Source organism: Sorex araneus, chromosome X (genome assembly GCF_027595985.1).
Source record: "Sorex araneus isolate mSorAra2 chromosome X, mSorAra2.pri, whole genome shotgun sequence".
Classification (NCBI taxonomy): Eukaryota; Metazoa; Chordata; class Mammalia; order Eulipotyphla; family Soricidae; genus Sorex; species Sorex araneus.
The window spans coordinates 227,947,239-228,235,596 of NC_073313.1; the positions used below are offsets into that span (position 1 = coordinate 227,947,239).

Genomic DNA, 288,358 nt, shown 5'->3' on the forward strand with positions numbered 1-288,358 from the left:
CGTATGGGGTTTCAATGACTCAGTTAGCTTATTTTTAAAATTTTTTTATTGAATCACCATGTGAAAAGTTACAAAGATTTCATGCTTAAGTCTCAGTGATACAATATTTAAACACCCATCCCTTCACCAGTGCTCATGTTCAACCACCAAGAACCCCAGCATACCTCCCACCCCACTCCACTCCACCCCCGCCTGTGTAACTTATAATTCTCACTTTACTTTCTCTTTACTTTGATTACATTCAATATTTCAACATAAAGCTCACTATTGGGGGCCGCACGCATGTGCGGCCCCTCTGCTGCTGCATGAGCGTGAATCCAGACCCAGCTGAACCAAATTCAACATGGGCAGCTACTTGCAGAATGTCTGCAGCCTGAGAACCAAGCCGCGACCCCATGCCCTCCCCGGAGGGGAAAGGTATTTCTCTCTCTCACCTGTCCCTTTCCGGGGATGAACGGCAATGGGATCGGCATATTATGACGACCACAGACGGGATTTACAAGCTTACAATGATCCAATATCCGGAAGAAATCTCCCTGGACTTAGTTGTTAAAATACAGAAATCCAAAACTCATTTCCCTTCACAACAGGTCTGACTCTAGTGGGGTGCTCCTAACAATAATGGTGAGGATTGTGTTGAAATATTGAATGTAACCAAAGTAAATAGAAAGTAAAGTGAAATTTATCAGTTATAAGGGGGGATGCGGGGGTGGGAAGGATGGGAGGCGTACTGTGTTTTTTTTTTTTCGGTGGTGGGACATGGGCACTGGTGAAGGGATGGTTGTTTCAGCATTGTATGACTAAGACTTAAGCCTGAAAGCATTGTAATTTTCCACATGGTGATTCAATAAAATAAATTAAAAAAAAAAAAGCTCACTATTATTACTTGGAACTTTCCCCCCAGAATCGAACCTGCTGAAAAGGCAGCATTTGATAATTTGTTTTCCCTTGCCAAGAATTAAGAGATATGAGGTTTTGGATTTCTATATTTTTGGAGCTAAGTCCAGGGAAATTTCTACTAAAAATTGAATCATTGCAAGCTCATACCTCTGTTTAGTGGAACTTATAAGATAGTGGTTGTCATGCTGCCCTGCCAGAAAGGAAAAGGAAAAACCTTTCCCCTCCTGGGGTGGCATGGGGCCATGGTGTGGCTTAGTTCACAGTCTGGAGATATTTCTGCAAGAAGCTGCTGGTGCCGAGAGAAGTTACATGGCCTCTGGGATCATGAGCATTCTGCAACAGAGGGGTTGCACATGTGCAGCCACCCAGATCACATCTCTGAGTTAGCTTTTGGGGGGCTGACTTTCTTTGGTAGTAAAATGTTATTTCAAGTACTAGGAAAGATAAATTTATTATATAATGAATGCTTTTTTACATTAGCTTAAGGCTCGATAATGTCAATTCACATTCCTAAAAGGAATATATTAGGAATAATTGTAAAGGAAAAGATTAGAGCCTGTATTCTGTCCTAAATCTCAGAGATGAAATATGGGTCTGAGCACTTTTTTCTTTATTGACTTCCTAGGAAATATGATTACTTCATTAAGTCAAGCACATTATTTGGGTTACACAAACTTTGGACTTTTAGTAATACTTATTGCAAGTAGTAACTTTGTAATTTGTAATAATTAGCATATTACTTTAACTTAAATTATAATGTTTTAATTAAGATAACAAAAATAATTAAAGTTGGCCTGAATGAAACAATCTATGAGAATGCTTTTTTCTACGACATAAAATTTGATATTGGGAAGAAAATGCTTAAATAAACAATTGACCAAGAAAATATTTTGACTTTCTTGAACTATATAAGAATAATAAGTAATTGATGCACATGGACTAATAGCAAAGCCATGTCACTGGAAAGTAGCTGAATGGTATTTTAAGAAATTTTGCATAGTTGTTTCATCATGATGGAAATTGTTTTTATTAGTTTAACATTCCCATTATCAACATAAAAATTCAAGGAATAATTTTCTGAAAGTAAACAAATCTACAAATAAATTATAAAAACAGATTTTACATTTGGCATTTGGGAGGGCTTTAGTGAAACTCAAGAAAATAGCTTCCAACTTTCTCAACTGGCCGTAATTCCTTGAAATTTTAAATTTTACTTGTAAAATGTACTAAGGGCATCGCATATTAAGTCTGATGGCAAAAGCGCTAACCTTCTTAAAAACCGCAGACACCATTGCCATATGTTATTTAAGAAACTCAGAAATATGACCATGGCAGCTTATCTACTTGCAGAACATCTGTGAACAATATACATTTATGCTTAGATAATAATCTGCTTATGTCATTATATTTTGTACACAGTGCATTACATTTTTCCCTTATTCTTTGTTTTATATAACATGTAGGTAATGGCTATTTTGACTTATTCTTTATTTTGGTGATTGTCTTATAATTTTAAGAAATATAATAACATATTAGCTAAATCTTACACATTTTTAACATAAGACCTGTAACTTCTCATATATGTAAAATAGACACAAAACTAAGAAGAGACTCTTGCAGATATTCTGTTTATGGATTTTGATGCATTTTAATCTATTTTTCCAGAAGTAAGGGTAATAACCGGTTTCTGCATTTAAAGTATTTCATTAGATTCTAATTGTGATTAAGAGGTATATTTGCAGCTCACCTTATGGGTATAGTTTAAAGATGTGAAGTAGCCCACAAGGGACCTCATTAGCATGGTGATTACAAGTTAATCAGTAATACCTAGAACAGAGAAATCATGAAATAGAAAAACAAAATTTTGAAGTACTCATTATTGGATTCTTTTGGCTTTTAATGCTTTTAAAACTATCAGGCTAATGTTTGATGTTTTCACTCTTCTACATGATACTATCCTGAGGGAATAGATTTGTTCTTAGAGCAAGGCACTGAGGGACAGGCATTACTGGGTCATTTATTTTACTGTTTTTTTTTAAACTCAATAAACATTTAAATGAGTACTAAGATCAAGACACTACTAGGATTTGTGATGAATACAAATGCAAGCAAGAATGAAACTTCCATAAAACATAAACCAGAGCAAATATATAAGTCAAAATAAAGTATAAGTTCCAACTGAATAAAAAGACTATTTGGAACTGGATACCAGAGAAGGATAAGAAAATACTGGGATTCAAACTAAATCTTGAATAACAGTATTCTAAAATGCAGACAGTGGGGCTGAAGCTAGCATGCAGCTGACCAAAGTTTGATTCCCAACATCCCAAATGGTCCCCTGAGTAATCCCATATGGTCCCCCTAGGGGTAATTCCTGAGTGCAGAGCCAGGACTAAGCCCTGAGCATCGCTGGGTATGACCCAAAAAGCAAAAAAATAAAAAATAAAATAACTAAAATACAGACAGTGTAATAGCATTCAAGAAAGAGAAAAGTAAAAATCAAAATATAAAATATTGATTATATTGGGGCCAGAGCGATAGAACAGGATATAAGGCATTTACCTTGCACAGACTGACCCAGGTTCAATCCCTAAAACCCCATATGATTCTCAGAGTATTAATTCCTGAGTTTAGAGCCTGGAGAAAGCACTGAACACATCCAGGTGTGGAACAAAATAAAAAACATAGAAAGGTTATATATCTGACAAATTGTATAGAACTTTTAAAGATCAAAGAGCATGTGAACCAAGAAGTGGAGGCAAAATTGATTTTTAAAAATTGGACTTAGGTGATAGAAGGCATTACTCAATTATTGTTGAGATTGGACTTCCACCTCTAGACTGCAGGGATCCATCAGAAGGAAGTGTTTTTACCAGAATTTTTATAGTAGTTCCAATTTTTAAAAGAAGCATATATGCACATTCAAAAACTTCAAAAATAGATATATATAAAGTATGACTCATATTTGTACTATCTCAAGTCTTTTAAGTTTCTGTTGTTATTGAAATTAATGGATGAGCAGAGATATAAATGTAACACACTTGTTTTGAGAATGACATCAGTAAGACAAGATGAGAAATCTAAGTATGCTGCAGCTTTATTTTATTTTGCTTTAAATGTAAATAGTAAGTTTATACATTTCTACAATTTATATCATATATTTATGCATTTTCAAAGTCCTGCACATTCACTCTTTTGTCTTATTCCTATAAAAGATGGACTATTATTGTCATTATATCTTAGCAGAAAAAAAATGTATGTGGCTTGCTAAGGTCAAACATTCTGCTATCACAGAGTCAAGTTAGAATTCAGGCTTACCCAGATATTTTTATTCTTGCTGCTATATTTTTTTTCAAATAACTAGAAAAAATGCACAAACAAAGACAGCAGTCTTCTGAGTACTATTGCTTCGTATTTGTAATAATCCTCTGGAGCATTTCTCCACTCTCCAGACTTCGTCGACCCATCGCCATCTCCCAGCCTGGGGAGGTGACTCTCAAACATTCGAGTCCCCTGCATGCCCTCCGCGCCTTTTCTGGAAATTCTCAATGCCTGGTACTAGGCCCTGTTTCATGAGAAACATCCTTTCCTCCAGAGCAATCTCAATATATAACATTACTCTTGATTCTTCTTTTAATCACTCATTCATGCCACATAAAAGAGAAACTGGTTCTCCACTCACTAAATTTTGAATAAGGACACCTAATTTAAATCTGGTCTTATCTTGGACTCAGCGTGCTGAACAGCTGAGTGCTGCCTACTCTGTGCTGTGCCTGGGAGTACTCAAGGCAAGAACTGCCTGTGGTGGCTGTGTCAGTGACCAAAAAGCTAAGCCTGATGCAGAGTTTCGGCTTACATACCTGGCTGTGGATTTAAAATAATGTCTTTCAACTAACTTTCTTAGCAATAAAACCATGTGTTCATTTCTTTGTTTACTTCTGTTTGTTTCAGTTGGATCTATATCTAGTATGGGATGAAAATCATGATTTAATGGTTATTGAAGCATTTTTTCTATTTTTTCATTATCAACAGTCCTATTAAAGAGATGCAAATGTTAGTATTTTCCCAATGAGAAAATTGATACACAAGGTAAAATAATCTTACTTTGTGACACAATGACAGAGCTGAACTATGAGCCACATTTTTATACTTGACCACATTTCAGACAATAATGCAAGATAAACAAATGCCTTAAGATATACACACTATACTATTATATATTTGATACCAAAAGCAAAGAAAATAGCTTGTTTCCCAGTAATGGAAAGTCTCAAAAGAAAAGGTCAAGAAACCTTCTGAGAACTATAGTATTCATTAGGATCCTGCTAAGCACTTTCAAAAACATTGTGTAAATCATCTTATTTTATTTATGAATCAAATACCATAACTTACCCAGTTCTATCTTACACAATATGTTTTTTTTTCTCCTTTTATACTCCCTAAAACATAGTTAGAGCTGCACTGATCCACACAATTGAGTTGGGTGGTAACACTTTAGCACTGTCCTCCCATTATTCACCGATTTGCTCAAGCGAGCACCAGTAACGTCTCCATTGTGAGACTTGTTGCTACTGTTTTCAAATATCATATCAAATGTGCCATGGGGAGCTTTCCAGGCTAGGCTGTGTGGACAAGATAATCTCGGTAGCTAACCTTGTAAGCTTAAAAATAAACCAATTTAAGTTGGTTCTTTTGTGCGTAGATAGCTCCCTATAAAAAGGCAGAAAAATAAAATTCATATTTTGCTAAGGAATTATAGACTACCATTAAGATTTTTAATTTTTAAGGAAAATAGATAGGATCAAAGAGGCTGTACAGTAGATAGGGCATTTGCCTTGCAATGAGGCCGACCAGGATTTGATCCCTGGCACAACATATGGTCCCCAAACCCCACCACAAGTGATCCCTGAGCACAGAGTCAGAAGTAAGTATGACACATAACAGGGTATTCATGCCTTCATAAAAAAATAAATAAATAAAACAAGTGCAAAAGTTCCATGTACTTTAGGATTTTACTTATACTATAAGATACTGAATCATCTAGTGCTCAAATAGATTAGTATCATAAATATCTATCTTCTACTTCTTACACAAAACTTTAACAAAGTTCACTGAAACAGCTTAATTTGTCCAGAGGGATAAATAACATCAGTGATTCAATTAAATTTAAAAGGAAGAGGCTCTATAGATTAGGGTTAGAGCACTGTTCCTGAAAAATTGACGAGGAAGAAAGGAGTCATGCTAAAAGGATCACTTTCCCTCTTTGGCAAATATATTTCATATCTTTTTGTATGAAATGTACACTCCTTTTACAAATAAAAATTATGTTTTTCATTTAACAAAATGCTTTGTCTTATAATTTTTCTACTCTACTGTGAAGTCTTTTATTTTTCATTTTGCAATGTGAGGTATAGAATCCAAAGTTTAACACATGTGAGGCATGGCTTTATCTCTGATCCACAACTCATTAACATTTTCTTTACTTGTATTTTTCATATTATATTTTAAACCTGGTCTGAAATTCAACACTTAAGTACTTAGACATACATGCAATACATACATTTTTCTGAAAATGTGAAAATGCAATTTTTTACTTTCAATTTTAGTCTTCATTTTTGTGTAAAATATAACAACTCCACTCTTACCCAGGCCAATTTGTTAAATTTTAAATGCTTTTAAAATTATCACTGTTTAACAATATGATGGAATTTCAGTGATTTAGCTTCATGCCTCTGTATGTGTGTCGCTGACATCACTACTGCCACCCAAATCCCATGTCATCCCACCATCAAAATAGACTACTCTTACTTCTACAACCTTCCCTTTCTGTGGTAACCACCATAGTTTTCATTATGCTTGGAAATGGGACACCTGTTTGGGGTATCAGAGAGATAATACAATGGGTAAGTGCTTGCCTTACTTTCCACCTTTGTTCATCCTCCTGTACTGAATACCTTTTCTGTCTCGTAACCACCACAGTTTTCGTAGTTTTGTTATTTCTTACTAGCTCATTCGCTTTAGTAATCTATATTCCACTCCATAAAACTTCAAATAATTGATTATTTTCTACATTTGATAGCTATTTTTATAAAAAGAAATATATTATTTAAAAGTCTTGCTTAGATAATTGCATATAAGTATTAGGATGCATATATACATATAAATATATATGATACACATAATCATATTTATATGCATAATTTTAACTGTGAAAAAGTTAAACTAGCCTGAAATAGAGTAAACTAAGTGATGATAAAAGATTTGATATACAACGAAGCATACCTAAAACTTATAAATTGTATAATTCAATTATACTTAAATTAAAAGTTTATTATTTTACTCTCTATTTATTTGGGTTTCCCCCCCGCTCATTTTGGGAGGATTCAAGGCCATACCAGCTGTACAAAGGGCTTACTTCATGCACTGTACTAAGGGATTTCTCCTGGTAGTACACAGAGGACCATTCATGGTATGGGAGATTGAACAAGGATTGACAAAAATCATCATAGAAAAATAGCAACAAAGTCCTTTATATCAATATATTCTCTAGAAGTCAATGGATTGAATTCTTCTATTAAAGGGCACAGAGGTATGGATGGATCAGGAAACAAAATTAACATTCTGCTACATTCAAGAAATACACTTGGATTCTCACAATAAACACTGACTCAGTGTGAAAGGGTGAAAAACAATTATGCAGACTAACAATAGACTAAAAAAATAAGGATAGCCATACTCATATAAAGCCAAAGAGCATTCAAGTTAAAGAAAATAAAGAGCTAGGAACGGCAATTCTGGTCAATGGATTAATACAGTAAGAGGATTTAACTCTTATCAACATACATGTTCTGAATGGACAACAAAGTTAATAAAGCAACTGCTAATTTACCAAGAAGCTACATATTTAGAGAGCTACACTATGACATTGAGAGACTTAGCACCCTACCCTTGTCATTGAACTACCAACCAACATATCATTAAGAAGGAAATGAGCCCTATCTAAGCAATTGGTAGAACTGGGACTAATAGGCATACCTAGAAACTCCGACACCACAAGAGCAGAATACATTTTTTGCCAATGCACATAGAGCATTTTCTACGATAAACCACATGCTGGAGCACAACTCAAGTGTCCATAAAAAAAAATGGAATCCATATCAAGCATCTTCAGACAACAATGTCATAATTGTAGAAATTAACCATAAAAACAGAGTTGGGGAAAGCTCTAGCATTTGAAACTGGAAAGCATGCTAACTACCTCTTCAAAGAACAGTAAAATAATAAGATTCCTCAAACTAATGAAAATTAGCATGCAAACAAACAGAAACTATGGAACAGAGTAAAAGTAATACTAAGGATGAAGTTCATAAGCAATCTAGTAAAAACAGAGATCAACAAATGGGACTACATTAAACTAAAAAGCTTCTGCACCGCAAGAGATACAGTGACCAGAATACAAAGACTATCCACAGAATGGGAAAGGATATTTACACAATACCCATCAGATAAGGGGTTGATATCAATGGTATATAAAGCACTGGTTGAACTCTACAAGAAGAAAACATCCAACCCCATCAAAAAATGGGGCGAAGAAATGAGCAGAAACTTTACCAAGGAAGAAATACGAATGGCCAAAAGGCACATGAAAAAGTGCTCTGCATCACTAATCATCAGAGAGATGCAGATCAAAACAACCATGAGATACCACCTCACACCACAGAGACTAGCACACATCCAAAAGAACAAAAGCAACCGCTGTTGGAGAGGATGTGGGGAGAAAGGGACCCTTCTTCACTGCTGGTGGGAATGCCGACTGGTTCAGCCCTTCTGGAAAACAATTTGGACGACTCTCAAAAAATTAGATATTGAATTCCCATTTGACCCAGCAATACCACTGCTGGGAATATATCCCAGAGAGGCAAAAAAGTACAATCGAAACAACATCTGCACATGTATGTTCATCGCAGCACTGTTTACAATAGCCAGAATCTGGAAAAAACCCGAATGCCCCAGAACGGATGACTGGTTGAGGAAACTTTGGTACATCTATACAATGGAATACTATGCAGCTGTTAGAAAAAAGGAGGTCAAGAATTTTGTAGTCAAGTGGATGGGCATGAAAAGTTTCATGCTGAGTGAAATGAGTCAGAAAGAGAGAGACAGACATAGAAAGATTGCACTCATCTATGGTATTTAGAATAACAGAGTGGGAGACTAACACCCAAGAACTGTAGAAATAAGTACCAGGAGGTTGACTCCATGGCTTCGAGGCTACCCTCACGTTCCGGGGAAAGGTCAACACAGAGAATCGATCACCAACTACATTGTAGTCGAAGGCCATGTGGGGGAAGGGAGTTGCGGGCTGAATGAGGGCTAGAGACTGAGCACAGCGGCCACTCAACACCTTTATTGCAAACCACAACAGCTAATTAGAGAGAGAAAACAGAAGGGAATGCCTTGCCACAGTGGCAGGGTGGGGTGGGGGGGAGATGGGATTGGGGAGGGTGGGAGGGACACTGGGTTTACAGGTGGTAGAGAATGGGCACTGGTGAAGGGATGGGTTCCCAAACTTTGTATGAGGGAAGTATAAGCACAAAAGTGTATAAATCTGTAACTGTACCCTCACGGTGATTCTCTAATTAAAAATAAATAAATTTAAAAAAAAAAAAAAAAAAACAAATAGGCATTAAAAACTTACATAGTTGAAATATTCTATATGGACAACTTGAAAATGTTTAACTATACTTACATTAAATTCTAATTCTTGACTTACTTATTTGTAGGTCAAGAAACTTTAGAGAACAGTAAGTGACAATTGTACTATACTTACCATTACTAAACATTAGTAAAGTATTATTAAATACTAAGAATATGAATCTATTGAAATTAACTATTATAATTCAAATTCCCTCTTTATTGTTGAGATGTAAAAATAATTACTTCCTTTGATAGCCCTAAGAAAAATCTTTATTTTAACTTTTGTAGCATTGTTTTTTTTTCATTACTTCTTCCTCAAAAATAAAAAAAAGCACTTGGAATGTTTTAAAAAAAAAAAAAAAAAAAAAAAGGATGAAGTTCATACATACAGATTTACAATAAAAAAGTGAATGCTCGAATAAATAACCTAGTATCACAGCTTGAGAAGTTACAAAAAGAACAAAATTAATAGCAAAGCAGGTAGGAAAGAGAAAATAAAATCAGAGCATAAATAAATGATATAGAAATTCAAGAGAAATGCAAAGGGTTAATGAAACTAGGAGCTTTTTTTATATTTTAAAAAATAAGCAAGTTTGGCAAACCTTTAGCTAGACTAAGAAGTAAAAAAGAGAGGGGCTGGATCGATAGCATAGCAAGTACGGCGTTTGCCTTGCATGCAATTGACCCAGGATTGATTCCCAGCATCCCATATGGTTCCCCGAGCACCCCCTGGAATAATTCCTGAGTGCAGAGCAAGGAGTAATCCCTGTGCATCACCGGCTGTGTGACCTCCCACCCCCAAAAAAGCAAAAGAGAAAAAAAAAAACACACAGAGAGAGAAAACCCAAATGGGAAATTCAAACTACATGCAAAAGTTTCTTGTGATTAATAAAATACTTTTAGGAAATAAAATTTAATTTGAAAAAATTATCTTTTTGATTTTAAAACATTTATCAAACAGCTATTTTAGCTATTAATAAATATCATAATAAAAATGAAACATTTTATCATACAGCCTATTAACAACTATTGTTAGCTGTAGAATCCAGCAGCAACCAGTTATCTAGTTTGAAAAAAAAAAAAACCTTATTCAAGTGATTGAGTTGTCTTTAAACAGTCGTAATAAAATTGTCTTATTTTTTGTTTTGTTTTGGTTCTGGCCACACCCTGTGGTGCTCAGGGCTGACTCAGGGATCACTGATAGAAGGGCTCAGAAGACCTGCTTTGGTGGTGCTGGGAAAAGAACCCAGGGTGGAAACAAGAAAGGCACTTGCCTTTTTCATTGTATGAACTCTCCAGTGCCTTCTTAGTTTCTTGACTTGGGAAATATTTAGCAAAACTAGAAATCAAAGTGGGAGTGTTGCTAGTGTTCATTATCTTTTAATATAGGGATAATTTTCACATCTGCCGATAGGAATTAAGAAACTGGTAGAGAAAAATATTGAAGATAAAAGGTGATCATATGCCCTGCTTGCTGGTGATAGGACTAGTGAAAACATATCACCTAATATCTTCATTAATACTACTCATCTTAACTCTACAACCTTGGCGCTGTTAAAGTATATATTTTGTGTTGATGGAAATATTCCATACCTAGATTATCCAGTATGTTCTCCTCCAAGTCAATGTGGCTATTACAAACTTGAATATGATTAATGTTACTCAACTTTTAAAAAATGGCAGCAAGAAGTTAGTAGCAACTATGTTGAACATTTAAGTTATTAAGTGTCTTAGTTTTGATGATTTATGGTCATCCTCAACAGATAGTGTGTTTAAAGTAGTGTGTTGTCTAAAGTTTTCTGGATCATTATAGAGGCAAATGAGTTGGGTAAAAGGATTAGTCTCAAAGAAACAAGGTAACCTGCTTCCCTGCTCAAATACAGGAAAGACCAGATGATAATAGCTAGAAAGCTTTCAGATGGTGAATAGGTCACTGTCACTGTCACTGTCATCCCGTTGCTCATCAATTTGTTCAAGCAGGCACCAGTAACGTCTCTCATTGTGAGACTTATTGTTACTGTTTTTGGTATATTCAATACTCCACGGGTAGCTTGCCAGGCTCTGCTTCTGCTGTTCAGGCGTGATACTCTCGGTAGTGTGTTAGGCTCTCGGAGAGGGGCAGAGGGGCGGAAGAATGGAACACCGGTCGGCTACATGAAAGGCAAACGCCCTACCTCTGTGCTTAGGTAGTTCAGAAAATTAATGTTGAAGAATTTTATTTATTTTTTTAAAAATTTTTTATTGAATCACCAAGTGGAGGGTTACAAAGTTCTCAGGATTATGTCAGTTATACAATTCTCAAACACCCTTCCCTTCACCAGTGCCCATCTTCCATCATCAACCCCCCCAGTATATCTGCCGCCCCCTCCCACCTCCCCAGTCCCCACCCTTGTACGTATTATGTTTCACTTCATTTACGCTTATCTCGATTACATTCCATGTTTCAACACACAACTCACTACCGTTGCTGGGGTTTCCCCCCAAAAAGAAAAAGACAGTCCTATTGCCAAGGAGGCATTTGATAGTTCTCCATTGCTAAGAATATAGAGATGTTAAGTCCCGCTGTTTGTTACATAACTTTTCTTTTTCCCCCTTGCCCCACGCCACCGAGTTCACGCCTGTTTAGTAATCGCCACGCTGTCTGACAAAGGGAAAAAAACCCGAAGAGGATGGTTATTTCCCGTCATCAGCCGGCGTGGGCTCTGGCTTAGTTGATAGTCTAGTAGAGTGTCTGCAAGCAGTTTCTGGAACCAAAGGTCTTGCGCTGATATCGGCTCCGGCTCGAGATACCACCAGCGTCCCGCTGGTCCATGTACATAATTTTTCCCCTTATATCCCATTCCCACGCCACCAGGTCTGTTTGCTTAATGGACATCACACTATGTTTGACACCACGCCGCGTTTCTTCCCGAGAAAGAAGGATATTTCTTCTCAGCCGGCTTGGGGATATAGCTTAGTTCAGTCTAGAGAGATGGCTACCACTTTGATTGCCTTCAATATTTCAACAAAATACTTACTATTCTTGTTAGGATCTCCCACAAAAGTCCGACCCATTAAGAAGGAACCATTACATATTGCTGATACTAAGATGACATTAGGTCGCGCGCCGCGCGGTTTTGGGTTTCTGTCTAAAGTCCAGGGAAAATTCTGTCTGAAATTCTATCACTACAATCTTTTACCCTTTTATGGTGCTCATAAGATGGGAAAACCTAGAGAAATACCGGCCCCCCCGCACGGGCGGAAGTGGGAAAGCTCCCTTGTCCTCCTCCGTCATACTGGGGCTGCGGGCGCGGCGAAGTGGGGAAGCCCACGTGGCTGCACTCTCTTTAAGTGTCCGATGTGGGCGGAGACTGGTACTTCCCCGCCCTCGATCTCCCGCCAGCCGCGCCGCGCATTTGCGTCTCTCCATTTTGTGCTCAGAGAAGTGGGGTGGAGGTTGTGCTGTGCTCAGGAGAAGTTGAAGGAGAGAGAGAGAGATTAAAAAAAAAAGAGAAACACCGGGCCCCCGCACGGGGGACCTGGCGGAAACGCTCAAGTCACATACTGCAGGTTGCTGGCGGGCTGCTGGTGTCCAAAGCAGCTCCCTCCTCTTCCTCAGTCATTCTGGGGCTGCGGGCGCGGAGAAGTGGGCTGTCGAAGAATTTTAATAAAAGCACATTAAGACGAATTATCTTAAAGTGAAAGAGAAGTGGCTTAGAATCATAAATCACTACATATCCTAGGAAAGAACCCAGGTTTCAAGTGGGAAATAAACCTTCCCAGATGAGATCATAGGACCTACTGTTCTTCTTGAGTTTCCAAATTCATTTATGTTTTATATCACTTTTTATCTACCACAGGTCAAATATTTTATCACCCTTCTAGCTACTCTTTGTGTTCCTAATTAGTATACAACTACTAAGCAAAGAAAATGACCTTTTCTTGACTAATTTTCTTTCTTCAATTCACCAAAAGGCTGTGAAGTACAGTGTAATTAATAAAAATGTAGAGAGAAGTAAAGGTCATATTTTATGCTATAAAAAAGGCCTAATTTCATAAAAGTCAAGCCAGTTACAATTCTAATAGTTGTTCATGTAGTTAGTGTGTGTTCTTTAGCATAGTACCTAATTGAGTCATTTCCTGAGCTAAGGGGTAAAAGAACTAGTGGTATTTTTTTTTATTACATTTTAATGTAGTCATTCTTCAAATCACAATAGTAACTAACATAAAGATCTAATTCATTATCATAACACTTAAAGCACTCAACATTTGACTTGTTTATTTTTGGTCTTATTTAAAAGAAAACTAAATTATTTGACTTGAAGTGTGAAATGTAAATTTTTAAATGCTTCAGCAAACTGAGGTCACTCTTTGACTTTCCTTCTGCTAAATATTCATTAACTTTAGTATAATTCACAATTACAATATCAATTAGTTTTGGCTTCTACTTATTTTAGACCATAAAAATTTTGAATATGCTTTTATTATTGTCTGCATAAAATATTATTTTGAAGTAGAGAAAAGGGAAAAGCTTTTGTTGTTCATTTGCTTCTTCACTTTCCTGACTCTTCAGTCAACATATCAAAACACAGAAATTGCTTTAAGTGACTCAAAAAATATATATACTGAACATAACACCTTGGAGTTTGTCTTTCAATTTTCTTAACTAGTGAATTAGATTAACTGTCTGATCTAAGTCAATTGATTATAAAGAAATCAATGATAGCGAAGACCAGATCTTCTCTCCTGAATGACCTCTTTTATAAGCTTATGAGCATGTAATATTTACTGACTGCAGTGTCAACTTTTTAAATAAGTAATTTTCTAAATGTTCATGTTACAAGCTTTAATTTATTATGTTTTTCTATAAAATATCCAGTAAAAGTCAGCAAAATATAATTAAAGGTATACCATTAAGATAACAAACATTTTGTTTCCTGCACTTATTTCTGCCATATTCTAAGCACAGTAGGTCAGGTACTAATTTATGTGATTGAAAATACAGCATTACATACTCCTTGTGCCTATAGCTGTCTAAATAGATGAACTGTTGTATGAAATGGAGTTCTGACTAGCAGAGTCCAGCACTTTAAATGTCTTACCATACATTATCTTTTGAGAATATGGTGTGGTGTCCTGTCTAAAATTTATTATTTCTGTGTAATTTAAAGAAATTTAGGATAAAATTATCCCCCTTTATTCTGGTAGCTCAGTAGTTCTCTATCCTGGACTGTACACAATCATTTGTGAAACTTAAAATTAGCAATAACTCAAGGAAACTACGATCCCATTGTTCTAATCATTTTTAAAACACCCAAGAGATTTAAACTGGCTCAATATTTCACCATATGACTGGGTAATTGATGTTATCTTAATGTCAAAATCAAAGAAATTAAATCAAATGTTTACCTTGATTAAGTCACAATAATATTTGCAAAACATCACAGGGATGTCTTCCACTGTGACAGAACTTAGAGATCATTTTGGGCATATGTGATTGTCTAGCATTGCATAACATTACTGTAACCTAATTCTGAAGAGTCGTCTTTATATTGGTGCACATTAAATTAGAATGAGTGTCATTTTCTTTTCTTGTCAGCTCTTTCTTAGAGAAGGTAGCAGTCAATGGCTCTCCTCACTCTCATTATGACTGACTTTCCTTATATTTGTTTCTGAGTCTTCTTTTCCACTTTGTTCCCAAATCTCAACAGGAATTTAATTAGTATTATGGGGATAAGCAATAAGGTGGAAAATGGATGAGGGTGCCTATAATAAATTTAAAGAAATGATGGAGAGAAAATACAGAGAGAAAACAAGGAAGAAACTGGAGATTTTATGTAAAATAATCTAGTTTCCTGCTGTGCTCCAAATATCTTAAATGTCAAAAATTATTTACATCCCTATGTGTACTCTTCAAAATAGGAATTAAATGTGATAATATAGGTTACACAAAATTAATTTCTAACTTTTCATATGTGCCTCATTCACACCTGGCAGCCAAATGAAGTGAACTAAAATACAGCTTTCAATAAAAAATCTTAACTTCATCCATAAGTTACTTAATTTCCTTTATAAATATACAAATGAAAGTGAGAAAAATGAGAATGTTTATGGTTGACAGAAACTTTTCTATTAGGTATCATATAGGTGGATGTTTACATATATGTTTATATATATCACTGTCGCTGTCATCCCATTGCTCATCAATTTGCTCGTGCATCAGTAACGTCTCCATTTTGAGACTTGTTGTTACTGTTTTTGGCATATCGAATATGCCACAGGTAGCTTGCCAGGCTCTGCCGTGTGGGCGGGATACTCTCCATGGCTTGCCTGACTCTCCGAGAGGGGCAAAGGAATCGAACCCTGGTCGGCCACATGCAAAGCAAACACCCTATCCACTGTGCTATTGCTCCAGTCATATATATATATATATATATATATATATATATATATGTGTGTGTGTGTGTGTGTGTGTGTGTGTGTGTGTGTTTGTGTATGTGTATACACACACACACATATATACACATATATATGTAATTATCATATATGTGCAAATATGTACAGAGAGTCTCTGGCCCATGTGCCTGGCTGTCTTCCCTGGGGCCCCTCAGAGGGAAAGCTCCAGCTTCCCTCCCAGCCCCGAGCAGAGCTCCTGGCGGCCGAAGACCTCTAGAGCCTTAGCCACAGCCATGCTCAAGGCCCCTCTCCACATTTCGGACAAGCCTCATGCATGAAGGTACCAGCAGAGGAACCCAGGTGTGTGGGACCCGGGGCTGAGACCTACAAGCCTGCTCAGATAGGGACTGGGTCTCTTCCACCCAGATTTCCCATTTTCCAGTAGCTAGGCGGTCACACCCAAGGACTGCCCTTGGCACCCTGTTCCCACCAACGGCCAACATTCAGAGACTTAAAACCAAGCTCCCGGACATCTTAGAGCCTACTTCTCCCTCTGGGAGAACCGGCAGGCTGCCAAGAGTTTCCTGCCCTATGGGAGAGCCTCGCAAACTCCTCATGGTGTATTCATATGCCAAAACCAGTAACAATGCTGGGTCTCATTTTCTGACCTTGAAAGAGCTTCCAATGCGGCATTGTTGGGAAGGATGAGTAGAGAGAGGCTTCTAAAATCTCAGGGCTAGGACTAATGGAGACATTACTGAGACCGTTCAAGAAATTCGACGATCAATGGGATGATGATAATGATGATGATGATGTGCAAGTATCATATATATGTGGGACCCGTGGCTGAGCTCTCCAAGCCTGCTTGGATCAAGACTGGGCCTCCTCCACCCAAATTCCCAGTTTTCCAGTAGCTTGGCAGTCACACCCACAAACTGCCCCTGGCACCATGTAATCTCATCAATGGACAAGATCCAGAGACTATAAAACAAAGCTCCCGGAAGAGAGCAATGCAGAATCTCGCATGGCAGAGCCTGGCAAGCTACCCATGGCATATTCGATATGCCAAAAATAGTAACAAAATGGGCCTCATTCCCCTGACCCTGAACACAGCAGGGACAAATGGAGATATTACTGGCGCCTGCTGGAACAAATCAATGAGCAACAGGATGACAGTGATACAGTGATATGTGCATGTTATATGTATATGTTCTATATTTAATGTATATTCATAAAATATGTTTTATATAAATATTACATAGTTAACATATATTAAAGAATTTTCACAATTCCACATTATTGCTCTCTGTTATCTAAACTTTGTATTGAATTTCATTGCTTTTGCTTTTTTTGAAAAAAGGGCCCACACCTATCAGTGCACAGGGGCTACTCCTGGCTCAATTGATGAGAGTCCCTCCCAGCAGTACTCTGGAGGCTTATCAGCACCAGGTAGACCTGGACCTGTTGTATTCAAAGCATGCACTCAGTCTACTGTGCTATCTCTGCAGTCCCTCTATTAGATTCTGTTTTGGGGGTAGAGGAGATGCTGGATCACAGGAGGTGCTGGCAGTTATTAGAAGCTACTCTCAGCTCAGTGCTCAATCTCATTCTCAGCAGTCACCAGGTAATGCTAGGAATTGGTCCTAAGATCTCACACCTGCAAGGTGTGATTTTGATTAGGTCCTACCCTGGTTCTTCTACTATACTTCCAAGTGTGTATTCCTTACTGGAAATAATAACATAATCAAAGAATTTTAACATTATGCTAGATTATTGATTGCCATTCTGATTTTATTTTATTTTATAAAAAAAGGAAAGGAAAGAACACAAAGATACCAAGATTTTATAAAATGGAGACATATGGCAATTGTGATTTTTTGATGTATAAACCAACACATTTTTGATAAATGTGTTATGATAAAAAACTGAGTTTAAAACATTTAATAACATCGCTTTAAATAATGTTAGTGGCCCTACATCATGATAAATAGCTGTGATTTTGACTCGCATGTAGATTAGAAAAGAACTGTTTGCCTCAGTCTTGTAATTTGAAATGTCTAGGAAATACCTCTGATGTCTTTTTAAAAAAATTTTATTGAATCACTGTGAGATAGTTACAAGCTTTCATGTTTGGGTTACAATAACACAATGATCAAACACCCATCCCTCCACCAGTGCACATTCCCCCTCACCAATATCCTTGGTATACCCTCCCTTCCCCACCCTCCCCCTGCCTCCATGGCAGACAATATTCCCCATACTCTCTCTCTACTTTAGGGCATTATGGCTTGCCACACAGACACTGAGAGGTCATCATGTTTGGTCCATTATCTACATTTGGCATACCTCTGACGTCTTTCACTTCCAATCTGTCCCAGTAATCTGACAAGGGATTGAAATACTGCCAGAAGTCCATAACCACATTGATTCCTCCATTAGTCAATGATTTGTCTTTATTTATCAAATTGAATCTATTTGTTGTTTATAATATATTTTATCTTTGTTTGGATAGATAGAGATAGAGTAGATAGAGATATATTTATAAATTACAAGTGTTTTTAAATTTTACAAAAGTTAAATGTTCCAGGTTAAACAAAACTCAAGTGATTTATTTTATACAAAAAGCTTAGGTTCTTAAAATTTAAGAGTAGAGAACCAAATAGCACAATTAGCACTTGTGAAAACTAAGCAATAACTTTTAAACTATAACATTTTCAGACATGCCTAACTTGATAAATGATAGTCAAAAAGTACTCAAAATTTTTTCGTTATGCACTCATATGTGTAGAAATTTAGAATTGTAATAGTCCTTTATGTATACATGCAAGAATGTTTACAACAAATGTATATAAGCCTTTAATCACATAAGATTATATATACACACATATGTATGTGTTTCTTATAAAATAAGATGATAGTTGTACTGAAAAAGGTCTATGAGAATTTATAAGGCTAAAAATTCATATTCTTATTTAATAAAACTTAACTAAAATTTATTTTACTGTAGCTAATACCGCATTCTTGCAACTACTTGAGACTCATATCTCAAAAGCTTAGTGACTAAACCTTTAGAGATTTAATATGCCACCATGTCTTGAGAAATGAGGAAGACATGCTTGATTAGTTTAAAATTGAAGTGTTCATTGCTATGAGACTATTTAACAGTCTATTGCTTGGTATGTAAAATGTCAGAATTTTTAAGTTTAATGTGAAGTCGGTGTCTTGAGATCAATTAATTTAAAATTTATTGAGAAAAGAAAAATCTACCATTTGGCATATTTTGAAACACACAAAAATATTCAGTAAGGATGGTAACAAGTTTAATTCAATATAAACCATCAGAAAATACTCCCCAAATGACTCTCACATACTTAATGCTTCATAATTTCTACAAGTGTCTTCATTTGCTTTGGTTATATCTTTTTTTTCTTATAAAATTACACAATCTAATACTTGTGTTCTGATTGCATTGAAGTTTAATGTACTTCTATTTTAAGCCATTTACTGAATCATATTAAGAACCCTGATGCTTGGTCTATAGAAGCAGAACATTTTTCTTTATTCCATTAAAAAAGTCTCTCATCTTCTTCCTATATATTTTCCTTACCCAGAAAGGAAAATATTGCTGTCACTTTTAGTGGAGTTTGCCTTTCATCTCACAGTGGCATTTCAGGTCTCTAAGTGGTATCCAATTTATTTGTATTCCAGTGCCACTTCACTGAAGCATGCCTCTCTGTCAGCTGAATGCAAGCTTCAGGTGCTCAGTACTTGGAAGCCTTGCCATGAACAAATTGACAATATCAATTGCAGCCAGTCATCTTGCAGGTAATTTCCACATACCTACTGCAGAAGAAACCTCAAAATTATCCAGAAGCACTCTTTATAATATTTTGAGAGAAATTTGACATAGGTCTCTTTGACTTTCTCAAACTATGATTTATTTTATTGTCAATACATTTTAATTATCTGGAAGATGCAGTTTGCATAATTTTATTTCATTGATAATGATAGTTTTCATTTAATTTAGTATTTTAAAGTATAATATTTTAAAACTTTGAAAATCAAACTGGTAACCCCTGTAATTTATAATATTGTAGTCTACAATGTTATGTCTCAAATCAGAGGGATAATCTATAATTACAAGCTGCACAACATGACATCATAATAGTGTAATTCTCAGCCTATGTTAATCCCTCATTTAAAAAAAATCACTTCTAAAAATTTAATACTTAATAATTAGAGAATGCTATGTGGCAGATAAGTTTTAAAATATTTCTACTAGTTAATGGAAAAGGGCCTACTCGTTCATTATTACTCCATAATGTTGCTCTTTCTTTATGACCCAGTAAGTATATGCTTTTGAATCTAACTTGAGTCTTTGCTGATTTCATGAAATGTTTTCTTCAGTGGAATTCAATAGAAGTGCAGAGTAACAGTTTCCAGTCTGAACTAAATAAGTCCTTGCACTTTCTTAAAACTTCTATGTACAGATACAGCATCCCTTCCTTATACAGTGATAACAGGACCAAAAAACTGGTCCACTCTCAGTGGAACACAGTAAGAAAAAAATTTAAAATATTAAAAATAGATCAATCATAAAATCTAGAAATTCCACTTCTAGGAATCTGACAAAAAACAAAATTAAAAAGATATGAAAATGGGCATGGAGAGATACAACAACTGGTAAGGTACTTGCCTTATACACTGCTGAAACAGGTTCGCTCTCCAGTACTCCATATGGTCCCCTGAGCCCTGCTAGAAAGATCCTTGAGCACAGATCCAGGAGCAAGCTGGAGTATCATCTAGTGTGACCCAAAATCCAAAACAAACAAACAAACAAATATATATACATACCTATGTTCATTGCACTGCTATATTTATAATAGTTTAGGTTGCTATATTTATAATAGTTAAGGTATAGAAACAACACAGGTGCTCCCAATAAATTAGCAGATAAAGAAAAATGTGGTAAACTATGTGGAACACCACTCAGATCTAAGAAAAGATAAAGACTCGAAAAATAGCACAGGGGTGAGCTTGTCTTGATATAGCTGAGTCTGTATGATGCAACATCCACAGAGCACCATCAGGAATGACTCCTGAGCATAAAACCAGTACTATACCCTGGGTAACCCTGCTAAGATGAAGGAAAAAAAAAAAAGAAAAAGTTCTTATTGTTATACCTGGGTTGGATCTAGAGGGGTAATGCAAAGAAAAACTGAAAAGCAGAAAGACAACAGATGTTTTTACTCAAATATCAGATATAAAGAAACAAAGCTAGGAAACAGGTAATGCCAAGCCACCACTAACAACAGAGCCCTTAGACTCTGCATTTGTCAGAGGGTAAGTAGGAAGAAGGCTTAAAGGGTATACTGGGGATCCCAATGGATGTGGCAATTACAGGCATTTGTGGGGTGGGGACTGCCATTACTAATATATCTTAGCATTTTGTTGGCAATGAAACACTAGGAATACTCATGGATAAATGTTAGGGTAAAAAAGAACGAATTATAGGGGCTGGAGTGATAGCACAGCAGGTAGGGCGTTTGCCTTGCACGCAGCCGACCCGGGTTCAAATCCCAGCATCCCATATGGTCCCCTGAGCACGGCCAGGGGTAATTCCTGAGTGCAGAGCCAAGAGTAACCCCTGTGCATCGCCAGGTGTGACCCAAAAAAAAAAAAAAAACAAATTCTAGGAATACAAAAATCCAAAGACAAAGCAAAGGAGAGTCTTCTAGAGAACAATTAAAGCAACATTCAGATGTGGATGAAAATTTATGAAATAATAAACAATGGCACCAATTGTTCAAAGATAAGGTGTTCAAACAGATGCTAAACAAAACTTGTGTAAGAAGTGATTTAAAAGATCAGCTCTATTGACGGTAGGTGACTGAAGGAAGAACAGTTCCTCAAGTACTAAACACCCCCTGATTTTAAGAATAATTAATAATGGGAATGAAATAATTTGAAAAAAGGCTTAGACTGTAAAGTCACCAATTTTTGTGAAGAGTTGAGGAAGGAGGGGTAGTAGGGATGTTAAATGATAAAGTATTGTGTGCTGCATGAAGTCAGAAAGCAATTCTTAAAGAAACAGCTAATAAGGTTTCAGAGTCTTTGCAGAAATTAGTCCCTAAAGTGCTGGTGAAGCAACTGCAAAGGCAGATAAAAGAGGGCACTTCTTCCTCTGAGCCAACAGGGAAGGAAAAACCATGAGATATTGTGGGATTTCACATCTGATAATCTTGGCTTTCTTTGTGAGGCAATCATTTGAGTGTGCTGGCCTTGGAAATACAATTTTTCAGAATATTTAGAATATAAATTTTAGTATAGATATTATGATAATATTTGAAAAATTGAAAAAGATAAAGAGTGACTGAATCGTTTTGAAGCTCAGTAGAGGTTAAAAAAACTTTATTGGTAATGAAAATACACATTGATTAGTTTGAAATGAAAGGCTAGATATTGATGAAATGGTGGTTGGAATAAGAATACTGAAAATAGAGAATATGTAAGAACCACTGAAAGGGTTACAGGTTTCTACACTAAAAGAAAAACTAAGTACCACTGAAAGTGATGGGCCTAAAGTCAAAAAGGAACCTGAATAGGCAGTGTTTATTCGCAAAGACTGAAAATTAAAAAAAGAAAAAAAATAAATTGTCTTCTATTCAATTCTACTATAATGCACAACAGCTTTACTTTGGCCGTTTCATATGTAAAATGTTTGATTTTAAGTGACCTGCCTGGTCTATTTAAACACTATTTTATCATTATTGCCCTTATAAAAAAACATTCATAAGTGTAACTTACATTAAACATGATTTCTTTTTTTTTATTAGTTTATTTTTAACTAGAGAGTCATCGTGAGGGTACAGTTACAGATCCATACATCTTTGTGCTCATGTTTCCCCCATACAAAGTTCGATAACCCATCCCTTCATCAGTGCCCATTCTCCACCACCAGTAAACCCAACATCCCTCCCCCCCTCCCCAGTCCCGTCTCCCCCCACCCCACCCCGCCACTATGGCAGGGAATTCCCTTTTGTTCTCTCTCTCTGATTAGGTGTTGTGGTTTGCAATAAAGGTGTTGAGTGGCCATTGTGTTCAGTCTCTAGTCTGTATTCGGCCCGCATCACCCTTCCCCCACATGACCTCCAACCACATTTTACTTGGTGTTCCCTTCCCTGAGTTACCCAGAATGAGAGACCAGCCTCCAAGCCATGGAAACAATCTCCTGGTACTTATTTCTACTATTCTTGGGTGTTAGTCTTATAGTCTATTATTCTATATTCCACAGATGAGTGCAATCTTTCTATGTCTGTCTCTCTCTTCCTGACTCATTTCACTTAGCATGATACTTTCCATGTTGATCCACTTATATGCAAACGTCATGACCTCATTTTTTCTAACAGCTGCATAGTATTCCATTGTATAGATGTACCAGAGTTTCTTCAACCAGTCATCTGTTCTAGGGCACTCGGGTTTTTTCCAGATTCTGGCTATTGTAAACAGTGCTGCGGTGAACATATAAGTGCATATGTCACTTCGACTATTCTTTTTGGCTTTTCTGGGATATATTCCCAGCAGTGGTATTGCTGGGTCAAATGGGAGTTCAACCTCTAGTTTTTTGAGAATCATCCATACTGTTTTCCAAAAGACTTTTACTTAAGATCTTGAACAACTCGATATATAATTGATATGATTTCTATAGTTTGAAGAAAAACTGGATAAAATTCTATAGCAAATATATAAACCAAAGAAATACAGAAAGTCTTGCCAAGGAGAGATTTGACCCCCACCAGCCAAAGAGCAGAGTTCCCCAAGAAACTATGTGAAGTGGGGAAGAGAAAGGAATCATTGCTTCCCTCTTCTCAATTTTGACACTCAAGTAAGTGCATGGAAAACTTTGAAGTAACGAAAGTCTGTGATGAGTCGTTGCCTGGTACAGTCCTCAAGTCTCACCAGCTCCACAAAGCAGCCATCAAGCTTTGCCTGAAGCCCACTTGATCTAGAGGGTGTGAGTGGAGTGATGATCCCTGATACCCGGTTTCTCAAGGAACCTATGACTCAGGCTGGAGCAAGGAATTGTTTCTTGTAGTACTGTAGCACTGTAGCACTGTCGTCCCATTGTTCATCGATTTGCTAGAGATGGCACGAGTAACGTCTCCATTGTGAGACTTGTTGTTACTGATTTTGGCATATCAAAATCATTCCTAAATCTTACCCCGGCTGTCCTCTTTCTTTCACAGAAAGGAATTTCAAAAGAGGCTAGTATTTTATTCATGTAATAAAAGAAGGTGAGAGAGAAAGCCTCAGTTTACCCTTGCCAGCTTCTGTAAACTGTCTCGTTTTTGGCTGGCCCATCTTACATTTTTAACTTCCTGCAAGTTCCTGGGATCTTTCTGATAAAAAGGGAGTTAACAATTGTCCATCATAAAATCTTCCCCAGGAGGCTAAAACAATAAGAAATGCCTAAGACAAATGCCTAGACAATGATTTGTTGGATCCTTGCATCCTCTGAATAATTATCAAGAGCCCAATTTTTATTTAAGATGGTCTACAGGAAAATTCTTTTCTTTAATTTCCCTGAATTTCCTGTAATACAAAGACTTAATTTTACTTTAAGCTTCACAAAAAGAAACTCATTTTCCTTTCACTCCTTCTTTCCAATAAATATTTCTACTTTCCAACTCTGAGTCTGAGCATCTACATTATTCAATATTTTCACTCTTGAAAATATTAAAGAAGCTGGGAATCACAAACAGAGACCCACTGTCACAGCTCAAGCATCATCTGCATCAGAGGGAAGGAGAGAGAGAGAGATAAAGTTATGGGCTTAAGAGAGAACATGAGCTTCTTCAAAAAAAGTAAAAAGCCAAGTACACATCCAAGCATGGATGTGCCGACCATTTCCCCAGTATGTAGAAATGTGTCCTAAAGTAAGAAAGTACACATCTCAAGACATGCAGTTAAGTGTTCCCTAAAGTATGCAAGGGCATTAGCCAAGAGGAGATGGGAGCGAGGGTGCACCTCTACCCTACCTCTGCCAAGTTAGTTTATGTACAGCTTTCCCTGTTTCCATGCCCACCCCTCAAGTCTGTTACCAAGGAGTGCTTGAGAAGTTCAAAGTCTTTTGATATTTTTCAAGTGTCCTTTGCTCCAGTGCTAGAGCCTCTCCTCCCAGGGGCCCAGCCACTTCTTTCTGTTCCCCATTCACACACAGTACCTGGAATCCTTCATCTCAATGGTTTTCCCAGTTCCTGAGAAAATTCTTTTGTGTCAAAGACCTTAATGCTTTGGCTAGTTTAGGCTTCAGATGTTTTCCCAATATACATTACTAAGTCTTCACATTTTCCTGTCTTCAACAAAATGATGTTACACCCCCCCTCAGGAATATAGTTCCAAGAAGAATATTGAGTTTAAAAGAACTAATCCGGTAGAACTGAAGAATAGAATCCAAAGTATAATTTAGTCACTGTCCAGTATGTACAAGTAAAGAAAGAAACGTTGAAGGTAACTTTATGGAAAATTTAGGTTTAACTCAAAAAGTCAAAGAAAAAAAACACCGGTTGTATATCAGATCCCATATTTGATTGGATATTTCATGAAAGCATATGTCATTAATTTGCCTTTGAATTTACAAAAATTGGTTCTGAAATTCTGCCGGACAGATAATGGAGAAATAAGAAGTAGGCACTGTAAACTGAAAGTTAAGAGGATAAATAAGAAAGCCTGACCAAATAAAATGAATATGAAACATTATATATGACATTTATGCTTGATTTTACACTGAATTTATACATTGGATTCAAAATATAGTTAAACAGTATAACAGGCCAATCAAGATAACACTATCAGTTTTATCTAAGTGTTAACTATGACACTATTGCTTCCATGATTCATCACCATTACTAATGCTTGCTAATAAAGTTTGACAATTGTTGTCAATTAAGTCACAATTTGGTTACATGCTGCTTTTCTAAGTATGCTTTACAGAATCATAGTCCAATACATCCATGGAGTAGAAAAGAAGAAACTACACTGAATCTTCCAAAAATGAAATTGTGTTTTACAACGTTTGGGGTCTTGTCCATAACACATAATATGTAAACATAATAAGTGATCAAGTAAATTAAATGAGAAAACTTTCTTATATTTTAGTTTCTTGTTAATGATAGATATTGATAATACATATTTTTGTGGAAGTACATCACTATTTATAAAGTGCAAAATAACATGCCCAAGAAATCCATTTCTAGTCAAAGGAAGTATAATAAACAACTCAGTTCAAAGAAATCAAATATAAAAATTAAGAGGATAAATAAATGTAAATTAATGATTATTAAAAATATCAGCCATTTAAAACATATCACTGAGCGCGGAGAAGCCCCCCTCCCCGCCCCCTGCCCGCCGCGGCTCGGGGCTTCTCCTGAAGCCCCTGCCTGGCACCTTTCCGCCGCCGCCGTCGGATCCTGACCAATCCCCACTCTGCTGCTTAGGGGCGTGTCCTCATCTCAGGGGGCGTGGCCTAAAAAGTGGGCGTGGCCTCTTTCCGGAGCGGCCAACGCTAACGCGGCCGCAGTTATTTTTTTTTACCATTCCATGCCTTCTCCTTTGGCCACAATTGATAGAATTCATTCCTTCAAAGAACTCCCTGAGGCCCTCCCTTTCCCCCACTTCCCGCTGCCGTCTGCGTCTCCCGAGTTTCTGAAGTCACTCCCTGCTCGCCCGGCGCACCCTGTCTCCCGAACCGGCTTGTAACTGTGCACGTCCCCCCCATCAACAGGAAGACACTGGGGGCGTGGCCTGTGTCTTAGTGGGCGTAGTCTAAAGTGGGCGTGGCCTCCTCTCAGAGCGGCCAACGCTAACGCGGCCGCAGTTATTCTTTGCTACCTCAGCTCAATCCGTACTGTGTATTCCTTTGAAAACTCACTTTTGCGATCTCAAACATTTACGCAAAATAGCCATTAGCTTAGGCTGACAGTATAAAAGCTATCAGTGAATAAGGGAAGTCTAGCACAATCGGAGCCCCTTCTTCCCACAAAAAGGAAGAGGAATAAATAACTCTAAGGTTCCAACTCTGCACTTCCGTGACAATATGAAGAAACAGCGAAAATCCCCTCCACGAAGAGAGGGAGAAGAAAAGATACTAGAAACCTCAAAAGAGTCTCCCAACATCTACGACCTCTCAGATAAACAATTCAGAGAGGAAATATGGAGGAGAGTCGACCTACTCCAAGCAACTATGGAACAGACATCCAATAAATTAAGGGAGGAGATGAATCAAGCGCTGGAACGGTCTACCAAGAAAATACAGGAAGAACTGAGAGCAGAAATGAGAGCAGAAATTTCAAACCTTCGAACGGAAGTCTCACAAATAAAGCAATCGGTAGATGAAATAAAAATCTCACTAGATGCCCTCAACAGCAGAATGACTACAGCCGAAGACAGAATCAGCGAGCTTGAGGATAAGCTGCAGAAAGCTTACAGACAGCAACAAATAATGGCCAAAGACCTCAAAATGGCTATAGAGCGAATCAGAGCCCTGGGGGATGACTTCAAGAGGAACAACATAAGAATCATTGGAGTACCAGAACCACAGGGAAGTAACCCCAATGAAAAAAACATAGTCAAAGACATCATCACTAAGAAATTCCCAGAGCTGGACAAGGCAGGCGTCCAGATACAAGAAGTCCGAAGAGTGCCAGCAAAAAGAGACCCAAATAAAAAGACTCCAAGGCATATCATAGTCAGAATGGCGGATGCTGTAGATAGAGACACAATTCTACAAGTAGCAAGGTCAAAGAGGGAAATCACATACAAAAGAGCACCCCTCAGATTTACGGCCGATCTGTCAGAAGAAACCCTCCGAGCCCGAAGACAATGGTGGGACATAGTGAAAAAACTCAACGAAATGAATGCCTCACCAAGAATACTTTATCCAGCTAAACTCTCACTCAAACTCGAAGGAACCATACACTATTTCTCGGATAAACAACAGCTCAGGAACTTCATAGACTCAAAACCAATCTTGAAAGAAGGTCTAAAGGGGCTACTGTAAGACAAGGAGGAGCCCCATAAGAACAACAAATCCCACAGAAAGATGACACAAAACCACATCACAATAATCTCTCTCAATGTCAATGGCCTAAATGCACCTATCAAAAGACACAGAGTGGCTAAATGGATCCGGAAATTAAACCCAACATTCTGTTGCCTGCAAGAAACACACCTGAACAAACAGAGTAAACATAGACTCAAAGTCAAAGGATGGAAAACAATCCTGCAAGCAAACAACCCCCTTAAAAAAGCTGGAGTGGCCATCCTGGTATACGACAACATAGATTTCAGGATGAAAAAGATCAAAAGGGACAGCGAAGGTCATTTTCTGTTTATCAAGGGATATGTACAACAGGAAGAAATCACACTCTTAAACGTATATGCTCCTAACAAACGACCGGCTAAATATTTAAAACGACTCCTAACAGACTTCAAAGAGGACATCACTAACAGCACAATTGTAGTCGGAGACTTCAATATGGCCTTATCACCTCTAGATAGATCCACAAGAACAAAACTCAACAAGGAAACACTGACTCTGAATGAAGAAATTGAAGAGAGAGGCCTAATAGACCTATACAGGGCCTTACACCCCAAAAAGAAAGAATACACATTCTTTTCCAGTGCACATGGAACATTTTCAAAAATAGACCATGTACTGGGCCCCAGAACATACCTCAATAGAATCGGAAAAATAGAAATTGTATCAACCATCTTTTCAGACCACGATGCGCTGAAGATAGAAGCTAACCACCCACAAATACGGAAAATCAAATCAAACACCTGGAAATTAAACAATTCCATGTTGAACAATGAGTGGGTCAAGAAGGAAATCAAGGAAGAAATCAAAAGATACTTAGAAACAAATGAGAATGAAGACACGAGCTACCAAAACCTATGGGACGCAGCTAAAGCCGTGTTAAGGGGAAAATTTATAGCTCTCCAAGCATTCCTCAGGAAGGAAGAAAGGACCCACATAGATAGCTTGACTTCACGACTCAAGACCCTAGAAAAGGACCAGAGAAAGGACCCCAAACCAGACCGAAGGAAAGAAATAATAAAAATTAGAGCAGAAATTAATGACATCGAAACCAAAAAAACAATCCGAAAGATCAATGAAACAAAGAGTTGGTTCTTTGAGAAAATAAATAAGATTGATAAACCGCTAGCAAGTCTCACAAAGAAAGAAAGAGAGAAAACTCTAATAAATCGAATCAGAAATGAAAAGGGGGACATCATAACAGAAACCAGTGAGATTCAAAAGATCATTAGAGAAGAGACTACTTTGAAGGTCTTTACGCCACAAAAAAGGAGAACCTAAAAGAAATGGATGGATTCCTCGATTCCTATAATCTCCCAACACTGAAGAAAGAAGACCTGGAATACCTGAATAGACCCATCAATGTTAAGGAAATTGAAACGGTAATCAAAAACCTCCCCAAAAACAAAAGCCCAGGCCCAGATGGTTTCACTGGCGAATTCTTCCAAACATTTAAAGAAGACCTATTGCCTGTTTTCCTCAAACTTTTCCAGGAAATTGAAAAAACAGGAACTCTCCCAAACAGTTTCTATGAAGCACATATCTCCCTAATACCAAAAGCAAACAAAGACACCACTAAGAAAGAAAATTACAGACCAATTTCCCTGATGAACACCGATGCGAAGATCCTCAACAAAATACTAGCAAATAGGATCCAACAACTCATCAAAAAGATCATACATCACGACCAAGTGGGATTCATCCCAGGGATGCAAGGATGGTTTAACATTCGGAAATCAATCAACATAATCCAGCATATCAACAAAAGTAAAGATAAAAACCATATGATCATATCAATAAATGCAGAGAAAGCATTTGACAAGATCCAACATCCTTTTATGATGAAAACCCTCGCCAAAATGGGGTTTGGAGGAACTTTCCTCAAGATAGTCGAAGCCATCTATCACAAGCCTACGGCAAGCATTATCCTCAATGGGGAAAAACTAAGGGCCTTTCCTCTGAGATCAGGCACAAGCCAAGGATGCCCACTCTCACCACTCCTCTTCAATATAGTACTGGAAGTACTTGCGATAGCTATTAGACAAGAAAAAGAGATTAAGGGCATCCAGATAGGAAGGGAAGAAATCAAACTCTCACTATTTGCAGACGACATGATACTATATCTAGAGAAGCCTAAAACCTCTACTAAGAAACTCTGAGAAACAATAGACTTATACAGTAAAGTTGCAGGCTACAAAATCAATACCCAAAAATCCATGGCCTTCATATATGCAAACAATGAGGCAGAGGAAAGGGACATGAAAAAAGCAATCCCATTCACAATCGTGCCCCAGAAAATCAGGTACCTCGGAATCAGCTTAACCAAGGAAGTAAAAGACCTTTGCAAAGAAAACTACATAACGCTACTCCATGAAATCAAAGAGGACATGAGGAAATGGAAACATATACCCTGCTCGTGGATAGGGAGAATCAATGTTGTCAAAATGGCAATACTCCCTAAAGCATTATACAGATTCAATGCGATCCCTTTAAGTATACCCATGACATTCTTCAAAGAAATGGATCAAGCAATCCTAAAATTCATATGGAATAACAAACGTCCAAGGATAGCTAAAACAATTCTTGGGAAAAAGATGATGGGAGGCATCACCATCCCCAACCTCAAACTTTACTACAAAGCAGTAACAATTAAAACAGCATGGTACTGGAACAAAGGCAGAGCCGTAGACCAATGGAACAGGGTGGAATATCCCTACACACAACCCCAAATGTATGACCATCTAATCTTTGATAAGGGAGCAAGAGATGTGAAGTGGAGCAAGGAAAGCCTCTTTAACAAATGGTGCTGGCACAACTGGACAACCACATGCAAAAAAATGGGTTTAGACCTTGACCTGACACCATGCACAAAAGTCAGATCAAAATGGATTAAAGACCTCAACATTAGACCACAAACCATAAGGTACATTGAAGACAAGGTCGGCGAAACCCTCCACGATATTGAAGATAAAGGTATCTTCAAAGGTGGCACGGAACTAAGCAATCTAGTAAAAACAGAGATCAACAAATGGGACTACATTAAACTAAAAAGCTTCTGCACCGCAAGAGATACAGTGACCAGAATACAAAGACTATCCACAGAATGGGAAAGGATATTTACACAATACCCATCAGATAAGGGGTTGATATCAATGGTATATAAAGCACTGGTTGAACTCTACAAGAAGAAAACATCCAACCCCATCAAAAAATGGGGCGAAGAAATGAACAGAAACTTTACCAAGGAAGAAATACGAATGGCCAAAAGGCACATGAAAAAGTGCTCTGCATCACTAATCATCAGAGAGATGCAGATCAAAACAACCATGAGATACCACCTCACACCACAGAGACTAGCACACATCCAAAAGAACAAAAGCAACCGCTGTTGGAGAGGATGTGGGGAGAAAGGGACCCTTCTTCACTGCTGGTGGGAATGCCGACTGGTTCAGCCCTTCTGGAAAACAATTTGGACGACTCTCAAAAAATTAGATATTGAATTCCCATTTGACCCAGCAATACCACTGCTGGGAATATATCCCAGAGAGGCAAAAAAGTACAATCGAAACAACATCTGCACATGTATGTTCATCGCAGCACTGTTTACAATAGCCAGAATCTGGAAAAAACCCGAATGCCCCAGAACGGATGACTGGTTGAGGAAACTTTGGTACATCTGTACAATGGAATACTATGCAGCTGTTAGAAAAAAGGAGGTCAAGAATTTTGTAGTCAAGTGGATGGGCATGAAAAGTTTCATGCTGAGTGAAATGAGTCAGAAAGAGAGAGACAGACATAGAAAGATTGCACTCATCTATGGTATATAGAATAACAGAGTGGGAGACTAACACCCAAGAACTGTAGAAATAAGTACCAGGAGGTTGACTCCATGGCTTCGAGGCTGGCCTCACGTTCCGGGGAAAGGTCAACTCAGAGAAGCGATCACCAACTACATTGTAGTTGAAGGCCATGTGGGGGAAGGGAGTTGCGGGCTGAATGAGGGCTAGAGACTGAGCACAGCGGCCACTCAACACCTTTATTGCAAACCACAACAGCTAATTAGAGAGAGAAAACAGAAGGGAATGCCTTGCCACAGTGGCAGGGTGGGGTGGGGGGGAGATGGGATTGGGGAGGGTGGGAGGGACACTGGGTTTACGGGTGGTGGAGAATGGGCACTGGTGAAGGGATGGGTTCCCAAACTTTGTATGAGGGAAGTATAAGCACAAAAGTGTATAAATCTGTAACTGTACCCTCACGGTGATTCTCTAATTAAAAATAAATAAATTAAAAAAAAATAAAAAATAAAATAAAACATATCACTGTATCACACTGTCATCCCATTGCTCATCGATTTGCTCCAGCGGGCACCAGTAGCGTCTCCATTATGAGACTTGTTGTTACTGTTTTTGGCATATCAAGTACACCACAGGCAGCTTGCCGGCTCTGCCTTGTGGGCAAAATACTCTCAGTAGTTGCCAGGCTCTCCGAGAGGGACAAAGGAGCTGGGGCTGGTGTGATAGCACAGCAGGTAGGGCGTTCGCCTTGCATGCGGCTGACCCGGGTTCAATTCCCAGCATCCCATATGGTACCCCGAACACTGCCAGGAGTAATTCCTGAGTGCAAAGCTGGGAGAAACCCCTGATCATCACCGGGTGTGACCCCCCCAAAAAAAAGCCAAAAAACAGCAACAACAAAATGGGGTCAGTCATACGCAATGAAAACACCTTCAAAACATAACTAAATATAAACAAAATTAGTTATATAGCAGAATGAGTGTAATGTGCAATCTAGAATTCAAAAGACCTATATCCAATCCTGCAATCTCACCTTACTGACAGTGTCAGGTGTAGGGTTGCACTATTTTCTAGCCAGACTAAACTGTAACTGTTACATGTGTAGCAGGAGAAAATGTGAGATTTCAGGATCAGAGACCAGGTCTCCATTATCATAAGACAAAATTGAAGCCTAAAAGCGTTAATTTTACATTATTTACATTAGTTTTTCTTTTCCCTGCAATGTACAGGCAACATAATAAATTTAGCTCAATGTACATAAGCACTAAGTCGGCTTTATAGCAAGTAACACTAACTTTAGGAAAGTCACCATTTTTGTAGCAATCAACAATCACGTCTGCTTTGATTCCAAGGAAGGGGAAAAATATCATATCCTTTTTCAACCTTGAGAAAAACAATCTGAGAAATGTATAATAGTCTAGTGCTCAAGCACTTGCATTCTGGAACACCCAGCAAGACGTAAGCGCAGCAGACCCTGTGAATATGATCTCTTAAAGACTGCTTGTATAGACTATTTCCATTCATTTATTAACTTGATCATTTACTTTTTTCTCTCTTTTTGTATTTTATTTCCTCATGAGACTTTTTTATTTGTATATTTTGGGGGTCAAACCTGGCAATGCTCAGGGCTTATTCCTGGCTCTGAGCTCAGGGATCACTTCTGGTGGGATCAGGGAACCATATGCGGTGCAAGGAATCAGAATATGATTCTCTCATCATCTCTATCACATTTCTGAAAGCATTCCTTGATGGACCTCTGCTCCTTATCCCTAAAAGAATTTTGGGTACCCACACCTAGAGGATGGAATTTTATAGTAAGAGTGAAAAGTTGGAACACCGGTTGTACTAATTAATTTAGTGTGTCACTTTGAATCTCACCCGTGGACAAGGCAGACAATCAAGATCAAAACACATAATGAGATGGTTGAAGTAGGAAATAGCGTCAGATAGAAGGAAGTGCCCAGCCCTTTCCCCTCTCTTCTCCTCACCCAAGTAAACTACAGGATAAAGTAGGGCTTGTGCCAAAATAGCTAGAATATTTAGGCAGAGCTCCATAGCCAGAATCAGGCGCTCAGCACAGGAATCTAACCCACAGGCACCATGGCTAGAGACTAGAAAAGCCTGCATGTCAGGGAACTGACTGAGAGAGGCTCAGGGACATGATTTCAGACTGGAAATATTTAAACAGTGTAGGATCAAGACCTGGTCATTGAACACTAGAGGTGAGCAACCGGTAAGGGGCAGGACTAGGAAGTTGTGCAGGTAAAGTAGTGGCCTCAACATTTGGGGAGAGGCCCAGACTCATCTCTTGGAACTATGTCACTGTCACTGTCACTGTCATCCCGTTGCTCATCGATTTGTTCGAGCGGGCACCAGTAGCATCTCTCATTGAGAGACTTACTGTTTTTGGCATATCCCATACGCATGGGTAGCTTGCCAGGCTCTGCTGTGTGGGCTTGATACTCTCAGTAGCTTGCTGGGCTCTCCGAGAGGGGCGGAGGAATGGAACTCAGGTCGGCTGCATGAAAAGTGAAAGCCCAACCACTGTGCTATCGCTGCACTATACAATAAACTAATTCTTAACTGTCAAAGGTTTGTATGCAAATCTTTCATACAAGTCTCAACGACCTACCAGCTCTCATACTAACATACTACTTTTATATTTCTGTAGCTGAATTTAAATATGGACTAGCTAACTAAAAGCTTGTGTTTTTCTAAAAATTAGAGATACAATATTAATAAGAGTCCCTGATCTAGCCCTTAAAATATTTATCAAAAGGAAATAAACAGTGTCTCCTTAATATCATTACTGAAAAATGTAATAAACAAATAAAATATTCAGAAAAATTCCTCATAAAAATAGTAATTCTCATAAATTTAGCAACTGCTACTAAAATATAATGATCCTACTATTATTGATATACACCTTGCATTGTAAACATTGTAGTTTCATCGTTTTAGCTATGTATATAATTTTTTTATTTTTAACATAAATGTTCAAATACAGATTAATTTCCATAGAAAACAATGCATGACATAAAATATAATGTATATATTTATCACAATTTTGTTATATTAAAAAATACAAATACAACATATGCATCATTATTTTATTTTCTTTCCCTAGCCTGAGTTAATGAAATGATTTTCATTTGTGATCTTACACAATCTGGAATTATTTATTACATAATATTATCATATAAATCTAGAGTGTCACAAATTACAAAAGCTTAAAGTCAAAAGCATTTGCTTAAGATACTTGTCAGATTTTTGGGGGCCGGAGCTCGGGCTCCGGCCGAGATTCGACCTGGATGGCCATGCCTCTGCACAGCCGCATGAATGCCGAACGAGCAGGAACCAGAGGCAGCTATAAGACTTGGGGTTCCGGCGAGTGCTTGCAACCATGTATCCAGACTGTGAACTAAGCTTTTGCTCCATGCTGCTCCAGGAAGGGAAATGATTGAATTTCCAGCTTTAATCTCCCTGGATTTAATTACTAAAATACAGAAATTGTAAACCTAGACTTTATATCTCTTCATTCTCATCAGTGGAAAACTCAATATCAAATATTTCCTTGTCAATAGGGCTGTATTCTTGGGGGATAAATTCCAACAAAAATAGTGAGTCTGTGTTGAAACTCCAACAACAATAGTGAGTTTTGTGTTGAAATATGGAATGTAGTCAAGGTAAAGAGAAGAGTGAAATTTATCAGTTACCCAGGCAGGGGTGGGAGGTGGGGGTGGGAGGCATACTGGGGGTTTTGGTAGTGGAATATGGGCACTGGTGAAGGGACGGGTGTTTGAACATTGTATAACTGAGACATAAACCTGAGAACTCTGTAGCTTTTCACATGGTGATTCAATAAAATAAAAAAAAAAGATACTTGTCAGATTTTTAATTTTTTTAAATAATCTAATGATCAAATGACATATTGTGCAGAATGAAAGAGTATGGGATACAATCTGAATTTGTTATATTAAAACAGTTTCACCAAATTATATGTCTTGTGATTTTAAAGACTTTTAGTCACATACATATTGAGTTTCACCATTATATCATCTTGCATTCATAAGTTACCATAAATACTATGATTGTATGGCCTTGATCTTTTCATAAAATTTTATTTGCAATATTTTCCTTCTTATCTCTAGTTCACATTCTAGAGACTTATTAAAATGCTCTTGCTAATTTCACTTGCAAACTATATCGCTATTACTGGTATTTACTACACTTAACCTTCACCTCTCTGAAAGTAACATTAAGGTGCTATTTGCATAAGTGAAAAATGTAATCTGACTATATTTTAGAAATCACTTTCCATAAATTACTTTAAAAACCTTTATTAAAAAGTCATATTGAAAAGAAAAGTTTAACAAAATAAACTGATTATGACTTTCAGTTCAGAGATGGATTATCAGCCAAAATTAATTCAGTGTAATGCTTACAATTTGTTTTTCCCACTAATCAAATATAAACTCCTCTAACTTACTCAAGTTCTTTATTCTATTTGAATCTATTATGGTCAAAAGTTTTACTTGAGCAAAAGAAGCATTTTGTCTCAAGAAACAATAGCTTATAAAAAGTAAAACATAATCTACTTTGTTAACTCTAAGTTTACCATCAAATTTATATTGATCTAGAGTTTTTATTTTGTGTTTAATTTTTTATATAAACATTACACAAAATTCTATCAAATCAAACACTTGTTTGGGGACTTCGTGGCCACATGTAATAGTGCTCAGGGCTTACTCCTGGCTATGTGCTCAGGAATCACTCCTAGTGTAACTCTAGAAAGCAAGTGTGCTGACAGGGAGAGAACATGGGTCAGCCATGTGGAAGGCAAACAACACACCCACTGCCCTATCTTTCTGGCAAGATGTTTTTTTAAGATACCATTCAATACATAATATGGTCACTTTCTTTTTTACGAGAAAAAAAAGAAAAATAAATTATTAAGTCCCAATATTTTTACAAATGATGGGGAAAATATAATGTTTCTTATTTAATATGTGAACTGATTCCATTCCTCAATGGAAATGCTGTATTTTTTGAAGTCTTGTCCAGAGTAAAAGGCTTCTAAAGAAATAGGCAGGGGCTGGAGAGACAGTACAGCGGGTAGGATGTTTGCCTTGCACATGGCCGACCCAGGTTTGATTCCAGCATCCCATATGGTCCCCTGAGCACCGCCAGGGGTAATTCCTGAGTGCAGAGCCAGGAATGACCCCTGTCCATCACCAGGTGTGACCCAAAAAGCAAAAAAAAAAAAAAAATTAGAGAAACAGGGCAGAACATCTCTCCCTAATAACAAAAGCAAAGACACCACAAAAAAAGAAAACTACAAGCTGATATCCCTGATGAACACAGATGTGAAGATCCTCCACAAAATACTAGGAAATAGAATCCAACAACTCATCAAAAAGATCATACACCACCAACAAGTGGGATTCATCCCAGGGAAGCAAGGATGGTTTAACATTTAAAAATAAATCAACATAATCAATCATATTAACAGAAGAAAAGATAAAAACCACAATGGTCATATCAGTAGATGCAGAGAAAGCATTTGACAAGATCCAGCACCCAGTTATGATAAAAACTCTTACCAAGTAGGTATTGAAGGAACTTTCCTCAATATTGTCTAAAACATCTACCACAAGCCTATGGCAAGCATTATCCTCAATCCTGAAGAGCCTTTCCTCTAAGATCAGGGACAAGACAAGGATGCCTACTCTCACCACTTCTGTTCAATATAGTACTGGAAGTACTTGCAATAGTGGTTAGGCAAGAAAAAGATATCAAGGGCATTCAGGTAGGAAAGGAAGATATCAAGTCTCACTATTTACAGATGACATGATACTATATTAAGAGAATCCTAAAGCCTTCACCAAAAAACTCCTAGAAACAATGAATTGTACAGTAAAATCGCAGGCTATAAAATCTATACCCCAAGGTCCATGGCTTTCCCTATACACAAATAATGAGAAAGAAATATGACATTAAAAAAAAAAGAAATCCAGTTCACAATCATGCCCCAGAAAATCAAGTACCTTGGAATCAGCTTAACTAAGGAGGTAAAGGACTTGTTCAAAGAAAACTACAAAACTCTACTTCATGAAATAAAAGAGGACACTGGAGAGTATCATGATTAGTGAAATGAGTCAGAAAGAGAGGGACAGACATAGAATGACTGCACTCATTTGTGGAATATAATGTAACAGAATGGGAAACTAACACTCAAAGAGAGTAGAGATAAGGACCAGGAGGATTTCTCCACAACTTGGAAGCCACCCTCACATGCTGGGGAAAAAGGCAACTCAGATAGAGAAGGGACCACCAAGTAAAGGATTTTTGGAGGGCCTGCTCAGGGTGGGAGATGTGTGCTGAAAGTACATTACAGTCCAAACACGATGACCACTTAATACCTGCATCACAAACCATCACACTCTAAAGGAGAGAGAGAGTAAAAGGGAATGTGCCTGCCTCAGAGGTGAGGGGGGAGGGATGGATGGGGTGGGTATGGTGGGAGGGATACTGGGAACATTGGTGCTAGAGAATGGGCACTGGCAGAGAGATGGGTATTCGATCATTGTATGACTGAAACGTAAGTACGAAAGTTTATAAGTCTGTAAAAAAATAACAAATTTTAAAAATTAAGGGAACGTGTTTCTTCTGTTTGAAACAGCAAAATCTGTAAAGGATCTGATAATAGATCTGTGAAGATACTATTATGGGAACACAATAGTAGTGGGAGATTTTACATCCAATCCAACTAGTAATGGACAGATCTACCAGAAAATCAAAATCAATAAAGAAAGAAGAGCACTAAATGAGAAATTGGAAGAATTGTGTCTAATAGTCAGATCTGGATTTTCTACTCCCAGAAAGATAAATAAACATTCTTCTCCAGTGCAATAGAATTTTCTCCAGTATATATCATATGTCAAGATACAATTCAAGTGTTCGTAAAGTCACAAAAAATAGAAATAATTGCCATGAGGTAGAAATTAATCATAAAAAGAAAGATGCGAGGGTCACTTACATGCAGCAGACGCTAGTTCAGTCCCTGGCATCACAAATGGTCCCTCAAGCCCCCCAGACTTGATGCCTGAACACAGAGCAGGACTAATTTCTGAGCTATGACATGTGTAGCACGAGCACACGTATGCACGTGCGCGCATGATCACACACACAGAAAAGAAAAAAAATAAAGTTGAAAAGTATCAGTACCTGGGAACTGAACAATATGCTGTTAAGTATCAGAAACAAAGAAGATCAAAGAAATCAAAGATGGTTTTCCTAGCTAGACTCAGAAAGAAAAAGAGACAATCCAAAAAAAAAAATCTATCAGAGATGAAAGAGGAAAAATTTCAATAAACACCTCATAAATACAAAAGATCATAAGAGGTTATTAAGAACAATTCAATACCACTAAGCTGAAGAAATGGATGAATTCTTAGAATCACACAACTCCCAAGATTGATGACTCCTTATTACCTGTGTGATAGCACAGCAGGTAGGCTGCTCGTCTTGTACACGTCAGATCTGGGTTGGGTCCCCAGCAGAGCAACCCCTGAGCCCACCATGAACAGTCCCTGAGCAGAGAGAAAAGAGTAAGCCTGAGTACCACTAGGTGTGACACAAATATGAAAAACAAAACAAAAAAACAACTCCCAAGGTTGAGTTAGAAGGAAGCAGGAAACCTGAATAGGCCAGTTACAGATAAGAAAATTGAAACCCTAAATAAATTTCTTCCAAAAGAACAAAAACTCTTGTACAGATGGGTTCGCTAGTAAGTTCTACAAAATCATTAAAGAAGATTTATTGTCCATATTCCTCAAGTTCTTCCAACATATTTTAGAGAGGATTCCTAACAACTTCTATGAAACCTAACAGCTTCTATATTATCCTTGTACCAAAAATAAGCAACCACAAAAAGCAAAACTACAAACCAGTATTCTTCCTACACATATGACATGCATAGCATGAGCACACATGCACACACACACACACACACACAGAAAAAAGAAGAAAGAAAATAAAGAAAAAATAAATATGGACAGCAAAATTATAAACCAGTATCTTTCCTGAAGTCCCTCTTGGAGAGCTCAGCAAGCTACCAAGAGTATCCCGCCCACACAGCAGAGCCTGGCAAGCTACCCATGACATATTTGATATGCCAAAACCAGTAACAACAAGTCTCATGATGAAGACGTTACTGGTGCCACTAGGGCAAATCGATGAACAATTGGACAACAGTGCTACAATGCTATCATTCCTGAACATCAACTTAAAGATCCTCAATAAAATCAGTGAGCTGAATCAAGCAGTATATCAAAAGAATCATGTATCACAATCATATGGGATTCATCCTAGGGATGTGAGAACGGTTCATTGTATGCCAATTAATGAAAGTAGTATATAAGATCAACAAATGGAAAAATAAAAATCATATGATCTTATCAATATTGCACAAATATTTTTGACAACTTTCAACACCCATCCATGATTAAAAAAAAAAAAAAAACCTAGACAAAACAAAGAGAGAGGAAAATGATTCAAGATAGTATTGGCCATTTATAATAAACTCACAGACATCATATTAAAAAGCAAAATGCTGAAAGCCTTCCCACTGAGATCAAACACAAAATAAGAATGACCACTTTCTTCACTATTACTTAATAAAGTTTTGGAAATCATCACCATAGAAATTAGGAAAGAAAAAAAATAAAATACAAATTGGAAGGCCAGAGAAATAGTGCAGAAATTGATTCCTGTTTTGCATATAGTCAATCCTAATTCAATTCCTGGAACCACATATTCTCCCTTGATCACTGTCAGGAGTGATCCTTGAGCACAGAACCAGGAGTAACTCCTGAGCACCCTTGGGTATGCCCCCCCTTGGGTTTAAATTAGAAAAAAGGAAGTTAAACTATCACTATTTTCAGATGACATGATATAATACTTAGAAAACCCTAAAGACACCACTAAAAAGTCTCTTAGAAACAATAAACCAGTAAAGCAAAGTAAGTATCAATCTAAAAATTCAATACACAAAAATAGGCTGTATTCCTCTATGTAGATAATGACCTAAAAAAGAACTCAAAAATACAACCCAATTTAAATAGTGTTTAGAAATATCAAATACCTAGGAGCAAATTAACAAAGGATGCAAAAGATACGCATTGGAAATTATATCTTTATTGAAAGAAATTGAAGAAGACAAGCAAATGTATAAGTATTACATAAATATGTGTTTATGGAAAAGATGAACTAACATTGTAAAAAAATGACCATCCTATGTATACAGATTCAATGCAAGAATCATTAAAATTCTGATGACTTTCTTGCAGTACTCATGAAAAAGCACAACTAAAATTTGTATGGAATAATAAAACTCCTCAAATAGCTCAAACTATTTTCAGAAAAAAAGAGGTGATAAGTATTGCATTTGTAGTGCCAAATTATATTATAAAGCTAAGTAATCAAAACTGGGAAGTATTAGAATAAAGTTAAACACTCACACTAATGGAACAGAACTGAGAGCCCAGATATATACACAATTTTATGGACAGAAATTTTTGACAAGGAGCTTAGTGCACAAAGTAAAGAAGGTTTCTTTCACCAGTGGTTTTGGGAAATATGGAAAGTGGGAAGGAAGGAAGGGAGGAATGAAGGAGGAAGGAAGGAGGAAGGAAGGGAGGGAGGGAGGAAGAAAGGGAGGGAGGAAAGGAGGGAGAGAGGGAGGGAGGGAGGGAGGAAAGGAGGGAAAAGGGAGGGAAGGAGGGAAGGAGGGAGAAGTAGAAGGAAAATAAAACAAAATCATTTATAAATGCTAATTGAAACCAAATTAAAGAACTTGATATTATAATTCATAAGATACATTTCAGAAAACAGACAAAATTCTCCAGGATATAGACCTAAAAGTTTTCTCTAATGATTTGATTCCAAAGAGAAAGATAGCAAAAATAGAAATAAGTATTTGTAATTATACTAAATTTAAATTATATTTTGCATAGAAAAAACAAGCTTAGCCTAAAACTGATGTCAGTGGGCCCCATGGGTGACTTATGTGAAGTGGGGAGGAGAAAGAGAGTCACTTTCTCTCCAACTGCCTCTTCCACCCGGGAACCAGAGTTACTGGGTTCTTGTCTCACTCTCGGAAAGGAATTTCAGGAGTAGACAAGCAGTGAAGTGAACAGATTTTATTTTATTTAGAGTTTTTTAAGGGAAGGAGGAAGGGATAAGTGGAAGAGAGAATAGTAAGAGTAATATGCTCAAGAGAGGACGTGAGCTTCTCCAAGAATGGAGAGAGCTCTACACACATCCTAGCACTAGACACAAAAGCATGAGAGTACACATCTCAAGAAGGGAGATTTGGGCGACACATGTGCTCAGGCAACACATGTGCTCGGCCACGTGGGCACAAGCAGCACATGGGCTCAGGCAGCATATGTGCTCTTTTCCTTTGTAAAAGGTGGCTTTTATAGGATTTCTCCAACCTGCCTCCATGTGGGGCTACTTCTTAGGTAAAAGTTCATTGCTAAGGAGGTTACCAGGGAGGTTGGGAGTGGTGATGGCCTTCTTTGGGCAGAATTAATCAGATTAAGGAAGAGCTTGAGGAACTTCCTGGGGGAGGGGTCCATTATCCTCAGGGTCTGTGATGGTCTTATCTGGTCTTTTGTTTTCTGAATCTGCAAGGTGAATCAGTCTTAAAATTCTCTTTCCCCAGACTTCAATAATCTAAGTTTCATTGCCAAGGGCCTTTCCCTATCTGCCTGCATACATCAAAACGAAAGCACACCTACTAAATGGGGGGAAATATTTGCTCATAATACATCAGATAAAGTACTATGTCTAAGATATATATGGTGCTGGAGAGATTATACAGTGGGCAAGATACTTGCCTTATAAATTGCTGACCCAGGTTTAGTCTCTGGTACTACATGTGGTCCTCCTGAGTTCCATCAAGAATAATTCCTGAGTACAAGCCAGGAATAAGCCTTGAGCACAGCTGGTGTTTTATTAAAAACAAACAAAACCTTTTTGTAAAAAAGAAATATAAAGCACTCACACAGTTGAACAACAACATCATCAAAATGCAGTAATTCCACAAAAAGTGGGGAAGATGAGATTAACACTCAAGGATGAGTAGAAAGATGAGAAGCATATGAAAAAAATTCTCATTTTTGTCACTTATAATCAGGGAAATTCAAATCAAAGCAACAGTGAGATATAACTTCACATCAGTGAGAATGATGTACATCAAAAATTGGAAACAGTATGTGTTGGCAGGAATGTGGTGAAAAAATAACCTTTGTTTTCTTTTGGTGTGTATATTGTCTGGTTCAATTTCTTGGAAAATCACATGGAAATTTCTCTAAAAAAAGTAAGACTAGAACTCTTCTATGATGCAGCAATTTCATTTCTTAGTATCTATCCTCAAAACAAACATTTATTAAAACACACACACACACACCCACGCACACACACACACTTTATGTTCATTGCAATGCCTAGTAAAATAGCTAACTTGGATTCTTCCCAACACTCAATAGGGTCCCCAAGCTCTCCTATGATTGATCTCTGAGTGGAGAGCCAGGAATAAGCCCTGAGAATAGCCAGGTGTGGCCCAACCAAACCCCCCAATTACTTAAAAATCATCATCATCATCATCATCATCATCATCATCATCATCATCATCATCATCATCATCATCATCTCATAAGTGTATCTATTACAAAGATTTTCTCCTACTCTGTGACTTATTTCTGACATCGTTTGATAGTGTCTTTCACAGAACAGATACTTTGAATTTTGACAAAGTACAGCTCCTTTATTCTTTGTCTCATGGATTAGAACTTTGGTGTTGTATAAAAGAAGCCATCATGAGGTTTTATTATATTATCTTCTAAAAGTTTGATAGTTTTACATTTTGCATTTAGGTCTTTGATTAATTTTGAGTTAATTTTGTACAAAATACAAAATTCTGTCTAGGTACATTTTTTTACACATGATTGTACATTTAAGCTTTAGAACACATTTTACTAATGGTGAATACTAGAAATAATAACTATCATTTATTGAGTATTATTATTTCTGTAGGGCCAGACAGTGTTCCAAGAGCTTGAATGTATCAAAGTCATTTCATTGTCGTGACAATCCTGTAAGGTAGGTAACACAATTTGCATTTTGCAGAAAAGAAAACTTATTTTCAAGAGACAAAATTGCTTGTTAAAGGACACAGAAGCAGGTAACCAATGGAACTGGGTTTTGGAATTTGCTCTAGGATATTCCTTCTTACTATATTAGATAATAAACACTTTTTCTAAGATTATAGATCTAAACAAAAGATGAAAAGGATAATGGAAGGACTATTGTATAGAGAGAAAGATAATATTATCCTTATTATTATTTATCTAATAATAATAATTTATTATTATCTATCTAATATTAAAAGATAGAGAATATTTTATAGCTATCTTTATATTAGGCTGGAACCATAGCACAGTAGGTAGCAATAGCACGCCTTGCACATGGCCAACCTAGGTTCTATTCCCCCGTCCCTCTTGGAGAGCCCAGCAAGCTATTAAGAGTATCTTGCCCACACAGCAGAGCCTGGAAAGCTACCCATGGTATATTCAATATGCCAAAAACAGTTACAAGTCTCACAATGTAGACGTTACTGATTCCCGCTTGAGCAAATCAATGAGCAAAGGGATGACAGTGATAGTGATACAGTGATACATATTTGGGTTCTTACTTCCTTGAATTAATAGGCATTATATTATTCTTAATTATAAAATGTCAAAAGCAATTCTCATTTTCTCACATTGTACAATTGACATCATCTACTTGGAAAATTATTATAAATAATTCTCATTCACAATGATAAGACATTGGAAACAATTCAAGAATATCACCCAACTATAATTGTGTCCTAATCTTTAAAGACAATCTCTTCTCATAAACTGGAGGCACACTCAGTTGAGTTGATTTTATTCACTCACTTTAGAGCTACTTTGTCTAATTTGCATACCTTTACAAATAATAAAAAAAAATCTACTCACATAAATCTTGTCTTCCAGGTAAAACACACTATAAAGTCATAGGTTGTACACTATATGTAACTACACCAGATATGAATGGCCTGTTCTTACAGAGAACCCAAGAAATCAGAGTTATATAAACTCATTTATTCCCCCTCTGAAAAAGTTTTCTTTTTAATCACGATGCCAAAATAATCACTAAGATCTATCACATTTTCTTTTATGACAATTCTTATATTTATGGATAATATATGTCAGTTTCTGACATTTTAACCCTACAAAATGGATAACATTTATCAGTTTCTGTCATGTAAACCTTACAAAAATTGACCTTCAATGTTATAGTTTCATTTCTTTTCTAGTCAACAACATATTTACTTTAATGTTCAACAATCACATATTGCTTTATTTATGGATATGAGATGAATTTTTCACCCCCATATCTGCCATCATAAATATTGTTGGAATATACTAACTAAATAATGTAAAGCTTACGTTTTGAATGTTACTGGATCCTGACTGGAGAGTTTTCTGGGCTCTTCATTCCTGTTAGTACAGGTGAAACCAGATGTCAAAACTGATATTCAAAAGCTGGACATTAAATGCTACAAGGAAAGTATACTGGAGGATTCATTGTATAAATATTCTGCCAAGCTCCACTCTATCCAAAAGGGAAAAAAATTAAGCAAACTTTAAATAATTCAGAGTCAATCATAGTCAGAATGTATACATTTTTAAGAACTAAATGTGGTTTTACAGATAGAGAAGTCTGTTCCCAAGATCTTTCTTCAGATAGTAGAAAATAAGAGATAAGAAATCAGAAATCCAGGTAGAGCAGCCGGGCAGTTAGTAGGGAACACATGCTAGGGAGTATGCGGTGGCCTGAGCATCACAGGGTGCAGCCCTGGCGCTCCGTAGCACTGCCAGCTGTGTCTTTGGAAGTCTCCAGCACCGCCCAGGTGTCCTGGGTCATCCTCAGCTCTGCAGAGCGTGAGCAGCACTGCATCCTCTGGCCTTTGAATTGTGCTGACAGCCCAGCCGGCTTAGAACCACAGGAAGTGGGGAAAGGGCTCCTGAGCTCCACCTGGGAGGCAGCCCCAGTAAACAACAACAAAAAACCCAGAAACTCATATGGCTATAGTTTACGTATGTGAGTCATATGAAACTGTCGTTCTAGCAAATCAAAAATAATCACATATTGGCAACTTCATGTGACTCAATACTAAGGTGGTAAAAGATGACCCTAATTTCTACTGAGAATAATGAGAAACGCTGCTATACAAACAGATGACAAAAATATCAAGAGAACATTTAATGTCACATCATCTATCTCATTTTTCTGTATAAAGTGTTGTGCATTATCTTAATTTTCAGCTATTGCTTACATCTCACACTCTCTAGAAGACTGTCACAGAGCAGATTAAAAAGTGGCAATATAAATCACAACTTCTGCTATCTAATAGCATGGTTTCCAAACACTGTGCTGACAAATGATGAGAGTATTATGAACTCTTCAGTTCAATAATCCAATATCCCACCAGTAGTTAGCAAAATAGTGTGAAATAAAACACATTTTGAAATAAATGCCAAGGTTAAAAAATACTACTTCAAAGTCTATAAACTTGTTTCATGCTATTATGAAGTGCCAACAGTTTTCCTTCCCCAGTACTTTCTTTTTCCTTTAAATCAATCGGAATTACCACATTAAATCTCTGTCTTTGGGAATAAGAAGTCAGATTAAACACAATATGATCATCAAATTCACACAGCATCATTTTAAAAAAATCATTCTAAGCTCTTCAATCAAAGCCACATGTGTTTAAGGAACACACTGCTTTCAAATCACAATTTTGTGTGATGGAAAGAAAACAAAAACTTTTAAATTTCTTTTTGCCTCAGAGAATTACATTCTAATTTCAGAGACGAGATATGAATATTAACATGGTTCTTAAATATATTTACATTAGATGGCATGCTGAGATTGCATTATAAAGAAGTATCACAAGATAGTATATGGTTATCAAACATATTGAATATAAATGATGATTAAATTAGCATTCAGAAGAGGAAAAGATCTATTCAGACTCAGTGCAGAATATCTGTGAACAGAGTGATATCTGTGCATCCTTTTAAGGCCGTTGGTATTTAGATGAACGGAAAGCGAGATTTATCCTAGATGACATGGGCATGAATCTGATAGATACCAGATACCAGTGTACAAGCTAATAGTTTTTCAAACTGACTTCTAATTACAAAGCACCTTTACTTCATTGTTTGTTTTTTGGGAGCTATTCAGCATTTCTGGTTCTGTACCCAAGGATCATTCTTGCTAGTGCTTGGGAAAGCATGTACTATGCCAGGGACACTGAACCAAGGTCAGCTGTATATAAGGTAATCACACTATTCACTGGACTATCTCTCCAGCCTAAAATCCCCTTTACTTTTATGTTGAGCATTATTTATTGCCATATTTTATTTACTTAGAACTAATCACTAATGGTATATGTGATTAATGGTATATACAATAGTGATTATTTATCAATTATCAAACTACCACAAATTCTTTGACTTCTCAAAATTCCAGTTGGTATCATTTACGCAACCCCACATCCCTAAGAAAGACACATCTGGATAGGTTTATAACACCTTTTTAGAACAGTCTATAAAAAAAATAAGAAAGATTTTCAACATATTTAGGGATAGGAAAGTTCTATTTTATGTATAGCAATATTTCAAAAGAAGATCTCTGAGGAGGCTCTGTAAGTTGGTAATAATTTCTATTTTTAGTCTGTCACAGTTAATATGCTAATGTTAAAGTTTATGTCAATATTTACAAGGAATAAATTCCAACTTTTATTTATCGTAAACCTGTAAAAAAATTAATAGACTAAAAATAAATTAAGATTCTTCTTTCCAACTTCCTGCATTTTCTCTTGCTTCCTCGAACTAAAGTGACCCCCCCCCCCCACCATAGTGACTAGTGGTACTCAAGAACCAATTCTGACAAAAGCCAAGAGGGACTTGAACTGACTGCTTTCTTGGAATGCACAGTGGCACTTGATGCCTTTCAATCGAAGTGATTCCAAGTCAATGAATCAGAAATCACAAATCTGAATCTCAATAACCCAGTGGAATAATAAGTCAAATGATCCATTTTCTCCTTTGCCAAATTGCCAAAGTAGTAGTAAATTTGCTTGTCTACACTATTTAAATGTTTACAATTTTTATAGTGGAAGCACAATCTTTAAATGGGTTTTAATTTGTAAGAAGATGATAACATTTTAAGGATTGTTTAAACAACCATTGCTTGGTTTTCTGCTGCTATTGTTGCTGCATCTTGGAAAGCTGAAGAAAGAAAGGACTCTGAACATCAGGACAACTGGGCTACTGCAGGGAAGAGTTCATTGCCTGTCAGGAAACAGGAGGATAGAAAAATAGACGCAAAAAAAAAAAAAAAACTGGAAAAATGGGGGTGGGAGAGGGAAAACAGAAAAAGGAGAAAATTTGGGAGAAATGAGAACATTTGATTAAACTAGAAGTGATACCAGCAAATAAATTCATAAACAAAAAGAAGATAAACCAAGGAGAAAAGAAGTTAATAGGCAAAGAGAAGAGACTACAAAATTAGAAAGTTAGGGATGTCATAGGATAAAGGGGATATAGACTAAGAATTCAGTTCAAAAAAGCAGAGTGTGGAAAGTTATAATATTCCAGCCTATAAATCACTATAAATATTTAGAAAATAGTTGTTTTGTTAAATTGCTAACTTTGATCAACTCCTCATGTTTTGTTCATTCAGAAAGCATTGATAAAGTAAGTGTTCATTGGATAAAATGGCTGCTCATCATAAAATAATCCAGAGAATTTATTTTAGAAATGAACATTTTTGTTTCAACAATATTTACACACTTTTCTCTAAGAAACCTTTTTTGTTCCATTTTTAGTGGATTATTTATAACAAGCAATATAAAATAAATTATTTCGGTTCTTCTTGAGGGGCAGGGTTTGGGATGAAAATACAGTGATGGGAAAGTGTAATGGTGGTGGGATTGGTGTTCTAATATTCAATGCAATCAAATATTGTGATCAACTTTTAAAAAATAAAATTAAAAACAAGAAAAATCAAAATACTATGTGCTTTGACCCAAAGTTTTCAACCATCACCTCCACTCCTGTTATGTAGGTTATGTTCTTCCTCTTTATTATATTCTACTAAAGCTCATATATTTCCTAAGAGTTGAATTTTTTTAAAAATATGATTATTAAAATAACATTGTAGGTCCTTTTGTCACTACAGGATACTTCCTATCCTCACTGGAATGCATTTATTTTACAGTGCTGGCAAATCTTTTCTTAGAGTGTAATATCTAGGATTTTTTCAAAACAATACAGAATCAGAATACCGTTTTTATTTGTCTTGTTTCATAAGAAAAGTGGTGCTCAAAGAGAAGATGAGAAATCATTATGATTATAAATTAGACTTCCCAATTCTGGACCCTTAAGCTAAATGTTCTTTCAGGAAACTCCATTTATAGGGAACAAAAGGATAGTAGAGTGGGCAAGTCACTTGCCTTCCAGGCAGCTCACCTCAGTTTATTTCCCAGCACCATATATGCTTCCCCAGCACCACAGGAGTGATCCCTGAACCATGAGTAAGCCATCAGCACTGCTGGATGTTGTCCCAAAAGCAATTAAAGAAAAAAGAAAAGGGGAAGTGAATCGGCATGTTTTTATTGTAATATTCCAGTGTATATCCCAAATATCTTTTAAGAATCTATTTTCTCATGGACTGGAGCAATAGCACAACGGGTAGGGCATTTACCTTGCACGTGGTTGACTTGGGTTTGATTCCTCTATCCCTCTTGGAGAGCCCGGCAATCTACCGAGAGTATCACGCCCGCATGGCAGAGCCTGGCAAGCTACCCATGGCATATTCGATATGCCAAAACCAGTAACAACAAGTCTCACAATGGGAGACCTTACTGGTGCCGCTTGAGCAAATCTATGAACAATGGGATGGCAGTGCTACAGTGCTATTTTCTCATAACATAATTTAAAATATACCATCATTTCTAATTGTGCGATGCAAGAGCTAAAATACATGGGATAATGTGAGTATGCCATAGAGGTGATTCAAATATCTGGAGCCCTAGCACTGCTGGGAGTAGCCCAGAGCTGACCAGTAGGTGGAGCCTCCAAAGGTTTTCAAAGCTACTTGCCTGTTTCTTACATCGAGGTTCTTTACTCTCAAAAAACACTAATTATAAGTGTCCAGAACTCTTTTCCCTAGACAAAGTTTATTGTAACAGAGGCTAGTGAAAGAACAGTTGAGACAGTTTATGCTTGAGCATGCACAGGAGAGAATCATAGTTTGCTCTGCAAAGGGACACTTTAAACTCTCAAGTGATAAATTCAAAAGAATCTTTCCAAGCCAGCGATTTCCTGGTCAGCAGCCAGGAAATGCATCACTCACCTCCAGGAACTTCCCATAGCCAACTGGTCTGTACAAGCCTCACTGGGGTTCGCTGCCATGGTTTCAAAGACTGGCACAAAGCACTACCACTCAGCATGCCTCCTAGAGATCAAGGGCACATTACTACATAAAGATGATGGAGTAGCTCATAACTGCCATCCCAGGAAACCACACAACATGCATGCTCCTTAATTCTATGCAGTCACCGTGCCCTGGGATTCCCCTTTGTCTATGTTTGGGAGCAGTCTAAGGCCTGGTTATCTGCCCCTAAAGAATTTATATACTACATAGAGTTTGGCATTGAGATACTATGTTTAAAAAGTCACTTAACAGATATATATATATATGTCTTGATTGAAGTCAAGTACAGTTATTTTCGCTTCCATTGCACTTCCTCCAACATATATATTTTAATTTCTCCTAATAACTCTTTTTATGAATCTAGTGAGTACATTTTTCATTTAGCAATGCTCAAGGATGAACTGAAATAAAATTATTTTAGTCTATATCCCCAATTTTGTAGGGGGCAACCTACCCAGTGGTACTCAGGAGCCACTCCTGGTGGTGCCTGAGGGAACACACAGTGCTAGAGATTGAACCCAGGACGCCTGCATGCAAAGTATATGATAAGCCCTATGTATTCTTTTTCTGGCCCCTCAAGTTAAATTAAAAATTGTGATTCATTCAGTTATGCTTGTCTACGAAAACAACTCTTTATGAAAATAGCAATTATGTTATGAGAAGCAGATTAACCAGACATTGTTCTTAAAAGATTGATTAAAACAATATATTGACATGGATGTGCAGAGGTATCCTATAAAACATTTCTAATATCCCTTTGCCTTATTTAAAACAAGGTTTCATAATTATGGACTTCAAAAACCTGTTTCTGTTTTACAAAAAACTGAAATGTCTAAGTCTCTACTCTTCTTGTCAACTAACAATTTAGCTCATAACTCAAACCATTTCATGAACTCTATTCAAATACACAACTCTTCAAGATTAGAAATGGATGGATGTTTTTTTTTTCTTATAAATGGATGGACTTGGAGAGTATCAAGCTGAGTGAAATGAGTCTGAAGTAGAGGAATAGACATAGAATGATTGCACTCATTTTTGGGATGTTAAAAAAAAACTTAGTATGAGACTAATACCTAAGGACAGTATAAAAAAAAGCCATAAGGACTTTTCCATGATTGGAAGCTTGCCTCAAGTGAGGGGGGTGGGAGGGAAACTAAGGACATTGGTGGTGGGAAATGTACATGGGGAAGGTCTGGATGTTGGAGTACTGTGTGATTGAAACCCAATCATAAACATCTTTGTAACTGTGTATCTCACAGTGATTCAAATAAAAAAGTAATTAAAATGAAATTAAATTAACAAATCATTTAAATAAAAGAAATGGACATTTTTTTTACTCACACCTATAGCAGTAGCCATAAGTTCTTATTACTACATGATGAATTAGGAGATTGCCAAATGTTAGAAGCATATACTTTAGAATCAGCACGTATTATGGCATCTGTTCAAAACAAGTCTTTCTTCTTAAATCTGTATGTGTTCATGTATATGTGTGCACATTCCCTCTGGTACAGGTTAAGTAATAAACATTTTTTTTTTTTTTACAAATCCTTGCCAAATTCTATTCATCTCCAAATAATGGAAAGGATTAACTTTGGTTTGTGTAAGCTTTTCTGAGGGGAAGAAAAAGGGCAATTCACTGATGAAGCCTAAAACACTTAGGGTTAATACCCAACAATCTCAAAAGAAGGGAAAGAATTTACTTTGTTTGGGTTTGGTTTTGGTTCAGGGGACATATGCAGCAGGGCCCAGGGCTTACTCCTGGTTCTACGTTCCAGGATAACTCCTGGTGGAGCTTAAGAAACCATACAGGATGCCAGGGATCACCTCCAGGCTTGCTGTGTGCAAGGCAGTTGCCTTATCCACTGTACTATCATCACTCTGGCCTTGCAGCTAATTTGAAAGCATTCACTGTTGAGTGTCAAGTAGGGAAAAAACTATAGCATTACAAAAACACTGATTTATAATAAATAGCATGATGGACACTAACATAGTGAATACATATCTAACATGCTATACGTAATAAATACTCTTTTATGATATGGTATCTGACCCACACTATCTGTTAATCAGTGGCTTAAAATCCCCAGAATAGGAACCAGAAATCAAGATAATTCAGATTGTAACAACTGACAAAGATCATAATAGCTTCTGAATAGCAACTGAATGTTGTCAATTTAGTTCTGTCATAAAGGCACAAATTCTAAGAATCATAAAATGCTGCTAAAATATAAATTAGTATTCTATATCAAAAAGAATCTCACTTTCACTTAAATTTTAATCACTTAAAAAGGAATTTTCCAAAATTTATTTCCAAGACGATATAAGCCCTTATGATGGATGGCCATACAAATATAACAGATTTGACCTGAATTATGCAGCTCTATATCCACAGATCGTATTCGTTTGAATTTTTGTTACTTCTGGACTCCTCCCAATAGAAACAAAATAATTTAAACATAAAAATACTAGTCCTAACCCTTTCAATTATATTTTCCTCTTTCATAAATTTTAATTATTTGACTCAAATCTTCTGAAACATAAGTCTGAATCAATAGATAGGTGAATGAGTGGTTAGAAAACATAGATAATAAGCTAGGTATTCAGATGAATATTGAATATTGAATATGGTAAATCTATTGTTTACCATAGGTGATTGGTAAACAATAGATTATACAGAGATAGTTATAACAGTATTTATTGACAAACTGTACTTCTTCACTTACCTACTAACCTACTTCTATCATAATGTAGAGGATTTCTGGGTCTTCTTTGGTGTTCCATTGCTCTATTTATCTATCTGTATTGAAGATAAAATACTAGGATCTGGAGAAGCAAGTACTTTCACCATTAACGTGGTCATATGTGTATTCTCCATTATTGGCCTTTATTGGTCACATGTCCATTTTAGAATATATCTTACAAGTTCTTACAAGTTCAAAAACAGTAAAACAAATAGAAAAAAGGAATAACTGAAATTTTGATTGCAATTACAGCTAATATCTAAATTATTTTATTTTTCAAACCATGTTTATATTATATCTCTATACAAAACATTTTTTATAATTTCAGTGATGTTCTATAGTTTCTACATTGCTTACCCTGCATATCTTGGGAAAACAATGTTTCTAGGATTGTTATTGTTTTCTTATCATTCAAATGCTATCTTTTAAAAAATTGTTTGATTTCTTGTTAGTACACAGACATCAAATTTATTTTTATATTTAAAATCCAAAATTTTTACCAATTCTTTTATTTATTACAATGTTGGAGTTTTAACTTTTCTATTTAAATAATTTTACCAGCTAAAAATAATGTTAGATATATTTTTTCTCTCTACTCTTTTGTCTTTCTTACTCTACTAAATTGGCTACCACTTCTAATACAATGTTGTCAAACTATGATACATGAGGGACAAAACTCAACGGAACATGTAGAACGTTTTTAACATCAGTTATATTATTAATAGGTATTTCATAATAGATACAAAAAAGTTACCTACTTTGTGTATCATCTCTTTTTAAAAGGATATAAACTTTAATCAAGTGCATTTTCTATACTTGTGGCTAAGTCTAAATCATTTTTCTTCACTAATCTAATGATGTTGGAAATTTCTTTGATTAAACAAACAAAAACTGTGGAAAAAGTCAAGTTACCTTTTTAAAAATTTTATATTATTGTTGAGGGGAAAAATTATATTATTGTTAAATTTTAGTAATATTTTGCATAGAAATTTTCACCTATGTTAGTGAATGAGATCGGTATATAATTTAACAATATCATATCAGATACTGTTATAAACTTATACTGGTCTTGTTATATGTCTGGGATCTTCCCAACTTTGATGTCCACTTGATGTCCCATTGGGCCAAAACTACTACTAAGTTAATTTTGTGAGACATTTTAAATTATAAATTCTATTTGTTGACTTAGAAAAGATCAGGTTTTTGTTTTTACTGATTTTTTAATATAATGCCTTTTAAATTTTTTTAAATTTCATATGCATTTTTAATTTTAAAATTGATTTTAGGCATAAATTGCCAATAAAAACCTTTAGTGCCTCATTTATTTATAAAATACTAATCTCATACATGATGTCAATAATTTATTTCTTTTCCTTTTTCTTTGCTTATTTTCATTGAAAATTTGTCACTTTTGTGGATCTTAACATTTAAAATATTTGACATTGCTTATTCTCTATAACTTCTGCCTTTATTGTCTCCCTTACACTATTTGTGAACCTGGTGGATATGTTTATCTAAAATTATTTATGGATATGTGTATGTATTTGGAACAGAATAAGTTTTAAATTAATATATAACATGGTATCACTCATAATTGTGTTTTTAAATATTAAAAAGTCACACAACTTAAAAAACTTATGATTGAATTCCTAGTTGTACAAAGTATGTTATGTAAAATAATATTGCACTTTACACTACTGCATATTTTCACTTTGTATTCTAAGCATTTTATTTTATAACTGAATAATATTGTTCTTTATAATAAAATTATTAAAAATCTACCATAAATTCTTTTGTCAAAAATCTCTCAGCAATACAGGAATTATTAATTTCTATTTCTAACATTTTTGATTGCTCCCATAATTTTATTCACACAGGCTCCTTCCCATGATCTGTAAATACCCATTTTATTGGAATAAAACTGCTATAACATTCCTTTATGAATTCCCAAGTAATAGTTCTTAATCTAAATATCTTTTCAAACTGTGGAACTCTTTCAGTGTGACTAGGTTTTAGTCCCCAGTGCATATAGTTTTGTTTCCTATAAAAACGTATGTGAGCGAGTGGTATAGCTTTATGTCCAAAGCACAGACTCAACAACACCGAAAACATGAGGTCTAAACTATAACCACAGAACTTTGAAATATGCCTGTCAAAGGGGGCAGCTGGGAGGGAAGCCAGGAGGGAACACGGGAATCTTTATGGTGGAAATGGATACTGGTGGTGGAATTTATATTGAAATATTGTAGGCCTACAACCCATCTATCAAACACTTTGTAAATTATGGTTCTTAAATGAAATATTTTTAAGGTTTCAAATTAAACAAGTATTTCGGAATATGTGATCAATATTTGAAACACACCTTATTTTTAGCTCTATTGCCATGTCTTCTCTTATCAATGCACATAGCTGTCTATGTAGCCTGAGATACTATCATTATCATCAGCATCTTATATTCTAAAAATAATAATAATAATAATAATGGATGAGTCTTTTTTTTTAATGTACACAGTTTCCAATTTCTTCAGTGGTTGACAGATGAGCAAGTAACTCCAAAGTAACTCATGAGAAACAGAACTTCTGGTTTTACCCAGCAGGATTCTCACAATTACCTTTATGAAAGGATGGCTGGTATTCTTTCAAGTTTTCCAATGTGTTACACAAGCTTTCTCAATTTCCTCTTTTGTTTACTTCACTGGCTCTCTGTTTATTCCTGCTAAGCAAAATGTTTGGTTCCCAGCCGTGAAACCCTTTGAGACCCACTTAACCACTGCCTTTGATGGTAAGAAAAGAACACAAAAGGGTAAACTGCTTGGCATTCATAGGAGAGGCAAGCTGTTGATTGGCATCACTAAGAGCTTTAAGGGATTAATTGAGCAGAGGATGAGAATGGAGAACTAACTCTGCCTTTTTCCGGTCTTCACAGTATGGCTTTAATATCACAAAATTAAAGTAGAACATTGCTGTTCCCATTAAAAATTATTGAAGTAGATCATTGGGGCATTGTGCAGAAGGAGAAAGAAACTGCAGAGAGTAGTTTGTGTTTAGAGTTCAGACTTTAACTGTCAGAAGAAAACTACCTTGGAGCATCAGATTGATGTATTGTGTACAGTTATGAACATTACCTAGGACATTCTTAACCACTGTCATCAGGGAAACAATATTAGAAAGGCAAATAAGATAGCATATAGAGAGAAGGTAAAGCATTTCTAAGAGCTACAGATAGATTGAAAGCAATCCTGCACACCCGATACATTCCCTTCTCTACCACAACAAACACAGCTCCAAAACCCACAGAAAGTTGGAGAGTTGGCTTACTATTTCAAATATTGCAGATACTAACACTGAGAATATAATAAAAACGAATAGGAATCAGCCCAAAGAAACCAAATAAATCTCTAGTTGCTAACTCTGAAAAAAAAAAAGAGGTATCATTGTGTGGTTGTAACCCAAATATGAAAGCTTGTAACTACCTCATGGTGATTCAATAATATTTTTTAAAAGAGGTATCAGTTATCTAACAAAGAATATAAAGTAAAATCATCATTTGATCTCTCATATGTGAGATATAAAGAAACAAAGTAGGGGTATAATAAATGTTCAAAAGCAACAGAAACTCAGAACTGGTTTTCAGTAGAAAGCTTGGGAGGGTGGGGGGAGATTTAAGATAGTGAAACACTGAGAAAATGATGGAAAAAGTGGAGACTCTAGGGGATGGAATAGTGCTAGATTTTGTTATGCATGAAATTCCATGATTTGCAATATTATAAACCATGGTGCCAATGAGGCCAGAGGAATAGCAAAGCAGGTGTGGTGTTTGCTTTGCACCTGGCCAACCTAGGTTTAATTCTTGGGACCCCATGTGGTCCCCCAAGTCCTGCCAGAAGAGATCTCTGAGCACAGAAACAGGAGTAGGTGCTGATTACCACTGGGTGTGGCCAAAAAGAAAAAAAAAGCATGGTGCCTAAAATAAAAGTAAATTTGATACAAATAAAACTCTCAATAAGCTCATTTAAATGATGCATGACAAAAAAAACAAGTATTTCAATAAGATAGAAAGAAAAAAATTTTTATAAAACAACCAAGAAATATTGGAAATACAGAGCATAGTAATTTCATTGAAAATCTCACTAGAGGGACTGAATAGAAGATTGGTTAAAAGAGGTATCAGCAAAGTCAAAGACCACTTGAAACTATTCATAGGAATGAAAAATTAAAGACTTAAAAATAAAGTCTAAGGAATTCATTTGGTATCAATAAGTAGCTCAATATACATATGTGTGTATATATATATATTTACAATCGCTATATATATATGAGTAGAATCTCAGAAAGTCCACCTTTATTCCAAAGGAAAAAAAAATTGTTGAAAGTTTCCTAGTCTGACGGGAATAAAGTGGTATTCAAGATTTAAGAAACAAAAATTTCCAAATCATGTACACTCAAAGAAACCTACACCAATACCTATTATAATTTTTTAAAAAGTCAAATATGTATAAATATATTGTAGCCATTCAAAAAAATGAGTCCAACAATTCACAGCAAGTTGGATAGAATTGGAGGGCATCATGCTGAGAAAAATAAACCAAAGGACAGATGCACGATGACCCCATTTATCTATGGTAGATAAAGAAACAAGTCAAGGGTATGGACAATATCAATCTATAATAAATCTCAGATACTAGAATACAGATCCAAGTGTGCCAGGTTTAGTAAGATGGGATGAGCATAATGAACAGGTTGTTGGGAAGAAATATGGGAACATATGTAGAGAGTCTGATTTCTGTGGGTGGTGTGAATGGACGTGAAGAATGAAACAATATGAACTAAAATCATAATTGTCAATTAATGTGTAATAAGAAGGAGGGATAGGAGGAAAGGAACATTGGACCAGATGGGGGGAAGAAACAGTGACAGGAACTGATATAGAAGGTAAAGGATAGAAAGAGGAGGTTGCAGTAACTTTGTACATCAATAACAGGAACCTAAACACAATGGTAACCCCATTACCTACTTTTTTTTATGCATCAAAACTCGATAAACATGAGTGAATACTGAAAGTGGTAAAAAAAAATCAATTTGTCACAAAGAAGAGACATCCCTCCCCCAAATAAACCCTCATATTTCTCAGCAAAAATCTTATAACCAGAGGGGAGAAGTATGTTACATTCAAAGTACTGAAAAAAAAAATTAAAACCTACAACCAAAATTTTATATATGGGAAATATGTCTCATAAAATAAATAAAATTTATGGGACAGCCTTGCAAGCTTCCCATGGTGTATTCATATGTTAAAGCCAGTATCAAGCTGGATCTCATTCCCCTGACCCTGAAAGAGCCCCCAGTGCGACATTGTTGGGAAGGCCGAGTCAAGAGAGACTTCTAAAATCTCAGGGAAAGGACGAATTGAGAGGTTACTGAGCCTGCTTGAGAAATCGAGGATTAACGGGATTTCGTGATTTGTGATTTGTGAACTAAATCTGATAATGCTGCATCAGGAAAAAAAAAGATATATAATACATATACATATAAATGGAAATAAGCTAAATAATGTTAAAGAAAAGCAACTGTACAATTGATTTTTCTGGATGGGTCATACCCAGCAGTGCTCAGTGTTTACTCCTGGCTCTGAGATCAAGGATCACTCCTGAAGGGCTGCAGAGGTCACACAGAGGGCAGAGATCGAACCAGGTGTCCTTGTAGGCAAGGTAAGCATCCTATCTGCTTCATTATTGCTCAAGCCCCTAAATGAATAATAGGAAAGAGAGAAAAAGTCAAATTTTCCTTGGCACCTCCTGAATGGGTGAAATAAAGAAATACTATTATCCATCATATATTAATATATTTTGCTAAGAATCAAGCATTTTACTGTATATATTTCTCCATAGTTTTGAAGCTGAACGTTTATATTGGTTCCAGTAGACTTAAAAAGAAAGTTAATTTAAGTCTCCTATGTCAAAGAATTCCATAATGTCAATGAAAAACATATAGATGAACACTTGAAACCACCATTTAAAGAATACATTAGAAAAAACAGACCCCTTCTGAGAGATAGCATATTGGAACTTTTGCCTCTCAAAATATAAACACCACAGACTTTTAAATGAAAGCTAATGGCATTCAGAATTTATTCCAGTGATGGAAACAGTAAGAACAGAAACTAGATCTAATTTGCAGATAATTTGGTATCTTGAAGGATATGTTGGCAGTAATGTCTTCTTGAAATCAATTCAGTGGAATGTGAATAAAATCCTGGAGGTTCTTTGAGTTATATGTTATCAGTATTCCTTAATAAACTCTTATTTGTTGAAATTAGCAGAGTTGCTTTTATCACTTGCTACAACAAGAAAAACTGAGTGATATCAAATTGTACATTTTAGTATGGGACTATTAAATAATAGACCCTAAAATTCACACTTAGGTATAGAGCATATAAGGCAAAAGTACCTAGGCTCACTACTGTCTAACAAATATATTAGTGAATGTACATTTCTTGACAAATTCTTATTTTTAATTTAGGCACTGTGATTTATAAAGCTATCAAGGACAGAGTTTGGAGCAATTAATATTCCAAATCCAAACTCACCACAATGAGTTATTTCTTTACGAGAGCATAAAAGTTTTGCAAATTATTTTTTAAAGGGTTTATATCTTCTAATATGCAAAACATACTAATGTTTTAGAAATACAATAATACTACACCCACCCCAAATTATTACTTAACGTTTCCCTAAGTCCACATGACCCTCCTCTTATACACACACACACACACACACACACACACACACACACACACACACCCCTAATATAAACTTAACTCTGTTGTCACAGAACAAAAGTTAGTTTCACTGGACATTTTCTATTCCCTTGCATTGTTAATTTATATACTATCTATGAATTAGGCCATGCATGGCATTTCCTTTCTCCTTCTAGCTTATTTGGCTTACTATGACATACTATAGTTCCATTTATATTATAGAAAAAGGAAATATTTCATGTTTTATAAAAGCTGAGTAACATCCCATTATGTGTATATATCAGGACTTCATTTTCAACTCATCTGTTATTGGACATGGTTCTTTTCAGATTTTCACGATTGTTAATAGTTCTGCAATAAACATAAGCATGACATATCTTTTTAAATCAGTACTTTCTGCTCGTGGAACAGATGTTTAGAAGTGAAATTGCATGGTCATTCAATAGTTCCTTTTATTGCCGCTGACATGTAACCCCGCGGCCGCATGTGTGCAGCCTCTCTGCTGCTGAACAACCATGACCCCGGATGCCAGCTAAACTACTTTGGGCACCAGCATCTTCTTGCAGAAATGTCTCTAGACTGTGGACTGAGCCACAGCCACCATCTTATGACGACCACAAAAGGGAGGTACAAGCTTGCAGCAATGCAATTTCTGGCAGAAATTTCCCTGGACTTAGTTACTAAAATACAGAAATCCAAAACTGCACTGTCTCATATCTCTTCATTGTCAGCAATGGAAAACAAATTCTCAAATGCTTCCTTTTCAACAGGGTGGGGACTGACTTTGGGGGGGAAACTCCAAACAATAATAGTGAGATTTTTGTTGAAATACTGAATGTAATCAAAGTAAAGAGAAAATTAAAGTGAAATTTAACATCTACACAGGTGGGGGGTGGGTGAAGGGAGGGGTGGGGGGAGGTATACTGGGGTTCCTGGTGGTGGAATATGTGCACTGGTGAAGGGGTGGGTATTTGAGCATTGTATAACTGAGACTTAATCCCAAAAGCTTTGTAACTTTCCACATGGTGATTCAATAAAAAATTTTTTTTTTAAATAGTTCCTTTTATTTTTTTGAGAAATTTTCGAACTGTTTTCCATAGAAGTCAAACAACATATGGTCCCATTAACAGTGTGTGAAAACTGTTTACAATAGCCAGAATCTGGAAAAAACCCGAATGCCCCAAAACGGATGACTGGTTGAGGAAACTTTGGTACATCTATACAATGGAATACTATGCAGCTGTTAGAAAAAAGGAAGTCAAGAATTTTGTAGTTAAGTGGATGGGCATGAAAAGTTTCATGCTGAGTGAAATGAGTCAGAAAGAGAGAGACAGACATAGAAAGACTGCACTCATCTATGGTATATAGAATATCAGAGTGGGAGACTAATACCCAAGAACCGTAGAAATAAGTACCAGGAGGTTGACCCCATGGCTTCGAGGCTGGCCTCACGTTCCGGGGAAAGGGCAACTCAGAGAAGCGATCACCAACTACATTGTAGTTGAAGGCCATGTGGGGGAAGGGAGTTGCGGGCTGAATGAGGGCTAGAGACTGAGCACAGCGGCCACTCAACACCTTTATTGCAAACCACAACAGCTAATTAGAGAGAGAACAGAAGGGAATGCCCTGCCACAGTGGCAGGGTGGGGTGGGGGGGAGATGGGATTGGGGAGGGACGCCGGGTTTACGGGTGGTGGAGAATGGGCACTGGTGAAGGGATGGGTTCCCGAACTTTGTATGAGGGAAGTATAAGCACAAAAGTGTATAAATCTGTAACTGTACCCTCACGGTGATTCTCTAATTAAAAATAAATAAATTATAAAAAAAAAAAACAGTGTGTGAAAAACCAGTGCTGGCATGAATGTGGGGAGAAAAGGTCTTTCTTTCATTGTTTATAGTAATGCCAACTTGTCCAGTCTTTCTGGAAAACAATATGGGTATTCCTCAAAACACTAGAAATTGTGTATAATATATAGAACCCAGTAATATACAATAAAATATAACCCAGCAATACTATTTCTGGGATTATATCCAACAAAAGCACAGTAGAAATGACGTCTGCACCTGTATGTTCTTTGCAGCACTGTTCACAATAGCCAGAATCTGGAGAGCCCAAGAACAGACAACTGGTTAAAGAAACTTTCGTACATCTACACAATGGAATACAATGCAGTTGTTAGGAAAAATAAAGTCATGATATTTGCTGATAAGCGGATGGACATGGAAAGTATCATGCTAAGTGAAATGAGTCAGAAAGAGAGGGAAAGACATAGAATGACTACACTCGTTTGTGGAATATAAAATGACATAATATGAGACTAACACGCAAGGACAGTGAGACAAGGACCAGGAAGATTGCTCCACACTTGGAAGCCTGCCTCATGAGCTGGAAGAGAAGGCAGCTGGGATGGAGACGGAATCACTAAGTGAATAATTGTTGGAGGAATTGCTCTGGATGGGAGATGTGTGCTGAAAGTAGACAAAACACCAAATATGATGGCCTTTCAATATCTGTATTGCAAAGTAGAGAGTAAGGGGGAAATTGTCTACCACAGAGACAGGGGGTGAGGGATACTGGGGACACTGGTCGTGGTAAAGGTACACTGGTGGAGGGATGGGTGTTCTATCATTGTATGATTAAAACTCATACTTTAAAAAAAAAAGAAACTCATATGTGAAAGTTTTGTAACTATCTCATGATGATTCAATTAAAAAAAAAAACTGTGTAAAGATTTCCTTTTTCACCCATCCACATCTCTGTACCAGCACTTTCTTATTCTTGCCTTTTAGATATGGGCCATTCTCATAAGTATGAGGTGATAACAAATTATTTTGATATGCATATACCTGATAATAAATGATAGTGAGATTTGTTTTCATGTGTCTTCTTGCTATCTCACTATCTTCCTTGGTGATATGTCTATTTAGTTCTTACATTTTAATGTGGAAAGCCCAGCAAGCTACTGAGAGTATCCCGCTTGCCTGCACGGCAGAGCCAGCAAGCTACCTGTGGCATATTCGATATGCAAAAAATAGTAACAACAAGTCTCATAATGAGACGTTACTGGTGCCCGCTCAAGCAAATTGATGAACAATGGGACTATAGTGCTACACTGCTACATTTTAATGTGGATAATTTTGTTGCTGATTTGTGTGAGTTCTTTACATATAGTATAAATTAATCCTTTGTCAAATGTATAGTGTACGGGTGTTTTCTCTCATTTAGTAGAATGTCTTTTTGTTTTAATGACTGTTTCTTAAAATGTGCAAAGGTTATTCAGTTACTTAGTTAATGAATCTCTTATTATTTATTTTTCCCTCTGCACTGGAGTTAAATCCCGAAACACATGGAAATCAGTACCAAAGGATGTTTCCCCTGTTTTTGCTTTGGTGTAGTTTATGAATTCACATCTAATATCCAAATCTTCAATCCATTTGAATTAAACTCATGTATGATGTGAGTTTGTAATGTAAATTCTCTCATTTTAAAAGTGATATTTTTCACAAATCTATCCATTTTCTCAAACTATTTTTTGAAGAGACTTTACTTTCCCCACCCTATTCTTTTGGATTATTGTCATTAACTGACCATATATGTAAAAATGTATTTCTGAACTCTAAGCTCTATTCCATTTGCCTTTGTGCCTACTTTTTAACCCCAAACATACTTTTTTATTTATAATATCTTTTTGGTATAGTTTAAAAGTCATAGAACATATGTCTCCATAATTTTGTATGCCAGGGACTACCTACAATATTGCTTGGCTTTGTGATATCCAAAAATATTTTATTATCCCATTGGAATTTATGAAAAGAATTGCCTTGAATCTGTGCAATCCTTTCTGGGTACTATGGTTATTTTTAAAAGGTATATATATATATATATTGCAACCCATGAGTCCAGAATATCTTTTCATATCTCGTGTTTCCAGTAAAAAAGGTCAATGACTTTTTTTTTCTATTTAAGAATAGTAAACAGTAGTACACCTTCTTAGTTAAGTTTTTTACTAGGTACTTAAATCTTTCTGATACAATTGCATATGAGATTTTTTTCTTTATTTCTTTGTTTTCTAGTTTATTGCTTTTGTGTAGAGGGAAAATATCTGTGGCCAACAAACACAATGAACCAAGAAACCCATCAAGAAGAGAAATTCAGGGTCAGATAATTGGACTAGAGGAAACAATAAGGACATTTTGAAGAAGAAAAACCTTAGAAAACTCTTAGATAATTTGTTCTGTATAAGAGAAGAGTTGAAACTCAAGAGCATATTTAGAATCTGATTTCTCTAACCAAAGAAAGTAACTCACTGTCATAGTAAATGACTACTCTATATACATCAATGAAGGCAATGTCAGGGTCATTTACCACTTAAGATTCCATGTAGAAAACACTACAAAATGATGAAAAGTATTGACTCTAGAAACTTCAGTTTTATTATCTGACTTAAGAATTAAACTTATTTGCTTTCAGCCTGGGGCTTTAAAAAGTCTAATATATGAAGGTGACTAACAGTTGAAATTAAAGCTAAAATAAGTACACTGCACATCAAACTCAGTAGAAGCTCATTCTACTAAGCAATATCCAGTTTTCAAGCCATAACTCTGAAACACTTACTTCATACTTTGCTCTAAATTTCATTTTCCCCGTCTTTACATTGGGAGCTCTTTCCCAAATTTTATAAGATAATTAAAGAAGGTTACCTTCTTTCATTGCAATGAAACTTTCTAGTTAGTTATATATTAATTACTTCTCTCTATAAAATTATGATTAATATTGACATGATTGTAATTTTCTGGATAGTGAAATTGGGGACTTTTTTACATAATTTGAAATCTTCATAATGAATTTTAAAGCTTTAGTGATGCATTTTACCAAGAGTAACCTGATTATTCTGAAAAGGAATGTTAGAATGAATACACAGAAAATGGTAAGTTCATAAAATGAAATTTTATGTAGCCATCTTGACCTTTACTCTAAAACACTCAGTATTTTTAGTATTACTCAACTAATCAAAATTCTACATCTGATTGCAAAGTGAACACACCATCAATATTTTTTAAATAAATTAATTAACAAAGCATAATGCCATGCTAGCAGCCAACCCTACAAAAGAATTTTAGAAAGAAATTTTTCTCATTATCCTTTGTTAAGCAAAGGTACTAATTGACTCTAGAAGAAAAATTGTTGGGGAGAAGAAAGGAAATGATTTAAAAGAACTCAAGTCTTTGCTCTTTCACAAGTCACACAAATGATTATGATTCTGTATGTTACAGACTGAATGACTATAAAGTGCTCTGTTAAGGATGCTATTGTATTTCCTGGGTAGGTGCAGGTTTTTATGGCATTACAAGATTATAAAGCACTCTGGGAGTCTTCTAGTTCCAAAGCATTATGTAAATGTAATATATTAACAGCTGATCCTGTATTTGTAATGTTAAAAAAGAATTTTGTTCTAAAGATTTTAATGGTCCCTTTTAGAAGTAAAAAATAAATAAATAAAGGAAGCCAATTTAAGTTAGAAAATACTTTAAAATTTCAACATTTCAAAACAAAAGTTAGAGTCCTTCCAGGTTTGAATAGACAAAGCTTCTTTAGGAAGGGAAACTATATCTTGTCTTTTCCAAATGAATAGAGCTTTCTTTTTAATGACTTTTATTTTTAGTGTTGAAAAAAATCAAAAATTGCTTTATTTGTAAACATGATTGAGCATTGGTAAATTCATTAAACCAGTTACCTAGGTTATTTGGGTGACTTCCAATATGGGAAAACAAAATCACTCAACAGAAAATTAGCTATCCAGATCTCAGGTCTTTTATAGGAATGATCTATGAATGTACTAAACACTCTAACATTCTAACTTTAACTTTAAATTTAGTTAAATGTCCAAATATATATACAAAATATAATAATGGTTTCTTTTTAACACCCATATAAATTTATTTGAAAGGCAATGAAAAAAATAGACCAGATGAAGGGTGAGAATAATAGTACAGTGGTTCAATCTAAGTTCTATCTCCACCATCAAATATGGTCCCCTGAGTCCACCAGGAATGACCCATGGTACTGCTGAGTATGACCAGAAAATAATAATAATAATAATTCAATTTACTATACTAATTTGGTTTATTCATTTTCCTGTAGTTTTTAATTTTCTCATTAAAAAATGAAATATACAACAAACTATAACTCTACATGCTTCATTTTCTAGTGTGATTGTTACATGTTGTTAGAGGAAAGCTGTAGGAGAGGGGGAAACTGAGAAAGAAGTAAAGAAAAGATTACAGAAAAACAAGATCACAAAAAAACACCATGAAGTTTCTCAAATAAAAAAACCTTGATGCAGGCAAACCAGCTGGTCTACAGTAAAAAAAAAAATGTGGGGCTGGAGCGATAGCACAGCGGTCAGGCATATGCCTTGTGCATGACTGACCCAGGTTCTATTCTCAGCATCCCATATGGTTCCCCGAGCACAACCAGAAGTAATTTCTGAGTGCATGAGCCAGGAATAACCCCTGTGCATAGCCGGGTGTGACCCAAAAAGTAATAATAATAATAATAATAATAATAATAATAATAATAATAATAACTGGCGCCCTCTCAAGCAAATCGAAGATCAACGGGAAGACAAGTGACACAAGTGAATAATAATAATAATAATAATAATAATAATAATAATAATAATAATAATAATAATAAATAAAGCAAAAATGCTAGAGAAAGAGAAATGCATTGCTTGAATCATAAAATAGCTAATCCCAGTTTGTAACTTGGCAACAAATATTTCCCCAAACACTTCCAGGAATGATTCCTGAGCAAAGAGCCAGGAGGAAGCCCTGAACATCACCAGATGTGGCCCAAAAGCCCCACTCCAGGGGGGATAAGTTCTGGGTTCAGGGTTTCACGGTAGCCACAAAGGAACAAAACACATGCTAGGTCATGATTGACTACTTTATGAGCTTCCAGTGTAGGTGCTATACAAGTAAGGGAAAATAAGTATCTCTTCTCTGCACAAGCACATAACTCCATTATTCCCCAGGTGCATGTCTGAACTGCCCAACTAAAGGCAACAAATTGCACAGATGCCAGGATAGAATGGAATTCCCCAAGGGCAGAGTATGCTAACAGGAAGGAGGACGACTGAGACTGTCACTCCAGGATGTGATATCTAAGAGAATACAGGTCCTAAAATCCTCTGGGCACCCATCTCTCTTTGGATTTTCCCACACTTTACCCCGTGCCTTAAGTGTATTCTTGCTTGCAATAAATGCCACCACATTCTACTTACTATAACTTAATCTCCTGGATTCTTGTGGGAAGGCAAAGAACCAATGTCCACCAAAGGCCTTCAGCCCCTTCCCTGGTCAAAGGACGATCTCTTCTTCTCTATTTTGAGACTCCCCCTGTAAAGAACTACCCTCTCCCGTGAGGGATGTGTGTTCTCGGGCTCTCTGGGTAGCTTTCACCGTTCACATTTGGAACTCTCAAGCCGCTGCATATGGACACGATCAGGACGGCTGTAAATGATGGGTAAGCGAAGGAAGAATGAGGACCAGGTTGACAGCTGATTAGTTACCGTTTATTCTCTCGTCTCTTTCTCTCATCTCATTCCTGGAGCCCAGCTCTCTGGATTCAGACTCCCTGGATTCAGACTCTCACTGCTTCTCTTGGATTCTGCCTCCCCTGATTTCACCTGCCATCCCTATTTATATCTCTCCAACTTGCCCTCCGGCCCAAGCTCCACCTGGTCTGTAGGCAAAAACAACAGAAGGAAGCCCTTCCTGATGGCCCAGGGGCAAAATACCACTTAAGGTATTTTTCTCCTTTAGTTATTTTTGTATGGACACGGTAAGAGATACATTGAAGCTTGTAGGTCAGCTCTCCTGGGAACATCTTGCCACAGACTCAGACTAGAGAGCTCAGGCCAGATTAATCATTCCTAACTCTAGCAGGGTGCAAATCTAGTTATTACTTTTTGGATCATGACAGCATCTGTCCATGACCAAGCTCTTAACTCATATTAAGTATTAGGCACCTTGGCTAGGCCCATCTTGATAGCACATAGCACATCTTGGTAGCACACAGCTCACCGCCTGCCCTGGATCCATCCAGTCCCTCATCAGGACCCTGCTTCTGGGGGTGCTAGGAGGTAAGGTAAGCTGAGGTTTAGGTCGAGAGAACAGATGCTTAGGAGGAAAATATCATTTAGAGTCAAATGACTCCCACATAATAAAAGCGTAGGATTTACTGTCTTCCTGTGCCCATACAAAAAGGACATTTCTCTGAATATACTATACAAAGAACTTAAGAAGGAAGAGAAAAACAGCATTCACAAGTCTATGGAGCACAAAAAAAAGAGGTTACAAATAAGTACAGAGGAAAGGGAGCACTGTGATGGGGGGGGAACAACCCAATATACCTAAATTACCTGAGGCTATGTTATCCTACACCCCCCCCCACCCAGGAGGTGCCCCCTTTCCTCAATACCAGTGATTACAGATTGACTGTAATGGTCTGTCCCAATTCTCAAGTCGCAGAAGAGAGACAAATAATGACTGAAAAGATGAAAAGGAACCTCCAGATCTGGAGACAACAGTGGCCTGTGCTCTATTCCTCCAGCACACAACAGAATAGTGGTTCTGTGCAGGACAGTTCACATCTCCATCCTTCCACAGAACACCAGGAATAATGGGGAAAAAACATGCAAGAAATTCAAAACAAGCATATTTATGGATGATGACAAAAGTAAAAAGGTTCCAGCTTTGAAAATGCAGAGAAAAGGCCTCCCTGTGATTTTCAAAACTAGCCTCCTCAAGATACCCTGCTATGGTATGCAGATTATTTTGAGCTGAGATAAATTGAAATCCTTTAGGCTCGGGAGAAACAATTGCTCACTACTCAGAGCCATAGCCACTCCTTTAACTAATAGAAGATGATTCAGAGTTTTATTCAAATACCTAGTTTTCTGTGGAAAAAGCCTGTCTGAGTAATCCATTGATATTTGCATCACAAATACAGGCCACCCACTATTATATGACATCTTTCTCCTCACTCCTCAATACTTCTGCCTGTCCAGTTCATTCATGGAAGATGTAAATATTCTGAGACTAAAAATAAAAGAAAGTTTTGTTTTCACTTCCTGTCTTTCCAATTCTATCCATGGTTGGATAAACTTGGCTATAAAGATAGAATTTTTCTTTGCAAATATGTTTCCATAACTATTTTACTAAACAAAAATTATAAACTTGCTCAAATTGCTGGCAAAAGCATTTTCTATCTAATTTTGCATCCAGCCACATTTTTTTTAAAAAAATAGCATCTTTCAATTTAAGGACATATCTGAATTGAGAAACATAAAGCAATTTCAAAATGTTCTCAAAGCAGGGCCATAATCTTGAAAACAAAATTCAAGGTATTGATAGAATTTCTATAGTGACATCAAATCCAAGTAAAGCTATTCACAGTTGGGATATGAAGAGATCCATAATAAGGAAGTGAAGAAAAATCTCCTGAGAGAACAAATATAAAGACACTGGAAAATTTAAACCACTCTTCACTCTCTTTTAGTATTTCTAGATTCAATCAAATGGGCTTGCCTCTAAACTCATACAAATCACTTTTTTCATTGGTCATCATGGAGAGTTTAAGAACCTACAGAGAATTAAGAGGCTCTGAACTGAGACTGCATGAAGTCTACAGCTTCATTTCATCTAGCTTTCAGAGTCACTGCTGCTATATTCTAGAAAATTAATTTTCCACTTAGTGATTTTCTTTGGTTTTCCCATAATAGAGCATTAAAAAAATCCACAGTTCCAAGAATTTAAAGAGCTGTAGGCAGTGTTCAGTGAACTAGTTCTAGCACAACCCAAGGTACCCTGAAATTAAGGGCAAAAGAACAGAGATTACTTGAAGCTGTGACGATAAAGGGAGGCTTTTATGAAGAATATATAAAAAGATCAGAGCACATCTCCTTATACCCCCCAAAAGAACACATATAAATCACACAAAGGAAAATTTATACTGAGTTATAATCTTTAAGGCCATTCCACTAGAGGCCTGAGAGATAATACAGTCAGTAGATCACTTGCCTTATACATGTGACCAACCCTGGCTTGATCCCTGGCACTGCATATGGTTCCCTGATGACCACCAGGGGTCATACCTGAGCCATGAATAGCCACTAACCAGGTGTGCTTCCAAAATACCCATATCTCAAAATGAAAGAAAAAAAATGATAAAGTTGTTTTCAGTCATTCATTATACTGGAGGAAGTACTGGTCCACCTAGTAAATTAAATGAAAACTTAATTTTCATTTAATTTAAAATAAAATATATAAACTTAAAAATATAAAGAATATATGTAAAAAATGAAACTACCATCATTTAAAGATAATGATGTCCTCTATAGAAAAACATTTTAAAACCAGTAAATTGTCAAAATTAATGGTTTTTGCAAGTTTGCCAAATGCAAGATAAATAGATAAAGTAAATCACATCCCTATTGCATAAAACACAAAAATGTAAAGTTTAAGTCTTGAAAATCTTACTTCAATTTTTTCTCAATTTTTATGAACGAGTTATAATCAAGGATTGTACTATAAATAAAATGTAACTTTTAAATTGCATATTAGATTATACATTTATATTATACAATCAATTATACATCAATTTTGTTTTGTTTTGTTTTTCTTTTTGTTTCTTTTTTCTTTTTTTGTTCTTGTTTTTATATACATCAATTTTTAAAGATGCCACTTACAGCAACAATAAAAACATAATTGGATACCTAAGAAAATTGTTTTTAAAAGGTCTTTATGGAGAAAGAAATTAATATACATTTAAAAAATGATAAAGAACACTAGAACCAATTCAGACACATGCCTAAAAAGGAGTGTTTTAGGAGTCAGACTTCAACATGGGCTAAGGATGCTTGCTACTACATCAGCTGAACAGCTTTCAATTCAACTCAATAAATAATTTTTACCCATAGAAAGCATGACATCCTACAGTAAAATAGTCTAATATAGATCAAGAAATCAGACCTACAACACCACTCTCCTCTTCAGTTATCAAATACAAATCCAGTTTGTTAATTGGACTTCCACAGGTTCCCATTGCCATTTCACTGGTTTGACTAAATTTGCAAGAGTGGTTTACAGAACTCAAAAACACGTAATGATATTTAGAGTTAGATAGTAGGAGAAGGCAGAGAACTAGAGCTAGAATCCTTTTCCCTAAGCTTTCCATATGTGTCTCTTAAATATTCCTGGGTCTTATCATTTAAGAATAATTATATTGATATCACCTCATTAATGTAACACTGTAGCAGTGTAGCACTGTTGTCCCTTGTGCATCAATTTGCTCGAGTGGGCACTAGTAACGTCCCCATTGTGAGACTTGTTGTTACTGTTTTTGGCATTTCCAATACGCCACAGGCAGCTTGCCAGACTCTGCCGTGTGGCGGGATACTCTCGGTAGCTTACCAGGCTCTCCGAGAAGGACAGAGGAATCGAACCCGGGTCAGCCGAGTGCAAGACAAATGCCATTCCCACTGTGCTATTGCTCCAGTCTTCCTTAATGTAAAAGACAATTTTAATAGCTCTCCTCAACTAGAAAATTACAAGGATTTTAAGGAACTATGTTCCAGAAATCAAGACCAAATATATATTTCTTACTATAAACCACATCACAACACTGTCATGAAGGATACAACTTAAGATCATAAAAAATACACAGAAAAAGGGCACAACATCATTTAAAAAAATATAATGGCATGCTCTCTGCCCAGACGAGATCCGAAGCAGCTGCAAACAAAACGGCTCCTCTGCTCTTTAAAGACTATGATCCTAGAGGGCTACTAACCACTTATGGCACCCAGCGGCTTCTTATAGAAATGCATCTAGACTGTGAACTGAACTACAACCCCATGCCGCCCCGGGAGGGGAAAGGTTTTTCTCTCTTGACCTTTTCTTTCGGCTGGGGTGGCGGCAGCGGCGATGGCAGCACCCACGTGGCGACTGCCATCTTCTAGAACCCACTACCTAGAGGTACGAGTTTGCAGTGTCATGGCTCACAGGAGAGCTTGGGATGGGGTGTTACCGGCAAGCTCTCCACCCACACAAGATCCAGAGCAGCCGCACACAAAACTGTGAACCGAGCTAAAATATCAGAAATGCAAATTTCAGTGGCCGCGCCAGCTCATATATTCTTCATTCTCAGCAATGGAAAACAAACTATCAAATAGTACCTTTTCAGCACGTTTGATTGTTGGGGGGAAATTCTAAATAATAATAGTTTTCTGTTGAAATATTGAATGTATTCAAAGTATAGAGAGAATAAAGTGAAGATCATTAGCCAAAGAAGTGGGAAGGTGGGAGGGGGGGTATACTGGGGTTCTTGGTGGTGGAACATGTGCACTGGTAAAGGGATAGGGGTCTGATCATTGAGTGACTGAGACTTGAACCTGAAATCATTGTAACTTTTTTCATGGTGATTCAATGAAAAAAATTAAAAATTAAAAAAAATGTAATGGCATAAAATTAGTCTGCCTTATATAAAAATATTACCAAGTTAATAAAAAATAAATTACCACAGAGAAGACTGGATATGGTCTATAAACAACTATCTCGTGAAGAAAGTACAAATGGGCAATCAGCACAGAGAAAAATATTTGACATTAGGGAAATGCAATTTAATGGCAAACTGACATTTTGTATTAAAATTAAAAAATCTGACTAAAGACTGGGAATTTAACCCAAGGAGGTTGAGTATATTTAAGGTTCCATGCTCTATCTCCTGCATCATACATTTGGCCAGAGAACAATCAAGTCCATAGAGTAACAGCAAGAGTAGCCCCAAGACCCCAACTATGCTTAGAAGCATTTTACACCCAGTTTGTCCAACCCCCCCCAAAAAAAAAATCTGGTAATACCTAATAAAACAATGTGAACTTTTAAGCAGTGCTTTTGGAGACATAAAGTGATACAATTACATATGGAAGCTGTGTTTTACAAAGTTGAAAATGCGCAAGTTCTATTAATGAACTAATCTACTTCTTGATAACTTCTATGAGAATCTCAATAATCTGTATAAGGTATCCCTAACAATGTTTGTATTAAGGTTTAAATAAAAATATTTAGAGCATCTTTTTTTTAAGCAATCCACTTCAAAGAGAACAGGTTATGACATGGCTACATAATTGAACACTAAAAACTGTTTCACTATGTACACCATAAAGATATCTCAAAACTGGGGCTGGAGTGATAGCACAGCGGGTAGGGTGTAGGGCGTTTGCCTTGCACGTGGCCAACCTGGGTTTGAATCCCAGCATCCCATATGGTGCCCTGAGCACCGCCAGGGGTGGTTCCTGAGTGCACACACAGCCAGGAGTAATCCCTGTGCATGACCAGGTGAGACCCAAAAAGGAAAAAGAAAAAAAAATAAAAGATATCCCAAAACTGAAATTCTTAACTGAAAAGTTTCATATTTAAGAATGTTACCAAGCTAATGGTCTCACTTGAATTATTATAAGACAATTCAACGATATAAATTGCACACATCAACAACCTTTTATCTTGTTAAACAAGTAACTGAAAAGTCAAAAAAGAACTCTTTCGGAACTACAGAATAAAAAGCAGGAGACAGCTACATTCCCAAAATGGAACAAAACTTAAACTCAGTCCTCAGAGAAGGAGATCGTATTGATTGATCTTGTTTTTTGTAAATCAAAAAAGACACAGAGAAGTTGGGAAACATATTTCTAAAATTAGTGGCATCAATAGCTAATATAGGCTCTGAAGAGGCTACAAAAAACTGATTCTGGAATAATAAAAAAAATGCAGAATGTATCTGGGCACTAACTGGAAAGCACTGCTGCTACCTAAGAGGAAAAAGAAGCTGCCAAGTAAATGTTTATAGAGACAAGGTGCAAACCAGAAACTTGTCTTCTTTATCACCAAACTTCTAATCTCTCTCTGGTGCCTCCACTGACAGATCTCAATAGGGAAATCACTGATATAAGAGAAATATGGGTAAACCTGTCCCAGAAACAGATTAACAAAATGTAAGATGGGTGTGACACTGAGAAATTACTCAATAATCAGTAGACTATTTAAAGCTCAAAGCCCGCCCAAGCAAAAGAGTGCATGGGAGAAAACGTAAAATTAATAATAAAGATGAAGTTTGATGAGAGGAGAGAGAGACTTTCTGTCCTTTCCAAGCCTTACTTTCAAGGTGGCCAGTGCATTCATAAGTGTTGATTATTTTATTTTCTAGTCATTTTAGATGTCTAAAATATTGAATCGAAATACTTCAGATATAAGATATTCAGTTAGTTTATGAAAAGTAAGAAAATAGGAGACATAAGCAGATTTCAGATCAAAACACTGAGACTCCCATCATGTTACATGATGAGAATTTTGTGTACATGGTAAGCTCAAGATAAAAGTTCCTACAGAGTGGTATTTACTAAAATATGGACTAAGATCCAATGAGTTTTTTGACCTGGTACTAAGTGACAGATTTTCAGATCTACTTCAGACTGATACTTGCTGCTGGAATGAAGGGCAAATCGTCCATGAAGTCCCCATATGCTTGTCTGAAGAACATCTTTGATGATGTGGATTTCCTTCATTTAGGTGGCAGTAATGCACCTACCAGTGAAATTATCACACCTTAGTAATAAAAACTACTGAATAAAGAAAAACCTCGAAATACATTTATTTCACACAGGTTGTATAAGATGGAAATTTAAAATGCACATTCACATATTTTATTTTGACATTCGTAATTTTTATCTGACATTGTACAAATTTATTTTGACAAGCAATTTAGTGTTACAAGTCTGTTTTGTTTTCTTATACATGTACTTTAAAGATTTATATGGAACATATTTTGTATAAATTCCAAAATGATGAAAAGGCAAATTAGGAAAACTAATTGTACCTTCAAACTATATTAACTCAAATTTCTTAGTGAGTCTGCTAAGTCTGCTAAAAACATATGAACAAATAATTTTTCATGATTTTATCAAAAATTCATTCAAACTTATGCAATAAAGGCACTAAAGCAACTAAGTTAAATGTATTCAATTCACTGACCAAACTCTGATCCAGTGATGCCTCTTAATACCTATCAATTATTGTGAAAGGGTAAATATATTTCTCACATAGTTTAATTCTACCTATTTATTTCTATTCTCATTGCCAGTAACTTACGCATCTCAACATCTTCTCTAATTTATCTCATTGGCCCAGCACTTCAGTGTCAGATACATAATGGATTCTTTACATTATTAGCATTAGGGAATCTCAAAAAGACATCAAACTGCTGAATCATCCCAAGTGGACCAGTCTCCAGGCTGAGAACTCTGGGGTCTTTACAGAATGGAATTGGGTAGATTCCCTTCCCTGCTGGAAGACACAGCAGTCCCCATCCACCCTGACATCTGCCAGCATAGAAAAGGCCCATCTCCACAATTGAGCCTCATCAAGCCTCCAAACCACCAAATCATTCCAGCTCCACAGCATATGTGTCCACATGACACCTCCCAGTTTCATAGTACTGACAGCCCACTAGGAGAACAGCAAATTTGATGGGAAAGTTGCAAAAAAGTCAACCAAGTTTGCGGGGAGAAAAGAACAGAAAAGGGTCAACTAGCACCAACCAGATCAGTAACTCTTCAGACAGTGACTTTTGTAATACCATTGTGAGACATTGCAATGATCACAGATTGACTTTTATTAAGCTGTTTTTGATAATTCTGTATGCCATTTTGTTTTAATAAGCAATATGAAGTGAATCTGTTTCTGCTAAGGGGGCCAATTGGGGATTGGGTGGGAAACTGGGGACATTGGTGATGGCATAGCTAGTGGAACATTGAAGCCTGGAACAATGGTATTATGAACAACTTTGTAAATTAGCGTTATAATAAAAAATTAAAATGTATATTATAGATATTGAATTAATAAGTAAAGATTGTAATAAAATATTTATACATGTTACATTTTATATAATATATATTAGCTTTAGGGACTGGGGAGATTTCTCAACAGCTTTAATTTTGCATGTAATGGAGGCTCGGGTTCATATCTCGACACCACATGGTACCTCACACACCACAAGGAGTGAGACCCAAGCAATACAACATGAGTAGCACCTAAGAACCACCCAGTGCAACCAAAAACTAAATTAATTAAATTAAAGTAAAGCCAGCAACATGATATAGAGGTTAAGACTTTCTTACCTTTCATTGTTAGCTACCCTGTACCAATCCCTAACACCACATATGGCCAGAGAGCACTTTCAGTGGTGATATTTGAACAGAGTCATGAGTAAGCCCTGAGTACTGCCAGGTATATTCTACCCCCTTCAATTAAATTGAATTGTTAACTTTCATAAATGTATAGTTGAATAATGAATAGTTCAGAGTTGTTAATGCAAAATTGTTAAGAAATGGGGCCGGGATTGAGAAGAGCATAGAGAAGTAGGGAAAGCAGGAAAGTACCAAGATGTACAGAAAATGTTAAAAAAAAAAAAAAGTTATCCTTTGTCTTGCCTCCAGTAATTCATTGATATCTTTGTAGTGTAGAATCAAAAGCATGGGGCTTTATTTGGAGGAGGCGGGTATGCTCTGAAGCAATTAGGGGACTTGAGAAGCCACTTCCAGAAATACTCAACCTGACCAGCAAGTTCAATGTTCAGGTTTGGCAACGTGACACTATTTGGACCCAGTTATATTGGTACGCATCAGGGCCACTAGTAGTGTGGGGGAGTATGCAGTGCAGGTTATGGAACTCACAGGGAATAAACTTCAGGATGTCCATGCATTTTAATCTTTTGCGTATCACCATCACTTCAGAAATAAATTAATTTAATTTATGGCAGTGCTCAAATGCTTACTCCTGTCCCAATGCTCAGGGGTCATTCTTAGTAGTGCTTGGAGGACCATATGCAGTACCAGGGACCAAAAAGGGATCAGTGGTGTGTAACCAAGTCCTTTAACCTCAGTACTTTATCTCTGGTCCTCCATAATATTTTCAAAAAGTAAAAGTGACAAAGATACCTCAAATTACATGTGGGACCTTATATTAAAAATGTAAATAATTTAATAAGCTTTCTGGTTCTTTTATCCTTCCTTCCATCCATCCCCCCTTCCTTCCTTCCTTCCTTCCTTCCTTCCTTCCTTCCTTCCTTCCTTCCTTCCTTCCTTCCTTCCTTCCTTCCTTCCTTCCTTCCTTCCTTCCTTCCTTCTCTCTCTTCCCTCTCTCTCTTTCTTCTCTTATTCTTCCTTCTCTCTCTTTCTTTCTTTCCTTCTCTCTTTCTTCCTTCTCTCTCTTACTTTCCTTCTTTCCATCTTTCCATCTTTCCTTCCTTCCTTCCTTTCTTTCTTTCTTTCTTTCTTTCTTTCTTTCTTTCTTTCTTTCTTTCTTTCTTTCTTTCTTTCTTTCTTTCTTTCTTTCTTTCCTTCTTTTCTTTCTTTCCTTCTTTCTTTCCTTCTTTCTTTCCTTCTTTCCTTTTTTCTTTCCTTCTTTCCTTCCTTCTTTCTTTCTTTCTTTCTTTCTTTCTTTCTTTCTTTCTTTCTTTCTTTCTTTCTTTCTTTCTTTCTTTCTTTCTTTCTTTCTTTCTTTCTTTCTTTCTTTCTTCTTTCCTTCCTTCTTTATTTCTTTCTTCCTGCCACACCTGGTGATGCTCAGGGATTGGTTACTCCTGGCTCTACACTCAGGAATAACTCCTATTGGTGTTTAGGGGACCATATGAGAAATCACTACCTTTTGGTTCTTATTTTATTAAGTTACCAAAGTTCTTTAAGAACATTTTTAAATATTTTTTTTGTGCAATGTACCATATTTTTTAGTTTATCATTTATATGTCATTTACATGGCAGCTCTTTAGTATATTGTTGATTAAGATGCATTTGCTAACAATAACACAGGCTCAGATGTCTGTTCAAGAATTGCTTAGTTATTCTTTTCTTCATAACCACGTATATATTGGTAAAAATAATACTTTATATTTATGGTTGTACCATTCCTTAAACCAAACAGTATTTGATCCAGCAATCATACTCAGGTTCTAAATATTTCATAAAATCAGATAATATAAGTAGTTGGTTTTAATGTAATTAAAAATATTTATATTCTTCAAACTTGTCCAAATGTTTTTTCTGACAACACTAGATAGTGGTCTTACATCTGTTATTATACCTCAAAATAAAACAGAGACTATATAATCAACATGAAATTTAAAGTAGTATTGACTCTTGTTAAACTCTTTCTTGGAATTATTTAGCTAAGATCAACTTATTGAAATTTAATAAGGACAAGAGATTATTTAGGCACACAATCAAATTATTGCCTTTATTTTCTAAAGAGGACTTTTTGGCTTTTGGGTCACACCTGGAGATGCACAGGGGTTACTCCTGGCTTTGTATCCAGGAATTACTCCTGGCAGTGCTCAGGGGATCATATGGGATGCTGGGAGTCAACCCGGGTTGGCCTCATGCAAGGCAAACACTCAACCCAATAACGCAGCGGGTAGGGCATTTGCCTTGCACGAGGCCGACCTGGGTTCGATTCCTCTGCCCCTCTCAGAGAGCTCAGCAAGCTACCAAGAGTATCTTGCCTGCATGGCAGAGACTGGCAAGCTACCCGTGGCATATTCAATATGCCAAAAACAGTAACAACAAGTCTCACAATGGAGGTGTTACTGGTGCCCACTCAAGCAAATCATTGAGCAACAGGATGACAACGATACACAGATTTTTTTGAAGAACTTGCAGATTGATTTTCAGATGTGTAAAATATGCTTAGCTTTGACACTCCCATAAAGTACTATTTATTATATGAATTTTTACTTTGATACCATATTTTGGAAAGTAGTGAAGGAAAAGAGCAGTAAAATCACAATAATATTCAAAAACTGGGTCCACTCTCACACTCCCAACTGATCTGACTGTAGCCATGAAAACCCAAACATAATATTTAACTTTACAGAATTCCAGTTTCTTTATACCTGTGAGCATAAAAGAAACAGGTAAAATAGGATTGTGATTAGGGTATACAAATATTATTTATAAAAAGTTTGATTTGACCATTTTGAGATTATTTATGATTTGAGCAAAAGGACCTAAGAGAGAATATACATCTTATAGTATATAAGTATACATCCTTATATTGCATAGCATGCATTCCTAAATTGGCTGCCTTACTATCATTTTCCCCTTCTCAGGGAGTTTACCGTCCCATAGGAAAGTCCCTAATAATGTGTAGCATTCCTGTGTAGCAACTTACAAATGACCAGAATGACCACTGGACCCCAAACTAATCAATCAAGTTCACCCTCCAAAGAATTTGTAATTTTGCTGTCACTGAAATCATATACCAATATAGGAAGTTTATTTACATAAATGAAGTAAAGAAATAACTAGAAACTCTGCTTCAGAGATCCTCAGTTTCTCCCTGATTGTTCCAATCTTAGGGTCTTATGAAATATATCAATATTTTCCTAATATATTTCTCTAAGACACAAATTAAAGTATTATCATCTCACAAAAGATTTTTTAAAGACTGTATCACTGTATCACTTTCATCCCGTTGCTCATTGACTTACTTGAGCAGGCACCAGTAACATTTCTATTCGTCCCAGCCCTGCGATTTTAGCAACCTCTCCTTGGTCATCTTTCCCAATGATTGGAGGCTCTTTCAGGGTCAGGTGAATGAGACCTATTGTTTCTGTTTTTGGCATATCGAACATGCCACGGATAACTTGCCAGGTTCTGCCCATGGGGGCAGGATACTCTCGATAGCTTGCCAGGCAGGCCGCTTTCCGGACACATTATATGACACTGCCTACCCTGCCCATTTTTCCGTAATTACCACACCATATTTGATGGAGTTCAGACTGAACTTGGGTAGTGGAGGTTGGCTGCCGGGGGTTGGGTTAGTATGTTATCAAACTGAATTGTGCCATAAAACCTTTCATCTACCCTGAGCTCAATTGTGAGTTCCGATCCTGCCAAGCTGGAGACTATGGGAGGAGCATAATTCCATGGAGAAAGGAAGTAGACAGGCGAGCAGAGGACCTAAAACCTCGGGTTGGATGAGGAAAGAAACAATAGATTTCGGTGTTATTAATAAAGAAAGAAAAAGAATTGTGCTTTTAGAAAAAGGTTTTTGCCAATAAAACAAAAAGTGGCTTAAACAGAAGTGGTTTGAAACAAGTGTCTGAAGATGAGTTGCTGCTCTGGTTCTGTCCTGTTAGGGATTACGGAGATTTGGGAGCCACGGGATGCTGGAGAGAAAACCAAGGTTACCTGCATATAAGGCATGCATTTAATCCTTGTATTACACCTTTTGCTTCCATTTAAAAAGGCAAAGAACAAAGTAGGATTTAGCAACTTTTCTCCATAGCTTTAGATTTTCCCGTTTATAAAATACTTTTGACATCTAATATGTGAGCCACAGAATAGACTCTCATAAGATTTTTTTAAAATTGAATCACCGTGAGATTCAGTTACAAAGCTTTCATGTTTGTTTCTGTCATACAATGATGGAACCTTCAACCCTCCACCAGTGCAGATCTCCCACCACAAATGTCCCCAGTATCCCCCGTATCCCACGCCTCCCCCTGTCTCTATGACAGACAATCTCCCCTATGTTCTCTTTTGTATTGCTTGCTATCAATAGCATAAGATGTCATGGAATTCTAAAATTTTAGATAAATAGCGTTTGGAGAAATCTCTACAGCTAGCTGCTAGGTTTGGAGATTCTTTTGTGTGTCTCTGGATCATGGTTCTTAAGGAGCTAAAATAGCAGCCAGAGGCAGTTTGTGGGCGTGACCCCCCCGGGGTTCCATGGGGACAGAGGGATCAGAAGGACCTGCGGCTCATCCCCTATCCCTTGAGGCCTGCAGTTTGCTGTCACTGAACCCGCATACCTACACTTCTCATTGGTTCCTGGAAGGTAGCAGTCACCGGGGTTCTTAGGGGGCAAGTGGAGGGACGACACCTGCCTCGGTCTGAGACACCCTGTAGCATATCTGAAGCGAGCTGCTCGGTTAGGAGATCCTTCTGTGTGTCTTCTCATAAGACTTTTAAAAGGAATATTAGTTCAAACCCCAAATTGTTTTAATTAGTTCAGAAATCAGTTTTTATTATAATATTTAAAGCATTTAAAGCATTTACACTACACTAAAGATTGCAGATATCCAAATGTCAAACAAGCAATTTTTATCATCAAATGGTTTATATGGAATAATCATAAAAAAAAATCAGAAAAATGTAAATACTAGCTAAATTTAAGCTTACTCCTCCAAAGGTATGCATTTCTAGAGGGAGCAATAAAATCTTAAATCAGTTTCTGAAACAAAGTTAGTAGTTACTATTCTAAATCAGCCCTCTGGGACTCATAGATAAACCACTGATTTTTACATTTATCTTTCTTGGGACTTTTGTAGTCACTTCATGGTGTCTTCATGTAATCCACTCATACAAAGGAATGTTTTCAAAAGTGTTATAAATAATTAACCTTCTCACACCGGAGTTCAAGTATCTCTCTGTTATAAGGCACTTGAACATCTTAAAAGCATAATTATAGGTATGCCCATGAGAGTTGGGAATGCATGGAATTCTTAATGTGAAGGATGTATATTAAAACTGATGTGTCATGCAGCATGACTTAGGCTATAATAATTTATTTGGAAATAATTCTGATTCCATCAGAGCATCACAAATATTTTAAGTCATATAAGTCAAGAGTAAATTTATGTTTTTAAAAGTGTCACTCTGGAAGTTGTCCATAGAATGGGTTGAAGTGGAGCAAGAGGCTCCTAGAGTAGTGTCAAGGAGAGAACAGTGTTGGTGTGCATGAAGACACATTACTAAAGTTTTTAAAAGATAAGCATTCTAGAAACACATCTGAGGGGAACAACTTTTAGGCTAAATTTACTGATTGGATTCATATTATAAAAGGAAAGAGAAATCAAGTATGGCACTTCAGGCTTGGGCACTTACATTCCAGGCTTGGGAAACTGAGACTATGATGGAAGTACATTACTGAACAAATGAAAACTGGTTGGCATAAGAGTTGCTAATGAGATGGGAATACAGTTAGTGAAACAAAATTTAAGGGTCTTCAAAATAGTTGTACTTGAGAATTGGTATGATTTCCTAGTGTGACTGGTCATAGACAGTTTGAAATGCCAATTAGAAGTTTAGAGGGAAGGGTTGTTTGGTCCTATGCCCTCTGCAGGTTCTATCCCCTCTCCTTTCTTTCTGTCAACAAAACTGAATTGGCTACAATTTCCAAAGAAAGTCCTGCTAGCACAGATTATTGATAACCTCATGTTAAATGATTCAAAAAATCCCAAAATATTTAGACATGTAGTAAGAAAGATGTGCATCAGAGGACGAAGTGATAAATGATTGCACCTTCATCTCCCACAGCAAAGGAGGCACAGCACCCCTTGTACATTATATATTTTAGGAGGGCTTTGTATGAAAATGGTAGCACTTGTTAGTTAAGCTTTTTGCAGTTCAAGTCATATGCAAACTATTCTACTTTCTTCTCTCTGTGTCTATTTAACAGAACTAAAGCAATAACAGTGAGCTCATCTGAACTAATAAAGACCTAAAAATATCTCTCTCTCCCATTATCTCCCCATATTCTCCCCCACCTAAATCTCTGTGATTTCCTTGTATTTATTAAATTTAAAAATTGGGTTTGGAGTATTTACAAATGATTATCTTTAACCAGCTACAGACTTTTATAAAAAACGGTTGAAGGTACAGCATCGCTATAGATTAACTTACTCATGTTCTTGACCCAAGTCCTCAGTCAACAAAATGTGGTATGTTTCTGCTACGTGTCATTTTTCATTATAGATATACCAGCTTAGGAAAGGATAACAGTTTCTACAGAAAACTTTAGATATCCTGGACATTTCAATATTAGTGAATTTTCTGAGACTGCTCAATACCATTGTTTAGTTTTACATAGTAAATGTTAGTTACCTACTTTGCTAATTGACTTGCAGAGTTTAATAAATAAGGCACAGTATGCAATTTGCTGTCCTTCTAAACTGTACCCTTAGTGAGTATGAATACTCTGCTGATTCCATTTAACTTGTAGCCGATCCAGGCACCTGCTTTTGGGCTGAAGCACAGCTCAGCTGTGGAGTTTTTAAAACGCTTTCGAATTTGAAGTGCATCTTCACTGCTGAATGGCATTCCTCATCTGTAAAGCCATTTACAAACTTTACTGATCAAGCTGTACATTGGAATTTAATCTACAGAGCTGTCTGCAAAATGAGCTGTATCCTTTGCTAATCATGGGCATTGATACAATTTATTTGGTTTGAAGTAATTTGCATTATTTTCTTATTATACTCTACCCTTTCGTTCTCATTGCACACTGCTCTGCAGTGTTGCAGGAACTGGGGGAAATTACTTTCCCCATCACCCTGCTCCAGAGGTGGGAGCATTTATGTTCTGGATGAGATGTCTTCTTAATGTGAGAATCTCACCAGTGATGCACTTATCATCCTTCTAAGTTTATGTGATACCGTACAGTGAATTCTGTCTGGACATCTTTTCAAAACCTTATTAAGTCATGATGTTCCAAAACATTAAACAAAAAGCAACATTATTCTATTTTTCAAAAAACACTATGAATCCTGAGTCCAATGCAGCAAACATTGTACTCCACATAAACCCTTATGTTATTAAAACTTTTCCGTTGCTATATCCTAACATTCTTAATGTAAAAGCAGTACACTAATTTAATAAAATATTAATTTATAACTATAAGCATTAACTCTATTTTAAATGTTATAACCAAACCATCATATAGACCTACCTAAAAATGATTTTTACCAAATAAATGTTTATCAACTACGTATAAAGAATCAGTATTCAAAATTTAATATCTAAAATATATCCAAACACAATTTTTTATTTCTGATATGTACATTTAAGGAGGCAAAATAGATAATGATGATGAGAAAACTGTTTTTGAAAAATCTTGCTGATCCACCTCCCACAGGCAATGGCGATTTTGTTAGTTATTTAGCTGTAACAAGCAATATAAAATAAATTATTGTGTTCCTGCTAAGGAGACAGGCTTGGGGGTGGTTGGGAAAATGGGGACAATGGTGTAGGCAGGTCACTCTGGTGGTGAAACTATTTGGTGGTGATGAAATATCAAAAGCTCGTAACAACTGCATGATGAACATCTTTGTAAAGTACACTTCTCAGGGGCTGGAGTGATAGCAGAGCGGGTAGGGCATTTGCCTTGCATGCGGCTGACCCAGGTTCAATTCCCAGCACCCCATATGGTCCCCTGAGCAACGCTAGGGGTGATTCCTGAGAGCAGAGCCAGGAGTGACCCCTGTGCATCAGTGGGTGTGACCCAAAAAGCAAAATAAATAAATAAATAAAAATAATAATAAAGTACACATCTCAAATATTTTATTTTTAAAAAAGAAATAAAACCCCTCTGAATATTCATATTACATTGGCAAATGTATTGTTTTATATAGGGAAAAAATACTTCTAATAAAAGGAGTTTTTTTACCTTAATTATTATCTGGATTAAAATCTAAGCTTCTCAGGTAAGATCAATATCCTTATTTCATGTTTGCATCATAAAATACTAAGTGTGCTTTGATTTAAGAAAGGCAGAGTGATAGCACAGAGGGTAGGGCATTTGCCTTGCACACAGCCAACCCAGGTTTGATTCCTTCGACCCAGGTTTGAATCCTCCGTCCCTCTCAGAGAACCTGGCAAAAGAGTATCCTTCCCACATGGCAGAGCCTGGCAAGCTACCAGTGGCATATTCGATATGCCAAAAACAGTAACAACAAGTCTCACAATGGAGAGGTTACTGGTGCCCGCTTGAGCAAATTGATGAACAACAAAATGACAGTGCTACGACAGCACTACTACAGTGATTTAAGAAAATACTTAGAATTCAGTCCTTGTTTATCATATGATAAAGCACAAAATTTTCCTAGAGATTATGAAATTCATATCTTAGTAAGCATTAGCAACATAAACATTAGACCAGATAAGAGAATATATGCAATTTTGAGAAGAAAAATATAAAACTGAGTCACTCATTTGTGTTTGTTGAAAATGTATTTCAAGAATAAACATAAAAATGACTAAGATTGCCTTTGTGTGTGGGCATGAAAATATAAAGCTAAGCAATAATTTCAGAAAATATGTTCTATAGTACCAAATTCATTCTTCAAATCATAAATGATATGCAAGAAAGTTTAAAGAATTCCAACAATGAAAAATTTCCAGCATAAAGAAATCTGTTAAAAATAAAATATTTTAAACTACATTTGCTCAGTTAAGATCAGAATCCAACAACTGTACCATTGAGGGTCCATTTTTATATATGTTCTCAATTTGCTTACCAAGAAATAAATGTTCTAGATCAAATGAAGTTATAAAATAGAGAATATCACAGTTGGATCATCTAACTTTTTGAAATTTGTAGTATCTAAATACTGACTGGCATAGTTTGAAAAATACTACTGGCAGATATAGTTCAAAAGACAGCTTTTGAAGGTTTGGCTAAATATATCTTTCCTTTTGCCCTAATTTCATTTCAGTCCTATGAAAGATTTCATTTGGCTCAGGGGCCCCATTGATTTTGAAAACAACTTCTCAGATAGCTTTGCTAGGAGTGTCCTAAGAATCAAGTAAATGTCACAAAAATATTTCATTTGAAGGGTATTATTCATACTATTCATGGCAGAGCCTGGAAAGCTACCTATGATGTTCGATATGCCAAAAACAGTAACAAGTCTCACAATGGAAACGTTACTGATGCCCACTTGAGCAAATCAATGAACAATGGGACAACAGTGAAGTGCTACATTTATACTATTGATATTTTAGTTTGTATAAAATAGTAAGTTGTATATTGCATAAAAGATATAGTAGTGCCTTTTACTGTTTAGTTGTCGTTTAGCCAATTTGCACAATGTATAGTCCACTGGAAATATGCACAAAAATCTCCTATTCAACCCTTAAATTTTTGCAAAATACAAAAGGGCAGAAAGATAACTCAACTCTCTGGGAAAACATAGGAGTAAAAACTGAAAACTATTGCAAACATGTGTAAACTTACTATTGAGTTACATCTGGGCTACAACTTATTTGTTTGCCTTAAAATAGCTCTCTGGTTAATGCAAAGATCCTATGGAAAACAATTCAAAACACATCTTACTACTCTGAATTATACCTAGTATTATTTCTATATTTTGTGATGGAAACATAAACCTGAAACACCTTGGACATATTCCAAGATGGGATGCATTCATAAACAGGTCTACCGATTTATTCTACCCCATCCACTAATAAGAAAACAGAAAATGGGAGAGGCCCATGAGAGCTACAGGTTATACAGCAAATTTATTTGGCTGCTAAAGTTGTAACCAGTAATTATTACATGATATTGAGTAAGGGTTGTGAAAACAAGCTCTGTGTAGGGTGTGTGTGTGTGTGTGTGTGTGTGTGTGTGTGTGTGTGTGTGCACGTGCTCACGTGCTCGCACACACTAGTTTAGTATGTTATGGTGTAAGATGGTACCCTATGAGAAAAAAAAGGGGGGAAATTATATCTTGTGAAATGTTGCTTCTGTGAAACCATGTCTTGGTTACTTCTAATAGCAGCCAACATATCAGCAAAGGAATTTATACATCACAGCTAGAAAATAATCCTGGAAATGGCAAACAACTAAAGCTCTTCTGTGATGATGTACAATTAAGTGCATTAATTCAGGTTGATTAAAACTTCCACCTGAAGTCATAAACTGCATGTTTGAGGGGGAAAAAGGGTCTGATGGACCAAACCCAGGTTCATATACAAGGCAAGTGCTCTACTATTGAGCTACATTCTTGAAGTCTTAGTCTTTTATTGAAGGGAGCTAAGGGGTGGGTCTTTCAGAGGTGTTCAGGAGTCCTATAAGAGCTTCCTTGCAGTTTTCAGCTAAATGGCCCAGCAGTTCAGTGTGAGGGCCCAAGGATAAATTGCTAATCGGGTGTTTTTGGAAATGAAACAATAGTCCCTTCGTGAAGGTATGTGCCTTAACCCTGCATTATCTATCCAGTCTGCTATGTTTTAATGTTAGTGCTGAGTTTGTACAGCAGAGCCCAGAAAATGTATTAAGAATGCGCAAGTCCTTTGAAAATACCCAGTTAAAGATAATAAAGATAAAGAAAGCAAGGATATACATTAATGAAAGGACTCAGAATGGGCCAGCAAATTAGTTCAAGTGTTAGAACACATGCCTAGCATGTGTTTGAACCCTAGTACCACCCGGACTTCAGTAGGGTCAGCCGTGTGGCTCCCAAACATCACCCAGCAAAGTATCACTACTAGTGTAATATCTGGAGTGGGCCCTATAAAAATATTTGATAGATTATTCACAGGTTAGAGGGGTATAAAAGAGATCAAAATATGTCTGTGATAATTAAACCGAAGTTTAGCTGCAAATCTTAAATCCTGGTCTTTACAAATGTCATGGGATATTGAATGGGCACTTAAAGAAAAGTAGGGAAGTTTCTCCCAAAACAAAGTTCTGACAAGATACTGAGTTGTATGAATATTAAACAGGATCTACAAATGTCCTACAGATTCCAAGCAATATAAAATTAATCATTTATTGTTTCTGGCTTGAACTTTAAAAGTTCTGCATCACTTTACCTTAGAAGCAGGCTACAAGGTAGAGGGGCAGGAGGGAAACGGGGGACCCTGATGGCGGGAAATGTACACTGGTGAAGGGATGGATGTTGGAATTTTATATGACTTAAACCCAATCATGAATAACTTTGTAACAGTGTGCCTCATACTGATTCAATAAAAATAAAGTAAAGCAAACAAAAATTTCTGTATCAAAATCAAAAGTTCTTTGCCTGAGATATTCTTTCTAAGCCTGCTTCCTACCAAAGGGAGTCAAGCCATAGCCATCTACTAAGGAGATTTATAGTCTCTGAAAATGGGATATGATAAAATTTACTGTAGCAATCCAGATAGGATGATCCAGTCCAACTACTCTCACATTCTCCTCCTTGGAGAAGAATCAGATTGACAATGTAACCAAGAATGTTTTAGGAAACAGAGCATGTCAAGCATATCATGAGGAGAATGCACTGTCAGTAAGATTGTCTTTCTTGGGATACCAGAACATATAGAAGGGACATTATATGCTTTGTCATTACACTTTTACCTTCTATAAAGTATCTGGTATTCAGAGTGTCTAATTGATTTGGCTTCTATCTCTTTGCAGATGCTTCATGAGGATCATTTACCATTTAATGCAGACAAAAAAAAAAAAAACCCAACCAGGTAATAATTAGACATAAGGAGAAAGCGCCGAAACAGATTTTCAGCATCAAGTGCTTTGGAGGATTGCAGAAAGTTTCTGAATAGTGCTGAACTGAACTGAAAAATGAAATTTGCAGCTACTTGCCACCACAAGCAGAAACTGAAAAATTTCTCTGCACTATATTGGCTGTCTGGTATAATGTGCTCAGAAAAAAAAATTATATCAAAATCTGGTTATCACCAAGCTGGTTCAGAACATGGCTTTGTCATAATTGTTCCAGATACCAGCCCCTGTGGCTGCAATATGAAAGGAAAAGATGAGAATTGCGTCCTTGGCACTGGTGCTGAATTTTATGTGGCTGCACTGAAGGCCTTAGAAAACTAACTACAAAATGTACTCATGTAACAGAGGAGCTTCCCTATATTTTAAGTTACAATTTTCCAGTACATCCCAAACAATGGGCTATTTTGGCAATGGGAGGACATGAAACTCTTATTTGTGTTTTAAAGAATCCTGGAAAATTGTCTGTCAGCATTTACTCCAAATTGTTATCCTACATATCTAGTGACATTTTACACATGTTCTCAGCTGGCACATACTAATTGATTAAGGAAAAAATGATCAGTTTCTTTCAAATGAGCAGTTTCAATGTGATGACTTTATACCTGCCTGTACAGAAATAAAAATTTCTATGACTTAAAAGATGATTGTAATGATAGCTACTACATCATTTCAATCTTTATTACCAATTGCATCAAACATCATGTAAAATACCCAAAGGCATAAAAACTTCAGAGAAGAGAAATTCCTCAGGATTATAAGAATAATTAATATAATTTCAAGAAAAAAAGATTTAAAAACATTGGGTTTGGTCATTCTTAAAGATATTTCACCTTCTGAATATGTAAAACCTGGGGTGATGGTGAGTTGTTAATTTGGCTCAAAGTTACAAAATGATTACCTTTTCACTGAGTCTGTTGTTTGTTATCTGTGTGACCAATAATATGGAGTTTAATGACTACAGAGTCATATAAATAATAAAAATATATTGTAGAATAGGGAACTCTTCACCTGAGGATCACAATAATGAAAAGAGAAAACCTGACATCATGATTTTCACTAACTATGGCTAAAATTTTAATTAAGACTAAAGAAAAGAAACACTTTAATATTAATAGTACTTGTTATATTACCAGTACTAGATATCATAGCTATGAATGGAGACGTTACTGGTGCCCACTCATGCAAATCAATGTACAACGGGATGACAGTGATACAGTGATACCGTGACAGATATCATAGCTGTTTCATATGTTATAGTTGTCATGGATAATTCAACTATCTTTAAATTAAAGTTATGATGGTTGTTAAATTGACTATCTGATCACAGTTAATATGTTCACTGATAAAATATCAGATTTCCAATAATTGAATTGCTATACTTTAACATGTATATTTTATATTAAATATATTTTATAAGTTAAAAAATTATTCTGAGAAGGGGTTCACAGGCATATTATATTTCTAGAACTGCCATAAAAATCACTTCATTCTTTATACATTAGAAATTTATTGCCTCACAGTTCTGAAGATTAGAAAACCAAAATGTGTACATAGAATCACTTTGAATTGAAGGCAGTAAGGAAAATCTTTTCCATATTTCTCACCTAGTTACTTATGTTTCTCTGGTTTTCTGTATCATCGATGGACTTATAATGACACAACCCAAATCTGTTTTCACCTTCTCCACGTAGATGTCTGTCTTTTAATGGATTAAAGTTTTATAGAAAGTTTATTTTAATTATCTCTGGAAAGACTATATCTCCAAACCAGGTCCCTTTTGGGGTGCAGGGAGTTAGAACTCTCACATATCTTTTGAGGGGGAAAAAATAAAACTGTAATACTAGGTTTTGGTAAAACACCAGTCTAGCCCCAGTTACAAGGATGGTTAAGAACTTATTACAAAAAATATTCAAGATAAGAAATTAGTTTAATATATTCAAATAAGAGAATTTAGATTAGAAATCTTTATTAATTCATGTATATGTAGACATATACACTAAAGAAGAGTATACACAGCAAATGTACCATAAGCGTTTTTTTTTTCCTGTATTGAGACTAAGGAGATATATATTAATTTTACTCTTTCTTTGGGTTCTGATTTGTTCTCAATCTTGTTACAGAATAAAACCCAGAAAAATACTGGCACACAAGGTGTAAATGGGAACTGCTAGTTTATTTTGCACATGAGTTTGACCTGGCAAAAGTGCTCAGGCCGCCGACTCTTTCACAGTTTGTATACAGTTTTTCAAAGGACATGCAAGAATTAATACAGTTTGTGGTTGGTACATCCTGTTACAAGTGCTAATTAATTAACTAATTCAAATTAACTAATCCAATTCCCTAAAGTTTTTGCAGCCCCTCACTCCTGCATTTACAGCCTTATCAGACCTATGTGGTCTTTGAGAGTAATTTACCGCCGGTTCAGACCGCTTAGTTCCCACTTTAATCTTAACATTTTAAGTGTTTTGCATCTAAAAGTGAAAGAATTACATAATAAAAATATCTTCAATGAGTACATAAATTTATCTCTACTCTTTTGAAAACTATCTTAAAAATTCTACATATAGGCTGTAGTAATATTCCAGTGGCTTGGGTATTTGCCTGTTGTACGCCTACCCAAGTTCAATCCCTATCTGGGTAGAAAAGAAAACCCTTAAAACCTATAGTCCCCTGAGACCTGCCAGGATAACCCCAGAGCAGAAAGCCAGGAGTAATCCCTGAGCACAGCAAGGTGTGGTCCAAACACAAAGGAAAAATTCTACATACAATGAAAGGGATCTATTCTAAATGTGCTCTAGACTAATATCTGGTAATTCAATGATTTTAGTTTTCACATATTTCTAAAACATAACTTTCACTACCATATATACATATTAGCTATTACCAGAGATTCTATGATTACAAGTGAGCCCTCATAAATAAAAGAGGACTATGTATTATCTGCAATAGAATTTGACATACAAAAATTAATATTCATATGTACATTCAGAAATAAATCTCAGGTAAGGTTAATACAAAAAATATTATTCAGGGGCTGGAGCAATAGTACAGCCAGTAGAGTGTTTGTCTTGCACATGTCTGACCAGGGTTCGATCCTGGACTATGTTCATAGTCCCTTGAGCACTGCCAGGAGTGATTCCTGAGTGCAGAGCCAGGAGTAACCCCTTAGTATCGCCTGGTACAACCAAAAAAGCTATAAATAAATAAATAAAACTTTTAAAATATATATACAAATATGTTATTCAGTAAAAAACTGAGAGAGGGGCTGGAGTGATAGCACAGAGGGTAGGGCATTTGCCTTGCACGTGGCCAACCTGGGTTCGAATCCCAGCATCCCATATGGTCCCCTGAGCACCGCCAGGGGTAATTCCTGAGTGCATGAGCCAGGAATGACCCCTGTGCATTGCCGGGTGTGACCCAAAAAGCAAAAAAAAAAAAACAACTGAGAGAAATGAAAAACACTAGAAACAGAAGAGGCAAATACTTTCTGGACCTTCAGCACAAGTAAAGCAGTTAGCTGGGTTATCTGGCTAGTTATCAAAATCACAAATTTATTTTTTTCCTCAAGAGATCAAACCACTGCATATTAAAGCAGAAGTTAAAAAACTAATTTTGTTCAACAAGAGATAATAGTAAAACATTAATAAAAATAAATCTGATCCTCCTTTTAAAGTTTCTGCTTGAAAGACTTTAGAACAATACAGTAATTTCTTCTTATATTCTAGCTATTCAGAAGCACTGTACAAACTAGGAAATGTATTAGGTAGCGATATAGATGACGAAGAATCGGCAGCAGCAGATCTCTGTGTTCCTTCGCTATCCCAGGCTCTTCAGTATTTTCAAGAATGAAAATACTGAATAACAAAGATGTTCATACTCAGAGTTTGAAAGTAGAAATGTGTATTGCAAAGTAGAAGAGAAAAGAAAAGGAGCTCCTAAGTAGGGAGGAACTTAGTATGGGACTAAGTTAGAAATGTTTTCTAAAGGCCCTTTGAGTATCTTTCTTTTTTTCACTGAATCACTGTAAGTTACAGTTTCAAAGCTTTCATATTTGAATTTCAGTCATGCAATGATCGAGCATCCATCCTTTCACCAGTGCACATTTTCCACCGCCAATGTCACTAGTATCACTCCCCCATCCCATCCCCCTACCCCCCACCTCTATGGCAGACAATTTCCCCCATACTCTCTCTCTACTTTTGGGCATTATGGTTTGCAATACAGATACTGAAAGGCTATAACATTTGGTCCTTTATCACTTTCAGCACACATCTCCAATCCCAAATGATCCCTTCAACCATCATTGACTTAGTGATCCATTTTCTATCCCAGCTGCCTTCTCCAGTTCATGAGACAGGCTTCCAACCACAGAGTAATATTCCTGGACCTTTTCTCTACTGTCCTTTGGTATCAGTCTCATATTATGTTATTTTATATTCCACAAGGGCTGGAGAGATAACACAGTGGGTAGGGCATTTGCCTTGCATGTGGCCGACCCGGGTTCGATTCCTTTGCCCCTCTTGGAGAGCCCAGCAAGCTACCGAGAGTATCTTGCCCGCATGGCAGAGCCTGGCAAACTTCCCGTCTCGTATTTGATATGACAAAAACAGTAACAACAAGTTTCACAATGGCGACGTTACTGGTGTCCATTCGAGCAAATCGATGAGCAATGGGATGACAGTGATACAGTGATAGAGTGATATTCCACAAATGAGTGCAGTCATTCTGTTTGTCCCTCTCTTTCTGACTCATGCCACTTAGCATGATACTCTCCATGACCATCCACTTATAAGCAAAACCTAGAAAATGAGCTTCCATATGACTCAGCAATACCACTTCTGGGAATATATCCTGAGGGTGCAAAAAAAAAAAGCACAGTGGAAAAGATATCTTCACCTGTTCATGCAACACTGTTCACAACAGAATCTGGAAACAAACCGAGTGCCCAAGAACAGACCACTGGTTAAAGAAACTTTGGTACATCTACACAATGGAATACTATGCAGCTGTTAGTAAAGATGAATCCCTTTGCATTTCTTATCAATCAACAAGTATTACAGAGAATGCAGGGAATCTACAGGGTAGTTAGCCTGGCTTGAGCCTGTCTGGCCATCTGCCTCAGGTATTGTCCATTTTCTGAGTCTCCTTGTAAGCCTAAACTCTGGGGAAGTATTTTATGATGAAAAATCGTTAACTCCTTGTTTATCAGAAATGCTCAGGAATTTTCAGGGGGCCAAAAATATAGGATGGGCCAGCCAAGATCAGGACTGCTCACAGAAGCTGGCCAGGATAAATTGAGGCTTTCTCTTTCAGTAGCATTTAATTATCATCCATACTGGAAAATGTTTTCTTTTATATTTTCCAGAAATCTTTATTTTCTCTATAATCAGAACAATAAATATTAGTTGATGATCCATTTAGAAATTAAAAGAGAAAAGAGTGAAAGTGTGGATATTATAACAGGATCTACAAGAACAATACCAAGATGGATCATCGGTTGATGACATTGTTTGTCAAAGTCCTAGTCTGCTCATCTGTGCTGAACCAACATTTTAAATGCTTAAAATGATCAGATATGAGGTATGGTGCTGCCAGCAGGTAAACCTGTACCTGTGGGGCGAGTGCATCAGCAGCTTGATGATGCCTTCAGACTTCCAGATAACCCAAAATTGCTTCTGTGCCTTTGGCTAGACACCAACAACTTGGGGTCAAATTTACCAAGAATTAAACAACCAGAAGTTAGGTATGTGGGAGACAGACCCACAAACCACCTCTGGCTCAGCTATATAAGCTCATTTATTGGCCTTATTTTGAGACCCCTAAATCTCGAATGAGATCAAAAGATGCAGTTAGGGCCATAGCTCAGAGGTAGGTGGGAACCCATGACTTATAGCCCCAGGCTCGCTTGGATCAGAACTTGGCCTCCTACCCCCAGATCCCCAGTTTTCAAGTAGCTTGGCAGTCACACCCACAAACTGTTCCTGGCACCATGTAATCTCATCAATGACCAAGATCCAGAGACTATAAACTAAAGAGAATGACTCAGAATTTCCTGGACATTGTATTCTATCCGTAACAAGCAGTACAAAACAAATCATATAGCATTGCCTTTTTGGCAGGTTTGAGTGGTGCTGAGACTGGTGTTGGAATACTGATGTAACCAAAGTAGATAGAGAGTATGGAGGAAATTGTCTGCCACACAGGCTGGGGAAGGGTTGGAATGGGGGTGTGGGGAATACTTGGGATTTTGGTGGTGTAAAGTGTGTACTGGTGAAGGGATGGGTGCTTGATGATTATATGACTGAAACTCAAACTTAAAAGCTTTGTAGCTGTACCTCACAGTGAATCCATAAAAAGGGGGAGGGAGAGAAATAATAATAAAATAATAAAATAAAGTTAACATTTAGAATAGAATTTTAAAAAATGTAAGTGGAGTTCATGCTCAATTCAATCAGCTTAATCAATGGCTGAATAAATAGCAGTACTCCTACATTATTTAAAAAAATAAGATAAAATGAAAAAGATCAGATATTCTGCTTTGGCCCCAATTTTTAAACAGACTCAATCAAATGTAATGTTGATTCTAGAGCAAGTCAAACGTATGTTGATTCTTGAGAAGGTCAGACTTTCTGAAATTAAAACCAAGGTCCAGCCTTAGTAAGTTACTTCATATTAGTTATTTATCCTCCTTTTGCCCATGACATGACACAGACAAAATTTGGGACCATAGACTATAGTGGGGAAGAAACTTGCCCTGCTTGCAACCAACCTGGTTTGAGCTCTAGCACTGCATCTGATACTCAGAAGCCCATCAGAAGTGATCCCTGATCACAAAGGCAGGAGTAATCCCTGAGCAGGGCCAGTTGTGGCCCCTAAAGCAAAACAAACAAACTACAACTAATGAGCACAATAGGAACTACCATGTGGAACTGCTACAAAGATTAAATAAGGATATATATATATTTATTTATATAATGATTAATATTTGTATATGTATTTATATAAAACTCAGATCTGTGCAAAATGATAAGCTCTTCAGCAATATTAAGTACTATTAATATTGATACTAATGATTCTTAAACTTTTACTTCCACAAGAGATTGTTTTCACAGTAATCTTCACAATACTTCAAGTAGCTTAGACCCATTAAGAAACCGGTGGGATATCAAAATTATAATACCATATGTCTACCATTACTCATAGGTTGAAAACCAATTCCTTTTGTTTCTCTACACTTTTAATTGTCAGCAGGAAGATGCTAATTACCACTTGAATCACATTGGTATTGTGTAGGGAACCTTGTCTGTCTCTCACAGACTCAGGCATCTCTCTTGTCTTTTCTTGCCCTTTGTTCGCTTTCCCTCAAAGCCATCAAGAAAAACAAAGAATGTTCAGGTTCAGGCTATAGCTTCTGAGGGCTTGATTTGTGGAAGGGAAAGAAGCAGAATGTTTTTAGCCTCCTATGACACTACATTTCAGAAAGCTGCTTGAAAGGATCTCAAGAGATCAATATCTAAAGTGGTCACAGTTATTGCTATGTTATTGGTCAGACAACAGGAGTTACCTGTTAACTTCGGCAAGAAAGAAAAAACAACAAGTAGCTGGTTAAAATCATAGATCACAGGAGTCAAATAACTAAGGTAGGAATTTTCTATAGCTTACTAACCTATATTTTATCATGTGGACTGTTAAGGCATAATACAGCAATAAATTGTGGATCAGAAATTCTGCCTAGTCACTATTTTGGAGAATTCAATAATGCAATGTGGGAAAAAAAATTGAACACATCGGCACTTACAGTTAAGTAAATAAACCAGACTTAAATAAATAAAATCATGATTTAATATTCAAATCAATTTAAAATAGCTTTTTTAAATTTTCAAAACAGAAGAAAAACCAATAATATTTCTAGCATGATTGGAATAATTATAAGATGTGATACTAAAAGATTTCTTTCTGTTATTATGCTGTTTTTTCCTGACTACTCAGTCCCAGGCACAATGGTATTTGAAGATGCTGGCAAGAGATCACAATCCTAATAAGATTGAAGGAGGACTTATAAGATTGAAGAAGAAACTCTCACTTAACCCTTGCCAGCTTCTGTGAGCAGTCCTGCTTTTGGCTGGCCCAAACTGCTTTTGCGGCTCTCTGCAAATTCCTGAGATTTTCTGATAAACAGGGAGTTAACCATTGTTCATCATAAAATTCTGCCCCAGAGCTTAGACTCACAAGGAGAGATAATGGACAATACGTGAGGCAGATGGACGACAGACTCAAGCCAGGCTGATCACCCTGAAGATCCCCTGCATTTTCTGTAATACTTGTTGATTGATAAGTTATAACAAGGGACTTTAAAAAAGCCTACACAAAGCACTTAAAAAAAAAAAACTTGTGCCTTAATCTCTATTGCCTCTTCAGCCCCAGACATTTTTTTAAATTGAATCACTGTGAGCTATGGTTACAAAACCATATATTTGAGTTTCAGTCACACAATGATCAAACTCCCATCCATTCCATCCACTAGTGCACATTTTCCACCACCAATGTCCCCAGTATCCCTCCACCCCCCCAACTTACCCCTCCCCCTATCTCTATGGCAGACAATTTCCCTCTTATCCTCCCTCTACTTAAGGTCATTATGGTTTGCAATACAGATAATGAGAAGCCATTATGACAAACCACTAACCTTTAACTTAGTCCTACACTAAGTTCCTCTTGTGGAGCATCTCTTGTTTTCTCTTCTACTTTCCAATAAGCCTTTCTATGTTCCAACTCTGAGTTTGAGCATCCTTATTATTCAATATTTTCATTCTTCAAATTATTGATGAACCTGGAAATTGTGAATAAACAGAAACTCACTATCACAACTCCAAGCATCATCTGCATCAAGACGACAATAAAAATTTCAGTAATATCAAACTGTACATGAGACTAATTTATGAAAACAAATTAATTTTATGAAGACAAAAATCATAATATTGACATAAGTTCAATATGCAGGTGGACTTGCTAATTGCACTGTTGCTGCATTCTGACTTTGAGGGGCCTATTCTAAAAAGCTTTGGGAAAATTGCATATATAGACACAGAAACATTAAAGTTATCATATGAGTGTTGAAAATAAGGGCTCTCTGTGTCTCTCTGACCCAGCCTGCTATAGATATTAATTGGTCTCTTGCTGTTCATTTGTCTCTCAAGCTAAGGGGGATAATTCTCCATTTTTGTGCATTTATGAGTTCCTCTTATTTTAGGAGATCATAAAAGTTCAAATTGAACAGTAACTATCTAATTTTGTATCTTCATGTATTCGATTATTACTGGAACTGGTAATAAAATTTTGCTGAAAGCAATGTTGTGCATCATGTTCTAAGCTGGCTTGCTGGCTTAGTATCACATGTAATATTGTAAAACAGTTTGTTCTAGTCAACCTCAACTGGAGGTACTGTGACAACATTTCGCAGATGAAGAGACTTAATTGCATGGAAATTTCATTTTTCACAGTCCAGAAACAAAAAACAAAATGTGGATTCCAAAATAAATTTCATGTTAACAAGGTCACCAGTAATCAGCCTCAAATCAGAAAACTAGATAAACCATGAGACCCTGTGTTTGATTTTAAGAAATTACAAACATAACTTTATTCTTAAATAAAAGATAAAGCACACAAGAATCTTAAAAGGTGAGAGAAATCTTCTAAATAACTAATTTTAAAATTAAATATTTGCTAAAATAAAATATATATGTAGAATTTACAAGGTTTTAACAAAGTACTTTAAAATTTTTTCCCACCATGTTTACTTACCAAGAAAAGGATAATATAAACTTACAAAACTAAGATTTACTTTTAATGGCCTAATGTGATACAAGTGATTACATAGTGACATGATAGTTATGCCTTTTTCAAACTGATTTTATATGAGATTAAATATCATTAAATAAGAATGTAATCCCTTTGGATTTATGTAATCTAGTGTAATTAGGTATAAAATATCAAATGTGGGGTTTTTGTTTGTTTGTTTTAATGGAGGGAAAATGAAAAGGTTGCAAAAATTCCTCTCTATATAATAAATCAAGCATATTTTGTATGCTGTGGGTCAAGTGATAGAGCACATAAGTAGGCTCTAGGTTTAATTCCCACCACTGCTGGGGCAGTGTTAAGCCCTACGATAGATGGCCTTTGTAAACAATGCACTGTAGCACTATCATCACCTTGTTCATCAATTCATCAATTTGCTTGAATGGGCACCAGTAACGTCTCCATTGTGAGACTTGTTACTGTTTTTGGCATATCAAATACGCCACGGATAGCTTGCCATAAGCAAAAACAAACAAAAAATAACCTAGCCTATCTAAACATTTTCCAAATAGTGATACATGTGCATCTCAGATTTTCATTTACAGGGTCTCCCAAAAACTCAAAGATTAACCTCTTAGCATCTACTGTCATTGTTAGAGGTTGAGAACCCACTGTGCAATGCCAACATACATTAGTAAGAAACTACTGTCACAGGAGCATGAAATGTGCTCCCCAACTCAGTCACAGGAGCATGGAATGTGCTGTAGATTGCTGAGTTTACAGTTGGGAAACGAGTATTTAAAACTTACAGTGGTTTCCATATTGATCCATTTATATGCAAACTTCATGACTTCATCTTTTCTAACAGCTGCATAGTATTCCATTGTGTAGATATACCAAAGTTTCTTTAACCAGTCATCTATATTTGGGCACTCCGGTTTTTCCCAGATTGTGGCTATTGTAAACAGTGCTCAATGAACATAGAAATGCAAATGTCATTTCTACTATACCGTTTTGCCTCTCCGGGATATATTCCCAGGAGTGGTATTGATGGGTCAAATGGGAGCTCAATTTCTATCACTGTATCACTGTTATCCCATTGCTCATCGATTTGTTCGAGCGGGCACCAGTTACGTCTCTCATTGAGAGACTTATTGTTACTGTTTTTGGCATATCTAATTTTTTGAAAATCATCTTTATTTTTTTCCAGAAGGGCTGAACAAGTCGGCATTCCCACCAGCAGTGAAGAAGAGTCCCTTTCTTTCCACATCTGCTTTTGTTTTTTTGAATGTGGGCCAGTCTGTGTGGTGTGGGATGGTATCTCATTGTTGTTTTGATCTGCATTTCCCTGATGATTAGTGATGTCTAGCATTTTCTCATGTGCCTCTCAGCCATTTGTATTTCTTCTTTGGGGAAGTTTCTGCTCATTTTTTGATCTGGTCGGCAGTTTTCTTCTTGTGGAATTCAATCAGTGCCTTGTATATCCTTGATATCAACCCCTTATCGGATGGGTATTGGGTAAATACCCATTCCCATTTCGTAGGCTGTCTTTGTACTTTGGTCACTGTATCTTTTGAGGTGCAGAAGCTTCTTAATTTAAGGTAGTCCCATTTATTTATCTCTGTTTTCATTTGCTTGGCCGGTGGTGTGTCAGCTTTGAAGATACCGTTGGCTACAATGTTGTGGAGGGTTTTGCTGACCTTGTCATCAATGTACCTTAGGGATTCTGGTCTGATGTTGAGGTCTTTAATCCATTTTGATTTGACTTTTGTACATGGTGATAGGTGGCAGAAATTTCTCTGGACTTAGTTACTAAAATACTAAAATACAGAAATCCAAAACCTCACAGCCCCTATTGTGGTCACACAACCTCATGTCTCTTCATTCCCAGCAATGGAAAACAAATTACCAAATGCTTCCTTTCCAGCAGGTCTGACTTTGGGTGCGGAAACTCCAAACAATAATAGTGAATTTTTTGTTGAAACATTGGACGTAATCAGAGTAAAGAGAAAGTAAAGTGAAATTTATCAGCTACACAGGTGGGTGGGGACCTGGGAGGGTGGGGGAATGGGGGGAGGTTTACTGTGGTTCTTGGTGGTGGAATATGTGCACTGGTGAAGGGATGGATGTTTGAGCATTGTGTAACTGAGACTTAAGCCTGAAAGCTTTGTAACTTTCCACATGGCGATTCAGTAAAAAAGTAAATAAATTTTAAAAAAATTTTTAAAAATTACAGGGGTTGGGGTTGAAGTGATAGCACAGGGGTTAGGACATTTGCTTTGCATGTGGCCAACCTGTGTTTGATTCCCAGCACCCCATATGGTCCCCCAAGCCGCCAGGAGTAATTTCTGAGTGCATGTGCAGGTGTGACCCAAAAATTTAAAAAAAAGCAATTACAGGGGTTATCTGATGTAGTCTATTTAATTGACCAACCACAGCAAGAGTATGATTGACCAACTACTACAGAGGGTGCTGGAAAAAACAGTTTTAACAATCAGAAGATGGAATTTCAGATATCAGCCCTGTCAGTTGACATAGAGCATCCCCCATCTTGTTGACCTGTTTTGATATAAATTAATGTTTATAATTAATAGCAATTTTAATAAGGATTTTATATCACATATATAAGCGGTCTGCCTGAGATATGTAGATCTTTCAAAACAATTGCTATTTTCTTCTTTTTGATTGTATATTTGGTTATATGTTCATTGATTTACATTCAAGTTGTTATTCATCACTGATTTATATTCAAATTATTCCCTAAGATGCACAATACTAAGCCCTAAAGTTCATTCCCCTATTGTATACACTGTGAATATAGTTATACCACTTAGCTAAAACAATTTTTGAACAGGCATTGCAGTTATGGATTGTTCTTTATAGTCAGACATTTCTATTTTACCTTTGTTTTTACATATCCAAATTCCATCCAATAATTTAATCCTAGAGTATGTATTAAAGGAAAATTTCCTAACAGTGAATAATGAGTGTAAGAATTTATTTAACAAGAATTACATTTTGTAAGTGCTGAAAAAGATGACTGGAATCTGAGCACTTTAATTGGAAATAAATATATTTCACATTCTATGAGAAGGCGTTGCTGTTTGATTTTCTTGTAGTATAAATCAGTCTATGGATTAATTAATTCACATAATGATTTACGTACTTTTTTTAAATGTTATTCACTGGCATAACACTCTATGGAAAAAAACATTTTGCAAGTAATAAGGACTTTCTTGAGTGGTGGAAGGTCAGAGATGTTATGTAGACTTATGGACACTGGGGACCATCTGAATTAGTCTAGGACTAAAAAAAAAAGAAAGAAAGAAAAAGATGCTTGGGTAACTTCGCATTATAAACAAAAGGAAGATCTTGAGACAATACATTCTGATTAGTAAGCTGCTAAAGATAGTTATTTCATCTTTGGAACATAATTGGTCTGCTGGCATTACACCCATATTATTTGAAGATGAAAGTAAAATTATAAACTGCTTTGTGTAAAACCCGAAACCGCCACCTTTAAGTTTAATCTTCTGCTTAATGTTGTAGAGTTCATAAAACATGCATTAATTTCCATTTTTAATAGCTTTTATCAATGCATCTTTCTCCTTCAAATTATAATGTCTAGTAGAAGAAATTTTTCACACTACCCTTCCAGACCATGATATATCTTGCTGTGTGTTTTTTTTAATTTCTTAGGCAATAATTTTAGATAAAGTACACAACATAATATTGAATAGTTTTCCAATGTTGAAAGCTTAAAAAAAACTAGAAAGTTTTGATAAGTTGGTTGAATCATTATAAACAGCTTAGACTCTTACTGACAAAATATTAATATTATAGTATTGTTAAATATTTAAACTTAGAAAATATTAATTTTGGAAAAAAACATTCATAATTTTCATCTGCCTTAACATCATATTTCTTTAAGTCAAGGAAAAAAATTACATTTGTAAATGTAAATATAAAACATTTGATGGGAAAGATTATTATATTTATCAGATTTCTTGTTTACCACAGTCCATAAAACTTCTGAATTTTTCAGCAGCTACTATAGAACATAAATAAACTCCTAAATTTAATTTCCTAAATTGTAATAACATAAATGTCGCCCAAACATATAATAGGTTTAATGAAATATGATATATTCAGTAAAGAAACATGATGTCAGCTAATGTTTTCTATATATTTCTATTTTGTTTGTTTGTATTTTTCATTTTTAGGGGCCACACCAAGTGCTGCTCAGGCTTGTTCCTGACTCTGCACTCATGAACCACTACTGGCATGCTCGGGGAACCATCTGGGGTGTCAAGGATTGAACCAGGGTTGGCTGCATGCAAGGCTCATGCCCTACCCGCTGTACCGTCACTCCAGTCCTTAATGTTTTCAGCTGACTAGGGTTCGATTCCTTTATCCCTTTTGGAGAGCCTGGCAATCTATGCAGAGTATCATGCCCACGTGGCAGGGCCTGGCAAACTACCTGTGGCATATTGATATGCCAAAAACAATAACAACAAGTCTCATAATGGAGATGTTACTGGTGCCCGCTTGAGCAAATTAATGAGCAACAGGATGACAGTGATACAGTGATACAATGAGTTTTCTATAATTGTGCTATAGGATCTTCCTTCAATCTCCCTTACTCCACTTTTCAGATTTTTACTTTGCACAAAGCTGAAGCAAATTTCTCTGCTGACTGACAGAATTATGCCAATTTTTTTCAAAGAAATAGAATTTAAGAAATTATGAATGTAACATTCCAAAATTACTTGTGAAAAAATATAAAATGGGGAAATGTAGAATAAAGAGTTTGTGTGCCCAAAAGGCATGAATGGGCGGTTGACTCTAAGACCAAAACGAATGTGTTAATGATACTAAAATGAGCAAATAAACAAGGGCAATCTCAGATTTCAGATGTGATTTAAATATAAGTTCTAAATCAAGGAAAATTACTGAACTCAATTTGCATATATTACTTTCACAGAGCAGTTTTTGTGATAAAATGGCTATATGGTAGACACGAAAAGTAAGCAACTGTCTTTATAGTCAAGCGGTCTATATTTGGTCGAGTCACACTGACAGGCAGACAGCAGTTAGGGATAAGGGAAGAGAAGCAGGAATTTCCTTTAACCATTGGAAAGGATGAAGGGACCAGAGATTCGTTAGAGACAGAGTCTGCTTTTGCCTGTAGTTTTAAAAGTTCCACTTCATTGGGTGGCAGAGAAAACGACTGGTTTTAATTGGCTGCTGAATGGGATGCAGTAGTCCTGATTCCTACTTCTAGCTCATTATAAAATAAACACAATATTCTAGCATTGCCAAAATGATGTGGTTTTGACTCCTTGATGGGCAATAGGTAGGGGATTATGGGCATTGAGCATATTTGATACACATCAATGCTAGAAATTTCCACTCAATTCTAAGAAAATATTAACTTAAGAGGTGGTGACAAGGTGCATAAACAGAAACAGGAAGAAAGTAAGATTAGAATTCTTCCTTTCTGGGGCAGTCCCTAATCTCTTGACCAGGGTGTCTTTATTTTCTATTCTACAATAAACTGATAATGTGATTGTCTTTCTAGTTATTTCCTTCTCCTGGATAAACATGAATCATCCGGATAGCAGCTGGCTAAAATAGCATGAAGAATTTGGCAAGTTTTTGACCTTTAGAAGAGAAATATGCACGTATGCATATTTGGGGGAGAGGAACAAATCAGCCAAATCCAAATGGCTGTAATTAGTTATCATGCAAAATAGGGATTATATTTTTAATGTACACTGTAGCACTGTCATCCCAGTGTTCATCAATTTGCTTGAATGGGCTCCAGTAATGTCTCCATTGTGAGACTTATTACTGTTTTTGGCATATCGAATATGCCACAGGTAGCTTGCCAGGTTCTGCCATGCGGGCGGGATATTCCCGGTAGCTTGCCAGCCTCTCCAGAAGGGACGGAGGAATCAAACTCAGGTCAGCCAATTGCAAGGCAAATGCCCTACTCACTGTGCAATCACTCCAGTCCATATATCTTTAATAATTTTTAATAATTTATGAAAATAAATAGGCCCTAAATTTAACTACAATATTACAAATGATAAGAGGCAAATACTCAAGATTCACTAAAGAGGAAATGGGTAAAGGGATGTGGCTAGATGTGGGAAGGGAAAGGAGAGAAATAAGAATCATAGCAGGTTTACTGGTGAAGGGTTGGGTGTTTGAGCATTGTATAACAGACTTTCACCTGAAAGTTTTGTAACTTTCCACATGGTGAATTAATAAAAGAATTTAAAAAAAAAGAATCATAGCAGGTTTATTGAATGTCACACATAATAGGATAAATTAAAATTCTAATTTATGATTTCCCCACATCAGATCCTATGGTCATTATCATGTAATCCTCCCAGATCAGTCATTTCCTGGGTTAGCCCCATACTAAGGAATCAACATAAGCTTTCTATAAATAAATTTATTCCTCTGCCTTCACTTCTTGTTCATTTCTTTCAGGAATAACCAGGAACATCAAAACTCAGCAATTAAAATATAAATCTAATAAGCAATTGATTCTGCAAACTCAAATTATCTTAATCAAATTCAAAAAATAAAATATACCAAAAGAAAATCTGTGAGTAGTACTGTGAATAATCTGTGTAAAGACTAAGCTCCCTTTTTATGATTGTCAAAATAATTATCTAATTTTAAAATGTTTTTAATATAAATGCAACTGGAGTTAACTTCATTTAGGAAAATGTGAATTAAGTACCGATGATTAGAGAAAAAAGTCAAAAGACAATTTAAAATACAAAAAAAATATTTTAAACTTTTAACCATGAAGTGTAAGGCTGAATTATCCAGTTTTATTTGTTTTTGTGCAGTTTATATTAGCATTTTATTATGCAAAACTGTAATTTGATTTTACAGTGAAAATTTAAAATGTTTTTCTTTGTTTTGATCTCTTTAAAAAATAAGTTTTAGCCACACTATCTCAACAAGTATTTCAATTCTAAAATTCAACAACTAGTACATGGCACTTACTATTTAGGATAGCAACAAGTAGACTAGTTTGAAAGATATTGCTAATATTACTCTCAAACCACTTTTAGACACTCATTAACAAGTAAACATTAAACTACTACAATATGCAAATATTAAGGAATAATAGTAGAAGGGGTCTCAATTTTCAGAAGCATTGTTTTCATATCAGTAAATTGTGGGTGCAGAACATGATGTTTAGGAACCAAAAAAATAAAAGCTTTCTCACTCATTCATTTCCCACAATGATCCTCAAAACATAAAATATGTCTAGGGCTAAAAATTGTGCTTTTAGGTTTGGTTTGCCTGATTTCCTGGCAGCCTTTCAGGGGAACAAGGAATTGACATAGTCCCTCATGGAAATTAGGAAGCCAAATTTATCATTATTGTTAAATGTCACAATAAAAATAGAAAAGAAGTCCTCCTAGAATATGGAATTAAAAATAAGACTAAATTTTATTATAATTATATATCTCTTTAGACTATTTTAACACAGCTATCATATAAAGTATGCCTATTATTACATATAGATAGAAAAAAATTAGGGTCCAGGACAATAACACAGAAGCTTATAAAATCTGCATTGCAAGAGTGTGGTAATGAGTTCAAATCCCTGGCATTTCGTATGTACTGAGCACAATGACCACATAATTCCCAGCCACACCACATCTAGGTTACATGAATAGTACAAATAGCAATATGACCTCCAGAAAGCACTGCAACTAAAAATATGTGTGAGTACCACACCCCAAAAGTGCAAGCTCTAGCAATCAGATATGTGGGCATCATAAGACCCCCAGATGAGCATCCTCCGGTTCAACTAAGAATTATGAGCCTAGACAAGCATGTGTGCAAGCATCACAACTAAAGGATTGAAGCTTCACAATGTATAAATAAAAATCTGATGCCTGACCCCTGGTGAGAACTTGAGCTAAATTTATGCAAGCACCACATGTAGGCACCCCCCAATAATATCAACAATAACATCAACAACAATTGCAGAAGGAAGAGGAAAATATGGGAATTTTACAAAAGTAAAAAAAAAAGAAACAAATTAAAAAATTGAGATTGAAAACCCTAAAGGTGAGCTACATGATTAAACTTCTTGGCTCAAAGCCATTGTTTATTTTTGTGTGCCCATTGTTTATTTTTGTGTGCTCATAGAATGAACGATAAGAGCACAACCTGTGAAATGTCTAAAATATCCCTTAAAATATAATATCTTCAAAACGGAGAAAGGCAAAGATGCACAGAGATTCTAAACAGTTTTCAAAATGCACAATAATAATTCAACTATCCCCTAAAGAACCTGATTAACTATGAACAAACATCCTCATCGTTACCTTTACCAAGTGTGAATGATGATTTAATGATTCACATCATTTCATGTAATAGATGAATAGAAGATCAAAAGCGACAACTTCAGATTAATTGGAGTATTATAATATAAAAAATTTGTTGTAGAAAAGTGATAAGCGTTAGTTCCCCTGAGAAGATATCATCCCTCAGCAATGCCCTTAGAAACTGATATAGGACAAGCAGTAATTGTGAAGATAATGTATTTTCTGATAAACAAATCCAAGCAGAATGCTAAATTTGGAGCTTGTCTGTTTCTGTGATATCTGATCTACTCTAAATTTCTGAATACCAATGGTGCTTCTAAAGGAGTATAACCAGTGATTGAGCATAAAACTCTCTAAGAGGGGGAAATAGCTCAGAGGCCCAGAGAATGTGTCTTGCATGCACAGGGCTGAGTTCTAACCCAGAAACCAGATGACCACCACTCCCTAATGCAACAAATGCCAGTACTGCCAAAATAGCCCTGGTGGCCCCTAGTACCGGTGGGGCTGCAAAGTACTGCATCAGAAGGCTAAGCTAAAGCACTAACTTCCATTCCCAACTGCCAGGTTGAATGTCTTCAGGAGTTGCCCCAGACTCGCAAGCATTGCTGGGAGGACTCCCAAAAGATAAAAATAAACTCTTACTATTAAGATGAACAGTGGCAAACACTGTTTTCTCCAAATACTGGCAGAAAACTCAAATTATACTTGAATCAATAGTCACAAGAAATAACCCTCACCAAACAGTAGTTCTCGAAGTTATTAAGATTAAGAAGCACTAAGTTTGACTGGGTTGACTGGGTAAGAACAGTAGTATCCCTTTGATAAAACTTACAAAGATATATTTTAGTTACTCATCTGCAAATTTAGGAGCACTTTTACTCTTAGGCTCTCCCTAGAGAAATTGTGTCCTTATACATGGTATCATAATGTCAAATGAAATTGTCGGATTGGATCTCAATTGCAGTGGCACGCAAGTTCTGCACTGAAGAGATTTTCATAATTGAGTAGCTTGGGTGGGGACCTGATATAACTATTCTGAATGTGATTGATGCCACAGCTGATAAAGCTGAACTGTACTCACTAATGCGCTACGCTCTGGGAGGTTCTTTATGCTGGAGGCTGGGACTGGTGCCCAGACACTATGATTGTAATGAAGATAGGCATGGGTCTTTAATGTTTTCCACCCCCTACCCTAAACACTGAAAAAAAAAAAAGCTTAACATTAAGCATTTCTATACAGAGCAAGAATAAGACAGACGGATGCAAAAATGTTCCTTTCCAAGTATCCCAGTGACAATATCCTAATATAATTTTCTTTCTAATGTTCTATTAAAATGATTGATGTCAAATTAAACCTTTGGAATGGTGACTGATCATGTGAAATAGTGACAGTTGGCCAGGATGAGATTATTAACAGTTTGCATTCTGACTGACTTAATAACAACCCCATTCTATTCAGTACTGGGTGTACATTTATCAGAATTTGCATACCTAAAAATGTTCCTAATGAATAAGCAGGCTCATGGCAGCTGTTGCTTGATTACCTTTATCTAAATTTTATTTGTAAATAAGGCACGGCTATCCAGCAACCACAAAAGGTTGTCTGCTGAATTTTACTTTAAATTCAAGTTATTTCTTCTTGAAAGGAGAAACTTCTTTTGTGAAGTAATTCATTATGTGCATTTACTTTCCATAAACTCGTCAGGCTTTTAAAGCCACGTCCTTCAAAATAGAGACAAAAGAAACGATAGAAATAGTATATGCCAAATTTGCAGAGTTAAAGCATCATTATGAAAACTTGATGCATTTCATAACCTGAATGGCATTTCTTAGACCTACCATCACACTGGCAAGCTCCAAAAAACAACCGATCCAGGTTATCAGAATACCAAAACACCTGAATGCTGTGTCTAAAATTAGACTATTGAAATTCTCCCTGGTTGTCACTTTCCTTTATTGCACATTATTTCTCAGCATCAAAGAAGCTTTAAATGAGTATATAGTGCCACCAAGCGGTAGTATACATCCCTGTCGACAGTTTTCTTTTTAAAAAGAAAAAAATTACAAAATATACTTATTGTGTTCACACTTTAAAGCAGATAGTCTCCTTTGCATAATTTAAAACATGTGTTTCAAGTTTCCAAGTCATAGTTCAGTAAAAATTATGCTTCTAGAATGATGAACAAATCTTCTATGATGGTTTTTAATATGAAAATATGTATCTGTTGTTACTGGTACTTCTAAAAATGTATTAACATTTTTTCTCTAACCTCAGTTTCACACCAAAAAAAATATTACGACTAATCCATTTTTTTAAATGTATTGTGCAATTTTATAGAGTAAAAAGTCTATAGATAGTCCCCTATACCTGCTTTATATTCATTGTTCTTAATTGTTAACTATTCTTCCTTCATTAAACAACATGTACTGAACACATACCATTAATACCATGCAAGAAATAGTGTTAGGGAAAAAAATGTGTTGAACCATCTCTACAATGATCACAGTTTTAAATTTAGTCTCCTATTACTGACTGTTCCTAACTGAAACGTACTTTAAGTTTCATGAATTGAGAGAATTTTATTTATAATAATCCATTATGTTTATAAATATTTTCTAAAGCTTTCAAAATGTCTTTGAATTTACAATTGCAATGTCTTTGGCTATTGTTGAGTATCTTTAATAACCGTTATTCACATATCAAAGACATATTTAAATGATTTACCTAAGATGTCATAGGAAGGTTGTAGAAAGATTATAATTAAAATCTCCTGATTTCCAAAACTATGCCCTTTTTTAGAAGGCCACCATTATTTATGATGAATGCATTAAATTAGCATATTTTAAGGAGGTCATCATCACTGTAGGTTCTACAATGATTATAGTGATGCTGACACTGCTTAAAATATTTCTGAAACTCTTGTTTCATATTTGCTTTAATGGGAAACACAAGAAAAACTGTCTCATTACACATTCAATTTAACATAGATTTATTCAATGTCTACCACATACATGGCACCACAGAGCTATGAAGGTGACAGAAATTACAAGGAATTTATAGGTTAGTAGGCACAGTGAGAAATGTAGGCATTGATGCCTTTTATGCCTTAGGAGAATATCCTGCCCCCACGCCAGGCTGTCTTCACCAGGGCCCCTCAAAATGGGATGGGTTGAGTCTCCCTCCCTGTCCTAAGCAGAACCCCGGCAGCTGAAAACCTCCAGAACCTAACCACAGCCATGCTCAAGGCCATTTTCCACTCGCTCGGATAAGGCTCATGCATGAGGAAACCGGCAGAGGAACCCAGGTATGTGGAACCCGTGGCTGAGATCTTCAAGCCTGCTCAGATAGGAACTGGGCCTCCTCCACCCAGATCCCTAGTTTTCCACTAGCTTGGCAGTCACCCAAACTGCCCCTGGAACCATGTAATCTCATCAACAGCCAAGATCCAGAGACTATAAAACAAAGCTCCCGGAAGAGAGTGATGTGGAATCTCGCATGGCAGAGCAGATCCCTAGTTTTCCAGTAGCTTGGCAGTCACCTAAACTGCCCCTGGAACCATGTAATCTCACCAACAGCCAAGATCCAGAGACTATAAAACAAAGATCCCAGAAGAGAGTGATGTGGAATCTCGCATGGCAGAGCCTGGCAAGCTACCCATGGCCAGCTCTGGCCAATATTCAATATGCAAAAAATAGTAACAATACTTTGGCCAATATGCAAAAAATAGTAACAATAATGGGCCTCATTCCCCTGACCTTGAATGCGACAGGGATGAATGGAGATGTTACTGGTGCCCACTTGAGCAAATGATCAACAGTGATAGAATGATTCCTTAGTGCTAATAGCTATGTGACCGCTGCTGAAACAAAACACCTGTAGTGCTTCATTGAATCTAAGATGTTGCTAAATTATATTGTGTCATGTAAGAAAAAATACTTTCAAAAATTGTAGTAAGTTGCTATCCCATAATTTACATCTTATTTTACACTGAAAGAGCTTATTTTGAAATTCATATTTATGTTTAATCTATCATTCATTTGCATATGTGAAAAATATAAGCAAAACAATTTGACTAAGGAAATGACAACTTGTGACAACTGCATTTTAGTGGTCAGTATCTGAAAGAGCCTTAGTGATGGTTAAATACACACAAATTTAGGAATGTCAAAATGGGGGATGGCTGCATTAGTCACTAGATAATGGGATTAGACCAAATCCAAAAAGGAAATGGTACCATGTTAATTCATTTTCTATTTCTGGTGCTATCATTAATCACCACAGTTAAGAGTAAGAGACGAGTCAAAGAGAAGTAAGATCAGCTATTGGCTTTTCTTCTTACAACTTATGTGACCTAGGGTAAGGTAGGAAAATTTTCTGTGTTTCAGAAATCCAATAATAATAATTATTATTATATCAGATTTTTTTGTTTTTCGGGTCACACCCAGCAATGCACAGGGGTTACTCCTGGCTCTACACTCAGGAATTACTCCTGGTGGTGCTGCGGGACCATATGGGATGCTGGGAATCGAACCTGGGTCGGCCGCATACAAGGCAAACTCCCTACCTGCTGTGCTATCACTCCAGCCCCTTATGTCAGCTTTAAATAATGTATTTAAATACTTAGCACATACCAGTAGTACTATTATATTGAAATATGGCTAAATAAAATGATACTATGCAATTAAGCCCAATGTTTAAAAACAAACATTCCCTGCCCTCTCCATTGATGGAATAACTAACCTAACCTTACAAAATACTTGAATTCCAGGGGTGGGCAATTCAAATATTTTGTTATTAATTGATATTTTATTATATTTTAAAATATTTTTAAAAATCAACTAATAGCATGGTAGTTAGGGTTTAAGTTTTGCATATACCTGGGTGACCGAAGTTTGATTCCTGGAACCACATGGTCCTCTGAGCATCAACAACATTGCCAGGGTGCCTCAAGTATCCCCAGAGCTTCAGGGCCTCAGTTGTATTTCATTCCATTCTTGGACACTTGCACTGAACCCCAGGTCAGGCTAGTTGGGCCCCTGGTCCCTCTAACCTTTTGGAGGCCCCTAAGTAAATAGTTTTACAAAGACCATAAACCCAGCGTCACCTTCACCAAAGCTAAGAAAACTATTAAGCTCCATAGGTTAAAATGTTTCTATAATAGACACTAATTTGTCAAGAAGGAAGAAAAAAATAAACCTAATAGATAAATACCATTTCTTAATTCATAGCTTATCTTGAAATATTCAAATATTAAGACTTTACAAAAAGAAACTTGTTCCCAATATGCCCACATTATCTTAACATATTTCTAAATTAAAATTTTAAGATATCAACTATATATATTACTATATTGATGAGCACAGCCAAAAAGAGTGCAGCTGAAAATAATTCCAAAAAGATCTGAAAGTCTGCCTTCCAGGCAATATAGCCACTAGAATCAGGACTCTTTGTAATCATGAACACTGCTCAGGAAGTAAGCCAAAGGATTCCTCACCTGGTCACAGTGAATCTTTGGGTGACTGATTGCTTCGGACTGCCTCAGCTTCCCTGGGACACCTCTATGACAGGTGGAACTAAGTCAAGTTATAAATCTGACATAGCCTCTGGATTGGGACTTGTTCAAAGAACATAAATACAAACTTCAGAGATAAATTGCATATCATGACCCTCCCTGCGGTCAAGGTTTCCAGATACCCTAGTTTCTAGGTCACTTTCAGCATAAGCTTTAATTTGTAAACAGTCCCCTACTTCATCGGTATGGCCACCACCACTAACCCTTGCCACATATCATTTTAATTAAATGTTATACATAATTACAGATAGCCAATAATGCTTGCTAATGGAACCTTAGTGTTTCTGAAATGTACTTCTTACTGGAACCACTTCCTAGTCATTTTCACTTAAAAATAGAAGTGAAAAACTGAAACCTATGGGCAAGAGTGAGTAAAATGGACAAATAAACAAATATTTGGAAAGGTGTACAGTATTTATTTCTACTTCACCAGAGGGAGAAGACTTGTCTGTTTCATTATTCATAAGCTATGATTTCAGTTTAGTTTTCCTGCTTGCTAAATATCAAGACTGTTCTAAGCCCCCAGGCAAAAGACTTCGAAAATGATGGCTGAATTTCATTGACTACATTATAGGGGGAAAATTAAATCCTAAAACATGCGAATAACAGAGTTTCCCTTTTGTGTGGAACATTGTAACTACTACTCCTTTGATGTCAGGAACTATTCAGTTTTTGTGTATGATGAATGCCCATGTGGCAAATTAATTCAACATGAATTTTATATTTAAAAACTGTTTTTACTTATTTCTGTACTCCCAAAGGTATAAATCTTTCAAATATGAATTTGGATTTTGTAATAAGGTCAAAAATGATAGTAAGGCAATTTTCAAGTCACTAGTCAAAACTAAACTCATAACTAAAATCATAGCTCTTTAAATTCAGACATAAAATCAGATAAAGAAAGTATTGTTTACTGTAGCTCCTTCAAAAAAGGTATTTTAAATGCCCTCTTAAACTTAAGCATAATGAAGAATGCTAGATCAAAAAGTTAAATACATTAAATTCAAGTATTAGTCATAGTTCTAACTAAAAACTTTTCAGCTAAACTTATTTGAAAACTTAAAAACTATGTTACTAAGACTCTCTATTAATCTATTTCATCCTAATCTGGTCTAATCCCAAAAGAAAATTCTGTACATGAAATACTCTAAGCGCAGCAGTGGTTCTGATCATCACACCTGACTCAGTGTAAGCATATTCGAAATAGAAGGAAAGAAGTTCTCCCTGCAATAATTCTCATGATCATCATATGCAGAAAGTTTGGAAAACTACACAGTGATGGAGGAATAAAGGCTTAATTTCTCCTTTCTCTTGATGCAAGACAGAGCCTTATTTGCAATTCGAAGGTGGTCATGAGGATTGAGTCTTTCAGGTACATCCTTGCCTGTTCCCTGGGCACTTCCCACTTGTTCAATGCACAATAACATGGTTTAACTAGCTGTTTTAAGAGAAATTCTCTCCAAAAATAATTCTTAGTGATTTGGGCCTGAAAATTTTTTAAAAAATTCTAATTCCTTTATGTCAAAACCACTATATCACTGTCATCCCGTTGTTCATCTATTTACTCAAGTGGACGCCAGTAATGTTTTCATTTGTCCCAGCCCTGAGATTTTAGCAGCTGCTCCTTACTGTTTTTCCCAAAGATTGGAAGCTCATTTCAGGGTCAGAGGAATGAGATCTGTTATTGTTACTGTATTTGTCATATCAAATATGACATGGGGAGCTTGCCTGGCTCTTCCATATGGGCAGGATACTCTCGGTAGCTTGCTGGGCTCTCTGAGAAGCATATATATATATGCTTATATATATAAGCATATATATGCATATATAAGCATATATATATGCTTATATATATGCTTATATATGTTATATATGTGTGTATACATATATATGTGTATATATATACATATATATACAAAATTGCCTTTATCTGTTGAGCGGCCACTTCACAGAATATGTTCACTCAATGCATAAGGCTTGGCCTGAGCATGTGGAAAGCGGCTTGGAGAGTGTAGGTGGTTGGGTAGTGGAGGTCTGCTGCTGGAGCCGGGTTCGTTGGCGGGGGGGGGGTAAGGGCTCTCACCCACCCCACTCTAGGACAGCCCTGGTGTGGAGTCCAGTGGCATGGTTATGGGGGCCTCATTTTATGCTTCCTCCCGGGAGAAGCAGCTGTAACTTCTGGAGGGTGCCCATGGCTGATGAGGAAATTTTCTGGCGCCAGCAGGAAGTGGCTTATGGGTGTGAGTCTTTGGTTGCCAGAGATTGGGGGAAGCAGGCAGAGGATCTCTCCTCCAGGGTCCCGTAGAGCCCAGAGTCCAAGATCACAAAGTTCTACATTACCTGGGTTCCGTGGGACTTTAGTCACACATGAGGCTCAGCTCAAGCATGTGGAAAGTGGCCTGGAGTGTGGCGGCGGTTGGGTAGTGGAGGTTGGCTGGCAGGGCTGGGTCCCTTGGGGGGGAGGGCTCTCACTTGGCCACACTCTTGGCTCGGATTTCAGTGGCATGGTTATGGGGGCATCATTTTATATCAAAATAGAAATAGGAAAACTATCTTATTGTATGAATCTTTCGATTTTTGGTTTAAATTTTTAATTACATTTACCAGTAACTTGATAGGACTAGTGAACACTTGGCTAGAGGTGAAGGAGACTTGAACAACAAAGAAAGAGAAGATCTGGAAACACACGGTTTCATACAGGCCCTTTGAGAAGACAGAAAATGATACTGAACACATAGAAAAGAGCACTTCGAGAAGGCAAAGGCCTTTAGCCAAAATCCAAATCGACGAAGAAACACCAAAGGTCAAGAGTGCCTACTTCCCATACTCTAACTTCACTCTCCAGTTAATGTGGATGATTCTCCCCTAACCCAGGAAAGCAAACCCAGCCCAGAGGGGTACAGAGCAAGTGAGCAAGTGCACATTCAAATATTCATTGAAGAATGCCATTTACCCTCAAAGTTCTTTACACTTGAATTTTGCTTGGTGCGAGTTGTTGCATTAAAAGCCCATTAGGGCTGGAGTGATAGAACAGCAGGTAGGGTGCTTGCCTTACACGCAGTTGAAGTGGGTTCTATCTCTGGCATCTCTTATGGTGTCCTGAGCACCACCAAGAATAATTCCTGAGTGCAGAGTCAGGAGTAAGCCTGAGTGTGAGTTCACAAAGTATTGTGTGGGCTGTGTGAGCCACCTCCTCCGTCCTCCCCAGACCTCCCCAGCAGAGAGACAGAGAATTGGGGGGGCACAGCCTGATGGTGAAAATGGCCTGTTTAATGCAGAGCTGCTAGCATACTTGTAGAACATCTGAGGGGGATTGAAGTGTAGGATACAGGTGAAATTTATCACTTACGTAAATAAAACATTTGGCAGGGGAAATTCTCTTGGGGAGATTAATACAAAACATTTGGCTGGGGAAATTCTCTTGAGCAAGTTAACTCAAGGAGACATTCTGTTTCCCAGGGACATCTGCATTGCTTTTATCTTTCCCTCTAGTTGTATATGTTATCAATACTTGAAGTTGTTTGGGTAAACACAGTAAAAGACAAAGATCCCAACACTTAGTTCTCTGGGCTCTGAGAGCAAGCAAGCCTTTTACTGTAATTTCCAGACAAAGTCTCCTCAGGCCAGTTCAGCGTGCCCTTCCCCATGGGGGCCCTGTCCCTTAAGTAATAACAGCTTGAATCTAGACCATGCATTTGTGCTTTCTAGACTGTCCCATTTTGATGCTGGGGTAGCTTTGCCACTTGCTCTGGGTCCATTCCAGTCCCACAGTGGGACATCCCATTTGGGGTGTTAGGAACAGCAGCAACTGAAGCCTGATTCAACTAATTATGACCAATGGCCAGCAATGGACATGTTTCAGAGTCAGTCAACTCCCAAATATTAGGATCATAATTAATGGTCTTTCTGTTTAACCAAAGAACATTGCCCTGCAGTGAAATATAAAAAGGCTATAGGGGAAATAGAAAAGCAGGTATAAATACACACCACTTCCAATACAAAGCAGTACAAATACAAAGTTCAGAATTACCAAAAAGCTTTGGCTTATAAGTGATCAAAACTGACTTGGGGAAACTGAGACAATGAGAGGTAAAACACAACAGAAAGGTTAAAGATAAACTTTAACTAAATTAGGGATGCTAGCAAGAGCACGATAAGCTTATCTGGGAGGAAGGAAAGGGGCAATTCATTGATGAAGTCTCAAAAACACATCCAACACCTGAGCATCACACACACACACACACAAAGCCTGTTAAAAATAATTCTGGAAGGCTGACTCAGATCTTAGAATGACCACTACGGGAACTCAAATTGATTCTGATCAAAAAAATTACCATGCAAAAAATGACCCTGGTCAACTAACTGGTGACTACCAGAAAATGGACTATTTGTCCCCATTTCTTTTTTTAATTTTTTTTTATTTTTTAATTAGTGAATCACCATGAGGGTACAGTAACAGATTTACACATTTTTGTACTTGTGTTTCCCTCATACAATTTTCGAGCACCCCTCCCTCCACCAGTGTCCATTCTCCACCACCAGTGAACCCAGTATCCCTCTCACCCCCCAATCCCGTCCCCCCCCACCTTTGTGGCAGGGCATTCCCTTTTATTCTCTCTCTCCTTTTGGGAGTTGTGGTCTATAATAGGGGTATTGAGTGGCCATCGTGTTCAATCTATAGTCTACTTTCAGCACGTATCTCCCTCCCGAGCAGGATCTCCAACCACAGTTTACTTGATGTTCCCTTGTCTATCTGAGCTGCATTTCACCCCAGCATGTGAGGCCAGCTTCCAAGCCATGGAGCCAACGTCCTGGTACTTATTTCTACTATTCTTGGGTGTTAGTCTCCTACTCTGTTATTTTATATTCCACAGATGAGCGCAATCTTTCTATGTCTGTCTCTCTCTTTCTGACTCATTTCACTTAGCATGATACTTTCCATGTTGATCCACTTATATGCAAAATTCATGACTTCATCTTTTCTAACAGATGCATAGTATTCCATTGTATAGATGTACCAAAGTTTCTTTAACCAGCCATCTGTTCTCAGGCACTCGGGTTTTTTCCAGATTCTGGCTATTGTAAATAGTGCTGCAATGAACATATAAGTGCAGGTGTCATTTTGACTATACTTTTTTGCTTCTTTGGGATATATTCCCAGAAGTGGTATTGATGGCTCAAATGGGAGCTCAATTTCTAATTTTTTGAGAAGCGTCCATGTTGTTTTCCAAAAGGGCTGAACTAGCCGGCATTCCCACCAGCAGTAAAGTACTAGCTGTAAAGCTCTTCCTATTTTTATATTTTAAAAAAACATTGGAGCGGTATTAAAGTTCCTATTCTTCTTTCCAGTTTTTTCCCTGCTGAGAGTCAGAAGCAAATTGTGAAATAATGTTCTCTAGTCCTTCCAAGTATTTGCTCTTTAAAAGGAAATCTTGTGAAATAAAAAAAGAAAAGCACTGTTGTAGATCCATTTTGTATGCAAAGGACTATGACCTTTTTAATTTAATCTTCTATCCCTTGCCTGACTATACTGAAAACCTCGTTTGCCTATACAAGTTCTTTTGAGTTTTGTTGTGTTTTTCAGATTTTTCAAAATACATACATATATTACATATATATTTGTGCATATATATGTATGTATATATATATATATATCACTGTATCACTGTCATCCCGTTGTTCATTGATTAACTCAAACAGGCATCAGTAATGTCTCCATTTTTCCTAGCCCTGAGATTTTAGCAGCCTCTATTTACTCATCCTTCCCAAAGGTGCCACATTGGAGGCTCTTTCAGGGTCAGGGGAATGAGCCCCACCATTGTTATTGTTTTTGGCATATTGAATAAGCCATGGGGAGCTTGCCAGGTTCTACCTTGAGGGCAGGATACTCTCGGTAGCTTGCCAGGTTCTCTGAGAAGGAAAACTAGACATTAAGAGGTCAATTGACCGTAAATGCAGCCACATGCTTCTGGGAGCTTTGCTTTATATTCTCTGGGTCTTGGCCTTTGATGTGATTACACGGCACTGGGGGCAGTTTGTGGGTATAACTGCCTAACTACTGGAAAAAAAGGGGAATCTCAGTCGATAAGTCTGCCTGATTTGAGCAGACTTGGAGATCTCAGCCCCGGGTCCTGCATAACTGGGTTCCTCTGCTGGTTCCTTCATGTGTGAGGCTCATCCAAGCATGTGGAGATTGGCCTTGAGCTTGGCTGTGGCTGGGTTCTGGAGGTCTTCAGCTGCTGGGGCTCTCCTAAAGGTGGGGAAGGAAACTCTACCCGCCCCCCTCTGAGGGGCCCTGGTGAAGAAAGCCAGGCACAGGAGCAGGAGACTTATATATATATACACATATATATACATATATAGGCATATACATATATATGAATATTATATGTATATCCCTCCAGAAAGGGTATTGAATCTTTCACCTGTTTTCAGTCCAATTTAATGTTTTGTTCATGAATTTTGTTTTCTTATGCACTCAGTGATAATCCTATCCTATCCCTCTCAGGCAGCACTGCGGTTGTTGTTCTACTCTATTATTAATACTGTAAAATTGGCTCACAGATGTGCAGTTTTGTGTTGGGTAAAAATAGAAGTTTGTGCCCAATTCCCTTTACATCTTTTGTTTCACTTCTGGTTATCCACTAGACTCATGCTCTACAGCTTGTCCCCTTGCAAAGAACTGGATATAACGCCCACACGTGTGATTATCCCTTAAGTATCTGAACCACTCACTCCACCGCCCACTCTACTGTTTATTTTAAATCACCCAAAAGTTTTAAAAACTGTGTTCGAATATTTTTGAATAGAAAATTAAATTTTCATATAGTTATTCTTTTGGTATTCACTTTGAAATAATTCATAATAAGTATAGTCAAAATTCCTAAGCCTGTCCTTTCATAACTATTTTTCAGGTGTGCATCCTTAAAAATCCTTAAAAATCAACATGCATCAGAACCAGAGCTACAGTAAGGCACTCATCTTGCAAATGGCAGACCTGGGTTCGATCCCTGGCACCACATATGTCTCCCCCACCCAATCTCCAGCACCACTGGGTTTGGCAGAACCACCCTAAGCCCCACCAGGTTTAACCCACCCCCCCCAAAGAAAATCAGCGTGAGTCTATCCGATGTCATGTTTACCACTAAAGGCTCATTTAAAAATACACATATATTGTGTGTATGTAATTGTATGTATGTATATAAGTATACAAAATACTTATATATGTTTTATTATATATATATGAAACCTTATCATGTTAACATTTCCTTTAGCTTGCTTAGTGGATTTGCTGGATCATTGGATCATTTCAATGTCAATTTTAAAAGTTGTTTTGTTTGTTCTTTAGGCCTCTTTTAGAAGTACTTGGGCTTACTCCTGGGTGGTGGTAGGGAGACCATATGTGCTGCCTGGGATAGAACCCCAGTTAACTGCTTGCAAGGCAAACACCCTACCCACTCTACTATTGCTCTGGCTCTCAATTTAAAATTTTTAGGAACTATTATTCAAAGTTATTATTAGTAGTATTATTTCAGAGAAATTTACATTTTGAAGAGTGGGGCTTCCAAGGTCCAGAGGAATAGAAAATAAATAATTGTTTAAGAGGAAAATAATTTCAATTTTACAAAATGAAGAATTCTTTAAATTGTTTATATGGCAGTGTAGACATACTTAACACTATTAAGCTGTGTATTTTATGTTCTTTTCTCTCTTGAGAAAAAATGTGGAACACCTTCAAGAGTGTCAAAGAAGTTATTAAGAGGATGAAGAACCTCCAGCTCCAGGCACATCTTTTCAACTCCACCGTTTTTCCTGCACTAACATATGCCTCAGAGACTTGGACCTTATGAGAACAGGATAAGAATGCTATTCAGGTCTCCCAAAGAGGAATCAAAAGAGCTATGCCTGGAGTATCACATTTCACTAAAGTGAGAGAAGGAATCCGGAGTTCTGACCTCCATCAGTGATCGAGAATCAGGGATGCTATCTCATTTGCCAAGGTGTCAGTCAAAAATCAGTTGGGCCGGACATGTAATAAGATTTGGAGATGACCGTTGGACTAGAGCTATTACTGACTTGATTCCAAGGGTCTCAAAAGAACCTGTGGCCGCCCACCTATAGATGGTAAGACTTCTACGTCAAGACCCTGAATGAACGGTTTGAGGCTCTTCATGTTCCTGGAGTGAGCAGACGCCATTGTGCTACACTAGCACATGACAAGGACGAATGGAGACATTACTGGCACCTGCTCGAGCAAATCGATGAGCAACGGGATGACAAATGATACAAGTGATACAAGTAATTTTATGTTCTTTATCATTTTCTTCTACCTGCTTTAATTATTCTTTCTGTTCTTTTTCTAATTTCTTAGATGTCTGATTGGCTCATGGCTTTTCAGTCCATATCCTTTTTTTGCTCTTTATCTGTAGCTACCAGTTTTCTCTTATCACTCCTTACCACATATTTGATAATCAGAATACATTGATTCTAAATACAAATTCCCTTGTGAAATTTCAGTGCTATTTATAAATGTATGTTATCTCCATACATTGTAGATTCTCTGTTGTGTGTATTGTAAATTTGTGACATAACTGCCTTATTGGCCAAAACACAGTGTATGATTTTATCTTTGAAGTATATTGAAACTTGTCCTGAGAATCTCTTCCTTTAAGTCTCAGTGTTATGTATGTATAAAATATTACTAGAAACTTTTCTTAGGAATGTCTCTAACTTTGACTTGCTTCCCTTACCAATAAGATCTTTGAAATCCTAAGCAAATCTTTGAAATTAAGCCAATTCAAAGCTGTTGTTAAGAAAATATGTTCAACGCCCAAAAGGAGAGAGAAAACAAAGGGGAATGACCTGCCACAGAGGCGGGGGTGGGGTGGGGTGGGGAAGAATGATGGGCTGAGAATATTGGTGGTGGAAAATGAGCACTGATGGAGGGATGGTACTTGATCATTGTGTGACTGGAACGCAAGCATGAAAGTTTATAACTCTGTAATTGTACCTCACTGTGATCCACTAATAATAAAAAAAATCAAATAAATAAATAAATTAAATAAATGCAAAAAAATAAAGTGGCACTATAGCACTATCTGTCACACTTACTTCCCATTGTTCATTTATTTGCTCAAGAGGGCACCAGTAATGTCTCCAATGTGATACTTATTATTACTGTTTTGGGCATATCAAATACACCATGGGTAGTTTACCAGGCTCTGCCGTGTGGGCAGGATACTCTCTGTAGCTTGCCAGGCTTTCTGAGAGAGACGGAGGAATCAAACCCAGGTGGGTCTTGTGCAAGGCAAATGCCCTACCTACTGTGCTATAACTCCAGTCAAATTGTTAAGAAAGTAAGAAAAGTAATTTTGAGTAATCCTTGAGTAAAAATAATTTTGGGTATGATTGTTTCTTCTTTGAATCTTTGCTTTTTGAATTTTTTTCACAAGTTGCTCCTCGGTTTATTAAAGAATAAGTAAAAAAATAAACTATCCAATACTTTTAAGGATAATTTAAAATATTTTATTCAACATTTTCACCTCATTTAGAGGAAAGATTTGTTAAAATTACCAAGCCCATCATTAATTGGAAACAAATGTCTAAGAATATTTTCTGGAAAATAGTTCAAAAACAACAGCCTCTTTTTTTGAATGATTTTTTTTCTAAGTTGACATTCAGATGTTTACTTCTCTATTTTTTGTTTGTTTTTTTTTGAGGCTATATCCAACAACTAACTTCCCTATCATATAGAAAAAAATGTCTACAACAGAATGAGGCAGATAAATAGTAGGACCCGAGGAGATTACAAAAAAAACAATGTCTAAATCCATTATGTCTTGGACATTAATCCTTTAACACTCTGGTTGCATAAACAAAGAAATTATTTTTTCTTAAACCTAATCAAAATATACATTTCTGAGTTTCTCTTATTTAAAATACAAGTATTTTTACTGGAACTGGAGAGATATAATTACTGGTAGGGTGCTTTCCTTGCAAATAACTGACCTAGATTTGATTCCCAGCTCCTGATCTGGTCTTCTGAGCCATGAGTGAACGCTGAGCACAGAGCCAGGAGTTAGCCCTAAGTATCACTGGTTGTAGCCAAAACAAAATAATCTTGACAAATAACAACACTAATGATTGGTACAGGCCACTATATGACTGTCATTCTATAGCATTTGAGAACCAGGATGTAAACCCCGTTTCCTGAGAATACTCTCTACTGTCAGACTCCAAGAACCATGAAGGAAGATGAGGTATCACTTCCTAGAATAGACTAATTTCAGTGTTATTCTCTAGAAGTGTTTATTTGTGCTTTCTTGGTTCTTCCCAGTTACCCTCCCTATAATTTAAGTAAGCTGATTCTGTGAAAATAAGGAAGCAATACTGTTAAGACATGTTTTTCCTACAAAATAATTGTGCTAAAATGTAGTTACATCAAACAAAAATTCCATGCTTTACCTTCAATTCCTATTCAATTATAGCAATACCATCATAACAATACAGCAATTTCTAGCTAATCATAAATTATTTCCAAGCATTTCTATATCATGATACTTAAAAGAATGATACACAAACAGTGTTTAGTTTTATTCCCAAAAGGAAAGGAAACAGATGGAATATTCAAGTTAAAATAATTCAGGGAGAGTTTAATTACAGTGACTATTCATAAAGGTGTTAACAGGGTGAGTGAACCATGGAGTGTGGTTATGTAATCCAAGTTTATTAACATTAAAGATACAGGAGAAAGTGCAGTTACTGTGAAAGAAGACATGGACAGATTATTTTAAATAAGCAGCTACCTTCAGTTAGAGCAAGATAACAACCCATGGCACTCTGACATGCAAATAATCAGGGAAGTAAATACCTGACCACATTTACCTACAACTGATCATCTATCAGGACACTCTGTTGGTCAAACTATGTCAGATACCAAAGAGCAAGGTAGTCTCTTTCTATAACCCATAAAGGCACCTTTCCAAGGAACAGTGAGCAAGATGAAAAAAGGTTAAATTGATTAAAACATATACAGGACTATAGCCGGAAGTCTTTTTTACTAATCTTCATCAACAAATTTGTTTTACAGTAATAATAAAATATCTTGATTTGAATTTATCGATGAAATATTTATACATGAAATAGTAGATAAACTTATGTACTAAAGAAATCCCTATACTGGAACAAAAGCAGACCCACAGACCAATGGAACATCAACACACAACCCTACACACAACCCCAAATGTATGATCATCTTATCTTTGATAAGGGAGCAAGAGATGTGAAGTGGAGCAAGGAAAGCCTCTTTAACAAATGGTGCTGGCACAACTAGACAACCACATGCAAAAGAATGGGCTTAGACCTCGACCTGACACCATGCACAAAAGTCAAATCAAAATGGATTAAAGACCTCAACATCAGACCACAAACCATAAGGTACATTGAAGACAAGGTTGGCAAAACCCTCCACAATATTGAAGATAAAGGTATCTTCAAAAATGACACGGAACTAAGCAATCTAGTAAAAACAGAGATCAACAGATGGGACTACATTAAACTAAAAAGCTTCTGCACCGCAAAAGATACAGTGACCAAAATACAAAGACTATCTACAGAATGGGAAAGGATATTTACAGAATACCCATCAGATAAGGGGTTGATATCAATGGTGTATAAAGCACTTGTTGAACTCTACAAGAAGAAAACATCCAACCCCATCAGAAAATGGGGCAAAGAAATAAACAGAAACTTTCCCAAGGAAGAGATACGAATGGCCAAAAGGCACATGAAAAAGTGCTCTACATCACTAATCATCAGAGAGATGCAGATCAAAACAACCATGAGATCCCACCTCACACCACAGAGACTAGCACACATCCAAAAGAACAAAAGCAACCACTGTTGGAGAGGATGTGGGGAGAAAGGGACCCTTCTACACTGCTGGTGGGAATGCCAACTAGTTCAGCCCTTTTGGAAAACAATATGAACGATTCTCAAAAAAACTAGAGGTTGAGCTTCCATTTGACCCTGCAATACCACTGTTGGGAATATATCCCAGAGGAGCAAAAAAGTATAGTCAAAATGACATCTGCACTTATATGTTCATCACAGCACTGTTTACAATAGCCAGAATCTGGAAAAAACCTGAGTGCCCTAGAACAGGTGACTGGCTAAAGAAACTTTGGTACATCTATACAATGGAATACTATGCAGCTGTTAGAAAAATGAGGTCATGACGTTTGCATATAAGTGGATCAGCATGGAAAGTATCATGCTAAGTGAAATGAGTCAGAAAGAGAGAGACAGACATAGAAAGATTGCGCTCATCTTTGGAATATAGTATAATAGAATAGGAGTCTAATACCCAAGAATAGTAGAAATAAGTACCAGGAGGCTGTCTCCATGGCTTGGAGGCTGGTCTCTCATTTTGGGCAACTCAGAGAAGGGAACACCAAGTAAAATGTGGTCGGAGGTCATGCGGGGGAAGGGTGATGCGTGCCGAATGTAGACTAGAGACTGAACACAATGGCCACTCAACACCTTTATTGCAAACCACAACACCTAATCAGAGATAGAGAACAAAAGGGAATACCCTGCCATAGTGGCAGTGGTGTGGGGTGAGGGGAGACGGGACTGGGGAGGATGGGAGGGATGTTGGGTTTACTGGTGGTGGAGAATGGGCACTGGTGAAGGGATGGGTTCTCAAACTTTGTATGGGGGAAACATGAGCACAAAAATGTATAAATCTGTAACTGTACCCTCACGGTGATTCACTAATTAAAAAAAAATGGGGGAAAAAGGAAAAAAATAAAGAAAAAAAAAGAAATCCCTAAATACTATGAATTTTTAAGTGTAAGCATTTATATCTCACACCTTTCTAGGTAAGTGGCCAGCTTCCTTTTTATTAAGATACAATGCCATATATTGTTTTTGCATTCTTGCTCAACTATGTATGTCCTAAGAGAAGTTGGATCTTGAGTGTGTCCATGTTCCAGCTCTCTGGACATAAAAAGAGAAAAAGCCCAGAGCAAGTGAGTAAAGGCAAAGATACACACATTCCCCCTCACATTCTCTGGCAAGGAATTTGGTCACATGGCACTTACAGCAAAGAATGATACGATAACAAGTAGCTGTGTGACTATGACCAGAAAGAAGAGAAAACTAGATTTTGTAAAATAACTACAAAATGTATGTAAGAAGGTATTAAAATCTTCAGTTTTTCCTTTGATTTTCTGTAACAAGGATCTTAAAACTAGTAGAATCACTCAAAAAGCAAGAATAGCTTTTATAGGGCTTATCATTTTCTGGCTAAAATCTAACTTTGTAAAGCTAATAATTGTTTTAGGTAATAGGAAATGTGAATCCTTATATTATTCATGGTTTTCAAACACATAAGTAGGATCCAATACAATTTCATTCCTAAAATATTCTGTCTCATAAATTCAAAATATCCTCTTCCAAAGATAAGACATATTCTCTCAATGTGCTGAAAATGGTAAGATTTATTGTAGTTCTCTCCAAGATACTGAATAAAAAGCTCTATCAAGTTGATTAAAATAATACCTGGACTTGATATAATATTGAGATGTGAGGAATGAGAAAAGGATTTATTAGTTGTGTATAATAGTTGTCTGAAATGAAAAAAATTGCTATCATTTCTATAGTGACACTAACTTTAATCATATTGACTTGGATTTTCTTTCTGTACCTCACCAATGCTACCTGGAATGTAAAACTGCTGGAGGTTTATTTTGGGTTTTGTCAATATTCTTGTTGTATGTTTACATAATACTTAAGTATTTCTTGAACTTTAGTATCAGTTCTTAGGGAAAAAAAATCCATATGACCTTACTAATAGATTCCTAGTTCACGTTCCCTTCTTAAATCACTGTCACTGTCATCCCGTTGCTCATCGATTTGTACGAGCGGGCACCAGTAACGTCTCTCATTGTGAGACTTTTTGTTACTGTTTTTTGGCATATCCAATATGCACGGGTAGCTTGTCCTTGTCAAGCTCTGCCATGCGGGCTCCATACTCTCAGTAGCTTGCCTGCTCTCCGAGAGGGGCAGAGGAATCGAACTTGGGTTGGCCGAGTGAAAGGCGAAAGCCCAACCCCTGTGCTATTGCATACAGCACTTGCCTTTTGTGGGACCTGCCTAGTTTCAATCCCCAGCATTCCATATGGTCGTTAGAGCACCACAAGGAGTGATCACGGAGTGCAGAGCCAGGAGTAAGTCTTGAGCACTGCTAGGATGGCCCACCCCCCAAAGAAGGGGAAAAAAGAGAAATGTTAGAAGAAAGAGAATTATACCTTTACTTAAAATATCTACGTATAACTTCTTCTAGATGTTTGTGAAGAGTCTTTGAGAAAGAACCACTTATTTTGCAGATTAATCCACATCATCTAAATTATTATCAAACTGGAGTGGTAGCATAGCGGATAGGGCATTTGCCTTGCATGCAGCTGACCCGGGTTCAGTTTCTCCGTCCCTCTCGGAGAGCCAGGCAAGCTATCAAGAGTATCCCGCCCGCATGGCATAGCCTGGCAAGCTACCCATGCATATTCGATATGCCAAAATCAGTAATAACAAGTCACACAATAGAGATATTACTGGTGCCCGCTCGAGCAAGTCAATGAACAATAGGAGGACAGTACTACAGTGTTATTAGCTTTTGACATAGCCTTTTAGCATAATTTCAGTGTTTTTCAAAATTTATTAATTAAATAATATATTGCTCCATTAATAATTAAGATTATTCTTCCATCTGTACAAATAGAATTTAAAATTGAATCAAGAAAGCACATAGATTAGTCATCATCTAAAGTATACAGATTTCTGAATGGAGATAAAGTGGTTCACTGTCATTGTCATCCCGTTGCTCATCGATTTGTTCGAGCGAGCACCAGTAATGTCTCTCATTGAGAGACTTATTGTTATACTGTTTTTGGCATATCCAATACGCACTGGTAGCTTGCCAGGCTCTGCCGCGTGGGCTCGATACTCTCGGTAGCTTGCCAGGCTCTCTGAGAGGGGCGGAGGAATTGAACTCGGGTTGGCCACGTGAAAGGCAAACACCCAACTGCTTGTGTTATCGCTCCAGACCATGAAGTGGTTATCAGTACTTAACCTACCATCATAAAGTCTTTTCTAAAACAGTATTTAATGTTTAATATTTTCTATCAAGAATAAGACATTTAATTTTAACATTTTTTACTTATTTATGAAAGAATAGTTTTATGCAGGTGTCATCATTACATTTACCATGATTTTAATACTTTCATATTTACATAGGTATTTGAAGTAATCTTGAGTTCACTTTGAATCTCTTCTTTTCATCTTATTTAATTTTATAAACTTCTACTTTCATTATCCCTAAGTATATCATATGCTTCAGACAATCATATTCCATAATTTAGTCACTGTTGATTTTATTTCTATTGCTATTAATGGACTGATTGTAATTATGACTAGTTACTAGATTTATAAAACCTATCTTTCTACTGATAGACAAAGATGTTACCATCTTTAAGCTTGCTACTGTCATATTAAGTCAAAGATTTTCACATGAAGATATATTTATTACAAACTTGAACTCAATTATATAATTAAAACACAACTGAAAAAATAACTACCTAAGGAAAACCCAGAAATACCTTTTAGTAAATCAAATTCAGTCTTTAAATTTTAATTATTCCACCTATATTTTAGGACAATAAGAAATGAGCTATCTTTATTTAATTTTTAAATGTACTATCTCAGTAAGCTAAAATTTTAAGTTATGTTATAGAAACAAATACTATAAAAACATAAAACTATTACTTTGATTAAAATATTAATTATAATATTATTAGGAATAAGGCTTTAATAAGACCTTATAACTACATTTGCACCAACCTTTGTTACCTTCACAGCAACTGCAATAAATATGACCCAACCAGATGGAAATCTAAAGCTCAGATGAAATAGATTTTATAGCATATTACTCACTGTCAGGAAGTTCCACTTTATATTTAAAGTACAAGTCTTAAACTACCAGATTAGGATCGTTTCCTCTAATTCTAGTCTGATGGAGGAGAAAAACAGACGGACACAATCAGTCATGAAATTGAAAGCAACAATCAGGTCATTTCTCCTCTTCCAGCTTTATAGAACAAACATTTGTAAAGGCTTTTGCATGTATTTGATATTCTAATCATTTCTGAGTGGTGTAGATATCAATTGATTCAGTAACAATACATCTTCTTTGGCAACATAAAAATGTAGGCAAAGTTTTGTTAGGTGTTATAATCTTCCAATTTTCAGTAACCTCACATTCCTTTCTATTTAACCCTGTTGATAGTACTTTAGGATCACTATGGAAGAATACGAAGTGTGTTATATAATGGGGTGGGAACAATTCTAGAGCTTAAGGCATCTTCATTTTGCATTCTTCACTTTTGGGAGTGTCAGGAATTTATAGTGATGTCAAAGGCAAGGAGTAGACTGTGGTATTGAGTCACAAGGTACACATCTCCCCTGGGAAGTGTAAGTAACAAAGAAAGCAAATGAGCAAAAATGTACTAAAGGCAGACTTTCAGTGTCTGGACTTCTGCCAAGGCTAGGTGTTTTTTTTTATTATTTCTGAAAAGCACAACAGGATTGGTTATTGGAAGACAAGCTTGAATTGGGCCTATGGTGAAGAGCCAGTTTTCGACCCGAGTCACATGAACAGAGAATTTAGAAACTTATAGAGCATAGATATATGTGCCTTTTTAATCCTACATCAGAGTCAACAGAAAGGGTGATGGACACAGCAGTGAGGGCAGAGGCTGATCTCAGGGAGAAAATATTTATTTGGTTTACAGATACTCCCCTGTTTTGTGAGTTGAATTTATCAGAATTACCTTGTAATAATAATATTTATATTAAACTTAACAAACCCTAAGACTTTTTAAAAATAATACTTTCCAAGAATCTACGATAACATCCCCTATGTGTATTAGGTACTAGGAAATAGTAGCAAGTAAATAAATACATCTGCCTTATGAAACATATATTTGAGTATCATCACTGTATCACTGTATCACTGTCAACCTGTTGTTCATTGATTTGCTCGAGTGGGCAACAGTAGTGTCTCCATCCATCCCTGTCGAGTGCTTATGTAGCCCAATGGTGTATTGGGGACTCTTTCAGGATCAGGGGAATGAGGACCATCATTATTATTGTTTTTGGCTTATCGAGTACGCCACAGGTAGCTTGCCAGTCTCTGCCGTATCATAAAAAATAATAAGTAAATAATAAGTAAAGATAATTAGTAAATCTATACTATGGTGACAAGTGCTATGGTGAACAAACACAAAAGATTGAAATTTTAGCAGTGAACAAACTCCAATTTTACTTAAGTACAAGAATGAAATGTCTTTTAAATCATCATGGCAACAAGTAAGAAGGGAGTTGAGGAACAAAGACATTTTTTTCAAAGTTCTTAAAATTCTAGCAGGCATCAATTTCTGCTCCCCTTTCACCTTTTATTTGTGAATCTGTTTCTCTATCCAGTTAACTAATGATGTCACATTAGTACACTATTAAGTATATCACAATAATGTATCACATGATACAGATATAGGGTTTCAAAACTATAATAATCTGTAAATAAACCTGCATTTTATTTATTCTTTGACCATTATTCATTTATATTAAAGGTTCCCAAATATATTTGCCCCATTGCCCTCTATGCAGAAATAATTCAGCTCTGTCTCCTTAGCCCCTCGTAACCTATCTTCTATAACTGAACAAAGAGAAAACACTGGTAGTTTCACTAGAGACTACTACTACCCGCTCTGCGTCATTCTAATGCCCTGCACTGGAATGCCCGTTTTGTGAAACACTGGTTTACATGATGCATCATTACAAGGTCTTTGGTAGCATATGAAAAAATTTTATTTTTACCCAATTGCAGTTTAATATTTTTTGCCAGTAATATGGATAAATGCATTTAGAGGATAGTTAACAAATTTGCAAAAATTATTAAGTTGAAAGGCAGAGAAGACCTAATGTGTTTAATGAGAGCATTAAGATTCAAAATGGTCTTGACAAGGCAGAACACTAAGACAAAACCCATAAAATGAAGTTAGCAGACTTTCTATGAATGAAAAAAAAAAAACAAAACTCGCAGATACTCTTCACGTAAACAGGATGGGAGAGATTCAGTATGACAGCATTTTCTTTAAGAGGGAGGAACTTAGAGGCCTTATTTAATCTGCAGTTAAGCAGTAGCTAACATTTTGAAAAAGATGAAAAAGAATAGTATCTAAATTGTGTAGACAAAAACTATCTGGAAAAGGACATTAATATCTGACTATTAAAAGTGATATTGGAGGGCTGGAGTGATAGCACAGCAGGTAGGACGTTTGCCTTGCATGAGGTTGACCCGGTTCGATTCCCAGCATCCCATATGGTCCCTTGAGCACCGCCAAAGTGATTCCTGAGTGCAGAGCCAGGAGTAATCCCTGTACATCCCGGTGTGACCCCCCCAAAAAAAAGTCATATTGGAAATAGGTTATTTATAGCATATATAAATCCTTAATTTTACACTTTAGAAAACTGTAAGAAATTCACTTTTTATATCTTATATGTGATGGCTGAGTAATTGTTTGTTATATGAAAAAGTGATCTCACAGAAATCTAGCATATATGTATTCAAATTCAACCTCATATATACAATTAAATTAATATTACAATAAAAGTAATATTAATTTAATTAATTCAATAAAAGTCTCACTCTTATTCTAATTAATTCTAATTTACATATCATAGGTAACTTGTACCTATGACTCATGAATATAAATAACAATCACTGTATCACTGTATCACTGTCATCCCATTGTTTATCAATTTGCTCCAGCCAGCACCAGTAACGTCTCCACTGGTCCTAACCCTGAGATTTTAGCACACTCTCTTTACTTGTCTTTCCCAATGGAGCCACATTGGAGGTTCTTAAGGGTCGGGGGAATGAGGCCTATCGTGGTTACTGTTTTCGGCATATCAAATACACCAGGGGGAGCTTGCCAGGCTCTCTCGGAAGTTTGCTGGGTTCTCCAAGAGGGAGAACTAGACAATAAGAGGTCACGCGGTTGAAAATGCCATAAATAACAATAAATAACAATAGTCATTTGTAATAATTTTATGACATGATATAACTGTCCTTACAATATGTTCCTAAGTGTACTATATCAAAAAAAACAGACTTGAATGAGGACCTGAGGACCATTCCAAAGAGAAAACTTTGGGGGTTGTAGAATCTTTGTGATATTGTCCCAGGTTACTCTGAAATACCAGTTGCTTCAGGTTGTTCCAAATGGCAGTCATTCTAAAGTATAAGGACTCCTAATTATGTAAGATGATATTACTTATGTAAGGCAAATTTCAGTGCCTATCTGATAATACAGCAGAGAGTCTGCCCACACGCCTGGCTGTCTTCCCCGGGACTTCTCGGAGGGGATGTGCTCCAGCTTCCCTTCCCACCCTGAGCAGAACTCCCGGCAGCCGAAGACCACCAGAACCTAGCTACAGCCATGCTCGAGGCCCCTCTCCACACGTTCGGACAGGCCTCATGCATGAAGGTACTGGCAGAGGAACCAAGGTGTGTGTAATTCCATCAACAGTCAACATCCAGAGACTTAAAACCAAGCTCCCAGAAGCAATATCTTGTAGCCGACTTCTCCCTCTGGGAGAAACTGGCAAGCTTCTGAGAGTTTCCTGCCCACATGGGACAGCCTTGCAAGCTTCCCATGGTGTATTCATATGCTAAATCCAGTAACAAGCTGGATCTCATTCCCCTGACCCTGAAAGAGCCCCAAATGTGACATCCTTAGGAGGGCCTAGTCGAGATAGACTTCTAAGATCTCAGGGAAAGGACGAAATGAGAGGTTACTGAGCCCGCTCGAGAAATCGGTGATTAACGGGATTTCGTGATCGTGATAGTGATCTGATAATGCAGTGAGAAACTATGGGAATTGGTTCATGGTCAGAAGGCAGGAAAATTAACTGAACAACGTGATTTCTGAAGCTAAAGGATATTTTGTCTATTGAAGATTGCAAATAGGAAGTACAGAAAATTGATGGGAGGCAGTGAGAAAGTTTAAAAGGAAGATGAGTTCTAAGAAGTAAAAAGCTATATAACACTTTAAAACTGAAATCATATTGTTCATTTTGAGTAAATTTTGCTTCCTGATAATTGTAATTGGTTTACATTTCCAGTTCCTGCTATTTATTTAAGTTTTCAATGCAGATGATTTTAAGGTTTTAAATGTTCATAGCATCTCATAAAATTCTATTTATTTAAATTAACTCCATATTGTTATTTTTTTTAATTTCTAAGGAAAGCCATAAATTACTTGGTAATCTACTTTTAAATCTAAGGATAATTACATACAAACATATTCTTAGGAGAGAGTTTTAACCTTTTTAAATAGATTTTATGACTGAAGCTAAAATTTGATTGAAATTTGATGGATATTTATTCTCCTGGTTAATCTTTTTGCTTGCTTTACCCAATACTTAGACAGAAGCTTCACTACTGAGCTGCACCTAAAAAACAGAAGATTAAGTTTCATAGACTAATAGTGCATACTTTATAATATAATATGGTTGCTTATGCTATCATCAATATGCAAGTGCCGACAAAATAATTATCAATTCAATAAGCATTTATTGGCACTTATTATAATTTAACACTTAGATCAGTCCTGATCACATATAGGAACTAAGTGCGGGGAATATTTACACAATGTAGTGAGTGTCTGTGTGAGAAAATCCAAAGAAAAAGGAAATGGAAGGAATAACAATGATCATTAACCACCAAAAATGGTGGGGGTGATGCTGGGGGGGCATGGAATTAGGAAAGGAAGGACAAGCCAGCCAAGGAAGATAATGAGGTAAGTCTGAAGTAAGAAAGCAAGGATTACATGGGAATAGCTCAAATATTATCAAGATGTCACTGTCACTGTCATCCGTTTGTTCATGGATTTACTCAAGCGAGGACCAGTAACGTCTCCATTGTGAGACTTCTTGTTACTGCTTTTGGCATATCGAATATGCCACAGGTAGCTTGCCAGGCTCTGCCGTGCGGGTGGGATACTCTCAGTAGCTTGCCCGGCTTTCTGAGAAGGACAGAGGAATTGAACCCCGGTCATCCGCATGCAAGGTGAACACCCTACCCACTGTGCTATCGCTCCTGTCCATTATCAGGATGTATTCACTCTAATTGCTATTTTCTTCTCCCTTTCTCTTAAAGTCCCTTCCAAATAGATTTCTTTTTGTCTTTTCCTCAAATACCTTTTATATGTATTAGCTGTGACCTCAAACTACAATTGTTTTCAAATGCTGCAATTTCATCACAAACTCAATGGCTTAAAATAACACAGATTTATTAATCTCAAAGTCATGTACAAATATGTTATGGGTCGCTCTGAGCTAGTTATACTGTTGTACAATTCTTGAAAATTTTATACTAATAGAAGAATGCAAGTTTAGACTAAGGAGACCAAGAGAGGGTGTTAGATGTAAGTAGACTGTCAAATCCCCAGAAATCTATAGACAAAACAAAATAAAATAAATAACTCAGCTGCAAATGATTGTTACCGTTCATGACAAATAGAAGAATGACTCCAAAGGTCTAGTGTTAAACCCACAGGGCAGAACTAAATGTTACCTGGCCTCTTAAAATTGCCTGGGAACTGTGTGCTTTATATTCTTTTATAACTTGGTCGATCAAGTGTTGATGCAAGAGGTAACAGAGAAAAGACTCAGGGTGGGGTAAATGACAGAGTTTATTATAACCTTAGGTCCTAGAGAAAGAGACTCTGCATTTGGAGTGAGAGGTGGGGGAGTTGGGAAGTGGAATAAAGGAGGAAGCACCAAGGGAGTTAGCTAATTTAATTAGGAAGGGAGCCAATGAAGAACATGGTCCCATGGGTCTTTGGAGGGAATCAGAGTGCAGTATACAAGAAAATTTTCTTATTGCATTTGAATGTTGCTAGGTCACAGGTGGGTAGGGTGTTTGCCTTGCACGGGGCCAACCCGGGTTTGATTCTTCCATCCGTCTCAGAGAGCCCGGCAAGCTACCGAGAGTATCTCGCCCGCACAGCAGAGCCTGGCAAGCTACCCATGGCATATTCGATATGCCAAAAACCGTAACACGTCTGACAATAGTGATGTTACTGGTGCCTACTCGAGCAAATCAATGAGCAAAGGGATAACAGTGATACAGTGATAGGTCACAGGCATGGGAGAACGGGAAAGTTGTAGAATACAATGTTATACTGGCACATGTTCTCCAAGGCAACAGATGTGTAGCCTGTTTCAAGACTATGGAGACAATAGGAAAATGAAATTTTTAAAAGATTAATAACAACTATGTCTTATTTTGTATCCATATTTTCTCACCTTTCAGAAGACTGAACCTCTATAATGTATCCTTGACTGGTACCACCATTGTATATTTGAGGTAAAAAAAAACCTTGATACTCTCAGAAACAAATCGCCTACAATCTTACTCATAGCTGATATAGGTGAAACAAGTGCTGAGGTTTAGTATTTTGGAACTACAAAACTTTAGATGACATTTTAAAATTGATATTTTGGAATGTTTGAGTAGAACAAATCTTTTTCCTAAGAAACAGCTGTAAATATTTGGGAGTCAAAACATAAGAGTTGTAGGTAGAGTAATCACCCATGAAATGTGTCTCCATCATAATTTCTAGAGCCTACATAAATGTTATGTTATGAAGTAGTGGTCATTTAAATTTGCAAGTAGAATTAAGGTTGACAATTGGCTGAATTTTAGATAAGAAGATTTCCCCCGGTATTGTCATAGTGATCCCCAAATAATCACATGGTATTTAAATTGAAAAAGTAGATAAAACGTTCAAAACCAGAAAGATAGCATTGTGAGAAAGACTTGATCAATTGTGGGCTTTAAAGATGAAAGGAAGTCACAAACCAAATAATGTGAGCCATTAACTTTCTGGAAGTTAGAAAGGGCAAATAGATATATTCTCCCTTAGAGTCTTCAAAATCTCCAAAGGAAACAACTCTGTGAGACCCTGATTTTAGCCGAGTAAACCCTATTTTTTGACTTTGCAACTGTAAAATAAATTTATATTGTTTTTAGCTTCAAAATGTGGCACTTTGTTATAGGAGTTTCATTATCATCATCATCATCCTGTTGATCGTTGATTTTCTTTAGCAGTCTCGGTACCGTCTCCATTTGTCCTAGCCCTGAGATTTTATTTTTAATTTTATTGAATCACCATGAGATAGTTACAAGCTTTCATGTTTGATTTTAGAAGCCTACTTTTACTTGTCCTTCCCAACAGTGCCACATGGAGGCTCTTTCGGGGTCAGGGAATGAGACCCATCATTGTTGTGGCATACAAAGCCATAGGGAGCTTGCCAGGCTCTCCCTTGTGGGCATGAAACTCTCGGTAGCTTAACAGGTTCTCTGGAGAGGAGAATTAGGCTATAAAATGTCTTCCAGGAGCTTGGTCTTACAGTCTCTGGATGTTGGCCGTTGGTGGGATTACACAGCACCAGGGCAGTTTCTGGGTGTGACCGCCTAGCTACTGGAAAATGGGGAATCTGTGTGGAAGAGGCCCAGTCCCAATCTGAGCAGGCTTGGAGATCTCAGCCCCGGGTCCCACACACCTGGGTTCCTCTGCCGTTTCCTTCATACATAAGGCTCATCCAAACATGTAGAGAGGGGCCTTGAGCATAGGAGTTTAGGAAATTAATACCTAATATTGAGAAGCTATCACTAAACAGAAGAAACTGAATGTAGTCTGGTGTCCTATCTTGAATAAAATAAAATGTTCAAAATAGTACATGAATGCAAAATGAGCTAAAATTCATATAAAATCTAGATTTAGTTAACAACATACCAATTTCTTAGCTGGAGCGATAGCACAGCAGGTAGGGCATTTGCCTTGCACATGGCTGACCTGGGTTAGATTCCTCCATCCTTCTTGGAGAGCCGGGCAAGCTACTGAGAGTGTCCCACCTGCAGGGCAGAACCTGGCAAACTCCCCATGGCGTATTCAATATGACAAAAACAGTAACAACAAGTCTCACAATGGAAACATTAATGGTGCTTCCTCAAGCAAATTGATGGACAATGGGACGACAGTGCTACAGTGCATAACAATTTCTTAACTTTGATAAAGATACCACAGCTATTGAAGCTGTTAACATCATGGGAGGGAAAGAGTGATTGGAAATCTTTATACAATCCTTTTAAGATTTTTCTAAATCAAAATTTATTCTAAAATTAAGAATTTTATTTAATAGGTTTGAATATACATTCAAACATAATTTTATGTCATTGAGCATACTTAATTTAGAAAAAGATAAAATTTCTTTTCTCTTTTAAAATAAAACTTAGTTGATATTCTTTCTTGATATTTTAGAGTGATATAGAGATCAGGCAGAATGATTTTTTTCTGCTCATGACTGACAGTAAAATCTTGAACTTGTTTTCAAAGTAGATCCTTTTTATTTCCTTTCTTCCTTCTTTTTTCTTTCTCTTTATATTATTCATTTCCTTTTACCAAGTGGCTTCATGCAGTTTTTTTCCATTGAGGAGAGAAATAAGACTGGAAAGAATAATCTGCACCGATGTATTAGGGAATTAAAGTATTCTTTATTTTCTTTGAAAATTTGCACTTCAAAAGAAACAGACACTAAGAAAGGCTGAAACTCCTATCGGCATAATCCTCGAAATATTTGAATGATTTTTCTTATAACTTTCTTCTTTTACCACTGCTTTCATATGGAATAGCTGAATTCTGAACTTCATTTTATCCTTTCTGTAATTCTGATAGGATGGCAAGTTTAGGAAAAATGTTTTAATGACTATGTAATTACCTCTTCCTTTGAATATATTAAGTTATTAAACTACTTAAAACTTCCAGGCTCAATCAGATTATTTGCTGGTAAAATTTGAGTTTCTGGAATTTATTAAAAATAAAAGCAAGTTTTAACTACAAGAACCTTTACTGTGTAGTAACCCCAAAGTAATTTCATTTGTACAAGAACAGCAAAGAGTAGGCATTATCATTCTCCCATTTATATATAAGGAAACTGAGGCTTAAAGAGCATATAGTTCAGAATAAAGATGGGATTTGAAATAAAGTAGTCCAATTATAAAATGCAATTCAGAATTTCCTATTTCCATTTACTTTCCTTTCTTACCCTACATAGATCCTATCTGGGTAACTCAGTAGAATTAACTACCTTCCACCCTCATCAACTAGCACATTAAAATAGAAAAATATAAGCTAAATATAGCTAGAGTGAAACTTACTTCTCTTTTTATAAAAAACAAAATTTAAGGTACATCTACATATCCAAAATTATCAGAGACAAATGTCTTTTCTTGTTAAATATATACCAATACACTCACTCATTTTACTTCCAGGAAAAAATATTGCTGTTGTAATGTAGATGGTATACAGTAAGGTCTATTAGAGATTAAATAGTACACTTTCCACAAATTGAAAAATAAGTTGTTTCTGGGGTCAAGGAGATACCTCAGCTGTCAAGTGTGTATGCTTTGCATGACAGAACCCCAGTTCTATTCCTGATACCATATGAGCCCCATACATAACTCAGTGTGCTTCTGTGGCCCATCCTTAGCACTGCCAATGGTTGCTCTGATTGGCCCTCTGTGTTGCAGGACCCCAGCAGTGCCATGTTCCTGGTCCTAAGTATCCAACTATAGGAATCAATGACTGATTATCACCAAGAATAGTCCTCTGGTCCCCTTGCATTGCTTGTAAACACACACACACACACACACACACACACACACACATTTTCCTTTAACTTTATCTTCTAAAAATGTAAATGAATTTTCTCAGAAAAGGATATTTCTATCTTTTATCATTCACTGTAATTCACTGTCATCCCATTGTTCATCGATATGTTCGAGCGGGCACCAGTAACGTCTCTCATTGTGAGACTTATTGTTACTGTTTTTGGCATATACAATACACACGGGTAGCTTGCCAGGCTCTGCCTCACGGGCTCGATACTCTCGGTAGCTTGCCGGGCTCTCTGAGAGGGGCAGAGGAATCAAACTCGGGTCAGCCACGTGAAAGTTGAACGCCCAACCAGTAACAATAAGTCTCTCAATGAGAGACATTACTGGTGCCTGCTCGAACAAATCGATGAACAACGGGATGACAGTGACTTTTATTATTAATGTTCTTAAAATGTTTAGCAAGGAAAATCCATATTGTCATTTCTCACATCAAAATGAAAGGTATTTTTTATAGTTATCTCTATAGGTATACTTTCACAGTGTTATTTGGTCCCCCTAAAATGTGGTTCTCACCCTCTTGCTATGTATTAAGGTAAATATCTTGAATAATTCTCACCTGGCTGTGTCAGAAATCTTAGTTAGTTCATAGGCTAGCTACGTAAAGGGCAAGTTTCAGGGGCACCTAGAGAGGGACAATAAGGAACTATATATACAAGGAAACAACAAGGAGGTGGCCTGGTGGCTACGACTCAAAATCCTGGCCTAATTGGTCTGGCAAATGTCAACTACAGAAAAAAATGGTAAAAACATATTAATTTAATTTATATTTACACATCATCTTAGAATAAACTAATAGAAAGTCTACAATTTGTCTTTAGGGTTTCAAGGGAAAAAGTTGCAATTAAAATTCTATTTCTGCAAACATTTGAAAAGAGAAACAAAAACTTTTACCTGTTAGCCAACTCAAAGTCTAATTTTGCTCCCAAATAGCTGGAAAGAAAGAGATTAAATGATATATGGAGGACTAATATTAAACTAAACCGATTTTGACACTTATTGTATTAGATGCTAAACTGTATGCTATTAGTTTTAAGTCCTATATCAATATCATGCTATATAATAGTAAAATATGGCACATGCTTTAGAATTCTTACACTAAAAAATGAAATAGATATTCTAAAATAGTAATAATATAATTTAATTATAACATATAGTGATATGACAACTGTGTCATTTATTACTGAGTCTAATGCTCTTTCCAATGTGTGTATCACAAGTAGCAAAAATGCTAGGAAATGAGATACTGAACAATGAGATATATGAGGAAAGCAACCAAAAAAATACCCTACAATGGTATGATTTCCTGAAATCACTCTTTGTCATACTTATCTCTTTCTAGTTAAGCTGCTTTTGTTGGTGGTGGTGGTTTTGATTTTGTTTTGAGGGCACTCCCAGCATTGCTCTGGGCTTACTTCTGGATCTGAGCTCAGGGATCATTCTTAACAGAATGGGAGTTTGGTGGAGGACCATATTTAGTGTTGGAGTTTGAAACTTGTGCCTCTGCATGCAAGGCAAGCATCTAATTAGCTTCTTCAAATAAGTTAATATTTAAAGTTCAAATAATTGAGTATTAATTCCCACCATATATTATTAAATACAAAACATTAAATTGAGTCAAGCCAAGCCACAAATATAGAATAGGCATAAAGAATTTATATTGAAAGAAAAAAATAACTAGATGTCATTCAATATGAACATGATTAAATAAATTATAGAGATCTAGTTATTAGAATAAAAAACTCTAGGTTAAGTATTAAGAGCAAGATGCAGACAATATTTTTTATAACTATGTTCCAGTGCAAAGAAAAAAATCTATACAAAATGTTTTAAAGTGTTGCATCACTGTATTACTGTATCACATCGACTTGCTTGAGCGGGCGCCAGTAACATCTCCATTCATCCTAGCCCTCAGATTTTAGCAGCCTCTCTTTACTCATTCTTCCCAGTGGTGCCACATTGGAGGCTCTTTCAGGGTAAGGAGAGTGAAACCCATCATTGTTACTGTATTTGGCATATCAAATACGCCTCGGAGAGCTTGCCAAGCTTTGCCATGCGGGCAGGATGTCCTCGGAACCTTTCCAAGTTCTCTGAGAGGGAGAACTAGGCTATAAGAGGTCTCTCGGATGCAAATACAATGCTTCCAGTAGTGTTGTTTTATATTCTCTGGATCTTGGCCATTGATGGGATTACATGGCAACAGGGGCAGTTTGTGGGTGTGACTGCCAAGCTACTAGAAGATGGGGAAACTGGGTGAAGAGGGCCCAGTCCTGACCTGAGCAGGCTTGAAGATCTCGGCCCTGGGTCCCTCACACCTGGGTTCCCCTGGGTTCCTCTTGGAGATCTTGATTGGGTTAGGGTCCCCCAAAATGAGATGATTAAAAATCAATAGTTGATTGCTTTATGTAATCACTTTTTCTTTTTCTGTAACAATGTTTGCTTTATTGTGCTTATGTGTGCCAGGACACGGACCTGGTGAATAAACTAAATTTGTAGGTGCTTAAAAATGACAGGTATATCTGGATATGAGTTTTCCTAACCAAAAGCCTATACTTCCGCTGGGAGGCTGTTGCTCTTTGCAAGAACAGCCCACCAGTTGGTGTGAATACACTCCTCCAAATGTAATTCTCTTTATGTCTAGGTGATTTTTTATCGTGACCCCACAACAGTTGAGGACCCATACAGAGTCTGACGGTGTGGGACCCCTGACATCCCAGGTGACATATGAAAAATAATAGAATTTCTTTGGGTATCAGCACCCAGTGCTGATAGGGTGAGGGCTAAGGGCCCTCTACTCCCAACATTGGGCTCTGGATTTGCTCCCTGTGGTGCTGAGAGACCATAGATGTGGTGGCAAGGAAGATGAACAGTTCCCCATCTTTCAAGTCACATGCTTGCTCCGCTGAGCTATTCTTCAGAATAAAAATATTTTGAATGTGTGAACCTTTCCAGCTCACTCGTATTCGGTGACCATGCGCAGCAATGCAATTTGAATTGCAGCAAATCCTGAAGCTGTGGTTTGAGTATTATTTTGTTACTGTTCATATTTTCTGACAGATTTTAATTTATTTTTGTAATTTAATTGAGCAGTGAACTTTTAATTTTTAATTTTTTTAAAAATTTATTTTATTGAATCACCAAGTGGAAAGTTACAAAGTTCTCAGGCTTATATCTCAGTTACACAATGCTCAAACACCCGTCCCTTCACCAGTGCCCATATTCCACCACCAATAAAAACAAAAACAAAAGCAAAAACAAAACAAACAAACAAACAAACAAAAAACAGTATACATCCCACCCCTCACCCCCCAACCCACCCCATACATGAGTGATAATTTCACTTCCTTTTCTCTTTACCTTGATTACATTCCAGATTTCAACACATAACTCACTATTGTTGTTAGAGTTTCAAAACAGACTCACTATTTTTGTTGGAATTTATCCCCTAAGAATACAGCTCTATTAACAGGGAAATATTTGATAATAAGTTTTCCACTGATGAGAATGAAGAGATAAAATGTCGCGCGGCCATGGTAGCCGCGCGGTAGCGGCCGCGCGGTTTACAATTTCTGTATTATAGTAATTAAGTCCGCGAAGATTTAAGTTTGAAAATGAATCATTTCCCTTCCTGGAACAGCATGTAGCCAAAGTTAGTTCACAGTCTCCACACATGGGTGCAAGCACTTGCTGGAATCCCAATTCCTAAAGCTGTCTCTGGTTCCCGCTCGTTCCACATCCACTGGCTCTGCAAAGGCATGGGCACCTGGGCCGAAAACCCGGCCGGCCGGAGCCGAGCACCGGCCCCGGCGGGGGCTGCCGAGCAGTGAACTTTTAGAAGTGGTAATCTCTTACATTTTAAACTCAAATGCAATTTCACTTTAGCCTCTTCTCAGAAAGCTAAAATATTTTTTGAAAAATCTAATTTCCCATAGTGTATAGTTCCTTATACCATGTAGATGCTTAAATATTTTTTTATGTTTTGCTACTGATTATTTTAATCCATAAACCCAGGCATAAACCAACAACTATTTTCCTGCCTGGTCTTTCTGTTCCCTTCTTACCACATTTCCCTTTCTCCAACTCCTTTCTTCTCAAATAACTTTAATTCTAATATATGTCCATTTGTTTGTCTTTGTTCATCATTTTTACATTTTTTTATTGTACACATAGGTGGAAGCACCTGACACTTGTCTTTTATCTCCTGACTTACTTCACTTTGCATTACACCCTCAAGTTCCATCCATTATGATACATATGGTAAAATGTTCCTTTCTATAATAATATGCTATTTTCAAAATGTACCAAATCTTCTTCATGCTAACATTTGTTAGTACTTTGTTGTTTCTGTATTTTATTTAACATAGATTAAATAACACTACTGTGGACATGGAGGTGGATATAATTTGTTGGTATTTTCACTTTCTTCAAAGAGACCCCCTCAATTTAATTTAACTCCAGTTCTCAGTTTTGATATTTATTTTCCTTGTGTTTGGATTGAGTTTCCCCCAAAATATTGCTAATGTTGATTCATGATATATCTTCAGATTTTATGGTTTGGAATCTTATATTGAGGTATTTAATCCATTTTGAGTGTGTGTGTGTGTGCTTTGTGTGTGTGGAGTTAGAGGGTTATCTTCGTTCTCTATGTGACTATTTAGTGGTCTGAATACAATTTGTTAAATAGACTGTTTTGTTTTGTTTTTTTTTTTTTTTTTGCTTTTTGGGTCACACCCAGTGATGCTCAGGGGTCACTCCTGGCGCTGCACTCAGGAATTACCCCGGGCCCTGCTCAGGGGACCATATGAGATGCTGGGAATCGAAACCGGGTCGGCCGCGTGCAAGGCAAACGCCCTACCCACTGTGCTATCACTCCAGCCCCTAAATATTCTGTTTTTATCCAAGTGCATTCTTGGATTCTTTGGCATAAACTGATACCAGTAACAGTGTAGGTTTGTCTCAGGACTTTTTCATATAAACCGTAGTATTTTATATTCATTTCCTTTTAAAATATTATTAGATTTTCTTATTTATATTTTATGAAATATGCATATTTCTTTTGGTATATTGTATACTTTCACTATAGTAATTCTCCTCATATGAATATGGAACATATTTCTGTCTCTTAAATAATCATGAGATATCTTTCAATAAAGTCTTATAATTTTTGCGTATTTTTTAACCTGGTTTGTTAAATTTATTCCAAGGTATTTGATATCTTGAGATGCAGTTGTCAATGGTTTCGCTTTATTAATTTATTCTCATTCATTATTGCATATAGACATCAGCAAATAGTACATTGGATTTTGTAAACTGAATCTGTTTTCCTCATTCATTTTTTTCAAATAACCTTTAAGTTGAATCTTTAATATTTTGTCATCTATGAATAATGATAGTTTCACTTATTTTCATATCTGAATTAATTTTCTTTATTGTTCACTAATTTCTCTAGCTAAAATAATTTGCTAAATTTAATAGAAAGATAATAGTAAGCAGCCTTATCTTTTTCCTGATTTTAAAGGAAAAAAATTTAGGTCTTCACAATTGAGTTTGATATATTTATGGATCTATAGAGTCTAATTTTTAATTGTAGTTATAATTCATTGCAATGTGTCTTGGGTGTGTCTGTTTGTAATTGTTATTTGACACTCTGATCCCAAAGAGTATTCTAGATGTTAAGTTTTCTTCCAAAATTAAGGAGAATCTCAGCTATTATTTCTGCCAATAGAATTTATATCACTTCTTTTATCTTCTTGTACCCAAAGAATATAGATGTTATTCCTAATATGTATATAATTTCATAGAAGTCAGTTGCTGTCTTCACATTTTATAGTCCTTTTTCTGTTTTCTGTTGTTTCATGTATTGCACTACCATACTTTCCTTCTCACCACTTTTACTGATAAAGTAACCTCTATTGTAAACTTTTTAAAATATAGAACTGATTTGGCTATAATGTATCTTAAACTCTTAATAGTCCTGTCATTTTATGTTTTATATGCTTTTTTCATTGTTTCTTTGACTGTTTATTTAGCAAGACCCAGATGTGTGCAGGTCACTATTTGGTGCTAGAGAAAAACCTGGCCTCCACTACATTTGAGCTTTTTCCTTACCTTTTCTTTTGCTTCATATCTTGTGACAAATTCCCATTTTCTTATTTTGTTTAATGTCCTGTAGCAAGTACTGTGTGTTTAACTGAGCAGCTATCTTTTCTTGACTCATTGTTTATAGCATATTTTAGGTTTGTAGCTTATTTTAGGCTAGAGTATCTACTCTTGGGGTGTTTACTTAGGTTATGGTGATATGCACTATTTTATATACTACTCACTATGTCTATTTAATTGATTGGAGACCTAGTGCCAACAGAAATCAGAAGCAAAGGCAGCAAAGAACAAGGAGGCTACTACTGGAGGGTATAATGAATCCAAGCCTCCTAAGAGTTTAGAGCTGAGGGCATGAAAGTTAGTCTTACTCTATTCTACGTAATTCTGCAGTTCATGCTAGAGGAGATGCTGAGTCATCTACTCCTGATATATGTTCTTCATCTACATCTTTAATGAGGGTGATCTAGGTAGGAGCTGTGGGTTTGGACGTATGTCAGCCATTACCTTAACAGTAGTCACCTGTGGGTGGATACATTGATGGTGTTTCTCAGAGTATAGGTGTTATTCATTTCAGATGCTCTAGGCTCTGAGTAAGGACAGGAGAAACCATATATGAACATAGTCCTAGCAGTGGCCTCTATGCATAGAACAGATATATGCATAACCAGAGGTCAGTTGAGAGGACTCTTTCATTAAGAGGACAGAGTTAAAACTCATTCAGTTTTCTACAAGTTTCACAGTGTAAACCCCTCTTCCCATGCTTGAACTTCAGATGCCAACAGAAATCAGAAGCAAAGGCAGCAAAGAATAAGGAGGCTACTACTGGGGCTTACCACGGGGCTTACGGGCCAAGTTGTAAGTATCCACCCTGGATCAAGGCCATGCCTGCAGCTAAAAGACTATCTCATAGCCGCAGGCACCCTCAGCAATAGTGTTAGCAGGATCTCCTATTTTATCCATTTTCTCCAGCTGGTTGCCAGCTGCCTGGCATCTGCACTTACTCTCCATCTGTTCCCCACCACTCAGCCATGGAATTCTGCTCCCCAGTGTTCCGCTGCTCTAAAGGATACCCTTCTGTTTTGTGCTTGGCAAGACTCCCAAGTCACAGCCTCCTTTCCTTTCATAAGTCATGGACTATCACAGGCACACTGAATGATTTTAATTACACTTGCTCCTACCCCTTCCAGGGCCTCCCGCTGTCTCTTCCTATTGGAACACTCCTCCTCCAGCCCTTGTGTAACTTTTCAGAGTCTATATTTCACATCATTGATCAATGAAGAGAGGAAGAAATTTGGTAACTCCACATGTCCAAATCTTCTTATCTCTAATTATCTTTAATAATTTTTTTTATTGAGTATTATTGGGAATTTGTTTCAGGGGAGACAAGAGCAAGAGAGAAATCGCCCACTCTTTAGAAAGTGTTTCCTTCATGGGTTTACTAATTAGAGATTTGTGTTAATGAGTTCTCCTTTTAAAATGCAATAAATAACTAAATAAGCAAATAACTAAATGAGCAAAATATAGGAACAGAGCGCACACAAGGGGAAACATGAGTGTCTAATAAAGACTAAATAAAAAATTCAGCTTCACTAGTAATAAAAGAATTAAAAATTAAAATGATATCAGAGTTCCTTATAAATCTTGCAGAATTTTTCATGGTAATTCTCAGTGCCAAGTGGGTGTAAATAAAAAGGTAAATGTATACCTTTAATTGCAATAAGTACTAAAATTTTGATATTAAATTAATTGAAAAAAATTTAGTAAAATGTTCCTACTTTGGACTCAAATTTTATTTTTAAGCATCCAGTTCAGAGATTTTAAAAAAAGTACATGTATATATTCGCATGTTATATATATTCATGTAATTTAAAATAATACCATAATATTGAAATAATTGAAACAACCTAGCTACACATAAAATAGTAAAACTAAATTTTTAGAAATCAGTTCAGTAAAAATCTTTATTAAAAAATATTGAAAAGACATTTGAGTAAGAGAAAATTGTCAACAAATAACATTAATTGGGAAGCAGTAGCACACAAATATTATATCATGACTTATAGAATTATTCAAGTATTAGTAATAATGGGGAAAAAGAGTAATGATATCTTTCTCTGGTTGATAGTATTTAAGATGATCTTGTTGTCTTAGTTTTCTTTCATATCCAAATTTTCTAAGATGGAATTTGCTATATATAGGTCATATTTTAAAAATGTATCCTGCTTGAAATTTCTCAAAATTCACCCTGATAAAATTTTTAAAAATTGTCTATTTAAAGATGTTCATACACAACTTACTTAAAATTGTAATATTGGGGCCAGAGAGATAAGGCATGTAGAAAGTGAGGCATTTGCCTTGCATGATGCTGCAGCACCCATAACCCTGGTAATAAAAAACAGCAGCACCATATGTGGTCCCCTGAACACAGCCAGGGTTCACTGCAGAACAAAAAACCAAAAATAGCCCCTGAGCTTGCTGGGTATGGCCCAAACTTACTCCCCAGTAAACTTGGTAGAATAGAGAATTAATAAAAGAAGGAATGAAAATTAAATAGACCAACCATGTTTAAGATTGCACTCATCTGTGGAATATAAAATAACAGGATGGGAGACTAATACCCAAGAGTAGTAGAGATAAGGACCAGGATGTCTGCCCCACAGCTTGAAAATTGGCCTCACATGCTGGGGGAGAAGGCAGCTCAGATAGAGAAGGGAACACCTAGTAGAGGATGTTGGGAGGACCCATTTGGGTTAAAAGATGTGTGCCGAAAGTAGACTATAGACCAAACATGATGGCCACTCATTATCTCTATTACAAACTACAATACCCAACAGGAGAGAGAACAAAAGGGAATGCCCTGCCGCAGAGGTAGGGTGGGGTGGTGTGGGGGATGGGGTGGGGTGAGGGTGGTGGGAGGGATACTGGGAACACTGGTGGGGGAGAATGGGCACTGGTGGAGGGATGGACAAATGATCACTGTATGACTGAAATGAAAACACGAAAGTTCATAAGTTTGTAACTGTACCTCACGGTGATTCACTAATAAAAAATTAAAAAATAATTCCTTTGCATTATACAAATTTTACTGTGCTCACATAAAATTTATTAGAACAGGTAGATTATGCTCTTCTCTGTCCTCTCTCTCTCTCTGCTTGTGTGTGTGTCTGTGTGTGTCTGAGTGCACTAAATTCAATACTAAAGGAGAAAGTGTTTCTATTCTTTGAAACTAGTAGCAATATATGAGAAATAAATATTCTGGTAATGCACGAACATGATTTTTTACTTCACACTTTTGAAAAGCTAAGGAAAAAGTTGAAATCAGCATTATAACCTCTCTTTTCTATATACACATAAAAATGACCTATTGAGAAATCTTTGAGCTGAGGGGGATACAAAGATGATGTGATTTTACTTTTTCTCTGTTCACTACCTTAAAATATACTCTATTGCATTTTCTTCTCCCATTCTTTATGCCATATTGGATAGATTCTATTACTTTCCAGTCACTTTAAAATGTTTAGAAAGTCACACGTAGAGTTTAACTCTCTTTTGCATTCAATTCCAGGCTTATTTTGCCCTTTACTCCATCAAGTCAATGTGGAACGTAAAACAACAACTAATTTACTTTTCCTCTTTTCTTCTCCTTTGCTCTTTCTTCTGGCATTCCCCAAAATGGGTAGGAATAGAGATTACGGAAAGAGTCCAAAGATGTTCTCTTAACTGGGATAGAGCCTTGCAGGTATTAATGATCTAAATGTCTCATTTGGGATATATGAGGCTAACAGCTCCCATCTCTAAAAGTTTATCGGATCCCTTAAGAAGAGGACAAATATAGACTAGAGAAAAGAGGTTGGGAAAAATCAAGAGGTCCAATTCTGTTTTAATTACCTAATGGTACTATGAGACCTCCTTGGAAGTTATCTTTGGATAGCAAATTGTACATGCCACCTAGTGAGATACAATAATTTTAACTTTCTTCTAAAGGAATATTTTTTTTATCATCCTGTTAGCAAACTACTGATAACAAGAAAAATAAAATAAATTATTGAGGGCCTGCTAGGGGGCAGACTTACGGGTGGCTGGAAAAATCGGAGATAATGGTGGAGAGGAGATGTAATGATTGTGGGATTGGTGTTGGGATATTGATTGCCTGTAACATCATGACAACTTTGTAGACCACAATATTTATATAAATTGTAAGAGGAAAATTAACATATGTACGTCCATCTATTCTATATAAGCTCCAAAATATATTAACACATATATACAGTTATAAGCATTTATTACAGAAACTACAGAAAAAGTATTTAAGAGAATCTTAAAGCCAGAGCAGTTTTTCACATATGTAGAGAAAAGTGTATAAATGAAATTTTTACTTGAAATATAAAATTAAAAGACTGAGACATGAGTTTATTTTTTATATTAAAAAGGCCTATATTTGTAACCATTAATAGCTCTTAAAAATTAGCACTGCACTGCACTGTCATCCTGTTGTTCATCAATTTGCTCGAGCAAGCACCAGTAATGTCTCCATGGTAAGACTTGTTGTTACTGTTTTTGGCATATCAAATATTCCATGGGTAGTTTGCCAGACTCTGCCATGCAGGCGGGATACTCTTGGTAGTTTGCCAGTCTCTACAAAAGGGACAGAGGAATTGAGCCCAGGTTGGCCGCATGCAAGGCAAACAAACGCCCTACCCGATGTGCTATCGCTCTAGCCCAATTATCAAGAAAAAAATCAGTCCTTTATAACTTCTTTATTATACACAAAATTATTGTTTTCACCTCAAATTTGAGAGAAAGATCATGCAAAAGAGTAGTTTTCAGGGGCAGGAGCAATAGCACAGTGGGTAGGGTGTTTGCCTTGCACGCGGCCGACCCGGGTTCAATCCCCGGCATCCCATATGGTCCCCCAAGCACTGCCAGGAGTAATTCCTGAGTGCAAAACCAGGAGTAACTCCTGAGCATCGCTGGGTGTGACCCAAAAAAAAAGCAAAAAAAGAAAAGAGTAGTTTTCATAAACATTACTCAGCTATTTTCACAAGAACTTTCTTTATTAAAAAATTTTTTTTAATTGAATCACCAGGTGAAAAGTTACAAAGCTTTCAGGCTTAAGTCTCAGTCATACAATGATCAAATACCCATCCCTTCACCAATGCACATGTTCCACCACCAAGAAACCCAATAAACCTCCCATCCCCTCCCCCCACCACCTGTGTGGCCGATGATTTTCATTTTACTCTCTCTTTACTTTGATTATATTCAATATTTCAACAGAAAACTCACTATTATTACTTGTAATTTCCCCCCTAACAATCAGACCTGCCGAAAAGGCATCATTTGATAATTTGTTTTCCATTGCTGACAATGAAGAGCATAGGAGGTGTCACGGCCATGCGGTTTTTGATTTCGGGTATTTTAGTAATTAAGTCCAGAGAAATTTCTGCCAGAAGTCGCATCATTGCAGGCTCGTACCTCTGTTTAGTGGGCCTTATAAGATGGCAGTCTCCAGACAGCCGGGAAAGGAAAGGCCGAGAGAGAAAAACCTTTCCCCTCCTGGGGCAGCATGGGGCCGTAGCTTAGTTCACAGTCTAGAGGCATTTCTGCAAGAAGCCGCTGGGTGCCGAAAGTAATTACCTGGCCTTGGGGATCATGGGCATTCAGGAACGGAGGAGCCGTTTGTTTGTGGCTGCTCAGAGTCACATCTGGGTGGAGATACAAAAACTTTCTTAATCTTTCTAAATTTATGCCGTTCTCTCTCCTGTTTGTTTTATTAGGGGTAGGGACACACTGTGGGAGAAGGGGACGCACACCAGGCCCTGCTCTTAGACTTTTCCTGATTCTGTGCTTAGAAGTGAACCTGCTAGTGCTGCGGGAACCAAAAGTGGATAAAACTAAAAATCACAGCAAAAGATGAGCTGAAAAATTCACAGATTATAAAAACTAAATGATATGTTCCTAAACAAAGGGTATATAAGAATTTTTGAAAAATCATAAAATAACTGAGCCCCTCAATGACATTTCTTATAGAAATGTAAACAAAATGCAAACATGAAAGTTCATAAGTTTGGAACTGTACCTCATGATGATTCACTAATAAAAAATTAAAAAAAATAGAAAAAGCAATCTTTAAACCTCAAAGGAAAAACAAGGAATCTAAATAGCAGAAAAATTGAGAAAAAAATTACAAAGCTAGAGCTTTCCAAAATATATTGCCTACCAGAATAATTAAAATTATATACTACTAGCATAAAAAAAGACACAATCCAATGGAGCAGAATTTTAAAAAAATTCCAGAAACAAACCCATTTGTACTAGTCAACTTTAAAAAGAGTCATCACTTCTCAGCCTTTTGGCTAATATCAAGTGTAGTACCTTTGAAAAGGGTCCCTATAAAGGGAGACAGACAGGATGTCTCTTCAGCAATAGCATTGGAAAAACTGATGTTTTCTGTAAAAGAATGATATCGGATTATTTTACATCATACACAAATGTCAACTCGAAATTGATTCAAGACTTAAACATATGATCTAAAACCATAAGACTTCTCAAAGAAAACAGAGTAGAAAAAGCATTGGTTTATGCAATTTTATTATGTTAATGTTTTATGTTTTTTTTTATTTTTTTTATTGAATCACCAAGTGGAGGGTTACAAAGTTCTCAGGATTATGTCAGTTATACAATATTCAAACACCCCTCCCTTCACCAGTGCCCATCTTCCATCCCCAACCCCCCCAGTATATCTGCCGCCCCCTCCCACCTCCCTAGTCCCCACCCTTGTACGTGATAAGTTTCACTTCATTTGCGCTTATCTCGATTACATTCCATGTTTCAACACACAACTCACTACCGTTGCTGGGGTTTCCCCCCAAAAAGAAAAAGACAGTCCTATTGCCAATGAGGCATTTGATAATTCTCCATTACTAAGCATATAGAGATATAAAGTCCTGCTGTTTGTTACATAACTTTTCTTTTTCCCCCTTGCCCCGCGCCACCGAGTTCACGCCTGTTTAGTAATCGCCACGCTGTCTGACAAAGGGAAAAAAACCGAAGAGGATGGTTATTTCCCGTCATCAGCCGGCGTGGGGCTCTGGCTTAGTTGATAGTCTAGTAGAGTGTCTGCAAGCAGTTTCTGGAACCAAAGCTCTTGCGCTGATATCGGCTCCGGCTCGAGATACCACCAGCGTCCCGCTGGTCCATGTACCTAATTTTTCCCCTTATTTCCCATTCCCACGCCACCAGGTCTGTTTGCTTAATGGACATCACACTATGTTTGACACCACGCCACGTTTCTTCCCGAGAAAGAAGGATATTTCTTCTCAGCCGGCGTGGGGATATAGCTTAGTTCAGTCTAGAGAGATGGCTACCATTTTGATTGCCTTCAATATTTCAACAAAATACTTACTATTCTTGTTAGGATCACCCACAAAAGTCCGACCCATTAAGAAGGAACCATTACATACTGCTGATACTAAGATGACATTAGGTCGCGCGGCCGCAGCAGCGGCCGCGCAGTTCTGGGTTTCTGTCTAAAGTCCAGGGAAAAAGTTGAAGGAGAGAGAGAGAGATTTCCGCACGGGGGACCTGGCGGAAACTCTCAAGTCACATACTGCAGGTTGCTGGTGGGCTGCCGGTGTCCCAAGCAGCTCCATCCTCTTCGTCAGTCATTCTGGGGGTGCGGGCGCGGAGAAATGGCTATTATGTTAATGTTTTAAGAGCATCGATGAGCAATGGGATGCCTTGATAATTCCTTAATTTAGAGTCAACACAGAGGAATCAAATATAATAAAATAAAATTACATAAAACTAAAACTTTTCTACACAACAAAACAAAAAAAGTAAGAAAGTAATCTATGTACTGGGAGAAAATACTTGCAAATCATTATCTAATAAGGAATTACTATTGAAGATATAAAAGAAACAACTCCTCCAATCCAATCACTTTGTTTTTTGTCTATTTGTTTTAAAGAGAAATTTTTAACTGGGAAGAAAATATGAATATTGGGGCCGGAGCGATAGCACAGCGGGTAGGGCGTTTGCCTTGCACGCGGCCAACCCGGGTTCTATCCCCAGCATCCCATATGGTCCCCCAAGCACTGCCAGGAGCAATTCCTGAGTGCAAAGCCAGGAGTAACCCCTGAGCATCGCTGGGTATGACCCAAAAAAAAAGCAAAAAAAAAAGAAAATATGAATATACATTCCCCCAAAATATACACACAATTTGCCAAGAAGTAATGAAAACAATGATCAGTTAAATCTAAACATAATGAACTACCATCTCACATCTATTAGGATAAAATTAGGATAAATTTTAGATCATATGACCTTACAAGAATGAATCCAGATGAAGATAGCTTAAACAGACCAATTAAAAGCCTGTATTAGAACAAAACCCAAGTTTAATTGTAAATTTCATTAGTAAATTCTATCAAAGTTTTAAAAATGACATAATACCTATGTTTTTCAAACTATGAAAAAAATCAAAGTGGGGGAATGTTACCAAACACATTGGTGCCAACATTATGCTAAACCCAAAGTCAGACAAATGTAGCACAAAAACTAAAGGCTAAATGTACAATATAAGAAAACCATAGAACATACCTGTTTTTTTTGGAAAATGATGTAAAAATCTTCTAAAGAGTATCAGTAAATAGGATCCAATAACACATTTTGAGAAGCACTCACCATGACCAAAAAGGATTTAATCCAGGGATACAACAATGTCTGAGTATTTAAATTTACTGGTCAATTACTTTCTTTTACATACATCAATTGATGTTGATATGATGTCAATGAGTAAAAAGATAAAAGCCATATGATAGTATCAGTAGATGCCATTAAAAATCACTTGAAAAGATTCAACACCTCTTTATGCTGAAAATTTGGAGAGAATATTGTATCCCATCATAATTATGGCCATATATGACAAATACAGCTAGCATTATACTCAGTGGTGGAAATCCAAATGTTTTCCCCCTAATTTCCGAGATAATGCAAGAGTGTCACCTCTCACCTCTTCTCAATTACTGTTCAATATAAATTTGAAAGTCCTAACTAAATTAATAAAGCAATAAAAATATATTAAAAGAATACAAACAGGCAAAGAAAACAAAAATCTATTGCTGTTTGCAAATGGCACATGTATTTATATAGAATGTCCTAAAGACTTCACAGACAAAAAAAAACATTAGAACTAATTAGTGTAGTAAATTTTTAGGATACAAAATCAATATTCAAAATATTGTTACATTTCTAGATTCAAACAAGGAATTAAAATACCTTTTTAAAGATTAGCCTAGATTGTCTTGGTGCCTGCTCGAACAAATTGATGAGCAACGGGATGACAGTGACAGTGCCTTGGTCCCTAGAATGTAAAACTGAGAAGGATAAGGAAGAAAAGACATTGAGGAGGGGAAGTAAGGAGATAACCAGAGGTAACAGAGGTAGGCAGCAGGGTCTACATCACACAGACAGTGTAGAGGTGTGGAATGTCCTATTCAGATATACTTATATATCTGAACCACAGAAAGCATGAGATCCTAACTATAACAATCTAAACTTTAAAATGTGCCATTAAGGACTCAGATTAGTGAGTAGGAGATAAACTGGGAATATTGGTGGAGAGAAGTTGACACTGGTGATGAAATTAGTGTTGTAAAATTATATGCCCAAATCTCAAATATAAATATGAAAATCATAGTACCTTAATAAACTTTTTAAATTCAACCTTTTAAAAATTATCCCTTCACCCAATGAAACTTTAATAAGAGATGTACTACATATCTATTAACATACCATGGTATAAAGATACTCTTTATGAGTTAGAAGATTAAACTCAATCTTAAGATAATTTACAGGTTCAATTCTATCCTTACAGAATAACCAATGTCATTTTTCAAGGAAATAAAAAAAAATTAAAAAATTGTACAGAATCACAAAAGAGCCTTAATAATCTAAATAATCTTGATGGGGGGGGAAGTTTAGTTGAAATGTCATGCTCTTACAAAACTTTTCTACAAAGTGACAACATTCAAAACAAGAATAGAGCTGAAATCAAAAGACATTCTTTAGAGAGCAACAGTACAGGTAGAGTGTTTGCCTTGCATGTGGCCACCTCAGGTTCAATTCTCCTGTATGGTACCCCGACCAGGCAGGATTAACCTGAGCACCACTGGGCATGGCCAGAAAGACAAAACAAAACAAAAAAACACCCCCCAAAACCCCACTCTTTAATGAAACAGAATTGAGATTCCAGAAATAAACTCACATAGGAACTTGGCATGTCCCTCTCCTGAGATCTCCTAGAGGTTCTCAGCCGGGGATCACCGAAGTGCAGCCATACTCATACCCCAACACCTGCTGCCATGCCAGATTCCACCACCTCATGAATGAGCCCCACAGAGATTCAAACTGCCAAATATTTCAGGTACGGCTGAAAAACTCCTGGTCTTCTCAGAGTCGGGTGGGAGACTTCCACCAACCCCAGTACTTCCGGATGCCCCAGCAGCCACACCCAAGTTCCACTACTACCGCCTTGTAATCTCACTGCCCAATTAAATATTCTGGATTTTCTGTAGTCTATAGCCATTGTATCTCCAAACTCTACAATACTAACATCCCAGTCAAAGCACACTGCCAGGAGTGATCCCTGAACCTTGAGCCAACAGTAAGCCCTGAGCACTGCTGAGTATAGTTCAAAAACAAAAAGAAAACTTAAAAGAATAAAAGCATCTGTACAGTTTTGTACATCTTACACCAAACAAAGACTCAGTATTCAAATATATAAGTAACACACAAATCGACAGTAAAACAGTCCTGACAGAAGGTCTACTTCAGCATTTTTTCAAAGTAGATTTAGAGTTGGCCAAAAAGAATATGTAAAAAAGTTGAACATAATTAAAATTATGAAGTACAAATAAAAATACAACTAATTATCAACTTATGCACCTGAAATGTTTTGTTTTGTTTTGTTTTGTTTTGTTTAATGAAAGAGTCTGGAAACAAGAAGTGTGGGCAAGGGCATGAAGAAAAAGAAACTGACATATGATGTGGGTAGAAGTATAAATTGGAGCAGCCTCTGTGTAAAATATTGTGAGTTTTCTTTAAAAACTAAAAATGAAAATGCAGATAACAATCATATCACCCCTGGATATATATTTGCCAAATGCAAAAATATTAAAATAAAATAATTTATGTCTCTGCAATTCTATGTAAACTATGTTGGATATGAGAGGGGAAGATGCAAAGGGGGTGAAGGAAAGGAGAGAGGGAGTTAGGTTTAGGACACTAGCACTTCAATGGTGGTTGATGAACGATATATGTTTTATGAAGTGTACAGCTGTACTCCAAAGACTATATAATATTATAAACCACAAAAACTTTATTTTTAAAAAGAGAAAACATGATACAGGAAGACAACTGAAATAGTAGAGCACATGATTTGCATGTGATATTTACTGAACTTCTTAGTTTAAGCCTTTTACATGTGGCTCCCCCAGATACCATTGTATACAGCCCTCGTGGGCCCCAAGAACTACTATCACCAAGCTGAGCCATAAGACCCTCACAGTTAAGTTGTTTATTGCTTAAGGTGAACCATAACATGAACAAAAAAGATAGCACGTGTTAAGAATGTGGAAGATGTGCCAAGAAATAATCCATGCACCTCAAAATAACCTGAAAGTCTATCAATGAATGGTTGGATTTTTATTGTGATGTATATACACAATGAGATAATCAGTGTTGGAAAATCATCTTTCAATGTGTGATTACCTGGATGAATCCAGAATATATTATGATAAATAAAATTAGTCACAGGAAGACAAGTACTTTATGGTTCCACTTACATGAACTTTGTGAAATAACTGGTCACAGAAACAGTGAGTAGAATGGTAGCTTTTAAGAGCCAGAGGGAATTAGGAACTGCTCTTCAATAGACATACAGTTTCGGATGCACAGGATAATTTCTAGATGTCCTGCTACAAAGCATATGCCTTACTTGAAAATATTGTATTACTGTCGCACTCTGCCGAGATGCAACCCAAGTGGCCAAATGTTTATTTGCGCGGCCACTCTGCTGTTGATGACCACGATCCGGAGGACAGCTAGACTACTTTTGGTACCAGCAACTGCTTCCATCAATGTCTCTAGACTGTGAACTAATCCAGAGCCCCATGCTGCCCTAGGAAGGGAAATGATGCAATTTCTAACATAAATCTCACTGGACTTAACTACTAAAGTACTAAAATGCAGAAATCCTAAACCGCGCGGCCGCGACAGACTTCATATCTCTTCATTCTCAGCAATGGAAAACTAACTATCAAATGCTTCCTTGTCAGCAGTTGTTCTTTTTGAGGGTAAACTCCAATAACAATAGTGAATATTGTGTTGAAATATGGAATGTAATCAAGGAGAAAATAAAGTGAAAGTTATAGCTACGCAAGCAGGGGTGGGGTTGGGGGTGGGTGGGACGTATACTGGGGTTTTTGGTGGTGGAATATGGGCACTGGTGAAGGGATGAGTGTTCAAGCACTGTATAACTGAGATAAGCCTGGAACCTAACTTTCCACATGGTGATTTAATAAAAAAAATTAAAAAAAAGAATATTGTATTACTTTAAAATTAGTTAAGGGCAGTTACTTTTTCTTCAAAGTACTTAAAATTGAATAAAGGGCAGAAGATCCCAGAAGAGAGTGATACAGAGAGTCTCTGGCCTGCGAGCTTAGCTGTTTTCCCCAGGGCCCCTCGGAGGGGGTGGGCTCCAGCTTCCCTCCCTGCCCCAAGTAGAGCTCCTGCCGCTGAAGACCTCGAGAGCCTAGCCACAGCCATGCTCAAGGCCCCTCTTCACAAGCCTCACACATGAAGGTACCAACAGAGGAACCCAGGTGTGTGGGACCCGGGGCTGAAAACCTCCAAGCCTGCTTGGATCAGGACTGGGCCTCTTCTGCCCAGATTTCCCATTTTCTAGTAGCTAGGCAGTCACACCCAGGGACTGCCCCCGGCTCCTTGTAATCCCACCAATGGCCAACACCCAGAAACTTATAGCCAAGCTCCCAGAAGCTTATAGTCTACTTATAGCTGACATCTTATAGCCTACTTCTTCCTCTGGGAGAACGTGGCAAGCTACTGAGAGTTTCCTGCCCACATGGGAGAACCTCGCAAACTCCCCATGGAGTATTCATATGCCAAAACCAGTAACAATGCTGGGTCTCATTCCCCTGACCCTGTGGCATCGTTGGGAAGGATGAGTAAAGAGAGGCTTCTAAAATCTCAGGGCTAGGATGAATGGAGATGTTACTGAGACCATTCGAGAAATTCGACGATCAACGGGATGATGATGGTGATGATGATGATGATGATGGTGATGATGATGATGATGATGATGATGATGATGACATATCATTTTAAGTTCTTTCTGCATAGACATGGAGTTGTGCTAGTTCTAGCACAACTGTATCTCAGTAATTCTAATCTCTTCTAAGCATTTTTAAATTTCTTATTTAGTTACTTCTGATATCTATAATTCACCAGAAATTTCATTAAAGAGCTTGTTAATTTTTCACAATTTAGAGACCTTATCACTAGAGTTTTTATTAGCTAAGATAATTAACTAGGATTAGATTTTTAATTTTAGGGGCAAGTCATTTACCTACACCATCAATAGTTTTATAATTACTTTTTTTTGCCTCATCAGATTCTCTTCCTCAACAGACCCTGTAATTAGAATTCCATATTATACATATATAATAGTCCTAGTGACAACTATATCAATATTTTATCTTTAAATACTGAACAGTAAATACTTAACTGTCATTTTCAAGAAACAATAGCTATAATGTATACAGAATTGCAGCATTAAATATATACAGACATGTCCATAGATGAAAAAATTTTATCCTAGTTCTCTTATTTTTATATTATATCTGCCCATTTGCTATCAATAACCTTCATTTACTAAAACGTAAATTGAATGTGATTCTTGACAGGTATAAATAAAGATTCAGCAATGTGATATCTTTCAAACCAAATACAAATTTTTTGCTAATCCTCCCAGCAGCTTCATGGATTTCTTCTGAGAGTTGGTTCCCTTAAAAGTTTAAAAGCCAGGGGGGCTGGAGCAATAGCACAGCGGGTAGGGCATTTGCCTTGCTGCGGTTGACCGGGGTTTGATTCCCAGCATCCCATATGGTCCCCTGAGCACTGCCAGGAGTAATTCCTGAGTGCAGAGCCAGGAGTAACCCCTGTGCATCGCCGGGTGTGACCCAAAAAGCAAAAAAAAAAAAAAGTTTGAAAGCCAAATTGTACAGTAAGTAATAATGTCATCTTTTCAATAAAGCTATGGAAACTCTGTAATTGTCTCCCTACAAAGGTGCCGCAATATTTTTTTAAATAAATGAAATAGAGTCAAAAGATGTTTGCTTAAGCTAGGTACCTAGCTAATTTAATAATTCCATAACTTTAAATTTCACCTTAGGTCTTTCTTAACCACAATAGCTTCTTTTCTGTCATTCAAAGGCATTGCATATGAGTTGAAATTGGAATTACCTGCATTGCTTTTTATGTTTCTTCTTTTCTATACAGTATTATATTCACTGTTTATAGACTGTATCTACATGAAATATCTAGTATAATTTTAATTAGCATTTTCAAAATAAAAGCATATACATGAAATATAACTAATTAAATTTATTTTTAGAAATATGTAAACTTAAAATAAATTACTTTTTGAAAACCTAGATGCTACATTAGGATAAAAAAAAGTAATATTTGTGTTTGTTATAATTTAAATTGGAAGCATTTGAAACATTATTCAGTAATCTTAACAGTGTCCTGTAATATGAAAATGGAATGTCCTATGTGTTCACTTAATATGAATATAAAATGTGGTTTATCTAATAATTTAGTCTTCCAACTTAGAATATGCTAATGGTACTACTATATTTATTTAAAGATTATAAGTATAGTAGGATATCAGAGTTAAGCATGTCATTTAACATATAACAATAATAAAAATAAAGTATTTTTCTAAGGTACTGAAATCCAGAGTTGTAGAAAAAATAAGAGAAAACTAATTTTTTTAAACCAGAATATTTGGGTTTCACCAAAAATTTTATGTTAATACATTAATCAACAGAAATAGTTCTAGTTCTAGTTCTAATTGCATCTCAGTGAAGATGAATAAAAATTGTAAAGGCAACTCTATTTGCAGGTGGATCTTTAAGGAAGTAATTAAATTTAAATGACAGGCCATATAGATAGAGTTCTGATCTGATAGCATAGCATTAGACATTTAAAAACAAAACTCATTTTTCAAGTGTAATGACAGTTTTAGGTAGAAAAGATAATAATTCTACTGAGATCTTTTATATACATTGTGAAATTATCACCCTTATGAGAACCCAGAAAGCTCAATCACTCATTCCATGTGTGCACAGAAAAAAGATCACAGTGAGGCTTCAAGAAAACAGGCATGTGAAATGCTTTTATCAGGAAGCAACTACTGCTGAACTTTGATCTAGGACTATAATCCTTAAGAACTTTGAAAAAATATACATATGTTGTTTTAGTTATGCTATCAATAGTATTTTCTAAATGCCACCCCAAAGAGACTAATACAAAAATAAATGCCAAAAGAGTAAAAAAGACAATTTTCATTGATTGAGAATAAGTTAGTTGAATGAGACTCTTAAGCATGAGAAGAAAGGGAAGATCTCTAAAAAGAGAGGTAACATATCTGTGGAATTTAATGGCTAAATGACTGCACTTTATAAAGGTGAAAACAAGACGTGTTCAGGAAATATGTCAATCCAAAATTAAGGTTGTGACTTTAAGAGCAGTAAGAGAAAAATACAGCAGATGAAAGAAGCAAACAATTCCTTTTTTTTTAATACCATCAGAGTATCACTGTATCACTGTCATTCCATTGCTCATCGATTTGCTCGAGCGGGCACCAGTAATAATGTCTCAATTGTGAGTCTTGTTACTGTTTTTGGCATATTGAATATGCCACGAGTAGCTTGCCAGGCTCTGCCCTGCGGTCGAGATACTCTCAGCAGCTTGCCGGGCTCTCCGAGAGAGGCAGAAGAATCGAACCTGGGTCAGCTGCGTGCAAGGCAAACACCCTACCTGCTGTTCCATTGCTCCAGCCCACTATCAGAGTATCTACCCAAAATATTTAAACAACACAGGAGAAATTTCCTCAACAGCATCAACAAAAATAATGTATCCAAATAATATGTTTTGGGGAACGCTGAGATAACTTGAAGAATTGAAATATCTACCCTACATATGCTGAGTCAATCCTGAGTCAATCCCTAGAGTCCTGAGTCAGTCCCTATAGCCACATGCCTCCCCCTCCCAACTCTAACACATGTTGCCCTAATGGTACTCTGAGCATCGCTTGGGAGGCCTCACAATTCCTGCCTCACCAACCAAAAACTACATGTATGCTTCTAGAATGTCACTGTATCTTGGATCTAGAAAGAGTCCAAGCCTTCTTTGCCCAATCAAGCTGATTGTCCCTAAAGCAGAAGTATGAGAACATAAGTATGGACCTCTTTCATCTCTATTGGATAGCCTATATTCAGAAATAAGCCAAAGTTTAATTTCTCTTAAAAAGGTGTGCTTATCACCACCCAAGAACATTAGTAGGAGCACAAGATGGATGAACAATGGTAGGGCCCCAGGATAGTGGACAGGGATAGGAAAACTCACTTATACCCTTTTAAGCCCATGATAGGCCTGTGAGGCAGCACAAATATTTATCAATTCCCTTTCACCCAAATATCAGGTTTTACTTAAAATTGAGATCTCAGAAAGAAGCAATCATATCTTCTCTTACAGAAAACAAGTCTATTCTTAGAAAACGCAGAGGATTTCCAAAACAATTCATGGGAGAATTACTTGAAGAACCAATATGATGGAAGTGTATGGGAGAGGAAGCCGGAGGGATGGTGCAGTGAGTAGGGAGAATGTCTTTGATTCCTGAGTACAGAGCCAGGAGTAACCCTTGAGCACTGCCAGGTGTGGCCCAAAACGTGAAGGAGAGGGGGAAAGAGCAGGAGAAAAAGAAGAAGAATCTGGAAGAACTAGAGCTTCAATCTTTAATGCATATCCTTTTGAGAATGGCCTAATTTGCAGATCAAGTCTTCATTTAGAATGTAATATGTTAATGACAGAGACCAGTCAAGATAGGGGATGGTGATTATTCCACATATTGTATTTTCAACTCCAGTAGGGAAGGGACTCTTGCATCTTCATAACTGACTATAGCCTAATACTCCAGGAAAGAGAAACTTGCAAGAACGAGGCAGTAAGAACAAACTTTTCATTGCTACAAAGACTTATTGGAGACAGTCCTTGGAAAGAAGGGGAATGGGACAGAGGGGCAAAACAGTAAGGTAGACAGTTTGAAGACCAATATTACAGGTTTTTAAGCAATTAAAAATTGCTTCAAACTCAATTGTTTTATTAAAAATGCTCACAATTTCATAAATGCATGAATAATCTTTGTTCATTTCTTCAGTTGAAGTTACATATATTTTTCTTAAGTTCCCTTTTGTGCTATTTCTTTCCAACAAAGTAGCAAAGAGTGTCTCAGCTTTAATTGGATAATGCTTTGGAAGTTTCAAATCACCTGGAGGTAAAGTAATGTAGCATGGAACCTGTGCAATTGAAAGGAAATGTTTTAATTCACTGGGGGAAATGTGGTGACACAGAGACTGTTTGAACTCTAGCAGACATGCTGCCCCAAAGACACCTGATATTGTCTCTAATATTTTAAGTTCAGTGGTTTTAATTCCCACCTCTGTGTGATGTTTGACAGTTCATTCATTTAGAGAGCTTCAGGGATGCACAGGTGACTCAAGTTCAGATAGCTATTTTAAGGATATGTCACTTCTATTTATTTTTTAATGCTAAGAAGAACACACTAAGTCAGAGGAAGATCTTTTGCACACAAAAGAAACTGTTCGTTCAAAAAGGAGAATGTTTTGACATTTACACACTACAATTCTTTGGCAGATAGGCCTCCTTAAAGCTCACACATTGATTGGGAACAAAGTTAAACAGAACCAACCACATAGTGCTGTCTCTAAATATTGGGTGTTGAAATATTCAAGTTTGTACAACAAGTATCTATGCAAAGTATTTAAACTTTTCTATATTATTTATTGAAGTATCTTCAGTAATCCATTTCATACAAGCCATAGAAGTTCTTGATGAATTTCATCTTGGTTTGAGTAAAATATTTCCCCCCAAATTAAGCTTAACAGAGTCAACAGAAAAGACTGCTCTTTATCAGAACAAGTGCAGAGGAAACAGGTCTTTGCAATGCTATCCACAGCATTTACTCAAGTAAATATACTGGGGTATAGGTAAGCTGTCAGGAATTATGGGCACACAGGGACTGATTAGGAGGGTAAACAGAAAGAAGGGTATGTGCCAGATTGCTTTTTGTATAGGGAGAGATACAAACCTGGAAACACTGATAAGTGGAGTGATACAAACCTGAAAACACTGATATCAAAGACAACAATGGTAGCAAACAAGGTCTTAGAGAAAATCATAATTATTCAATTAGCTGAATTCTTAAAAATTTATATACCTGTCAATAGTTCATTTAATATTTTGTAAGTTATTGTGTCATTTCAATTTTAAAAAAAAAGTTCTGACTGATGTAAGAGCAACATTACCAAGAATAAATTAACTAAAATATTATTTTGTATGGAGATAACCCAAGGAATGGGAAAAAATATCTACCCAATTTCCATTAGATAAAGGATGGAATATTTATATTAATATCCAGGATATATAAGACATTAATAGAACTCTACAAGAAAAAATCCTGCAACCCCATCAAAAAATGGGAGCAGAAATGAACAGAAACTTCCTCAAAAAAGAAATACAGGGGCTGGAGTGATCACAGCGGGTAGGGCATTTGCCTTGCACATGGCTGACCCAGGTTCGATTCCCAGCATCCCATGTGGTCCCTTGAGCACCACCAGGAGTAATTCTTGAGTGCATGAGCCAGGAGTAACCTTGTACATTGCCAGGTGTGACACAAAAAGCAAAAAATTAAATTAAATTAAATTAAAAAGAACTACAACTGGACAAAAGGCACATGAAAAAATTCTCTACATCATTAATTATCAGGGAGATGCAAATCAAAATAACAATGTTATCATTTTATACCACAGATACTGGCACACATCAAAAAGAACAAGATCAACCAGTGCTAGCACATACGTGGTGAAAATGGGACTCTTATTGTTGGTGGAATGCTGACTGGTCCAGCCTTCTGAAAAACAACATGGGCATTCCTCAAAGAAATAGAAATTGAGCTTCCTTATGACCTGCAATACCACTTCTGGGAATATATCCCTGGGTTGCAAAAAAGCAAAGTAGAAATGACATCTGCACCTATATGTTCTTTGCAGCACAGTTCACAATAGCCAGAATCTGGAAACAACTTGAGTTCCCTAGAACAGATGACTGGTTAAAGTAACTTTGGTATGTCCACACAATGGATTACTATGCAGCTGTTAGGTAAGTTGAAATCATGAAATTTGCTGATAAGTGGATGGAGACGGAGAGTATAATACTAAGTGAAATGAGTCAGAAAGAGAGTGACAGACATACAATGACTGCACTCATTTGTGGAATATAAAAATAGCATAATATGAGACTAACACCAAGGACAGTAGAGACCAGGGCCAGGAAGATTATTGCACCATTAGAAGCCTGCCTTGTGAACTGAGGGCGAAGGCAGCTGGGATAGAGAAGGAATCACTGAGTCAATGAGAGTTGGAGGGATGGCTCGGGATGGGAGATGTGTGCTGAAAGAAGATAAAGGACCAAACATGATGGCCTCTCCGTATTAGTATTGCAAACCATAATGCCCCAAAGCATAGAGTAAGAAGGAAATTTTCTGTCATTGAGGCTGGGGGAGGGCAAGGGAGGCAGGGAGAGGTACTGTGGATGTTGGTGGTTGTGGCATGGTGACAGGTATTAGAGCAGATAAGGCCTTGCAAAGTGGCTCAGAAGCAAAGCCTTGAAAGAGAAGTATCTGGGCAAAATTGGCAGGAAAAGGCTGTCAGCAAGCACTATGTCTTCGGCCTTGAGCCTCACTCAACCTCCTGGTCACGTGAACCCTAGACACAAAAGCTTTCATGTATGCTTTTCAAGTCATCCAAACTGCAGCATCTACACTTGACTGGGATTGGACCAGTGCAAAGCAGAGTTGGAGTGGTGATAGGCCAATAATGCTGAACTTTATGTAATTGAATTTTCTTGTAAACTGAGACCCTCTGTAATATATGTGTGTATCTGGTAATAAAGTGAGCAGCCATCAGTTGCTCCCAGAGGGTGTTTCTCCACGTGCCCGTCATCCTTTGCCCCATGTCTGCTCAGACCTGGTGCATAACATGTCCAGGCACCATTGGGGGAAAACTGTTCCCCAACAGGTAGTGAAAAATGTACACTGGCGGAGGGATGAGTGTTCGATCATTGTATGAATGAAACTCAAAATGAAAGCTTTGTAACTGTATCTTGTGGTGATTCAATAAATTTTTTTAAAAAATAAAATAAGATATTTTGTACCTTCTAAACAAGCATTTTCATATTTCAATGGAAAATGACGCATTTTTCTAAGTCTAAGTAGCATGAATCAAGGTAAAATATTTAAACTATTTAGAGTTTTTATTGAAATATGAGAATATCAACTGCTATTCACAGAATTGTTTCTTATGTCTAAATAATTCATTGCTCTTATAAAAAAGTTAGATGTTTCAAATTATACTTTTTGGGAATTGGGGGACTTTTGTCCCACCCAATAGTACTCAGGGGATATTCCTGCGTCTATCCTTGGGACCAACTCCTGGCAGTGCTTAGAGGAAAAGAAGCAGTGCTGGGGATTAAACCAAGGTCCACCACATGAAAGACATGAAAGACAAATATCTTTTTTTTTTCTTTTTGGGTCACACCCGGTGATGCTCAGGGGTTACTCCTGGCTCTGCACTCAAGATTCACTCCTGGCAGTGCTCAGGGGATCATATGGGATGCTGGCAGTCGAACCCGGGTCGGCCGAGTGCAAGGCAAACGCCCTACATGCTGTGCTATCACTCCAGCCCCTGAAAGACAAATATCTTACCTGAAATATTCCTTGAGATTTTTATACCTATAGGCCAGCACCTGTCCTACAAACTAATCAAGGACCCAGCAATTATGACCAAGGTAGTAGGCCAGTGGCTTTCAACCTTTCTACACCTGTAGATATGCCAAACTCTGGGCCAAAGGTCAAAGACGTCTTGCCTTTGCTATTTCTCTGGCCCCAAGTTTATTGTTTTGTAATAAGTAGCTCCACATAATCTTTCTGCCTCTTATTCATATATCCCATATTTTTTATCAAATCATTATTCTCTTCAAACTTAGTCTCAAATCCACATTCTATCACATCTAAATTAGAAAGTTAAAGTTATTATGTCTTTTCTTATAATCTACGTTTCATTTTTTCTATTCCTTGGTGTCTCTTCCGACAGCCTGAGCCCAACCCTTTTCAGAACCCATTCTTCTTCTTTATTCACTGGTTCTCCCTTGGAGATTGGGGAGTTATCAAGGAAGAATGTGGGAGAATCATTTCTGGTTTTCATGAGAGTGATGTTTGTCTGTGTCCTGTTTCCACCTCCTACAACCTTCAAACTCTTGAGAGTCACAGCTCATATGTGTCACACGTGCAAGAATAGTAATCATCTTTCTCTACTATCATTTTGATTATAACATGCCCCCTTTTAGAAACATTGCCATCTTAGTCAAATTGAAATGGATAAATTTTTAGTTTTTAAATTATAGATTTTCAAATACATAACATCTAATTATTTCAGAGATATTTTAAACAAATTTTATTAGCATTTCTTTCATCTGAAGAAATTATCCCTAAAAGTTCAGGCATGTGACTCCTTTTTTTTTTAACCCAAGAATTCATAATGAAACATTCACTGTTCTTGATATGGAAGACATTCACAGTAAGCTGTACTACTTGAATGAGTAATTAACTTTTTAAATATGCAAATAAATGATACACTAGATTATAAACTGTCATTTCCAATAGCAGTTTATTCTAACATTTTTATTTTAGCAAATTGTATTTTTGGAAAAACCTAGTATTGTAAGACAATATTTTGTTGCTGTTCTTAAAAAGTATTAGGATAAAATTCTGCCTAATATTGTGGTTGTTGTATCATCAATGCAATATGTTCAGTAATCTTCAGAGGCAAAAATATACTTCTGGTATTCAGTTTTAAATGTTTAGAAATATTTATTATATGTAAGCATGAATTTGTTGTCAATGCTGAAATAAGCATTCATCAAATATAAAAAGTTACATTTATGTCATAAATTTTAATCAGTAGGAACAGTATAAAAAATGTTTAGTTTCTGAGAATATCCATGTACTATCTTTATCAAAGTGATATTTCTGTAACACTTTTTTGCTTTTTTCTTTTTTGCTTTTTTAAACATTTTTGCTTATTTCTACTTGAATTTTCCCATTATCTCTTGCTGAATCACAGTCATTCCAAATTTAGTAACAACAAAAGCTTTTTGATTTACCCACAAATATAAAAGATGAATAGAAGTCCAGAACAAACTGTTACCTCTATTTCCCAGTTCACTAGTTAAGGATCACAAGAATTTGTATATGTTTAGACTGGGGTAGAACCATTTAAAGACTCAATTATACATCTGGCTCTTAAATAAATGGTACTTTAGATGCCATTATTAACCAAAGTACCTACATATACATATATTCATATGATTGCTTAGTTTCATCATTCAATTATGACAAGAAAATATGAACATATGTGGTATTGTGTGATTTTGCATCTAAATTTTGCATCTAAATTTCACATCTAGATTTGCATGCAGTAGGAAGCATGCCACTTGCGTGGTGTGGGGAGACAAGGGTGGAAGAACAGAGAACAGAACACTATAAGAATGGAGAAGGGAAGTTTTCAACTGGGAGAAAGAAGACTGAAAGGTAAAAAAAGTGTTATGCATAAAACTCTATTGTGGTGCTGGAGCAATAGAACAGCCGGTAGGGTGTTTGCCTTGCACGTGGCTGACTCGGGTTCAACTCCCAGCATCCCATATGGTCCCCTGAGCACCGCCAGGAGTAATTCCTGAGTGCAAAGCCAGGAGTGACCCCTGTGCATCGTCGGGTGTGACCCCCCCAAAAAAATAACTTGTAATGGTACAGTAAACCACAGTGTGAAACTTATAAGAACAATAAGAAAGAAGTGCCTTTATAGAGGCAGTTAGGTGGAAGTGTGGGAGTGTTGGTGGAGGGAAGCAGACACTGGAGAGGGATTAGTGTTGAAACATTGTATTTCAGAAACTCAATCATGGATTACTTTGTAATTCATGGTGAATTAATTTTTAACAAATACATTTTTTGAAAAGTCTTTCCAGTTCAGGGGGAAAAAACATGAACCCTAGAAATAGAAATTGATGGGGGCTTATCAGTCTCAGTGTAGAAATTGCTTGTGAGATACAAATGAGATGAAATATATGATGAATGTTTTTGGAAAATTTAACTACCATAAGACTATATATATGTTTAACTATATATACATTATATGTGTGTATTTGGGTCATTTTATCAGGTATATCTCAAATATGTATATATGTACAATACATATATGTTTGTGTCTGTCTCCATAAAATGCTGCTACTAGGGGCTAGTGAGGTGATACAGCAGGTAAGGCATTTGCCTTACACATGACTGACCCAGGCATCACATATGGTCCCAAGAGTACCGCCATGAAGGACCTCTGAGAACAGCCAGGTGTAGCACAAAACACCTCATCCACAAAATAATAATAATTATAATGATAATAATTACTGCTCCTAAACTGCCCTTGCCAAATAATTTACCTCTGCATCACAAGGAATTTCTATGAATTTAATTTTGTGTATAATGTAAATAACTTCTAAACAGGATAATTTTTAAAAGCTTCTCTCCAATGAGAAATACACTTTTCAAACTCCCACAGTTTCACTCTGCCAATACAGTTGGTAATAGCACTGTAGCACTGTCATTCTGTTGTTCATCGATTTGCTCAAGCGGACACCAGTAACGTCTCCATTGTGAGACTTGATACTGTTTTTTTTTTTTTTGCTTTTTGGGTCACACCCAGCGATGCTCAGGGGTTACTCCTGGCTTTGCACTCAGAAATTACTCCTGGCAGTGCTTGGGGGACCATATGGGATGCCGGGGATCGAACCCGGGTCGGCGGCGTGCAAGGCAAACGCCCTACCCGCTGTGCTATCGCTCCAGTCTGGACAGTTGAGGATAGGCCACCTAATTTTCACTCTGTAATGTATACAGTAAGTTGCTTTGATTCATCCAAAAGAAATTCATTATGTATCTTTATAAGAAACAAACTACATTGACTGACTTAACCCTGCAAACAATACTTCAGATCAGTCAGATCTTTTGTCTCAATATCCAAAAAAATTATAATCATATTGGTTTGCAACACTATATATTGTTTTAGTAACACAGATTTATACCTCTTCAAATGTTGATATAATACACTATAACTAACACCAAAGTACCAATAGTCCTCCATCACACACTATTAGATTCCTTGATATCTCACACTACACCCAACACCAAAGTATCAATAGCACTCCATCACACACCTCCCTTCCCTTCCACTTTTTCCCTTTTAATTTTTTTGTTTTGGGGCCACACCTAGAGATGCTCAGAGTTAACTCATGGCTCTGTACTCAGGAATTACTTCTAGTGGTGTTTAGGGAACTGTATGGGATGCTTAGGTTAGAATCCAGGTTGGCTTCCACTTTCTCTCCAGCCCCTCCCTTGTACCTTTTTCTTCCACTCTGCTCTGAGTTACTCTCGTAAGTCAGTTCTAACACCAGCATTCATAAGTTTGTTTGGTTTTTTATTTTTTTAATTCTTTTGCTTTTTTTCCTAATATTCCACAAGTAAGTGAGATCATCCAATATTTATATTTCTCCCTATGACTTATTTCATTTAGTATTTAATTTCCATATGGTTGTCTGATTTCAAATTTTCATGTTTTGTTTGTTTGAAGGTCCATACGCAGTCGTTCTTAGGTCTTACTCATGGATATTTTGCTTATGGGTAACTTCCAAGGGTGCTCAAGGGTTCTTATGTGAACATAACTCTGTGTGTGTTTGTGTGTGTGTAGTTTCAGATTCGTGTTTTTGTGTTCTTTGTATAGACATTGGAGTATAATTGTCTACTCGGATAGTCACTCTATCTTCAATATTTTGAGAAAGGTTCTTATATTTCACATAAGGACATGAAAGATTTACATTCCCACAAATAGTAGATAAGGGTTCCCTTCCTTCTACACTATCACCAATAATTGTTCTTTCCCTTCTTTTTAATATAATCTATGTCACTGGTATAGAGTTATATTTCATTTTGGTTTTGATTAGTGTTTTTCCAATAATAGGTAATAATGAGCATTTTTTGTGTGCCTTTTAGCAATATATGTGTCTTCTTTGCAGTGCTTATTTTTTGGAATGGGCTATTTGGCTTTGTGTTTGTTTGTTTAAACCTTTAATAATTTGACCCCAGGCATCTTTTCTCTGTTCCAAGTCTTTTTTATTAATGTGGTGCCATTTCATAAACTATAAGTCATGATCTCATCCTCATCCCCCATTTGTTCCTTTAGCTTCTTAACTAGAGTCTCAAACTCAATGTCTTTACATCTTATAATAGAGTAAGAATAAGGGTGATGTTTTGCCTATCATTTTTACTTTTGTTATGCTGCATTTCTTTCCACCACCCTAGACTGTCACTGTCACTGTCATCCCTTTGCTCATCAATTTGTTTGAGCGGGCACCAGTAACTTATTGTTACTGTTTTTGGCATAGCAAATACACCATGGGTAGCTTGCCAGGCTCTGCCATGCGGGCTCGATACTCTCGGTAGCTTGCCAGGCTCTCCGAGAGAGGCAGAGGAATTGAACACGGGTCGGCCGCATGAAAGGCAAACACCCTACCACCATGCTATCGCTCCAGCCCACCACCCTAGACAATAGACCACTAATACTACATAGCTGACTGACTTCTAGAAACCTACCCAAGTGCCAGCCTATGTAGCCAATATTTATGCATCTTGAGAGCTCTTAAAGAATGATATTCTCAGCTGGAAGAATATAGGCATTAATTACAGAGATGCTTCCTCAATTTAGTATAGTGGTTTAGTTGAAGAAACATACAGGCAATATAACCTAGCTTAGAGGAAGACAGAGTAAATGTCAAGGATAAATAAAAGCTTCCTAGTAGTATTATTTATAATAACACTAAATTTAAATAAATGCTACTCAAGTGTGCTTAATTTTTCTAGAAAACCACTTGTATTTATGATAAACAAAGCTCATACTGAAGAATAGGGGCTGGGGTGCTTGCCTTTCATGTGGTCAACCTTAGTTTGATCCTTGGTTACCACATATGGTCCCCCAAGCTCAGCAAGCAGTAACCCCTCAGTACAGATCTAAGAATAAATTTTGGGCACTGCTGGTTGAGGTACAAAAACAAATGAGCAAGGTTAAATCACGGTATTCCTAGTTCAGTCATATTCTAAAAGATAGAAGCACCTATTGCTTAGCATCATAGGAAATTGTTATCCTGTGACAGAAAATTTATTAATAACTGACAATATCCAGCCTAGATTTTCCTGTAAGTCGGTAGCATAGTCATTGTCAACTTCAGTCTCTAGTCAGGAGGATAAATTCTTCCAGTTATCTTATTAACATGTACTAGCTGTAGTTCTTTTATTTTTTTGGGAGGGGGTCACACCTGGCAATGCACAGGGCTTATTCCTGGCTCTGCACTCAGGAGTTACTCCTAGCGGTGCTCAGGGACCATATGGGATGCTGGGAATCGAACCCAGGTCAGCCGCGTGCAAGACAAATGCCCTATCCGCTGTGCTATTGCTCCAGTCCCTGTAGTTCTTTTAAAGAAGAAACAAGTGTTGCAGGTGCTAAGAGATGTGCTTAATAGTCATGGGAATGTCTCATCTGTACTTGAATGCTTGGTGGCTTATACCATTCTGGCAGATTAAGGGTGCTGCTACTTAAGTTGTATTCTTTGTAAATATTTCCATGGTTTATTTGGAATATTATGTAACTCGCCTATGATTTTTACCAAGATTCTAAACATAGTCTTTGATCTTTTTTCTTAATTCAACTGGTCTGACTCCCTGATGTTCCAAGATATATTTTGGCAAAAGACTAAAAGAACTGAACATATAAATATTTTTCTGAATCTCTTTTAAACTTTGGAATCAACATTAGTTAAAAGTTATTGTCAGTAACATGTGACAATAAAAGGTTACGAATGTGGTTTTTTATGTGTACTTCAGAAGAACATTCTCTATTAATCTCCTTTCATAGTCTAGTTGAACCTCTTATCACATTTTTCCTTTATCAAAATTGTTTGGTTAAGATCATATTTATGCTTTATTTTTAATTCTGAAGAAAGCCTTGAGCATTCCAATAATGATTTAAAATTTGAAAATTAAAGAAGCAAAACAAAGCAAGCTTCCCTGAGTAGAAACTAATCATTTAAAGATAGATGACTAATGTTTAGGGAATGACTAATCCTTGCATAAGGTTGTGGGTAATAATTTCTTCACAGTCTGCAGGCTATTTTAAAATCAAAATATAATTTTCTTCTTTGTTTTAAGCCTGGCATAAAATACTTTAAACATTGGAAATGTAGATAAAATTTTAATGTATCATATCTGAAGCCATGATACTTTTTTCAGAATTCTGGTTATATGGGTGAGTGATAAAGCCTTATATCCAAAACACAGACTAAACAATACTGAAAATAAGAGATCTAAGCTGCAACCACTGAAACTTTGTGATGTGGCGGCCAAGTTTACAGGTGGAGGTGGGGTGGGGTTGGGGTGGGGAGTGACTATAAGTACACTGGTGGAGGGAAGTTGATGCTGGTGGTGAGATTGATATTGCCTAATATGCCTAAAACTCAGATATCAATAACTTTGTAAATCACAATTTTAATAAAACAATTACAAAAAAGTAATTTGAATAAAGTAATTTCTGGATCCTTACAAGAAACCTGCACTAGCAATGTGTTTTTTTATCATACTGCTGCCAGTCAGTAGTAATTTAACCTTATCTCTGGCCCCATAACAGGTTGTCTCAAAAGTAACTAAATGCAGACTTGGTAATCTGGTCTGAGAACAAGATGGCCTTTTCTCGTCATTTATTCCCTGGCTATCTCATTAAGCATAGTGGGTGCACTCTAGCAGAGTGCAATTCAGCTGTACCCGAATTCTAGTCCATAGTGAGAGAAACTCATTGAGCATTTTTAGATCCATTCCTGATATAAGGACTGCTGACCTCCCTCCCTAGCATTCTAGTAGCCTATTTGGACACTCATCATTGAAAATTGTTTTGTTTAAGAGAATGATTAGAACCACTCACCCCTTCTAGGTGTCCAAGATCTAACAAATAGTCTGTTACTAGAAATATCACGTTATCTATATAGATATATAATATACTGCTGCAGCTTCACTATATATAGTTGGATACATTCAGCCACTAATGAGATATTTGATATCTTAGTGTGTGCTTAGTTCTAAACCAAACATTTTTAGTTGATTATTTTCTTCTACTGAGAAGGCCGACTTCTAAAAGCTTTTCACTATGATAATATAGCTTAAATTCTCTGCTGTTTACCAGATAGACTGACAACTAAAGACTGGACACTCAAAATAAGAATCAGTACTACACCCAGACAGACCCATAAGAGAAAGTACACTTGCCTGCTTATTTTTTTATTTTTATTTTCTAATTTTTTTAATTTTATAAGTTAGCTCACAATATTTGATTACATTTAATATTCAAACACCCATCCCACCACCATTACACCTCCCCACTACCAAATTTGGTGTTTTCATCCCAAACCCCAATCCCTGTCCCAAAAGACAACCGAAATAATATATTTCATATTGTCCGTTATGAAGAATTAATTGCTGAACATGCTTACAAAAAAAGTGTTCATATAGGAAACAGTGTGAAGATTGTTCTATTTTGGCAGGAACCATTAAGACATTCTATAGGATATTACTAACACGTTGTTAACATTTGGATGATGTGAGCTTTGGTATATATACTGAAAATATGTATATATGCATATACATATAGATACATATGTATATATTTCCCTCTATGATTTGTTGCCTATTATCTGGACCACATCAAATGTGGAGGAGTAATTATGAAAGTGAGTAGGTGGTGTCTTATAATGTGTCACAGGTTGCTTTTACAGCCTCATGGTCCAGGAATATGTTTACTCATATGTGAAGCTCAGCCGGAGCATGTAGGAAGCGGCCATGAGTGTGGCAGTTGTTGGGTTGTGGAGCTTTTTGGCTACTGGAGCTGGGTCCCTTGGGGTAGGGAAGGCTCTTACTCACCCCGCTCTGGGGTGCCCCATGACAAACAGCCTGGCATGGAGTCCAGGGGCATGGTTATGGGGGGCTCATGTTATGTTCCCTTCCGGGAGAAGCAGCCGTGGAATTTGCTATGGCCAATGAGGAGATTATCTGGTGCCAGCAGGAGGTGGCTTATGGGCGTGACCCCTGCGTCACCAGAGACTGGGGGACGCAGGCAGAGGATCTCTGCTACTGGTCCTATTGATCCCAGAGTCCAAGGTCACAAAGTTCCAATTACCTGGATTCCATGGGACTTCACTCACGCATAAGGCTTGGCCTGAACATGTGGGAAATGGCCTTGAGCATTTGCCTGCTTATTTTTCTCTCTAACAAAATCCTATTAGAACTTAGAGCTTTGGGGATTTTCAGATTCTCAGATCATTCTTAGCTTTATTTTGTCCAACATCAACATATACCAAACCCTCCTGAAGGTCTACTGTAACCATCAACTAACTTCCCTCTCAATCCAGACTTGGCCTTTCTTGTATGTTATTTCTATGCTATAAGTCTGTATCTCTATTTTTTTTGCTTTTTTGGGTCACACCCAGCGATACTCAGGGGTTACTCCTGGCTCTGCACTCAGAAATTACTCCTGGCAGTGCTGGAGGACCATATGGGATGCCGGGGATCGAACCCGGGTCAGCCATATGGAAGGCAAATGTCCTCCCCGCTGTACTATGGCTCTGACCCCATAAGTCTATATCTTAAAGATAAGAAAGCACTCAATTAGAGCTAGAAAAACCTGCTTCTATCTGTATATAACTAGAAAATACTGTTATTACAGGCTATACTGGTATATGATTTCTCCCTGAAAGAATAAAATGGAGGATACTGCATATGTGACTTCCACCCTCATATAGTTGTAATCTAAGAGCTTAGTGAAGATAAGTAACTACAAAGAGAAGAAGGAAGGGAGTGAGGGAAATCGAAGGAAGGAAGGAAGGAAGGAAGGAAGGAAGGAAGGAAGGAAGGAAGGAAGGAAGGAAGGAAGGAAGGAAGGAAGGAAGGAAGGAAGGAAGGAAGGAAGGAAGGAAGGAAGGAGGAAAGGGGAGGAAGGGAGGAGAAAAGATAGAATAATAGCAGGGAGGGAACAGACGAAAAGAAGAGAGGAGAGAATAAGGGAAGGAGAGAGATGAAGGAGTGAATGCAAATAGTGTAAAGGAACTGAGTGAATGACTAATATTTTGTCGTTCACTTGTGGTGGTACTCTGAGTGAATGAATGACAGGAGACAATTATGCTCTGCAATGCAAGCGATTCCAAACAAAGCCACTTTGTCATCTAGAGTTTGCTTTTGTCAGGATTCTGGAATTCATCAAATTAATTATTTTGCTTAACCAATTAAGTTGTCCAACATGTAGTAGGAATTCAATAAATGCAAAATGAATGTTACAACAGAAACTCTAGTTCTAACCTTTCACCAAATTGGGCTCAAAGGACATAACCAAGAGACCTGGGAATTTATTCTAAGCCTCCTTGAGAGGTGCCAGAGAATCTGGCTATATGCACACTCACAAACTTGCTCACAGTCAACCAGGGAGAAAAAAAAACACAATAATTTATTCTGATTTAAATCTGGACCATGAGAACTTAGTGTGAATGACTAACTTTTCTCTAATATATATACTTGCATAAAAATAAAGCTGTTGCTTCAGAAAAACCTGTAATATCAAAAATTGGCAACTAGATTCAGTGCTGACCTACTTCATTATAAACTCTATTTTATTGGTTTCTCAAAATAATAACAGTACTGGAAAAATAGTGAGGGGGTGAAGGCACTTGCCTTGCACACTGCCAACCCTGATTTGAATTGCAGCACTGCCTGTGGTCCCCTGAGAATGACCAGTGTTCACTCCTGAGCACAGAGATGGGAGTAAGCCCTCAGCACTGCAAAGTATGGTCCCCAAACAGAACAAAATATTAGTATCTCTAGACCTTATTCCTTGTCAATCAAATATATTTTTGCAAAGAAATTTAAATGATAGTGTTAAAGAAAATTACATATATTTTCCCATCTTTAAATCTTTTGGGAAAGGGGGGTATTGGTGTCTGGGTGGTTATCTATCCCCATCCCTGGAATATTGGTGGTGGGGAATGTGCACTGGTGGAAGGATGGGTGTTTGATCATTGTGTGATTGTAACCCAAACATGAAAGCTTGTAACTATCTCACAGTGATTCAATAAAATTAATTAAATAAATAAATAAAAATAGAAGTTTTAAAAAATCTTGTGATAATTTTTTTTTTGCTTTTTGGGTCACACCCGGCAATGCACAGGGGTTACTCCTGGCTCTGCAGTCAGGAACCACTCCTGGAGGTGCTCAGGGGACCATGGGATGCTGGGATTCGAACCTGGGTCAGCCGCGTGCAAGGCAAATGCCCTACCCGCTGTGCTATCATTCCAGCCCCAAATCTTGTGATAATTTTAATAATAGTTGGAGAATAATTTTATGGAGGATGGTGGTCTCAGAAAGCAAAGGTTCAAAATTTTGAACTTGCAATGTTCAGTCAGCACCACTTTTTGAACTGCAGTCTTAGTTCAGCCAGGTTCTAGTTATTAAGGGATCATTTATTTATTGAATGAAAATTTTTAGTTTTAAGCATGTGATAGAGAAGAGATGACTGTCAAATGAAATTCATCATTCGTGAAAAGTTCTATGTCAGAGATATTTGCTTTTATGAAACATTAAGAATCTATCTGGCCAACTTTCCATTGTAACAGCATGTGACTTGACTTATAATAGAGATTTGCTAATGAAGCTACCAGAAAGTAAATGAAAAAAGAAACAGCTGTTTCAGTATGACTGGAATAAATTTTTATTGTAATTTCTTTCTTTCTCTGTGTATGTGTGTGTAATTAATCTTGTATTGAACTCATACTGTTTCATTCTTATCACTGTACTTTTCAGTAATTCTAACCTGATGCTTATGACCTTATAAGTTAATGAATATTTTTCCATTTCAGTCATGTATCTATGAAAGGGGTTGAGAGTGTGACATTAAACCTGACCTAATAAGCAGAAGCAATAAATGATCTTGTAGTACCTGAAGGCAACAAGGAACTACTGAAGAAGTTATAAGCAGAATGGTAATTTGGTTCTCTTTCCTGTTATGAAGACACTCTACCTTTACATTACTTTGTGGAGACCAGCTCTCAGCAACTTTCTCCAAAATAGCTGCTGCTGGATCACAAACAGGAGGGATAGAAAGACCCACAGCTGTTATAGAATAACTTATATAGGAGCAGCGGGAACCCCAATTAAGTTAACTTTGCCAAATCAAGTAGCTTGCCAGCCACCATGTCACTACCTCTTAAAGCACTGTTTTGAGTATCAGATCATACATTAAATGGCATTGTTTCACTACTTGTGTTATATTGTGGGGATGTGAGAAAGAATGACTTTGAGGAGTAAAAATATATCGTCAGTTTCTTCCTAATAAGTGATAAAACATGTACCCAGAAAATGAAGTTATATTCAAGGATAAGAATTATAATCTAGGGCTGGAGCAATAGCACAGCAGGTAGGGCATTTGCCTTGTACTTGGCCGACCCGGATTCGATTCCTAGCATCCTGTATGGTCCCCTAAGCACTGCCAGGGGTAATTCCTGAGTGCAGAGCCAGGAGCAATCCCTGTGCATCGCCAGGTGTGACCCAAAACGAAAAAATATTAAAATTCAGGTGTAGCTCTAAGAGAAAGACTAACAGGCACACACACACACACACGCACACACAGAGACACACACACACATGACTGTACATGAGTAGAACTGGACATTTAATTTGTATTGCATATGGTCTGCATATTTATTGTTATGAGTAGGATATGCAATGAGTAATATGCTCATAGCTAAAGTATAGTCATCACATATAATCATCACAGCTACAGATCAGAATCCCTGAATAATTTCTAAAATTTTTTCTGAGGACTTACCTCATATCAGTTCGTTAGGAATTTCTCCATGGAGGACTGAAGTAATGGTGTTTTATGGAAAATTCCAAGGTGATTCTGATACAGAATCAATGTTTGAAAATTAGCTTCTTGAAACAGAAATACCATCTAAGCTTCTAATTAGTATGGTGAATTTTCATTCTTGACATGGTTCAAACTCCTTTTTAGGTTTTTAAGGTTGTGAATACAGTCCATCACTCTGTACTTGAAGGAATTATCTACTTGTCTCAACTAACCTGTCAGGACATCTATAAAGGTAAAGACCTAACAAGACATGCTACTAAGTCCCAGATATTATTATTGGCTCATTTTATCCCTTTTAAAGAATTGAACTTTAACCTCTGTTCTCAAGTAAAATGTATCTTATCATATTTTGCTTATAAATTTTTTTCTTTTGCTTTTTGGGTCACACCCACGATGTACAGGGGTTACTCCTGGCTCTGCACTCAGGAATCACTCCTGGCAATGCTCAGGGGACCATATGGGATGCTGGGAATCGACCCGGGTCAGCCGCATGCAAGGCAAACTCCCTACTGCTGTGCTATCTCTCCAGCCCCTGCTTATAGATTTTTAATGCTACCATCAAAATTGCAATGATTAAATTATTTAGTGGCATGTTTTTCAAGGAAACTATATCCCTTTTCCTACACAAAACTCTTTCATAAATCAAAGTAAACACTTGTTAGTACAGCTAATAGTGAAAATAGTCCTAAAGGTAAGTTATTACAGAAAGTAAATACATTTATGCAATTAATTATTTATAGTATTATCTAACACCTTTCTTGTTGAAATATTCCAGTCAGCATCTATTTTTATTATAGGACTTGAGTATTGTGTTTTTATTGTTTTCAACATTGCCATTTTTAAAAATAGACTAAACCTCCCTAAGGGAAACATGTGGCTGTGAATTTTTCGGGACATGGTTAAACAGCCTAGAGCTTATCTGTATCTGACAAAAGAGAAACTTCTCTAGAACTCTTCAAGAGTCTAGTTTGCTGAAAATGGGAAGTCTGTGGTAGGCTCTTCCCTTATCCTGTAAATAAACTCTGAGTACATTTATTCTTTCTTCATAACAAAAGAGATATGTCTTATAGTTGATGAAGCATTATACTGTTTGCCTGGGCAAAATTACATGATAAAGCTCATACCAGAGAGAATGGTAGGGAAGCAATGTCATTCTCACAAAAGGTAGCACTCTCCATTTTCAAAGGCCTCAAGAAACTAAGTGACCTTTTTATAAACCATTTTTAAGACAAGTAAATCGTTTCCAGACAAAGTCCAGAGTCATAAAATATATTAAACCCCTGAATACAAGAAACCATACACTTATTCTAGAACATTCAATTATTAGACAAAGAATATTTTAAGGATTTAAAATAAAGTTTCAAGTACATTTATTATTTTACTTTCTTCTCTATGGATCAACTGAATTGTGATATAAATTCTAAGAACTCAAAATTTTCTAAAAGAGTTAAAGCCTTTTTTGAATAGAATCCAATATGAAGAAAAGAATACCTCAAGTTTCTATTAAACATACACTAATAAATTTTTATTATATAAGATTAAATTTCTGGGTAAAAATTTCTACCTCCCCTAGAAGATTTTGGCTAGATGCCCTTCTGAAATGTCTCAATGATAGTAATAAAGCAGAGACAGCCATATCAGTTTCAGACCAAATATCTTTGAAACTGAAGAAGATAATAAAATATCGGAAAGAACGTTATGTATTGGGTATGGGATCAATAGATTAATAGACTTTATTTCTTATCAACATATATGTAAAATGTACCATATAAAGGGACAGCAAAGTTTACAAAATATCTGCTAGTAGATTTGAAAAAATACATTAATAGTTGTAGAACTTTCAAAATCACTAATCTCATTATTAAACAAATCAACCAGACAAAATATCAATAAAAAAGCAAGAACCCTAAATAAGAAACTGGAACAGGATCTAATAAACATAACCCGGACCCTTCACTCTCTAAAACCTGAATAGATGTTCTTCTCCACTACATATGGGACATTCCCCAGAATAGATCACATACTGGGACACAACTTGGACATCCACAAAAATATAAATTGCACTAAGTATTTTCTCAGATTACAAAGCCACAAAAGTGGAAATCAATCATAAATAGGAAAGGGGAAAAGATTAAATACTTAAATTTTAAAAGCATACTGCCAAATAACAATTATATCTTAGAGGAAATTTTTTAAAAAAGAAAATTAAGTATTCCCTTGAAACAACTGAGAATGAAGATGCCAACTTCCAGAATCTGTGAGATACAGCAAAAATAGCAGTAAGGTGAAAGTTTATAGCTATTCAAGCACACACCAGGAAGTAAAAAAAGAAGAGAGAAAGGCTCAAATCAATGCGCTAACCTCTCAGAAAAACAACTAGAAAGAAATGAATCTTAAAGCATTTAAGAATCTTAAAGCATTTAAGATTTAATAAAGAATTTTATAGATGGCAGAAGATAATAAAACATAGCACTGTAATCTATGATATTAAAAAAACAAGAAAACAGTACTAAGGGTCAATGAAACCAGCAGTTGGTTCTTTGAACAATATTGACAAACACTTAGCTAGAATGACCGGGGAGAGCAGGGAGAAGGGAAAACCAAATAAAAAAGATCAGAGATGACAAGGTAAAAATTACAACAGGTACCTCAAAGTTAGTTTTTTTAATCATAAGATGTTGGGGCTAGAGTGATAGCACAGTAGGTAGGGTGTTTGCCTAGCAAGCGGCCGACCCGGGTTTGATCCCCAGCATCCCATATGGTCCCCCAAGCACCTCCAGGAGTAATTCCTGAGTGCATAAGCTAGAAGTAACCTGTGAGCATCGCTGGGTGTGACCCAAAAAGCAAAAAAATAGAAAATCTTATGATTGAGAACCTAAAAGAAATGGACACGAATTCTTAGAATCATACAAACTCTTAAGATTGAATCAAAAGGGGAAAAAAAACTAACTAAAAACCTGAATAAACTTATCTCAAGTAAAGAAATTGAAACATAACTATCTCTCCAAGCACAAAAGACCAGATGGATTTAGTAGTCAGTTCTACCAAAACTTAAAAAAAGAAAAAGGTAGTATCATACCTTTCAAGTGCTTCCAAAATATTAAAGAGGAATGAATCTTCCCTAAAAATTTTTAGAAGCAATATTACACTAATACTAAAAAAAGATACAATAAAAGAAAAGGTTCAATATCCCTGATAAACATCCACGCAAAGATCCTCAACAAACTCCTAGCAAACCAAATCCAAAAGTTTAGTGATTTTGAAAGTTCTACATCTATTATACATCATGATCAAGTTGGATTAATTCCAGGGATGCAATGATTATTATATATACAAAATAAATTAATGTAATAAGTGACAGAAGTGATAAAAGCATATGGTTATATCATTTTTTCCAAAGAAGGCTTTTGACAGGATCTAATATCCATTCGTGCTAAAGAAAAAAAATTGTTCTCAAAATAGGGATAGAAAAACCATACTTCAGGATAGTAATTGCCATCTGCAACAAACCCCACAGCCATTTTCATAATGGTGGAAAACTGAAAGTCTTTCCAGTGAGATCATGTGAAGGGCAAGGATGTCCACTGTTATTCAAAATAGCTTTGATTTGGTTTTTTGTTTGTTTGTTTTTCACTTTTTTAATTGAATCACTGTGAAATCTTATAGTGATTCCTTATACTGTAAGGAATAACTTACAAAGCTGTTCATAATTAGGTTTCAGTCATACAGTTTTCCAACACCCAAGCCTCCACCAGTGTGTATTTCCCAACATCAGTGTACCTAGTTTCTCTCCCAGCACCCTCTACCGCCACCCTCCACCCTGCCCCTATGGCAGGCACTTTTCTTCTCTCTATATAAAAGGTTATCAGAAAATGGTAGACATTTTTCTCTCATGGATTAGAAGAAAAAGCATTGTCAAAATGACTTTTCTACCCCCAAATATTATACAAATTCAATGCAGTGCAAATTAAAATTACAATGATGTTTTTTTTAAAAAAACTTGGAACAAACTAATAAAATCTGTATGAAATTATAACATTCCTGAACAGCTAAAGCTCCTCTCAAGAAAAAGAAGAAGAGAGAGCTATTGCATTCAATGACTTGAAATTATGCCATAAAGCTATAGTAATCAAAACTGAAAAGCCACCCAAACCTGAATATCCATTTAAAAAAAAAATAATACTATTGAACCACCTAGAGTACCATGTGAGCTCATCTACCAGCCTTGCTCCAGAGACTCATAAATAAATCTCGAAAGGAATCATCAGCTGCCAAAAATCCTTTGGACAATTGCACATGACTGAGACATCCAGGTCACCAGGAGGGGGACTATAGAACCCAGGGCCTGCCCAAACAGAACTCTGGCAGCTGCTCACTCCCACACTGCAAAATCACCACTAGGCCATTGGCCAGAATCCATTGTTTCTGAACTAAGCCTCACCCAGAAAACAACCTGCTGAAAATGCAGGTATGCGGACTTTTTTGTGACTGAAATCTCCAGGCTTTCTTGAAGTCAGGGAGGCTACCTACCTCCACCTTCCTGTACTTTTGGAAGGCTCAGCAGTCACACCCACACCCCAAAGTCACCACCCAGTTAAAAAATTAACTCCAGCTATACCACCCAGTTAAAGATTCTGATTATCTCCCAGCTCTACAACACTGATCTATAACTACAATCCAGTAGTAACACTCCAGATTGGATGGTATGTAACATAGAAGGGAACCAATCTCGATTAACCAAACAGTAACACAGAAGGCTTAATCTGAAACAACATCTTAGTAATCCCTCATATAAGGAGTTAATGTCTCCATAGCAAGATACAACAATTTGCACTAATTTTGTTCTAAAGAAATGGTTTTTGATCACTGTGTTGCAATTTATTGATAAGAAGCAATATAAAATAAGTTATTGTGGGCCAGCTATGGGTGCAGGCTTGAGGTGTGGGTGGGAAAACTAGAGGCAATGATGGAGGGAAGGTTATAACGGTGGTAGGTTTGGTGTTGGAATATTGGATGCCTATAACAAATCACCATGAATAACTTTGCTAACCACAGCGCTTATATAAAGTGTTGGGGTAAAAATTTATATATGTGGGCCTAATCTATTTTCTTTAAACTCCAAAATATGTTAGCACAGAATTTCTTTAAAAGTTTTATTAAAGATGATAAGGCATGATTATTCCCACAATGAGATCCAAATATAAAATAAAATTTAATGCAATTATAACTTAGGTTTCAGAATTGAGAACTTATGTAAATAAGAATAAGCATTTTATCATATTGTGTTAAAGGGTTTTATTTTCATTATTTACTTAGATTAAAATCATATAATAATTACAAATTGGCTCTTGTTGATTCATTTTCTGATCATTCTATTTGCCATTTCTTCAAGTTTTGTTGAAACAAATAATATAGGGTCAGTTTGTTATTTGCCTAAGAATGCAGGTTGGTGATGGGAGGAAAAATGGAGTCATCAGTGGAGAATAGGTCACACTGGTGATTTCGGAACACTAAATGCCTGACATGACTGTATAATGAACGACTCTGTAAATCACAATGCTTATAAAAAATAAATATATAAAAAATGAAATCATACCTTACACCTTTCATAAAATTAAGCTCAAAGTTGGTTAAAGGCTCTGATATTAGACTAGAATCTATAAAATATATTAAAGAAAACTTTGTCTGAACTCCCCACGAAGTTGACAGAGGTATTTTCAACAAGATGACCACAGAAGCAGACAACAAAAATAAGTAAGTGGAAATACATTAAATTAACAACTTCTGGGGCCGGAGCGATAGCACAGCGGGTAAGGCGTTTGCCTTGCACTTGGCCGACCTGGGTTCGATCCCCGGCATCCCATATGGTCCCCCAAGCACCGCCAGGAGTAATTCCTGAGTGCAAAGCCAGGAGTAACCCCTGAGCATCGCTGGGTGTGACCCAAAAAGCAAAAATTAATTAATTAATTAACTAATTAATTAATTAACAACTGCAGGAGCTGCTCACTTCATGGTAGAGTCTGGTGCCCCTGCTGTCACTCAAACCAGGGCCACCATCCCGAGACCACCACTGCCACCCCCTGCCCTGCCGCCACCACTACCACCTGTGTAGCCCCCACCTCTAGACCAGCTATATGATTAGGCCACAATCTTCAATGAGTTATCATATTGCTTTCTGTGGTGTTCTTGGCCACACAATTATGGAGTTTCTGAAGGGCAGTGGAGATTACTGCCAGGCACAGCATGACCTCTATGCAGACAAGTGAACTGCAGAATTCTTGCTACTCCACCAAGAAGCCCCATAAGAGTGGTTAACCTGGACACAGAAGTGTTGAATTGAAATCCATAGAGCATTTTACAAGAGTTCTGACCTGGGAGCTGGAGCGATAGCACAGCGGGTAGGGCATTTGCCTTGCATGCGGCCGACCCGGGTTCTAATCCCAGCATCCCATATGGTCCCCTGAGCACCGCCAGGGGTAATTCCTGAGTGAAGAGCCAGGAATAACCCCTGTGCATCGTCAGGTGTGACCCAAAAACAAACAAAAAAAAAAACCCAAAAGAGTTCTGACCTGGATGGGCTCCTGTGGAAGTCACATACAAGAACATGACATTTCTTATTACACACAATCCAACCAATGCGACCTTAAACAAATTCACAAAGGAACTTAAGAAATATGGAGTTACCACAATAGTAAGAGTATGTGAAGCAACTTATGATACTACGCTTGCGGGGAAAGAAGGCATCCATGTTCTAGATTGGTCTATTGATGATGGTGTACCACCATCCAACCAGATTGTTGATGACTGGTTAAGTCTTGTAAAAATTAAGTTTTGAGAAGAACCTGGTTGTTGCATTGCTGTTCATTGTGTTGCAGGCCTTGGGAGAGCTCCAGTACTTGTTGCTCTAGCATTAATTGAATGTGGGATGAAATACGAAGATGCAGTAGAGTTCATTAGACAAAAGCGGCACAGCAAGTAACTTTTGTATTTGGAGAAGTACCGTCCTAAAATGTGGCTGTGCTTCAAAGACTCAAACAGTCATAGGAACAATTGTCACATTCAATAAAGCTGGGGTGCCTGATGCCATTGCCTTGGAAATGGAACTTGAGATAGGACCTAATTTGTCATACATACTGGCCAACGTGTTGGATGGGTGAATATGTCCAATGAAACTTCCATGGAAAGCAGTTTCACCAGTTCACAAGCTTGACAGAATTGCATCCTCTGTATTTAGTTTATGATCGACCTATTTGGTCACTTAGCAAAAAGATTCTTGCTACTCAGCATTTAAGATGTGCTTATTGTTTGTACCGATTCTTTCCTGAAATCATGCAGTATTGAATAACGTTTTAAAATCTATTCCCAGGCCAGAATTTTATCAATATGTGAGAAATTTAGAAAGATTAGGTGCCAAAATACCCAGCACAATACTTGTATATTTTTATTATCATACAGAACTAAAATTCCAGGAACTATGAACACTCTAAACCTTATGTGGTTCATTCCTTCAGTCATTTCAAACATAGGGAGTAGAGAATAAGGCTATTTGCCTGCTCACTTTATGTTTACATCTCCCACATTCATACCAATATACAACAGGTTTGTGCAATTTTTTTTAAGCCAAGTCTTACAGTGATTAGGGTCTTTCTATAAATCTCATTTTGTGCTGTTATGGAAAACCTCCAGTTTGAAATCTGTATTGTATAGAAGCATATGTCTTTAATGTCTCCAGACAAAATAGCCTTACAGTTTATTTTATTGTTTGCACTTTGGGGTGCAACTTAACAGGGAGGGCCTGAAAAAAAGAGAACAGGACAGAGAGCTATTAAGTATTTTTAGTAAAATATTGCCTTTGTCTTGTGCAGAACATGTAGAATATGCTGTTTAATTTAGGGGGATTTTTTCCCCCTTAGAGATGCTTTGTTGTAGCTGAAGCAATTCTTAATCATAAAATTTTCTGATTTTGATTTTTTTCATACTTATCTGAAGTTGTTTACCAATTTATTTTTGTTTGAAGTGTGATTTTTTTCCCCAACCTCTTGTAAAAAAAGGTGGGTTTCTGCTAATGAATTGAGCAGATATCTAATATTTTATATGCCTTTTGAGCTGTGTAACTTAATATTTGGATACTTGGTAATTTGTTTTATTATGTAATTGATAAAATGGTGATGTGTATTAGTGTTAGTTCAACCATATATTTATGCTGTCTGGGAATGTGTGGTTGTAGTTCTGTGGGAGAAATAATTGTCAATGTTCACCAGCTTGTAAAAATCTAGTTCGAGAGCTTAAACATTTAAATAAATAGTGAAATGCAATTAAAAAAAAAACCTGCAGAGTAAAGGAAACTCAAGCTATAATACAGATATCCTATAGAAGGGAAGAAAATATTTGCATACAAATAGATAAAGGACTACTATTCAAAATCTATAAAAGCAGTCACAAAACTCAACTACAAAAAATTCAGTGACCCCATCCAAACACAGGAAAGGTACATGACCAGATACTTCCCCAAAGAAGACATAGATAAAGAAAAAGTATATGACATCACTCATGATTAGAAGAATGTAAATAAAAACAATATTGAGATATAATTGCATGCCAATGAGCAGAGCATATGTCAAGAAGTCTATAAGCAGTTAGTATTTGGTGGAATTGTGGTGAGAAAGGAACTCTCATCCACTGTTAGTGGAAATGTCTGGTTAAACCTCTATGAAAAACAGTATAGTGACATATCAAAACTAGCACTGTAGCACTGTTGTCCCATTGTCCATCAATTTGTTCAAGTGGGTACCGGTAATATCTGCATTATGAGACTTGTTGTGACTGTTTTTGGCATATCAAATATGCCACGGGGAGCTTCCCAGGCTCTACCGTGAGGGCGGGATACTCTTGGTAGCTTGCTGGGCTTTCCAAGAGGGATGGAGGAATCAAACCCAGGTTGGCTGCATGCAAGGCAAACACCCTACCCGCTGTGCTATTGCTCCATACCCAGTAACCTCTGCTAATACAGCAGCACAAGTACATGACACCCCTCAAGTCTCAAAAATAGGAATAGAATTCCCATATGACTCAGAAATATCACTTCTTGGCATTTAGCACCCAAACTCAAAAACAGCAATTCAAAAGTATATGCATGTCTACATTTATTGCAGCACTTAGTACAGTAGCCAAAATATGAAAACTACCCAAATATCTGACTATAGATTAATGGATCAAGAATTTGTGGTATATGGGACTGGAGCGATAGCACAGCGGGTAGGGTGTTTGCCTTGCACGCGGCCGACACGGGTTCAAATCCCAGCATCCCATATGGTCCCCTGAGCACGGCCAGGGGTAATTCCTGAGTGCAGAGCCAGGAGTAACCCCTGTGCATCGCCAGGTGTGACCCAAAAAGCAAAAAAATAAAAATAAAAATAAGAATTTGTGGTATATATACACAATATGTATATACACTATGTGTTGGATATTAACCCTAAGTGTTTTAGGCTTCATCCTTGAATTGCCTCTTTTTCTCCCCCCAGAGAAGCTTACAGTGCTCTTGCAAGCACCTTTAATCTCCAGAATTTATCTTTCACCTTTCCATTTTGCTTTACTTCTCATCCTTACATTCCCCAAGTCAGTCTTGATTACTTTTAAGTCAAAACTTCTGGTGATTCTTGTCTATGTATTTGTAGTGAATTACTTGCTTGGTTCTCGGCCACTGAACACATGTGCTGCGCACCCACATTTTGAACTCACACTATGAAGCTCTAATAAGGGACAAAATCATCAATTTGTGCCCTAGAAGGAATTAGAGGACATCATGCTGAATGAAGTCAGTCAGAAGGAAAGAGATAGATTTAGAATGATTTCTCATATGTGAGGCTTAGAGATATATGGTGAAGTAGCAAAAGAGGGCCAAAGATAACAACACAGTGAGAAAATTGATCCACAAAACTGAATTTTGGGTGGGGTGGTGATGAAAATGAGTGGTATTGGGGACCTAGAGAGAGGGAGATAGGTACACTGGTGATTGATGTGATGTTGGAATTATTTACATGCAAAACTATTGTTAATAATATTATAAATCACAGTAGCTCAATAATTTTTTAAAATAAAGTATAATGTGGCTATGAATACTCAAAATACTTATATGAGAGATGTGATATTATGGGTCAGTGTTAAAGTACTTGTTATAAAAGCATGAGAACTTGAATTCAATCCCTAGAAGCATTGCTGTTGAGATTCTGTATGTCACAACCAAGTGTACAAGCACTGCAACAAAGTGTGCAAGCACTGGGTTTAAGCACTAGGAGGCAAGGGAGAAATATCTATAATTAAGTTTTCTTTTCTGACTTATCTTACTCCCATCAAATAACCATCATAAGTTCCCACCTCCTTCATAAAGTTTGCAAGCATATTGAATGACACATGTTACCAGCTTTACATGGTGATGTTATAAAGCATAAATAAGTAATACAACAAAGTTTTTTAATGTTTATCATAAGAGAGGAGTTGATCCCTTGAGATCATTAAATATTTTATGAAAGCTACCTTTAAATTCTTATTTTAGTATTGTTTAAACAGTAGGAATTTTGTTTTCAAATTAGGTAAAGATATAGAGCATATGATTCATGAAATTTCCATAAATGTTAAGAAAATGCATTAAACTTGCAACAAAGAAAAGTCTTTTTAAGGGTATTGATAAGATTAGTAAAGCAAATATCTATTTTTCAAATGTTTAGTCAAGCATATATATATACATATATATATGATAAGTATGTATTCTAGACATTATTGACAGTATGGAATATCTTCTGTTCCTACATAAGATAATTATCAGGGTGATAAAATTATGTATTTTAAGTAAAAGAAGTAATCAATACTTTGATATTTATTTACATTGATATGTTTACACATTAATTTGGATTGAGTGAAGTTAAAAGAGTATAACTTTTCCCATGAGTAAATACATAGGGAACTGAAGTAATTAAAAACTAAGGTCATAGTCCTTCCTCAGATCATGGCTCAACAAGAGCAGTGTTTCTTAGCCAATCTGGGCCACGAGAGTATTCCAAGAAAACCATAAGAGAAAATTCCATGATTGGAGGAGAACAACATGGGACAAGGGGGGCAACCAGAAGGTCAGAGATCTACAAGAAGGAAACAGGTTAGAGGGACTACAGTTGGAAAAGGTTGACAAGTACTGGCCTTGTCATAAAGTATACTTGTCATAAAGTATCTGGTGATTTTAAAGAATAGTTTTAATTCTGAATGTTTGATATTTCCCAGCATGAAGTACTAAAACTGAAGCTCCTAAATTTAATCCCAATCCACTGATAACATTATGTGCTTGAGAAACTGCACAATATTTGTAGCCTGTAACCTGCTGGTTAAAATGATGGAAGGGGAAAATGGTAAACTTGTGCAAGTTCCTCACAAGGTGATGAATAGGTTTTTGTCAGACACCTTATTTCTTTGCCTAACTACCCTCTTCCACAATATGTCCTTACAATTTTTAGTAACATTCCAAGTTTTGCATCACAAAAATTTCCTTTGCATATAGCATAGACTCAAAAGCTCATTTAGATATATGTTTTGATCCCAGAACTCTACCCTTACATTTACTTGCTTGATACAGTAACTTTGACTCTGCAATAATTGTAAATTACAGTAGAATTATGATCTTGCTTTTGCTATTTTCCTTATAACATTTTACTGAGGAAAGCAGATTATAGAGTATAGTAATTATTGAAAATATAATTTTAAACATTTTATCATAATTGCTTTAAAATATATGCAATGCATCATATATTAAACAAGAATCACTAAAATATAGAAATATTTAAAAATTTATCATTTTAAGAAACAGAAATTACAACTTGTAAGGGTTAAGAAAAGAGTTTTAAAAGCATATTTGTATTTACAAGAAAATAAGGTAAAAACTTGGGGAACTGAAGTACACACACACACAAATGTGCACATGCACACATATAAGATGGACCTGGATGGGTTTTCTCCTGCAAAATCTTGTAGCATCAGGTCCGTACTCTAAGTTTAGAATTTAAAAGTATATTTCCACATAATCTGGAAGTGCCTGATTTAAGAAATTAATAATAAAATAATTTAGATTGGATATATGACACAACAAAAGCAAACCTTTCTGTAAGGAATATTATAAGCTATCTCTATCGTTATTATAAAAAGAACATTTACAGAAATGGATATAAAGGAACTTTCAGAAATTGAAAAGTAATCCAGACTTTGCAGTTGCAGAGATCTTGTCACTCTTAGAAAGATGGAATGAAAAGTCTAGAATCCAGAAAAGAATTAAGTGAAGAGGCATCTTAAGTGAAATAACCTTCACTTGAAATAAATCTAAGGAAGAATTTTGCTCAATAGAGATATGAACTACAATGTATTTTGTATCTAGTTTCGAATTTCACAAAGGTATATTCAGAAGCAATGCTTCACCAAGCAAAATTGAAAATAAGGTCATGCAATTATCAACCCAACACTCATGAAATATTTCTAAATCTTTTATCAGGATAAAGTTTTTTAATAAAGTATATGGAAAAACTTTCAGACATAATTAAACACATTCTCCTTTTGAGATTTCTAGTAATTTATAGCATTATAATATTGACTACAATAGGAAAGGTCAACATTACTCTGGGAAACAAGAGGCTCTAGAGAAAATAATAGCTATAGACAAAAGACAATAATTCTTTTGGGTTGATTTAGTTTTATTATAACTGGAACTCTTACCTAGATAATGTTAAGATTTGTTTTTGGTTTTTGGCAGTGGAGGGACAGCCAACAGTACTTGGGGCCTACTCCTGACTCAATATTCAGGGGATTATGTGATAATGATGTTCAAATCCAGAGCCCCAAACACAAAACCAGCATTCTAGCCCTTTGAGCTATATACCAATCTTACTAGTAATCAGAGATTACTAGAATTTTAAATGTTTCTTACTGGCGTTTGCCTTGCAAGCGGCAGACCCAGGTTCAATTTCCAGCATCCCAGTGGTCCCCTGAGCACCGCCAAGGGTAATTCCTGAGTGCAGAGGCAAGAGTAACCCCTGAGCCTTGCTGGGTGTGACCCAAAAAATAAAGAGAGAGAGAGAGAGAGAGAGATGTTTTACAACATTTTTGTAAAAAAAATGTTTCTTACTGATTTATGTACCTGATCTCTTTTCAGATTTACATACCTTACTCCACAACAAATTTGAGAACACTAACCTGATTTATGTTTAAATAGATGTGTATAAATGTGTACCCATTTATATTAACACAGTCACAGATATCTAAATGCATAGAGTATGAAATTATCATGACAGAGAAGTAACTGACAATACTAAGATTAGAAAAAATATCCATTTTTAAATGGTAAGAATATATTAGCATATGACAGGAACAAAACATTAAAATAATTAATCACATGCCCTACTTGCCTTCCAAGCGTTAAGGATCATTTGCCACTGGAGCACATTCCCAGCTGGGACTTCTGCCACACTTGTGAGCATGGCTGCAAAATTGATGGTTTATGTGATTATGTAAGTTCACAAAATTGAGTAGGGCAAAGAAATTCCCATGTTGCCATCCCAGAATAGAAAGTCAATATATTGAAGACATCCAACACCACCATCACCCTCTCCCCATGCCATCTTGGGAAAAATCAATGTTATATATTAAAAGCATATGCTTGATAACATGTACTAATATTTCTTTTTCCACTTTTATTATTTTAATACTACTATTATTTTTGTTGTTTATAGAGTGATAGAAATACAGAACTATAACATAGATTAGTTATCTGGCATCATTCAATCATTTTCTCATCAGTAAATTGAAGGCCAATAAACTTTAATGGTTCCCCTAAACTGAAGCTAACACATGAGGAAGAGGTAGTGATGATTTAAGAATGCAATTTCTTTAATAAAAATTAGAGCAGAAATTAATGACATGGAAACCAAAAAGACAATCCGAAAGATCAATGAAACAAAGAGCTGGTTCTTCGAGAAAATAAACAAGATTGATAAACCGCTAGCAAGACTCACAAAGAAAGAAAGAGAAAGAACCCTAATAAATCGAATCAGAAATGAAAAGGGGGACATCATAACAGAAACCAGTGAGATTCAAAAGATCATTAGAGACTACTTCGAAAGTCTATATGCCACAAAACAGGAGAACCTAAAAGAAATGGATGGATTCCTCGATTCTTACAATCTCCCAAGACTGAACAAAGAAGACTTGGAATACCTGAATAGACCCATCAATGTTAAGGAAATTGAAGCTGTGATCAAAAACCTCCCCAAAAACAAAAGCCCAGGCCCAGATGGCTTCACTGGCGAATTCTTCCAAACATTTAAAGAAGACCTATTGCCTGTTTTCCTCAAACTTTTCCAGGAAATTGAAAAAACAGGAAATCTCCCAAACAGTTTCTATGAAGCACACATCTCCCTAATACCAAAAGCAAACAAAGACATCACTAAGAAAGAAAATTACAGACCAATATCCCTGATGAACACCGATGCGAAGATCCTCAACAAAATACTGGCAAATAGGATCCAACAACTCATCAAAAAGATCATACATCACGACCAAGTGGGATTCATCCCAGGGATGCAAGGATGGTTTAACATTCGGAAATCAATCAACATAATCCAGCATATCAACAAAAGTAAAGATAAAAACCATATGATCATATCAATAGATGCAGAGAAAGCATTTGACAAGATCCAACATCCTTTCATGATGAAAACCCTCGCCAAAATGGGGTTTGGAGGAACTTTCCTCAAGATAGTCGAAGCCATCTCTCACAAGCCTACGGCAAGCATTATCCTCAACGGGGAAAAACTAAGGGCCTTTCCTCTGAGATCAGGCACAAGACAAGGATGCCCACTCTCACCACTCCTCTTCAATATAGTACTGGAAGTACTTGCGATAGCTATTAGACAAGAAAAAGAGATTAAGGGCATCCAGATAGGAAGGGAAGAAATCAAACTCTCACTATTTGCAGACGACATGATACTATATCTAGAGAAGCCTAAAACCTCTACTAAGAAACTCTTAGAAACAATAGACTTATACAGTAAAGTTGCAGGCTACAAAATCAATACCCAAAAATCCATGGCCTTCATATATGCAAACAATGAGGCAGAGGAAAGGGACATGAAAAAAGCAATCCCATTCACAATCGTGCCCCAGAAAATCAAGTACCTCGGAATCAGCTTAACCAAGGAAGTAAAAGACCTTTACAAAGAAAACTACATAACGCTACTCCATGAAATCAAAGAGGACATGAGGAAATGGAAACATATACCCTGCTCGTGGATAGGGAGAATCAATGTTGTCAAAATGGCAATACTCCCTAAAGCATTATACAGATTCAATGCGATCCCTATAAATATACCCATGACACTCTTCAAAGAAATGGATCAAGCAATCCTAAAATTCATATGGAATAACAAACGTCCAAGGATAGCTAAAACAATTCTTGGGAAAAAGATGATGGGAGGCATCACCATCCCCAACCTCAAACTTTACTACAAAGCAGTAACAATTAAAACAGCATGGTACTGGAACAAAGGCAGAGCCGTAGACCAATGGAACAGGGTGGAATATCCCTACACACAACCCCAAATGTATGACCATCTAATCTTTGATAAGGGAGCAAGAGATGTGAAGTGGAGCAAGGAAAGCCTCTTTAACAAATGGTGTTGGCACAACTGGACAACCACATGCAAAAAAATGGGTTTAGACCTTGACCTGACACCATGCACAAAAGTCAGATCAAAATGGATTAAAGACCTCAACATTAGACCACAAACCATAAGGTACATTGAAGACAATGTCGGCGAAACCCTCCACGATATTGAAGATAAAGGTATCTTCAAAGGTGGCACGGAACTAAGCAATCTAGTAAAAACAGAGATCAACAAATGGGACTACATTAAACTAAAAAGCTTCTGCACCGCAAGAGATACATTGACCAGAATCCAAAGACTATCCACAGAATGGGAAAGGATATTTACACAATACCCATCAGATAAGGGGTTGATATCAAGGTATATAAAGCACTGGTTGAACTCTACAAGAAGAAAACATCCAACCCCATCAAAAAATGGGGCGAAGAAATGAACAGAAACTTTACCAAGGAAGAAATACGAATGGCCAAAAGGTACATGAAAAAGTGCTCTGCATCACTAATCATCAGAGAGATGCAGATCAAAACAACCATGAGATACCACCTCACACCACAGAGACTAGCACACATCCAAAAGAACAAAAGCAACCGCTGTTGGAGAGGATGTGGGGAGAAAGGGACCCTTCTTCACTGCTGGTGGGAATGCCGACTGGTTCAGCCCTTCTGGAAAACAATTTGGACGATTCTCAAAAAATTAGATATTGAATTCCCATTTGACCCAGCAATACCACTGCTGGGAATATATCCCAGAGAGGCAAAAAAGTACAATCGAAACAACATCTGCACAAGTATGTTCATCGCAGCACTGTTAACAATAGCCAGAATCTGGAAAAAACCCGAATGCCCCAGAACGGATGACTGGTTGAGGAAACTTTGGTACATCTATACAATGGAATACTATGCAGCTGTTAGAAAAAAGGAGGTCAAGAATTTTGTAGTTAAGTGGATGGGCATGAAAAGTTTCATGCTGAGTGAAATGAGTCAGAAAGAGAGAGACAGACATAGAAAGATTGCACTCATCTGTGGTATATAGAATAACAGAGTGGGAGACTATTACCCAAGAACTGTAGAAATAAGTACCAGGAGGTTGACTCCATGGCTTCGAGGCTGGCCTCACGTTCCGGGGAAAGGTCAACTCAGAGAAGCGATCACCAACTACATTGTAGTCGAAGGCCATGTGGGGGAAGGGAGTTGCGGGCTGAATGAGGGCTAGAGACTGAGCACAGCGGCCACTGAACACCTTTATTGCAAACCACAACAGCTAATTAGAGAGAGAGAACAGAAGGGAATGCCTTGCCACAGTGGCAGGGTGGGGTGGGGGGGAGATGGGATTGGGGAGGGTGGGAGGGATGCTGGGTTTACGGGTGGTGGAGAATGGGCACTGGTGAAGGGATGGGTTCCCGAACTTTGTATGAGGGAAGTATAAGCACAAAAGTGTATTAATCTGTAACTGTACCCTCACGGTGATTCTCTAATTAAAAATAAATAAAATTAAAAAATTTAAAAAAAAAAAAAAGAATGCAATTTCTTGATTTCTGCTATCTTATCCCTCGAATGGAAGCCAATCTTTACTTCCTTTGGGGAAGAAATTGACATCTCTGGAAGTATTCTTAAGCATATTTCTGATCAAATTTAATTTAAATTCTTGCTATGGGGGACTGTTTCCTTCCCGCATTTCTGTCAGTCAAAAATGACCTTTACCAAATCTTTTTTTCCATTTACATGTAATCCAGTGGTTTTCAAATTTTGTGCACATTAGAATCACTAAGGTAATTTTCAAATCTCCATCGTCCTGATCAAACTCCACACTAATTATATCTGAATGTCTGGGAGTGGAAGTCAGGCATACAGTATCCAATATACTTTAGAGAATCTTCCCTAAGTGAATTAAATGTACAACAAATCACTGATGTAGCCCAGCTATGATGAACTGTTCCTCCCCCATACTTTATTGCCTGTTTCTGTATTTGACTTTTTACAGTAGTTTTAATCCTACACAGTGATTATTTGTATTATCTACTCTTGGTTTTTTCTTTACATTGACAAAATTTCCTTAGTTTATTTTACTTTGTATTCTTCCAAAGCTAAATGTGTTTACTTTGAGAACAGTAACTTTTAAATACAACTAATTATTTCTTAAGGTCTTTGCATAAACATTAGAAAACCCATAAAGAATTATACTACTCTTAATAAGTAAATATCCACAATTTACTGCAGAAGAGTAATCTTTGATTAACACCAAATAACTATTTAACTAAGTACCTTGCATTTCTTTCATGATTCTAGAAGCACTTGCTTACACTTCATTATACAATTATTGGACTGCTAATACCATTACGAGCTCTAAGCACTGTTTTTGCCTCTTTCCATGAATGAAGTTTAATTGAGTTTACTAAGGAAATAAATTATGCAATTGTCCATAATAAGATTGACAAGCCAATTTACCTACAAACTAGCTAGTTCCAGAACCACAATAACTGAAAGATTGTAAAAAATTAGAAAATGTCTGTTTCTGAAAAATACTATTTTCTATAAGATTATTTCTTTACACTTTTTCCATATGCATTTTTCCATGTACATGTTTAAGTCATATATACGTAAAATATATTAAAGACAAAATAAATAATACTGATATATCAAAAAGAGATATTTATTAAGCTTTAAGCTTCAAGTACATACCAGGCCCTAATCAAACTCTTTATGCTTAATGCTTTGTTATCATTACAAAGACACAGATTTGTTTCAGACTGAGTAAAGTTGAGAATGCAAAATTAAATTGCATTCCCAAGACAGTGTAGGTAGGAGGAAATAGAATCTATATTTAAACTGTCAAAAAATTAAAGACCATTTGATTTTGTCTTTGGTGTTGCTAAATCAAATTTGTTAACTTTCCATACAAGAACAGAGCCAAAAAAAATTCACTGCACTGTTAACTGAAGAAAAGAATCAGATATTTAGTTACTAAAAAAGGAAGCATTTTTGTTATTGTGTTATATTACATTATTATGTTAATCATTGAAAGTTAGTGCAGAGGAAATAAAATACCTGTGTCTCTACACAGTTTAACACAAATTCCCCCAACAGACTTATATCCAGAATATATTTTAAAACCCTTAAAAGTCAATAATAGAATATTGATTTTCAATTTCTGTGCAAAAGATTTAAACAAGCTTTTACCAAATAAGATGTACTGAAGTAATATAAACACACGATAACATAATTTTCAGTAAATTCATCTATATTTAGGATGAGATTAAAACTGCAAAGTTTAGTAATTAAAATTTTAAAAATTAAGAATATCAAGTGCTGGGGCTGGAGTGATAGCACAGCGGGTAGGGCGTTTGCCTTGCACGCGGCCGACCCGGGTTCAAATCCCAGCTCTCATATGGTCCCCTGAGCACAGCCAGGGGTGATTCCTGAGTGCATGAGCCAGGAGTGACCCCTGTGCATTGCTGTGTGTGACCCAAAAAGCAAAAAAAAAAAAAAACAGAATATCAAGTGCTGATAAGAATGCAGAACAACTGAAATTCTTTTATATTATTGTTGGAGTTCAAAATGATAAAGAAATTTGAAAAAAATGGTAATTTCTTTAAAATCTGTATTGATGTGCATGTATATATTTATGACTAGTTAACTCTTAGATATTTATCCTATTGAAATTGAAACTTGCTTCATACAAAAATCTGTACATAAATGATTAAAGCATATTTACTCATAATCTTGAAACCTGAGGGAAAAAACAAATATCCTCTAATAGTTGAATAGATCCTGATCCAGTGATCCACAGATTTTAATTATAGAATCAACTATGACAAGTGCAACATGATGAAACTCATGTTTGAATGAAACTCAAACAATTATATTGGATATAAGAAGCTACTTTAAAAAAGCAATACACATATGATTCCAACTATGTGACGTGCTGGGAAAAGCAGAAATATATAATTAAAACATCTCAGTGGTAATTAAACTCTAGGGGTAAAGAAAATATTGTATGGCAAAAGAGTGGCAAAAGGAATAGATTATAAATAAGCACAAGTATACTATAAACACACATAGAGAAAATTTTATAGTATTAAAAAAATTTAAATATCTGTAGTGGGAGAAACCCTATTGGTCATTAATCATAAAAGAATATTCACTTACCTATAACAGGAATCTAGCATAAGTTATTTAGTGAGTTAAACGTATAAAGTGATTCTTTTGTCTAACAAGTAACTTGAGCATTTCATGTTGAGTTTGTCTAAAAACCAGGTCTACACATTGTCATTTACTATTATTGTTAGTTTCAAATGAAGCTTTCAAAGATCTAAAGCTAAGTGAAAAACATATATTCAAACTAAGGTAAACAATTATCTCAAAATCCTCCTGGTATATTTTTATGTTACATATAACTAAATGAGAGAACAATCATATTAAATATTAATAATATAGAAATATCACAATCTGAAATACATTATATAAACCCTCCCCAGATGTAATCCTTCTTCTTCTTTCCAAGAACCCCCAATGTGAGATAATCACTTGTCATCCCATGTCATCGATTTGTTCGAGCAGGCGCCAGTAACGTCTCCATTTCTTCCTGTCGCATGCTAGTGTAACCCAGTGACTTCTGCTCACTCCAGTAACACAAAGAGCATCAAACCATTCATTCAGGTTCTTGACGAAGAAGTCTAACCATCTTGTAGGTGGACGGCTAGGTGTTCTTTTGACGTCCCGTGGAATGTGAGATAATATATAGTAAAAATATACTAAGTCAAATATACACAGCCTAAAATATTTTTGATAACTTTTGCCAGTATACTTCTTGAATGTCTTAAATTACAACAGTAAAAAGGTTCTTTAATTCAAGCAATGCAAAACATTTTCTTTGATCAATTTGTTCCATAAAATGTATTGTTATTTCCTATGATGTGGTGCCATCAGCAATATTCTATATTACATAGATTAGAGAAGTATTTTATTTTATGAGAGGTATTTCTGTCATATTTATGAGGATTACACTTCCACTAGGAATATATGTAAAAACACTTTGAATCATTAAAAATTGGGGGCAATTATAATCAGTTTTGCTCTCTTTCATTAAAGTAGTGACTAAACTTTATCAACCTAGAAGGTATAGTTCTTACAGATAAGGTTATTAATTTTGAGATAATCATAAATTAATTTACATGGGTAAAAATGTATAATTTCAGTTGATAACATAGTAGAATATTCTAGTAGATAAGAATATCTCTGACATTCTAAAAGAATGAAAGATTCAAATTAATTAAGTTCTCTGATACAATTATGACCTTGCTATGCCAAACAAGTAGTTGTCTATGAAAATAGTTCTAGAATTTGGATGGTAATGAAAGCTTCATGTTTTAAAATAATAAATTAATATATAAGTAAGCAGCTTTATTATTAGGCACTGACATGAGTATTAACTTTCTTAAATAATTCCAGTAAAATATTAGTGAATTAAACCCTGATACTTTAAGAGGGAAATCTTTTAAATGTATAATATATTCTCTTAGAATAAAAACTAAGACATGTTAGTTTTAAAATTTTAAAATTTATAGTAATGAAGATCAAAGACTTGCAATCAACAATAGGGAATAATACAGAACCTTTATTTAGGGCTGGAATCAAGAAACAGGGGATATCTCTTAGGGAAGGTTTCCAAGTTCAAAAAAAGAAAACATGTGACTATTTCATTCTTAGAGCATGTGTTTTGTATATAGGAACTTGATTCAATTCCTGATACTCCTTGGTCCCTCAAGTACTCGGGAAGTATCCCAAGAGCACCACTGAGTGATGTCCTCCATTCCAAAAGACATATAGCAATGATTAAAACTACTGAGATGCAAAAGCAAGGGTAGAGATAAGTCAGAAAAGAATGGAAAAGAAGGAAAATGCAACAGTCCGGCCTGGACTGATAGACACGTCAGTCTGAATACAGATAGCTCAATGTAAAATCTAAAAGTGTAACAATTTTGCTGTCATAAAATTGATCACCCCAACTGGGTGTGCAATTGTGCTATCATAAAATTAATCATCTCTACTGGATCTCCTTTGAGAGAAACGGGGCATTAAAATAATTAAAATTGCATGATTATTTGAAATATTACTGGCCAGTAAATTATTTGCATTGAATTATCAGACCAGATCAATAAAACTTTAGATAATAATTAAAATAGTACTAGCCAAGTACTGTTTTTAAAAATATTTTTTCTAAAAATTAACAATTAGGGGCTGGAGCAACAGTACAATGGATAGGGCTTTTGCCTTGCACGCTGCCTACCCGGGTTCGATTCCCAGCATCCCATATGGTCCCCTGAGCACCGCCAGGGGTGATTCCTGAGTGCATGAGCCAGGAGTAATCCCTGTGCATGGCTGGGTGTGACCCAAAAAGAAAAAAAAGAAGAAAATTAACAATTAAATATATCCACCAATAGTAAACAAAAAAGTTCTAAAATGTATATTGAATGTCTCAATGCTAACAAAAGCAAAGAAATTACCATTTTAATCCATTTTTAAACTATTTTACTTAAATACTATGCTCTGGCATGTTTTCCAAAAATTTATGTTTTCTGTACAACCTGTTATGATTTAAATAAAACCTAGAATTTTATCAACAATTAGAAATTACTGACATCTTCAACCAATTCTTCCTGTAACTTGTAGTACTTTAGATGAACAAGAATGCTATGAATACAGGGCCAGAGGGAGAAAGTACTACGGGCAGGGTATTTGCCTTGCATGAGACCCACCAGGTTTGATTCTTGGCACCCCATATGGTTCCCTGAGCACTTCTGGGAGTGATCCCTAAGCATACAGCCAGTAGTAAACCATGAGCACCAGGGGATTATGGCCTAAAATCCAAAAAAGCAAAAGAAAGAAAATTTTCTGCATAGGTGATAAAATGGAATTTCTGCTAAAGAGGAAAGATTATCCATGATAATTTTATACTGAAATGTGTCAGTATTTGACATAACTGTGGGTTTTGTTTGGGGGCCACACCCATGCAAGGCAAGTGCCCCACTTGCTGCACTACTGTTCCAACCCAAAATATGCAGATGTCGAGACTGGAGTGATAGCACAGAGGGTAGGGCATTTGCCTTGCACGCGGCCGACCCAGGTTTGATTCCCAGCATCCCATATGGTCCCCCAAGCATTGCCAGGAGTAATTTCTGAGTGCAGAGCCAGGAGTAACCCCTGAGCATCGCTGGGTGTTACCCAAAAAGCAAAAAAAAAAAAATGCAGATGTCTTTTCTGCATCAATTTTTGTTCCTTGTGGATACTCCCAGGAGTGGAATTTCTAGGTCACGTGGACGTTTAATTCCTAGTTTTTTGAAAAATTTCTATATTGTCTCCAAAAAGGCTGGACCAATCAATATTCACACTTGAAGAGAATAAGGATTCCTTTTTTACCCCATCCACAACAATGCTGATGGTTGTTCTTTGTAATGGGCACCAGTCTCTCTCTTTAGTGTGAGGTGATACAACATTGTTGTTTAATTGCATTTCCCTGATGGTTAGTTATAGAGAAAAATTTTATATGCCATTTTTATTTCTTCTGTGAGCAAGTTTCTGTTCATATTATCTCCCATTTTTAAAGAAGTTGGTTGCATTTTCTTGTAAAGTTCTACAGGTGATTTATATATCTTAGATATTACCTCTTTATTAGATGAGTGGTAGGCAAATAATTTCTGCAAGTCTGTAAGCTGTCTTTGTAGTCTGATCTTCTTTTCCTTTGAAGTGCTAGAGTTTTTTAATTTAATGAAGCCCCATTTTTAAAAAATCTTTACTTCCATTTGTTTGGTCAGTGGCATTTCTCCCTTCAAGATGCTTCTAGATTAAATATGATGGACAGTTCTGATTACATTTTCTTTTATGTACATTATACATTCAGATCTGATATTGGGGTCTTTAATCCAGTTTTATTTGACTCTTGTTCACAGTGTCAGAAAAAGGTCTGAGTTTACTTATTTTTTTGCATGTGGCCAACCAATTTTCCCAACACCACTCAATAAAACTTAGAGCAGAAAGTAATGAATAGTAATACAAAAAAATTATCCAAAAGATTAATTAAACCAAGATCTGTTTCTTGAAAAAAGTAAATAACATTAATAAACAATTAGCAAGACTTACAATAAAGAGAGAATCCTAATAATCTGAGCCAAAAATGAAAAGGGCAACATTACAACTGACACCACAGAAATTCAAAGGACTATCAGAGATTACTTTGATAATCTCTTTGTCACAAAACAACATAGAGAGAACCTAAAAGAAATGGATAAATTCTAGGACTCCTATAAGTTCCACCGACTGAAGAAGTTACGAAGACGTGAACACATCTATAACTCTTGAAGAAATTAAAAAGGTAATCAAAAGAGTCCCCCAAAACAAAAGCCAAGGCCCAGATGGAACTAATGAATTCTTTCAAACCTTTAAAGGCCTACCACCAATACTTTTCAGGTTATTTCAGGAAATTGAAGAAACATAAACACTTCCAAATAGTTTATATGAAGAAGACATTACTCTGATCCCAAAGGCCGAGACACTACAAAAAAGAAATTATAGACCTATATCTCATGAACATAAATACAAAGATCTGAAAGAAAATACTAACAAATAGAATTCAGCACTCATCAAAACTATCAAGAGGATGCCAAGGTGGTTCAGCATATGGGTAAATATCAAAACAAAACCAATTAAAAACCCAAGGACAGTAGAGACAAGGACCAGTTGGAAGCTTGCCTGGTGAGCCTGGGGAGAAGGCAGCTGGGATAGAGAAGGGATCACTAAGTCAATGGTGGTTGGAGGGATAGCTCAGGATGGGAGATGTGTGCTAAAAGTAGATAAAGGACCAAACAGGAAGGCCTCTCATTATCTCTATTGCAAACCATAATACCCATAAGCAAAGAGAGTAAGAGGGAAATTTTCTGCCATAGAGGCAGGGGGAGGAGTTGGACAGGGGTGAGGGGAGGGGTACTGGGGACATTGGTGGTGGAAAAGATACACTGGTAGAGGGATGGGTATTTAATCATTGTATGACTGAAACTCAATTATGAAAGCATTGAAACTGTATTTCATGGTGATTACATTTTTTAAAAAGAGAAAAAGAAAAAAGAAAAATATATAGGGCAAGTTAAAAAAATGGATCCACAGGAGAGAAATGTTAAGGGAAGTTCCTTTCTGATTACTGGCATGTTTTTTTCTTAACTTTTACTAGTTGGTCATAATCTCTAGTGAATATAGAAATGGAACTCTGTGAAGGTTATTAGAGCATTGTAACGTGACTTCTCTCAAATCAATACTTTAGGTACATGAAAATAAATTAAGTAAATGGCAGTTATAACTTCAATACTTCTGGAGGCTTTCAGTGAAAACCAGAGCTAGAAGACGTTGACTTGTTCTCCCTCTCCTGGGGAGTGTGTTATAAATGGCACTAGTAAATATTTAAAAGGACTAAAATGTAGCACAGTTGAAAGAAATATTTATAAACAACTTCTAGGCAATAGAACATGATGGTTCAGAGAGCAGACTTTAGAGTCAGACTAACATTTGAATTCTGATTCTTTGATATGTAATTAATGCCTTAGTGTCTGTGTTTCATATTTATAGAACTTCCTAATTATTCTTAACCTTCTTCTCAGAAAGTTCTTACATAGGTTAAAATCTAGATGCCATATGTACACAATAGTAATTAGGCTCAAAAGCATTCGTTATTATATGTCTTCACAAGGCAAATTCCTAAATATTAGATCATAATTCTCTTGGAAACATGAGTGGTTACAGAGGTATAAAAGTTAGAGAGGTGATAGAGCAGGTTCAAGGTAACACACTGGGGGCAAGAGGAATAGTTTAGCAGTAGGTGCTTGCCTTGCATACGGCTGACTGAAGTTCCATCCCCAGCATCCCACTGAGTCCCCAGAGCATTGCCAGTACTAGTTCCTGAGTATAAATCCAAGAATAATAACTGAGCATCACAGTGTAGCCCTGAAAGTCAAAATAAAAGAGAAAAATAGGTAACACTAATAAATGGTAGAGCTGAGAACTGGCTATAGTATCTACATTCTTAATTATAGTCACCTTGGCTTTTCTAGGAGGTGCCTCGAGAAAGTTTGACAGAGTAGATGCTTTGTCACATCTCTGGCAGTAATAAAAAGAGCTCACTAGTAGATGCTGCATTTTTAATTAGGAAACATATACAAGAAGTCAGTATCTCTTTAAGAAAAGCGATACAACTCAGTCATCATTCTACTCTGAAGAAAAAGAAAGACACAAAAACTATTATTATGAAAGAACTATTCACTAGCAGAACATCACTGGGATAAAGACCCAATATTTTAAGCCCACAATAACACATTCTCGTTGATAGTGTTCCCTGCAGTCTAAATAGCTTTTTTCCCCCATTGCTATTACTTAAATCAAGCAGTGTATCCTACTCTCACTTGGAAACCACTTAGAAGCCTGCAGCACCATTATCCTAGTAGCTAACCTCACTACTCAGGAGGCAGCTAGTACCTAAATGAGGAGGCACCCTCAGCAAGTGTTAAAGCAGCCTTTCATCTTTGTAATGACAGCACTTAGACCCTAATTACCCAGGCAAATAATTCATGCTACTACAGTGGAAGCAAGGCCCCATTTTAATCTCTTTCCTCCCAGTGTTTTCTTCAAACAAAACTCAAAAAGATTGTGGCAGTTATCCAACGTGGACTTGCCATGAAACATAATGCCTCTCTGAGGTGCTGAAGACAACTTTAATGATACTTGTCACAGAATAGGAATGTTCTCCTAACTCCTACATTTAGTCAAGCTTCACTAACCTTTAAATAACAGACACTGGTTGCTGCTAACTCCAACTGTTAAAATCTAGAGTTCTAAAAATACAGACCATTTTAACTTAATGTTTACTTAAAAACAAAGAGCTACAGTTTTCATAAGAGACAGGGTAACATGAAGACCAGAAATGTGTAAGACATCATAACCATTGCATGGCCAGCAGTGTCCCTCGGACTTTCTTTCTTAGACTGTAACCCCTTCTGCTCTTCTGTCCTTCCTGTGCCCTCTCACCACCCCTTCCTTCTCACCAATTAGCTCTCTGGTCTCCTGCATTGGCCTTCAATTTACATTTTTATCTGTGGCCCCTGTGGAATATCCTGAAGGCCCCCAAGGGGTCTGATGTCCCAGGCTTAGAAAAAAGTGATATAGAAAATGAGAGAAAAAAGATAAAGGATAGAATGCTGTTGTGGAATAGGGTACAATAATTAGTCATGAAAATTACATATTTCTCTTTCCCATTTCACAAATGAGTCAAACGAAATGATGCAATTTGTCCAATATATCATAGGTAATATTTTGAATGCAAACATTCTAACTTAAGAATCTAGAGCTGTCCCATGTCATGGGTTGATCTCTGTTGAAAACGGTAAAATGTAAATTGTCTTTTGACTAAGTATAGCAATTTTCAACATTAAAAGAATACTTTGTATTTGGGGAAGAAAATAAACAATGATGACGTAGTAGAAGTCCAAAATATCTTTAAAGATATTTTAGAATATCTTTAAAGAAATAATAGAGACGATAAAATGTAGTCAAAGACTTTTGAGAGAAATGAGTTGAAAATATGGGATAGAAGAGAGATAGTACAGTGAGCAGGGCACTTGCCTTGCCTATATGGTCCCCAGAGTACCACCGGGAGGGATCCCTGAGCACAGAGACAGAAGTAAACACTGAGCTCTGCCCCATGTGACCCAAACCTCCCCCGAAAAAAACTAAAAAGAAAGGAGAACAAAATCATAAGCATGGTAGTTTTGGGAACGTAATCTGATAGTTGTGTGTTTTAAAATATTGATACGTATTGAATACTTCCTATGTCCCAGGAGAACATTACCTCAGTCAACTACACACCTTTGGAAATAATACTAGTATAATGCTGCTGTCTTATTTTCTTACTCTAATAGAAAAATCTCAATGGAAGCAGAAATTCTATAGTCCTCTACCCCTCAGTCCAGAGCAGTAAACAACACTTAGAAAAAAATGGAAATCAAAGTGAAGACCTTCTTTAGTATTTATGTTTTCCAACATGACTGTGATCTTCAGAAAAACATTCTAGACCAAAACAATTTAATTTAATATCTAGATCATAAAATATCAAATTTTGTGCCATTTAAAAAAACTGTCATTCACAAACTTAGATGTATTTAGCATGCAATCACAAAATTGTGCATGGATAAGTTGATTTTATAAATAGAAAATGATTAGTGTAATTAACTTCAGATAAGTACTTAATGAGGTATCTTAAACATACTCTTTTATGAAAAATAATTATTGTGATAAGAGTTGAACCAAATTTTGTTCATATTCTGTTTTAGATTATTCAGTGATTATTTGTAGAAGAGCTATTATACAAAGATTTTCCAGAGTCTCTGGAATACTCGGCCCCTACACTATATTCCAGGCAGCGATAGACATATTTTATCTCATGGGCCCATTTTCTCATACTCATCTTGCACAAACATGGAGTCCAGAATGTACACCTAAATCAAGAAAGAGTATTCAAACCTTAGTTTGTCCAAAAACCACAGTAAACTGTGGCCAGCTCAAAAGTAGTAATTAAGAGGAACCCTCTTGGGAATATGAACTAAGAGACTACAGAAAAAAATTTCTAGAGAGTACACAAGTCATTCACAGTCTATGCTAGAAAAGAGTGGTCCTTGTCCCTTCAGATTTGGAAAAAAATAGGTCTGACAGAGAGGACCTAAGACAGAAATGAGAGAAGCTGTTCAGAATTATAGAGAGAGAATTTTTGGTTTCTAATATTTTCTAAGTTACATTTCCCAAGAGTCTTGTATATATATGCTTGTGCTTGTATTTAGATTTCTGTGTGATCTCACCAGTTGTCCTTACAAAAACCTTCTCGTTGAGTGCCTTCCAGTGCTTTTCTGTTCCATATCCACTACATTTTCTTTCCTAAAACACCTGCTGTGAGTCCAGCTCTGAGCTATTATTCAAAAGGCTCAGAGATGATTTTAGTTGAGTTTTTGCTCCTGAGATATCTTGTGACTATGTTAAAAATAAATACAGGCATATATCAAATAAAATACAAGACAGACTGTGAAAAAAAGTGCAAAGTACAATCATAGTACCATGGGAAAAATGTCTGGTTCAAATTATTTGTATGTAAAAGGCTTCTTAAAAAAGGTAAAATTTTATTTATATCCTTAGGATTTCAAAAGTGAGGAAGGTGGAGAATTATATTCTAGTTTAGAGAAGCAGAGTAAACACAGTGGTTTTAAAAGAGGATACAGTTTTTTTCAAGAGCAATGTTCTGAAATTAGTTTATTGTGTACTACATGCAGGCTGGTATAATTTAAGAGAAGGTAAAATTAGCATGGTTATATGTCTTAGCACATAGAGGTTATTATTTGGCTGAATACTTTAATTAAAATTTAATTTTCTGAGGTATAATGGTTAAAAACTTAAATTTAACTATTTCATATTTACCAGAGCAAAGGTAAGGTAAAAAATGGAAACCAGGGTCTGGAGCAATAGCACAGTGGGTAGGGTGTTTGCCTTGCACATGGCCCACCCGGGTTCGATTCTCAGCATCTCATATGGTCCCCTGAGCACTGCCAGGAATAATTCCTGAGTGAAGAACTAGGAGTAACCCCTGTGTATTGCCAGGTGTGACCCAAAAAGCAAAAAAAAAAATGGAAACCAATGTAAAGACCTTTTTTAGTACTCATATTTTCCAAATTGTCTTTTTTCCAACATGGGTTTTCCAACATTTTCCTACATGGTTTCCCCAACATTTTCCAAAATGTCAATTATTAAGTCAGTTGATCCTTACAGACTTGATGCTAGGACTGGGAAGGTGTAAAAATTATTTTACACTTATTTGTCATATATGTTTTAAATATATGACTTAAATATAATTGTTTCAAGTTCCATAGTTCACTATGAAATGGGTTGAGAAAGGACATAGTTGTGAAAGATGGCCCAGGACGAAAGGAAGAACAAGGTCATGTGCAAAGCTACAAGTTTATGATAAACATGAATACTTGACAACAGGAGCTAAAGACGAAAGATATGAGAAGCACAGTGAAATTAATTAGCCTCAAGTTTCCAATAGCATTCTTAATTCCAATGGCAATCAGTTATAAAATCATTGTAGTGATTTTCATTAATAGTAGAGAAGTATTTTTAAACCACAGAAAATTATAGGTAGATCATTGAGATTCAGTATATTAGTAAGCAATCAGACTTATGAAAACCAAACAGTGCATTAAATGTTTAGAACCCAGCTATCTGTCTGGGATTGAGTATAATTCTTTAATAACCTAAATTTTATGAAGGACATTAAAGTCAAGCTAAATATCATTTATAGTTCTGAAAAGGCATGAATTCTTCAGAACAAAATTATTTTTCCCTTTAATAGACCATGATAAATTTTACAAATGAATTCTAAAACCTTCATTCTGAAATGTAAAATATCAATCTAGATACCATATTATTTATGAAGCGGTCACTAGAAAGTACCTTACTTCTTTCTGCCATTTGCAAGTGGCTTAAACAGGCACTTAAGGATATTAGTGTTTGAATCACTCAGAAATTATTCAGTGAGCTGCATTGACATGCTCTGGGCCATGTGGGAGTCAAATGTTAATAGCAATCATTATAAAAGTTGTTCCTAGTTCATTAAATTCTCTGCACTATACAGAATGGTTAGCACCTACGAAATGATCCTTAACATAAACCAAAACATTTTGTTTCTGTTGGAGTGGATTGTAAGAGAAAGACAATCCATGTGTTACACTTGATATTTCACATTACTCGGAAAACAAATCTCAGGTTCATTTCAGCTGGGAAAAAAAAGTATGTTTTAAAGAACTTGGTAAAACAAGGAGAATGAAGACAACTACTTGAACAAATCTATACGTTAAAATCAATCTAGGGTCTAGGATATGCCTCAAGTGATGGCTCATATGACTTGCTTACACAAGAACCTGGGCTCAGTTGCTGGCACCACATAACAAGGACCCAATACACAGCTGGCAAAGCTCTGGTGGTTCCAAGCTTTGCCAGATGTGCCCCTAAAATAAAAATAATGAGTAAAAATAAATACATCCTCTTTCAAGTAAAAATTGAAGAATAAGAATGATGAAATCCTAAACTATCATCTATAAAAAGAAAATCTGCCAACCCAAACAAGTACATCTAGCTGAGCACAGATTCAGAAAATAGTTTATACAAGTCTCTGGAGGACCCACCCAACAGTGTTTCATTTAAAAGACTAAAATGAGGGAAGAAACTGTGAGTATTGGCTGTGGCAAAAGTTAAAAACATGGGGTGAATAGTCATCCAAGTATTTTATATTGAGAAGTTCATAAGCTTAAGTCTTTTGTTAGGAGCTCAAGAAGTTTGTTCTGTCTACATTTTTGGTTATGTAAAGAGAATCACTATAGATTTGTTGAATTGTATAAGATAGAAAATGCTTGAAATTCCAGAAGTGAGTACTCAAAAATAATGGCTCCCTTTTTCACTTTGAATTTATAATATTAGTCCTACAATAATCCCACACTACAAACTAGATAATGTTAACTATAGAGAGTAAATTCATGAATTATGTATTTCCTACAAGTTCTCCATGAAAATTCTGGTATATAAATATAAATTTATTTAGAGACATAAGTTTTAATATGAAGATCTTGTCCTTGGAGGCTAATTTAGACAATAAATAGTGAGTGAGGTGACAATTCCATAGCTGAAAGGTAAAGAAAATTGATACAGAATTGTTTTCTATTTTTTAATTATATAACATAAAAGAAGTAGCTATAATTTGAAGATGAGTAAAAATGTTTATTATGTTATATAGATGATATGTGTATATGTGTATATTATGTTATATAAATGATATGTAATATTCAAGCTGTTTTAAGAAATTACACTGCTTATCCAGATATAAAGGAAGTGGTTATAAAATGAAGTATATCCATTTTTATGTTAATTAGAAAATAGAAACATTTAAGGATGATATAGTAATCTTAAAGGCTAAATGGTCTGTGAAAGGGGCACATACATAAAAATAATTCCAAGTCACATTTTTTTTTTATAATGTAGGATTACTGCTATTTATTCAGCCATTGCTTAAACTGATTGAATTGGGCATGAACTTCACATTACTCTTTTTTTTTTTTAATTTATTTATTTTTAATTAGAGAATCACCGTGAGGGTACAGTTACAGATTAATACACTTTTGTGCTTATACTTCCCTCATACAAAGTTCGGGAACCCATCCCTTCACCAGTGCCCATTCTCCACCACCCGTAAACCCAGTGTCCCTCCCACCCTCCCCAATCCCATCTCCTCCCCACCCCACCCTGCCACTGTGGCAAGGCATTCCCTTCTGTTTTCTCTCTCTAATTAGCTGTTGTGGTTTGCAATAAAGGTGTTGAGTGGCCGCTGTGCTCAGTCTCTAGCCCTCATTCAGCCCGCAACTCCCTTCCCCCACATGGCCTTCGACTACAATGTAGTTGGTGATCACTTCTCTGAGTTGACCTTTCCCCGGAACGTGAGGCCAGCCTCGAAGCCATGGAATCAACCTCCTTGTACTTATTTACAGTTCTTGGGTGTTAGTCTCCCACTCTGTTATTCTATATACCATAGATGAGTGCAATCTTTCTATGTCTGTCTCTCTCTTTCTGACTCATTTCACTCAGCATGAAACTTTTCATGCCCATCCACTTAACTACAAAATTCTTGACCTCCTTTTTTCTAACAGCTGCATAGTATTCCATTGTATAGATGTACCAAAGTTTCCTCAACCAGTCATCCGTTCTGGGGCATTCGGGTTTTTTCCAGATTCTGGCTATTGTAAACAGTGCTGCGATGAACATACATGTGCAGATGTTGTTTTGATTGTACTTTTTTGCCTCTCTGGGATATATTCCCAGCAGTGGTATTGCTGGGTCAAATGGGAATTCAATATCTAATTTTTTGAGAGTCGTCCAAATTGTTTTCCAGAAGGGCTGAACCAGTCGGCATTCCCACCAGCAGTGAAGAAGGGTCCCTTTCTCCCCACATCCTCTCCAACAGCGGTTGCTTTTGTTCTTTTGGATGTGTGCTAGTCTCTGTGGTGTGAGGTGGTATCTCATGGTTGTTTTGATCTGCATCTCTCTGATGATTAGTGATGTAGAGCACTTTTTCATGTGCCTTTTGGCCATTCGTATTTCTTCCTTGGTAAAGTTTCTGTTCATTTCTTTGCCCCATTTTTTGATGGGGTTGGATGTTTTCTTCTTGTAGAGCTCAACCAGTGCTTTATATACCATTGATATCAACCCCTTATCTGATGGGTATTGTGTAAATATCCTTTCCCATTCTGTGGATAGTCTTTGTATTCCGGTCACTGTATCTCTTGCGGTGCAGAAGCTTTTTAGTTTAATGTAGTCCCATTTGTTGATCTCCGTTTTTACTAGATTTCTTAGTTCCGTGTCACCTTTGAAGATACCTTTATCTTCAATATCGTGGAGGGTTTCGCCGACCTTGTCTTCAATGTACCTTATGGTTTGTGGTCTAATGTTGAGGTCTTTAATCCATTTGGATCTGACTTTTGTGCATGGTGTCAGGTCAAGGTCTAAACCCATTTTTTTGCATGTGGTTGTCCAGTTGTGCCAGCACCATTTGTTAAAGAGGCTTTCCTTGCTCCACTTCACATCTCTTGCTCCCTTATCAAAGATTAGATGGTCATACATTTGGGGTTGTGTGTAGGGATATTCCACCCTGTTCCATTGGTCTACGGCTCTGCCTTTGTTCCAGTACCATGCTGTTTTAATTGTTACTGCTTTGTAGTAAAGTTTGAGGTTGGGGATGGTGATGCCTCCCATCATCTTTTTCCCAAGAATTGTTTTAGCTATCCTTGGACGTTTGTTATTCCATATGAATTTTAGGATTGCTTGATCCATTTCTTTGAAGAATGTCATGGGTATATTTATAGGGATCGCATTGAATCTGTATAATGCTTTAGGGAGTATTGCCATTTTGACAACATTGATTCTCCCTATCCACGAGCAGGGTATATGTTTCCATTTCCTCATGTCCTCTTTGATTTCATGGAGTAGCGTTATGTAGTTTTCTTTGTAAAGGTCTTTTACTTCCTTGGTTAAGCTGATTCCGAGGTACCTGATTTTCTGGGGCACGATTGTGAATGGGATTGCTTTTTTCATGTCCCTTTCCTCTGCCTCATTGTTTGCATATATGAAGGCCATGGATTTTTGGGTATTGATTTTGTAGCCTGCAACTTTACTGTATAAGTCTATTGTTTCTAAGAGTTTCTTAGTAGAGGTTTTAGGCTTCTCTAGATATAGTATCATGTCGTCTGCAAATAGTGAGAGTTTGATTTCTTCCCTTCCTATCTGGATGCCCTTAATCTCTTTTTCTTGTCTAATAGCTATCGCAAGTACTTCCAGTACTATATTGAAGAGGAGTGGTGAGAGTGGGCATCCTTGTCTTGTGCCTGATCTCAGAGGAAAGGCCCTTAGTTTTTCCCCGTTGAGGATAATGCTTGCCGTAGGCTTGTGAGAGATGGCTTCGACTATCTTGAAGAAAGTTCCTCCAAACCCCATTTTGGCGAGGGTTTTCATCATGAAAGGATGTTGGATCTTGTCAAATGCTTTCTCTGCATCTATTGATATGATCATATGGTTTTTATCTTTCCTTTTGTTGATATGCTGGATTATGTTGATTGATTTCCGAATGTTAAACCATCCTTGCATCCCTGGGATGAATCCCACTTGGTCGTGATGTATGATCTTTTTGATGAGTTGTTGGATCCTATTTGCTAGTATTTTGTTGAGGATCTTCGCATCGGTGTTCATCAGGGAAATTGGTCTGTAATTTTCTTTCTTAGTGGTGTCTTTGTTTGCTTTTGGTATTAGGGAGATATGTGCTTCATAGAAACTGTTTGGGAGAGTTCCTGTTTTTTCAATTTCCTGGAAAAGTTTGAGGAAAACAGGCAATAGGTCTTCTTTAAATGTTTGGAAGAATTCGCCAGTGAAACCATCTGGGCCTGGGCTTTTGTTTTGGGGGAGGTTTTTGATTACCGTTTCAATTTCCTTAACATTGATGGGTCTATTCAGGTATTCCAGGTCTTCTTTCTTCAGTCTTGGGAGATTGTAGGAATCAAGGAATCCATCCATTTCTTTTAGGTTCTCCTTTTTTGTGGCGTAAAGACTTTCAAAGTAGTCTCTAATGATCTTTTGAATCTCACTGGTTTCTGTTATGATGTCCCCCTTTTCATTTCTGATTCGATTTATTAGAGTTTTCTCTCTTTCTTTCTTTGTGAGACTTGCTAGCGGTTTATCAATCTTATTTATTTTCTCAAAGAACCAACTCTTTGTTTCATTGATCTTTCGGATTGTTTTTTTGGTTTCGATGTCATTAATTTCTGCTCTAATTTTTATTATTTCTTTCCTTCAGTCTGGTTTGGGGTCCTTTTTCTGGTCCTTTTCTAGGGTCTTGAGTCGTGAAGTCAAGCTATCTATGTGGGTCCTTTCTTCCTTCCTGAGGAATGCTTGGAGAGCTATAAATTTTCCCCTTAACACGGCTTTAGCTGCGTCCCATAGGTTTTGGTAGCTCGTGTCTTCATTCTCATTTGTTTCTAAGTATCTTTTGATTTCTTCCTTGATTTCCTTCTTGACCCACTCATTGTTCAACATGGAATTGTTTAATTTCCAGGTGTTTGATTTGATTTTCCGTATTTGTGGGTGGTTAGCTTCTATCTTCAGCGCATCGTGGTCTGAAAAGATGGTTGATACAATTTCTATTTTTCCGATTCGATTGAGGTATGTTCTGGGGCCCAGTACATGGTCTATTTTTGAAAATGTTCCATGTGCACTGGAAAAGAATGTGTATTCTTTCTTTTTGGGGTGTAAGGCCCTGTATAGGTCTATTAGGCCTCTCTCTTCAATTTCTTCATTCAGGGTCAGTGTTTCCTTGTTGAGTTTTGTTCTTGTGGATCTATCTAGAGGTGATAAGGCCGTATTGAAGTCTCCGACTACAATTGTGCTGTTAGTGATGTCTTCTTTGAAGTCTGTTAGGAGTCGTTTTAAATATTTAGCCGGTCATTCATTAGGAGCATATACGTTTAAGAGTGTGATTTCTTCCTGTTGTACATATCCCTTGATAAACAGAAAATGACCTTCGCTGTCCCTTTTGATCTTTTTCATCCTGAAATCTATGTTGTCGGATACCAGGATGGCCACTCCAGCTTTCTTAAGGGGGTTGTTTGCTTGGAGGATTGTTTTCCATCCTTTGACTTTGAGTCTATGTTTACTCTGCTTGTTCAGGTGTGTTTCTTGCAGGCAACAGAATGTTGGGTTTAATTTCCGGATCCATTTAGCCACTCTGTGTCTCTTGATAGGTGCATTTAGGCCATTGACATTGAGAGAGATTATTGTGATGTGGTTTTGTGTCATCTTTCTGTGGGATTTGTTGTTCTTATGGGGCTCCTCCTTGTCTTACAGTAGCCCCTTTAGACCTTCTTTCAAGATTGGTTTTGAGTCTATGAAGGACCTGAGCTGTTGTTTATCCGAGAAGTAGTGTATGTTTCCTTCGAGTTTGAGTGAGAGTTTAGCCGGATAAAGTATTCTTGGTGAGGCATTCATTTCGTTGAGTTTTTTCACTATGTCCCACCATTGTCTTCGGGTTCGGAGGGTTTCTTCTGACAGATCGGCCGTAAATCTGAGGGGTGCTCCTTTGTATGTGATTTCCCTCTTTGACCTTGCTACTTGTAGAATTGTGTCTCTATCTACAGCATCCGCCATTCTGACTATGATATGCCTTGGAGTCTTTTTATTTGGGTCTCTTTTTGCTGGCACTCTTCGGACTTCTTGTATCTGGACGCCTGCCTTCTCCAGCTCTGGGAATTTCTTAGTGATGATGTCTTTGACTATGTTTTTTTCATTGGGGTTACTTCCCTGTGGTTCTGGTACTCCAATGATTCTTATGTTGTTCCTCTTGAAGTCATCCCCCAGGGCTCTGATTCGCTCTATAGCCATTTTGAGGTCTTTGGCCATTATTTGTTGCTGTCTGTAAGCTTTCTGCAGCTCATCCTCAAGCTCGCTGATTCTGTCTTCGGCTGTAGTCATTCTGCTGTTGAGGGCATCTAGTGAGATTTTTATTTAATCTACCGATTGCTTTATTTGTGAGACTTCCGTTCGAAGGTTTGAAATTTCTGCTCTCATTTCTGCTCTCATTTCTTCCTGTATTTTCTTGGTAGACCGTTCCAGTGCTTCATTCATCTCCTCCCTTAATTTATTGGATGTCTGTTCCATAGTTGCTTGGAGTAGGTCGACTCTCCTCCAGATTTCCTCTCTGAATTGTTTATCTGAGAGGTCGTAGATGTTGGGAGCCTCTTTTGAGGTTTCTAGTATCTTTTCTTCTCCCTCTCTTCGTGGAGGGGATTTTCGCTGTTTCTTCATATTGTCACGGAAGTGCAGAGTTGGAACCTTGTAGTTATTTATTCCTCTTCCTTTTTGTGGGAAGAAGGGGCTCCGATTGTGCTAAACTTCCCTTATTCACTGATAGCTTTTATACTGTCAGCCTAAGCTAATGGCTATATTTGCGTAAATGTTTGAGATCGCAAAAGTGAGTTTTCAAAGGAATACACAGTACGGATTGAGCTGAGGTAGCAAAGAATAACTGCGGCCGCGTTAGCGTTGGCCGCTCTGAGAGGAGGCCACGCCCACTTTAGGCCACGCCCGCTAAGACACAGGCCACGCCCCCAGTGTCTTCCTGTTGATGGGGGGGATGTGCGCAGTTACAAGCCGGTTCGGGAGACGGGGTGCGCCGGGCGAGCAGGGAGTGACTTCAGAAACTCGGGAGACGCAGACGGCAGCGGGAAGTGGGGGAAAGGGAGGACCTCAGGGAGTTCTTTGAAGGAATGAATTCTATCAATTGTGGCCAAAGGAGAAGGCATGGAATGGTAAAAAAAAAACTAACTGCGGCCGCATTAGCGGCGGCCGCTCCGGAAAGAGGCCACGCCCACTTTTTAGGCCACGCCCCCTGAGATGAGGACACGCCCCTAAGCAGCAGAGTGGGGATTGGTCAGGATCCGACGGCGGCGGCGGAAAGGTGCCAGGCAGGGGCTTCAGGAGAAGCCCCGAGCCGCGGCGGGCAGGGGCCACATTACTCTTTTTTAAATTTTTTAATTTTATAAGTTAGTTCACAATGCTTGATTACATTCAATATTCAAACACTAATCTCACCACCATTACACCTTCCCACCACCAAATTTGGGATGTTTTCATCCCAAACCCCAATCCCTGTCCCAAAACACAACCGAAATAATATATTTCGTATTGTCTGTTATGTTTAACATGCTTACAAAAAAAGTGTTCACATAGGAAACAGTGTGAAGATTGTTCTATTTTGGCATGAGCAATTAAGACATTCTATAGGATATCACTAACATGTTGTTAAAGTTTGGGTGATGTGAGTTTTGGTATATATATCTGAAAATATGTATATATACATATATATTTATATATATTTCTCTGTGATTTGTTGCCTACTATCTGAACCCTGTCAAATGTGGTGTGTCAATTATGGAGAATGGGTAGGGAGTATTTTATGATATGTCCAGAAATATGTTTATTCATATGTAAGGCTTAGCCCAAGCTTGTGGAAAGCGGCCTTGAGAGTGGCAGTGGTTCGGTTGTGGAGGTTTTTGGCCACTGGAACTGGGTCCCTTAGGGCTGGAAGGCTTTCACCAGCCCCCTCTGGGGAAACCCCGTGTGAAACAGCCTGGCATGGAGTCTGGTGGCTTGGTTATGGATGCGTCATGTTATGCTCCCTTTTGGGAGAAGCAGCCATGTGATCTGGGTTCTATAGGACTTCACTCTGCCAGAGCGCATGGGGAGTAGCCTTGAGCATGGTGGCTGTTGGGCTGTGGAGGTTTTTGGCTTCTGGAGCTGAGTCCCTTGGGATGGGAGGGCTCTCACCCGCCCCTCTCTGGAGGCCCCTTGAAAACAACCTGGCACAGGGTCAAGACATTCTTCGGTGCTCTCTTTAGGGAGTTTTAGTTTATAGTCCCTGGGTCTTGGCCGTTGATGAGATTACATCACCAGTGCATCTGGGGCAGTTTTTGGGGTAGCTTGTGCCAACCTACTGGAAAACTGGGGGGTAGGGGGGTAGGAAGCCCAGCCCCGATCCAAGTGGGCCTGGAGCTCTCAGTCATGGGTTCCTGCCTACCTGTGTGCTACAGGCCCTAACTGCATCTTTTGTTCTCTTTTGAGATTTATGTGTCTCTGAAATAAGGCCAATAAATGAGCTTATATAGCTGAGCCGGAGGTGGTTTGTGGGTGTGTCTCCCACATACCTAACTTTTGGATATTTAATTTCTTGGTAAATTTGGCACCAAGTTGTTGGGGGCTGGCCAAAGGCACATTAGCAATTTTGAGGGTATCTGGAAGTCTGAAGGCACCATCAGGCTGCTGTTGCACTCGCCACACAGGTACAGATTGACCTGCTGGCGGCACCATACCCCCCCTCCAAGTCACATTTAATACAGCTGTTTTTCTTCCTGTGGTTAATCTTAAAGATAACAGTATTTATATACTGTGGAAAATGCCCCCTCCCTAACAAAAAATATCCCAAGATTTGGATATTCCCCTGAGTAAAAGAGTTTAGGTTTTTGAATCTAATAAATTGGGTATATGTTGAAACTAGATCCCAGGAAAGAATAGAATACTAACAACTAATAGAATAGATAACTAATAGATGCCTGCTGCAGATGTGCACCCAGAAAAGCATGGAATGAAAGTTCAGGAAATTTTGACAAAGAGGACAGGTAACATGGACAAAAATAGAATAGGAACTGCCATAACTTTATATTTTAAGAGTACTTCTGATTGGCTATGTGGAATACCCTAGCCTCTGTCCTTTATGTACCTAGTAAATGTCAATGTGATTATTAGCTGTCTTTAACTTAACTGGTTCATGTGATGGAAGCAAGAAAGAAATGATGTGGTATTGGGAAAAAATGCAAAAAAATGATCTGCCTGTGAGACCACTGATTCGCTGCTCAGAGGATCTTAAAGCTTGGACAGTACTTGTGTATGTGTTTCTTTAATCTCATTCTCTTCAACCAGCACCCACAGGCTAGGAGGTAAGACCAGTTTGTCAGGATTCACATCATACTCTTAATAAGTGAACATGGGGGCCGGAGCGATAGCACAGCGGATAGGGCGTTTGCCTTGCACGCGGCTGACCCGGGTTCGATCCCCGGCATCCCATATGGTCCCCCAAGCACTGCCAGGAGTAATTCTTGAGTGCAGAGCCAGGAGTAACCCCTGAGCATTGCTGGGTGTGACCCGAAAAGCAAAAAAAAAAAATGCCTGGATCCAGAGAGAGAGAGTTCAGTGGATAGGGCACTTGGTTTGCATGCAGTCAACCCAGTTTCAATCCCTCGTATTACATATGGATATTAAGCCGCTCCTGAGGAGTAGTATCTCGGCAATTAGGCATGATCCCTTAGTGCAGAGCAAGGAGTAGACCTGGCAAGCTACCAAGAGTTTCTTGCTTGCATGGGAGAGCCTGGCAAGCTCCCCGTGGCGTATTCATATTCCCAAACCAGTAACAATGATGGGTCTCATTCCCCTGATGCTGAAAATGCCTCCAATGTGGCACCATTGGGAAGGACAAGTAAAGAGAGGCTTCTAAAATCTCGGCTAGGATGAATGGAGACGCTACTGAGATGCCTGAAGAAAATCAACGATCAACGGGATGATGTTGATGATGATGATGATGATGATGATGATGATGATGATGATGATGATGATGATGATGATGATGGAAGACTATAGGAATAAATTTTAGGATGAGTGTGAATATTAACTTTCAAGAAATGCTTAACATTGGGCTAAGTCTGTGGTTTGGATTATGGCTAGAATTAGAGTTTGCAATTTGGTGAGAGTTAAGTATAAGATTTTGTCTTAATTTTGTTGAGGATATAATTTATGTTGGGTGTAAATATTAACTTTAGATAAATTAGCAACTGTGTACTAAGACTATGGAAAATGTATTTGAAGACGAGTAGAATTAGGGTTAGAATATTGGTGCGAATTAGGGAGTGGACATTGTTTTGTTTTTGTTAGACAATTGAGAATTAAATGGAGGATGAATGTAAATATTAACCTTTGAGAAATTGGTAACCTTGGTCAATGCTATAAAAAATACTTGGATTGAAAGTAGAATTAATGTGAGTGTTAGAGTTTATATCGTTTTTCTATTATGTTAGACAATGAGAATAAGATTTAGGATAAGTATGAGTATAAATTGAGAATAATTGGTGTTCTTGGACCAAATCTATGCAAATGATTGGATTTGAAGTAGGGTAGGGTTAGTCTTAGATTTGGTACTAGGTTTAAGATAAGGATTTTTTTTAGAGTTAGGGTTAAGATTTTTTAAGTTATAGTAGTTTGGGAAGTTAATTCAGGATGATGAGTGTGAATATTGTCTTCAGAGCATTCAGAACTTTGAGCTAACCTCTGGTAATAATTGAATTAGAAATACAATTTAGTTAAGGTTAGGGATAGGGCTAGGATTAGGATTTTGGTAGGGGTGAGGATTGATATTTTCCTTTGATTATGATAGACATTGAGAATAAAATTTAGGATGAGCGTGAATATAAATATACAGCAATTCTTAACATTGGGCAAAGGCTATCAAATTATTTGATTAGATGAAAGATGCAAAGTACAAAATACAAAGTACAGTATAAGAGAAATAGCATTCATTATGGTTAGGGCTAGGGTTAGAGTTAGAATTTTACTGAGGGTTAGGGTTAAGATTTTATTTTATGTTAGGCATTGAGAATATAATTTAGGCTGATTGGTTATTTAACTTTAGATTTATAGGTAACCTTGGGCCAAAGCTAAGGGAAATGACTGCAGTAGAATAAGGTTAAAGCTAGGGTTTCGGTTAGCATTAGGACTTTGGTGAGTTTTAGGTTAAGATTTTGTTTTGAATATGTTAGACATTAAAAGTTGTATTTAGCATGTGTGCAAATGTTAACTTTAAGGAAATTGTTGATATTGGGCCAAGGATATAGGAAATGATTGGATTTGAAGTAGGATTTGATTTAGGGTTAGGTTTGGTTTCCTGTGTACAGTATTTTAACACAAGAACCATTCATTGTGTATCCAAATCTGCCCCAAAGTTCCCAAAGTTTCAAATCTTTACTTCCAAATTCAGTTTTGTGGATTGGTTTGTTGTCTTTAGACCATTGTTGCTTCTGTGCTGCATATGTTAAATCCCACATACAAAGATATCATTCAATATCTATCTCTTTCCTTTGACTGACTTCACTCAACCTGATACCCTCTAGTTTCATCAGTTTTGTGACAACATACATGACTTTTGTTCTTGAAACAACTTTGTTATGCATAGAACACCCTGGTAAGAAATATAGCTATGAACTGTTGATTCTTTATGTTAGTGGTTAAAATTATCCTATATTTATATAAAAATATGTAATACTGTCAAAGATAGAAATAAATTATTTTAGTTTTGAAATTATTTTTCTTTTTTAAAAATTTATTTGTATTAAAAACACTGTAATTTCCAAAGTTGTTCATTATACAGCTGTTTTTCAAGCATTAAGTGTTTCAACAGGACTATTGTGACCTACCCTCTACCAATGTCCCCCATTTTCCTCCAACTTGCCCCTTAGGTACATAAAAAATGGAATTTATACTACTTATTCCAACAAAACTTTAAGAAATGGCAAATGAATGATCAGAAAAGAAATCAATAAGAGCCAATTTGTGTTTACTATATGAATTTAACCTCTGTAAATAATGAATATAAAGACCTTTATTGAAACATAATAAAATGCTTGTTCTCATTTACATAAGTAAGTTTTCAACTCTAAAATCTAAATTATAATTCATTAAACTTTATTTTATATTTATATCTCATTATGGGAATAATCATGCCTTAATGGTCTTTAATAAAATTTTTAAAGAAATTCTGTGCTTACATATTTTGGAGTTTACCTAAAATATGTAAAGCCTACTTATGTGAATTTTACCTCTCTACTTTATATAAACACTGTGACTTTCAAAGTCAGTCATGATGATTTGTTATTGACATCCAATATTCCAAAACTAATCCCACCAACATTACCTGTTGGATAACATTGGTTTGTCCTTTCTGCCATGCCACAGGGAGCTTAGGTTTATTGGGTTACAACCATCAAAGTGCTCCCAAGGCACTCCCATTCCTCTGTGTTTATCTGTAACCTCTTTTTTTGTGCTCTGCTTTCCCAACTGGTCAACCACCTTTATCTCCTGATCAGACTCTGTTAACTTGTAAATATTGCTTTTCTCTTCTCCTTATGTCCTTTGCATAGTTAATTCAGAGCAATGTCCTTTTTGTATAGACAAAGGAAGATAATTAATGTTATGCTTTTGTAACTTGGGAGTTAATTGATTCCAAATGATATTCACTCCTGGGCATCTGTTCTCTCGACTTAAGCCTCAGTTGCCTTTAGTTCCTAGCACCCCAAAAGCACGGTCCCAATGAGGGACTGGATGGACCCAGGACAAGCTGTGAGCAATCCTGGCATCGAAATGGGCCCGGCCAAAGAACCATAATATTTTACTATAAGTTAAGAGCACAGTTATGGACAAATTCTGTTATGATCCAAAAAGTAACATGTAGATTAGGACCCTGCTAAGATTAGAAAAGATTAATCTAGCCTAAGCACTGTATTCTGAGATCTATAATGAGATGCCCCCAAGAGAGCCAGCCTATAAGCTCAATGTATCTCTTACTGTGTCCACACAAAATGACTAATATTATTAGTAAAATTAAGTTGAATGTTAAAATGATTGTTGGACTAAGGAAAGGAGAAACACACCTTAGGTGTTATTTTCCCCTTGAGGGGAGGAAAAGCTTTGATGTGTTGATTGTGCTACCCAACCTGTGTGTCGTTGCTATCGCCAAGCGGAGATTTGGCAGAGACTAGAGAGATCAGGAGGGATAGTTGAAGCCCGAGGAGACTAGCAAGGGGGACAGGAGGATACAGGCATAAGGGGGAGGGGGAGACTGGAATGGGGAACTTAGTGAAAATGGAATAGGTGCGTGGGAAGAATGGAATAAATGGAACTGATCATCAACCAGCCTGGCCCTCCTTCGTCTGCCCTTGGCATCGGCCATCCCAGATGGGGAGTGGCCTGAGACCACCGAAGAGAGCCGTGGGCTTCCTATTTGTTTTATGAATACACAATTATCACCTTCTCTCTACCACTGCCTTCAATTTTCCAACCCACCCCTCAAGCCTGCACCCATAGCAGGTCCACAGCACTTTATTTTATATTCTCAATATATTGCTAACAGAATGATCAAAAAATATTTCCTTCGAAGAAAATTATTGCAAATTGCTATATCTCACCATAGAATTATTAAGTCCTTGTATGAGAGATTGCTAAAATGTTGTTACAGGTTAAGCATTCTGTGTTACTGTTTGGTTAGTTGAAATTGGTTGCCTTCTATGTTAGATTCCATCCAGTCAGGAGTGATACTGCTATACAGTCAGTGTTGGGGAGTTTGGATATGTTGTGTGCCCACAAAGCCCAGAATTTTAACTGGGTAGTACAGCTGGAATTAAGTTTTTAACTGGGTAACTGCTTTAGGACATGTGTGTATGACTGTCACGTCTTCTGGAAGTATGGGAAGATGGGGAGAGATGTCCAGAATCCAAGAAAGCTTGGAGTTACAGTCACAAACGCCTGAATTGTCAGCAGGTTAATTTATGGCTGAGGCTCAGTCCCAATACAATGGAGTCTCACCAGAGGAATGGCGGCAATTTTGCAGTGTGGGAGTGAGCGTTTGTCAGAGTTCTGTTTGGGTGGGTCTGGGGTTCTACCCTGTGTCCCAGATGTCTCAGCTATGAGTATGTATTTCAAGGACATTTTAACTTTTGAAATTCTTTTTCAAGCTTTACTGATAAAAATTGGCATATAGCATTGTGCAAACTAAAAGTGTGTGGCATAATGTAATATTTTGTGAAATGATTAGCACAGTATGTGTAGTTAACATAAATTTTGACATAGCAAACCTATTACTTGGTTTCATTATTCAAAATATGATCACAATGATCAAACTGATCCATTTTACAGTAAATTAAAATCATTCCTCCCCAACTATCTATAGATTATTCCTTAACATCATAAGATTTTTGAAAGAATTGAAAATCTTAGCCACAAATTGTTCCTCCCTGACTATAATTTCTTATGTTTTTATTTTTTCTGTGAGAGTTCCTATGCTCTATATTGTATTATAACTGTGATTTCAAAATATCATTTCATGAGTTCATATGGACATTGGATTTAGATTATGTTGAGGATTCGTCATAGTATATATAAATCATTCTCCTTGAGCCTTGTTACTTTTATTACAGCAATTCTTCTTTACCTGTGGTTTTGAATTTTGCAATTTCAGCTATCTATTGTCATCCAAAAATAATATGTCAGGCCAGAAAGATAACTCTTAGGGATGGTGTACCTTCTTGGCATTGCAATCCCACAACTAATTGGTAGCACTCTCTGGTTCCCCAGAACACTGAGTCATGGATAGTTCCTGATCATCACCAGGTATAACACCAAAACTGAAAATTAAACTCCCCCAAATTAAATAATTATGTGCACAATAAAATGTGGTAATGGCATGAAGGTACCGGCAGAGGAACCCAGGTGTGTGTAATCCCATCAACAGCCAACATTCAGAGAGACTTAAAAGCGAGCTCTCAGAAGCGATATCTTTAGCCTACTTCTCCCTCTGGGAGAAACTGGCAATCCTCTAAGAGTTTCCTGCCCACATGGGACAGTCTGCAAGCTTCCCATGGTGTATTCATATTCAAAATCCAGTAACAAGCTGGATCTCATTCCCCTGACCCTGAAGAGCCCCCTGTGCAACATTGTTAGGAAGGCCGAGTCGAGATAGACTTCTAATATCTCAGGGAAAGGACTAAATGAGATGTTACTGAGCCCGCCCGAGAAATCGGTGATTAATAGGACATTGTGATCACGATCATTAACAATAAAATATTTTGAGGGTAGTCATATCCACATATTTTTACTATAACATAAATTAGCATATTATAAAAATTAAATCTAATATATTTTTTAAATCTATGACATTTCTACCCCACCCTTACTATTTTCTATTCTCTTTATCGAAGAAACTATAATTGCCTAGAGAATTTTTTCTATTTTTCTGTGCATAATTAGTTAATGGTTTACTATATAGCTCTAATCTCTGTATTTCCTATTTAGAACTAGAAATAGAGCTTCTATGAATTCGTATTGATTTTCTTAATTGATCATGTTTTGCACAAGAATACTTCTTGGATAGGAATGTTCATTATTTTAAGAAGTGTGTTCCCCTTCTTGTCCATTCATCATTATATTAGAAGTAATCTATATATTATAAATTTGTCAAAAAAACCTTTACTAAAAGTAGGCATTTGCAACTGCATTTTAATCCATCACTTCATTAACGTAACAAATTAGCAATATTTATTATTTATCCTGCATTTATAGAGATTTTTTTTGTGTTGAGCTGGCCTTCAGCATATAGCTTGCAGTCAAACATTCGCATAAACAGGTTGAAAAAGCCATTTTAGAAGAACTGAAGGACTGGGACGTTTTTACAAGAGCAGGATGGTTAGCCAACAGGAACAGATATATCAGCCTTCTGGTATCTATCGTTATCTCCCGTAGTTGCCCCGGGTGCCATTAGTTACTTCTAGTTTTACTTTAAAACCATGACGCAAGTAGATTGAAGTCTAAGTATACGTAAGCGCTATGGAGTTACAATAAAGTAGCTTTTGCTTTTGCTCACCTCTGTGTGTGTGTGTGTGTATTTGTCTCCCCTCTCCCTATCTCTCTCACACCCTCTCCTCATGAACACCGTTATCCGGTTCCGAGGGTTGGGACAGTTTTTCTATAAATAAATTTTCTCACATGAGCTATTAGATATTCTGAAATTCTTCCAATCAAAAGCAGGTTATGGGGCCAGAGATCACTCTACGGGCTGAGACTGCATAAGAAAGGCCTTGTTTCTACCCCTAACCCCCACCCCCACCCCAGGAGTGGCTCAAAAATAAATTTTAAAAATAGAAGTGAAACGAAGAAATCCTTACTCATGGGGATCAAACATAGGTGTCATGCAGTCAAAGAATGTTTTATCGCTGAGCCACATCTCTAGTCCCTAATCAATTTTTTAAATGAATTAATATCTAATTACCTTCAAAGGTATTCAGAAGAGTTTAGTACCTTTGTTTTTTAACTTGTGTAATTTTATTTGGAGTGTCACTAAATATTAACTGAAAACTGAATTGTAGTCATTATTCTTTTGCTCCATCATCAGTTAGTCAAATCAGCCACACTGGTTTGTTCCAAAGTAGTTTTGACAAGGCTGTAATGCACTTGGATAGCTTTATCTTATCCTTTTAGACAAGATATCTTAGGCTCAACTTGAAGAATTCTTGCCTTAATCTTCCATGAGTCATTTCTCTAATTTTTTTAAGTGGTAAATTATTTTTAGGACATTTGTCTGAATTTAAGGTAGTCAATATAACTGAGTGATCATTACTTCTGTCCCTTCTCAATGAATGAAATGCACAACCAACCACCTCGTATTCATCAATATGTCTCCCCCATTGTTCTTTAAATACTCTGCTCATTTTAAGTAATACCTACATGTAAGATAACATTGGCTTGTCCTTTCTCTCTGCCACAAGGAGCTTAGATTTACTGAGTAATACCTATCACAATGCTCCCGAAGCACGCCTATTTCCTCGGTATTCATATTTAACTTCTCTGTACTCTTTTTTCTCTACCAGTTAATCACTCATTTCCCCTAAGCAGTACCTGTGACTTATAAAGTCAAATTTCTCAGAAATCTGATTTTGGTATTAGTAAGTGAAATATTGTTTTTCTCCCTCTCTTATGTCCTTTTGCATAGTTTACCGCAGAGCAATGCCCTTTTTGTATAGAAACAAGAAGACAGTTAATGCTATGCTTTTGTAACTTGGGAGTTAATTGATTCTGAATAATATTCACTCCTGGGCATCTGTTTTCTCAACTTAAGCCTCAGTTGCCCTTAGTTCCTAGCACCCCAAAAGCAGGGTCCCGACAAGGGACTGGATGGACTCAGGGTAAGCTGTGAGCTACCCTGGCATCAAAATGGGCCAGGCTAAGCGCTAATTATGAGTTAAGAGCATGGTCATGAACAAATTCTGTCATGATCCAAAAAGTAACAATTGGATTAGGACCCAGCTAGGGTTAGGAAAGGAAACCTGGCCCGAGTACTGTAGTCTAGGATCTATCCCCTGAGATATCCCCAGGAGAGTCACCCTGCAAGCTTAATGTATCCCTTACTCTGTTCCTAAAAAATGATTAATACTAAGAAGTAAGATTAAGGTGAATGTTTAAGTGGTTATTGGACTAAGGAAAGGAGAAACACACCCCTAAATGTAATTAAGTGGATCTCCTGGCTGCAGGAATCTTTGTCTGAGAAGAGCTTCCCTCTGAAGAAAGGGCTTTCATATGTTGATTGTGCTAACTCACCTGGGTGTAGTTGCTCTTCCAACCTTGAAAGGTTGGGCCCTAGACTAAGGCTGCAAGATTGAGCACACAGAGATGAGCATGGGGGACAGGAGGAGATGGGAATGAGGGGCAGTGCAAGACTGGGATGGGGCACTTTGTGAGACTGGAACAGGTGCATGGGGAGAATGGAATAAACAGCAACTGATCATCAGCCAGCCTGGTGCCCTGTTCCCTCCTTCCTGCATCTGTTGACAGCACCTGCTGGTCAGGGTGGGGAAGCAGCTCATGGCCACCAAAAGCATGTGGCAGGTGAGAGAGACCATCCACTGCCACTCACTTATTTATTTTGTGAACTTACACACCTATACACAGACATATGCATACTGATCCACACCAGCCAAAGCTTTTTGCCCAGTAGGAGTTTATACAGTACATTCTTCTGCATCTTATATATTTAATTAATAGTATATTTTGGAGGGGCTGGAGCAATAGCCCAGTGGTAGGGCATTCGCCTTGCACATAGCTGACCCGTGTTCCATTCCTCCGCCCCTCTCAGAGAGCCTGGCAAATTACCGAGAGTATCACGCCCTCATGGCAGACCCTGGAAAGCTACCTGTGGTATATTCGATATGCCAAAAACAGTGACAATAAGTCTCACAATGAAATGTTACTAGTGCCTGCCCGAGCAAATCAGTGAGCAATGGGATGACTGTGACTGTGACTGTGATATCTTGGAGACTATCCCATTTTTAGCGTTCTATTTTATGGCTGTACCAACCTTCTATACTATTTTCACTGATTCTATTTCTTATAATAATTTTGAAAGTGCTTTATTATTTCTAGAGAATTTCCCATTGAAATTAAAAGTTGAACATATATATATATATGCCATGCAAATATATAAGATAAACTTATCACTGGCAAAGAGTTTATAAAGGATACTTCATTAAACATTTCATTGAATATATGTTTGGTACCTATTGTGGTACAGTCAAGCTATTGGCCGCTAAGAATACGAAGTTGAATTCGTTCCCGGTGTTTAACTTGTGAAATTTTGAAAAGATGATGGAAGACATGCCTAATTTACAAATTCCGAATGTGGTATGGACAGCAATAAATATTTGCAAACTACAGGAAAAGCAACACAGAGAAGTTCAAGTGATTCACTCTCAGGGAAGTTTTCCAGCTAAGTGGCAGCTGGGCTGCGAAGAATAAATAACTCTAAGGGGAAAGATGGGCACAGACATGCCTGGCAAAGAGGAGAGTAAAGAATAGTATTGAATCCACTAGGAAACTCTACAAATGGCCTTTCCTAGGACTCAGTAGATATGGGAACTTTAAAATTTCCCCAGGCTGGGCAACACCTCACCCCTGCAAATGCACACTCAGGTGGATTCACCTGAGGTGAACCCAAGCTTAAGAATTTTTAGGATGACTGACGAAGAGGATGGAGCTGCTTGGGACACCAGCAGCCCACCAGCAACCTGCAGTATGTGACTTGAGAGTTTCAGCCAGGTCCCCCGAGCGGGGGCCTGGCGTTTCTCTTTTTTTTTTTTTTCTTCTTTAATCTATCTCTCTTCCCCTCAACTTCTGGGCACAGCACAGCATCTACCCCACTTCTGAGCACAAAATGGAGAGACGCACCCAAGTGCGCGGCGCGGCTGGCGGGGGATCGAGGGCGGGGAAGTACCGGTCTCCGCCCACATCGGACACTTAAAGAGAGTGCAGCCACGTGGGCTTTCCCATTTCTCCGCGCCCGCACCCCCAGAATGACTGACGAAGAGGATGGAGCTGCTTGGGACACCAGCAGCCCACCAGCAACCTGCAGTATGTGACTTGAGAGTTTCTGCCAGGTCCTTCGTGCGGAAATCTCTCTCTCTCTCCTTCAACTTTTACCCTGGACTTTAGACAGAAACCCAGAACCGCGCAGCCGCGCGACCTAATGTCATCTTAGTATCAGCAGTATGTAATGGTTCCTTCTTAATGTGTCGGACTTTTGTGGGTGATCCTAACAAGAATAGTAAGTATTTTGTTGAAATATTGAAGGCAATCAAAATGGTAGCCATCTCTCTAGACTGAACTAAGCTATATCCCCACGCCGGCTGAGAAGAAATATCTTTCTTTCTCGGGAAGAAACGTGGCGTGGTGTCAAACATAGTGTGATGTCCATTAAGCAAACAGACCTGGTGGCGTGGGAATGGGAAATAAGGGGAAAAATTAGGTACATGGACCAGCGGGACGCTGGTGGTATCTCGAGCCGGAGCCGATATCAGCGCAAGAGCTTTGGTTCCGGAAACTGCTTGCAGACACTCTACTAGACTATCAACTAAGCCAGAGCCCCACGCCAGCTGATGACGGGAAATAACCATCCTCTTCGGTTTTTTTCCCTTTGTCAGACAGCGTGGCGATTACTAAACAGGCGTGAACTCGGTGGCGCGGGGCAAGGGGGAAAAAGAAAAGTTATGTAACAAACAGCAGGACTTAGTATCTCTATATGCTTAGTAATGGAGAATTATCAAATACCTCATTGGCAATAGGACTGTCTTTTTCTTTTTGGGGGGAAACCCCAGCAACGGTAGTGAGTTGTGTGTTGAAACTTGGAATGTAATCGAGATAACGGCAAATGAAGTGAAACTTATCATGTACAAGGGTGGGGACTAGGGAGGTGGGAGGGGGCAGCAGATATACTGGGGGGGTTGGGGATGGAAGATGGGCACTGGTGAAGGGAGGGGTGTTTGAATATTGTATAACTGACATAATCCTGAGAACTTGGTAACCCTCCACTTGGTGATTCAATAAAAAAAAAAAAAAATAAAATAAAATAAAATAAAATTTGCATATGTATATAAAAAAAAGAATTTTTAGGAAGCTTGTCACTGTCACTGTCATCCTGTTGCTCATTGATTCGCTCAAGCAAGCACCAGTAACGTCTCCATTGTGAGAATTGTTGTTACTGTTTTTGGCATATCGAGTATGCCATGGGTAGTTTGCCAGGCTCTGCTGTGCGAGAGTGATACTCTCTGTAACTTGCCGGGCTCTCCGAGAGGAGTGGAGGAATTGAACCCAGGTCAACTGCATGCAAGGCAAATGTCCTACCCGCTGTACTATTGCTCCAGCAATTCAATATTAAAATCTGAGAATAACACCTTACATAATCATTGCAACTACCCATAAAGATTTCAACTTTGTGTGAATAGGTCTTTTCAGTTCTAAGACAGGGGAATGTTTGTTTGTTTATAGGAATCCTACCATTGTTGTCTGACTCTATGCCTCAAGAAGAGTTTTCTCCATATTTCAGTCACTTTTAAGTTTTAAAAATTTATTATCTTTTTTCAACGTGTTTTAAAATCAGCAATCTAGAGCTATCAGTTGATGTGTTTCTTTTTTTTATAAATATATTAAAAGCACTGACTCCCAGCTCTAGTAACCAATTAGGCTTTAACTTAAGCAAAAATCTAATACGAGTTAAAGAAGATTGTCCATCCATTTGGTCATTAATGCCTAATTGTGTACCATTAAGTAAAGTTTTTACTTCAAAAGGTTCATTAGTACCAATTAGTCTTTCCCATTTTCTAATTTATATGCACCTATTTGTAACTGCAGGGACTTTGTCAACCTTAAAAAAATGCATCTTAAACTATTTTAAACAAAATGAATATTTCTGCCTATGCAAAATATATTTTTTCCTGCTTAGGAAATAACTTTCATATTTTTATCCCAAATGCATTTCCTGTACATTCCTGTAAATTTATTAATGTTGTAGTGATTTTTCATTCTTCTCCAATATTTAAATAGTAAGAACAATTTACAATTTTGTTACTATTTTGAAGATTACACCTCATTGAAGTTGATGAGCATGAATAAAAAACAAACCAGGAAACCATGAAAATTAATTTGTAATCATTCAAGTTTTTTTTTGTTTTATCACCCAACCATGAACAGGAGACTGCGTCCTTTTCTTTAAGCTTTCAACAATCGAAGCTCTAATCCCCTATGTGTTAGTATTAAAAGGTACCTCTAGGAAGTAATTAGGTTTAGATGAAGTGATGAGAGTGGAACATTTGTTAGAATGAACAGCATTATAAAAGCAGGAACAGACCAGAACAGGACACTGCACCGAGACAGCCATTTGCAACCAGGAAGAGGGCCATCTTTAAGAAGTGAATCTGTCCAGACTGTACCATGTACTTTTCAGTCTTCAGAAATGTGAGAATTGAATGATTTTTGTTAAGGATTTTGTTATAGCTGCCTTAGCTACCCAGGTTTAGTCCTCAAAACTTAAATCAATACCAAATTAAGTAGTATTAGAAAATGTAAATGTTGGGGGTCAGGAGATAGCACAACAGGTAAAGTACTTGCCTTGCACGCAGCCAACATGGATTCAATCCTTGGCACCATGTAAGTCCCCTGAGCACTACCAGGAGTGACCCCTGGGTACAGAGCCAAGAGTAAGCCCAAAGACAAATGCACACAAAAAGAAAATGTAACTGTTTCTTGACAAAATGATTGTCATAAGCAAGTTCTCTACTCTTCTAACATGAGATTGTTAAAAGCACAGTATTCTATATTATCTGTAGGGACCAATAAAGAGAAGTTTTCTTATAATAATTTCATAATTTCATAATATTAGTGTGAATATTTAATATTGATCATAAAATATTGCTAACTAGTTAATAAATCTCTACAAAGCTTTTATAATTTTAGCAGAAATTAAACCTAATGAAAATGAATATGTTTAAAAATGATTCATCTTATATTGTCTGCCATGTGGGAAGGGGGAGGGAGGGAAGGGGGGTTATATTGGGGATATTGGTGGTGAGGAATGTGTACCAGTAGAGAGATGGGTGTTTGATCATTGTGTGATTGTAACCCAAACATGAAGGCTTGTAACTCATGATGACTCAATAAAGTAAAATTTAAAAAATTTTTAAAGATGCATCTTTTTAGATTATCTATAAAATTGTATTATGAATAAGTTGTAACTATTTTCAAACAATAAACAAATATCAAAGAAAATGCTCCAAGTAAAGTATGGAGTAAAATCTGTTTTTAACATTCTCACATTCAATTAGGTGATTTTCTTTTACTTAGAAACATCTTCCTTTATGCTTCCCTAACCAACTCTCAGTGTCTGTGAGATCTCTGTGACATTTTTTCAAAGCTTGATTCATTTGCCCCAGTGTATGTCTAGACTTCCTCTTTTAAATAAAAGTTATTCCAAAAGGGCTGAACCAGTTGGCATTCCCACCAGCAGAAATTGAGCTTCCATTTGACCCAGAAATACCACTCCTGGGGATATATCCCGGAGAGGCAAAAAGGTATAGTAGAGATGACATCTGCATTCCTATGTTCATTGCCGCTCTGTTCACAATAGCCACAATATGGAAAAGACCAGAGTGCCCAAAAACAGATGACTGGTTAAAGAAACTCTGGTACATCTACACAATGGAATACTATGTAGCTGTGAGAAAACATGAAGTCATGAAATTTGCATATAAGTGGATCAACATGGAAAGTATGCTGAGTGAAATGAGTCAGAAAGAAAGAGACAGACATAGAAAGATTGCACTCATATGTGGAATATAAAGTAGCTGAGAGGTACAAGCTTACAATGATGCAATTTTTGGCAGAAATTTCTCTGGACTTAGTTACTAAAATACTAAAATACAGAAATCCAAAACTGTGTGGCCGCTTGACCTCAGATCTCTTCATTCTCAGCAATGGAAAACAAATTATCAAATGCTTCCTTTTCAGTAAGTCGACTTTAGGAGGAGAAACTCCAAATCAATAATAATAGTGAGTTTTTGTTGATATACTGAATGTAATCAAAGTAAAGGGAAAGTAAAGTGAAATTTACCAGCTACACAGGTAGGGTGGGGGGGGCTGGGGGGGAGGGGGGAGGTATACGGTGATTCTTGGTGGTGGAATATGTGCACTGGTGAATGGATGGGTGTTCAAACATTGTATAACTGAGACTTAAACCTGAAAGCTTTGTAACTTTCCACATGGTGATTCAATAAAAGAATAAAAGAATAAATAAATAAATAAAAGTTAAACATACTTTTGACTACCTCCTCTAATCTCAATTTTCTGGCAAGAACTTGATGAATTTATTCTTACACACACACATACACACACGTGTGTATGTGTGTACTTTCATTCCAAATGGATATATAAATTTTTACAATTATTTTTATAACTTTTTTTAAAAATAAGTCATCCTAATGCTGAGAATTAAAATATTACTACAAAAAATGTAATAGTCAAGACACCCAAAAAACTAGTTTTGAACACTAAAAAAGTTATTGGGTCCAAGGTTTGCTCAGCCATAAATTGCAGATAAGATCAAGGAAATGCAAAACAATGATCAAGAGAGAAAAAAATTTAAAAAGTTGTAAATTGAGTCAACCATAAGTCCAATTCCTAGTTTTTAAAAAAGTGTTCATATTTTCTAGTTTTTGAAGAAGTCTTTATATTGTTTTCGCAAAAAGTCTGGGAATTGAGCTTCTGTAGCACTGTAGCACTATCATCTGTTGTTCATTGATTTGCTGCAGCGGGCAACAGTAGCGTTTCCATTGTGAGACTTGTTGTTACTGGTTTTGGCATATCAAATACGCCACGGGTAGCTTACCAGACTCTGCCGTGTGGGAAGGACACTCACAGTAGCTTGCTGGACTCTCTGAGAGGGATGAAGGACTTGAACCCAGGTTGACAGTAATTCTACTTTTTGGCATTTACTCCAAGGGCCCCAAAATTCTATTCAGACAAGATATTTGCATGCTTAAGTTCACTGCAGCACTATTCACAATGGCCAAAATCTGGCAAGAACCCAAATAGCAATGACAGATTACTGGATAAAGAAACTATAATGTATAATGTATACACATAATGAAATATTACTCGGTTATAAGCAAAGATAAAATTTTGTAATTTGTTGCTACTTGGATGGATATGAAGAATATAGTGCTGAGTAAAATTAGAAGAGGAACAGAAATAGAATAATCTCTCTCATATGTGAGACAAAAAAAAAAAAAACATATAACAAGTGCCCAAAAGAACAAAAAGTGAGAACTGGTTTTCAATATGACACAATAAATGGGAAGTGGGGCAGATATGAAGTTTGGGGACACTGGGACAGTGGTGGAAGACACTGTGGTGAAGGGTGTGTGCTGGAAAATTTTATGTTAGAAACACTACCATTAGTAGTTGTTTAAGCTATGGTGCATAAAACAAGATTTCAAAGAATTAAAAAAAATAAGAAGAACATAAAAAATTGTATGATGAGAGAGCAATAAAGAGAAACCAATGCAATTAAAATGTCAGCTTTCACTCAGTAAATTATATATACATAATGGGTGAGAATTGCTACAAGAGCCATTTATCCTAAACCTGCAAATTCACAACCAACTTTTATTTTTGTTGAAATAAAAATAAAATTTCTACCTTAAGCCTGTGGTGTCAGGTGGTAGGTGACCTATGATGAAGCTCTCTTGGGTTGGGTTTGCCTACAAGTCCATGCAGAGCAGGCCTGAGTGCCTGGCACTTCCAAGGAGATTGTTTCTCTTCCTCTTAGCAGCCTGGACTTTCTCACTGCCAGGCCTAAAAATAATATGTTATGCTCTGAATGTGTAAAGAATAAGAAGATAATTAGAATATCACAGTTGGTAAGGAGAAGAAATCTGGTTTGAACACACTACCATCGTTGCATCATTTCTTTGGGGTGGGTCATCTCAGTAATGAATAAAAGGTGGAGACTCCACATCAAAATGGATAAGCATTCATTATTACAGTATTGTCTTAACTATCTTCAGTATCGTAGCTGCATCCATTATTGCAGTAATGTGTCTTAGCCATCTTCAGTAATGGCTGATTGCTTTGAATTACCTGGATGAATGTTTGGATTCTGTAGCGTGCCAGTGTAGCCCAATGATATCTGCTCGATCCAGGAACAGGAAAAGCCTCAAACCATTCATTCAGGGTTTTGACGAAGAAGTCTGATCATCTCATTAGTGGGCGGTCATGTGGTCTTTTAACATCCTGTAGAATCCAGTCTGTAACAGCTCTAGTCCAGCAGTTGTCTCTGAATCGCATTACGTATCTGGCCCATCTGATTTTTGACGCCTTGGCAAACAAGACAGCATCCCTGATTCTTGACCATTGACGGAGCTCAGAGCTCCAGATTCCTTCTCTCACTTGAGTGAAACGTGATACTCCTAGCATAGCTCTTTCGATTCCTCTTTGGGACAACCGAATAACATTATCATCCTGTTTGAGTAGGGCCCAGGTCTCTGAGGCGTATGAATGGTGGAGTCAAAAAGATGTGCCCAGAGTCAGAGGTTCTTCGTCCTCTTAACCACTTCTTTGATGCTCTTGAAGGTATTTCATGCCGCTCACTTCCTCCTGCACAGTTCTGGCACCAAGTCATTCCTCATGTTGAGTTCTCAACCCACGTACACATAGCCACTGCATTTGGAGATGTTCGTTCCATTGAGAGCAAATGGAACATCAGGGACTAGTTCGTTTTCATGAACATCGTTTTGCTAAGATTCAGCTGCAGTCCGACATTCCCACACTCGACACTGAAGTCAGCCAGCATTTGTACTGCTTGGCTAATGTTTGGCATTATGAAAACAACGTCATCAGCAAAGCAGAGGTGGTGTAGTTGCCGACCGTCTATCTATCTTCACTCCCATTCCTTCCCATTCTAGTCGTCACATGATGTTCTCCAGGGTGGCACTGAAGAGTTTCAGTGAAATAGTACCACCCTGCCAAACTCCTCTCTTTACATCAATGATTACTTCCTTGTAGAATGGTGAGATCCTGGTGGTGAATCCATAATACAGCTCATGGAGGATCTTGATGTACTGAGTTTGAATGCTCTGTTTGGCTAGGGTTTCGATTACCCCTTCAGTCTCAACAGAATCGAAGGCCTTCTTTAAGTCGATGAGCATTAGACAGAGTGGCATCTTGAACTCTTGCAAAACTTCAATGAGTTTGGTCACTGTGTGGATATGGTCTATTGTGCTGAATCCCCTTCGGAACCTGGCTTGCTCCCATGGTTGTCCTTTGTCTAGTGTTCTGCCTGTTCTATTCAAAATGACTTGAGTGAACAACTCGTAGATGACAGAAAACAGGCAGATTGGGTGATAGTTACTGATGTCGTGGATGTCTCCCTTCTTGTACAACAGGATCGTCCTGCTGGTTTTCCATTGGGAAGGAACCTTGCATTCAAACAGGTAGCATGTGAAGAGCAGAGCCAGTGTATTGACGAGTACTGGCGGCAGATTCTTTAGGTATTTGGGTCTGACCTTGTCTATACCAGGTGCTGTACTCATCTTTACCAACGAAATGGTGTGTCAGATTTCAGAAGGGAGGATGTTGGGAACAACATATCCATTCTGCGGAATTTGGTATATGGGCAGGTGGATGTGGCTGTTGAAGAGATCCTAGTAGAAGTCATGAATAATCCTCTCCATTGCCCTTCTGGAGGATGTGATAGATCCATCAGGACATCTGAGGGCAGTCATCTTGGTCTTATAGTTGGCGAAGGACAGGCGAGCATTGCAAATACTTTATCTGGCTTCTGCTGCATCGGCCAACAGTGCTGCTCTTCTCTCTTTGAGGTCTTCCTTTATCGATTCTCTGCACAGCTTTGTGAGCTCGGACCTTAGCTTGTGGTTGCCTGAGGCTCATGCCAAACCACGTTGGCCAATAAGCTTCCGAAGACAGGTATCTGTTCATGACTTTCCCAATCTCGCATTTTTCGTACAATCATGGAGGTGCTGAACCAGTTGATTGCATGTAAAAAACTAAAGCTCGCCGAGGGGCATGTGCACTCGCGGGCTCTCCCGGCGTCTCTGTCTCACCGCCCACGTTTGGTGCTCTGGAACCGCTGTGTATGGGCTGGATCAGGATAGCCGTTGGCCAAGGACAGGCGAAGGAAGAACGAGGACCAAGCTGGTTGCTGATTAGTTACCGTTTATTTAATCTTCCATCTTTCTCATCTCCCGCATTCCCAGCTCCGTCCTCTTTCTGGATCTACTGCTGCCTTTCTCCCCCATCTCTCTCCTCCCCTTTTCCTCTCCCGACCTTGCCCCTAGGTTCCACACTGCCAGGTAGCAAAATCAACATAAGAAAGCCCTTCCTGATGGCTGTCAGGTTCAAAGGGAACACAACCTAGGGGGATTCCAAAGTCCTTCCTGACTGCCAGTAGGCAAGATACCTCTTAAGGGTTTTTCCTTCCTCTCCTTATTCCAAACACTCATTAACATCTTAATATTAGTTATTTTTGTATGGACATAGCAAGAGATACATTGAGGCTTGCAAGGCAGCTCTCCTGGCAACATCTTGCCACAGACTCAGACTACAGCACTCAGGCCAGATTAATCATTCCTCACCCTAGCAGGGTCCAAATCTAGTTATCACTGTTTGGATCATGACAAAATTTATCCATGATCAAGCTCTTAACTTATAGTTAAGCATTAGGCACTTTGGCTAGGCCCATCTCGATGCCAGGGTAGCACACAACTCATAGAACTCAGCGCTTGCCCTGGGTCCGTCTCCTCCCTTGTCAGGAGCCTGCTTTGGGGGGTACTAGGAAGTAAGGGCAGCTGAGGCTTAGGTGGAGAGAACAGATGCCCAGGAGGAAAATATTATGTAGAGTCAAATGACTTCCAGGTTATAAAAGCATAGCATTTGCTAAGTCTTCCTGTGTCCATACAAAAAGGACATTGCTCTGAATAAACTATGCAAAGGACTCAAGGAGAAGAGAAAACAATATTTACAAGTCAACAGAACACTAAGAAAGAAGCTACAAATAAACACAGAGGAATGGGAGCACCATAACGGGAGTAACCCAATAAACCTAAACTACCTGAGGCTATGTTATCCTACAATCGTATTCCTCGTCAATGTTGTCAATGATGTCATCTTCCCACGTTACCCCAATAATGCCAAAGAGTTGGTGGTCATTCTGGAAGTTCTCTTCTTAAATTTAAACTCTGCAGTCCTTTCTCCCTGCTCTGTGAAGTAGAATTTTGCACAAAGGAGATGGTGGTCCGATCCTGTTTGGGACAATAGTGACATCAGTAAGGCAAAACCTTTGATTGAATATGATGTGGTCAGTTTCGTTGTGGAACTGTCCACTGAGAGACTCCCATGTCCAATGTTTAGATTCGGCCAGTGTTTAGAACTGTGAATTACCATGGATTGTCTTGGTCGACATGATGAACTCAGACAGTCTCTCACCCTGTTCGTTCCATTCTAGTCCTTTGGGCCCAATGTGAAGTTCTTCTGGCGACCTTCTTGGTCCTATCTTGCCATTAAAATCACCAACAATGATCTTGTAGAGGGTGTGGTCTTCTTTATAGAACTTCTCCAGTTCCATGTAGAACTTCTCAATTTCTTCTTCATCATAGTTGGATGTTGGTGCATAGACAACGAAGATAGAAACTGCTGGCAGTGAGCCACATCTATTCAAGCATAGTCATCCTATTTGGATTGTTAAGCATTTAATTGAATCAATGCTCATGGCCAAGTTCATGTCCGACACCACTGACACCTCTGTTGTCGCCTGTTCTGAGGAACAGTTCTTCCCCAGAACTGTGATTGATGCCTTCTCGTTTTGGTCAGACCAATGATGTCATACTTGATCTTCTGTGCTTGCACCATCAGGTCCTCGATGGATGCTTTCAATACCAGGAACGTGCATTGAAAGTACAGATAGTCATTTTAATCTTTCTTTGTTTTGGCAGTCTAGTTCATCCCTGAGATTTTATCAGCTTCTCCTTGCTCATCCTTCTTAACGTTTCCGTATTTGGGGGTTCTTTCAGTGTCAGGCAAAAGAGGCCCATTGTTGTTACTGTTTTTGGCATATTGAATATGCCATGGGTAGCTTTCCAGGCTCTGCTGTGCAGGTGGGGTACTCTCGGTAGCCTGCTGGGCTGTCTGAGAAGGATGGAGGCTTTTAGGTCAGCCTCCAATCGCCTTTACAGGTGTTCCCATGGTTCATACCATAATTGAAGCCCATCAAATATGGTGCAAAAATTATGGAAAATGGGTATTAAGTGCCATATACTGTGTCCTGGAAGCAGACTGGAGCGTGGCGGTGGCTGGGTAGTGAAGGTAGTGGAGATCTGCTGGTGAGGTATTTATCTGGCTCTGGTAGGGTGGGTCATCTGGGTTTGATCCCTGGGGCAGGGCACTGGAGATTGTATGCAAGACAAAAGCCCTACCCTCTGCGCTATTGTTTCAGCCCCTGAAGATTAATTCTTAATGTTATCTTATGGGTCTAGATAATTTTATGAATATACCTGTATATGTAATGCACCATTAGAGTATCATAGAAAAAAAGTTTATTGCCCTAAAATTTTTCTGTATTCCACATTCAATGCTCCCTTTCACCAATCACTGACAATTTTATTGTTTCCATAATTTTGCCCTTTCCAAATATCATATTATTTGTATCATACTGTACATAATCCTTTCAGATTTGTAGTTTATAATAATAAACATTTAAATTTCTTCCATGGATTTGCATAGTTCAGTAGCTCTTTTTTAAGGCATTGCAAGAATATAGCATGATGATGTTTATTTACATTTACAACCTATCTAAGTTGCTATCACATTTGACTATTTATGAGCAATGTTCCTATAAACCAAAAAAAAAAGAGAGAGAGAGAGAAAAGAAAGAAATAAAATGGCCTACTTTTGGAACTTTGAAACTCAACCTTTCTAAACCCTAATTTTAGCAATTGCTAACTTTACATAAGTCCATCACTTTTTGGAGTAAATTATATGACAATAGATAAGCAAAACTATTTTGAACCTTTCAGTATAAACAGAAATGTTGTATGGATACATATGTGTATGCACACATATAATAAGATAACATTATTTATGCAATGTTGTGGAGCAAATGGTCATTTTATTCCTCTCTCTATGGTTATCAATAAATGAATGAGTAGCTAAAGTATTGGATAAATTTTAGCCCTTTTTCTATAGTTGCCAACAAATGAATGTGCAGCTAAAATATTAGATAAAAAAAGAGATGAGAAATGACCTTTCAACAGAAAAGAATTTTTATAAGCTTTGGAGACTACCACTGAGACGCCCTCAGAAATGGCTTTAGAAATAGTCACCATTTCATACCTTTGTCCTTCCAAGTCCAATATAGCTGAATTTGACACAGTAGGAGAATATAGAATAAAAATGGCCCTACAGGTAATTGATCCTATTATGTTTATATGAAAGGAAGTCTGTGAACTCTATACATTTTTAAGTGTTCTTGCTTAGAGTTTTAGCATACTTAGAGCCAACCCAAAGCTATATCCTGGGGGCTATAATTTTATAGGAAGTTTTTCACAGTTAAAAAAAAAAAGATGGATGTGTATCCATAAGGCGATACAGACGGCATCAGAAGCAAAATAAGATTGTCATAAGTAAACCTATTTAAGACTAGCCTATGACACAGACATTCACACTATAAAATTACAGATTGGTCAGAAGCAGTCGAAAAGCTTGTAGGATATGCTGAGAAAACAAGTTCAGGCTAGTGTGTAATCTTAAAACTGCTGAGGCAGGAAAAATCACTAATTGCATTTTCTGAGTGGCATTTTTGATCATCCTACCTTCTCATGAAAGAGGATTTTCTGAAAATTGAAAGGGTGTTAGAATGTTGAGAAATCAGCCAAGTGGTTATATGTTTGCTCAGAATATTATTTTCTGTTTTGTTGAAGATTAGCAAGAAAGAGTTGTTTTTGCTGTTGATTTTCCCAGAAGTCATACTGTGTTTCAGCAGTAATTTAAGGTGGGTTTTATACACAATACTTCCTGACATGACTACTAAATGGATAGAAATTCATGCCAACGAGACATAAATGTCATTGACTTTCTTTGTAATTTTTCAACAGAATCTTATATAAGTGTACTGATAGGAACAACCAGTAATGAGATTCCTCAGTGGGCAAAGAAAGAACAATATAATTAATGATGAGCTTCAGGGCAAGAACACCAGCAGGAGATAAAAAGAAGCTGAACTGTGTTCAGTTTGAAGAATTATTAGAGAACCAACAGGTAATCTCTACTAATGTTTGTGGCTGTATTAATCTTGCAGCTTTATCACTCATGTTGTGATAACTATTCTGTGAAGAAAAAAATATAAATACTCAAACTCAGGTACTGCTTAATAAATGGATTATAACTTTTAATAGAATCATTTAGGGCAAGGAATTGTCTGTCTGGAAGAAGTTTTTTTTTTCATATCCTAAAAGCTTTAGATCACCTGGGACTAGCCCATTGAGCTAATCAATAATCAAATAATTGCATAGAACTGAGAAGAAGACAAAGGGTATCGCTAATCTACTTATAGTGAAAAGCTATCTCCCTTTTATCATTTTTACCCTCCAATTTGAAAATGTCTAAGAATTTAGAAATCATTACAGAATTTTTAAAATTAGAGTTACTGGATATGTACTCCAGAAACAGAGGTACTTAAGACTAGATAATTATTAAATTATCTTTATACTTTTATTTGATTCAGCACTAAATTTTAACTTTTAGTTTTGTTTGTTAATTGTAGTTTATTAATATGTAGTTTAGTCTTCATAGTTTGTTAATAAGTATTCATGCTCATATAGCATTAGATATGTTGTAGATGTATATATGTATAGGAGGAAAGAAAGTTCTATCAAGTTATAAGAATGTTATTAAAATATAATTTAAATTTTCAAAAAAAGGTTAGAAAAATTAGATGAAGAGAAGATTAATTTTTTATATGCATCACAAAGTAAAATTTAAAAAGTAAATGGAGTTGCTGGAGTGATAGCAGAGCAGGGAGGGCGTTTGCCTTGCATGAGGCCGATCCAGGTTCGATTCCCAGCATCCCATATCATCCCCTAGGCAATGCCAGGAGTAATTCCTGAGTGCACAAACCAGGAGTAACCCCTGTGCACTGCTGGGTGTGACCTGTTGGGGACGGGCCTAGGCACCCCCTGCCTCTGTCCCTGTAAACAGGGACTGGGTGAGGAGGGGTCCTAGGCACTCCCTACCTTAGTTCCTGTAAACAGGAACGAGTATGGAGAAACTTGGCATGAGAGTGAGCCATCCCCTGACAGCTGACCTTGACAGGCAGCTGAAGGGCCACCATGCTCTGGCGGCCAGCCTGGAAAGGGGGTTGAAGGGCCACCATGCTCTGGCAGCTGGACTCGAGAGGAGACTGAAGGGAGAATTAACTCACATCTGCCTTGGCCATGCTCAAGGCCACATCTCCTTTCCCATGTTTCTCAAGGCTGAAATAAGGAACCGAAATAATAAGAAGGAACCGAAAAACAAGTAATGCTGGTAAAAATAAAGTTGCTCACAAAGCTTGATTAATATTGTTTATGCTGCTTATGTAACATGCTGATCATTGCTAAAACAAGATTATATAAATCAGCTTGGATTTCAATAAACTTGCTGTATGCCGTATATTGCATGCAGTCCTCCCTAGCCCACTCAAATCTCACTCCCTCTCTCCGGCAAAGGCTCAAGTTGGCTGCATGGAATGCTACAGTGACCCAATAAAGCAAAATTAATTAATTAATTAATTAATTAAAAGTAAATGGAGTAAAGTAAAAATAGTCTAGTTTTATTTTATAGTTAAAGCATAGGTCACAAAAGAATTATTATTCTGATTCAAAAACAATTTGTAGTGTCATATTCTCAAATTTTCAAAAACACCAAATATCTGTTTATTTAGGTCTCAGTCTATAAAAGATCAGCATCAGGAAGCTGAAAACCAATGTAAAAGAGTCATCTGGTCACATCTTAGGAAAAAAACATTTCCCCCATTGGTTAATCAAGTAAGAGGATTCTAAAGATTCTAAAGATGGAACAGTGCTGAACATAAAGTGAACTACAGGTAAACTAGAGAAAATGTGAGGGAATTAAAGATCCAGATCAGGACAAATCTATATATGGTAACAAACAAGACACACATAAATTTGAGGATCAAGAAAGGCACCGAAGATGGAGCAGGTGCACTCTCCCCAACTGCTCCAGATGAAATCCCAGCAACCAAGAGCTTCCCCAAGCAAGGCCCAGGTATGCGGGTGCCAGCGACTCTCAATTGAATTCCAAAATGGATTAGTGCCCTACAGAGATGTCTCTGGAACCCAACCATTTACAATCTAGAATTCCAGAAACCTGTGGCTGCTTTTGCAGCCACATGAGCTCTCATGATATTCAAAATGAGCAATGGAAAATAAATTATCTGGCATCTGCCCCTGGCAGGCAGGCTTGAATGGTGGTGGAAAAATTCAAGCAAAACATAATGCCCAGAAGTAGAGAGAGAATACTTGGGAAACTGCCTGCCATGGAGGCAGGGGAAAGGACTGGGAGGGGAGTAGGGGAGAGATACTGGGGACATTGGTGGTGGAAAATGTGCACTGGTGGAGGGATGAGTGTTCTATCATTGTATGGCTGAATCTCAAACATGAAAGCTTTGTAACTCTATCTCACAATGATTCAATTAAATAAATAAATAAATAAATAATAAAATGAGCATGTCAAACAAAAAAAAAAAGAAAAAAATGTAGTTGAAACCCACCTGCACCAAAGAGTTAGCACTTTTTTCACATGTCTTTATATGAAGGTCAGCAAAAATACTGTTGTAAATTACTTCTGTATTTGTCCTTAAGTTTGACATCCTAATATTGCTGTTTATCTTCTTGAAATATTTCCCCAGCTGTCTTATAAAACTCCTCTCTTTGAATCTTCTAAAACCTAGTGTAATTTTATAACAGAGAAAAAATTAGTTTTAAACATATTGGAGTGCATTTCTCTCACTAACTGCATTGTATGTAGTTTTTCTATCTTTTAATTCTTTGCCCAGAGGAGAACTGAAATCTTTATAGAAAAAAATACAGCCTATACCTTTTGCTTTTGATATACAAGTAAAAATGAAAAATCCAATTTTCTCTTAGCTAAACTTTATTTGAAAAATAAGTTTTCTATATTCAACTCTTCCTTTGTAGCTAAAAAGACAACTCAAACCAAAGAAACTGACTCAAATCATAAAAAAATTCTAGTGAGAAATCATTTTAAAATGGTATGTAAAGTTTATACAACAAAATAAAAATAGATAGGAAGTCTTTTGAAACTGTGAGTAATGGTAATTCAGAGAGGAAGAAATGATATAAGAATTATTTGCTTCCTTCAGGAGGGATTGTTTGCCACTGATTACTAAAATTACAATGGAAAGAAGCAAGTAATGTAAGAAATTCCAATAAAACTCCAGATAAGTTGTTGTTTTTTTTTTTTTGCTTTTTGGGTCACACCCGGTGATGCTCAGGGGTTACTCCTGGCTCCGCACTCAGGAATTACTCCTGGTGCTGCTCAGGGGACCATATAGGATGCTGGGATTTGAACCCGGGTCTGCCATGTGCAAGGCAAATGCCCTACCCGCTGTGCTATCACTCCAACCCCAACTCCAGATAAGTTTTAAAGAGAATATTATAGTATCGAAATGGGTTAAATATACCTACCTTATCCAGCAAAGCACAGCACAGCTTAAGAAGGGCTGCATTAAATGATATTTGTAGATCAAAATATTGTAGTCAGAGAAGTGACTCCCAAAAGAACTATGTGTTCTGGGTAGTTTTAAAATGTTGCTGGTCACTTGAGTCCTGGTTTTCTCACTTAAGGAAGTAGGAGACTTAGAAAAAGTGAGGAAATAGCCATGAGCATTTCCTGATATGGCCTAAGAGCCAAAATAATAATGCTAATAATATGTCTGTCTCTCTGTTTTTGACTCATTTCACTTAGCATGATACTTTCCATGTTGATCCCCTTATATACAAAGGTCATGACTTCATCTTTTCTAACAGCTGCATAGTATTCCATTGTGTAGATGTAACAAAGTTTCTTTAACCAGTCATCTGTTCTTGGGCACTCGGGTTTTTTCCAGATTCTGGCCATTGTGAATAGTGCTGCAATGAACATACAAATGCAGATGTCATTTCTACTATACCTGTCAGTGTCCTTGAAAGCAAGCCTTCTGCCTTTGGTCTGATCTTGCATCTTGAAATGATGCTACTGACTTATCTCTAGCCTCATGCAAGAAACAGTCCTTCCATCCCAAGGACTCAGGGAGAAGACTTATTCCATGCCTGTAAATCAGGCCACCGGCTGACATTAGTCCACCTTCTGATCCTGGATCAGCACTGTGACTCAACTCCAATGGCACTGAGTCAGTCGGTGGGCACCCTGCCAACCTCGGATTCTGCAGATGCAGATCAACACCCTTGATCTCGAAGGCAGATCTGCGTACTCTGGTCCCAGTTATGGACACTGAAGCTGCCTTGTGACTCAGTTGCAGCACTTTTTAGTGACCTGCCCAGTGATTCTGTAAGAGGAGCCTTAAAGAGGAACACCCTTCTGTCTATGGAATGACTGGTGCCAGCTATGTGATTTTCAACCTCTGGCACCTTGTGTCCTGAAGTCAATTCCAGACCTCATATTTTTTAAAAAAGGAAAAAGATTTATTTACTATAGTAAACAGAGACAGAGACATCAAGATCTCACAACCAAGCCTGTCTACAGTCCTCAGGCAGGGTTTTTTTAAGTTGAATCCAAGGAAATTCAGGCATGTTATTGATCAGTTGATGGGCAGAGGAGTCAGGGGATATGCAGACATTAGTCATGGTCATAGTATTTGTTTTCACCAGACTCTGCCGCATCTTCAAAAGCTGTTGATCACACACCCTCCCTTTCTCCTGTTCATGGTTCACAGCCACTGCCACCTCCTGAGAGGGCACAAAGAGTGGGAAACAATCTAGTGTCAATTATATGTGGAATATATTTTAATAGGAGTAGGGCACATTGGCAGGTAGGAAAATAGTGACAGTGAGTTCATCAACAAGGTGAGAAAATGGCGTGAAAAAAAACTTTAGGGCTTATGGCGCTCTGCCATAGGGACCCAGATGCAGACTTTTGTGTAGACTCTTTTCTAATTGCAGGCCTGCTATCCAAGTCTCAGAGGCAATCCTGTCCACCCTGGTACCAGCCAGGATCCATATTCTGGTAATAATTATTGCCAGTGGAGCTGGAGCAATAGCACAGCAGGTAGGGCGTTCGCCTTGGACGCAGCCAACCCAGGTTTGATTCCCAGCATCCCATATGGTCCCCTGAGCACCACCAGGGGTGATTCTTGAGTGCAGAGCCAGGAGTAAACCCTGAGCATCGCCAGCTGTGGCCCCAAAAGGAAAAAACAAACAAACAAAAAAAACAAATAATTATTGGCCAGCAATGAATGAGAATTTGTGTTGCTTCATATTCTAATTAGCATTTAGTATTGTCGGTACTCTAGATTTTGGCTATTCTAATCAGTGCGTAGGTATCTCATCATTATTTAACCTTGCAACCTCCTAATGAGGTAAGATACAGTATAGAAAAGTTCTGGGATTAAAACGATTATTAAGAAAAACTGTGAATGTCCAACATCCCTGCGACTTTTGTGATTAGTAGCCTCTGATTATAAAGAAATTCAGAAATACTAATTTTAGCCAGATACTAGTATATGCTCAACAGAGACCTCTGGTTCATTTCCTAAGGCTAATATAAATATATGTGCATGTATATATGCATATATAAAATATGTGTATACACATATATAAATTATAAATATTAATGTAGGTATATATGAAGTCAGATGTCCCCAGCTATATAATGAGATTCTTGTGATATATGTACCATCTGTAATCCCAACATACCTACTGTACCCCAGTGCCACCCAGGCTATCCCAACCTTTCATGAATATTTTGTTCCTAATTAACTCACCTGCACAGTTCTTACTTACACCAAACCCAGCTGGAACACCAACATGCAAGCTTGGGGATGTACCTACAAAAACATGAATAAATCTTCTGCTTTCTAGATATAGTATCTCACCCTTAATTTTCCCAATGGCTAGAGAGACAGTACAGCAGGTAGAGTGTTTGTACTCAGCTGCTCTGGGCATGTTGAGTGATTCCTGGCCCATAGTCAGGAGTAAGGCCTGATCATTGGCAGGTGCGACCTAAAACAAAATATTTTCCAAGACGTAACATCCGTTTTTTTTTTTTTTTTTGCTTTTTGGGTCCACCTGGAAATTCTCAGGGTTACTTCTGGTTCTGCACTCAGAAATTCAGAAATTACCTCTGGCAGTGTTCAAGGTACCATATGGGATGCCAGGGATCAAATCCGGGTTGGCTGCATGCAAGGCAAACACCCTCCCCGCTGTACTACCTCTCCAGCCTCAGGACAAAAAAATCTTGTGTCTGCGTTGAAACCGTTAGTCCCCTCTTATTCATTCTGAGATTTCATCCTGACCAAGTTCCATGGCTTACCTGAGTCTTAGGCTTAAGATGATAGAGAAGCTTCTAGATTCTGCAGATGAAACCGACTGGAGTATAGCCTGATGGCTGCCTTTGTGGGGCTGGCAGGCATTTGACCTCTCTGAACAGGAGATCAGCAGGGGCCTCATGAATTCTATGACCTCCTGAAGACTGGATGTCCAACAACACTAATAGATTATGATGTTGAACACTTTTTCATATGCTTGTTGGCCACTTGTTTATCTTATTTGATGGAAAGTCTGTTTTTCCTTTAAATTTTAAGACCTAAAATACAAAGAGACATATTTACATATATCTCTAATATCTCAAAATTTAATTACTCCCTAAATTTCAATTCCCATTCTGAGACTGAACTGAATAATCAGTTTTATTTGCAGAGGTGGAGAGGCATGGAGGAGAAAAGGAGATTCAATTCATGCGTTCATAGTCCTTTGTTAAAACTATAAGAGAACTTAGAACTGATGCTTTTCAGCTATCTGAAAAGTGTCTGATAAATAGAGCTGATACTTTTCTCACAGAAGAACCTAGACAACATTGTACCCAAAGGTAATGATAGTGCACACAGACCAGTCAGTTTGGAATATTTACTACTTGACTTCCTTTGTCCTGATTTTACCTTAAAAACCTTTATGGGACTTTATTGCCACCTCTCTCTGCATGTTTAATCTCATAATATAGACAATTTTTGAAGTGTCACTTCTGTTTTCACAGAGGAATTGTCACTTCTTTTGAATATCCTTGTGTTTAAACTCAGATTCATGAAATTATATTAATAGAATTGGCCTGAATCAGCATTGAACTGAAAAGTCTGTTAGTTTTAAATAATTAATCGCTGTCACTGTCACTGTCATCCCATTGCTCATCAATTTGTTTGAGCAGGCACCAGTAACATCTCCATTGTGAGTCTTGTTGTTACTGTTTTTGGCATATCGAATACGCCACAAGTAGCTTGCCAGGTTCTGCCGTGCAAGCCAGATACTCTCTGCAGCTTGCCAGGCTCTCCAAGAGAGAAATAATTAATATAATTCTAAATAGGCACCAAATCAGGAATATTTATTTCCTGAAAATGTTATTTCCTGAAAGCATGTTGTGTCAAAAGACAATGATATACTACTGGTAATAGTAATAAGTAGTTTATTAAGCTATGTTTTGTCATGGTATGAGTGAGAATATATAAGTGTTTGTTAATAGAACTTAGGCACTTTATGATAAGCTTTATAGATGTGACTACCTATGGCACTTAAAATATCATGGCATGAAAAAAAGAAATAGGCATAAATATAGTGCATGACTAATATATCCTTAAACATCATTAATTTTGATAAAAACTAGGCCTTCGCCTTCTAATATATTTTATTTATTAGGCCAATTTTTATGTAATTATTCAGATTAAAATACTATCTTCCTTCAACTATATTTTTTTGCTTTAGTTATCAATACATATTTTATGCTCCAAAAGATTCTGCTTTAAAACTGTAGTATAAAAGTGAATATTCATATAATGAGAGATTTGCACAGTTGCATCATTAAAGATAGAATGAATAACTTGAAAAGTGGATAAAATAGTGAAATAAAAATCAACAATAATGTCAATTACAAAACAAAATCAGTGTTATCTATTCAGTATGAATTACTAAACAAATGATAGTTCTAGAGTATTTTTGGAGTTTCAACAATTCAGAAGGTCACCTGATTTATTTAGCATGCTTGGGATAATAGCACTGCACTGTACTGTCGACCCCTTGTTCATCGATTTGCTCGAGTGGGCACCAGTAACATCTCCATTGTGAGACTTGTTGTTACTGTTTTTGGTATATTGAATACACCACGGGTAGCTTGCCAGGCTCTACCATGCGGGAGGGATACTCTTGGTGTTTGCCAAACTTTACGAGATGGATGGAGGAATCAAACCCAGGTCAGCCTCGTGCAAGGAAAATGCCCTACCCACTGTGTTATTGCTCCAGTCCTGACTTGGGATGATATGCAATGAAAATCATCCTTCTGAAAATGCTTGAAACACCCCATATCCATTAGTTCCAAGTCTGAAATTTATCAAATAAACGAGAATGTCTTTATTTTCTTTTTGTGAATCCTCTTCTGCTGCTTGATATTTTGTTCAACATTCTGAGGGAATTGCCAGTATTCTTTCAAAATTTTAAGCAGTATTCATCAAAACTTAGTGCAAAAAAATTTTTTGCTTTGTTCATAGTAGAAATAAGTACCAGGAGATTGTCTCCATGGCTTGGAGGCTGGTCTCTCATTCTGGGTAACTCAGGGAAGGGACCACCAAGTAAAATGTGGTTGGAGGTCATGTGGGGGAAGGGTGATGCGGGCCGAATACAGACTAGAGACTGAACACAATGGCCACTCAACACTTTTATTGCAAACCACAACACCTAATCAGAAAGAGAGAACAAAAGGGAATTCCCTGCCATAGTGGCAGGGTGGGGTGGGGGGAGACGGGACTGGGGAGGTGGGGAGGGATGTTGGGTTTACTGGTGGTGGAGAATGGGCACTGGTGAAGGGATGGGTTATCGAACTTTGTATGGGGGAAACATGAGCACAAAGATGTATGGATCTGTATCTGTACCCTCACGATGACTCTCTAATTAAAAGTAAACTAATAAAAAAAAATTTTTTTGCTTTGTTGAAATATAAAATATACGAGTGACTTAACAAAAAGTAAGAAAAATAATTGTTTCATAAAACATCTGTAAGTATGTATGCACTGTACATTCATTTATATACAAGTAATTGTCATTATATTATACTACAGGTAATGGTTAAAAAAATGGAAAACATTATTATACTCATTAGAATTTCCCCTTGTTCAGTTATTATGCTTTCTATAATTTGAGTATTTTGAAAATGTTTCCAATGGTACAAGGAGTAAAGGTGCTCGCTTGCATACCTTATGTGGGTTTGACCCCAGCTACCCCTTATGGACCCCCAAACACTGCCAAGAGAGATCTCTTGAGTGTGAAGCTCGAGTAAGCTCTGGGCACTGCCAGGTATAGCAAACCCCCCAAAAAAGTTTCCGTTCCTTTTTTGGACTCATAAAATTTTGTTGTTCATATCATTTATATTCCTTTTAGATTCTCCAATGTTGCTTCGGAAAAATATAAAACTTTTCTTACAATCTATTTGTCTTTACTTTTATTAGTTGTGGAGTCTACATCCAAATGTATTTCCAGGCACCTGGACCATGGTTCCAACAGTGCTCAGGGCCATGTCTGATAGAGCTGGGGTCTGAAGTATTGTGATAGAATCTAGCGCCTCGTCCATGCAGGTATGTGTCTGCTAGTTAAGCCATATTCCTGGCCCACAGAGAAATGGTTTTCCTAAGTTACATAAACCTAGAGCTGTGTCTCTTGAAAAATGAGACTTTATTTTCATATTAGTATATGTTTTGATATTAATACATCTTGTTTTGATATTAATATATACAAATCATATTAGCATATGATTTGTAATATGAACTTTGATTTAAATTCTCATGTCAAGGAAACTAATTCACAATACATATGTGCACTAGTAAATTGTTATTGTTAGTTAGAGGTGTTTTTCTGGGTGTGGTTCAATTGTAACACCAATTATGTTATAACAAGCATAGTTCTTTTGACATGAAATACAAAAATGCTCTTAAGAAATTTTTCTACACCAATTTTACACAACTTCCCATTACTAAAAATGAAACAATATATTTGAGAAAGACTGCATATACATAATATTGCATATTGCTAAGTTTTCATTACTATTATGATTATAATTGTAATCTCTTTCTGTGACCAATTTATAAATTAATCTTTTTTTATGTATGTATAGGAAAAAGCAAAATATACTCATGGGGTTAAGTATGATGCATGGTGGATGTTTTGAAACATTCCCTATGGAAAAGGGCAGAGCTCCATATAAAGTCTCTAATTGATAGGGTGAGTGAAGTTTGTTCATGTTAGAGATGATAATCTGCAGTAGTCAGTGAATTCTATGTTAATATTATCCAGAAATACTTTCACGGACACTCCCAGAAGAATGTCTAATGCTGGGACACCCCATGACTCAGTTGGCACATAAAATAAAACATCACAACTACTCTGGCAATAATCTCATAACTCATAACTCACTCTGATCACTGAACTTCCTGTAGTATGACTCCACTAAAACTAGTAACAGCAAAAACAAACCAGGGAAAGAAAGGTACAGGGTGGCGGCGGGTGGGCAGAGATGGGGGACAGGGAATTGTGTATGGGGTGACAGGATGAGAAAGCATAATTCAAGAAGTAGAAAGTGTTTATCAGTTTGAATTCTGAGTGAGTAGAGTTTTCTGTAAGATACCACTGGCAAGGCTCCAGAGGATGTGCCACTGTTGTGCAAAGGAACTCCTTGATAATGGTAAACTCTAAACTATTCTGTAGAGACCTGCTTTGTAATGTGGATATAGCACTGTAGCACTGTTGTTCATCGATTTGCTGGAGCGGACACCAGTAACATCTCCATTGTGAGACTTGTTATCACCCAAGTCACTGAACTTCAGTTATTTGCCTAACATTGTTCCCCTTCATCCTAAAAAGGAAGTGTCTTTTGTAATCAGGTTAATTATTTGGAGCTAAGAATCAAGAGGAAAAAATGAATTTCAAAAGCTATACCCACAAAGTCCCGAAAGCTGGTATAGATTATTCTTCTTTAAGCTGAAATTTTGAAGAAATGGCTCCACTCCATTCACCATGCCACCAATATTTACAGACAATAAAAATAGACTCTAGGTGAATCTCTTTTGGAGGGATCATTTTCTGACCTTTGTGTTATTGACATCCATCAAGAAAATATCCCCTCAAATACCGTTTCATTGGCTTACTGGATGAGATTATTACGGCCCATATCTCCACCATACGCCTTTTTTTTTTTTGGCAGGGGTGGGACCGTTGCTCCAAAGTTTTCATAGCTTTTGTCCAAGATACTTTGGGGAGTGCTGTAAAGAAGGTGTGAGCCATACTCTAGACTCCAGCTTTTTGACTGCCTTGATGATATTTGCCATTCCTCAGTCCTGGATTTAAAATAGGTTTCTGGTCTGAACATTTTATGTGTTCAGTTACTAAATGAAAATTAGCAATTTCCCAATGTCATCATCATCATAATTTTCTTCATATTTGAAATCATTTATAGTTTGTAGGGTTGTCACTGTATCACTATAGCACTGTCATCCCATTGCTTATCGATTTGCTCAAGCAGGCACCAGTAACGTCTCCCTTGTGAGACTTGCTGTTACTGTTTTTGGCATATTGGATATGACACAAGTATCTTGCCAGACTCTGCCATGCAGGCGAGATATTCTCGGTAGCTTGCTGGGCTGTTTGAGAGGAGTGGAGGAATTGAACCCGGGTCGGCCAGGTGCAAGGCAAATGCTTTACTCACTGTGCTATCACTCCAGCCCTTCAGGGTTGTATACTAGAATATTTCAGGAGAGTGCCACTCTTTTAGGCATTTAGGATTTAAAACCTGATTTTTTTCATTTTGTATACACTATTTCTATCTGTCTCCTATCTGTTTGATCTCCTATTTGTCAATAACCATTTAAAGTGCTTAATTATTTTAAATAATTTATTTCTTATAGAGTCAGGTATATTGACCACATTATTAAATTAATTTAAACTTATCTGTAGCACAGAGAGGGAGGGAGGAAGTTCCATAAATTTGCACAGCCACTCAGCCAAAGAGCTGGATGTCAAACAAATTTGTTGACTACAATATCCTTACTCATAACCGCCATACTTTACTGCCTCTTCACGGAGTGGGACATTCACTCTCCTTGAGGTGGTTTAATACCTGAAGTTAAAAATAAGCCCCCAAGACAGGGCCAGAACGATAATACAGTGGGTAGGGTGTTTGCCTTTCATATAGCTGAACCCAGTTCCATCCCAACATATCCCTAGAACCACCAGGAGTAATTCCTGAGTGTAGAGCCAGGAGAAACGTCTGAGCAGTACTGGGTGTGACCCAAAATCAAAACAAAACATAAAAAATTTCAATTTAATTCAATGAGGACAAGATAGTATCTCCAGTTGGGTGATACACTGTAGGACTAGAAAAGTGCATTTTAGTGAGACTTTCTCACACATGTTTATTATATCATTATAGGAAAACGCAGTTTCTCAAAATAAGATGGATAACTACTTATATGCTGTCACGAAGTTATGTTAATCAACGAACTTATTTTGCAAGTTTAGAAAAATAGATTAAGCAAACAATAATTTGATGTTTTTATTCTATCGCTGGTCTTTTTTCATTGATTTTCAGATTTTTTTGTCTCTAATTTGTCATAGTCTCTCCCTACACCCCTTTATCTCTTTGTCATTGTCATATCAATGAACAGTTTTCACACACTTGATGCAAAGTTCTCACATTTTTGAGGTGCTGCCAAGGTGCAAACACCTGTGCTAGTGCATATTTTGACTTCAGTGCTGGTTCTGTTAAAGAGAAAACTAGTTTCCATTCTCCATAAAATAACATAATATGTCTAAAGTTGGTAATTTAAGTTTCCCCTGAAGTCTTAATCACTGTGATTCTTGAAACTCCTTTTATAAACTGTTTCCCAAACCTTTAATCAGTTACTTTATTATGGATTCTTGCCAGTTTTCTTTATTTTTTAATCAGAAAACTATCTCTGAAAATTGTTGGATAGAATTGAACATATCCATAATTCATGATTAAAATATCTCTATCATCATAGCACTCCTTATTAAGAGCACTGGCCTGGGAGTCAGAAGATTTAGTTTCTCCTCCCAGTCTCCAGCTTATTAGTTCTTTTGAGTTGAATAAGTCATTTAACTTATTTGCATCCTGGTTTGCTTATCAGTAGATAATAGGAACCAGATGAGAAAACTTTTATTGTCTCAAGATAACATGATTTTATTACTTCCTCCAGTGAAACAATAATTTTTAATGGATATCTTTGTATAGCTAGCATTTTCTTTTTTCCTTCACAAAACAAATTATCCTTCATTTATCTCCAGGGAACTTCATTATGTTTTTTTTATCTTGTCAAAGCCATTCAGAATTCTAATTTTCCACAAGGTAAGAATTCGCTTAAACTATTATTCTTTCAATACCAACATGCAGTGCATAGGGGAAAAAGCTGGAAAGATTATTATGTGTTTTTCAATCAGTTTCAGGAATTTATATAAAATAAACTCGAAAATTCACAGTTTCATATTAAAAAAAGCTTCACAGGATAAAGAATGAATCAAAAGGTAAAATTAACCAATTTTTATAGCTCCTCTTTTATATTTTTTCTCCTCCAATAATATTTATCTAATGTCCTCATTTACTGTGTAAGGTGTTATGCCAAGAAAGCATAACAGATGTGTTTCTTGTCCTTGAAGAACTAAGATTCTAAAATAGATATCATTAAAGTGAGAAAAAAGGGTAGAAATAGATTCAAAATATGCAGTGAATAAGTGACTCTTTCAAAGTATATGTATTTTTTCCAGTATGTGTTAGATGGAATCTAGCTGGAATCTAAGAGGTCTATCATTAACTGTGTCCTTATGATTTGGGCAACAGCTTCAATCTTAATCGCTTCCATTTGACTTTTAGGAAACAGCATGATGTAAATGGATATCTTTATTCTTTGTCTCACATCTGTCTCCTTCCTGTTTCTTCCCTTCCCTTCCCCTTCTCCCCACAATCCTATTTTCCACATAGTAACTCTTCCAGTTTAGATACTTGATGGAGAGTCAGTCTCCCAATCTCCTTGAAGTTTGGTTTCCAAAGATAATGTCAACTGTTTTCCTAAAAGTATGTCCAAAATCTTTCTTCCTGATAGAAAATAATGATAAATCAATCATGACTTCTTTTCATAAAGAAACTTCAAATGCCTGCTGTAGGAATGACTTGTAAATTCCTAGGGGAATGAGGTGTGGGGAATTTTAACATGTGGCCATGTTACTAAACAATAGATATCATGAAAATCTAAAGAAAGAATTGGAAATTTTCAGTAAAACTAAAATGGGGAAAGTTAAGTCTTAGAAAAACTTTAACAATATTTGAAAACTTGCAAAATGTTCAAATAGTAAATATAGTAATTTAAAGGAATCATCATCATCATAATCATCCCGTTGATCGTCGATTTTCTTGAGTGATCTCCGTAATCTCCATTCGTGATTTTAGCAGCCTCTCTTTACTTGTTGTTCCCAAGGGTGCTGCATTGGAGGCTCTTTCAGGTCAGGGGAATGAGACCCATCATCGTTACTGGTTTTAGCATATGTATATGCCACTGGAAGCTTGCCAGGCTCTCCCAAGTTTAAAGGACTAGGGAAATAAACATCTGGACATATCTTTATGATCTAATTTGCAGCTCCAGATAAAGAATTGGATAGTAAAGAAAGACAATAGAAGCATTTTAGTGAGATATTTTGATTGTTGAAGTAATGGGTCACTAACTCACTGGATAAAACATATAAATACCCACAGCCTTCATTTTTTCTAAAATGTGGTTAATGGTACTCCCTTTTGAGGAAATGTCAGAGTAACAGTAAAATCATTGAAAAGTTACCAGTAATAACTTTTGAAAATCATTGAAAAGTTACGAGTAAAAACAACTTTTTTCCTGGCATTTTTTCTAAGCTTTATTATATTTTTCTATTAATATATTTTTATCATAGGATGTTTTCAATCTAGTATACTATAACCATAATGTTTGGAAATCTAGAAAATTTTTCTCTGTGAAGCATGTTTTTTATATCAATGATGTTTTAATAGTAATTATCATAATGTAAATAAGATTTGTGCCTTTTACTTTAAAAATATATTTCCTAGAGCAAGAGCAAGAGATGATGAATTGGATGACCCATGGTATTTAGAATGTAGCAAATGATTTAAAGATTCAGATGCATTTAAGATAAACATTATTGTTTATCGTTTAAGTTCATTGCTAATTTAGTTACTACTAAGTTGATAAGCATGCAGTAAGAAAGGCGTAATATGAGCCATTTATTTTAAAAAATGCAATTACTTGGAGAAAAGAGTTTTCTTCTATGCAGGGGCTTACTATGATGAAAAACTGATTTCATTGAATGTGGTGATAATGTTAGAGTTAATAAAAGTTTAAAGCCAAATTCTTGATGGGATATATTTTTTCAGTGAAAAAATTCAATGAAGTTGTGTTCATGGTCTTTTTTATTTTTGCTTAGAGTTTAAAAAATGCTTCCAAAAGAGGTAAATATTTTATTGATTAGCTAACCCAACAATTTTTTACTATGTATAAATAATTGCTAGGTGTTTCAGCAAATTCTAGTTGTAAAGGTGACTAGAGTCAACATTATTTGGTAAATTACTATAATTCCAACTGAACATTTTTCATATTTCAATTAACTTTCTTCCTCCAATAAGTACTAAACAATAAAGTAACTACGCAGTTGGAAATTGCACTGTCATCCCTGAACATTACTATTTCACAAAGAGCAATCATTTTCACATACATAAGCTGTCAGTAAAATAAGCACATTTACCTTTTAATTACTTAAGACTTTTTAAGACCATCATTAGTAAACCTCCTATAATGCTCAGTCAGGAAATATCTTCATGGAATTAGTACTTTTCTGACACCAAACAGAACACCTTTGTCTAGAGGAGCAGAGAGTGTATGGACTTTTGAGGAGGTCTTGCCAAAAACAATCCTGGGGTCTGATCTTCCTGTGGTCCTAGACTGTAGCTATCAGGAGCCCTTAAACAAAGCCTGCAAAGGAAGAAGGGAACACTCTATTGCAGTCATTTTGTAAAGAGGTGAGTTTCAAAGATTCTTCTTTTCTTTGTGTAAATGTAGAACAGCTGTGGGGAACAAATGCCTGTGCATGCTATGCAAACAAAAATAGAAAGACTCTAATTTTTGAAATATTTTCTCTGGATATTGTTAGGAATGAGAAATAAACATCCTGGTCATTTTTATGGTATTTTAAGTTGGTATTTACCTTGCTACAGAGGCTAAACATATTTGCCCATTGTTTCAGTACAAAAATAATCTTAATTGATAGTTTTCTTAATGTCCCTTGTCGTAATATTCACTCAGGTAGATAGAGGTAGGTTGATGTAATGCTTTTAACAACATGATAGATTTTATTACTGTCTGCTTAGTTTAAACTTTTCATGATGATTACAGATCAGGAAGTAATCTGAACAAAGATAAATTCTATTTCCCCAATGCTTTCTGCTAAAACAGTTAAGATTGCTATTCCAGATTACTTTCCAAAACTCTCATGCTGATTTTCTACAACTGATAATTAAAATAGTTCTCTTGATTCATCTCAAAACAATCCTTTCTTTGTTATCACAATCTTAGACTAACTTCTCTAATCATCCCGATTCAATTAGACTAAGCTATTGAAAATAATGAAGGAAACTAGTAATAGAAGCATTTAAAATAATTTTGTTTTTCTCCTGCCTTGTGTTTTTAATAATTTACAATATAATAACAAAAAAATCATGTTTGTAGGTTGGAAAGTTGATTCCACTAATTACATTAATTCCACGTAAAAGAATTATAAATCAAAATCAATGAGGTGGCCGAAATGGATAGCATGCAACTTTGAATGCAGGATTCAATCTCTGGGGCCACATGATCCCCAAGGCACAAGCCAAGAATGACCCCTGAGACTTACCTGGCATGGCCCAAAACCAGACAAGAAAAGAGAATCACAAATCAACCAAAAGTCTTTTAGCCTTTATAATTGAAGACAGACATTTTCCAATACCTTAGTTTCCAGCTTTGATTATCATATGTTCATTCGGATTCTCTTCATGATATAGAGTAAATGCTTCCTAATGTACTGTAAGAACTTCCTAACATTTAGTCATAATTCTTGGTGGCTTCTTTTATCCCTGCCAGAGAAGTTATTTTAAAAACATGTTAGGGGCCCAGAGGAGTTGCCTTCTGAGTTAGAATGCCTGCTGTGCCAACATAAAGCCCAGAGATCAATTCCTGGTGCTGCGGCACACACAGTTGATTTCTGGCCTCACTGCTCCCAGGTGGATATAGAAAGACTGTGACCACCAGCAAGTGTCACAATTTAAAAAGATGTATAAACACCCTAGTTGTTTGTTAGAGTGTTTTTACTCACCCTTCCACAAGCACCAAAGCTAAGACATGCAAGCTCTACAGTCAGGCAATCCTATGTCGTGGCAACAAAATCAACCCCAAAAGGAACGCAGGAGAAAAGAAATTAAAAATAAAAAAGAAATAAAAACCCTGAAAAATGTTAGGAGAAATATGATATTGAACTAAATATTGTATGTCATGAACATTTACAGTTTTATTTGAAAAATAGCATGCCAGTTAGACATTAATTTCTTTTTAATTTCTATTGTTCCCTTAGGCTGTCAATGCAATGAGTCTTTGTGGTCCTCACTGGGGTTCATACACTTTAGTTGTGGTGCAGTGGAGTTTGTAATTTCATGGCAATGCCAGTAGCTCAAAAGGAAGAGCTTCTGTGATTGCATTCAGCACCTGCGGTAGTGCCAGGGATCAAATTGTTGGCTTCAGGTTTGCAAGCTCTAGAACTGAGCTATCCTTGCCCCAATTTACCATTTTGTTTTTGTCTTGGTTTGGGGCCACACCCAGTGATGCTTAGGATTTACTCTTGGCTCTGCACTCAGAGTTCACTTCTGGTGGGTTTAGGGGACCCCATGTGGTCCAGGGATTGAACCTCATTGCAAGCACTCTACCTGCTGTACAATCGCTCTGGCCTCTTACCACTATTTTTACACTGTGATGAGTGGCATACTACTACTGATATTAGTATGGAATATAGTCATGAAAAAGAAAAACAAGGAAAGGCTGAGAATGTTTTAAAAGTTTTGCTAGATACTTTAGACTGAAATTGTGCTGATAAATGAAATGAGTTATTCTAAAACTTCCCAACAAAATAGCTTCACTTTCTCATTGCATACTGTCCTATGATTTCAACATTAAAGAAGTAATTTTCTATGATAGGAGTAAATTTCACAGTGGAATTTGCTACATTCCTTAAAATGCACTGTTTCCTTTTTTGGCTGAACAGAAAAAAGATTGTAAAAATTTTTAGTACTTTTTTGCTTTGTGTTATTATTGTTCTAAAATTTATAACTTTCCCCTTCATCACTGTTCTTTGTAATTTGAGAATATGGAGCAAAGTGTTGCTGTAAAGTTTAATGCATTTTATTGTGTTTATGAGTCCAGCTCTAACTCATCAAAAGTGCATTATGTAGGTCTGATTAGCTCTCTTGCAGAGCTATTTTGGAACGTGTATCATAAACATTGCACGCAATTAGATGTGTAAGTTAGCACTGCATATGGTCCCCTGAGCACCACCAGGGGTCACTCCTGAGCACAGAGCCAGGAATAGGCCCTAAGCACCACAGAATGTAGTCCAACCCCTGACCTTCCACCCTAACTCTCGTCCCCCCACAAATATATATAGATAGATACAACAAGTCTCGAGTAACAACCTGGATAATGATCACTAAACTCTAGAACTTAGATGTAAATATGTTTTCATTTATTTTTGATCCAATTTAATTTCTAACTGATCCAATTTAGTTTCTTCTTAATATTCTTATAATATTAAGAATATATTCTTAATAATATAACTAAAACTTTCAAAATAAAATCTGATGCTCTGGAGATTATGCAACAAAGTATAATATAAATTATGCCCTTGAGAAGCTTAATTTAGGAAATAAGATAAGTAAATAGTCATAAGATAAGATGGTGAAAGAATGCTGGAATAATTTGGTGGAAAGGAAATTACTTCAGAGAAATATGAAGAGAAATATAGCAGATGATTTGGGAGGTGAATCCAGTAAAAAGAATCAGAAGATAATAAAAACAGGATAGTTCCTGGGGGTCCAAGTTGCTAATAATTAGAGAATGATGATAATGTAAAATTATGGGGATCAAGGAACTATACCTGCTGCAATGACAGAATGGGATAGTACCAAGGGTACTCCGAAGTTCTGCATGCAGGCATACACTCCAGCTTCTTGAACACTCTCCTGGCTCGTGTTATTCTACTTTTAGTGAACAGAATAATGCATAGGGGTGGTTAGCTTCTAACAATGCTCATTCACACTAGGAACAAACTTCTAGAGCAACATTTAATACTGAGTTCTCAATTTAGAGCCTTGGAAGGCTGTGCAGAGGAAGTAGAAAAAGTATCTTTTCAGATGTACAGAAAAACGCTGATGACATGAGAACTGCAGATCACTACGGATTCCCAAGGGAATCCTGGCTCCCAGAAGATTGATGTTGACCTGAGGGTCCTGGACAGATGCCAACAGGGATAACTGATGTGGAAAAAAAATTACCTTGGATAAATAGTAATATTCTTTTTTGCCAATATGGTACAATCTGGAACTCATTTTTCCATATGGTTTTTGTTTCTGGGTAGCCTGATTTTGGTATGAGGAGGGGTGTGTGGGGGGGGGGCGGGGGTTGAGTTCCTTTTCTTTTTTTTTAATGCTGTATGTTTACTGAACACTGAGTTTGGACAGCTGAGTGAAATTTGGGATAGGCTGCTTCAAATGTGTAGGTGCTATGGTGAACTGCATTCCTGAGCTTTTTAAAGCAGTCATTAGCCCGCACAGTGTGGCCACCTCAGGTGAAATTTATCTCATTGACTCTAATTGGGGAAAGTCATCTTGACTTCCTTTTGCTAAAGCCCACACTGCATTCCATGGTTTAATTATGTTATTAATGCACCTCGACCAAAAAAAGCAGTTCATCTTTCTTGATCTCCTAATAAGCATCTTGCAACAGTTGATCCAAAACTTCCCCACTGTTTCCAAGCCTTCGTTTTTCTAGCAGTCCCTCATTCTCAATAAATGAGCTCACTCTAATTTTATGGAGATGCTGACAGTCATTTAGCATAAACTCTCATCTGTTCTCTTCTAGAATCTGATTTCTATGCTTATCATATTTTTGTTCCCAACTCAGCCTCAGAGAAAGGGGTATTACCTTTTCTTTCCAAAACTACTTTATCTAAGATCTTTGCTTCTCTAAGTACTGCCTGAATAGCAAAAATATCAATAACACCTGATATTGTATGCATAATACAGAATCCATGGACCCGGAGTTTGGTTCTGTGGTAGCAGTAGAGCACTTCCCTTGAATGTGTAAGATTATGGGTTTGATTCCCAGCATTACCACTACCCCTTCCCGACCCCTCCAAACACGGTATTAATAATTCTTTGGACTAAAGAGAGAGTTCAAAGGCCAGATTACTTGCTTTGCATTAACGAGGCTTGTGTTTGATTCCTGTCACTAATAAACCCTGAGCGCTGAAAGGAATGATTCCCATCACTGAGACACAAGTAATTCCCAAGCACTGCTGGATGTGTCCCCCCAAAAAGCAAAACAAAACAAAAAAACACACACAAAAAAAAGCCGCAGAACCCCAAGACTCTAGCTCTACCAAGGAATCTTTCTGGAGATGAGAAACGTCTCTTGTGATTTGTGCACATATGCACATTTCATTTTAAACCAGCGCATCCCAAATTGGACAATACTAGACCCCAATGGGGGAAAAGGGAAGAAGTAGCCTTAGGTGAATTGGGGTGGAGTCTGTTCACTTAAAGAAGTTAGAGCTCCAGGACAATGTTGTTCAAAATTTTTTTTATCTGAAAATCGAGCAGTAGACCAAATGTGGTTTTGAGAATCTCTGTTTTAGAGACTAGTCCGTGCTACATTCTGCCCCTACCCCTCTCCACCCCTGGATTATTTCCTTTGATTAATTCTTATTCTTTTCTTTATTTGCATTTTAAATGCTCATAACTGTTTTATGCTTTTAAAAAGTCTATTTTTTGTCTTGTCACATCCTAAAAAGTCTATTTTTCTACATTTTAAAGTCTAGGGGCTGGAGTGATAGCACAGCGGGTAGGGAGTTTGCCTTGCATGTTGCCAACCTGTGTTCTATTACCAGTATCCCATATGGTCCCCTGAACACCACCAGGAGTAATCCCTGCATGCATGGATCAGGAGTAACCCCTATGCATTGCTTGGTGTGACCCAAAAAGAAAAAAAATAAAAATAAATTAAAAAATAAAGCCTATTTTCACAGATTCTCCATAAGTTCTTACTCTTAGCATTTTCTTCCTCCCCTTATTTTGGTTCTTACCCAAGACTTACCTCCATTACTCCACCACATTCCTTATATTATGACTTCTGATATTTTACTTAAACGGGTACCCTTGAAAAGTGGACTAGATGCTCTCAGTTCTATAATCCAATAGTGTAGATTTAGTCTTTCTGGCTGATTGGGATTTTGTTTTTTCCTGTATTATTTGGCTTTGTTCAATCCATTCCTGAAGTTCTCTCCTCTGGTTTCCATGACTTGTGATATGCTCCAGGTTCTAGTCCAATCTTGACTTTTCTTCGTTTCCTATTCTCAACAGTAAACAAGGAACTGGCATAGGAGCATGTTTACAGTGAACAGGAGCTTCTTTAATAATACCCCTTTATTATTTATTTACCCAGAGCCTGGCAAGCTACCCATGACGTATTTGATATGCCAAAAACAGTAACAGCAATGTCCTCTTCAAGTTCCTGGAGTGAGCAGATGCCATTTGGCTACACTAGCACGTGACAGGGACAAATGAAGATGTTACTGGTGCCCGCTCGAGCAAAACAACAGGATGACAGTGACAGGGACAGGGATTATTTATTTAGTAATAAACAAAAAAATTAATTAATTAATTAATTAATAGCCACGCCCAGCTTTACACAGGCCTTAGTTCTAGCTCTGCACTGAAGGATCACTCCTGATGGACTTAGGAAACCACATGGGGTGCCAGGGGTGAAATAGAATCAGCAGTTCTCAAGGCAAATGGCCTACCTATGTACTATTTCCAGCACCTCCCCCAGTATTTCAGAATTGGGGTGCTGTGGTTGTAATAATCAAGGATAGATCCAAGCAAAATCAAAACCTTGCATTACATTTGTTAAAGAAAAAAAGAAGAGGGAGACTTGTTTAAATAATTCTGTGGATTAAAAGTGCTACAAGTCTTACCAGATTTTTATTAATGTATTTTATTTTAGAGAGGTTTGCATGAGCTAAATAACTCAGATCTATTTCTCATGATATGTGAAATTTTATCATCATAATTACTTGTTTGATGGGATGACTATTTGAGTGTTCCTGCTTTTTCCAACTTATTGGAACTTTAAGAATCATAAAAAATAAAATTTAATGCAGGAGATTTGAAAAATAAAAAGGACTTAGAATTCTATACTCAGAGAAATCACAAGTGACACTTCAGAGCTCTGCAAAATGTGAATAAAGGTAGGCATAGAGATACATTTGTATAGGTACGTTAGTAGGTAGGTAGGAAGTAGATAAATAGATGTGTTTTCATGTATGTATATTTGTATATGTATAAACTTTCAACTTAAACAAAAACTTATAAACAAACTATTTTTGGTTTTGTTTTTTGGGTCACACCCAACAATCATCATCATCATCATCATCATCATCATCATCATCATCCGGTTGATCATCGAATTTCTCAAGTGGTCTCAGTAACGTCTCCATTCATCCTAGCCCTGACATTTTAGGAGCCTCTCTTTACTCGTCCTTCCCAACAATGCTGCATTGGAGGCTCTTTCAGGGTCAGGGCAATGAGACCCAGCATTGTTACTTGGTTTTGCATATGAATACACCATGGGGAGTTTGCAAGGCTCTCCCATGTGGGCAAGAAACTCTTGGTAGCTTGCCAGGTTCTCCCAGAGGGAGAAGTAGGCTGTAAGATATCTAGGCTGCGCTGCCTGGAGCTTGGTTTTAAGTCTCTGGATGTTGGCCATTGATGGGAGTGTTTGCTCATAGGAGTGTGCACTCACGGGAGTGTGTACTCACGGGAGCTTTTGCTCACAGGAATGTGTACTCATGGGAGTCTTTGCTGGATTTATATTCCCCTGCGCCCCTAAAGTCTACTGCAAGGATCAGCTCAGCAGGCATCAGCCTTCACTTCTGCCCCGAGCACCTGCGCAACCACTGCCATTCTTCTCAATAGGTTGTGAATCCCTGTGCACTCCCCTCCTATCCAGCCCTGCGCTCCCCAAAGTCTACTGCTTACTCCTGTGAGCACACATTCCCATGAGTGCACACTCACATAAGTACACACTCCCGTGAGTAAACACTCCGGTAAGCGAACACTCCCGTGAGCAAACCCTCCCGTGAGTACACACTCCCGTGAGTACACAACAGGGGTGTGTACACACAGGAATGTGTAGATAGAACCTATTGTACTATCTCTTCAGCCCCAAATATTGTTGTCTTTTAGAAAATTGGGAAATTTAATGTGTAACAAAAAAGTACAAACTTCCATAAGTGCACACTCCCGTGAGCATACATTCCCGTGAGCAAAATCTCCCGTAAGTGCACGCTCCTGTGAGCGCACACTCCCATGAGGAAATACTCCCATGAGTACACACTCCCATGAGTACATAAGCCCATGACTGCACACTCCCATGAGTACACAATGGGGTGTGTACACAATGTAAAGTGTGTAGATAGTACCTTTTGTACTAACTATTCAGCCCCAAATATTGTTGGCTTTAAGAAAACTAATCAATTTAATGGGTAACAAAAAAGTACATACTCCCGTGAACACACGCATACCTGAGCACATACTCTGGTGAGCGCACACTCCGACGAGGGCAAACTTCCATGAGTGCACACTCCCGTTAGCAAACATTCCCGTGAGTGCGCACTCCTATGAGTGCACACTCCCGTGAGTACACACTTCCTTGAGCAAACACTCTGTGAGCAAAAACTCCGGAGAGTGCACACTCCCGTGAGTGCACATTCCCATGAGTTTACACTCCCATGAGTACAAACTCTCACGAGTGGACAGTCCCGTGAGTGCACAGTCCCGTGAGCAAACACTCCCATGAGCAAACACTCCCGTGAGTGCTCACTTCCGTGAGTGCACACTCCCGTGAATACACACTCCCATGAATGCACATTTCCATAAGTGCACACTTCAATGAGAGCACACTCTCGTGAGTGCACACACTCGTGAGCAAACACTCTCGTGATGCACTCTCTGGTGAGTACACACTTCCGTGAGCAAACACTCCCATGAACAAAAACTCCCAAGAGTGCACACTCCCGTGAGTGCACACTGTGAGTATACACTCCCATGAGAACACACTCTCATGAGTGCACAGTCCCGTGATTGCACAGTCCCGTGAGCAAACACTCCCATGAGCAAAGACTCCCGTGAGTGCACACTTCCATGAGTGCACACACCCGTGAGCAAAAACTCCCAAGAGTGCACACTTCCATGAGTGCACACTCCAGTGAGCAAACACTACCATGAGTTCACACTTCCATGAGTGCACACTCCCGTGAGTGCACACTTCCATGAGTGCACACTCCCGTGAGCTAACACTCCCGTGAGTGCACACTCCCGTGAGAAAACACTCCCGTGAGTGCACACTCCCGTGAAAGCACACTCCCGTGAGTGCAAACTCCCGTGAGTTTAGACTCCCGTGAGTACACAGTCCAGTGAGTGCACAGTCCCGTGAGCAAACGCTCCCATGAGCAAACACTCCCGTGAGTGGAAACTTCCATGAGTACACACTCCCGTAAACAAACATTGCCGTGAGTGTGCACTCCCATGAGTGCACACTTCCATGATTGCACAATTCCATGAGTGCATACACCCGTGAGCAAACACTCTTGTGAGTGTACTCTCCCGTGAGTACACACTTCCGTGAGCAAATAATCCGGTGAACAAAAATTCCCAAGATTGCACACCCCCATGAGTGCACACTCCCGTGAGTACACACTCTCATGAGTGCACAGTCCCGTGGATGCACAGTCCTGTGAGCAAACAATACCGTGAGTGCACACTTCCATGAGTGCACACTCTTGTGAGTGCACACTCCCGTGAGTAAAACCTTTCGTGAGCAAAAATTCTATGAGCAAAATCTCCGGAGAGTGCACACTCCCGAGAGTGCACAGTCCCGTGAGTGCACACTCCCATGAGTATACACTCACGTGAGTACACACACTAATGATTGCACAGTCCCGTGAGTGCAGAATCCTGTGAACACACACTCCCGTGAGCAAACACTCCCATGAGTGCTCACTTCCGTGAGTGCACACTCCCGTGAGTGCACACTTCCATGATTGCACAATTCCATGAGTGCATACACCCGTGAGCAAACACTCTTGTGAGTGTACTCTCCCGTGAGTACACACTTCCGTGAGCAAATAATCCGGTGAACAAAAATTCCCAAGATTGCACACCCCCATGAGTGCACACTCCCTTGAGTACACACTCTCATGAGTGCACAGTCCCGTGGATGCACAGTCCTGTGAGCAAACAATACCGTGAGTGCACACTTCCATGAGTGCACACTCCCGTGAGCAAACAATCCCGTGAGTGCACACTCCCGTGAGTGCGCACTTCCCTGAGCAAACACTCCCGTGAGTGCACACTCCCGTGAGTACACACTTCCGTGAGCAAACACTCCCATGATCAAAAACTCCCAAGAGTGCACACTCCCGTGAGTGCACAGTCCCGTGAGTTCACACTCCCGTGAGTACACACTCTCATGAGTGCACATTCCTGTGGATGCACTTTCTCGTGAGCAAACACTCCCATGAGCAAACACTCCCGTGAGTGCTCATTTCCGTGAGTACACACTCTCGTGAGCACACATTCCCATGAGCAAAAACTCCCATGAGTGCACACTCCCGTGAGTGCAGACACCCAACAATACTCAGGGGTTAATCCTGGCTCTACATTCAAGAATTACTCCTGAGCTGGAGAGATAGCACAGTGGATTGGCCTTTGCCTTGCACATAGCCGACCCAGGTTCGATCCCAGCATTCCAGATTGTCCCCTGAGCACTGCCAAGGGTCATTTTTGAGTGCAGAGCCAGGAGTAATACCTGTGCATCGTTAGGTGTGACCCAAAAAGAAAAAAAAAAGAATTACTTCTGATGCTTCTCAGGGGATCATATGGTATGATGAGGATCTCAAACTTATGTCGGCCATGTACAAGGAAAATGCTGTACCTGCTGTACTATTGCTCCAGTAAACTTAAACTTTTAAATTTGCCTATAAGAGAGCAAGCAAAGGGGCTGGAGCGATAGCACAGTGGGTAGGGCGCTTGCCTTGCACGTGACCAACCCGGGTTCCAATCCCAGCATCCTATGTGGTCCCCTGAGCACTGCCAGGAGTAATTCCTGAGTGCAGAGACAGGAGTAACCCCTGTGCATTGCCGGGTGTGACCCAAAAAGATAAAAAGGAAACAAAAAGAGAGCAAAGTTGCTGAAGTAGTATGGCTCATTTTTATGTAAAAGCAAATATATATTATTTTTAGTTGCTCAATGAATATTGCTATCTTTGTCCAGTTAAAATGTGTTATTATGATGAATTCCCCAAAGAGGAGCATTTCATGACACATATATTTCAACTATGAATCTAAATTGCCTGTCTCTCTACAGATTGAACACGATAGCCACCCAGTATCTCCATTCAAACCATAACACCCAAAAGGAGAGAGAGAACAATAAGGAATTCCCTGTCACAAAGGGGCGGGAGCAGGGGGAGAATGGGCACTGGTGGAGGGATGGGTACTCAAGTATTGTATAACTGTAACACAGGCATGAAACTCTGTAACTGCACCCTCACAATGACTCATTAATATAAATAAATAAATAAATTGCCTGTCTCCTAATTTTATCATTTAATGTATATTACTGCTTATTGCTCACGATATTCATTTATACTGGCAAGGTTGGAATTAAGATAATAGTTTTGGGATTAGGATTAAGAGCTAAATTAAGAATTAAGAGCTCGGACTGGAGCAATAGCACAGCGGGTAGGGCGTTTGCCTTGCACACCGCCGACCCAGGTTTGATTCCCAGCATCCCATATGGTCCCCTGAGCACTGCCAGGGATGATTCCTGAGTGCAGAGCCAGGAGTAACCCTTGTGCACCGCCAGGTGTGACCCTAAAAGAAAAAAAAAGAATTAGGGGCTAAATTCTACCTTTAAAATTTTGGTTCTTAGTTCATCCTATAATATTTTTAGATTAAATTCCACATATTTATCCTTATAATTAGGTTGTTATTTCAGTGTGACAGACATGTAACTTTTCTCACCATTTCTGGCCCTAAATAAATCATCTGACATTTTAAAACCTGTTATGATTTATATAAAGTATTAATTATTACATAGCTAACACTTCTGAAATTTTTTTCTTTTTTTCCCTTATCCTTTCTTGTGGTTCCAGAGACTAAACTCAGATCTTATGCTTGCAAGGCATGTAATTTACCACTGAGCCACATCCGTGACCTAATGTCAGAAATTTCTAGTGAAGGTAAGCAATTTTTCCTATTAATTTTCACATTAATTTATGATAATTTATACTTCCTTTTCTAAATTACTTGGTACTCTTTGCCAAATTTTCTATGGGATATTGTCTTTCATGTTTGGATTTGTAAAATATGACTTATCATACACATTATAGTAATTTCCCCAGGGTGCTTTTTTTTTATTCCGTGAGATTTTCCAACATCATTTTTTGTTCTATTTTTTAGTAGTTATTATATGGATACAAAGTCAGTTTAAAATGGAAAACCACTTTTTAACTTTTCTTTTTTCCTTCAAATGTTTTGGTTCTAAGAGAACTGTAAAATAAAACTTTGCCCTTAAGGAATGTCAACCATTTTTTTTTTCAATTACTAGTAATTTGAGTATTTTGTAAGTCAAAATGCATCAAAGTCCATTATAGACTTAAAGAGAGAGGACAGAAGGGAGAGAAAATTGGAGTCAGGAAATAGGAGTAGAGTAGGGGTTCTCCTCCCAGACCCCCCCATTTTAAAGAGCTTTGCAGAGACTGCAGCTTGGTTCCAGAGCTGCATGATGAAAAGGCAGCAAAATCCCAGAGAAGGTTACTTCACATACCCATGCAAAGGAGGCCAATTTCTTAATTCTGTTTGTGGCATAGAAGCCGTAGATGACTGACTTGAAAGACCAACATTGCGCTTGGATATTGAGAATGGCAGTGTGAGAACTCCCCTGAAATTTTAAAATCCAATATTGAAAGCCTCATGATCCTATGACCACCTGCCCAATTTGCTAGCTACCACAAGCACATTTCTGGTTTTGGTATAAATTTGATGAAAGATGAGGGCATCAACTATAGCAAGACTGGAATTTTCTGCCAATCTGTTCGATGGTTGAAATTACATTAAAGAAAACAAAGCTTCAGTAACTGTGTATAATCAATCTGGAGCCTGAAAGTTATGCTTAATAAATGATTAGATTTATGACCCTTTAATATATATTAATATTAACAAAAGAACTGTTTTATGCCACTCGATGCACCTTAACTGGAAAAAAACATATTTTAGAATTGTAAGCAATAGAAGAAATTTTACTACTATTGTAGTAATAAAGTAATAAAAGTAATAAAACTTCTATTATAGTGAATGGTGGGGCTGGCAGAGATACAAACAAGGATTGTGGAGATGCATTACATATGGCCAGTCCCCATTTGGGCCACCGAGCACAGATCCAGCAGTGTGGGTCCAAACCAAGCCCCTAAAAACACAAATAAAAGTAAGTGTCATGGGGCTGGAGTGATAGCACAGCAGATAGGGCATTTGCCCTTGCATGCAGTCAACCCAGATTTGATCCCCAGCATCCCATAATGTCCCCCAAGCACCGCCATGAGTAATTCCTGAGTGTATGAGCCAGGAGTAACCCCTGTGCATTGATGGGTGTGACCCAAAAAGCTAAAAAATATATATAATATGTATATATATTTTTCTAGTTAAGGTGTATCGAGTAGCATAAAACAGTTCTTTTGTTAATATTACTTCCTGTGTAAATCTAATGCATAAACTTCTTTGAGTTTTCAAAAATTTCCCAATGAGCAATTTATTTTGATTTTGCTCCACTTTATTTAAACATGGTGGTTTACAAAGTTGGTCGTGATGACTTGTTACAGGCATTTAATGTCCCAACCGCAATTCCATCATCGCTATCACCTTCCCTCCACATTGTTTCCATTTTCCCAGCTACTTCTCAGCCTGCCCCCATCGCAGGCCCCCAAGAATTTATTTTATATTCTTTGTTACCACTAAAAAGTAACGGAATGATCAAAAATATTTTCGTAGAAGGAAATTTATGAAAATTGTATCTGTTTTGATGTTTCTCTTTATCTCAGTGAATGACCTGTTGTGGAGCTCTTTTCCTAACTGAACTTGAAGTCATTTGTTTAGCAATGGGATAATTAAACAGTTTGTACAATCTGTATAGAAATTCTTTGTGGTTTTGAAATATTAGAAATACAAACAAATAAGTAAAATATTGGTATATGTTATAAGGAGTATTTTGAATGACACTAGAAACTGACATCCCGCTGCTAAGTGATTGAAGAGATTGTTTGCTTGGAACAATTTTTGGAGAATTAAATATTTAGTTCTTTATGAAGTTGATCTTGTAAGAAATTCTAAAAGACATCTATACAATACAGGTTCAGTATAAACTTACAATACCTTTCACATTTCAATTTTGATAATTTTAAAAAATTTTTAATACTATGGAAGTTTGAGTCACAGTGATGCTCAGGGCTCTGCACTCATGAATCATTCTTGGCAGTGCTCCAAGGACCATATGCTGGGGATAGAACCTAGGTCTTCCTTATGCAAGGCAAATACCCTACCCTCTGTACTATCACTCCAGCCCCCAAAGCAGTTTTAGTCACAAACTCATTATTTCATATTTGGAGCTCCTTTAACATTTCAGATTTTCTACATTAAATACATCAATGATTTTTTTTCTGGTTATTTTAAGTGATCTAGGAAATTTGCTAACATTTATTACAAATTAAAAATGTTATTCAAATGAACTGTATGTCAAATTAATGATTACCTCCTATATTTACCTAGCAAGGTATCGAGAGCATCCTGCCCACATGGCAGAGCCTGGCAAGCTCTCTGTGGTGTATTTGATATGCCAAATACAGTAGCAATGGTGGGTTTCATTCCCCTTACCCTGAAAGAGCCTCCCATGAGGCACCGCTGGGAAGAACGAGTAAAGAGAGGCTAATAAAATCTCAGGGCTAGGATGAATGGAGACATTACTGGCGCCCGCTTGAGCAAATTGTTGATAAACAGGATTGTGTAAACACACAAAAAAGAGAGAAGGGAGAGGGCACACCACACTGGGCACAGAGCAGCGGCATACTGTCATACTATCTCTCCCACCGCCCGCGTTCGGTAGTCTCCAGCCACTTCCCCCACCCTGGGGAGGTTGATGGCGATGATGAGGCAAGCGAAGGAAGGAATGGAGCCGGGCTGGTTGGTCTCAGTTGCACTTTATTTCATTCCCATCTCCATTCTCCTCTGATTCTCCTTCTGCTTCTTCCTCCCCCATGCTACTTCATTCTTCTCCTCTGGATCTGGATCTCAATCTAGCTTCTCTAGATCTGGCACTGGGACTGGCCCCAGCCCACTCTTTCAGCCTAGTTAAATCCCCAAGCATGAGGGGTTAGGGCTTACACATAGCTGTGGTCACAATCAATAGGGGTAAAGTTCTTTCCCTCAGGGGATGCTTCTTCTAGGACAGATTCTCTTTCAGCAGGACACCCACCCAAGAGTGGAATCCCATGGGTGTGTGTCTCTTCTCCTTGTCCAACTAACATATAAGTATTCATAATATTAATCATTTTGTATGGACATAGCAAGAGATGCATTAAGCTTATAGAATTGCTCTCCTGGGGTCATCTCAATCTTAGACTACAGTGCTCAGGCCAAATTAGTCTTTCCTATCCCTATCAGGGCCCTAGTCTCGTCGTTACTTTTGGATCATGACATGACATGTCCACGACCAAGTTCTTAACATATAGTTAAGCATTAAGCACTTTGGCCAGGCCCATCTCGATGCCAGGGTAGCACATAACTCCCTGCTGTCCTGGGTCCATCCCGTCCCTCGTTGGGACCCTGCTTTTCGGTGGTGCTAGGAAGTAAGGGCAACTGAGGCTTATGTCGAGAAAGCAGATGCCCGGGAGTGAATAATATTCGAAGCCAATTAAATCCCATGTTACCAAAGCATATTAACAACTATCTTTCTTTGTCCATACAAAAATGACATTGTTTTAAAGTAAACTATTCAAAAGACAGGAGGAGAGGAGAAAAGCAATATTAACATAATTTCAGTGTCCTAGAAAGGTCTGATCTTACAAATTAACAGAGTCTGATTAGGGGGAAAGCTGATTAACTGGTTGGGGAAGAGAACATAGAAGTGGTTACAGATCAACAAAGGAATAGGAGTGACTATATAGCACTTTGATGGGTGTGACCCGATAAACCTAAGCTCCTTGTGGCAAGAAGAACAGGACATACCAATGTTGTCTTAGAATGTTTAGAGATTATTGCCAGAAAAACCCAAACTCTGTGGCAAGGGAGAAAGAAAACCCAAACTCTGTGGCAAGGGAGAAAGGACAAACCAAGGATATCCTACACAGGCTGACAGTGATACAGTGAATATATATTACTGATTTTGATATAAAGGTAAGGTTAGACATTTCTATCCTGAGAATTTTTTTTTTTTTGCTTTTTGGGTCCGATAGAGACAGAGAAATCAATCCCGGGTATGCTGCATGCGAGGCAAATGCCCTACCCACTATGCTATCACTCCAGTCCAGCTACCAAGAGTATCCCACCCCAACAGCAGAGCCTGGCAAGCTCCCCATGGCGTATTCGATATGTCAAAAGCAGTAAGAACAAGTCTCACAATGGAGACATTATTGATTCCCACTCGAGCAAATCGATGAACTACAGGACAACAGTGCTACAGTGACTTTTGAGTCACACCCAGCGATGCTCAGGGGTTACTCCTGGCTCTGCACTCAGGAATTACTCCTGGCAGTGCTCGGGGGACCATATGGGATGCTGGGAATCGAACCCAGATCAGCCACGTGCAAGGCAAACGCCCCACCATCTGTACTATCACTCCAGTCCTTATTCTGAAAATTTTTTAATAGCTACTTTTCTCAAATGCAGTAGTTTTGATTTTTATTTTAAATATATGACTCATTGAAAACCATTTTTATGTGTTTTATGTAGTGCAGAAAAAATACAGTTTTAAAATTGCTCCCAGAATGGTTACCAAATTTAATGATTTCAACAATACATCCCTAAAGGTATAAACTGGAGCCCCCTTGAAATGTGAAATTGCTCTCTTTCTCCTTTTCTTATAATTATCAATTTAGTCTCTTTCCCGGTTTCCTTCAACTTTATTCCCTTTCTGTTTATTCCTCTCAGTGGTTAAAGCAATCTTTCTCGTAATTTTTGTTCATTTGTTTGGAGCCACACACAGTATTGCTCAGACTCCTAGATCTGTGCTCAGGAATCACTCCTGACAAAAATGGTGGGGAGGGGTCTGAGGGGAAGGGTAGGGGCAGAGGGAGCAGGGCATACATATGGTGCTAGGGATCAAACCTGGCTCAGCCAAATACAAGGCAAATTCCCTACCTGTTATATTATTGCTCCAGCCCCCAAAGTGATCTTTCTAAAAGACAAATGTGTTTACAAAAATAGAAGTGCTAATAGATATTTGAAATGTGTTGTATAAAAGAAATTGCCCTTTCAAATAGAATCAGAGTACCTGGTAGAAAGATTTACTGCAACTCAAATTGCTGAATTGTGATTTATCCTGTGTGGTAAGGAGGTAAATGCCTAGAGGCTGGAGCGATAGCACAGCGGGTAGGGCGTTTGCCTTGCACGCGGATGACCTGGGTTCGATTCCCAGCATCCCATATGGTCCCCTCAGCACTGCCAGGAGTAATTCCTGAGTGCAAAGCCAGGAGTAACCCCTGCACATCACCGGGTGTGACCCAAAAAAGCCAAAAGAAATTTTTTTTCTAACTAGAATACTTGGCATAAATGTTGCTTCATAGAAAATAGGAACAACTGCCGCCAAGATGTGATCCCGGGGGCCACAAGTGTGTGCGGCCTCTCCGCAGTTGCACGAGCGTGACTCCAGATGCCAGCTAAATTTGTTGGTATGGGCAGCTCCTCGCAGAATGTCTCCAGACTGAGAACTAAGCCACGGCCCCATGCCCGCCCAGGAGGGGAAAGGTACTTCTCTCTCTTGCCTCTTCCTTGCTGGAGGTGAAGGGCGTGGTGACCACCATATTATGACGACCACAGATGGGGTTTACAAGCTTGCAATGATCCAATATCTGAAAGAAATCTCCCTGGACTTAGTTGCTAAAGTACAGAAATCCAATCCGCGCAGCCACGGTAGTGCCTCATATCTCTTCACAACAGGTCTGACTCTAGTGGGGTACTCCTAACAATAATAGTAAGGTTTGTGTTGAAATACTGAATGTAACCAAAGTAAATAGAAAGTAAAGTGAAATTTATCAGTTACAAGGCGGGGGGGGGGTGGGGGGCGGGATGAGAGATGTACTGTGTTTTTTCTTTTTTTTTTGGTGGTGGGATTTTTTTTGGGCACTGGTGAAGGGATGGTTGTTTCAGCATTATAACTGAGACTTAAGCCTGAAAGTATTGTAATTTTCCACATGGTGATTCAATAAAATAAAATTCTTTAAAAAAAAAGAAAAGAAAATAGGAACAGATGATTTCAGATTTCTGTAGCTGTGGGTATGGCTCAAAGTAGAGCATATGCCTAGCATATTCGGGGTTCTAGTTTTGATCCTTAGTTCAACATGACCCGCAATAGTCAGATGTGGCCCCATGACAACAAAAATTTCCCATGCTTGTATTCTTTGTGTTATTCCATAGAACCAGAGCTCAAAAAGCAATATTGTAACATTAAAATTGTTAATAGACCTTCTATGTAAACATGTCAACTATTTTGCTGTGCCATATTTTTACAATATGAAATCCAGGTGTGTGAGACACCTGAGAAACCCAGGTGTGTGGAACCAAGAGCCGAGATCTCCAAGCCTGCTTGGATCCGGACTGGACCTCCTCCACCCAGATCCCCCTTTTTCCAGTAGCTAGGCAGTCACACCCACAAACTGCCCCAGCACTGTGTAATCCCATCAATGGCCAAGATCCAGAGACTAAAAAACAAAGCTCCCAGAAGCGCAGCCACAATCTCTTATTGTCTAGTTCTCTCTCTCGGAGAACCCAGCAAGCTACGGAGAGTACCCTGCTCTCACGGCAGAGCCTGGCAATCTACCCGTGGCATATTTGACATGTCAATAAAAGTAATAGTAACAACAAGTCTCACAATGGAGACATTAAAGGTGCCTGTTCCAGCAAATCGATGAACAATGGGAGGACAGTGACAGTGACAGTGATACTACCTGTCTTTACTTTAGAACGCTAATAGATGATGATGGTTTAAATATATTAGCCAGGATTTGATCTTAACATAGTTCATTAAAATAATTTTTGAGTATAGAAAAATATTATTGGATTATACTTATGGTAAAAAATTGGAAGTTTATTAGTCTTTATCCTGTGCCCATTAGCTCAACACTGATTATCATATGAAATGGGGGCGAGGAGAGTATCAGAATTCACAGCTGAATGATTTAGTCTCTGAATCACAATCTAGTTAAGAGTAGAGCCGCAGGGTTACTAATACATTAGGACTAGGCCACAGAAGGGAATCAAGTGCCTTATGGCCTGACTTGATTATTATTAAATGTTTCCCTTCAGGAACATTACATTAATTTTCCATTTCAGAAAGAAAATTACTTTTGCAATAGTTAGAACAGGACACTAACTAGGTTCATCGTAAATCTGGACATTTGCCAAGTGCCTTGGGATATTCTTGATAGATAATTTTGTCCTCTCTCCGCCACGATATTCTATATTCTAATTGTCTGGTCGGTGGAAAATATAATTTGTTGCTAAATGAATTTCCACCGATGCTATTTAGATTGTCTGTATGATCTAACCATTAGTTCATGGGGGGCCATTTGCCTGATAAAGGCTTTAAATATATGAATATTTTGTACTATATTGCCCAAAAATATTTTAGTAACATTTTTTATTTTTAATGTAAAAGATTAAACATGTGATAGTTATTAATAATAGAGGAAGTAAACAAAAATAAAAACTCATCCAATAAGCAAATATCAATAGTTCTACTGAATTATATATAATACTTTCAAAATTTTTATCTTTTAAGGACAGCATACTTATTTGTGATGTATGAAACCTAATTAATAAATTTTCTGGATGCTACAAAGAAATATTAACAGTTTTCATAACATCCCAGGCTTTGAAAAATTTTTTTGGCATCTATTCAGTACTTTGGGTCTTTGACAATGCTGAAAGCTGTTTTTAAGAACTTTGTATTAATTATATAAGGAATATATGTCAAGCAAGTTGATAATTCCTTCAGTATCACTCAAGAATTTTTCAAGTGACTTTTTATTAAGTTAGAATATATCTTCTTAAAAGTATTTGTTTTTTACCTAAAATCATTAAACTATTTTTCCTCCCAGGTATACTCATAAATAATTTAGGCAGCAATGGTCATAATAAAGTTATTTTTCATTCATTTTCTATTTTCAGGGAGGATTAGCTGGGTCACATCAAGTTGTGCTCAGGGATCATTCCTGGTTGGACTTGGTGGACCATTATCCAACCATATGCAATTACTAGTGTTGCCAGTAATCACACCTGGTCTGGTCATGTGCCAGGCAGTCATCCTATGCACCATACTCTTTCTTTGTTTCATCTTTTTTCCAAAGATCAAATGCTTCAGTATTAGCTGTACCCAAACTTAGTTTTGTCAATGAAATACTTCAGTGTATTTCAGTTCCAATGTATCAATTATCTATTACTTTATGATGCTTACGTAAAATTTCATCTGTTTCAAACAACCACCACTTACCATAGTTTGATGGGTTGATTGAGTTGGTTTTCTGATCATCTCAGTTAGATAAACATCCTTGTCCCTCTTCTAAGAATTAGAACCTGGTTCCACAGCTTTTGTCTGTCTCTTCACATGACAGATGGTCCTATTGGGTGAACCCCTTGATGCCTTGATTTGACAGAGAAACTCAGTGTCACTTTTGCTATAATCAGTGATTTGAAGATCCTAAGGCCTGTTCATATTAAAGAAAGTAGGTAATGGACTCTTCCTCTTTATTAGATATGTGGCAATGTCATTTCCTAATACTAAAACAAATTGTAGTCACACTTTGCAATCTATTATGGGTGTAGGCAAATCAACCACTATAGTTAAGCTGAAGCTCTAAGGAACTGAGAAATATAGAAAATTATTGAACCCCAAAAAATTACAAAATAATTGTTTTAAATATGCTAATATTGAATAGATATTCACAAAACTATATTTAAATGGCTAACAGACACATCTAAGGTCTGTGCCTAGATGTTAGTGCTCAGTATTATAATGCTTCAGGGAAAGTCAAATTAACACCACAATTAGAAGGCCCTTTATTCTTTCTCTCATTCCTTCATTCAACTAATGTATTATATTTTCTGTGCCAAATATACTTTTTTGTGCCAAATATTCTGATAAACATGTTACATAATTATAACACATGGTTTTGAAATTTCCACTAGAGATAAACAAATTGGTGGCAAAACAGAGTAATGACTATTATAAAAGAAAAATTACAAAATATATACAGGCACAGAGGATACAGTAATCAAACTTAAGGAGACCAATGAAGAAGGCAGAGTGATTTCTAGAATGTCTTAAAGAGTGAGAGTTTACAAAAACAAAAAATTAAATGAAAAATGCTAAGAAAGAAACAAATCGTGTCAGAGCTAGAGGCATGGCAGAGCATGAGAGGATTGGGGAAATACAAAAAGTCTGGCATCCAAGGGAAGGTTAGTTGCACATGATAGGTAGACAAACTACACATGGAGACATTATAAAAAGCTTGTGATAATCTTCTTTGTTCCACTGTTTGATTTTGGTGGGGCCAGCAGAAAAACAAACAGAAAACTGCTGGGTCATGTTCATTCATCTTCCTTTCTCTTCTTCCCTCTCACAAATTAAGAAAAAAATTATAGAAAAATAACCTTTGTTTTATGCTCTTCAGTCATACGTCATTTGTATATTTATCAAAGCTTGCCTCGTGTTTATTTTCTTGAAGTGTCATCTTTCTTTTTAGACTGTCAATCCTTTTAATACTGGATCTATATCATTGCTTTTTATTCTTCAAGCAATTTATTTTTGTTTGTTTTGGAGACCACCCTGTAGAGCTTAGGACTGGCTCTTAGCTCCCTCACTCAGGGATTATTCCTGGTAAATTTCAGGGGACATATGTGGAGCCATGAATCAAACCCGTATCAGTTGAGTGCAAGGTAAGCACCCTACATGCTGTACTATCTCCCAGCCCTAAATCTTCAACACTTCCACCTTGAAAAATTCTTTACTGTTAGAGTCCCTAAAAATGCTTATTAAGTAAGTGTTTACTGTAAAATAAAAATAAATTATTGCTATGTATGTTGATTTTTAAAATACATAATATTGATATGTTTAAGAGTGAAAACCAAATATAGGATGATTTTAGGGAAAAATGAAACCCAGTTATCAAACTTAATTTTCTATTTTGTCGGCTTTTTTAAAATCATATAATTTTGCATAATTTAAAATGGTAATTGTTGTATTTCTCTCTCTCGCTTGTCCCTTCCTGGGGATGAAGGGAGTGGGGACCACCATATTATGACGACCACAGACGGGATTTTACGACAAAAACTGCAGCAAAAGGGCACGAGGGTGCTCTTGGGAAGGTGGGAGGCACCGGCCCCTCCCACCGCTGCCGAGATGTGACCCCGGGGGCCGCACGCATGTGCGGCTCCTCCACAGCTGCACCCACGTGAATCCAGACCCAGCTGAACCAACTACAACATGGACTGCTCCTAGTAGATTGTTTCCTGCCAGAGAACTAAGCTGCGACCCCATGCCCGCCCGGGAGGGGAAAGGTATTTTTCTCTCTCGCCTGTCCCTTCCCGGGGATGAAGGGCGTGGGGACCGCCATATTATGACGACCACAGATGAGGTTTACAAGCTTGCAATGATCGAATATCCGGAAGAAATCTCCTTGGATTTAGTTGTTAAAGTACAGAAATGAGTAGCGGCAGTAGCGGCCGCGCGACCTCATTTCTCTTCTCAACAGGTCTGACTCTAGTGGGGTGCTCCTGATAATAATGGTGAGGTTTGTGTTGAAATATTGAATGTAACCAAAGTAAATAGAAAGTAAGTGAAATTTATCAGTTACAAGGCGGGTGGGTGCGGGGGTGGGCGGGATGGGAGGTGTACTGTGTTTGTTTTTTTTTTTGTCTTTGGTGGTGGGATATGGGCACTGGTGAAGGGATGGTTTTTTCAGCATTGTATGACTAAGACTTAAGCCTGAAAGCATTGTAATTTTCTACATGGTGATTCAATAAAATAAAATTTAAAAAATAAAAAAAATTAAAAAAACAACAAGCAAAAATTAAGAACATGAAAAAAAATTAAAAAAATAAAATGGTAATTGTTTTTTTGTATATGTTTTCAAGTTTTAGAATATTTATTTAACATATGGATTACTTTATTCTACATTTTAAGTTAAACTCAGTCTTCTTTAGCTTCTAAATTCTTCTTTAGAGTTTGCTGTCAGGATTAAATATTTATCCTGGATTTACTTTCCAATTGTAAATCTTAAAAGGTTGAATATATTGGCAATGTGAAATAAAAATTCACTTATATGTGAACTAATGACAAGCTCAGACATATGCTAAAATTTCTCAAAAGTTGGCTTGGGAAAAAAGAATAATCTGCTTCAGCATCTCAGACTGTATTTTTTGATATGCATTTCAATGTATAATTTTTGAAATGTTCATTTAATCAAAATATTATGCATAAAGTTTTAAATAGGGGCCACAAAAGTAGAGAGAGAGTATGGGGGAAATTGTCTGCCATAGAGGCAGGGGAAAGATTGGGATGGAGAAGGGGTATACTAGGACATTGGTGGTAGAAAATGTGCACGGGTGGAGGGATGGGTGTTCAATCATTGTATGAGTGAAACTCAAACATGAAAGCTTTGCAACTGTATCTAATGGTGATTCAATTAAAAATAAATAAATAAAAATAAAATAAAACAGGGATCAAAAGATAGTACAGGCATTTAGGTCCCTGTCTTACAGCTGACTCCAACTTGATTCCCTGGAACCACATATGGCCTGCTAAGCACTTTTAGGAGTGACTCAAGTGTAGAACCAGGAGTAAGCTCTGAGTCAGGTGTGGATCCAAAATATAATAATAATAACAACACATTTTAAAAATAGAAACTATATGACAGCTAATATATGAAGACGGATTTTTAAAACAATAATATTGGGTATTTGATTTTACTAAACATAAATGTATGAAGAGAGCTCTTTAGATAAACAAGAAACATTGTAAGTTACAGAATTAATAAAGCTTATTGAGCAACTATTATGTATGACATTTAGATAATATATACATATTTAGTATTGAGGACTTTTATTTCTTAGCTCACACAAATAAAATATTTTACTTTCTAATTTATACTGCAGTTTTAGACAAAGACACAGTTTTTATCTAGAAAAAATGGACACTTAAATAAGTAATTCAGAGCTCCTAAGATTTATCCTCTAACTCTAGTCACTTCTTCTCTATCAATCAGGTCAGTTCCTAACTAAACATATGGGATTTCCACCAAGTTCTGACAGCCAACAGGCATTGTTGAGCCAAGGATGAAAATTAATTCCATAGACAATGACCTTCTTCTGAATATGCTTACATAGTCAAGGTTTTCATTTAATCATTCGAGGAAGATATATTCTACTTGATTTAAGAGATGCCTTCTTTCTATTACTATGTCACTTTCTATGAATAGGAATTCAGATGGAAGGTGTTTATCTGAAGACTGTTATCTGCACCTATCCAAATGATGAGTTTTGAGTCCACTAAAATTAGTTTTTCTCTGTTTGTGAAGGAGGTTAGTAATGATCATCTCCTTTCCAAGTACAGTAATGTTGATTAGGATCAAGAACCAGAATAATTTCTAGTATTTTGAGTGTGTCAGACATTGATCATTAGAGCTCTTTTCATAGCGTATATCTTAAATGCCTACAGAGTCGATATTTTAAATTACACACAATTTATCAACTTTGTTTTAGGGGATCCCCAAAATAATGATAAACAGGTATCAATAATTCCCATTTTTCAAGCAAAAACTAGCATTCAGCCATATTAAGTAGTTTGACCAAGTTAGTCCTAGAAACAAGATTAAAAACTGTGTATTTTTATTTCAAGTCCAGAACTCCCTTAATGTCTCCACCTTTTCCTCTTAGAGCAATTCTATGATTACAGTATTTTCTGTAGTTTTTTTTTCAGTATGTGCTTAAGCAAGCCTCTGTGAAAACTCTATAAACTTCAAGCTAGATATTTTTCCTTGATGCCTGCAGTCATGAAGTCCTCGGAGCCATGTTACCTCCAAGAAAATTTCTCATTGGCTGTAGAAGAGACAGACTTACAATTTTAAAAAGAGCCCTTCACAGATTTATCTGTGATTAAAGTTATCCTTGTCCTAAAAATTTTGGCTTAGGCATTGCACCAAACTACTCTACCTTTTAAACATATCTCTAAAGAAGTAAAAGCGTGAATATTATTAGTAGTCTTCCCCCAAAGTTTGAACTTTAGCTAAATTTAACAATAGAGTTGGGATCTTTTCTCAACCTGTGAAAGTAATTAATTCACCACCTGGCTCGGCGCCGCAAAAGGATTAAATATAAAACATGAAAATTGGTTTCAGTTAAGGGGCAGTGAGATGAGATCGCATGAGAACTTAGTACAAGACTCATAAGATCAAAGACAGCACATTGGCAGCAGGTCAGAGGTATCTGTTTAAGCACAGCTATTCTCTTGGTTCAAACAATTGGCACTAATGTGGAGCTATAAATAAGCAGGTTCCATCAAGAAAGTGTCCCGTTTCTGGTCTGTAGAGAACTCTGAGGAGGAGGGGTGTATTTTTCCTGGAGTTTGTGTTTATTGACATAAGAAAAAGATATTATTGAATTTCAAAAGAAAGAAAATAATAACTATACAAGATTTGTACATCTTACTCCATAATTCTAAATTTCCCTTTCAGAGGGAAGATTTATATCATAATAAAACATGTTTACTTCCCTCCTAGCACCAGTTTTGATGCAATAATGGATTTCCAAAAAAAAAAATGTGATGTCAGAAAAATGAGAGTGGTAAGTCAAGGAGATCCACAAACAGAATACAACTATAAGGGAGCCAATATAATAGAATCAGTAATTAAACTCTAGAGTCAGACTGTATGGGATCAAATATTTATTCCATCATTTAATAGTTTTATGATATTATTCATTATTTTAAAAGGAAGAGAAAATATATATTCAGTAATATAGTATGAAATAAGCATAGAACAGAGACTTGCAGATAATAAGTACTCGATAAATATTAACATTTAGTGTTACAGTTATTGTCTAGAATCTAGTAGGGTTTTTATCAACTATAATTATCGTAATTTTGGCTCTCACTACAAAAATTATGTTATGAGCAGTGGTCCTACCAGGTGAATACCAATGGAATAAATGACTGCTGAACAATATTGGTGATAATAGTAGAGAGATTGTACTTCATAGTTCTGCCTTTGACTTCTTTTAATCAATAAATTAGAAATTGGGTTAAAGATTTATCTCATTTAAAGACTATCTGACATATCTGATCTAAAATGACCCATGACATTCCCTGACTCAAACTTTCTCAGCTTCTCACTAAATTTTCTGAGAAAGATAAGCAAGTTATCAATGTATCTAAGACTAAAACTGATGATCCGTGGTTGTGGGAATCCAAGAGGCATTTGCAGTATCAATGTGACTTGATAAGCTTTTACTTCAATTTATCACTATTAGTACTAGCCTAAAATATTAGCATTTTATCCAACTAGTGTGTATTAAAAATGTGTTCAGCCTATAATGTGTTCAGAACTCTTCTAGAAACCTGGCATCTATCTGTTTTTTTTATTTTAATCATTCTATGGAGCATGGGAATAGATAGTAATCATAACAAATGAAATAAAATATATTATGCTAGATTATTTTAAGTGCTATGGAATAAATTGGGGTGGCAATGTTTGGAAATGTCAGCAGAGGGTGGGTTTTGAAATATTACAGAAGACATCAGGGAAAGCCTCATCAAAAAGATGAAATTGGGGCCCAGATGAGACGCTAAGTGGCCCCACACGAACGGCTCCTCTATTCCTGAATGACCGTGATCCCAGAGGCCCACCACCTGGAGGAACCCAGAAGCTACTTTCAGAAATGCTTCTAGACTGTGAACTAAGCCATGGCTTCATGCCACCCCAGGAGGGGAAAGGTTTTTGTCCCTCGGCCTTTCCTTTTGGCGGCAGTGTGGTGACCACCATCTTTTTGGAGCTCATTAGACAGAGGTATGAGCTTGCAGTGATGAGGCTTCTGGCAGAAATTTCTCTGGACTTAACTACTAAAATACCTGAAATCCAAAACCACAAGAGCAGCTGCACAACCACATATACTCTTCATCCTTAGCAATGGAAAACACATTATCAAATGATGTCTTTTTGGCAGGTCTGGTTGTTGGGGGGAAATTTCAAATAATAGTGAGTAGTGAGTTTTCTGTCAAAATATTGAATGTAATCAAAGAGAGAGTAAAGTGAAAAGCATCAGCCAAATAGGCAGGGGTGGGGGGAATGGGAGGTATACTGGGGTTCTTGGTGGTGGAACATGTGCACTGGTGAAGGTATGGGTGTTTGATCATTGTATGACTGAGATTTAAACCTGAAAGTTTTCTAACTTTTCTCATGGTGATTCAATAAAAAGAAAAATGAAATTGGAGCCATGATTGAAGGAAGGAGCAAAGGAAGTAAGTGATTGACACTGTAGTCATTTGAAGGAGGAGCACTCCAAGAAGATATAAAGGAATGACTCATAGGTGGAAAGAAAGGAAATGCTGGCAATGACTGTCAAAAAAAAAAAAAGCAAAACCTTGTAATTAAGCAAGAGTCTGTAATAATTGGGGGCTTCTTATGATCTGTCTGCCTTGTCCATGGAGTAATCTGTCTTCTTATTCCCCTCTTCGGGAATGCTCATTCACAAGAGTTACTCATTCACTAAGGATACAGTCTTGAATGGATAATGTGTGTTGAGGTCATCTGGGTAGCATACATGACAGAATATGGCTGAGATCTCTTAAAAAGCTGAGCTTTTGGTTGGTGATAGTGAGAAAACTCAGGTCTTGAAGCTGTCCAAGAAAATTCCTAGCAAATAATTCCCTTGATCATTTAAACTGTTCTCTGTCAATCTGAAGTAGCCTGTCTCTTCTTTCAGTCACTCCTTGCCCTCTGTGCATAGGGGCCAGTATTAGATCACACCCTTAGCTGCTCCTGGTTTGCACTCCCATAAATACAAAATCAATCATCTTTCTTCATGCTTGTCATTAAGTCAACAAGACAGAAAGTGAGTCAAAAAGTCTTTATATTGGATTAAGGGAACAGTGTGTATATTGAATAGCAGATACAAAATCACAATAAAAATGAATAAACTGAATAAAATAAAATTTAGTGGGAACAAATTAAAAAGTCATAGTTAAAAGCTGGCTATTTCACAGATAGTTGGAAATTTATTTGATAGTTTAAATCTTAATTAAGTCAGCATTGGGAGTGACTCCTAAAATAGCTCTAATATTAAAGTGCATTAATACCTCACATATACAAAAACCAAGAAACTTGTATTTTGGCTCATTCCATATGATTGGACATCCTGAAAAATATTGATCAATTCTGTATTACATACATAAAATGAGTGCAAAAGTTACATTGAGAAGACTAATAGAATAACATTTGATAAAGTTTATGGGACTGAAACTGAAAAACGAGAAAAGGAAAAAAGGCATGAAGTAATGATAGGAACATGTCTAAGTAATTACAAATCAAGGGCATAAATGTGGTACTTTCACACACTTCTTGTTAATCTTCACAAAATCCAATTATTGCACTCATTGCCACCTCATTGCCCCTCTTTCCTTTGTCATTATTGTTATGCTATGTCCTGGGGTTTGCAGTGCCGTCTCATTTTTGAAGCTAAAGATTCAGACTGAGAGCGGTTAAGTGGCTGGATTTGACTTGGACCCTCAAATCCAGGAGGGTTTGGAAGGAGGTAATTGGAAGTCCCAGACAGAAATATTTTTGGCTAAATATTAAGCAATATTATTCTCATAAATCTGTACTTTTACTTAGAATGTTAGATAGAAACTTCTTAGTCATTCTTCAAGATCGAATTTAATCCAATCTCTTTTAAAACACTTTCCTAATTACTCCTAATTAGAACCTAATTCCTCTTTCTCTAATTTTCTTAGTGGTGCTTTCTGAACCACTCTTGTAGCACACCTTATAAAATTATTTATGTGTCTTCCCCCCACCCACAAAATTGATTGCCTTTCAAGAACATGGGTTTATCTTCATTATTCAGTAGCTAATACAAGTGGCAAACCACAAGTAGTGTTCAACAAATATTTATCTAAGCCTGGCACTTTGTTGTCCAGAGACTGTTTAATCTCTAGGTAATACTCTTTTGTCTGGAGTCAGTGCCTTTTTCCCATCCTCCAGAAATTGGTTTTGTAGTCTGTAACTAGACCTAACTAGCCTCTATGCTAATTGCTTGCCCCTCTCTCCACCTCAGCTGAGTTCTCCTGACTTGAAATATCTTACCAGCCCATTCCTCTTCAAACACGAAGCTCCACAATTTATGCTCTGTGCACTATATTTAAGTTTCTATTTTATATAAGTTTCCACTTTCACAATTGTACATATTTTTAATTTTCAAAGTTAAACCCTACATATGATTATATTTTGCCTAATTTTTTCAGTTATTTCAGTGCTAATATTTTGGCATATACACTATACAATCTTGGCAGATAACATCAGCAAGAATGATGAACAAGCTGCTTTGAAATGAATCTTCCCAATTAATTACAGGATAGAAATTTAATGGAATTGGAACAAGAATTATTGGAAGCATGAGAGTTTTCAGAATCACTCTGAATTAGTAGATAATGAGTACATTTCATTAATAATTTATCATCGAATGCAGCTAAATAATAACCAAAAACCGAAGAAATCTGTTTAGCTGTCTCCGGCTCCCCCCTCTCTCTTTCTCATTTTTTACTACATGCTGTGTATTCCTTTCAGAAAAATAGTTTTGGTAAATTATTATAGTTTATCCAAAAAAATATTTATTTGTGGCCAAGAGCTATCCCTAAAACAGGGTTTAGGTTACTTGTCTTGTACACAGCTGACCCTGATTCAAAACCAGAACCATATATGGCCCTCTGAGGGATGCAGGGAGTGACTATTGAGCACAGAACCAGGAGTACCACTGAGCACAATGTTCTTGTTCTTTTGTTTTTGTTGGGTTCCCTACACAGCTGTGCTCAGGCATTACTTCTGGCTCTGTGCCCATGTACCACTCCTGGCAGTGCTCTGAGGGCCACATAGGATGCTGGAAATCAAACTGGATTGGCACTACCTGCTGCATTATCTCTCTTGTTCCCTTTTTGTTTTCTGTCACTTGTAACAAATAGAATTCTAATTTGATTTTAATTATTGTGCTTTTTCTGTAATCTGTCTTTTCACTCCATTTAAGTCTTTATTTTTTTTCTATTTATAAAAATGATTTTGCCTTTTATTGTACTATAACTACATATAAACTATTCTTATTTATTCTACTCAGTGTACAAGTATACCTTAAGTCTGAGAACTGAACTATTTCTCTTTTTTTTTTTGGCTTTTTGGGTCACACCTGGAGGTGCACAGGGGTCACTCCTAGCTCTGCACTCAGGAATTACCCCTGGTGGTGCTCAGGGGACCATATGGGATGCTGGGAATCAAACCCGGGTTGGCCGCGTACAAGGCAAATGCCCTACCCGCTGTGCTATCTCTCCAGCCCCAGAATTGAACTATTTCTTATCTAGCTAAATTCATAACCCTTTGCTTCATTGTTAAAACGGTTTGAGCTCAGATAGTTTTTTTTTTAATTCTAAAAAGTTCTTAGTAATTACCCTCTCAAATCTGTCTTTTTTAGTTCATTTAGGTGACTATTAGACATAAATTAGAGCTTATCAGTCTGATCTTTCTTCCTCTTAACAATATTTTCATCCTGCTGTGCTTCTCTGTTACAAAAATACTCCTTATTTAGATTAGATGTTTAAATTCCCTTAAGATGACTGGTGAAATATAACTGCAAGATATGCAGATATTATATAAAGAGTCAGTAGTCAGTAATTGGCTGATAGCAAACTAAGATAGTAACCCATGGCAACACTCACCACCACTCTCAAACAGCACTTTTTTAAAAATAAAATTTTAGCCACCACATTTTTGACATTATTTCTTCAAAGCTTACATGGATTTACTTATATGGGAGAGATGAAAAGAGAAATAACTACAAATGGAGAATAAAGGAAATGCAAAAGCTCTTGTCCAGAATGCCCTACCCAACTTTCAGTTATCATTTCAAGTACACTGCAGATTTTTCCTGTCTACAAAATACAAATGCTAATATTTGTCAGATCTTAAACTGATAAACACCCTTTGAAAAGCTAGGATTAAGACTCAAAATTCAGCAGACTGCTATTTTTACTAACATTTTCAAAGCCTTCTAAAAAGTTTAATCCACTTGAAAATAATTGTTTAATTACATGAAAAGTCATAAACACCTGACTAAATTAAGATTTCACACCCTGTGGGAGAATTCACATAGAGTTGTCCCATGAATTTATAGAGGGATTAAATTGGTCCTATAAACCTGGAGCCTTAAGTCAGGTTTACTCTGGTCTAAAGACTTTTTCAATCATAAAGAAAAATTTAGCTCTGTTTTATGAGATGAAAGAGTCATAAGATATACTGCTTTTACACAACTGAGTGACTCAAAAGCTATTTCATTCAATAATTATCATGCAAGCTACAGAATCAAACAAACTCAGAGGACACCATAAACCACTATGAAATGCCAGTGCTTGTGCTTAAAATGAGCATTGTCAGGAAGAACTGTGTTATGAATAGGACCAGTACCTAAAAAGGAACCATGTCAAGCAATCAAGGGTCAAAGGCACCACAATGAGAGAACTGATCCACACAACTGAGTTGGTGGATGTGTGATAGGGTAGGGAGTGGGGATGGGGTTAAAAGCAAGGGGTGTTGGAGTTTTTTGAAGAGCAAGATGGACACATTGGTGGTGGACATAGTATTAGAACAATCACTGTATCACTGTCATCCCGTTGTTCATCGATTTGCTCAAGCGGGTGCCAGTAAAGTCTCCATTTGTCCTTGCCCTGAGATTTCAGCAGCCTCTCTTTACTCGTCCTTTCCAATGATGCCACATTGAAGGCTACTTCAGAGTCAGAGGAATGAGATGCATCATTGATATTGGCATACCAAGTATGCCACCAGGAGCTTGCCAGGTTCTGCAGTGTGGGCAGGATACTCTCTGTAGCTGGCCGGGTTCTCTGAGAGGAAGAACCAGACAATAATAATATTGTAAATAACAGCATACCAAACAATAAAAAAGAATATACACCTTTCCAAAAAATAAAATTAAAGAGACCATGTGTTTTGCCTACATATTCATCACACATCTCTGTCTCATTAGAAGGGTGAGGTTAGAGTAGATACAATTGCTTCTCTACTTTTTATTCCATGTTTACAGGCCTTCAAATGTAACTATTGGTCAATGCCTACAAATTTTCTACATTCAGTGTTATTTGGCTCTCCTTTGTATTCATTAATGTCTCCCCTTTCTAACATATTTCATTCATGTGGTAAGGTCAGACACAACACTTCCCCAATTACTTCGATGATAACTTAGAACCAATCTTTTCCCATTTCATCATACTCTAAAATCTCATTATTCACTCATGTCCATACTTTGTTTCAACTGCCATGTCTATGTTGAAGACTCCTCCGAATAAAACTCTACTCCAGCCCTTCTTTCAATCTTTAATTTACATTTTTTAAAATAAAATGCTGAATTGGACATAAACACTTCAATTAAACATTTGTCAATTCAAACCCCACTATGGGAGTCAGTAACTCTCTACTTAATATTACTCCATGTTGTCTT

General features: G+C 37.1%; 2 pseudogenes; both read left to right on the plus strand.

Moving 5' to 3' along the window:
* Positions 1-83,944: 83,944 nt before the first annotated feature.
* On the plus strand, positions 83,945-89,081 carry LOC101558932 (S-formylglutathione hydrolase-like; annotated as a pseudogene).
* A 95,042-nt stretch (positions 89,082-184,123) lies between these two features.
* Positions 184,124-184,606, plus strand: LOC101556031 (protein tyrosine phosphatase type IVA 1-like; annotated as a pseudogene).
* Positions 184,607-288,358: the final 103,752 nt, after the last annotated feature.